At 49.4% G+C, this 281,013-nt stretch overlaps 10 protein-coding genes across 18 annotated transcripts in view; 4 read left to right on the forward strand and 6 right to left on the reverse strand.

The window, feature by feature from the left end:
- Window positions 1-22,202: 22,202 nt before the first annotated feature.
- KCNJ4 (potassium inwardly rectifying channel subfamily J member 4) lies at window positions 22,203-52,983 on the reverse strand. Its single transcript, XM_043969316.1, has 2 exons — window positions 52,647-52,983; window positions 22,203-24,396 (listed from the first exon to the last, which is right to left on the reverse strand). The coding sequence occupies exon 2, from the start codon at window positions 24,339-24,341 to the stop codon at window positions 23,019-23,021; it is 1,323 nt and encodes a 440-aa protein (XP_043825251.1). The 5' UTR covers window positions 24,342-24,396; window positions 52,647-52,983; the 3' UTR covers window positions 22,203-23,018.
- Window positions 52,984-69,056: 16,073 nt separating this feature from the next.
- KDELR3 (KDEL endoplasmic reticulum protein retention receptor 3) lies at window positions 69,057-87,698 on the forward strand. Its single transcript, XM_043966915.1, has 5 exons — window positions 69,057-69,635; window positions 74,898-74,998; window positions 82,494-82,652; window positions 83,846-84,098; window positions 87,014-87,698. Exons 1-5 carry the CDS (start codon window positions 69,545-69,547, stop codon window positions 87,052-87,054), a joined length of 645 nt encoding a protein of 214 aa, XP_043822850.1. The 5' UTR covers window positions 69,057-69,544; the 3' UTR covers window positions 87,055-87,698.
- DDX17 (DEAD-box helicase 17) lies at window positions 87,698-108,810 on the reverse strand. Its single transcript, XM_043966914.1, has 13 exons — window positions 108,466-108,810; window positions 104,739-104,889; window positions 102,579-102,678; window positions 100,792-100,925; window positions 99,843-99,908; window positions 99,371-99,512; window positions 97,696-97,856; window positions 97,442-97,614; window positions 97,155-97,265; window positions 96,876-96,937; window positions 96,272-96,331; window positions 91,928-92,164; window positions 87,698-90,890 (listed from the first exon to the last, which is right to left on the reverse strand). The coding sequence occupies exons 1-13, from the start codon at window positions 108,513-108,515 to the stop codon at window positions 90,382-90,384; spliced, it is 1,956 nt and encodes a 651-aa protein (XP_043822849.1). The 5' UTR covers window positions 108,516-108,810; the 3' UTR covers window positions 87,698-90,381.
- Window positions 108,811-117,689: 8,879 nt separating this feature from the next.
- Window positions 117,690-163,486, reverse strand: DMC1 (DNA meiotic recombinase 1). Of its 2 annotated transcripts, none has more exons than XM_043965235.1 (14): window positions 163,416-163,486; window positions 158,835-158,921; window positions 158,293-158,337; window positions 152,912-153,058; window positions 150,320-150,402; window positions 148,446-148,498; window positions 146,254-146,295; window positions 144,025-144,097; window positions 142,294-142,385; window positions 140,942-141,015; window positions 140,717-140,831; window positions 138,288-138,348; window positions 121,554-121,670; window positions 117,690-118,366 (listed from the first exon to the last, which is right to left on the reverse strand). In XM_043965235.1, exons 2-14 carry the CDS (start codon window positions 158,889-158,891, stop codon window positions 118,297-118,299), a joined length of 1,029 nt encoding a protein of 342 aa, XP_043821170.1. In that variant the 5' UTR covers window positions 158,892-158,921; window positions 163,416-163,486; the 3' UTR covers window positions 117,690-118,296. The 2 variants fall into 2 exon arrangements, with proteins under 2 accessions (XP_043821170.1, XP_043821171.1); XM_043965236.1 differs by lacking the exon at window positions 163,416-163,486 and adding an exon at window positions 162,731-162,811.
- Window positions 163,487-164,214: 728 nt separating this feature from the next.
- FAM227A (family with sequence similarity 227 member A) lies at window positions 164,215-199,041 on the reverse strand. 6 transcript variants are annotated; one of them, XM_043965329.1, is made up of 16 exons: window positions 198,039-198,609; window positions 197,328-197,392; window positions 196,957-197,094; window positions 196,223-196,375; window positions 195,141-195,238; window positions 188,827-188,890; window positions 186,889-186,977; window positions 182,544-182,687; window positions 180,700-180,801; window positions 177,455-177,559; window positions 174,853-174,976; window positions 173,180-173,284; window positions 171,819-171,949; window positions 170,971-171,128; window positions 170,150-170,302; window positions 164,215-169,052 (listed from the first exon to the last, which is right to left on the reverse strand). In XM_043965329.1, exons 4-16 carry the CDS (start codon window positions 196,365-196,367, stop codon window positions 168,878-168,880), a joined length of 1,593 nt encoding a protein of 530 aa, XP_043821264.1. In that variant the 5' UTR covers window positions 196,368-196,375; window positions 196,957-197,094; window positions 197,328-197,392; window positions 198,039-198,609; the 3' UTR covers window positions 164,215-168,877. The 6 variants fall into 6 exon arrangements, 5 of the variants coding, with proteins under 5 accessions (XP_043821264.1, XP_043821260.1, XP_043821261.1 ...); XM_043965325.1 differs by lacking the exons at window positions 197,328-197,392; window positions 198,039-198,609 and adding an exon at window positions 198,675-199,041; XM_043965326.1 differs by lacking the exon at window positions 197,328-197,392.
- A 225-nt stretch (window positions 199,042-199,266) lies between these two features.
- Window positions 199,267-215,048, forward strand: CBY1 (chibby family member 1, beta catenin antagonist). Of its 3 annotated transcripts, XM_043965332.1 has the most exons (6): window positions 199,327-199,390; window positions 200,175-200,237; window positions 201,752-201,863; window positions 211,326-211,431; window positions 211,509-211,627; window positions 212,080-215,048. In XM_043965332.1, the coding sequence occupies exons 3-6, from the start codon at window positions 201,786-201,788 to the stop codon at window positions 212,158-212,160; spliced, it is 384 nt and encodes a 127-aa protein (XP_043821267.1). In that variant the 5' UTR covers window positions 199,327-199,390; window positions 200,175-200,237; window positions 201,752-201,785; the 3' UTR covers window positions 212,161-215,048. The 3 variants fall into 3 exon arrangements, with proteins under 3 accessions (XP_043821265.1, XP_043821267.1, XP_043821266.1); XM_043965330.1 differs by lacking the exon at window positions 200,175-200,237 and having other exon boundaries at window positions 199,267-199,390; XM_043965331.1 differs by lacking the exons at window positions 199,327-199,390; window positions 200,175-200,237 and adding an exon at window positions 200,354-200,930.
- Window positions 215,049-216,512: 1,464 nt separating this feature from the next.
- TOMM22 (translocase of outer mitochondrial membrane 22) lies at window positions 216,513-217,875 on the forward strand. The gene is made up of 4 exons (XM_043965018.1): window positions 216,513-216,675; window positions 216,953-217,071; window positions 217,204-217,321; window positions 217,464-217,875. Exons 1-4 carry the CDS (start codon window positions 216,541-216,543, stop codon window positions 217,536-217,538), a joined length of 447 nt encoding a protein of 148 aa, XP_043820953.1. The 5' UTR covers window positions 216,513-216,540; the 3' UTR covers window positions 217,539-217,875.
- A 1,037-nt stretch (window positions 217,876-218,912) lies between these two features.
- On the reverse strand, window positions 218,913-229,880 carry JOSD1 (Josephin domain containing 1). Its single transcript, XM_043968491.1, is given in 7 exon segments — window positions 218,913-220,955; window positions 221,366-221,560; window positions 221,706-221,834; window positions 227,836-227,897; window positions 227,899-227,962; window positions 227,964-228,587; window positions 229,730-229,880. Coding segments are annotated over 6 exon segments (606 nt in total). The 5' UTR covers window positions 228,020-228,587; window positions 229,730-229,880; the 3' UTR covers window positions 218,913-220,855.
- Window positions 229,881-242,067: 12,187 nt separating this feature from the next.
- GTPBP1 (GTP binding protein 1) lies at window positions 242,068-267,104 on the forward strand. Its single transcript, XM_043967351.1, is given in 13 exon segments — window positions 242,068-242,303; window positions 245,306-245,417; window positions 256,336-256,516; window positions 257,205-257,553; window positions 260,439-260,562; window positions 261,639-261,753; window positions 262,451-262,673; window positions 262,675-262,779; window positions 263,274-263,409; window positions 263,796-263,974; window positions 264,376-264,573; window positions 264,975-265,016; window positions 265,450-267,104. Coding segments are annotated over 12 exon segments (1,767 nt in total). The 5' UTR covers window positions 242,068-242,303; window positions 245,306-245,395; the 3' UTR covers window positions 265,543-267,104.
- Window positions 267,105-275,374: 8,270 nt separating this feature from the next.
- The window catches only part of SUN2 (Sad1 and UNC84 domain containing 2), a 24,631-nt gene continuing 18,992 nt past the window's right edge, over window positions 275,375-281,013 (reverse strand). The window contains 13 exon segments of the mRNA XM_043966562.1: window positions 275,375-277,154; window positions 277,156-277,209; window positions 277,493-277,551; window positions 277,554-277,584; window positions 278,416-278,438; window positions 278,441-278,582; window positions 278,690-278,760; window positions 278,763-278,804; window positions 278,924-279,008; window positions 279,240-279,461; window positions 279,789-279,954; window positions 280,317-280,345; window positions 280,347-280,361. Coding sequence (XP_043822497.1) covers window positions 277,095-277,154; window positions 277,156-277,209; window positions 277,493-277,551; window positions 277,554-277,584; window positions 278,416-278,438; window positions 278,441-278,582; window positions 278,690-278,760; window positions 278,763-278,804; window positions 278,924-279,008; window positions 279,240-279,461; window positions 279,789-279,954; window positions 280,317-280,345; window positions 280,347-280,361 — 999 coding nt within the window. The 3' untranslated portion in view covers window positions 275,375-277,094.

A 281,013-nucleotide genomic window follows, 5' to 3' on the forward strand; every position in this document is an offset into this window, starting at 1 on the left:
TGACTCAACAATTTCCCACCACCAGGATTTTGCATAAGCTGTTTCTTCCCCATATCTAGAACACACAACCTCTTTGCTTTTGGATCTCAGAATACTCTGCTTCCTTCACAGCTTGACTTAGGTACCTCCTCTTTCATGAGACCCTCCTGAGCCCCCATGAATGGGAGGGATGCTGTCCCCCGGGGCCTAGAATGTCCTCCCCCCTTGTCATTCCATTCTCACTTCCTTCAAGACTCAGCTCAAATCCCAGCTTCTGAAAGAAAAAGTCTCATCCCTGCCCTTGCCCACGATCATCCCTCCTCTGCCATACCCCATATATATCTTGTGCATTCAACGTTGTTTGCATGCTGTCTCCCCCATCAGACTGTGACCTCCAGAGCAGAGACTTACCTTCTGCCTTTTTTTTATTCCCCAGTACTTAGCACACAGAGTAAGAGTTTAATAAATGCTTGACGACTGGCCTTGAATACTTAAGTGATGGGGATCTCACTACCTCCCAAGGCAGCCTGTTCCACTGTGGTACAGCTATTTAGAAATTCTTTATATTTTTCAAATAAAATTTTTATTCAATTCTTTTCCTCTCATATCCCCTATTATCTTCCACTGTGTACTTGCCCCCTCTCATCCCAGAGAACCATCCCTAAGGACCTTCTTTACATTGAGTTTGCAATATGCTTTGCCTACATAATTTTACTTTTTTTGTGGGGCAATAATGGTTAAGTGACTTGCCCAGGGTCACGCAGCTAGTAAGTGTCAAGTGTCTGAGGCTGGATTTGAACTCAGATCCTCCTGACTCCAGGGCCAGTGCTCTACCCACTGGGCCACCTAGCTGCCCCCCATAATTTTACTTTGATCCTCTAACTCTAGGAGGTGGGTTCTACTGATGAGGAAGCTGGGACTGACAGTAGCTGAAGTGACTTGCCCGTGGACATACCTCTGGTTAGAAATGAGCTCTCCCTTAGACTGAGCCCAGGTCTGTCTCGATGTAGCTTCCCCCAACTGGTCCTGGATCTGTTCTCTGGGAACAAACAAAACAGAGGCTGTTCCCTCTTCCCCATGACAGCCCTTCCCATATTTGAAAACAGAGGCTCATGTTTCCTCCCCCTCCCCCTCCTGCCCTGCCAAATAATCCCACGGGCCAGTTTCTCAATTCCCAGGGAGCAGCTCATAAGTGGATCTATTCCAGAAAGAAAATCTACCCTGGGCTCAGGGCCTTCCCCAGTGTCTACAGCTTAGATAACACAGGATCCCTACCAGAGGCAGGGGACGGAAAGAGGGCTGCAGTTGGAGGCAAAGGGCCCAGCTTCAAATCTGGGCTCAGCCACATGTTGTGTGACCTCTGTTGAGTCACATCCCTTATTTGGGCCTCAGTTTCCCCATCTGCAAAATGAGGGACTTAGACCATAGCCTCTGAAGCCCCTTAGGACTCGAGCTCTCTAAGGCTTATGAGACACTTGCATACATCATCTCATTTGAGTCTCACTTAATGATAATTAGCCCTACGCACTCCAATATTTGTTTTGACTTGGTGGGTTTGGGGTTTTTTGCTTTGTTTTGTTTATTGCTTTGAATTTTTTCTGGACTTGAACAGCAAATAAAATAGGCATTTCCATATAGAAATTAGAACAGAAGCACTGGCCCTGGATTCAGGAGGACCTGAGTTCAAATCTGGCCTCAGACACTTGACACTTACTAGCTGTGTGACCCTGGGCAAGTCACCTAACCCTCATTGCCCCACCCCCCCAAAAAAAGAGAGAAGAAATTAGAACAGAAAAGAAGAGGCTCATACACAAAACTGAGAATCTCTGTTGTGTAGAGTTTGCTTTTCTCTTTAAATATATAATCAATTCAACATGTAACTTACAAAGCACTCTTGCTTATCTGTCATTCTTTCTTGTCTTTCTCTTTTTTCTTCTGTGTATTTCTTTTTTAAAAAGTTTAAATGATTCTCTTCTCTTGATTTTCCTCTTCTTTCTTCCTTTTTTTTTGGGGGGGGGAGGGTTGGGTGGGTGAGAGGGAAAGAATATTCCATCCCTAACCCCTTCTCTTTCCCACCTACCAAAATTTGCAAAAATAAAATCCATGGCTACAGATTTCACAGGTGAGAAAACCGCCTGCTTACGGTCACACAGCTAGTAGGTGTCAGAGGCAGGATGTCTCTGTTGGCTGGAAGTATAGTCCACTTTCTACCGAACATGCTGACCCTATTCATAACCCTAACAGTTAAAACAACCCGCATTTGGAGGGAGAGTCCTTGAAGTTTTACAAAGCCCGTTCCCCCTGGCTACCATTTTATAGATGAGTAAACTAAGGCAAACTGATGAGGTTAAGTGGCTTGCCCAGGAAAATACAACTGGGTAAGTGTCCGAGGCCAAATTTGAACTCAGGTCCTCCAGGAGAACATGCAGGGTGGACCCTCCTATGTTGGGCAAGAGTCAACCAGGAAGGGCAGGCAGACATTGCTGTAAGGAATTCTTGAGTCCAATGGAACATTGCTGAAATAGTAGAAAGAACCTTGTCCCTGGAATCAGAGGGGCCATGCTACTTATCAGCTGTCCAAGCTTGGCCTCAGTTTCCTCCCGTGTAAAATGGGTTGGTCTCTGATATCCCTTCTAGCTCTGAGTCACTGACCCTATACGCCTATTATAAATGACAAAGAGAGATTTCAGAGAGGTTCTTTTCCCAAGGTCACACAGCTCTGACCACAGCCCCTGGTCGAAACCTTCGGTGACACTAATAACTTGTGTTTACACAGTGCTTTAAGGGTCACAAAGGATTGTACAGGCACCCCCTCCTTTGATCCTCACTACAGCTTTTGACAGATGAAACTGAGGCCTGCACAGGTTAAGTGGTTTGCCCAGAATCACATGGTCAGTAAGTGTCTGAGTCAAGATTCAACCCAGGACATCTTGGCCTCAAGTCCAGGCCTCCACCCTCTGTCTTGCCTCTTCTAAGTTCAGACTTCTAGGTCTGGCATTCAATGACTCAATAACTACCCCTCCCCAGGCTCCAGCACCAGCCTATTTTTCTATTGTTACTGGCAGAGAGACATTGTGATTGAATGAAAGGAATGCTGACTCTGGAGCCCAAGGGCCTCAGTTCAAATTCTTCCCCTGAATCTGACTAGCTGTGTGACCCTAGGGAAGTCACATCACTTCTTTTTGTCTCAGTTTCCCTATTTTTAAATAAGGAGGTTGGACCGACAGCCTCTGAGAGATCCCTTCCTGCTCCAAGTGTGTTATCTTAATGACTCTAACCAAAGTCATTATCCCCTCTGTGCCTCAGTTTCTTCCTCTGTAAAAGGAAGAAATTGATCTCGATGACCTCGAAGATCCTTTCCGCCTCTAAATTTATGATCTCAGAGGTGCTTCTTCCATTCCTCCTCAACAATTCCTTCCTCGACGTTCCCTCTGCCTGGGATAACTGGAAAACTAGCCCGACAACAAGTCAGACGCCTTGACTTCAGTTCCCAGCTTCAGCATTCACAAACAGTGTGACCTTGAACAAGTCACTCCCTGAGCTCCTGAGCCTCAGTTTCCTCCTTTGTATAATAGGTATGATACTCTTTGTCTTGCTTAACTCATGGGGTTGTTTCCAGGTGGGGGGATTGTGTAAATGGGAAATGTTATTAATGCCACACATCAAAGAGAAGTGAGAGGTCATCTTGTCCAACCCCTGCCTCCACTGCACTGGATGGAGAATACCTGATGGGGATGAGAAGGAGGAGAAAAATGAAGATGATGCGGATGACAGGGATGACATAGGAGGATGAATACATGAGTGATATAAGCATGAGGAATATGGCCAAGAATCCCAGGGTCCTATCTTGGTCCAGCCCCCTGCCTTTAGGCAGAGCCACACCTCCACTATCCTGGACAGAGGCAGCCTACTCAGTTTCTTAGATGGGACTACTCAGTTCCCTTCTCTTCAGTCTAGTGCAGGTCTTTCCTCATCTCTTCATACCAGGACTGCTGACATAGCCTCCTAATCGGCCTCTCTGCCTCCACTCTCTCCCTGCTCCATTCCTCCCACACACAGATGCCAAATAGACATTTGACAGCACAGAAATGACCATGCCACTGCCCTGCTCAGGAAGCTGCGTGCCTCCCAGTTGCTTCTAGGATCAATGCCAAACTGGCTCTGAAGGCTTGACTCCATCCTACCTCTCTGGGCTTGTCATGCATTTTTCTCCCTGGTTAATCCTCCACTTCAGACAAACTGGCTCATTACTAGTCTTTAAACATGCTGCATCCCACCACCACACTTTTGCTCATGCTGTCCCCCACACCTCCTCACTTTTCTTTCTTGATCCCTGTATTACTTCAAAGCTCAGCTAAGAGTTTTATTACCCAGGTTTCCCCCTATATCTCTTACTCACCTCCCTTCAAAAAGGCATCCAGCATAACGCATATTTTTTTTGAAAAGACATGAATCAGGGGCAGCTAGATGGCACAGTGGTAAAGCACCGGCCCTGGATTCAGGAGTACCTGAGTTCAAATCCGGCCTCAGACACTTGACACTTACTGGCTGTGTGACCCTGGGCAAGTCACTTAACCCTCATTGCCCTGCAAAAAAAACCCAAAACAAACAAACAAACAAAAAAGGCATGAATCAGAGGGGGCAGCTAGGTGGCACAGTGGATAAAGCACCAGCCCTGGATTCAGGAGCACCTGAATTCAAATCCAGCCCCAGACACCTGACACTTACTAGCTGTGTGACCCTGGGCAAGTCATTTAACCCTCATTGTCTCACCAAGAAAGGAAGGAAGGAAGGAAGGAAGGAAGGAAGGAAGGAAGGAAGGAAGGAAGGAAGGAAGGAAGGAAGGAAGGAAGGAAAGAGAGAGAGAGAAAAAGACATGAATCAGAAAAGATTCATCAAAACTGATCGATATATCAAAGCAATCTGATGTTATATGTCGTGTTCTCACCACACACCTTGATGAGGCCGAGGCAGGGGTCGTTCCTCTTTCTGGGGTCCAAAATTGTTCTTTGTTCTCTCAAATGTTTGATTATTATTGATTGATTGATTGATGAAGAGGAAGAGGAAGATAAAGACGAGAGCTGGAAGGGATCTCTGGCCATTTTACAGAGGAGGCAACTGAGGTCACACATGTACTATCAAGCAATCAGTAAACATTGATCAAATGCCTACTATGCGCCAGGCGCTGTGCTAAGCACTGGGACAAAAGCACTGCCCACAAAGAGCTCCTAGTCTAAAAGGTAAGACAACATGTAAACAAATATATACAAAGCAATCTATGGACAGGATAAATTTAAACCCAGACCTTCTGACTCCAAACCCAAGACTTGTCCCACTCTGTGATGCTGTCTCTCTTCATGATGAGGATGGAGAAAAAGGTGGAAACTTCCGGACGACCTGGAAGGGATTTCCAGAGGTCATCTTGTCCATTCCCCTGGTTTTGTCCATAAGATTTGAGGACTGTGGCTATGGAGATGGAAGGAGCCTCCAGGCCATCTCACCAATGTCCTCATTTACACAGGAGGCAGCCAAGGCTCAGGATGGGGAAGGGACTTGTCCAAGGTCCCAAAGGTAGTAAGTGGTTGAGGAAGGATTCAAATCCAGGGTCTTGGACACAATAACTGGTACCCTCTCTCCTGCCTCAAGGCTGGGCTACATTTAGACCAAAGAGGCCTGTGAGGGGGAAGATTCCTCTGCTCTTGGCAGCTGTCAAGAGCTGACAAGGCCTTCTCACCTGGCCTCGGTCCAGGAGGAGAGGAATTTAGGTGGATGAGCCTCCCCCACCCATCGGAAGCATGATCATTTCCTGAGACAACTGAACACAGTAACCCTTCTTTCTGCCTGCCCCAAGGACTCTGTTCTCTACGGCCAGCTTTGTGGACTCAAAGCTGGGAGGGTGCTTTGGGATCAAGGCCATCCCTCCCCTCCCTCATCTGACAGAGAAGGAAACTGAGGCCCACAGTCAGAGCTGGGGCTCCCACCACCCCAGTCTTGTGACTCTGAATCTAGTGTCCCTTCCGTTGCATCCTGCTGTCTGCCCATTTTCCAGATGAGGAAAAGGGAGACTTGCTCACATTTGCAAAACTAGGAAGTAGAAGAGGCGATGCTCTTAGCCAGGTCTTATGATTCTGCATCCCTGTGCTCCCTCCACAACATGCTGCCTCCCCACTTTACACACAAGGAAACCAAGGCCACCTTGAAGCAAAGTCCTTCAATCCATCAAATGCCAGTCCTAGAAACCACCCACCCACCATGCCTTGTAAGCTCCAAAGCGCTAGAGAAATCTTGGCTATCGTCAGCCATTCGGTACCCACTATGCCCAGGGCACTGTGTTAGACGCAGGGGGTGGGACAGGAGTTGGGGGAGGGGAGAGAGGCAAGATAGCAAAAAGAATGAATGTGGGGTTCAGGTACCAGCGAGCCCACTCAGAAGACAGTTATGGGTGATCAGGTAAGACTTCCTGGAAGAGGAGGCATTCAGACCCAGTTTTATAGGATGAGGAAGATTTCCCTCATTTTGAGGAGAGCAAAGAACTGGGAAGAGAGAACTTAAAGTATCCCTACATGTAGCTACTCTTCTGTCCATGCTGATTTTGTGGGTGCAAAGACAAAAGAGAAGGGGAGAGTCAGGTCCAGCCCCAGAAGGTCAAGGGGCTCTTTATTTTTGTTTGTGACCTTTTTTGATGTTTCTTGTATTTATGTCATGTCATATCTGGAGATATCCTTCTCCCCTCTCTTGTGAAGCAAAATCAAGTGGCATATGAGCTGTGTCAGCCCGGGGTATGTGATGTTACGCACCCATAGTCCCCCACTTCTCTAAGGAAGTATATTTCCTTCTCTCTCCTCCTGGCCAAGATTTCTGGGGCAAGAAGCATAGGTCCCCTCCCTCCCTCAACGTACTAACGCCCCCTCCCTCCACTCCTTTCCTTTGATGGATTCAACATGGCTTCCTTTTCCTTCCCCTCGCCTCAGCTTCTCTCCCCCGCACAGCTCTCCTGGGATTTCTGCCAGCCCTCCAATCACAGAAGGTAATTCACACCAAGGAGTCTGGGAGGAAAAAGAATACTAGAGAAAGAGAGGTTGAGGTCACACATCCATTGGTGGGGGGTAGGGAACTGCAGTTTCCCCATCTGTGAAAGGGGGTAGTAATGCTTACACTACATGCTCAATGTGAGGACAGGGCTCTCACCTTTGTCACACAGGATGACACAGAAAGGGGAGCTGTTACTGTTGCTAGTCTTGGGGCAGAGGGTTTGCATGTTAAACTAGGATCCCAGATGGTGGAACTTCAGGCACTGTGACAAGAGTGTGGGAGATATTTTGGGAGGGGAGGCCCTTGAATAAAACCCCACAGGGGAATCACCTGTTTCTCCCATTAAGGCTCTCTCAGCCCCTGGACACCTGGACAGGGGGAATCTGGAGCTGGGAAGACTCCTAAAGATGGGATCTTTGAGACATAGTTCAAATTCCTCCTTTTGCAGATCAAGCAACTAAGACCCAGGGAAGAGAAGTCCCAAGGACACGGTGGTGGCAAATTACAGAACCAGGACTCAATTACAGGTCCCTCTAACCCCAGACTCTTTCAAATGCACCCTGCCCCTTTCTACCTTTATTTATCAAGTGGGTAAACCAAGACTCAGAAAGGTTAAGTATCTTGGGGTCACAGATCTGGAGTTTGAAGTCAGCTCTGCGGGGCAGCTAGGTGGTGCAGTGGATAGAGCACTGGCTCTGGAGTCAGGAGGACCTGAGTTCAAATTCAGCCTCAGACACTTAACACTTATTAGCTGTGTGACCCTGGGCAAGTCACTTAACTCCAATTGCCTCACCAAAAAGAAAAAGAAAAAAAGAAAGAAAAAATGAAGTCAGCTCTGCTACCTGTATGAACTTGGGAGGGTGACTTAATCTCACTGACCTCTCTAACATGGGGGAGTTAGGTTAGGTGGCCTCCAAGGTCATCCTTGATCCTAAATCAGTGGGCTAACAAGGAGGGGGAATACACCCCAGGCTCCCCCATCCCAGCACGGAGTCTTGGCCCTTCATTGGTGACACAGGGAAAGCTGGGCTCAGCAGAGAGGTTAGAGCCTGGCCCAGGGTCCGACCGGAGCAGGGATCAGAAGTCAGGCTTCCTGGGAAGCCAGTATTCCTCCTGAGATACCTTCCTCCTGGAAGGACACGGGGGGGGGGGGCAACTGCCAGGTGGTGTGAGCACCCCGGATGTTCAAGGGAGGAGCAGGAGAGAGAGGCACTGCCTGCTTGGGGGTGGAAATATGTGGGCTATGGAAGAGGCCCCTCAAGCCCTTGGGCTAAAGACTAGAGTGCCTGGGCAGAGGGAGAGGAGAGGAGGGCGCATGGGGGCTAGATTAGGGGCTGACGCCAGTTCCACTAACATTCCCTTTTCTATTGCTTTAAAAGTCTCTTCTGCGGGCAGCTAGGTGGCGCAGTGGATAGAGTACTGGGCCTGGAGTCAGGAGGACCTGAACTCAAATACAGCCTCAGACACTTAACACTTAGGAGCTGTGTGATCCTGGGCAAGTCACTTAACCCTCCTTGCCTTGCAAAAAAAAAAAAAAGTCTCTTCCAGGTTGACAACTGTAATACTTTTTATCTTGTTTTGTTTTAAATTTTATTTATTTTATTCTGAACTTAGGAAATGAAACAAGCATTTCCATAACATAGTAGAATAGCAAAAAAAGATGATTGTATATGAAATAGCAAATCTATTGGGTACAAATTGTTATTTTTTAAAAAATATATAATAAAGTCATCCTATAACTTCCTTTTTCCCCTTTTTCCCTTCTCTTCCTCCCAGAGATGGTTACAATTAGACACAAATTATATATATATGTGTGTGTGTGTGTGTGTGTGTGTACATACATATATACACATATGTATTGTATATTTATATATTTAAAAACATCCTATACCCACTTCTATTTATCAGTTATTTTTCTGGATGCAGGTAGCATCTTCCTTCATACATCCTTTGTAAATTAATTTGGGTATTTCTAATAGTCAAAATGACAGTCACTCAAAGTCATTCTTTTTTCTTTCTTTCTTCCTTCCTTGCTTCCTTTCTTTTTTTTTTTTTTTGCGGGACAATGAGGGTTAAGTGACTTGCCCAGGATCACACAGCTAGTGTCAACTGTCTGAGGCAGAATTTGAACTCAGATCCTCCTGAATCCAGGGCCGATGCTTTATCCACTGTGCCACTAGCTGCCCCCCAAAGTCATTCTTAAAACAATGTTACTGTTACTGTGTACAACATTCTCTTGATTCTGCTTATTTCATTCTTCATTATTTCATGGAGGTCTATCCAAGTTTTTCTAAGATCAATGAGCTCACCATTTCTTACAGCCATCCCTTCAATTTCCAGATCTTTGCGACCACAAAGAGCTGCTATAAATATTTTGGAACTTACAGGTTCTTTTCCCTTTTCCTTAATCATCTTGTGAAACACACCTGATAAGGGTAATACTAGGTCAATACTAATAGTGGGGGAGGGGGCGCGGGGAGCAGCTAGGTGGTGTAGTGGATAAAGCACCAGCCCTGGATTCTGGAGTACCTGAGTTCAAATCCGACCTCAGACATTTGACTAGCTGTGTGACCGTGGGCAAGTCACTTAACCCCCATTGCCCTACAAAAAAAAAAAATACTAATAGTGGTAATACTGATTCAAAGGGTACGGGCAATTTAATAACTCTTTGGGCATGATTCCAGATTGCTCTCCAAAATGGTTGGATCAGTTCATAGTTTCACCAATAATGACTTGAATAATCCCAAAGACTCAACTAAAAAGTCAGTTGAAACAATAATTTTAGCAAAGTATCAGAATATAAAGTAAATCCACATATATCATCAACATTTCTATATATCACAAACAAAACCCTGCAAGAAGAGATAGTAAGGGGGCAGCTAGGTGACGCAGTGGATAGAGCACCGGCCCTGGATTCAGGAGGACCTGAGTTCAAATCCAGCCTCAGACACTTAACACTTACTAGCTGTGTGACCCTGGATAAGTCACTTAACCCCAATTGCCTCTCCAAAAAACCCCAACAAAAACCAAAAAACAAAAAAAAAACAAAAAAAAAGAAGAGATAGTAAGATACCCCATTTCAAATGACTCTAGACCATAGAAAAGTCCTGGGAGTATACCTGTCAAAAGAAACCCAGGAACTATATGAACAAAATTATTTTTTTAAAAACCTTTTCATACAAATGAAATCAGGTTTAAATAATTGCAGAAATATTAATTGTTCATGGGTAGGCAGGGCTAATATAATAAAAATGACAATTTTACCTAAACTAATTTATATATTCAATTCCATCCCAATTACAAAATTATTTTTAAAATTATTACTGAATTAGAAAAAACTAAGAAAATTCACTTGAAAAAACAAAAAGACAAGAATTTCAAAGGAACTACTGAAAAGAATGTAAAGGAAGGAGATTTTGCAGTACCATAGCTTAAACTATAGTATAAAACTGTAATGATCAAAACTATCTGGCTACGAAATAGAAAAATAGATCAGTGGGACAGAGTAAACAGCAGCAAGTAAATGTAGTAACCTTGTATTTGACAAGTATAAAGACTTAAGTTTGGGGGATAAGAATTCATTATTTGGGGAGAAACTGTTGGGAAAATTAGAAAGCATTATGGCAGAAATTGGGCATAGACCAATATCTTTCACTATTTACCAAAATAGGATCAAAAAGAATACATGAGGGGGCAGCTAGGTGGCTTAGTGAATAAAGCACCGGCCTTGGATTCAAGAGTACCTGAGTTCAAATCTAACCTCAGACACTTGACACTTAACTAGCTGTGTGACCCTGGGCAAGTCACTTAACCCTCATTGCCCTGCAAAAAACAAAAACAAAAAGGATACATGACCTAGATATAAAGAGAGATATTACAAGAAAATTTGAATGGCATGGAACATATTGCCTATGAGACTTATGGATAGATGAACAATTTAAGAATAAACAAGAGATAAAGAGCAGTGTGAGATAATTTTGATTACACTAAATTTAAAAGGGTTTGTACAAATAAAACAAGGGTAGCCAAGATCAGAAGGAAAGCAGAAAATTGGGGGGTAATTTTTACAGATTTTCAGATAAAGGTCTCATATCTCAAATATATAAAGAACTTTGTCAAATCTATAAGAATTCAAGTCATTCCCCAATTGATAAATGGTCAAAGGATATGAACAGGCAGTTTTCCAATGAAGAAATTAAAACAATTTATAGTTATATGAAAAATTCTCTATATTATTATTGATTATAGAAATGCAAAATAAAGCAACCTCGAGGCATCATTTTACACAGATCGGATTGGCTAAAATGGGAAATTGACACATGTTGGAAGGGATGTGGCAAAATTGGGACATTCACCTTATGTTCTAACATCCCATAGTCTATTCAGTCTTTAATATAGTCTGTATTCTATAGCCCCTTCCAGCTCTGACATTCCCCGTTCTAGGCTCCCTCTCTCGTCTGACATTTTGCCTTCTAGGGTCCATCTCAGCTCCAACGTTCTTTGTTCTAAGTTCCCTCCCACCTCTGACCTTCTAGGTTTCAAGGTTCCATCTATCTCTGGCATTCTCCAACCCAACCATCTCCCATCTGACATATTGCATCCTAGGGGCCATCTGGGCTCTGATGCTCTCTATTCTAAGCTCCCTCCCGCCCTGGTATTCTCCATTCCTCACCCATCCAGCATCAAGCCTAAGGATGCTACCAGCCTTTGACAGCCCTAAGGAGGACTCGTGCTGCTTCCTTGTGGCCTAAATGGGGTAGTACAGCTTCCAGTGAGAAGGAGTAAGGAAAGGGATTGTTCTTTCAAAACCCAAAGCTGCTAAGGCCTTTAAAGGTTGTCTCCTCCAACCCCTATGGGTTTTTTTTCTTTTTTAAAAAAAACAGCACCCAAAAAGCATTTTTTTAGAATGTGCCGTGCTAGCAGTAAAGTTTCTTGGCACAACAAACCACCTGAATTTTGTAAAGTCATTTCTCTAGAAATAGTCAGTGGATTGTTTGCATCAAAGCAGTGGGAGCTTGGGATGGTGGGCAGAGAAGTGGCCTTGGAAGGAGGAGAGAAGAGGGACCTGGGTTCTAGTCATGCATCTAGGCAGGCTGTAAATTTGGAAATCTTGAGCGGGAAGGGACCCCAGAAACCAATCTGATTCACCCCCTTTTATAGTTTTTTGTTTGTTTTTATTTTTGTGGGGCAATGAGGGTTAAGTGACTTGCCCAGGGTCACACAGCTAGTAAATGTCAAGTGTCTGAGGCTGGATTTGAACTCAGGTCCTCCTGAATCCAGGGCCGGTGCTAGCTGCCCCCTTCCCCTTTTTATAGCTGAGGAAACTGAGGCACAAGAGGTGATGTGATTTGACAAGTTAAAGGTCACATGATGTAGATTTGGAAGGGAGCGGGGCTCTAACCTTGAATCTGATGCCCTTGCCAATCATGTCAGCTTGCTGCTGCTATTATTATGATTATCATTATTTCTGACTGAATCAGGAACTGGCATTTTTGTAGTGCTTTCTAAAATTATCTTATTATCTGTTGTTTCTGCTTTACACTCATTTGAGCATCATAAAAACATGATGACGTAGAAAGTTCAAATTGGTTTTTATTTCCATTTTGCAAATTAAGGGAAGTGACTTGTCCAAGATCACTGGTAAGTGGAGGAGGCAGGATTTGAACCCAGGGCTTTGTGCAATCGGATGGATGGAGCCCTGGATTCACCATCATAGGATTATTATTCCTAGTTGTGAGAGATTGTAGAGGACCCTCGTTTTACAGATAGAAAAACGTGAGGTCCAGATTGGGGAACAGGATTTACTCAAGGTCACATAGTAGCTGTGTGACCATAGGCAGATCACTTCTCTCTCTTTACCTCAGTTTCCTCATCTGTAAAATGAACTGGAGAAGGAAATAGAAAACCACTCTAGCATCTTTGCCAAGAAAACTCCAAATGGGGTCACAAAAAGTTAGCCAGGACTGAAATGACTGAACCTTTGATGCAGCATCCAATTACTAATCAGGTGACACGGGCCAAATTACATCCCCACTCTGGGCTTCATGGGACCCCAGCTTTAATCCAGATAGATAGGGGGATACAGGAGATTTGGGGTCTTAAACATATGGGAGAGAAAGGGGGAGGGGAGAAGAGGGACCCCACGGCATTTCCCAGTAGTATAGAATGGTGGCTGGAAGAGACCTCACAGGACATCTTGTCCGGTGCCTTTATCTTACAAATAAGGAAACTTGAGCCTGGAGAGGCTGACTTCCCACGGCTGCATCAGAGGTGAGATTTGAACCCAAGCCCTCTGACTCCACAATATCATTGTACATCTTCTGTATGAAAGGGGAGGAGGGTTGGGCTACAGTATCTCTACAATGCTCTCCAGCTCTCCATCACATGAACCTAAGTCGGCTTTCCTGCCTGCTGCATCCCTGCTGCCACAGCAGGGGGCGGTGCTTCCGTCAGTGCAGACCCCCGATGCTCAGAGACAGTCTAAGGAGAGGCTGTGGCCAAAAATACTCATCACCCTGCGGACAGTCTGGTGACGAGTCCCTCCCAGCTCGGCTCGGCTCTGCTTGGCTTGGCTCAGCTGGTCCTCCTCCACAGAGACATCTTCCATCTCTGGGATGGGCCCAAAGGCTTTCCTGAGCATCGGACCTGCCAGGATCCATGCTCTGCTGGCAGATGCTTTGAGAACCCAGGGTTGCCAAGAAGAATTACAGCCCATTCCCTTGGTGCTGTGGCGTTATCCCCTTGACAAATTGTTTTCACGCACACGATCCCATCAATCCTCCCAAACAACCTTGGTAGGCAGGATAAATATACTCAGAGAATATACCAAGAAAGGTAACTGAGACCCAGCTTGGGAAGGGACTGGTCCAAGGTCACACAGGAAGTGAGTGGCAGAGCCTAGACCCCTGATTCAAAACAGAACTCCTCATCAGCAGATCATAGTTAACACTGGGGTTGGGGGGGAGTTTCTCGATCTATTCTGTGTCCCCGACCCCCCTGGCAGTCTGGAGAACACTGTGTTCCCCTTCTCCAAATCACACTTAAATAGAGCAAATAAAATGCATAGGATTATTTTTTTAAAGCAGCTATATTAAAATATAGTTATCTATCCATCTGTACATAAATATATGTGTATGTACATGTGTGCAAATGTGTGTTTATATGTGTACACATATACATATGAACATATATGTATACATGCACATACATAAATAACAAGACATGGCCCCAAGGTTAAGAACCCCTGATGTAGGGCTTATCCCTCTCCTCCCATTCCTTGAGACACAACTCGGGGGAAGGTCACTAACAATTGGGGAAGTCAGGGAAGCCCTCCTGAGAGAGGTGGCATTTGACCTGAACCCTAAAGGCCCTCGGAATTCCAGCAGAGAGCCAGCACAGCGGCCCCAAGGTCAGAGATGGATGTTGTGCTCAGGCAACAGCTGGGGAGCAGGCCAGTTCCACAGGAACAGAGAGTGTATGAGGGGGAGGAATGTGTCATCAGCCTGGAAAGATCAGTCGGAGCCAGATTGTGAAAGGCTTTAAATGCCAAGCAGACACGGTGGTATCTGATTAGAAAAGCAAGGAGGAGCCACGGAAGTTTGTGGAGCAGGAGCGAGTCAAGGCCAGACACGTCCCTTAAGAACCTCCCTCTGCAGGCAGCTAGGTGGCACAGTGGATAAATAACCAGCCCTGGATTCAGGAGGACCTGAGTTCAGATTCGGCCTCAGACACTAGACACTTAGTAGCTGTGTGACCCTGGACAAGTCACTTAACCCCAATTGCCTCACACAAAAAAAGAAAAAGAAAAGAACTTCCCTCTGGCCAGTCTTTGGGACTTCTTAACTTAATTAATTAATTAACTAAAGAATTAAGAGGTTCCTGAAGTAGCAGAGGAGGACAGTCTGGGTAAAGAGAAGAAAAAGACCCAGGAGGGAGCTGCCTTCCAAGGGCTTGGGCTGCTTTGGGAGGTAGTGAGTTCCCCATCATTTAAGCAGAAACTGGGCGATTTAGGGATAGATCTGTGCCCATGTTTTCACCCTTATAGAATGTAAGCTCCTTGCAGGCAAGGACCATTTCCATTGTTTTTGTTTGGTTTTGGGGTTTTTTTTTTGTTGGCTTCGTATCCTCAGTCCATGCACAGAGTAGGAGCTTTATCCAGGCTTGTTGATTGGTTGACCCGTGATTCTGTCATTACCCTCCAGGAGCTGACATTGTGACTGTTTTTTCTGTTAGCTGATGGTCTTTTCCAGTGCTTAGGGAAGCCCATTCTGCCCCACTCCCGCATACTTACTAAACAAGAATGCTACCAAATTTCCCCGGGGATTTGAGACAAGCCATAAGGTGTCTCCCTGGGCCTTTCCTTTGAGTTAAGCATTGTCTTCTCCTTGAGTCCCCTCTGAGACGAGTCAGGAAAGTTGGGGCAGAGCTACCCCTTGGTAGAGTGGGGGAAAACACTGGATTTGGAGTAAGAGGGCCTGGCTTCAAATCCCCACTCACATTCCTTATATGCTTTTTTCTTTTCTTTCTTCCTTTCCTTCCTTCCTTTCTTTTTGTTTTTGCAGGGCAATGAGGGTTAAGTGACTTGCCCAGGGTCACACAGCTAGTAAGTGTCAAGTGTCTTAGGCTGGATTTGAACTCAGGTCCTCCGGAATCCAGGGCTGGTGCTTTATCCACTGCACCACCTAGCTGCTCCTACTCCTTATATACTCTTGGACACGTCATTTTGCTTTCTCTAGGCCTCAGTTTCCCTATCTGTAAAATAAGGGGGTAATTAGATGGGTGGGGGCAGAGCGAAAGAAAGAGGGCTGGCGGTGGAGCCAGAAGATCTCGGTTCAGCTTCCATCTCTAAGGTTTACTATCTGTGTAGCATTTATGGAGCACCTGCTATTTGCTAAGTACTTTGAGAAATATTATCTCAACCTGGGCAAGGATAAGAAAAACCCCTGGAGAATCACTAGACTTCCCTGGGCCTCAATTTCCTTATCTGTAAGATGACAGGATAGAGCTAGATGAGCTCTGAGGTTTCTCCATTCCAAAGCCCACAAGAGCTGGAAGGGCTGCAGTGCCCAGGACGGTCTCTAGGTGGTGCTGCCGTCACAGCCAGCCTAGCCCGATACCTGAGGAAGGCTCTGGGACCTGCCAAGGGTGTCCCTCTCCAAGCAATGCGCAGAGCCCTTTGGCAGAGTACAATGGATAGGGAAGCAGGGGCCCTGAGTTCCAGTCCAGGCACTGACACTAACGTAGGTGACCCAGGGCAAATGAATTCCCCTCTCTGGATCTCACTTTCTTCATCTGTAACCTGGTGGGTGAGGCCCGGCCTCCCACATCCCTTTTGCAGGTACATTTGCGGAAAGAATGTTAACTCCTTAAAGTCAAGATCTATTGGTTTTTGTCTCCTCGGCACTCAGTCCAAGGCCATGGGCTTAACAAATGCCTTTTCCTCCTTTGTAGAAGGACAGTCATTCAGGGCTTTATTTTAATGATCCTTTATAAATCCGGGTCCTCTGGCTCCTGGGACAGTCCCTTCACTCGATCACTCCACCCCCCCCCCCCGGAAAGGAATTACTCAGAGTCAAATAGACGGGGCCAAAAAATCCTAGATTTAGAATCAGGAGAAACCGTAAAGGCACTGACTTTGGAGTCAGAGGACCTGGGTTCAAATCCTGCCTTTGTTAGCTGAGACCACCTGGGTCTAATTCCTCTCTCTCTCTCTCTCTCTCTCTCTGCCTCAGTTGGACTCAGTGGCTTCTGGAGTCCCTTCCATCTATGGATCTATGAAGTCTTTGCCCCTGCCTGGGCCTCCGTTTCCTTACCTGTAAAATGAGGGAGTTCAGTTCAGGGGCCTTTGCAGCTCTGGGCCTAGGATCTCATGATTATGTGAGTGACCTTGGGCTAGTGCCTCGACACCATCCATCACCTGTGGCCTGACTTGCCTTTGTCCCGTCCAAGCATCCCTCCTGTCCCCTGTCAGGTCTAATGGATGGGCTCCCCGCCCCCTTCCTTCCCTCCCCCTCCTCTTCTGCCGCCTCCTTGGTTGTCCCCAGAAATAGCTCCGTTCCCCTGGTGAGTTCCCACCTTGCAAACACGGCGGGCGAGACGGTCCATCCTTCCTCTCCATTGGCGCCAAGCCAAGGCAGCCTGGAGATTCATTCTTCTTGGTTTCTCCCCTCATTAATCTGTCCCTGCAGCCCCACCTGCTGCGGGTCTTGTCTGCTGTCTTCTGGCCCAGCTCTGCCCTCGAAGAACCCCGGAGATTCTGAGCTGGAAGTACCTCAAAGGTCATGTTACTGCCCTGCACATAATTGGCCACACAGCATCCCTGATGCTGGAAGTCCTGCGGTGATGGGAAGCTCATTACCTCCAAAGCCTTGTCTCACTGGCACTGAAGGACCCTGTTCTCCAGGGGAGGGGCAAGGGGGCAGCACTTTCATCCGTAGCATGAGAAAGCTGGACTATACACCCTCTGAGGTCCCTCCCAGCTACACATCTAGGAGGCTATGACCTGGGTTCAAATCCTGTTCTACAATTTACTGCAGGTATAACAGGCCAGGTCACCTTTCTCAGTGTCCTCAGTTTCCTCTCTTGTCAAATGAGGCGGCTAGACTAGATGAGAGGTGTCAAACTCAAATAGAAAAGGAGGCCACATACATACATAAGGATGCCCTTGTCCACAAATTGACCTAGAATACCACAAACTGACCATATCTATCTTCTATTGTATTTTATTTCTTCTATTAATTATTTCCCAATTACATTTTGCTTTTTTTATTTTATTTTATTTTGTGGGGCAGTGTGGGTTAAGTGACTTGTCCAGGGTCACACAGCTAGTAAGTGTTAAGTGTCTGAGGCCGGATTTGAACTCAGGTCCTCCTGACTCCAGGGCCAGTGCTCTATCCACTGCGCCACCTAGCTGCCCCCCAATTACATTTTAATCTGGTTCAGACCACACTGGGCAGTGAGAGCCCTATGAAGCCGGAGTGCCCTCGGGCTTGTACAATAAGAAAGACGTGGTCCCCCTGTCCTCAGCCTCCTTCAGGTGTGATCATGTTACATCCCTTCTCAATAAACTCTACTGGTTCTTTATTGTCCCCAGGATAAAATAGAAATTTCTCTGCCTAGCATTTGAAGCTCTCCCCAGTCTGAACTGAGCCTATTTCCTGCCTTCTTATTTTCACTTCCTTTCCTCTACTCTCTGATCCACCCAAACTGACCCTTTTGCTGGTGCTCATGCATGAACCATCATCTCCCATCTCCATGCCTTTGCCCAGGCTGTCCTGGCCACCTGGACTCCTCTCCTCCTCCCCCCCCTCCTGCCCCCATCACCTCCCTGCCTTTTAGAATCCCTGGTTTTCTCCAGAATTCAGCTCAGGCTCCAGCTTCTTCAGGACATCCCTCCTGATCCCTCCCAGTGCCCTCCCTTCTAAACTGCCCTCATCCTTCTCTCACACATAGTCCCAATGTATCTCTATGGGAGCCTCGTTAGCCCGTGATTCAGCTTCTTTTTGCTTGTGTAGCTGAGGTGCCTAGCACAGTGCTTGGCACACAGGGGGTGGGTGCAGAATAAGTGCTTGTGGATGGGTGGGTGGGTGGGTGGGTACCTTGCTTCTCTGGCCCCCAGCACGTTGTCTGGGGAGAGGGAAGTCAGACGGACGTTCAGGGGAGGAGCATCAGCTGGTTTCATCAACGCCAGCATAGGCACCGTGGTTCCTGCTTGTGATGGCTCAGGGTACAGCTGACTCTTCTGCACAGCTGCAGGGATGTGCCACCCACCCGACCGCCCACCCAGCCTAAGCAGTAAGAACTAAGGTATCACCTGTCGGTGTCAGTAGCTGGAGAGAGGCAGATTAACTGGAAATGGGGGACTTGGAGTTAGGAGGTGAAGCCTGGGACCTGGCTCTGGCATTCCCCAGCTGTGGGGAACCTTGGCCTTCCCCTCTGGAAAATGGGCAGAATGACCTGTGAGAAGCAGACAGAGCTAGAGAAGCAGGCAGTGGGTCCCATCTCCAGGCCAACCCCTTGGGACAGGTGAACAAGGAGGGTGGTTTTGTACCTCCACAAGGCTGGTTCTTGGACATCAGGCACTCGCTTCTGCAGGCCTGCACGCCAGACCTCAAAAGAACACTGGGTGATGACAGTGACCAAACCTGTCCCTGGAGAAAACGTTTTCACCTTTATCTCCCTGCCTGCATTGCAGAGATGAGGGCCTGTGGGTGCAGAATACTCAATGCACTGGCCTGTCAGGCCCTGCCAATTTGGAGCAATTTTTTCTGGTTCCCCCACCCCAATATAAGGGCGAGGGGGCTGGATATATTGGGAAATCAATGCATTTCTAATAATAAGAGAATATTTTGGAATAGTATCCAATGTGCAGGGTTATTGTGAAGCTCAGACAGCACTTCCCAAACCATAAGTGGCTACAGAAATGTCACTGTCTTTAAAGTGACCATTGTCATTATTACTAATATAAACAGGACAGTGGCAGCAGAAGCTGGGAAGGGAATATTAGACCTGACCTGACCGGGGAGGTGCCGGGGGAGACGACCAAAATATGAACTGGGATGAATTGCTCTAAATTGTCTCCCATGGCATCAGCTTCTCTTCAGGATCTCACGGGCTAATGAATGCCAGAGCATCAGCAAAGGAGGAGGAAGGGAACCCCAGAGATGAGCTCAGCTGACCCAGGTGTCCACAAGATCTGCCCTACACACCCTAACAAGTACTCAGACAGACTTTCCTTTGAACACCTCCAGTGACAGGTAGCTCACTACCCATCACGAGAGCCCTTTTTATTTTGGGACCGGGAATGTTAAGACTGGAAAGGGCCTTAGAACAGGGAAGGTCAGAGCTGAGCAGGAGTGACCAGACATATTCTAGCCTGTCCAAGCCTGCTCCATGCTTCAGACTTTCCATGCCTTCAAAGCTTGCCCTGTTCTCCACCTCTAAGTCGCAGCCAGCTACTCTGACCTCCTCATCCTCCTCATTGTCATGTTAATGGCTGAGGGCTGCCTCAATGGCAGGATCCCCTAGTTCCTACCAGTTCCTCTGGCTCTCATTCCCTTTTCTTTTTCACCACCTATTGAAATCATGCCACTTTCAGTAGGCCACCTCCTCCAACCTACCTTGACTTCCCACCCCTTCCCTCCCAGAAGTGACTCCTCCATGCTCCCTACAGCCTCTGTTATATCCCTTTTGTAGTGCCGTTATTTCTTTTTCTTTTTTTTTTTTTTTAGTGAGGCAAATGGGGTTAAGTGACTTGCCCAGGGTCACACAGCTAGTAAGTGTTAAGTGTCTGAGGCCAGATTTGAACTCAGGTCCTCCTGACTCCAGGGCTGGTGCTCTATCCACTGAACCATCTAGCTGCCCCCTAGTGCCATTATTTCTGCGGCTGTTCACTCATCCCTGGCTTTGTCTCAGGCCCATCCATTCTCCTCTCAATGACCATCTGTAAAATGGGCGTCTGAGCCTCCTTTGGTGACATGATCCTGCCGTGGGTTCAGTCATCATCTCCCCTGAGATGACCTGCAAATCCACAGCCCAGACACTCATCTCTTTCCTGAGCCCTGGGTCCATTTCTCCAGCTCCCGCCGGGCATCCCCACCAGCATCTCCTGGAGGCAGCTCAAACTCAACATGTGCAAAGCAGAACTCATGATTTCCCCTCCCCCATTTCTCCCTTTCTCCCAAAGGTGCCCCAGATTCATGTCATCCTCAGCCCCCGCCCCCACATAATCAATCACCTGCTTGTCTCCCCTCCTTGCTGGCACGGGCCCTTGTCCCTCTCACCTGGGCTGCCGGAACCACCTCCTAATCAGGCTTCCTGCCTCGTTTCTCCTTCACACAGCAGCCAGAGGGGGGACCCTCTTCCACAGAGATCTCCACGGGGCAGGAGATGCTCTCCCTGCCCCAAGGGCTGCTGGGAGAAAGACAGGCCAAATGGCGCTGGAGAAACACCCGTGTCCCACCCTGCCTCTGCACGGGCCGTCCCTCCTCACCTCGGCCTCCTAAGAACCCCCAGCTTCCTTCTGGCTCACGCACTGTCCTCTTCATGAGACCCTTCTCTATCCCCTTCCCCACCTACCCCCACCTGCCAGTGACTGTGATTATGACTTCAGACAATACCCTTCACTGCTCTCTGACTCCATTTCCTCCTCTGTAAAAAGAGGAGGTGAGACTCTGCCTCAGAGACCAGGTCTAAGTCCAATTCTAAAGGATCCCTTTCTGGTCCTCCTCAGGGTGGGGTCATTTCCCCTCTCCCTGAACCCCACTTTTACTCGTACAACCCCACACACTACTGCCCCCTGCAGCTGTGGTGAGGAAAGGGCCCTGGAAACGCGAGCCCCCAAAATGCCATTTCACAGCCTGTCCTGGAGACCCACAGGGAACAAGCATTTACTAAATGCCTACTGTTTATTGGGCACAGTGCAACACTCTTTCCAAATATGAAAGTATTTTATCCATGCTAGATACTACTGGCCCTCAGGACACCAAGCTGGGAGGGACCCCAGAGACTATTGCTTTGGAGACAAGCACATCTCTGGGCGTCACACTGTGGTGTGCAGAGTGGGGTGATGGGGACCGGTGAAGGCCTTTTGAGAGCCCGCTGTTTAAGGGTCCGATGCAAGAAATGGGGATCATGAGCCCAGGGCCAAGAGGCCTGCCCCCAAGCGTGTGGATGGCAGCCATGTGGAAGAGAGCTTGGCCTTGATCTACTTGGCTCAGAAAGGCCGGACCAGAAGCAATGAGGAGACAGCTTCCCTGCTAAGAAAACGTTCTCTCAATTGGAGCTGCCCAAAATCGGACAGCCACCTCGGAGGGACACGTAAGGGCCCCCTCAGGTAAGGGTTGGAAAAGATGGTCCCTTCTAATTCTTCAGTTATGAGAAACTGAGGCCCAGAGCCAGCAAGTGGCTTCTCTGGGGTGCCACGGTTGATAAGCAGATGCAGGATTCAAACCCAGGCCTCCCTCTGTCTCCAGAGCCCTTTCCACTAACCCTGCTGCCTCTACACTGAAAGGCTTATTATTATTACACCACAGTGACTCCTCCTGCCTCTGCCTCCTTCCCCCCCCCTCAATTCCCAGCAAACAACTCCCCCCCACCCCAGGAGGGCAGACATGCCTCCCATACTCTTGGTCTCTTTCTCTGCCTCTTTTTGGCCCATGTGGCCCCAAGAGGTTCAGATACTTTATTAAAAATCATTAAAAATCCCATTGTACAATTGTGTGTTGGCAGGGTAGGGAGGAAGGGCAGAAGCTGGGGGTGGGAGGGAGGTCTGGGGGCCAGCAGAGGTGGGGCCTGCACGTGGAGGGAGTGGTGCTCCAGCCCTGACCCCAGGGGCTTCCTCAGTCTGCACCCCTCACTCTGAGGTAGCCCAGGGGTCAAGGAGCCCCAAGAGCCGGTCCATGAAGGAGGGGAAGAGGGGCCCAGCTTCACCTCCTCGTCCTGCCCCGGGAAATGGAAGAATCTGGCTTGGATCTCTTCTTGGCCTTAGATATATGTGTATATTTACAAAGGATGTGTGACAGGGCACAAACATGCAAGGTAAACCTTTCTCTCTGCTTTCTCCCAACCTGCCTCCCAGCCCTGGCCTCTGGGTGAGCTCCCCCCACCCCATCTGTCCCAGGAGCCTTCCCCAAGTTCTCCAGGGCCTGGGGTGCCATGTCGGACAGTTCTGGTCCCTAGGTGGAGTCTGACAGTGAGGCCCACAACGGTGGGCTGGGGGGATGGTTGGTATGGCAGAACTCAGGGACAGGGGCTTCCCCACTGCCAAGGTCTAATTCTTGGGTGCTGCAATGAGAAGGCATGGGGAATAGAGCCCACTTCTCACGGCCCCACGTGGCCTGGGTGGCTTCTGTCCTTGGGAGGGAGGAATGTTTGTCCCAGGGCTACTGAGGGAGGGGATGTTCGTGGTCTGCTAGTCTTTCTCCTGTCTAGAAAGGGGGATCTTCCCACAAGGAGTTAGGGAACGGGTACGTCAAAGGGGACACGGGGCTAGACGGGAGGGGCCGAGGTCAGATGGCCGACTCCCGGCGGTAGGAGATGTTGTCGAGGGGCAAGGTGGCCTGCATCCGCTCCAGATCCAGGTGGCTCCCAAACTCCAACATGCGAATGATGCCGCCGTCGTCCTTGGAGCCACCCTCCAGCCCGAGGCCGGCCACTTCCTCCTCTAGTTCATCCTCCTCCTGGCTCATGAGTGCCAGCTCGTTCTCGTAGCAGAAGGCACTGGGCGGTGGCGGAGGGGCAGGGAGAACGGTGATCTTGCTTTCCTGGAGCTCACGGGCCGAGCAGCAGGGCGTGCCGGCCACCTCGTAGGTCTTATGGAAACGTGAGTAGTCCACCTTGTAGTGGCTCTTCTCCTCGAAGACCACGGGCTCGAAGCGGTGGCCCCAGAGGATCTCGCTGGCCAGGTAGGAGCTGCGGGCCTGGGTGGTCATGGCTGTGGCCTCGACCATGCCCTCCAGGATGACCACAATCTCAAAGTCCTCCGACTCCAGCTCCTCTTTGCCCATGCCGTAGAGCGGGCTCTCCTCGTCGATCTCATGGACGATGATGATGGGGGACACCAGGAAGATGCGGTCCAGCCCGATGTCGTAGCCCACATTGAGGTCCCGCTGGTCCAGGGGCAGGTACTCGCCCTCCTCCGTCATGTAGGGCTTGATGAGCTGGGCCCGCACGTGGGCCTCCACGATGTGACTCTTCCTCAGGTTGCCCACGCGCCACATGAGGCAGAGCTTGCCGTCCCGCACGGAGATGACGGCGTGATGGCTGAAGAGCAGCGTCTGCGCCCGCTTCTTGGGCCGGGCCATCTTGGCCATGATGGTGCCAATCATGAAGGAGTCGATGACGCAGCCCACGATGGACTGCACCACCACGGCCATCACGGCCAGCGGGCACTCCTCCGTCACGCAGCGGAAGCCGTAGCCGATGGTGGTCTGCGTCTCCACCGAGAAGAGGAAGGCCCCCAGGAAGCCGTTCACGTGCATGATGCACGGCTTGGCCGCGGCGGGCGGCGGGCTCCCGCCTCCCCCGGGGCCCGCTCCGGCCGGGCCGGGCGCCGGGGCCGGGCCGGGTTCCAGGTCCCCGTGGAAGAAGGCTATGCACCAGAAGAGGAGGCCGAAGAAAAGCCACGAGACCAGAAAGGCGGCCGAGAAGATCATGAGCATGTAGCGCCAGCGCGTGTCCACGCAGGTGGTGAAGATGTCGGCCATGTACCGCTGGGACTTGTTGCTGAGGTTGGCAAAGTAGACGTTACACTGGCCATTCTTCTTGACGAAGCGGTTGCGGCGCTTCCGCCGGGGGGCGTGGGCCTGCCCGTTCCGGCTGTGTCCGTTCATCCCGCCCCGGGCCAAGCTCCAGTGGCCGTCCTCACCACCCGGGATGACGCTGGACCTGGAGGGGAAACACGGTGGCCAGACATTAGGGGAGCCCACAAACGAGGGTTAGCCAACGAAAACGGCAACGGGAATCATCCGCTGGAAGGTACACGTCCCCCACTGGAGTGGGCAGAGTCGGCCTCCGAGGGAGGAAGACGGGCTTGAGGCCAGCCTCGAATATCTCCAGGCGGTGTGACCTTGAGCAAGTCACCTAAGTTCTCAATGTTCTAGGAAACCCAGTAACGTTAACAACAACTAATGTTTATATAGCACCGTGCTAAGTGATTTTACAAATGTTATCCATTGGATCTTCACAACATCCCTGCGCGATCGATATGATTATCCCGGACTTACAGATGAAGAAACTGAGGCAAACGGGGTTAAGTGACTTGCTCAGGGTCACACACAGCTAGTAGGTGTCTGGGGCTGGATCTGAACTCGGGTTTTCCCAACTCCAGGCCCAGGGCTCTATCCACAGCTTTGCTGAGCTGCCTCTATTAAGACTCCAATTGGGGGCGGCTAGGTGGCGCAGTGGATAAAACACTGGCCTTGGATTCAGGAGGACCTGAGTTCAAATCCAGCCTCAGACACTTGACACTTAACTAGTTGTGTGACCCTGGGCAAGTCACTTAACCCTCACTGCCCTGCAAAAAAAAAGAAAGACTCCAACTGATACTTACTAGCTGTGTGACCCTGGGCAAGTTACTTAACCAAAAGAAAAAAACAAAAAAAGAAAAAAAAGACTCTAAGTTGAAGGGTAAGTGACAGGGGCACTGTGAAGGGTGCTTCCTCACTGGATGTCCTCCACATGGATTCTCAAAATAAGTCACCCCCTGAGTGACATTCAGTGGGATGTGGGCTCCTGCAGGGCAAGGGCTATCTTGCTTGGTATCCGTATCCCCAGGGGCTGGCACATAACAGCAGGCATTTAATAAATGCTCGCTGAGGGGTATTGGACTGAATAATAATCAAATGATCGTGATGGTAATAAATACCCTGCCAGTGTGTAATGCCGTGGCATTTGGAAAGAACTCGTCTGTGCATTATCTCACTGGATAAAAATAGCTCATTTCTCTAGGGATCTGATGTTTCCAGATTGCTTTCCCAAGCAAAGCCCCATGAGGTGTGTTAGCAGCACGACAGTTATCATCCCCATTTCACAGATGAGGAAATGGAGGCTCTGAAGGGGAAGTGACATGTAGGGTGGAAGGAAGCCCTGGACAGGGTGACTTGGGTGTCTGGGTTTGGAGCCCCTCAGCCCCTTCTTGTCTCCATGACCCAAGTCCATCCTCTCTAGGCCTGTGTTTCCTGCGCCTCTGACACAGAGGATTTGAACAGGATGGCCCCTGAGGTCGAATCCAGCTCCAGCTCTCTTCGATTCTCCCACACGGCCAATAAATGTTGATGCCCACAACAGAAGCCAGGTCTTTCTATTCATTCTAAGTCCAATATGCTTCCTCTACTACATTAAGGCTCAGTCAGGAGGAGAGGCAGGACTTAGATTTGTTCTACTTGGTTCTGGGAGGCCATGAGAGGAAGACCTCGCAGAGACAGATTGCAGCTCAGCATGAAGAACTTCCCACCCACCAGAGCCATTCCAAAGTGAGGTGGTGACCCCCGGGACAGTGAGCTCTCTGCTCAGTGGGACCTCCTAGAAGAGGCTAAAGGAGCAACGGTTAGTTAGAGATGTCGTGCAAATGGCTCCTGTTAGTAGGTGTGGGGGGGAAAAGACCCTGCCCCTCTGACGTCCCTCAGGACTCGAGACCCCCATTCCACAAACAAGCAAGCCAGTCCTGGAAGGAGAAGGGATGGGGGAGGTCACAATGGTCATGGCAGTGATGGTGACAGAGATGGGGTGATGGTGGTGACAATGGTGATGGGAATGGGGTGAGGCTGGTCATGGAGATAATGGCAAAGATTGGGATGTTGCTAGTGACTGTGACAATGATGACCACGGGGATGCTGGGGATGACGATGGTAGTGATGGGAAGTGGCGGGTGAGGTGCTGGTGTCCATGAGGGTCATGCAGAGGTGACCAGCCACAGCCTGGAGGAGTCATGGGAATGAAGGCCCAGGCTGTCAGCCCCTCTCTGCCAAGGCTGCTTCAGCCATCACAGACGCCTCCATTGCCCCCTTGCTCCCCCATGTGTCTGGAGCATGCAAGGAGGCAGCCGAGGTACCTCTCCATCCCCTGGGCCTTGCCTGGTGCCGGCTGAGTCTCCACCACCGGCATGGCCAGGGTGGGCAGGGAGGAGGAGGCTGAGAAGTAGCTCCCGGTCACATTTTGGCCCAGAATTATGGAAGGCTGGGAGTTTCTATTTTCTGTTCTATTCTTCTTGTTGATCTAATTGTGTATCTGTAGCAGTGTTTATACACTTCCCCGGTTCGGGACAACTCCGTTGCCACAGCAACGTTGCGGCTGCTGCCGGCGTCCAGGCTTAAGAGGCAGCGCTGTAATTTAGGGATCAACAACTCAAGTGGTGCCAGCTTCCCTGGGAGAAACTCTCTCTCCACCGTCTCCCCACCCCCTTTCCCTCGCCCCTCCTGGCTCCGGCACTCTCACCCCTAGTGTCAACATGATCATCACTCCTCTGTGCCAGTCCGTGCCACCACTGCCCCATCACCACCCCTGCAGGGGCCATCAGCACTGGGGGCATGGGAGTTGGGTGGGTGGGTGGGGAATAGCAGTAGGGAGGGAAGGATGTGGACTCAACCCTCAGCGTTGTGTGGGGAACTGACAAAGGTTGTTACTCAAAGATTCCTGCTGTACACTTCGGCCAAATAGGCAGAATATAAAGGTTGCCCTGCCTCCTCCTGAAATTTTCCCCCTCTCCACTGCCACTGTGCCTGAAATTCCACCATTGGAGCCACGGAGTGGAAGAGCTGGAAAAGGACCCACGCACAGAGAGCCATAGAAAGTGAGAAATGGAAGGGTTAATAGAGGATCTCTAATTCCGATCCCTTATTTACAGAGATAGAAACTGAGGGTAGGTGACTTATCCAAAGCCCCAGAGTTAGCCCGCAGAGCCAGGACTGAAAGCCAGGTCTCCTGGCTTTTCTTATCATACCAGGGATCAGTTCACTTTGATTCTGAAGCTTTGGGGGGTGGGAGGATGGTTCCAAAGCCCTGTCAAAAAGCACTTGCTTCTCAGAAAGGAAAAACCACCTGCTTGTGTTAACTGGCACCTCAGCTGGGATTAGCTGGCAACCAGCCAAGAATGAGGTTAGGAAGGAGAGGAGGAGAATGGATGGGAAGAGGGAGAAATCTCACAGTTTTGTAGCTCTTCGGGGGCAGTGTGCAGGGCAGAAAACAACTGACCTAACAGCTAAAAGACCCCGAATCAAGGGCTGTTTTCATCCACTTCCCAACACCAGGAGTCATTCTGGGGAGACAGCCTCAGCCTGGGACAGGAGACATGTCCTTCCGCTCCATCTCTATGGGGAGAAATTTGGCCCACATGGTCATTCCCAGGTCTGACAATTTATGTTTGCAGGTCAATTCGGTAAGTATGAAATGCTCGATATTTCCCAGGTACTGTAGTATTGGACGTGTGATGTTGTTGATGGTGGTGGCAATGGTGATGATGGTGGTGGTGAGGAAAATGGTGGTGACGGTGGTGGTGGTGGTGACAGTGGTAGTGATGATAACGATATAGCATTTATATGATTCTTGAAGATTTATAAAGCACTTTATGAATATGATCCTCACAACAACCCTGAGAGGTAGGTGCTATAATTATTCCCATTTTACAAATGAGGAAACTAAGACTGAGAGAGATTACCTGACTAGCCCAAAGTCACATAGCTAGCAGGTGTCTGAATCAGGATTAGAACTCAGCTCTTCCTTACTCCAAGTCCAGAGTTCTCTCCAACTAGTTGTACCACCTAGCTGCTAGGGGCTAGGAATAGAAGCGAATTAATAGGGATTTATTAAGTGCCTTGTACTGTGCCAGGTGCTAGGGTTACAGAGACAAAACACATACGCACACACACACACACACACACAAAACAGTCTGTGCCTTCAAATATGTTACATCCTCTCGGGGGAAATACATAGAAATTAAAATAAAAATTGTTTCTGGGAGCAGGACACTAGCAACGAGATGATGAGAATGGGCTTCCTGAAGGAGGTGGTCCTGGCCAGAGCTAAGCTTGGAGAAAACTGGGGAATTCCTTGGGGGATGAGGAGATAGAGAACGTGCATCTAGACCTGGGGAAGAGCCTCCACAAAGGTGTGGAGAGAAAAAAGGGCAAGTCAAGTCCTACCCGGTGGCAGCGAACAGCCCTGTTCGGATGGAATGCAAATCCCAAGAAAGGAGGAAGAAAATCAACTGGAAGAGGCAGAGCTGAAGCCAGAATGCAGAGGACTTAAAAGCCAATCACAAGAACAGAACAGGTGACAGGGAGCTAATGGGGTCCTCTGAACAGTGAAGGGGCATGGTCAGATTCACTTGGGAAAATCAAATTGGCAGCTGTTTAGAGCAAGAGCTGGGGAGAGAAGACTGAAGACAGGAAGGGTGATTGGGAGCTTAATGAAGGATTACAGGAAAGAAAGAAAGAAGGGGAGTCTGAGTTAGGGGGCTTGTGGTGAGAGTGGGGGGAAGGACGTCCGATTGACAGGACTCGGCAGCAACTGACTGGCCCCAATGCCAAGCCTGGGAATATGGAGGTCCAGGAGGGTGGGGGCACCCTTGGCAGAACTAGGGGAGCACAGATGAAGGACAGTTTTGGAGGGAAAAGGAATAAGTTCCCTTCTAGATAGGGTGGGTGTGAGTCTCATCTCCATGCCCAAGGCTCAGCCTGAGCATCTCTCCTCAGCTCCAGGACTGTCCCACCAATTGCCTCGTGGGCATTTCCAACTGGGTATCTCATAGGCATCTCTGCTCAATGTGTCTGAGGTAACTCATTATCTTTCTTTCTTTTTTTTCGGGGCAATGGGGGTTAAGTGACTTGCCCAGGGTCACACAGCTAGTAAGTGTCAAATGTCTGAGGCCAGATTTGAACTCAGGTCCTCCTGAATCCAGGGCTGGTGCTTTATCCACTGCACCAGCTAGCCGCCCCACTCATTATCTTTCTAGCCTAGTAGAGGGGAGAGGCTGAGAACAGATGATGCCAATTAGATTTGACAAAGTTCAGAGGAGAGATTGAAGCAAGGTACCACGAGAGGTCTAGGGAGAGAGGCGCTCATTTGGGGAGAAGGGAGGAGGAATCTGAGAATTGGGATTCAGAGCCAGGAAGGTCTTTGTGGATAATCTGCTCCCTGGGTTTCAAAGATGGAAGAACTGAGGCCCACAGAGGAAAATGAATTATCCAGGGAGCCATTGGCAGCAGCCAGGATCCAACCACAGAGCTGTGTTGTTCTTCCCCCATCACCGTGCCTACTCCCAAGGACCCTCTCTGGCTAAATGGGTTTGAGATGGGGAGACAGAGACCGGGAGGTTCGGGAAGGGGCCTGAAAAGTTCTTCCTCCCATCTTCCCCACCCACTATGCTCTCAGTGATGGACCAAGAAGCTCAGCCAAAGTGACTGACTCTGCTGGACCTAGTTTACTCACTTGGTCTCCTGCCCCCAACAAAAATCCTGACTGAGAAGAATCAAGAGTCAGCCCAACAGGCTGGCCCCGGCCCATTGAAGTCCACAGGCTTCAGGTGTAGAAGGATGAGTCACAGGACCAAAGGATCCAGAGATGGAAGGGACCAGAGGGAGAAGTGAATTCATCCTCCTTCACCAGTGAAGCTCAGAGACAGGAAGTGACTGGCCCCAGGCCACGGAGCAAGTCAGTGGCGGACTTGGGAGCAGAAGCTGAGTCCCAGAAATCCCTGTCCAGGCAGGGCTCCTTCCTCCTGATCTTCTCTCGAGTCCAGGCTGAGGACCACATTCTGCCTGGTGGAGCTGAGCCTGGAGCAGAAGGGAAAATCGCTCCCATATTGAAGGGAGTAAGTACCAGGGGAATCTCATTGAAATAGCTGAGGGCGGGAAAGCCTTTGGGCATCTGCACAGCCCAGAATTCTAATTTCTACATGACTTGATTCCTACCTGCTCTTATATTCATTCATTCCATACTTGTCTTACCCACCTACTGTACTGCGAGCCCTGGGGGGTAGGGACAGGGGCTGGCTCATCTGTGAAACTGAGTAGGGAAAATCCTAGAAAGTCAGAGATGGAAGGAGGCCTAGAACAGGGAATATTAGAGCTGGGAGGGCCCTTAGAACAGGACATGACAGAGTTGGGAGGGAGTCTAGAACAGGGAATGTCAGCAATGCTGGAAGGAACTTTAGCATATGGAATGTCAGATGTGGGTAAACTTTAAAACAAAGAATTTCCAAGCTGGAAAGGGCATCGGAAGTCATCGAGTTCCATATCCTTATTTAATAAATGAGGGCACTGACTTGCCCAAGGTGACACAGACCTAGCTTGGGACACTGCACACAGCAAGCACTCAATATGTGCCTGTGGCAGGAGGCTTGAACTGTGGATGTGGCTGTTCAGAGGGTATCTTTCATTCTAAAGAGGAATCCTCCCCAAGGGCAGAACCTCCTCAGGGTTTATGCTATTCCCCAAGGCTGGTGAAGGCCCACAATTCCCCTCTGGAGGTGAGATGTTCCAGCCCCAGGGGAAGGAGGCCTGAAAAGCTCCCCACCTCTCCTCTTGGGGTTTTCCATTCCTTTGCAGCAGACCAGACCCAAAGCCCTCCCTTCTCTTCTCTCACCTTTCCTAACCTCCCCCTCCAAAAAGCTGTCAACAAAGTCTCCTCCACCCAAAACTCTCCCCATAAAAGGCCTCCACGCAAATGAGGAAAGAAGGCGGAGGCCAGCCTTCAGTACCAGCTGCAATGTCTCTGCTGTAAACATCCCATGGGCTGAGAAATGCACAAAAGAATCAGGGACAGACACTGGAATTTAGGCCCTTCTGTCTCCTGGCTCAGGGAGGGACCACCACTTGAGCTCAGGGCCCTGGGGACCCTGCTGGTCCCCATCCAGGATCTACCTCTGCCCTTTCTTTTTTTTTTTTTTTTTAGTGAGGCAATTGGGGTTAAGTGACTTGCCTAAGGTCACACAGCTAGTAAGTGTTAAGTGTCTGAGGTCGGATTTGAACTCAAGTACTCCTGAATCCAAGGCCGGTGCTCTATCCACTGCGCCATCTAGCTGCCCCCACCTCTGCCCTTTCTAATGCCTCCTCATCTTAAGGGCCTTGATCAATGCCATCTTCTTGAGAGAACCTCCATGGTCCAGTGTGATCTCTCCTCTGGCTTCTGACATCTGACTGAACTTTGTAGAAATCTAGAACCCAGGAGTCAGAAGGAATTCTCAAACATAGAATGTGGGAGCTGCGAGGGACCTGAGAACATGGAATGTCAGAGCTTGCAGGGACTCTAGAACAGAGAATGTCAGAACTTGCAGGGAACTTAGAATATAGAATGTTAGAACTTGGAGAGACCTTGGAATATAGAATGTTAGAACTGGGAGAAACCTTGCAACAAAGAACGTCAGAGCTTGGAGGGACTCTAAAACAGAGAATGTCAGAGCTGACAGGGACCTTAGAACCTAGAATGCTAGAGCTTGGAGGGACTCTCAAACAGAGAATGTCAGAGCTGACAGGGACCTTAGAACCTAGAATGTTAGAGCTTGGAGAGAACTTAGTACAAATAATGCCAGAGCTTGGAGGGGTTCTAGGACAGAGTATGTTGGTGCTGAGAGGGACTTTAGAACACGGGATAAAAGATCTGGGTGGAAGCATTTAATCTAGAATAAACATCAGAACACTGGAAGCACATTTAATCCACTCTAAGCCCTTCATTTTCCAGGTAAAGAAGCTGAGGTGCACAGGCCAGAGGGACCTACCAGATTCACCCAGTGATAGAATCAAGGCGTCGTTTGGTACTCAGTGTGAACGTCCTTACATTGCAAGCTGTAGAATTACAGAACGTTTTCACGCGGGGGCGGCTAGGTGGCGCAGTGGATGGAGCACCGGCCCTGGATTCAGGAATACCTGAGTTCAAATCCGGCCTCAGACACTTGACACTTACCAGCTGTGTGACCCTGGGCAAGTCACTTAATCCCCATTGCCCCCACACACACACAAAAAAACCAGAATGTTTTCATGCTGAGTGTCTAGTCATCTCAACTAGATTGTAATAAGCTCCTTGAAGGCAGAGATGACCCTTTATATAGAGATGCCAACTCACCTTTATGGATCCCTCAGCAGCTTGAAGATACCTTCCCCCATACAATCTCATCTGTTCCTCAGAACAGGCCCGAGCCGAGAGGAAGGTTGCTGTTAGATTGTAAACTCCTTGAAGGCAGGGACTGTATTTTGCCTCTTTCTGTATCCTCAGGGCTTAGCACAGTCAGTGCCTGGCATGTGGTAAGCACTTAAAGAATATTTATTGGTAAACCCCCATTTTACAGATGAGAAAACTGAGGCTCAGAAAATGATTTCTTCACGTCACACAGAGAGTTGAGGACAGCCAGGATCTGAACTCAGATCTTCTGATTTCAAAGGCAGTCCTCCTCCCACTATGCCACACTGCCTCCTACCATGCCTGTCTGAGTCTTCCATAGGGATAGGACCTCTCTGTACCCTGAACACCAGACTCCAGGGAGGCCTCCTTAATGTTTGCCTTCACCAGCCCCCAGAGTCTGAGTGGTCTCAGGCTGACGCTCACTTTTTCTCTATACCTTTGATACCAGATTGGACCCAGTCTCTAAGGTTCTTCCCCCTCTTCTATGGGCCAGAGACAAGACCCTGTGACCGACCACTCATATTCCCCAGATTCAATATGCAGCCTCCCACCTCCCTGTACTTTCTGTTTTGGGGGTGGGGTTGGGGCAATTAGGGTGAAGTGACTTGCCCAGGGTCACAAAGTGAGTGTCTGAGGCCAGATTTGAACTCAGATCTTCCTGACTCCAAGGCTGCTGTTCTATCCACTTTACCACCTCGAGGTCCCCTCCCTACACTTTCACAAGAATGCATTCAGTCCTCATCTCTCCGATCTGAAGAATCGTCTGCCTCCAAGGGTCCACCTCTTCCAGGAAGCATTCTCGGATCTAAACATGTCACCTTCCACCCTCCTCTCTCTCCTTTGCCCCCCTGTTTCCCTAGCCCTGTCTGTATTCAGCATCTCCAGATCCGTGATGGATGTTCTGTCTGTACCCCAGTAGAATGCAAGATCATTAAGGGCAGGGCGTGTTGTGGTCTTTGTACCTCAGTGCCTAGCCTTTTGCCTCCTCTACACTACTCGATAAATTGAATGAATGATGAGTTTCAGTCTGGCCTTGGAGTCAGGAAGACCTGAGTTCAAATCTGGCCTCTGACACACCCTGACTATGTGAGTCCGGGCAACTCACCGACCCTCTGGGGAACCTGGGCGGCTCTAAGACCAAGGGGCAGAGAGAGCGCCGCCTGCATGGGGAGAGGGAATTCCTCTTGGCCAATGAATCCACAGTTCCAAGCCCCATCTCTGACTGAATGAAAATGCGGAGACACCCACTGTCTCCCCTTGCCTGCCCCTCCCATCTCTCCTCTGTGTCGCCCCCTTCTTCCCCATTCATTCATTCCTCCAATATATGTTTAACGAACCTTTATTATGAAGGCCATCAGAGAAATGTAAGACTAGGAGGGAAATAGAAATGAGTCATTTATAGTTAGAAGAGGAAGGGAGGACCAATGGGTAGCTCAACGTGGCGGGTGGAACCCCTGTGCAAGGGCAGGAGAGGCAGTGTATGGTTCAGAAGACAGTGTTGGCTTTGGAGTCAGGGGACCTGGGTTCAAGTCTCAGCTCTGTGTGACCAAGGGTCGGTTATCTTACCTCCTCGTTTCCTTAAAATGAAGTGGTTGGATTTGTTGTTGTTTGGTCGCTTAGTTGTGTCTGACTCTTTGTGACCCCATTTGGGATTTTGGGGGCAAATATACTGTTTTCCCATTTTACAGATGAGGAAACCAAAGCAAGCAGGGCAAAGTGACTTGTCCAGGGTCATACAGCTAGGAAGCATCTGAGGCTGAATTTGAACTCAGGTCCTCTGGGCTCTAGGCCCCGTACTACTGCATGGGATGGCCTTTAAAGCCCTTTCTAGCTCTAATTGTGACCCTAAGATCCTATGGCCTTTGGGCCGCTCTCTGGACCTCAGTTTCCTTAGCTGTAAATTGAGGAAGTTGGGCCCAATGCCCTGAGGTGCCACAATCTCCTCACATGGCCGGACGTCACTTGGGATGAGCAGGCAGATGGACAGTGACAGGCACCAGGAGAGAAAACAGCCACCATGATGAGATGGCACAGAACCTCTCTCTGGGCTGAGGGAGGCTCCTGCCCTGCCCTCAAGGGGCTTACAGTCTATGAGAGACGATGCACAAACACAGAGGCCTGTCGTACAGAACATCCCCTGAGAGGAAGCAGCTGGTGCAGCCATATGTGACACCTGAAGGGGACCCAGTTACTACCCTGGGACTTCCTGCTCCTGCTAATTCTGCCCTGCCTCAGACCTCGCTCCTCTCCACACAGCTGCCAAACTGACCTCCCACAGCACAGCTCTGACCAGGCCACTCACCAGCTCAACAAGCTCCTGGGCTCCCTCTTAACTCCAGGATAAAATGCATTTAAAGCCCTTCATGGCTCTAGAGCCCAAAGGGAACTTACTTAAAACACAGAATGTCAGAGCTGGATGGGGACCTTAGAAATCCGAGATGTAGGGGACAGCTAGGTGGCACAGGGGGTAGAGCACCGGCTTCGCCATCAGGAGGACCTGAGTTCAAATCTGGCCTCAAATCTGGCTTACTAGCTGTGTGACCCTGGGCAAGTCACTTAACCCCGATTGCCAGAAAGAGAGTGACACAGACACAGAGAGAGAGAAGAAGGAGGGAGGGAGGGAGGGAGGAAGGAAGGAAGGAACAAAGGAAGGAATGAAGGAAAGAGAAAGAAAGAAAGGAAAGAAAAGAAAAGAAATGCTTTCAGATATGTAGAGTTGGAAAGAAACTCAGAGACCATTTAGTCCAGTCTCCTCACTTGGGGGCAGTGGCTTGCCCAAGGTCACACAGTAGTCTGGGTCCTCTGCCTGCAAATCCAGGGCCCTTCCCACTCAAGTTGAAATAAAAGAACTCAGAGGTCACCCCGACTAACCTCTCACTCAGTACAGGAAGCCCCTCTACAGCCTCCCCACCAAGGAGTTACCCAGACTTTCCTTAAACACGGCCACTGTGGGGGCAGGTAGATAGCGCAGCAGATAAAGCACCAGCCCTAGATTCAGGAGGACCTGAGTTCAAATCCAGTTTCAGACACTTGACACTAGCTGTGTGACCTTGGGCAAGTCACTTAACCCTCATTGCCCTGCCAAAAACAAGCCAAAAACACCTCCAGTGACAGAGAACTCACCACCTACCATCACAGATGATCTCCCTTTTGCCCAGCTCTAACCCACTAAGGTCATCATTATATTAAACCAGAACTGGCCTCCTCCCCCATCCCCAATTCCTGATTCTGGCCTCTAGGACAGAGCAATACTGGTCTAATCCCTCTATCATGTGACGGCCTTTGAAGAGAGTGGATCTGATGATGGTGTGCCTGTTTGGGGGAGGGAGGGAGTTATTTTCGGACAAGTGGACTCTTCAGACTGAGGCTGCCCAGGTCTCCCAATCATCACTTTGAGGCTCCTGGGGATTTGCAGTGGATGGGGAGATGGGTCAGGTGGTAGGATATGATGGAGAGTCTGGGACCCAGAACCTCAGCCAGTCCCTTGGTGCCTTAGTGATCTTAGGGAAGTCACTTCATTTGATTCCGAGTTCCCTCCTCTATAAAATGGTGAGATTCATCCCTGCTCTACCCCCTTCTTCCCTAGGGCTGCTAGGAGCCTTAAATAAGATCTCTTCTATAAAGTGCTTGGGGAGCAGGTGGGGGAGGAGTGATGGGGGTGGTCTGGGGAGGGGAGTCGGCCCCTTTGCCTAAGTCAAATGAAGGTTTCCCCGAAGCAGGGATCATGGGCACAGGGCAAAGACTCTTCACTGTCTTTGCATCTTGGAGCCCTGTGGCAGCTGGTCTGGGGAGGCCCATGGACCCCTTCTAAGAATCAGGTCTTCAAATGCACACTAAAATGCATTGGCTCTCAGCTGAAACCAATTCTATCAAAATAAAGGTGTACTTTTTCCCATCCAAGTTCGAGAATCCCCTGAAATCCCCATGGACATCTTGGGGGTCCATGAACCCCAAGTTAAGGAACCCTGACTTAGGGGGAGAAGCCAGAGGCAGTTTCTTTTCTTTCCTTTTTTTCTTCTTTGTGGGGGGTGGGTAACGTAATTGGGGTTAAGTGACTTGCCCAGGGTCTGCTATTATTGTCACTGTCTTAGAGATGAGGAAACAGTCTTGAGATAGGCTATAGTGACTTGCTTAGAATCACACAGTCAATAAGGGTCCGAGGCAGGATTTGAACACAGAACTTCCTTTCTGCAATCCAGTGCTCTACCCATTATACCACCCAGCATCATAAGATCACAGATTTAGAAAATGCAGGGACCCCAAAGACCATCTAGTCCAACCCCCCTCTACCATTTTCTAGAAACTGGCCAACAGCGGTTAAGTGACTTGCCCAAGGTAATAAGTAGCAACTACCTCCCAGAGGACCAAATCAAGTAACATATGTGAAGCATTTTGCAAACCTTAAATCCCTATAGATCACCATCATCATCTGATGCTCTTTTCACCAGACTCAAGGGTTATGGGTCTGTGTGTGTATAGGGTTTGGGAGATGGGGTGGGGGCCAGACACAGGAGGAGAGCCCAGATGTATCAAGGGGACACATTGGGGACCAAAAGCTGATCTCGAGATGCCTCCCCATGGATGCAGAAGCCATCCATAGGTCTGGAGCGTAACAATACCAATAACATTGACGATGCTCATATTGGTGATGACACTTCAGTCCTTCACAAACTCCATCCTCGCCCTCTCCTATGGCTAGACAGTAAGCTACTGGCCCCCACCTTCCAAATCAGAGGCCATGCCAGCTCTGCAGCTGGTACCATCAACCCTGGGAAGGACACCCGCATGGACGGTTACGCTCAATCTTTGGGACTTTCCCAATCAATTCCTTCCCAGGTCATGGCTCCCCTAGAAGGATTCTCTCTCTATTAGAATGAAAGTGCCTTGAGGGCAGGGACTGTCTTGTTTTTGGATCTGTATTCCCAGTGCTGGGGCCAGAGTAGGAGCTTCATAAAAAGCTTTTCATTCATTCCCTTACTCATTCACTCATTCTAATATTCATTCCTTGCTTCTCTCCCCTGAGCTTAAGCTAGGAGGACTGTGAACATAATCAGTATCCCAGAATACTTTCATGAACTGATCCAGAATGAATGTTGCAAGGGTGAAACTGATAGGGCTTGACACCATATTGGATATGGGGGAGAGATAGGGAGGAGTCCCTCCAGGACTTCCTGGTTCTGAGCCAGAGAGGCTGGGAGGATGGTGTTGCCCTCGATCGGAAGATGGAGGGCAGGGGAAAAGCTAACGAGGTCTCTTTTTGACATGTTGAGTTTGAGATGCCAGATGGGACATCCAACTGCAGATTTCCCAAGAGGCCATGGGTGATGCAGGACTGGGGGCTCAGGAGAAAGGTTAGGACTGGATAAATGGGTCTGGGATTCATACGCATAGAGATGATAATTGAACGCATGGGATCTAATGAAATCATCAAGTGAAACAGTAGAGAGAAGTACTGTAGATTTCAGGGGACCTAGCATGGGAAACAATTACATCATTTATTTTCACTAACGTCCAACTGAAATTTAGCATTTCTTTTGGTTCTGATCCTGAGAAGGGGCCCAGAAGCCTGACCACCAAAGGGATCACACAGAAGAGGCTCAGAATCATTAGTATGGAGGGAGAAGAGAAGAGGGGTCAAGACAGAGTTTGTTTTTTTGTTTTTGTTTTGATTTTGCTGAGGCAATTGGGGTTAAGTGACTTGCCCAGGGTCACACAGCTAGTAAGTGTTAAGTGTCTGAGGCCAGATTTGAACTCAGGTCCTCCTGAATCCAGGGCCAATGCTCTATCTACTGTGCTACCTAGCTGCCCCATGACAAAGTTTTGAGGGAACCCATGGTTTTATAAATGTGAGATTTACGTAAGATCCTGGTGATGATCTTTCTGTGATGATAATGCTTCACCCCGGGGAATCCCAATGCCCAAAAGTAGCCCAAAGAAGAGATATGGGCATGCATTCTCTTTTCTGCAGAGGTGAGGGACTATGGAAATGGAATACTGCATGCACTAAGGCAATTGATGAGTTGGTTGGTTTTGCTTAAATTTCTTTTTTCTTTGTTACAAGGGATGGCTCGCAGGGGAGGGGAGTGTAGAAGGATATTGTGAAAGATGGAGGTGATGAAGGGCACCGCCAAGTCCTTTGAGTTTTAAGCATTAGCTAAATAGCAAAAGATGGAGCAGTGGAGAGAGCAGGATGGGCCTGGGGTTCAAATCTAGCCTCAGACACTTATTAGACTTTGTGACCCTGAGCAAGTCATTTCACTTGTTTGTCTCAGTTTATTCTTCTGTAAACTGGGGATAATAACAGCATCTCCTTCCCAGGGTTGTTGTGAGGATTAAATAACATCATATTTGTAAAGTACTTAGCACAGTGCCTGGCCTAAGTAGGCACTATATAAATGCTGACTCTTGCTATTATGTATTCCTAGAAATTTAGACATAACAATCCTATGGGTTCACAGACTTTGCTACTTTTAATATGCTTTACATCCATCATCTCACATCATCCTCAACAATACCTCCTTTGTGGAAAAGGAGATTGAGGCTCAGAAAGGAGAAAACAGGGGGCAGCTAGGTGGTGCAGTGGATAGAGCTCTGGCCCTGGATTCAGGAGGACCTGAGTTCAAATCTGAACTCAGACACTTGACACTTACTAGCTGTGTGACCCTGGGCAAGTCACTTAACCCTCATTGCCCTGCCCCCCCCCAAAAAAAAAAAGAAAAAGAAAAGAGAAAACACTGTTCTAAGGTCACTCTGTTAAGAGTCAGGACTACAGACTGAGGTAAATGTAAAGAAAGGAGGTGGCACATGCCCACCCACCCACCAGAGGGGTCTAGCAACTGTCTGCTGCTCCTCTAGGCTGGGCTGTCTGTCTCTGTCTGTTTGTCTGCCTCTGTCTGTATGGATGTCTCTGTCTGTCTCTGTCTCTGTCTCTCTGTGTCTGTCTGTCTCTGTCTCTCTATGTCTGTCTCTGTGTCTGTCTGTTTCTGTCTCTCTGTGTATGCCAATCTGTTTCTGTCTCTATCTCTGTCTCTGTGTCTATATCTGTTTCTGTCGATCTCTGTCTCTGTCTGTGTCTCTGTCTGTCTGTCTCTGTCTATCTGCCTCTCTGACTGCCAATCCAGCCCAACCAACCTCTCTTCTCCCGGGGCCCTCTCTTTTCCACCCTCCCCCATTCCTGTGCCCCAGTGGGGCGGGCATTGATTGAGCGCCAAGGAGACGCTCTCCACAAGGTCAAGTGCAGACTCCATCCAAACAGCTGCAGAGCCCCACTGAGGCACACAGCCAGCCACCTGCCCCAGAGCCGCTTCAGAGGTTTGGGCCTCAGAGGGAGGTGGGCAAGGCGCATGATCCGCCCTCCTCCCCCATCAACCTCTGCCCCAAGCAAGTGGGTGTCTGCCTCTCCCCTCTGCTTCCTATGGACAAGCCTCCCCCTCCCCAGTCCAGAAGTCCCCCACCCCTCCCCCAAGCATCTTCCCTCTCAGACCTTGCCAGGCTTATTTTCCTTGAGAAACAGCAGATCTCTCCTGGCATCCAACGTCCTCGACTGTCTGAGCCCACCCTACCTTTCCAGTATTAGCTCTCTCCTATCTTGTATACACCTCTACACGGATGAGAGGCCAGCATGGTGTCTTATACAAAGTAGGCACTGGAGAAAGAAAGACCCAAGGTCAAATCCGGCCTCGTGCAACCCAGAGCAAGTCACCTGACCTCCGTCTGCCTCAGTTTCCTCATTTGCAAAATAGTGAGAAGAAAAGCCCCTGCCTCCCAGGATTGTGATGAGGATCAAATGGTATAATATTTACTAATGCTTTGCAAACCTTAAAGCGCGATATACATGCTAGTTATTGTTGCTGATGGTTATTATTGTCGTATTTATTGTATATTGATTTGGGCACCCCTCCCCAATAGTTCACATGCCTCCTCCCATCCCTCAGCCTAACCTGCCAGGCAGGGGTGAGGGAATACCCGGGAGCACAGATCGGGCACTGATGCCAGATCCAACTCAGTGCCAATCACACAGAGGCTGAGTGCTCCCTTCTCCCACCCCTTGGACCATACCCCCAGCTCCTCTCCCTGGGAAGGTCTGGGTCAGGGGGCTCGTCCCCCAGGGATGCTGGCCCCAGGGCCTTGGCTGCCTCCATCCCCCACCCCCAGCTTTGCCTGGAGCTGGTATTTATTCCACTTCCTGGCCCTAAGCAGCTGCGCTCCAGCTGGGTCCTTCCCCTCCGGAGGCAGCCTGAGAAGTGTGGGTGAAGGACGACCCTCGCCAGGAGTCAGGCCTCTCAAGCTCCAAGCTGGTCAGCCTGAACTCCCCGCCCTAGGGCCCACCTGAGGCCCTGCCTCGGCCTCTTTGGAAGAGCCAGAAGCCCTGGATTCTAGACCCTGTCTCCATGGGTGACCTTGGGCGAGTCATTGGCATCATAAAAAGGACTGGAGGTGGTAGGTCGGTAGTCAATACAGCAGCACCCAAAGCCACTCCTGCCTGGTGCTGGGGTCACTGACTGAAAGGACCAGCTCTCGCCCTGTTGACCTGGTACAAGGCTTTCCTCACCCCCCCCCACCATGGACCACAGGACCATAGATGTCAATGGAGGCCATCCTGTCTAACCCCTCCTTTTTACAGACAGGGAAACTGAGACTGCATGGAGGGGAAGTCACACAAGTAGAAAGTGTCGGGGCTAGGATTTGAACCCAGGCCCCTCGACTGCAGAGCCAGCCCCTTTGCACTATATGGAGATATCCTCCTCTCAGACCAAGCCCAGGAGTCAGACACTGAGTCAAGGGCCTGACACCCCTTACGAGGAGCCCCATTTAGTCTTTGTCTTCCCATTCTCCCACACCCGGCACACAGTAGGTGTTTAATGTGTGCTTGCTGAATGAATGAAAGAACAGGTGACCTCACAGCTGAAATCAGCTTGGTGGACCTGGGGTCAAGTACAACTCTGCCACTTACCTCCTGGGTGACTTTGGCTAAGTCCCTTCCCCTCTCTAGGTCTCAGTTACTTTCTCTGTGAAATGAATATATTGATTGCTGCTCCTCCTGCCAACCTCGTCTGGGCCTCGGTTTTCTCATCTGGAAAATGGACTCGATGATCTCTAAGGTACTTTTCCGCTCTTGTCATTTAGTCAAGAACTAGAACAGACCCTGGAGATTCCCTGAGTCCCACCCCCTCACGTCCCAGATGAAGAAACTAAGGGCTCAGGGAGGTCACATAGCTAGTTGGTGTCTGAGGCTGGACTTGAACCTCGTTCCTTCTGGCTCATCGTCTAGTACTCTATCCACTATCCCATGAGATCTCTCAAAGGGAAGGGGGCCTGGATGACCTCTAGGGTTTTCCCCTCCACCTGGAAGATGAGAGCATTTGGATGATGTGATCTTTGGGGTTCCTTAACGTGCCCTGGGACCAGCCCAGTCCCATCTCCCAGACACCCCCTCTCTGAGTGCTTGGGCAGGTGATGGAATGGGGGGGGGGACAGAAAGGGGAAAACATCAAGCCTCCCTATTGTCCCCAGCCACGGGGGAGGCACAAGCCTCCCACCTCCTCCACCCCCACCCCACCCACCACCCCTGGAGTGTGTGTGAGAGAGTGTGTGAGTATGTGAGTGTGCGTGTGTGACTCAAAAGCTATTCATAGCCAGGCTGAAGCAGCTGCAGCGTCACCGCCAGAAGGGGGCTCATCCTATATTATTATTTTAATTACCATGTGAATTAAAAGTTTGAGCAGTGATCAACCCACGTAACGAGGGGAAGAGGAGCAGAGAGAAAAATAAAGATTAGCCGAGCAGAGCTGTACTCGGCAATCTCCCGGGAGGACGACAGAGGCAGAAAGGTTACCGAGCCCCAACCCCCAGCCACCTCCACCTCGCCCACCCCACGGCCCTGGAGGTCGGACGGCACCCAGCTCAGCGTCATCAATCACAGACATGGAAGGGGCTCTGGGTCCCTCCAGCCCTGGTTTTACAGATGAGGAAACTGAGGCACAGGGAGGGGAAGAGTCTGGGGTCACTGAGACAGGAAGTATCAGGGGCAGGATCTGAACTCACCCACCCTGCCAGGGTTCTCAGACAGCAGACCTTCGAAAGACCCATTCTACAGATGAGGAACCCGAGTCCCAGAGAGAAGTGACTTAACAGAACCAGGATAATAATGAGTCTTGTTTCACGCACACACACCCCCAGACTGAGTGCTCAAAAAGGGGGTTCCCTCATGGTCTGTGGAGGTGAGGAGGAGGGTGGGGTTGGAGAGCTGGGTCCTAGCCCAGTACTGCTGCTAACACACTGTGTGACCCTGGACGAGTCATTCCCCTTTTCTGGGCTCTGGTTCCCCCAGATGTCCAATGAGGGGGCTGGACTGGATGAGCTCTGAGGGCCCTTCCAGCTCTGACACCGCACACTTCCCCTGCTAGTCTTCAGCTGACGAGGGTGAGAGGCGCAGTGGGCGGCTTGGTGGAGGTGGGGGAGGGGAGTGGGAAGGTGAGCTGGAAGCATGACTCAGTCTTTCTCGGGATCCAGTTCGGATCCTTCTCCTCCCTTCCCCGTCCCGAGAGCACAACCCCCCAAATCCCCGATAACCTTGGATCTGGTTCCCCCCACCCCCTCGGACTCCTTACTCCAAGCACCAAGATCCCAGCTCCTCCCCACCCCCACATACCCATCTCTTCCACCTCCGCCCCCCCTTCTAGTCCCCAGATTACCCTCCATTTGCCCCACACTGATCTGCTTGGTACAGTTCTCTGGGCGCTGTCTCCCCTGTGTGAGTCCAGGGACCGTCCTTCCCTCCCTTTGAATCCCGGGGGCCTGGCACACAACAGGGAACAGGGGTTTAGCCGATACTTGTTGGCTGACTCCAATTCCAGTGTTTGGACGCCCGCCCCTCCTTTGCTACCTCCCCAGACCCTTTGGAGTTCAGGTCAGTTCAGCTCAATTCAATAAACCTACATTAATCCCGAGCTACAGGCACTGGGGACACAGAGACCCATGGGAAACAACTACCTATCAGGACGACGCCTCCCATTTCTCTAGGACTTGACGAAGTTTCCAAAGGGCTTTCTTTGCAGATGCAAGGTAGGCAGTGTAAGTGTTTGCCTTCCCCCTGAAGGAACAGTACCAGACTCAAGGTGGCCATGACAGCTGTCCTCACATAGAGGAGGGATTGGACTTCTTTGGCTCTAGAAAGCAAAGCAGGAACAATGGGAAGGAGTTGCAAAGTGACCAGTTTAGATCTGTGGTCAGGAAAAACTTCCCTCACCATTAGGAACCTGACCCAGCATGGAGTGGGCTATCCCAGGAAGTGGGGGGTGGGCTATCCCAGGAGGTGGGGGTTCTCCTCTTCAGTCAGTGACTGGATGACCAATCGTCAGGCATGTTATAGTGAGGATTCCCTCTGAGCGTGGGTTGGGCCAGCAGCATGCTGAGGTCCGTACCAATGCCCAAAATCTACAATTCTGTAAAGCTCAGAGAAAGACTATGGGACTTGCTCAAGGTCACTCAGTTGGTGTCAGAAGCGGGACCCCTGGTCCCTCCAGACTCCAAGTTCAGCATTCGTTCCTATGGCCCAGGGGTCTCATTAATCCCCTTCCTCAAATCTCATTCCTCCACCCAGGGCCGTTCAGCCCTCCCACTGATGAAGGCCCAGGCCTCCTGGGAACGAGGAAGGGGCCTCAGGAGAGGAAGTGTGATTGGGAAGGATCTTCCCATCACACATGGACAGCCATGTCAGGTAGGGAAAATGGAAAAGATGTTATGTCTAAAGGACTTGGGCTTGAATCTCCTTTCTTTGGAAAGCCTCTTGCTAACTGTGGGCCCGTCAGCAGGTCCCTGCTGTTCCTTGGGCCTGGCTCCCAGCTTTCTCATCTGTAAAATCAGATTACTTCAATGGTCCATCCCTTCCAGCTCTCACAACTTTGATTTCCTGCAATGCATTCATTTTACAGCTAAGGAAATGGAGGCCCAGTTCCTATGGCAATGACAAAAGTGGGATGAGAAGTCAGGTAACTGGAGTTCCCAGTTCAATGTTCTTGTTGTTGTTTGTTGTTCTATGTTATGGAAATGCTTGTTTTAATCTATAAATTAAAAATAATATCAATAATTGTTTAACAAAAGAAGCCACCCAATAAATGACACTTTAGTAGATTTAAAAAAAAGAAGGGGGGGGGAGGAAGGGAGAGAAGAGAGAAAGACAGAAATAGGTGGAAAGAGATAGAGACTGAAAGAGAAGGAGGGAAGAGAGTCACAGAGAGAAAGAGGAGATAGGGGTCTGCAAGCTGGGTCCCTCAGCAACTAAGCCAGCCTGGTCTCCCAAGTCTGTTACCAAGGGTAGGAGAGAAGGGGATGAACTTCAAAGAGGACTCAGCCATTGGTCTCCCTGCCTGGCTGTGTAAGGAGGCTGGGCTGGGGGCTTGGGGCAGGTTGGAAAGAGCTCAGGCCTAGATGCCTGGATCTCCAGACTCCCTTGTAGCTCACCCTTTCTTGGACTGAATGACGGTGGATGGCCGGGGCTCAGGGGTGTGTTCCCCAGTGATCCCACCCCCAGGCTGGCGGGCTGAATAACAGAACTAGAGTGTGTCCTTTCTCCTACAAGTCAAATGAGCCATGCTAGAACATTAGCCTGGGAGTCAGAAGCCCTGGGTTCAAGACTCAGCCCTGACACTTTCTATCTATGTGACCTTGGGTAAGTCACTTTAACCCACTGGGCCGGGGTCATCTGTAAAATGGGGGTTATGACACTTGGCCCTCAACACCTCATGGAGTTGTGAACCTTAAGGCACCCTAGAAATGCAAGTAATGACGGAAAGAATAACAACAACAACAAAATCCAACCCCAAACTAAAAGATGTGCAATTGTAACAAGCAGGAAGCTCCAGGGCACTGGGCCTGGAGTCTGAAAGGCCTGAATTCAAATCTAGCCTCAAACACTTAGGAGCTGTGGGATCCTGGGCAAGTCACTTAGACTCTGTCTGCCTCAGTTTTCTCCTCTGTAAAATAACACCTGCTTCCCAGGGTCATTGTAAGGATCAGATGAGATACTATTTGTAAAGTGATTAGCACAGTTCCTAGCACATGGCAAAACTTCTAAGCACTATGGGAATCATAGTTATTATTATTAAGATTGGCTGGGGGCAGCTAGGTGGCTCAGTGGATAGAGCACCGGCCCTGGATTTAGGAGGACCTGAGTTCAAATCTGGCCTCAGACACTTGACACTTGCTAGCTGTGTGACCCTGGGCAAGTCACTTAAACCTTCATTGCCCTGGGACGGGGGGAGGGGGGGGAGATTGGCTGTGAGGGATTGGCCAAGGATCTTAGATTTAGACCTCAGAGGTCATTGAATTTAGGAAAACAATACCTCAAAAGATCAAATGATTTGCCAAAGGTCACATGCCTGGTGTCTAGGGTGCTCCTCACCTCAGTTCCCTATTCCTTTCCTTCCTGGAGAGGTGGGGGGCTCCAGGCATGGAGAACCGCATATGCTGCCAGGTTCAGCTGATGGCATGGCTAGCCTTGGTGAAGGGCTTTTTCCCTCTTTATTTTTCTCATCACCTTGATGCTTTTTCCTTTTGTTTTTTAATATTTGTAACAAGGGGTGGCTCTCCCCCCTAAGCCTCAGTTTCCTCATTAAGTAAAAGAGGATAATAACAGTTATGGCATCATCCTTGTGAGAATCAAAGAGAATGTGATTTTGCTGCCCATAAAACACCATATAAGTGTGGGCTGATGTCATCGAATAAGCTACTCACAGATGTCCCACTGCCCTCTATCCACTCAGACCCATCAGCCCCAGGCTGTGTGGTAGAGGAAAAGCATGCTGGATTGGGCATTGGGGGACCTAGGTTCAAATCTCACCTCTAATACTTTTTATCTGTGTGACGTTAGGCAAATCATTTCACCTCCCTGCCTCAGTTTCCCCTTCTGTAAAATGAAGGGGTTAGACTAGATGGCCTCCAGGGGTCCTGCCAACTCAAGATCGATCAGCCAATGACTTCTCTGAACCTATGACAAGCATCCCGGGACACTTCCCAGACCTCCCCCACCCCTTTCTGCCAGGCCAGGCTTGCCAAGGCTCCGCTGAGGTTCTTCCTCAGGCCTTGCTAGGTCTAGACTCTTGTAGCTTCTTCCTTTGGGGCCATGATTTGTTTATCTGTCCATGGTCCTCCCAGTGCAAGTCATCTGTGATTCCAGCTTCACTTGGGGGGGCCTGGAGACCTAAGCAGGGGCAGGGTCCTGGGCACCAAGGGCTTATTATCAGCACCATTCTCTCTCCTAGCAGGATGAGGGTTAAAAGGAAATCCTGGTAGCACAGCATGGGTTTAGTTTTTTGCCTTTTACCTGGGTATCCCCCACCCCCGTGCTTAGCACTTGTGGTCAGTCATTTTTCAGTTGTGTCTGACACTTTGTGACCCATTTGGAGTTTTCTTAGCAAAGACACCGGAGCAGTTTGCCAATTCCTTTTCTGGCTCATTTTTCAGATGAGGAAACTGAGGCAAACGGGGCCAAGTGACTCGCCCAGGGTCACACAGCTAGTCAGGGTCTGAGGCCGGATTTGAACTCAGGAAGAAGAGACCTGGCACTCTAACCACTGAGCCACCTAGCTGTCCTCTCTTAGCACACAGTAAGTGCTTAATAAATTAATAAATGATTTGACTGGAATTGTGTGCATGAAGGGAGATATTTGGGGAAGCCATGGAAACATGGGCAGACTAGGGCACAGGTGTTTAGGCAATGATTCCAGAATCCTGGAAGAAACCTCAAAAGCCACCAAGCCAATGCCTTCATTTGGCATATGAGGAAACTGAGGCTCAGGGTTGTGAAGAGACTCGACCAAGGTCACACAAGTAGTATGCAGATGAGGCAGGATTTGAACCCAGATCCTCAGACTCCAAGAGCCAAGACTCTTTCCACACTGCCTCCCTAAAAAGCTACAGAAATGGGAGTCATTACTGTCATTATGATTTTGCTCCTCTGCCTACCCTTACCCTGCCCCCTATTCTCCCAGCATCTCCCAATCCCTTCCACACCTTTAGGGTCTGACCCGGACCTCTCATTGAGGCCCATTCTGGTGTAATGGGAAAAACACTGGGCCTGAGTCAGGCAAGACCTGGGTTTGAATCCTGCCCTTGACATATACTAATAAGGCGATTTTCTTCTCTGAGCTTCAGTTTCCCATCTATGAAATTGGGGTCCTAACAGTACCTGCCCCACATCGTGCAGGTCAAATGAGAGAAGGACCAGAGAGGCCCTGATTCCCCAAGCATTAGCCCTCTACCCTCACCCACAAGTCAGAGGGCAGTCCCTTCTCTCTCTTTGCTCTACTTCACTTGCACTTAATTGTGTATAAGAGGCATCAAGCATGTGAGCTGACATGGCCCACGACTCTCCTGAGTGGGCTGAATCGCATTAAAATGTAACTGGGAAATATTTATCAAAACAAATAAGCATCCAGTAGAACATAGATGATGTTAATATGTGGTTTTCTAAGTCGGTGTCCTTACTACTTGAATTTGACTCCCCTGATGGCCAAGCATCAGGGGAGTGTAAGCTCCCCGAGGGCAAAGACTCTCATTTTATTGTCTTTGTGCTGGGAGTCTATGGGCCAGCTCTAGAACTTACTACCTTCCTGTAAGTATGGTGAAATACGGCGGGATCGGGCAAGACATCCTCTGGACTGGCCCCCAGAATGCTCAAAGCTGGGCTGTAATGGGGAGAAATCATTTTTCCAAGGAAGAGCTTTGTTCTCTGGGCACTCCAACGTCCAAAACAGGGCCATAAGATGGAAAAAAACTTAGAAAGCATCTCCAATTCTCCCATTTTACAGACCAGAAAATTAAGGACTGGAGAGGGGGAGTGATTTGCACACAGAGAGTACATAGCAGGACCAGGATGGGACCCAGATCCTCCTCCCTCTAGGCCCTGGTATCCCTGGAGTGGGACTGAGGGAAGTGGGTGCCTGTGGGGAAATGTAGACCCTTCCTCCTTCCCCACCAAGCCCCTCAGACTCACCTGACAGTCGGGGATGATCAGAGTCCGCCCAGATCTAAGAATAGAACCCGAGCGAGCTGTACCTCCCCAGCCTCTAGGCTCTGCCCTTGGCCACCCACCCAACCTTCCTAGCCCAGGGAAACAAGGAGGATGAGAGCATGAGCAAGCTCTGGAGAAAAATATTAATAGCTCCCATTTCTACCACTTCAAAGTTCCTAAGTGGCTTTCCTCCCAACCACCCCGGGAGGCAGGCAGGTGGCAGAAATATTACAAATGAGGAAGCCAGTCCAGAAGAGTCGAGTGACTTGCCCAGGGTCACACAGCCAGACTCCCCAGGACTGGAGGCCCCATCTCCTGTTGCAGGATGCATTGTTCAAGAGACAAGTCAGAGATCAGCACCTTCCTTCCCTTCTTTCTCTTCCCCTTTTCTCCACTCCCCCCCACTCCCCCTTTCGAATGGTGATGTAATGTGCTTGGCCCTGGTGCCAATCTCAGAGAAGAGACGACAGATTGCGTGAGCCAAATTTGGCATCCAAGGGGGAGAGGCATGAAAAATGGAGATGTGGAGGAGAAGAGAGGAGTGATGGAACCTGGTGAAGGAGGGAAGTCGGGAGACCACCGGAGGGATCGGGCAACCGCATCCCGCTCCTCTCAGCCCCCACCACCCATGCTGCCTTCCCAACCTCTTCTCTCCCCATCCTTCCCCACTCTGCTCCCAGCGCTGCCCCCTCTCCTGCTTCCTCCTCTCCCATCCCAAGTCCCTTCACTGTCTCTTCTTTCTCCAACAGCTCTCTTCCCGATGCCTTTCCCAAGCCCTCCCTGGACCTTCCCTCCCTCCATTCTCGATTCTTATCTCCTTCTCCTCCCTGCCTGCTCGCCTCCCCTCCATCTCTAACCCCACCCCCACCTCAGCCCCTCCCTTCCCAACTACTGACATTGAACGGCTGGTGCCTCCTCTAGTTACCATGTTGCCCACAGTCATCTAGGTAGCATGTTCCTGTGACTCAGTCGACCCAGCAGAGGGGCTGGTTCCCCCTCAACACCCAACCGGGGCCATCTTAGCGTTCTCCTCCTGCCCCTCTGCACCCCCCCCCGACTCGCCCCCCCCTCTACCAGATCCAAATTAAGAATGCATTCCTGTAAACCCAAAGCGTTTCTCCTCTCCACGACCCTGCTCTAAGAAATTGCTTTGGGGAATCTCGAAGCAACTGCTTCCTTCATCCCAAAGGATCTCAACATCCATTTCAAGGCCAAAGGAAAGCCGTCTGTGCCCGGTATTGTGCCTGATATACAGCTGGTGCTTAATAAATGCTTGTCAATTAACTTTATGCAAGGATCTACGAAAGGGCCCCAGAATCTCCCACGCTCTTCCTTCACCCTCAGAGGATCATCTTAGTTCACTTACTACCTATGTGACCCTGAGAAAATCACTTAACCTCTCTGGGCCTCAGTTTCTTCATCTGTAAGATGAAGGGGTTGGATGAGATGGCCTCCGAGACCCTTCCAAGCTCTGGATGTAGGAGCCCTTGATTGCCAATTAAAGAATTCCACCTCGGTGTCTTCTCCAGCCCAAAGATCTCCACTAGAATGAATTATCTTCTTCCTACCGGCCTCCCAGCATGCCCCTGACCTCAGATGTGGCGATAGCATCTCCACCCCAGCACTTTGGGGCTGGCCCGTTGGCACCACCATTCCAGATAGCTGAGAGGGTGGGATACAGCTGAGAAGGAGAGGATCAGGCACCTGCTCCACGCAGACCCCAAAACAGATAGAAAGGTCTGATCCTAGGATTCTAAGACTTCACAGAAGAGCCCTCAGAGACCATCTCATCCAACCCCTTGATTTGACAGGAAAGGAAACTGAGATCTACAGCAGTGAAATAACTTCCCCAAGGTCACACAGCTAGAAAGAGAACATAAGGGGATTCAGACCCAGGTCTCCCCCTGATGTTGATATAGACTCAATAATAGACAAACCTCCCTCTCCTAATTAAGATGATAGAGCCACCAAGGACACTGCCCCTAACCAAGAGACCCTCCTCCTCCACTGGGTGACCCAGCCAGTGATGACACAGCTGTGCATATTCCTTGGGCTCCTCCGATTTCTTAACCTGTAGGTCTGACTGAAATGCAGACCTGCTGCCAGGTCTGAAAGACCCCTCCCTAAACTCAGAGACCCACTGACCACCCTCCTAAGAGCTGAGGAGCGATAAGAGACCCGGAGCCTGGGACATCGAATGTTGAAGCCAGAAGAGAGCTCAGGCCAGACTCCTCATTATTCAAAGAAGGCTATGGAACCCCAGAGAGGTTAAGCCACTTGCTCAAGGTCACACAGCTAGTCAGTGGCAAAGCAGGGACTCGAACCCAGATCTTCAGAATCTGAAAATCAAGCATTCTGTCTACTGCTCCATGTTGACTCTTCTTATTACACAGTTTTGTGTGTGTGTGTGTGTGTGTGTGTGTGTGGAGGAGCGAGTAAGAGTAGGGTGAATTGCTATCCTACACAAATGTCTCTGTAATCACTCTGAGGACTGCATTCTTTGAGGACCAGATGCCCCAAAGCCCCTTCCCCATGGCCTCAGTGGGGTTACTGCTACTCCCTCCAGGCAACAGGTCTGACGTTAACAATCTGTGTGACCTTGGGCAAGTCACTTCACTTAGATGACCTTAAAGGTCCCTTCCAGCTCTACATCGATATGATCCTAAGACACTGCACTTTCCTAGACCTCAGTTTCCCCATCTAAAAAATAAGAGGGTGGGGCTGGCTGGCCTCTGAGCCATGACCCTAACCCAGGTAGCTGATGACTCCTACGTCCAACAGCCCCCTCAAGATCCAGCCTCAGCACAGAGTGGGGGAGAAGGGGAGGGGGAGTCAGGTGGAAGGAAGTCCGATGGGGGGGTCCCTAGAAAGGATGCATTTGGTAAGGCCAGAGAGGACTCTCTGGTGCTAGAGAATTGGGCGGGGGAGAGAAGGGTTAAGGCTGAGGAGTTAGGAGGCTCAAGCTGCTTAAGAAGACACTCTAGAGACCACCTAATCCAACCCCCTCTTTTCACAGATGGGGAAACTAAGGACCAGAGAAGAGATGAAGGTCACACAGTTGCCAAGCGTCAGATCTGGGATGTGAACTCCGGGTCCTACGGCTCTGAATCCAGCCCCGCCACCCCGTGCTGCCTCTACTAGCCTATCAGTCTCCACCCCTCAGACACTGACCTCTCTCTTCCTTCCCCACCTCCTCCCAGCCAGGCCGGGAGTTACTTTCTCCCTAGCAGGCTTGGTTCAAGCAAACTCAGGAGGCTTGGGAGGTCCACTCCGCCGGGAAGGGAGAGGGAGTAGAGTAGAAAGCAGTGTCCAGGGACTCAGGTTCAGCTCTGCCGCTTCCTAGTGACCTAAGGGTCAGTCGCTTCATCTCTGAGTCTCCTCGCTTGAAAGTGGGAACCACTACCACTGCACTCCCCAGCTCACAGGGTCGTCGGGGGAGGGCAAGTGGTTTGCAAACTTCGAACTACTACAGAAATGTGAGGGATAAGACGGAGACCCCAGGGAAGAGATCCCCCTCCTTTCCGCCAATACGCACCTCACGTAACCTGAGCTAAGGCGTCTCCTAGTTCTGGCTGAGAATCGAACTCTGAGGCCACTGGGTTAGGAGGACTGCAAACTGGGGGGCGGGGAACAGGGGAGGATATGCCGGGGCGGGGGTGGGGTAGGAGGGCGAGGAACAGGAGCCAAGTCCCGGGGAAGCGGAGGTCAGGTACAGGGAAAGCAACAGGAGTGGGGGGGAGGACACCTTCGTCGAGGCCCCCCCACCCCATTCTGAGCTTCAGCTCAACCTCCGACGCCCCCAGACGGAGAAAGGCATAGAGAAGAGGAGGCAGTCACGGGACAGCTTCGGAGTGGGGGCTGCACCACGCTCCGGGCTGGGGAAGGAAGGGAGGGAGCTAGCTGGTGGGAGCCAAAAAGGGGCAAAGGTGGGGGGCTAGGAAAGAATCCCCTCTCTGGTCTGTCCAGGGGAACCCCGCATGGAGAGAGAGGACGCAGAGGAAGGCACCCTTACCTAGGGGGGGTCGGAGTTTCCCAGCGTAACCTCTGGAGAAAACAGCTCCAGACTGAAGGCCGGCGGTGGGTGCTACATCCCACGGAGAAATCCGTCCCAACGTCTGTGCCTGGATCCGTGCTGGCGGAGGGAGGCGATGGGTGCAGGCCGGGGAGGAGGGTGGCTTCGATCTCCCCCCTCCCCCAAACTTGGCCTGGCCAGTAGGGCTCGAGGTCCCCTTCAGTCTTGTCCCCTCCGCTCAGCTCTCCCTCGCTCTCCCCTCTCGGTGCCCTCGCCGGCCAGGGCCCCCTAACTTTGGCGCCTGCCCTGGGCCTCAGCTCCTGGCTCCCCTGGCCTCCGGGTCCTCAGCATCTTCTGCTGCCCCGAGGGGCTGATCCCCGACGGCCCCCCGGCTGCGCAGCCCAGGTCCTGGCCCCGGCCCGCACGTCTCCCCGCTGCGCACCCCTCCTCGCTCTGCGCCCCTCGGCTTCTCGCTCCCCTCGCCTGCCTGCTCGCGCTCACACTTGCCTCTCTCCTCCAAGCCTTTTTTTTTTTTTCCGCCAACCCCCCCCCCCCCGGTTGTTCTCTCTGTCACTCTGCGTGGATCCCTCCCTCCTCTGTCTCCCTCTCTTCCCTCAGTTCCTCTACCTTTCCTCCTCTCTCTCTGTCTCACTCCATCTCTCCCCCACTCCTTAGCTCCCTCTCTCTTTGACAGTCTTCTCTGTGGTCCTCCCTCCTCCCCTTCCTGTAGCTATCTCTCTGTCTCTGTCTCCCTCCCCTTCTCTCCTTCTCTGTCTCACTCCTTTCTTCCTCTCGTCTTCTTGAACTGTCTTTTTCTCTCGATCCTCTCTGTCCGCTTCCACCCTCCGTGTCACTCACTGTCCCTCCCCTCTCTCTCTCTCTCTCTCTCTCTCTCTCTCTCTCTCTCTCTCTCTCTCTCTCTCTCCCTCTCTCCCCCTCTCTCCCCCTCTCCCCCTCTCTCCTTTCTCCCCCGTTCCCTCTCTCCCCTTGCCTCTTCTGTCTCTCCCACTTCTCTCTGTCCCTCCTTTCTCTCTCTCTATCTCTGGTCTCTACCTATCTCTTCTCCCCTCCCCGTGCCCTGCCCTCCTCTGCTCTCCTCCTCTCCACGCCCCCGGGGCGGCTCTGCGAGCTCCGCTCCGTCGGCCGCCCCCCGAAGTCTTCGACTCTGAGGGCCGCCCCCCAAGCTCTCCTAGCCCGGGGCTCCTTGCCCCCCGCAGGGCACGTGACCCCCACGCCGCGCACCCCTTCCCTTCCTGCTGGCCGCTGTAGACGCTCTGGCCGCGACGCTGCTGCCGGGGAATGGGCGGGAGGAGCCCGCTGAGCAGCCCGGGACGACCGGTGCACGTGGAGAGGGGCGATGCGAGGCAGCCGCCGCCAGCGGCCGGCAGCCCAGGGGCTGGGGGGAACTTCGCCGCCTGCTCCCGCTCCCCCTCCGGCTCCGGCTCCGGCTCCGGCTCCGGCTTCGGCTCCGGCTCCCCGGAATCCAGTCCAGGCTTTGCTCCTCAGTCCCAAGAGAGCTCCTCCCAGGACCCGCTCCAGTGGGGGTGCAGGAGAAACTCCTGGTCTTCTCCCTTCCGTGGGGGCAGCCTGGGGAGCAGGGATGGGAGCTTTGCGGGTACCTTCAGGGTCCTGGGCATGGGGGTGAGGCCACAACTTTGGAAAAGGAACTAAAGTCAGAGGACCTGGGTTCAAATCCCAGCTCTCCTCCTTACTACCTTTGTGAACCAGGGCAAATGACTTAACGCCTGTGCCTCAGTTTCTCCAGCTATAAAAGAGGAGACTGAACTAGAGCGTCTGCTTAGATCTCTAAGCCCGATCCTATGGGGACCTCTTCCTCTCCCCTTTCCTTTCAAGAAAGCGACTCCAAGACTGTACAGTCAAATTCTGGAAGGTACCCTAGAGGCCGTTCAACTCTTTCTTTCTTTCTTTCTTTCTTTCTTTCTTTCTTTCTTTCTTTCTTTCTTTCTTTCTTTCTTTCTTTCTTTCTTTCTTTCTGTCTGTCTGTCTGTCTGTCTGTCTGTCTGTCTGTCTGTCTTTCTTTCTTTCTTTCTTTCTTTCTTATTTATTTATTTATTAATTAGCAAGAAACTGAGACCCAGAGAGGTTAGACTCAGGGTCTCACAGGAGGTGGCAGGATTTAAACCCAGGTCCCCTGACTCCAGAAACAAGGCTCACTTCCCACTGCTCCACACACAGATGGCAAGAGGGGCTAAGTGACTAACCCAAAGCCGCGAAGAAGGGGATGATCCCAGATCCTGTGACTCCAAGGTGTTCTGGAAACCCTTCTATTTCCCGGAGGGTATTGAGCCGGTAGGAGAATGAATGATTGTTCAAGGTCAAACAGGGCGAGGAAGCTAGGTCTAGTTCTCCTGACTGCCTGGCTCGGGCTCTCCCTACTGCCCTACAACCCCATGGGGCCTCCTCACCTCTGGCAAATACCTGGACGGCCAACCAGCCACGATGCAGCTCCAATGAGCACAAACCCTGTAGCTCAACTACAGGACCCCTGATGGGGGTCATGGCTCTTGCCCCCATGTCACCCCCTACTGGCGACCCTCCAGCCCACCACCTCTTGAGACCCCTGACTCTCAGGCTTCTAGCCCACAGCATCCTGGTCAGATCTTCCCTCCTCAGACAGACAGAGACACGGACACGGACACCCCCTCCTCCCACACACACCCTGCCTTCCTCAGCCTGTAATGCCTAGAGATGAAGGGACTACAGAGACCCTCTTGTCCAATCCCTCAGGCAAACAAAGACTTTCCAGATGACAATTCAGGTCTATTTCAATTCAACAAGTGTTCATTTAGCCCTTGCCTTGTAGGGCCTCTGGACTCGGGCCTGGGGGACAGAAAGATTTAAAACAAGCAAGTCTTGCTTTCCCTTAAGGAGGTTAGAAATGATAAGACTATCTCACAGCTAATCATAATACAAGACGGGCAAAGGTTAGGGACAAGAGGATCCTAGAACTGTACCAGGGAATCCAATCCCTTCTTTTTACATTTAGGGAAACTGAGGCCCAGGGAGGTCACACAAGGTAAGAAACATCCGAATGGCCTGAGAGGGCTGAGGGGAACAGGAGGGCATCATGAAGGAGGTGACTCAAGAGACCCGGCACTTCCCGGGCATAGCACCAGGATAGACAGGGCCACTTTTGTGATCATCTTCTCTTGTCTCTGTGCTGGCTATCCCACCTGGATCCTTTCCACTCAGCACTCATGCCAGAAGGATGAATAAGAGAACAAAGGGTCACCTTACAGGGAAATGGATATCCCAACAGTCGAATGATGCGATGGTGACGCAGCTGGATTTGGAAGTCAAACGACTTGAATTCGAATCTTGACTCTTATTTCTGCAACTTTGAGCAAATCTCTTTTCTCCGAGTCTAAATTTCCCCATTGGTAGAAGGAGAGAATTGAACCAGATGCCTCCTAAGGTCACTCCCAGTTTGAAATCTGGAATTCTCTGTTACCGAGGATAGGCAAGGTCTTTGCTACAATAACCTCCTCTTATGGGGAAATCACTTTTTTTGTTTCTTTTTGGTTAATTATGGAATCAACAATCATCAATGAATAAAAACATTTTAACATATAAAGAAAAGAAGATTGTATATTAAATGGCAAACTCCAATTGTGTAGTTTTATAGTATATTAATTTTATAGTATAGTATAATAAATAATATAGTAACAACATTGCCCTGCTTGATATATGTTTGATATATTTTCCTTTATGTTGCCAAGATCTCTCATATATCCTTTCCCCATCCCTCCCAGAGAGCAATCACTTATAACAAAGAATATTTTTAAAGAAAGAAAGAAATGGAGGCAGGGGAGGTGATCTGAAAAACTGATCAACACATGAAAAAAAATAATAATCTGACTCTCTAATCAGGGTTCCACACCCATAGGCCCTGACTCTACAAAGGAGTCTAGCCTGTTCACCCTAATTTCCCAATGTTCCTTTTTGACTGTTTCGTGGTTGTTATTCTTTCGATGCAAATGGTCATAGTCATTGTGTCTGGTGTTGCTTTGGCTCTTCTGCATCAGTTCAGGTAAGTCCCCCCAGCATTCTCTTATATTTATTACATTCCTCAATCTGTACAGCACAGTAATAATATTCCATTACAAACATGAACCATCACTTCTTTAGTCTCTTCCCTATCGATGGGTACCTAATTTGTCTGGGAGATTTTTAGTAAAAGAAGAGATGGAGGTCTACTTGGGGTGTTCTGACTACATGGATGGATGGATAGATGAATGGATGGATGGATGGATGGATGGATGGATGGATGGATGGATGGATGGATGGATGGATAGATGAATGGATGGATGGATGGATAGATGAATGAATGGATGGATGGATGGATGGATGGATGGATGGATGGATGGATGGATGGATGGATGGATGGATGGATGGATGGATGAATGGATGGATGGATGGATGGATGGATGGATGGATGGATGGATGGATGGATGGATGGATGGATGGATGGATGGATGGATGGATGGATGGATGGATGGATGGATGGATGGATAGATGAATGGATGAATGAATGGATGGATGGATGGATGGATGGATGGATGGATGGATGGATGGATGACACATTTATTGAGAACTTACTGGGGCCAAGCACTGTGCTAAACCCTGGGGATTGATGCACCCTAGTCTGGCGATAAGGGGTTGGCCCACTTGGTCTTTCAAAGCTTTTTTCTTAGAGCGGCAGTGGGGCTTTTACTGCAGGAGCCCTGGATTAGGAGTCAGAAGTTCCAGGTCTGAATGCTAGTTCTGCTATTCACCATGACCTGTGTGACCTTGGGCAGAGGGGACTACAGTGGGATAAAGTGTTGGACTCAGAGGCAGGAAGAGCTGGGTTCATTTCCTGCCTCAGACACCTATTCCATGTGTGACTCTGTCGGGGCCTCAATTCTCTAATCTGCAAAATAGGGAGATGAATAGCCCCTTTCTCATTATTGTCATCAAATGAGGTGATACATGTAATGGCTCTTTGCAAACTTCAAAGGGCCGTATAAACATCAACAGTTACTACCTTTCTGGGCCTCAGTTTACCCATCTGTATAATGAAGAAGGAAATGAGATGATCTCTAAGATCCCTTGAGCCACCTTGCCCCCACATGACTTGTTTGCATGCCCTCCTGTGACCCTGAGGTATGAGATGGATGCCCCCAGGGGAAAGAGAGGTGCTCCCCAGCACACATGGGGAGGTGGCAGAAGGGCTGGGCAGACCGCAAGCTTTCTGACCCTCTCTCTAATGAGCTGCTCAGTCCCTCTGGTCAACGTGAAGGTAAGGTCTCTTCACACCCAAAGACACAACACCTCTGGATTTAGGGGGTAAAGAAGCTAGAGCTAGAAACGTCTTAGAAATGATGTCATCCAAATGCCTCCTTCTGAAGGCCAGAACAGGGAAGGGACTTATCCAAGATCTCCAAATTCAGCTCACTCTTCTCTCTCTCCCCTCTCTCTCTCCCCTCTCTTTCTTCTCTCTCTCCTCTCTTTCCCTTCTCCCCTCTCCCCTCTCCCCCCCCCACTAGGATTCTTCTCCAGAAATCTCCTGACTTTGGTCCAGGCTCTGACATTGGCTCTGCCATTACTGTGTGACTTTGAGTAAGTTACTTGCCCTCTGGGTGTGTGTAAAGTTGGGGTGATAACCCCTAATCTGCTTGTCTATGAGGGCTCAGGGTAATAAGGGGGTGAGGTGAGAGTAGGGGTGAGGATCAAAAGCAAAAAGGCCCATGAAAGAACTGGGAGCAGAGAGGTAGCAATGGATGGAGGAGGGATAGTGGGAGGGAAGCATCCCTAGAACCTGTCCCTGGACAGAGAGAAAAGGGAGTGAGGAGTGAGGGAAGAGTGTGCAACCGCAGGACCCAGGCTCAGGGTTCCCTCGGTCTGAGGTCAGACTCTGGATTTCCCACTGAGGTGCCACTGAAGTACCAGTCACTGTGAGCTGGCCCTTGGAGGAATTCACAACCCTGGTGCTAACTCTTGGGGAAGAGATAGGAGCCAACCATCTATCGCAACAATTGCTCTCTGGGGTACACCACCATGACTCCCTGCTGTCACTTGGCCAGTTTGGTGCTACCTGGAGAAACAGGTTTTTCAAGAGAAAGGGCTAGGGACAATAAGTAGAGTATTTTGGGTTAAGCAACCAAAGGCAACTTAGGGGGTCTGTATATGGAGCCGTATCCACATAAAGAATATTTGTTGAGAAAAAAATCATAAAAGATAGAAGCTAAAATATTGGTGTTCAGAGGGACCTTAGAACAGGGAATGGCAGAGCTGGGAGTGACCTTAGAACAGGGAATGGCAGACTGGCTGTGAGAGTGCTTAGAACAGGGAATGGCAGAGTTGGGAGTGACCTTAGAATAGAGAATGTCTGAAATGCAGGGCACTTTAAAACATCTAATGTCAGAGCTGGGAGGGACCTTAGGACATGGAATCACAGAACTAGGAGAAAACTCGGAAATTAGTTAGTCCAACCCCTACATTTTACAGAAAAAGAAACTGAGGCCCAGAAATGCAAGCTTCTTGCCAAAGATCAGAGTAAATTAGTGGCAAGGATGCCATGGGCTCTTTGCACCCAAATCCCCCCACCACCTGGGGTCATATACAACCCCCTTCCCTTACTCTTTTTTCTTTTAAGTTTTATTTCCTTTTTTCCCCCTTAATCTTTATGGCTATAAAGGTTATGAGAGATTCTGATTGGCCAGCTTGGGTCTATAGCCCTTGATCGTTTTCAAGGCCTTTTCCTATTTATTCTCCATGGCCCTGGGCTGAGTAGTCACAATTATCACTGGAGCTAGCCAAGGTCACACAGGAAGGAAGTGTCAGAGCCAAGATTTAAAAGTACTCTGAATTGGAGGTCTTGGATTTGAATCCTTACTTGGCTGTGTGTTTGAGGAAGTCACCTAAATGACTCTGGGCTTCCAAATCCTCCCCTGTAACAGGAGCAGAACTTAGCCACCATTGAACATCTCTTTAAACCCAACACGCCAGCTCCCTAGCTCTTCCTGACACTTGAGGCTGCCTCCCTGGACTTCTTGGTAGGGGTTGACTGGGGCAGGGGAGGGGTGGGGCTTTAGGCGGGGCCTTTGGCCCCACAAGCCCCTTGCCCAGAGCTGTCCAGTTTACTCATGAGGCCTGTGAAGTCAGCTGCTTCTCTCTGGCCACATCCAGGTTGCTCTGGCTAGGGGTGCCAGTGGGGAATCTTATCCCCCCCTCGTCGCCTCCCCCTCTCCCCTCTCTCCCAGACCCAGGCCCCCAGCTCTCTGTAGTCACCAGGGTGGAATATTTTAGCACCTATAGAAAAGCCACCACAGACGGCGGTGGCAGCTGTTGCTAAGGAGACGCGCCCAAAAATAGCCCCCCTCCGCCAACCTTTCCTGCTGCTGCGCCTGCTGTGGGAGGGAGTGGTGAGGGGGAGTGGAGGGAGGACAGTGGGGAGGGGAATGGAGGGGAGGGAGCTGGGGGAACACGGAGTCCCCTGAAGCTCGCCTGGCCGCCTGCAGCCCTCCGCCCCCAGATCCAAGCTTGGGGAGGGGGAGTGCTGCCCAGGCCCAGCTGGAAGGGAGGGAGCGTGGCTGAGTCTGAGCCTGATGTTGCCACCTCCTCTTCCAGCTCAGGTCTGGGCTCTGGCAATAACAGCTCTCCTGACCACAAGGGGTCCCCGGGGCAAGGAGATAGTAAGCTCTGACTAAAGTTAAGGGGAAATAGTGATAGGATCTTTTTCTCTCGGCCCAAGAGCTGGAGGAGATCTTAGACATCATTTAGGCCAGCCTTGTCATTTTTCAGAAGGGGAAAGTGAGTCCCAGAGAGGAGAAGGGGTTCCCTCAAACTCATACAGCAGGTACATGGCAGAGCCAGGACCCAAACTCAGGAGGAAAAAGGGGATTTAGGGTGCAGTAGAAAGGACTTTGACTCTGGAATCAGAGGACCTTGCTTTACGTCTCTTCCATCTCAGATGCTTATCACCTTTATGACCTTGGGCAAGTCATTTCCCTTTTCTATGCCTCAGATTCCTCCTCTGCAAAAGGAAGGAGGGGATTGCATCAGAGGAACTCTGAGACCTCTTCCAGCTCTAGCTCTCCTACCCGACAATCCTGAAAACAGGACTGCTTGGGCAGTATTCTGCATTGAGGTCCCTCCCTCCCTCTGCTCTTAGCCTTGGTCCCCCTGCCTCGGGCTTGCACAGGCGGGCAGACAGGTAAGAGGTCAGGAAGGGAAGAGTCTTGTCTACATCCCTTCCAGAAAATGGGGAAGTCTGGGAATAAGAGCATCTCTGTGACACGCAGCTGGTCCTTGAGTTGGAACACAGAGAGGGCACCAAGAGCAAGGCTCCTCTCCTTAAATAAGATGGGGGTGGGGGGAAGTTAGGTGGTGCAGTGGATAAAAGCATAGGCCCTGGAGTCAGGAGGACCTGAGTTCAAAATCTGGGCTCAGACACTTGACACTTACTAGCTGTGTGACCCTGGACAAGTCACCTAACCCTCATTGCCCCACAAAAGATAGATCGGTAGACAGATGATAGATAGATAGATAGATAGATAGATAGATAGATAGATAGATAGATAGATAGATAGATAGATAGATAGATAGATAGATAGATAGATAAAGGGGGGGGAGAAAAACCCAAGGCTGCTCCACAACCCAATCCCCCTCCCCAGGAAACAGGAAAAACTGACCCAAGTGAGGAGAAAGTGTTGGGTAAAATAGGAAAGGTTTTCACTTTTCCAGGTCTAGGGGAGGGGAGGCAGAGAAAGGCACTGTTGGGGGCCGGGAAGACCCCCAAGTTCTAGGCCTGACCAACCCGCTAATTCCCCTGTGACACTGGCTGGTAGAGCCGGGATTGCAAAAAGAGACTTCATGTTGAGCCAGAGGACCTGGGCTCCGAGGCAGGCTCTGTCCCTTAGCACCTGTGTGATCTTGGTCCACTTACTTAACCTGTTAAGAGGGCCTCAGTTTCTTCATCCGTAAAATGAAGGGTTTGACCTAGCAAAGCCTCTTCGTACTCCATCCCAGGAACCCTGAGCCCTCCAAAGCCCTCCCAAATCCATCTCCGCCGAGGGATGCTTCGTCTCTTCCATCGGTGGCTCGGACTGGAGCCAGGCAAAGGAAGCTCGACTCCCCCTCCCCCCTCCTTGTTCTCAGTACTCCAGGGGTCCTCCAGCTCCAGCGGCTCGCCTGGAGCTCCCCGTCACCCGGGAGACGCGGCTTGTGGCTTCTGGTTGCCGTGGAAACCCCGGAGGGGGCCGGGTGGGGATGCGCCGAGCCTGTGGCTGGGGCGGTGGCGCGTTTGGACCCTCCGACTGTGTAGGGCGGATGGCTGGGTGAGCGTCTGCGCCTGGAGTCAGGAAAATATAGACGGACAATGACCGATGAAATGTAGAGAAGGAAATGGAAAGGTTTCAAAGTTCTGCTGGATGCAGTAACTAATGCGGTAACCTTCAGCGAGGTGGTGAACTGCAGGTGCCCAATGAGGCGTTCCTTGTCAGATATGGTCATGCGTGATAGGTTAGCCCAGCTGAACTGCTTTACTCCAAGAAACAAAGGTGGGAGAGGGTCTTGGGGGGGCCCCCACGCACATTTGACAATGACCAAATTTTTCAGGGAACCAAGAAAGGTTTTCGTCCATGGGAGGGGCTGACTCTACTCCTCTAAGAAAGAATGAGAATGCCCTAGTGATGCACAGATCCCTAGGCCTTTATACCCAACTACTCATGGGCTAGAGGAGGAAGAATGATGGTTCCCTTTTTCCAGGGGAGGAAACTGAGGCTCAGAGAGACCCAATGACCTTCAGGCACGGGGAATTCATTCCACTGTGGTGAAAGGGCTCTAGGAAGGTTAGGCTGGGAGCCCAGTTCTACCTCTTCTGGATGTATGATGTCAGTGAAATCCATCAGTCGATAAGAATTTACTAAGCTCCAACTATGTACTGAGGAAAACAAAGACAAAGACACGGTCAGGGAGCTCACGGTCTAACAGGGAAGACAACCCTGTACAGACAAGCCTTCTACCTCGGAAGTGGAAGGTGATCTCAGAAGGAAGGCACCAGCAATGGCTGGGAGTTGAGGAACAGAATAGAGGGAACCTGGAAACGTCTAATGCATACAGAAGGTAGGATTTAGGCTCATTCTTGAAGGAAGCCAGAAAGCTGGGATAATTGGGGCAAAGCTCTCCAAGTATAGGCACCCCAACGGCAAAGGCAAAGAAGTGGGAGCTAGAGCATGGTGCTCAAGGAACCCCAAGTGAGGTTAGATTCACTGCATGGAGACCCAACTTCCACATCTGGGAAAGGGGGATGATAATCCTTGTACAAAGTCACCTCCCAGGGATTTGGGGAGGAAAGGGCCTATACTTATAGTTGAAAGTACCAGAGAAATGGAGATTCACTGGTTCCTATCCTGACAGTGAGATTATTTTGAAGGGACCCTCCCAGGGTCACTAAGTCATATTCAGCCTCACATCTGAATGCGTAGATTTGCTCACATTACTCTTCTGCTCCAAAAACCTCTCTTCTGCAATCTTTCTCTGAAAAACCAGGATGATCAACTAGATGATCTTTGAGAGACCACCCAGCTCTGAGATTCCATATTCTAAGCTCCCTCCCACACCCCTCACCTTTCCTGTTCTAAGGCTCCTCCCAGCCCTGACATTCCCTGTTCTAAAAGCCCTCCCATCGCTCACATTCCAGTCTTCAATTTTTTAGGAAGATCCTCAGTTCCTTAAGCTAAAGAAGTAGCTCAGGGTAGGTGTTAGGTCCCTGGACATGCAGTCTGGTGGTGACCTGTATGAAAATGCTGCCTCGGACACTTGCTGAGTATGGAATTATGGAATCTTGTATTTCTCAACCTCAGTTTCCTCTTCTGTAAAATTGGGATAATAATTCCCCACAGTCTTTCTTACCTTTCAGAATTTTTGAAAGCTCACATGAGATCATGAATTCAGACACTTGGCCTGTACCTATGATTTCATTGGGCTGGAGACAGGAGGACCTAGATTAAAATCCAGCCTCAGACACTTACTAGCTGTATGACTCTGGTAGAGTCACTTCATAGCTCCCTGCCTCAGTTTCCTCTTCTTTAAAATGGAGCCAAACAGCACCTACCTCCCAAGGTTGTTGTGGGGATCAAAGGAGATCATATTTGTGAAGTGTTTGGCACACAGCGGGTGTTTAATAAGTGCTTGTTCCCTACCCGTGTTACTAACACAAATTGGCACCTGCTCTAATCCACTGAGCAGTTAACTGACTTGCCCAGGGTCACCAGGACAAGTCAGAGGTGGGTTTGAAGCCAGCTCTTTACCAGCACCACTTCACTGCCCCCCCTAGGTGTCAGCAGTTATTATTACTCATAGTTATCGTTATTATTCAGTGGCTCCCCTAGATAGAGCAGAGGCTTGTGAGGTTGGCTTTTTAGACATCCTTTTAGAACTGTATTTTGATGTAGTCCGTTCCCTTTCTAACCCTGTGTTTTATTTTATGCACTTAGAACATTATTCCACAGGATTCGCTTGGGTGGCAAAGGGGTCAGTGATACAAAGAAGGTTCTAGACCCTTTTTCTGGCCACGCTTTTCTGGAGGGTTTGTCCATGCCTGTCCTAAAATTAGGTACTGAGACCTGCTCCCCCTGGAAGCCCCGATGTTAGGAACAGAAAAGGTCCCTCTTCCTCCCCTCGCTGCCTGCCCCTGCTGCAGCCCCCCCCCCACACACACACACACACATACACTGCAGCAGGGCTCAAAGGAGGCTGATGAAGAGAGAGAAAAACCATAGAGTGGTGCGCTGCGCCCTCCTGTACTCCAGAGGCTCCTCTGGGGTCCGGGAGTGGGGATGATGAGTCGAATCTGCCAGCAGAGGGCTTAGAGGGAAAGATGGGGCTTCCTGGGAACCACTGGTATTTCCAAGCTGGAAGGGTCTTTGGAGGGCACTTATGTGTTTGTGTCAGTCAGTCACGGAGCATTTGTTAAATTGTGTGCCCAGCACCAAGGGTGCTGAGACAGAACTGGACTAGTCCTGCATTCTAGCAGCTTACATTCAATAGATGAGCTAAGGAGACAGAGACAGAGAGAGACAGGGGAGAGACAGAGAGACAGAGAGAAGGGGGAGAAGGGAGAGAGAGTGGGGGAGAGAGGGGAAAGAGGGGGGGGAGAGAGGGGGGAGAGAGGAGGGAGGGGGAGAGGGGAGGGGGAGAGGGGGGGAAGAGGGGGGGAAGAGGGGGGGAGAGGGGGGAGGGGGGGGAGAGGGGGGGAGAGGGGGGGGAGAGGGGGGGAGAGGGGGGGAGAGGGGGGGAGAGGGGGGGAGAGGGGGGGAGAGGGGGGAGAGGGGGGAGAGGGGGGAGAGGGGGGAGAGGGGGGGAGAGGGGGGGAGAGGGGGGAGAGGGGGGAGAGGGGAGGGAGAGGGGAGGGAGAGGGGAGGGAGAGGGGAGGGAGAGGGGAGGGAGAGGGGAGGGAGAGGGGAGGGAGAGGGGAGGGAGAGGGGAGGGAGAGGGGAGGGAGAGGGGAGGGAGAGGGGAGGGAGAGGGGAGGGAGAGGGGAGGGAGAGGGGAGGGAGAGGGGAGGGAGAGGGGAGGGAGGGGGGAGGGAGAGGGGAGGGAGAGGGGAGGGAGAGGGGAGGGCCCCGCCTTGTCCTCGGATACCCGGAGAGGTCTACAAAGGACTGACTCGAGCTCCTGGGGCCATAAGAGCAGTGAGGGACGCTGCAGAGCCAGAGGCCTGGAGTCCAAAGGGCCCAGCTCCAATCCCCAGCTCTGCTTTACCTGGGGCCCTTCCCCTCAGTCTCCCCATCTGTAAAAGGAGGGCTCCGGGGTCTCTACGGTCCCTTCCAGCTCTCAGATTCTTTGCATTAGAAGAACCTCCAGGATGTACTAGTCAGAGAGCCCTTAATGGATCAAAAGATGGAAGGGGCCTCAGGGGCCATTTAGACGGGCCGGCTCACTTTACATGGGGGAAACTGAGGCACGGCAAGGTGAAGGGACTTCCTGAAAGTTGCAGAGGGAATAAGTGAACAGAGCAGAACTTGAATCCAGGTCTTCAGGCTCCAGAGCCTGGACTCTTTCCACTGGGCAACACTGCCTGCTTGCCTTAGTCCTGGCCAGACCAAAGCTGCTTTGACTAGATGACTCCCAGGTTCTACCTGAGACAGGCTGAAGGTCAGCCCCGGAGGGCACAGAGCCCACTCAGGGCAGAGCCCCGAGGGCTTCCCGGCCGGCCCTCCACCCTCCAGCCAGGTGAGCTCCTTGGGCACCTTCCCTTTGCACTCACCTCCTCTCGACCGCAGTTCAGCCCTCCCAGACTACCGCCCCCTCCCACTGATGGATGTCAGCCCTGGCAGAGTCCCCTGGGAGGAAGCAGGGAGAGTCACCCAGCCTTCGCTGGGCTGGCTCCGGAGAGAGCTGGCGAAGAAGCTTCCAAAGCTGACAGATGTTTCCTCAAATGGCCAAATAAATGAGCTGGGGGGGGGAGAGGGGGAGGTGTCAGGGCTGGCAGCTGGGGGAGAAGGCGAGGCAGAGGAGGCTCCAGATTGAACTAGGAGCTATGCAGCACACCTGATGGGGCTTTAAATAGAAAAACCTTTAAATAGCATCACCTGAGGTTGGGGAGGGGCGGCTGGAGAGACCACCTGTTGGGAAGGAAGCCCTGCAGCTGCAGTAACTAAGGGCTGGGGGTGGGCGGAGAGGGTGCAAGGTGTGGGCTAAAATAAGGCGCGCTGAGGTGAGGCAGTGTGGTTCATGGTCACAGGACCTGGGTTCAAATCCTGACTCTGCCAAATAAATCATTATTTCTGTGACCTTGGACAAGTGAATTGATTTCTCTGGGACTAAGTTTCCTTTACTCTAGAATGAGGGGCTTGGACCAGACCTTGAAGGTGTCTTTGAGCCCTGACTCGATGGTCCCAGACCATCCAATCCTAGAAACATCTTTTCAAGGAACCATCGTACCCCAGACCTTGCAGGGACCTCAGAAGTCATTCAGTCTTCCCACCGCACACAGGGACCTCCCTCTAACAATGTCTTCCCTCATCTCAGCTTAAAGACCCCCAGTGTTCCATTCTGTTGGACTCCTCTGATTTTCAAGAGACCCCTCCTTATGCTGGTACACTGGGAAGCATGGGGAAACTGTCAGCGTGGGAAGCCCTCCACCAAGGAAGAGCAAATTCCTATGGTCAGTGGATCACCCAGAAGCAACCCAGGAGGCCACTAAGCCCAACCCTCCCATTTTACAAAAAAGGAAACTGAGGATTCACTTTCACAAAGTAGGGAATAAGGGCAGAATTTGAACCCAGGTCCTCTGACTCCAGCTGAATCTGTTGCAGGTGGCTGAGAAGGGTGAAGGTGATTGCCCAGGCTCACACAGCTAGTCAGGGTCTGAGGCAGGATTTAAATCCACATCTTGCTATTGAGTTGAAGCCTTGGTCCAGCTCTGTCAGCTAAAGCCAAAGTTCTTCCCTCTTACATGGCAGCCTATTTGAAGATAAGCAGCTGGGTGGCACAGTGAATAGAGCCCTGGCCTGGAGTCAAGATGTCCAGAGTCCAAATGTGACCTCAGATACTTACTAGTTGTGTGACCCTGGTTAAATCACCTAACCTCGGTCTGCCTCCATTTCCTCATCTATAAAATAGGTATTATAATAAGCCTCTACCTTCTAGGGTTACTGAGAGAATAAAAATGAGATCATATTTATGAAACACTTTGCAAAGCTTAAGGCATTATGTAAATGCTAGCTATTGTTATTTCACACTATTCTTTTGTTGTTGTTTTTATGTGGCAATGAGGGTTAAGTGACTTGCCCAGGGTCACACAGTAAGTGTCAAGCGTCTGAGGTCAAATTTGAACTCAGGTCCTCCTGACTCCAGGGCTGGTGATTTATCCACTGCACCACCTAGCTGCCCTTATTTCACATTATTCTTATTCATTAGAGCCAAAGTTCAGTTTCCCAAACTCAGATTCCATTTCTTACCTCCTTGCCTTTGTATCAGTGTTTGAAATGCAGTCCCTTCCTCCTGCATGCTAGAATCCCCCTCCCTCCTCTTCCTTCAAAACTCAGATCAGGTGCCATGTCCTACAAGTAACTTCTCGGATCCTCCAGCTATTGTTAGCATCCTAAGGTGGCTTTAGATTTACTTCTCAGTTTGAGGACAAGGATGTATGTTTCACTTTTGTCCTTGTCTCCCATCACTTAGCAAAGTGCTTGGCATACAGCAGGTGTCTAATAAATGCTTCCACGGGGCAGCTAGGTGGTGCAGTGGATAGAGCACTGGCCCTGGAGTCAGAAGGACCTGGGTTCAAATCCGGCCTCAGACATTTAACACTTACTAGCTGTGTGACCCTGGGCAAGTCACTTAACCCCAATTGCCTCACCAAAAAAAAAAATTAGTATTAAATAAATAAATGGTTCTGCAACCAAAGAGAATTAAAAGTGTTTCCCTCTCTTGGGCATCCATTTCTTCATTGCCTTACCTTCCTCTCAGGGCTGTTGTGGGGAAAGTACTTTAGAAAGCAATTGCCCAAATGTGGGCTATTATATCTTCAGTGCTAACACCAAGGAGCAGCCTAACAGAGTGGACAGAGCACAGGACAGGAAGTCAGCAGGGCCTGGATTTAAACTCTGACATAGCAACCTACAACCAGTGTGACCTTGGGCCTCTGGGCCTCAGTTAGTTATACCAGATGACATCCAAGGCCCCGTGCTGGTCTGACCTCCTGTGTTTGATCTGTGACCACACGGATCAAGGGACAAGGCTGAGGGAACCCCTTGGAATTTAGTTTGGCTGGACTTGTTGAAGAATGCTAAGTATGGAAAGGTCCATGTAGGGCCTTGAATGTCAGGCTAAGGACAGGATATTATTCTGTCTTGTAGGCAGTAGGGAGCTACTGAAGGTTTTTTGAACAAGGGAGTGACATGGTCAGATAAGGAAACTGAGGCCTGGAGGTCACAGAGCTTGTTAGCAGCTGATACAAGGAGGAGGACTCATTCCAAATGCACTGCATTGGAATGCCTAAGGAATGGGGGCAGGGGAGCAGTTCTGGGTAGAGGGTGTCTCTGGGAAGAAAGCTAGAAAAACTGCTGGGAGCCTGAGGGAGGGGAAGGGGAGAAATCATTCCCCTCCATGGGAAGCTTCCTGCCCCTACCCCATCTGCCAAGGGTCTCCACCCCACCCCCCTCGACTGGATAGAAACTCTTGTGCTCACTGACTCGGCTGGGCAGCCCCACCTGGTCCCTTGGTCCCTGCGTCTGGGAGGAGGTGGAGAGGGTGAAGCGGGGCAGGGCCTGGCAGCCAGCCAGAGGGGAGCCCCAGCCCTGCCCAGCCACGTCCCTGCAAGCCGGAGGAGGGCTAGCCACCTCAGCAGGAGGGGCCTCTCTCCCAGCCCCTGGACAGCTGCCACAGCCGGCAGCTTCCTCCTTCCTACGCCTTGCCCCGACAGCGGCAGCGGCGGATCCCCTGCAGCCCACCAGTAACTAGAGGAGGGGGGAGGTCCAGGATTCTAAGACTCCACTTCCTGGCTCCTCCGAAGTCTCCTCCCACCCCGAGGCCCTGGCCAGTCCAGCCACGTCACCGCCTGCTCCGGGACAGGGGGAAGAGGCCAAGGTGTCCGGACAGGAGCCCAGGAGCCTGGAAGGCTGCCTGGAGGGGACAGAAGTGGCTGGCCCTGAGGCCAGAGGTAGCCCAAACTTGGCTTTGGGCCCAGAGGAGTGAAGGGCGGGGAGGCTGGAAGGCTGGATGCTGAAGGAAGCCTGGGTCCCAGCTCTCTCCAGGCAGGGGACTCATAAGAGATTGGGGCCCGAGCAAAGAAGGCGGGTTTCAGAGAGCGAAAGAGAGCTGGGAGTGAGGGTCAGCCAAGGCGGGTCTCGGGTGGTGCCTGGCACTGGGGGGTGGGCAACGCCATCATGAACCTGTTCCGGATCCTGGGGGACGTCTCCCACTTACTGGCCATGATCCTCTTACTGGTCAAAATCTGGAGATCCAAGTCCTGCCGAGGTAAGGAGTGATGGAGCAGGGGTGAGAGGCAGAGGGGCAGAGGATGGATGGAGGACAAGGCCAGCGAAGCACCTGAGCCTTCGGACTCCCGGGAGAGATGAGTTCTACCAAAGGGCTTGAATCCTAGCTGGATGATCTTGGGCAAATAGCCTCCGGGCCCCTCTGTCAAGTGGAGCGGCTGAATGAGTGATCTCTGAGGTAGGGGGCCAGGAAACCTGAGTTCAAATCTCTCTTCAGAAAACTTAGTAGCCGTAGTCTTTCTGGGTCTCAGTCTCCTTAGATGTAAAACCTCACTGGGCTGGGGGCAGCTTAGGTGGCGCAGTGGATAAAGCACTGGCCTTGGATTCAGGAGGACCTGAGTTCAAATCCAACCTGGGACGATTGACACTTGCTAGCTGTGTGACCCTGGGCAAGTCACTTGACCCTCCTTGCCCTACAAAAAAAAACCAAAAACCTCACTGGGCTGCTGTGAGATATAATAGATAACAGATGTAACAAATGAGATAAGAGGTGGAAAGTGCTTTGTGAACAGTATCCAAATGGGAGCCATTAAAATTCTAACTTCCAATAGCCTTCCCTCTTTCGGCCTTTCTCTTCTTTCTCCAGGCCCATATTTTCCAAAATAATGCTTAGTGTGTCTCCCCGGACTCTCCTCTTTCCCACCCTGGTACTCCCTCTTCTCCTCCCCTTCTGCCTCTCATCACCCTCTCCCATCTCCATGCAGTCTCTCCCCAGGACTGATAGCCATGAAACAGACTGTTCCTCCCTGCCCTCCCCCCCAAGACCTCTCTGCCTCTGAATGGCACGGAGACTGAGTCTGGGCAGGGGTGTGTGTGAAGAGAGTGTGGCCAGTGGTGCAGGATGAGGGTGTGATGTGGCAGGCGCCGAGGTGGGCGGGAAGCTACAGAGAGGAGGGAATGGGCAGGGGAGAGGCGGAGCTGGGAAAGGGGGAGACAGCACAGAGTATTCAAAAGTATTAGAGCTGGGAGAGACCTAACAAAGTTAGACCATAGTCAAGGCTGCAGGCAACTTTAGGACATCGGTTTGGTCAGAGCTGGAAGGGGTCTTAGAACACAGAGATCAAAGCGGGGAGGGACCTCAGAACCCAGAGTATCAGAGCTAGGAAGGGCATTAGAACCCAGAATATCAGGGCTGGGAAGGGCATTAGAACCCAGAGTATCAGAGCTGGGAGGGACCTTAGAACACAGTATCAGAGCTGGGAAGGGCATTAGAACCCAGAATATCAGAGCTGGGAAGGGCATAAGAACCCAGAGTATCAGAGCTAGGAAGGGCATTAGAACCCAGAGAATCAGAGCTAGGAAGGGCATTAGAACCCAGAATATCAGGACTGGGAAGGGCATTAGAACCCAGAGAATCAGAGCTAGGAAGGGCATTAGAACCCAGAATATCAGGACTGGGAAGGGCATTAGAACCCAGAGTATCAGGGCTGGGAAGGGCATTAGAACCCAGAGTATCAGGGCTGGGAAGGGCATTAGAACCCAGAATATCAGAGCTGGGAAGGGCATAAGAACCCAGAATATCAGGACTGGGAAGGGCATTAGAACCCAGAGAATCAGAGATAGGAAGGGCATTAGAACCCAGAATATCAGGGCTGGGAAGGGCATTAGAACCCAGAGTATCAGGGCTGGGAAGGGCATTAGAACCCAGAGTATCAGGGCTGGGAAGGGCATTAGAACCCAGAATATCAGAGCTGGGAAGGGCATAAGAACCCAGAGTATCAGAGCTAGGAAGGGCATTAGAACCCAGAGTATCAGAGCTGGGAGGGACCTTAGAACACAGTATCAGAGCTGGGAAGGGCATTAGAACCCAGAATATCAGGATTGGGAAGGGCATTAGAACCCAGAGAATCAGAGCTAGGAAGGGCATTAGAACCCAGAATATCAGAGCTGGGAAGGGCATTAGAACCCAGAGTATCAGAGCTGGGAAGGGCATAAGAACCCAGAGTATCAGAGCTAGGAAGGGCATTAGAACCCAGAGTATCAGGGCTGGGAAGGGCATTAGAACCCAGAGTATCAGGGCTGGGAAGGGCATTAGAACCCAGAATATCAGGGCTGGGAAGGGCGCAGAGCACAGTATTAGTTTTGAACAAAAACAGAGGATGCTAGAACTGGGAGGGACATTAGAAGCCATCTAATTCAATCCTCCCATTTTACACTGGTGGAAACTGAGGCCCACAGTCACACGGTGAAACAGAGGCAGAGCCCAGGCCAGGCCCCAGGCCCCTTGACTCCCCTCTGTATCATGATATCCTGCTGCATCTGTCACTGGGAGCCGGGCATTGGGTTTGCAGGGTGGCTTGCAGAAGTGATAGTTGACTCTCTTCTGCTTGGCCCCAGAAGACAGAAACAGAGCAGAACTGGAAGAATGGGTGGCTTAAATCCTAGGAAGACCCTCCTAGCCAATGAGAACTGCTGAAAGCAAATAGAACTTTGTGTTTCAGAAAGGGGCAGCTTCCTCCCCCCCAACACCATTAGAGGGCTTCACACAGAGACCACTTGTTAGGTACTTAATAACTGGGCATTCTTTTGGGGTCTGGACAAGAAGCCCACCGAGGCCCCCTCACCTCAGATGTCTCACTGAGAAGGCTTTCAGAGGGATAGCTGGGTGCCTTCCACCCATACCCCTTGGATTAGTCACCCTGCCACTGCAGAATCCTCTTAACCCATCATCCAGCGGGTTAACCCCACCTCTTCATCCTCCTTCCCAGGACCCAGAACTTGGTATTTGTGAACAACTAAGGTCCCATGTGGAGACCGTTAAAGGATCTGCTCATGGGGCAGCCAGGTGGCTCAGTGGATAAAACACCAGCCCTGGATTCAAGAGGACCTGAGTTCAAATCCGGCCACAGACATTTGACACTTACTAGCTGTGTGACCCTGGGCAAGTCACTTAACCCTCATTGTCCCACAAAATACCCTAAAAAAACAAAAACAAAGGATCTGCTCAACCAGGTCCCTGTGACCCGTCCTGACCCTAACTTTGCCCCAGAGCCCTTTGGGGCAGCGACTTGCTGCCCAGAACAGATACTCTCTTCTAGGCCAAATGGAAGAGAGTGGCTGCTGAAATAGCTCATTTTCCCCTCACTAGCCCAATCCTGCTCTGCCCCCTCCCCTGATGCAGTTGGGCCTCCAGGAGGGAAACATGATGTCATTAGGAAACGGGGTTTCATCCTAGGCTCAGCCAGTTTTTGTGACTTCGGTGAAAAGACTCTTCCTGACTCTGTCTCCTGTTGTGTAAAGTAAAGGGATTCTATTAGGCGTCCTTCGAATACCTTTCCAATCCTATCCAAAAATAGTTGTTAGCCAAAGACAGATGGATGGAAGGAAGGGGGATGTGAGGAGCCAGACGGGGAGATGTTATGGTGCTGCAGAAAGACTGTTACATTGGGGGTCAGAGGTGGGAGTTGCTGTTGTTGAGTTGTTTCAGTTGACCCCGGAGGTCTTGGGTTCCAATACCATCTTTAGCTGTATGTGACACAGCCTCAGTCTCTTCCTCTGTAAAGAGGAGGGGGCTTTTAAAGGTTTTTTTAGCTCCAAATCTTGAAACCTGCACACTCTTCTCTGGAGATTCTCATGGATTTCAAAGGTATTGTTGCGGGGCGGGGAGGAACACAGAATGAAAACACTGTAGGTGTGATGCAAAGGGGTCCAGCCCTGCCAAGGCCACGCTTCGTCCATGCAGTGCAGGGGCAGCCACATCTTCTTTTCCTTTGTCTTGCCCCCAGAGTGGGCTAATCTACTTAAAAGCAAATTCATGGGACTCTGGGTCGCCAGATAGAACTTTCATGGGCTCCTGCCCTGGCCATTCTCTTCCCCTCAACCTCTAAAGGCACAGCTGCAGTGTGGGTCAGCCCACGTGCCACCAGGAACATGCCCAGTCACCGCCAGGAGATGGCCAACCCACTGTAAGAGGCAGCCTGCATGGTGGATGGAGTGCTGCACCTCACATCGAGAAGGGAATATGGCCCTAGACAACTGACAATCTCTTTGAGCCTTTGTTTCCCCATCTATAAAATGGGAATAACAACACCTACCATACCCATCGACTGTGAGGATCAAAGGAGCTAACACAGATAAAGCGTTTTGCAAATGTCAGTGCTATTCTTTAAATCGCTTCCTCATAGCATAACATATGGAGTCAGGACAATGGATCTGGAGTCACTGGATCCTGGATTCGGATCTCCGTTTTGTGTGTGGGAACTGAGGCAAACCACCCCGTCTTTTTGGCTAGGTTCTATTGGGTTTTCTTCCTTTTCTATAAAATCAGCAGATCTTTGGTCCCTTCTAGCTCAAAGTCCATTTTCCCAAGTCTCTTTTAAGCTCTCTGGACCGTGGTTTCTTCACATGGAAAAGGGGGTTGGGTTCTAAACTGTCTTGCAGCTCTAAACCCTATGAGCTTATGAAACTCACTCCCTTCCATCTGCTGAGCTAACAACTGGTTGTTGTTGCTGCTGGGGGCGGGGGGGTTTCCCCCCATTTTTCTCCCTTTTTCAACCCCTACTGGGTGGATGAGGCATTACCCCCAAGCCCTTTCCAAAAGAGCTATAAGGGAATCTAAGCTTGTTGTTGGAGGGAAAGAATTGTACAATTGGTGGGGAGCTTTATGCCTGAGGGTGACCATCTGCCTGCCTCACCCTCCCAAACAGAGCCTTTCGTCCTCACCGGGAACTGAAGCAAAAACCAAGAGAGACCAAGACTTGGGGGTTTAGTCGCTAGAGCACTGTCCTTGAAACCCAGAAGATCTGAGTCTGAATCCTGCTTCAGACATCTACTAGCTGTGTGACCTTGGGCAAGTCCCTTAATCTTGCTCAGCCTCAGCTTCCTCCTCTGCAAAATGGTGATGAGAATAGCACCTGTCACGTGATATTTATGAGGATCGGTGACATAACATCTGCAAAACACTTTGCAAACCATGAAGTCCTGTATCACTACTAACTATTATTATGATTTAGATGGCTGCAAGTTTTGGCTCCATGAAGGGAAGGACTATGGGTGGGAGGGAGGGAGGAAGGAGGGAGGGAAAGAGAAAGGGAGAGAAGAAAGGGAGAGAAGGGAAGGAAGGAAAGAGAGAGAGAGAGATGTGGGAATGAAATCAAGTTCTTCCCCACCTCACCCTACCTTCAGTCCCCCACTGGAGGGGTCCAGCAAAGGCCAGATGATCCTCCACAAATTCTATGCTTCTGACATGTGCACTAGGAAGTTTGCTTTCTAATTAATTCATGTTCTTTCTCCCTGGATTCAGGAATCTCTGGAAAGAGCCAGGTCCTATTTGCTCTCGTCTTTACAACTCGATACCTAGACCTGTTCACCAACTTTATTTCTGTCTACAACACGGTGATGAAGGTGAGGAACGAGGCTTTACAAGGGTCGTGTATTTCTGTACACATAGAACCGCTTTATTTCTTTTTGTTGTTGGTGTTTTTGCGTGGCAGTGGGGGTTAAGTGACTTGCTCAGGGTCACACAGCTAGTAAATGTCAAGTGTCTGAGGCCAGATTTGAACTCAGGTCCTCCTGAATCCAGGGCCGGTGCTTTATCCACTGCGCCACCTAGCTGCCCCCGAACCGCTTTATTTCTAAAGCACAGGTCTGACCATGCCTACTCAAGAAGATTCTGTGGTTCCCTATTGCCTCTGGGGAAAAGATAAAGATGTCTGCTTGACAAAATCTGTTGAACTTATCTTGTTCAGACTGTTGTGATGGAGATGGAGATGGAGATGGAGATGGGGGGAGAGAGAGAGAGAGAGAGAGAGAGAGAGAGAGAGAGAGAGAGAGAGAGAGAGAGAGAGAGAGAGAGAGAGAGAGGTGTATGTATAGATCTATATACATGTATATAGGTATGTGTATATATTTATGTGCGTATACATAGGTATGTGTATATATACTCACATACATCTATACACACCCTTGACATATATTTACACATGAATATCTGTATATATTTATATGTGCATAAATGTGTAAAGATGTATACATCTAAAGCACTGTCCTTGAAGTCCAGAAGATCTGAGTCTGAATCCTGCTTCAGACATCTACTAGCTGTGTGACCTTGGGCAAGTCACTTAATCTTGCTCAGCTTCAGCTTCCTCCTCTGCAAAATGGTGATGATAATACCACCTATGTCACATGATATTTATGAGGATCGATGACATGACATATGGAAAACACTTGGCAAACCATGAAGCACTATAGAATGCTAGCTATAATTATGATTTAGATGGCTGCAAGTTTTGGGTCCATGAAGGGAAAGACTGTGGTGGGAGGGAGCAAGAGAGGGATATGTATTGTATGTGTGTATATTTATTCACATATATAATACATACATATTCATATCCATACATATAGACACATCACATAGTGTCCCAAAAGTCTTAGTGCATGTTTAAGCTTGAATCACTCCAAAAATTAAAATGTTACAGACTTACCAAAAAAAGTTCAATTATTTAAATTTCTTTTATACTTATTTAGTTTGTGAATTCTGAAAACATATATTTTTTAATATATAAGGTATTTTATTTTTTCCGTTACATGTAAAGATAGTTCTCAACTTTTGTTTATACAAGCTTTACAATTTCAGATTTTTCTCCATCCCTCCCTTCCCTCCCCCCTCCCCTAGACAGCAGGTAATCTGATATAGGTTATATCTATATATCTCTATACATATACATATAGATATAGATATATACACACACATATATATACACGTAATAACATTAATCCTATTTCTGCATTAATCCTGTTACAAGAGAAAAAATCAGAGCAGTGATGCAAAACCTCAAAATAGAAAAAAAACCAACAGCACCCAAAACAAAAGAAATAATATGGTTCAATCAGCATCTATACTCCACAGTTCTTTCTTTCTTTTTTTTTTTCTTGGATTTGGAGATCCTCTTCTATCATGAGTTCCCTGGAACTCTTCTGTACCATTGCATTGGTGAGAAGGATATAGTCCATCACAATAGGTCAACACTCAATGTTGATGATACTGTGTACATTGTTCTTCTGGTTCTGCTCATCTCACTCATCATCAGCTCACGTAAGACCCTCCAGGTTTCTCTGAACTCTTCCTGCTCATCATTTCTTACAGCACAATAGTATTCCATTGTATTCATATACCACAACTTGTCCAGCCACTCCCCAATGGATGGGCACCCCCTCAACTTCCAATTCCTTGCTACCACGTAAAGAGCAGCTATAAATATTTTTGTACATGTGGGTCCCTTTCCCCCTTCCATGATTTCTTTGGGCAAAAGACCTAAAAGTGGAATTGCTGGGTCAAAGGGTATGCACAGCTTTATTGCCCTTTGGGCATAATTCCAAATTGCTCTCCAGAATGGTTGGATCAGCTCACAGCTCCACCAACAATGCATTAGTGTTCCAATTTTCCCACAGCCTCTCCAACATTTATTATCTTCCTTTTTTGTCATTTTAGCCAATCTGATAGGTGTCAGGTGGTACCTCAGAGTTGTTTTAATTTGCATCTCTCTAATCATTAGAGATTTAGAGCATTTTTTCATATGGGAATAGATAGCTTTGGTTTCTTCATCAGAAAACTGCCTGTTCATATCCTTTGACCATTTCTCAATTGGGGAATGACTTGGATTCTTATAAATTTGATTTAGTTCCCTATATATTTTAGAGACGAGGCCTTTATCAGAAGTACTGGCCTCAAAAATTGTTTCCCAGTTTTCTGCCTCCCTTCCAATTGTGGATGCATTGCTTCTGTTTGTACAAAAATTTTTTAATTTAATATAATCAAAATCATCCATTTTGCATTTTATAATATACTCTATCTCTTGTTTGGTCAAAAACTGTTCTCCTTTCCAAAGATTTGATAGGTACACTATTCCTTTCTCTCCTAATTTACCTATGGTATCACCTCTTATGTCTAAATCATGTATCCATTTTGACCTTATTTTAGTATAAGGTGTAAGATGTTGGTCTATGCCTAATTTCTGCCATACTATCTTCCAGTTTTCCCAGCAGTTTTTGTCAAATACTGAGTTCCTATCCCAGAAGCTGGAGTCTTTGGGTTTATCAAACACTACATTACTAGTGTCATTTACTACTGCATTTCCTGAGCCTAGCCTATTCCATTGATCTACCACTCTATTTTTTAGCCAGTACCAGATAGTTTTGATGACTGCCGCTTTATAGTAAAGCTCCAGGTTTGGTACCACTAACCCACCTTCCTGTGAATTTTTTTTCATTATTTCCCTGGATATTATTGATTTTTTGTTTTTCCAGATGAATTTTGTTATTATTTTTTCTAGCTGTATAAAATAATTTTTAGGTAGTCTGATTGGTATGGCACTGAATAAGTAAATTAATTTAGGCAGTATTGTCATTTTTACTATATTAGCTCTGCCTATCCAGGAGCAATTGATATCTTTCCAATTATTTAGATCTGATTTGATTTGTGTGAAGAGTGTTTGGTAGTTGTGTTCATAGAGTTCCTGGGTTTGTCTTGGCAAGTAGACTCCAAAGTATTTTATATTAGAAAACATATATTTTTAATCTTAATTTTTTACTAGACAGGGCATCCTGTGATTATGCATTGTTGGAGGACGTTCTCATGACAGGTGGATCAGTAATGGATGGCTTCTTGCTCAGCCACTTTGGTCACCTGATCTTTCTCCAGTGGACTTTTGCTGGTGGGGTCATGTCTAAACCATCATTTGTGCATCAAAATCGAGTTCTTTGAATGATTTTTAAGGCTAGGATTACAAATGCAATCCTTTCGGTCACTGAGCAGCATCTGATCAGTTTTTATAAAGTTTGAAAACTGAGGACAGCTAGGTGGCACAGTGGATAAAGCACCAGCCCTGGATTCAGGAGGACCTGAGTTCAAATCCAGTCTCAGACACTTGATACTTACTAGCTGTGTGACCCTGGGCACGTCGCTTAACCCTCATTGCCCCACAAAAAAAACAAATAACAAAAACAAAACCTAAAGTTTGAAAATTGACTAGGGCCATGTAGAGCACAAGAGGGTAGATATGGTGAACTTTATTAAGAACTCTATCGATATTTTACAATTTTTAATAATTAACCTTTTGGGGGCAGCTAGGTGGTACAGTGGATAAAGCACCAGCCCTGGATTTAGGAGGACCTGAGTTCAAATCCAGCCTCAGACACATAACACTTACTAGCTGTGTGATCCTGGGCAAATCACTTAACCCTCATTGCCCCACAAAAAATTATTATTATTAATAATTGTAATAATAATAATAATTATTATTATTATTATAAACCTTTTTCCCCTTGCAAATTTGTAGCTTTTCAGCTTCTGACGTTAGTAAAGCTTAAAGCTGCACTAAGACTTTTGAGATGCCTTCTATGAATTACTGCCCACCCCCCATCCCCATCACATCACCCTCCAACCAGACTGGTCTCTTTGCTCTTCTCTGTCCATGACATTCCATCTCCTATCTTTGTACAGACTTTCCCCCATACCAGGAATGCACTTCCTCCTTGCCTTTGCCTCTTAGGAAACTCCAATATCACCCCCCCCAACAAGAAGAGTCTTTTCTCTAATCCCCTCAGCTCTTATTGGTCCTCCTGGACCAGGAAGTTCATTTTGTATGTGCTTTATATTTGCTTATCGCTACAAATGCCACCCATTACCACACATAGTGAGTGATGAATATATGCTTTACATTTTTTTTCAAAATAAATTTTTATTGCGATCCCATTTTTTCCATCACTCACATTTCCCAATTTATCATTCCCCCTCTCCCACTCCCAGAGAGCCATCCCTTATAACAAAGATTTAAAAGGAGAGGGGAAGGGGCGGCTAGGTGCCGCAGTGGATAAAGCACGGCCCTGGATTCAGGAGTACCTGAGTTCAAATCCGGCCTCAGACACTTGACACTTACTAGCTGTGTGACCCTGGGCAAGTCACTTAACCCCCATTGCCCCGCCAAAAAAGAAAAAAAAAAGGAGAGGGGAACACAGTTTAGCAAAATTAGGCAGTAGCTAAGTTAGATCTGACGATGCGGGACCCACCCCTTCACAGCCCACCTCGACAAAGAACGGGGGAAGGTGCCTCCTCACATCTCTGGCCTAGCGCTAAGCTCAGTCATTGGAATTTCCATGGCTTGTGGGTTCTTCCCATTTCCGTGGTTTTACTCACTCAGCCATTGTTCATAGGATCATTTCTTAGAGCCAAAGAAATTTCCTGCACATTCCTGCCTGGCAGCTTATTTAGCCATTCTCAGATTAAGAAATGCTTGTGGGGCAGTTAGGTGGCACAGTGGATAAAGCACCAGCCCTGGATTCAGGAGGACCTGAGTTCAAATCCAGCCTCAGACACTTGACATTTACTAGCTGTGTGACCCTGGGCAAGTCACTTAACCCCCATTGACCCGCAAAAAAAAAAAAAGAGAAAAAGAAAAGAAAAGAAAAATGCTTGTGGAAGGGCAGCTAGGTGGCACAGTGGGTAAAGCATTGGCCCTGGATTCAGGAGGACCTGAGTTCAAATCTGGACTCAGACACTTGACACTTACTAGCTGTGTGACCCTGGGCAAGTCACTTAACCCTCATTGCCCCACCCCCAAAACAAATTAGTAAGTAAGAAATGTTTATGGAATTGCATTTCAGCAGAAAACAAGCATTTCTGCTATTATCACTTACATAACTCCCAGGGGGCCAGGGCTGTGTTTTAACCAAATTGTGTCTCTCCCAGTGTTTAGTACAGGACTCTGTTGAGAGGGGCTGCTTAATGGAATGTTTGATGAGTGAATGAAAGAAGGTCAAAGCAAACTGATCTTGACATGTCTTTGAAAGAATGAACTTCAAGCAATGCAGACTTTTTCACAGTTAGTGCTAGTATTTCCCATGCTCCACCTTCAAATGGGGGACTTATTGGGAGGTTGGTATGACCAAAGGGAGCACAGAATGCAATTGATCAGGCATTTAGGAAGCACACATTAAATGCTGGGAACTGCAGTGGATGATGGGAATATAAGTGCAGCATCACCAAGCAGCATTTATTAAGTGCCTGCTATGCACAGGCACTGTATAAGAGTTGGAGATAGAAAGCAAGCCACAAACACGGTCGGTGTCCTAAGAAAGCTCACAGCCTAACTGGGGTGGATGTTAGCCAAACAACTACATATACACAAAACATATACAGCTTAATTAAATAGGAGGTAATTTCAGAGGGAAGGGGGAGGAAGGATTGGGAAAGGTTTTCTGCAGAAGGTGGGATTGGAGCTGAGTCCTGGAGGAAGCCAGGGGAACCAGGAGACAGGGAGGGGGACAATCCTGGAATGGAGGCCAGCCAGCTCAAAGGTGAGGAGTCAGGAGCTGGAGTGTCATGAGCAAGGAGCAGCCCCAAGGGCAACATCACTGGATAACAGAATATGTATGTGGAGGGGAATGAGGTGGTAGGAAAGGACCAGGTTGTGAGGGTCTAAGAGCCAAAGGAGGGTTTTTGTTTTGTTTTTGTTTTTGTTTTTGTTTTTGTTTTTGCAGGGCAGTGGGGGTTAAGTGACTTGCCCAGGGTCACACAGCTAGTAAGTGTCAAGTGTCTGAGGCCAGATTTGAACTCAGGTACTCCTGAATCCAGAGTCGGTGCTTTATCCACTGCGCCATCTAGCTGCCCCCCAAAGGAGGGTTTTTTATATGGGAGTAATAGAGAGCCACTGGACTTTTCCAAATACGGGAGTGATATGGTCAGTGGATAGTGTGCCAGGCCTGGAGTCAGGAAAACCTGAGTTCAAATCCAGCCTCAGAAACTGACCAGCTGTGTGATCCTGGGCAAGTCACTTTACCCTGTTTGCCTCAGTTTCCTCATCTATAAAATAAGTATCTTTGCCAAGAAAACCCCAAATGGGGTCTCAGTCAGACTCAACTGAAAAACAACTGAACGACAACATGGCCAGACTTCTGTGCTTTGGGAAGATCAATTTGACAAATGGTGGAAGATGAATTGGAGTGGGAAGACACTTGCAGGGAGGCTCGCCAGCGGACGTTTGCAATAGTTTAGGCATGAGATGATGACGACCTACCCCAGAGCAGTGGCACTGTCAGAGGAGAGAAGGGGGCATATTGAGGTAGGCCTACAGGGCTTGTATTTGCCTGGCTATCGGGGGCGGGTGGAGCAAGATGTCTAGTTGATGACGACTGTCTAGGTTACCAGCCTGGAAAACTGGGAAGGTGGAGACAGCATCAACAGCAATGGGGAAGTGAGAAAGAGGGGAGGGTTGGGGAGGAAAGACACTGAGTTAATTATTTGGACTCATTAGATTTGAGAGAGAGGAGCAGAAACAGTCTCCCCACCCCCACCGCTACCCCAGGAATTCCCCTCACAAGGCCAGCAAGTCTTACACAAGTGGGGTGGCTTCGAGTGGTAGACGTTCAGTATTCAATAAGCATTTGTTCAGCTCCTGCTCTGTGCCAAGCACTGTCTTACTTACGGGTTAGGGATTCAGAGACAAAAATGAAAATCGTGCCTGCCCAGAGGAGGTTACATTCAACTGGCATCGCGGTTGCCATTTTGGAGAGGCTCCTGCCAGGTTGGCTGAGCCTTGGCTGCTCCTGTTGGACCAAATCTCTCCTAAGACATTGAGCAGCTGGGATCTGCATCCTGGGAGTATCAGAGTTATGGCCACCACCCCCACGTCTGAAGACTGAGTGGGCCCCATCAAAGCGTTCTGGAGAGTCAAGTTAAAGAGGGGCATCAGGTGAAGTGCGTGAGGGAGATGAGGTCCAGAGACTAGGGCACCTTACCCACAATTAGAGGCCGGGAAAACACTAAGGAGGAACCAGGCACCCTCTTTGGGGCACACTGGCCAGGGCCCTTAAGGAACTGACCGTGCCCCATTCCTCCACTCAGGTGATTTTCCTGCTGTGTTCCTATGTCACCGTCTACATGATTTACCGGAAATTTTGGAAATCGTTTGACAGTGAGAATGACACGTTCCGCCTAGAGTTTCTCTTGGTCCCAGTCACCGGTCTCTCCTTCCTTGAGAACTACAGCTTCACCCCATTGGAGGTAAGGAAAAAGGGAAGCTGCTCCCCTGTCCCCAGTGTGTTCAAGGGTGCAAGTCCTCAAGCCTCCAAAGCTGACGCAGCCTCTCTTCCACAATGCCCCTTGATCCTTTAACCAGAACTACAGCTGCTCAGGGTGTTGGCCGGACCATGGCCACAAACCTAAAGGGACTGGACAATGACACTTCCCCAGCCACTGTAGGTGTTCTCTTTTGTTTCTTTTAATAAAAACACTTTGACTTGCTTAATTGGCACAAATGGCATGATTTAAACTTTAGACTGTGCAGCTTAAAAAGAGCAGAAATCTCATTAGCTTAAGACCTTCTAAAAATCACATTCAGCATCACATACTCAAGGTTAATTCGTAAAATTAAGTCCAGAGACTGAATTGAAGGAAAAAAGCTATTTAAGGGGGCGGGGGGGGGGGGGGGAAGGGGGAGGCTTCCCAGAGGCCTTCTAACCCTGGGTGGGCACATTTAGTTTGAACTTGGAGCACAGAGTACCTGGGTCCAATACTGGCCCATGGGACTTTAAGAAAATTGTTGGGGGCAGCTAGATGGTGCAGTGGTTAAAGTGCTGGCCCTGGATTCAGGAGTACCTGAGTTCAAATCTGGCCTCAGACACTTGAAACTTACCAGCTATGTGACCCTGGGCAAGTCACTTAACCCCCATTGCCCCGCCAAAAAAAACCCCAAAAACAAACAAACAAAAAAAAGGAAAATTGTTTCTGGCCTCCCAAGGCCAGGACTCATTCTTGAAACAGGGAGTTTGGAGATCATTAAGGTCACTTCCGGCTCTAACCCTCCGACCCCACGATTTTAGAAGGTGTCACAAGTGGGTGTTAGTCCTGACTTTGCTGTTAACTTCCAGTGTGGACTCTGACAAACTCCCATCATCTGTAGTACAAGGTCGACGTCTATAGCTCCAACATTTCCAGCTCCTAAGCCACGAGCCTCTACTGGCGGAACCGACATGAATGCTGCCCCTTGCTACTTCTCTTCGGGTGCCAGAAAACTTATCTGGGCTCCCTTAAAGGAACCCGACTCACATTTCCCAGAGGCCTCGAATGAGGTCTTAGGGTCATAGATTTAGGGCTGGAATAGATCTCAGAGGCAGTTCAACCCTCTCATTTTACAGACGAGCCAAGTCCCTTGTCCCAGGTGGTCTGTCTCCTGACTGCTCTTCCCTTTGGCTCAGATCCTCTGGACTTTCTCTATCTACCTGGAGTCGGTGGCAATCCTGCCCCAGCTTTTCATGATCAGCAGGACCGGGGAGGCAGAGACCATCACCACGCACTACCTCTTCTTTCTGGGGCTTTACCGAGCACTTTATCTGGCTAACTGGATCTGGCGGTACCACACAGAAAATTTCTACGACCAAATAGCTGTGGTGTCTGGAGTGGTACAAACCATCTTCTACTGTGACTTCTTCTACCTGTATGTGACCAAAGGTAGGTGCCTGGGGACATTGCTCTCACTGCCTAAGGACGGCCACCCCCAAATCACCCTGTCACAGGGCAGTCAATCCAATCAACCCACACTGTCATGTCCAGCAGTGGAAGGCATGCTTCATCATCAGTCCTCCAAAATAAAAATTACGGAATATACAGATCAGAGCTCTGAATCCCGTTTCACTTTCAATTACTGCTTATAAACATAAAAATGGTTTATGTGATGGACTCCTTCACTCTACATTGGTTCACACAAGTTCTCCCAAGCCTAATTCTCTGTACTTATTTCCTATAGTAATGACTTTGCATTCCCATACCAGTTTATTTAGACAATTTGCATGTAGTCCTGCCCCCCTCCCGTTCTGATAAGCTAGTGTTGTATTTGGGGGGGGGGGTGAGGCAATTGGGGTTAAGTGACTTGCCCAGAGTCACACAGGTAGTGTCAAGTGTCTGAGGCTGGATTTGAACTCAGGTCTTCCTGACTCCAGGGCCAGTGCTCTATATCCACACCACCGCCTAGCTGCCCCTAGTGTTGTATTTTTGTAAATAGAGGACACTTGCCTGTCTTCAGCCCCCTTGATATATGACTTAGTATAGTCTTTGACTGGGTGGTATCAGCTAGGCCAAGGCACAGCCCTTCCAACATTCAGGCTTTTTTCATTGCTTATTTGATGGGCATGAGGTAAAAGCCCAGCGTTAATTTGTATAGTTTGGAGCATTTGTGGTTTTTGATAGCTGGACTTTCTTCTTTGGAAAAATGTCCTGCTCCTATCTTTCCGCCATGTAATTCTTGGGGAGTGGGCTCCTGTTAAATAGCTGCCACATTTTCTCCAAATATCTTCATCTCTTCTGGTGGCACGAAGCCTACTTATGCACGAGCTTTTGCTGTATAGAACTGAAATATCCTGTAATGATCACCTCTATTCCTTTAGAACTAACTCCACCTGTCTTCCTCCCCCCACCCCAGCTATGTAAGGCACTTTGCATTTAGGCAGCGTGTCCACCTGGGCCCTATTGTGGTATCTAAAGCCTAATTCCTGCCCAATAGGAGAGTCCTTCCTTCTGCCAGTATTCGTACCTGTGGGCTCACCTGGCCCAATCCATGGATCAGTTTTCCTATGTATTCTTTGAAGATTTGATTAGCATGGCATTATTTCTGTAAACTAATTTGGATAGCACAATTATATTCATATTCAGTCCAACTACAAACAAATTCACTTCTTTCCAATTACTTGTTTCTGTCCTGAGTCTTTAACACTAACAGGCTGAGATATCTGCACTCTGTAATTATTTTGAATTTCCTTTTCTTTGTTTCTTGTCATACTCTGAAAGCTTAATGACTTTTTGCTTAATTTTTAATCTTGCCACTCAAGTTCCTGTTTTAGTTTTTTATTTTGTACCCAGATATAGGACCTTTCATTTAATCCTGATAAATTGAATTTTATTAGCTTTAATCCACCATTCTAGCTTTTTTTTGCGGGGCAATGGGGGTTAAGTGACTTGCCCAGGGTCACACAGCTAGTAAGTGTCAAGTGTCTGAGGCTAGATTTGAACTCGGGTATACTCCTGAATCCAGGGCCGGTGCTTTATCCACTAAGCCACCTAGCTGCCCCCCCCCCCGTTTTAGTTTTCTTCAATCTCTATGTTCCCCCAATAGGCTGTTAGTATAATCAGCATAGCTTTTCCTACCCATTTCACAAACTGCTCATATTCCACCTAATTTCTCCTCAAGTCCAGTGATGTCCAGTCCCCTTCAGCACTCACAACTTTAGCTTTCAGCACCTCCTGGGAGTTAGACCCCACCCCCCACCCCAGATCCTCCTCACCTCCATTAAACATAGCCTTCATTCTGGGACCTCAAGGCCCCCATAGCTCGTGCTATCAAAAGACTCCTAAATCATCATCATCTGAGAAAGGCTGTCCCTTCCTGCCCCACAATCCTTAGCTCTGGATAACCACCATCCACTGGGCACTCCTAGCCACCAGATAGCAAGGCAGCTCAGCTCAGCTGCATCTTTGTGGGGCTCTCGCGGCTGCCCTGGAATTCTCTGCCAGGCAGTTAAGCAGGGCAACTGTTCCAAGAAAACCCTCAAACCCCTAAAAACATTCCCCCACCCCACCCCCCCAGACAGAAACCCAGAGTCTCTGACTGCTCAGATCATGGGATCCTCAAACCTGCTACTCACAAGAAGCAGGCACATCACCACCCATTCTCAGGTGTCCCTTCTCCCAACACCGGTGCCCTTGGTTCCATTGTCCTCCCTCCTCATCCAACACCCAGCTTCCCCCGTACATCTTGCCTCTCCCACTTTCTCTTCATTCCTTCCCATCTGCTTTTTTAATCCCACGCGGCTGCCTTCGGCATCAAGCACTGATGCCTCCAATTGCCTCCTAGACCCTCCTCCAGGCCCTTTGCCACCACAAACAGCTCCCAAAAGTTGACCACCAGTCCAAAGCCCCCTTCTCCACAGCTGGCCACCACTAACTACTCCTTCTTTTGCTTTGCTCATTCTCTTCTTGATGTAGGTTGACCGTGACCTCTTTCTGTACCCTCCCCTGACAATCTTGCCAGTCAAATTTACATGCCCCAAAATAACTCAATAACATAAAAAACCCTGCCCTCTTCCAAATTCATTTCTGTTGGAGGTTAACACCTTCCTTCACAACCCCCACATCATTCTTAGTTCTTCATTCTCCCTCCAAAGTTGCCAATTCTTGTATCCCTACACTCATTACATTAGTGGGGTGGCCTGCTTTCAAAACACCCTTAGGTCCAGGTGTTAGGACTTCCTACTCCCACCAAGATCATCTACTCAAAAAGGAACCTCAATTATCAGCCACCCTTATCGGTGGTGTTTGCCGACATGCTATGAACCCGACAGCAAATCCTGAGCCTTATCTTTTTGTCTCAACAGTCCTTAAAGGAAAGAAGTTAAGCCTCCCAATGCCAGTTTGAAGACAATTGAGAAGCTACGCAAAAGCCCCAGGCAGCCGTGGATCTATTTCAAAGTTCCCTCCTGACTTCCTGACCACGAGCACTGCTGTGCTGCTTTTGAACAAATGGACTTTCAGGAGAAGATGGAGAGAACACTTCCTTTGCCATCCCTTCCACTCCCATCTAGTACTTCACAAATGGTGGGCCAATCCCTAGGGCTGAAGTATGCCATCTTTTAATAGGCATCCCTCATTTTATTGTTTTCCAAGATCATTCTTCCCAAACTGGGAAAGAACACCCAAAACAAGTAGGTCCTAACTTCCTTGGGGAGACTGCACCAAAAAATCGAAGTTAAACTAGTCTGTCTTGCTATATTAAAATACACATACTTCAGTCCTTGTCAAATTAAGAGTAAATGGTGAAATTGGCCACCTAGAACTGCTTAGTATTGTTATTTCCTTTAAATATAAGCTTTACATACATCCTGAGGGGAAAATGTGCTATACCTCCCTGGGTCTTTGAACATTAGTCCTACACACTCTTCTTCCACAGTTCTAGGACACTGACCAAGATTACAGATGAAGATGCAAACCATTGTAGCTCAACCATTCACTGGACTTCTGATATAAGGAGAATTTTTGGTAATAAAAAAGCAGCACTTTTATTGTCAACAGTGTTTTTATTTATTTATACCTACAAAAGAAAACAAGATGGTATCAAAAGACAATTTACAAACTAAGAATAGTAACATAGCTTTTAATATCCTGTGCCTGAACATTACACATTTATGAATCTTTCAAGTCTTAATGCAACAGGAATGTGTTTGGAGACCAGCAAGGGTATGAACAAAAAGCACTGATCCCACACAAAAGCCACTGACCCTTCAGTTAGAGAAGTCCACACAGTGAATAGTCAGGGAGGGGTCAGAAGTAACCCAAAATTCCACATTAAGCCCCACCCCCACCCCAAAGGGTTTCAATGATACAAATGCAATTGCAGTTATCAATGCAGGTCCTTCTGAATTTATACTTAACAGTTGGAATCTGCATTTTGAGCCAAATGCATGAGGACACGGGAGGCTGATGCTCAGGATGACAAGAGGAGGGACCCTTGCAGATCTGTTAGATCCAAGCTGCAATAGCTTTTGAGATGTGCTGTTAATCTCATTTTACAATGAAGCAGGAGCAAACTAACTGTCTTGCTTGCCAAGAGACCCTTCTCATTGACATCAGCTTTTTAAGAGCTGTGAGAGGACAGACTACCTCCCTGGTGGCACTTCTGCATGAGAACTCACAGGTGAACAGTTTCACATCTGTTTGAGGGGAAAAGAACACATCTACAACGGACTGATCAGTGCTCAGACAGCAAAAGTTCTTTGGGGACCTTGGTTTGAAGATACATAGCACAGGGCAAACTTTTCGCCACAGTAATAGGTGCCTTTTCCCCACCTCCCACCCCATAGCCTCAACTTTTATGATAGAAGAAAAAAAAGGAGAGGGGCATAGAGAGAAATGGAGAATATGGGGAGAAAAGGAAATATGAATGCCAAACAGCTTACATGCACAGAATTCCAGCTTATGCTAACAACCTACCTGTATGTTGCACTTAACCAGACCTTCGGAAGCCCTCAGAGGAACCCCCCCTTTATTCTCCCCGTAAAGAATCTTGAAAACATAAAATCAAAATGGGGCAGGGGGGAGGGGGAGGAGGGAGGCCAAACCCAGATCTTAATCAAACAAGTACACTCCTTCAGCTGAAGAAACGCAGCCCACTGAGACTCTGAACAATCCCCATAACTGCCCACAATAACCAAACAAAGCCTCTCTCACTGGCCTTTGGGAGAGGTGTTTGGGGGGTCTGCTGCTTTGCAAAACGATGTCAACACAGTAACTAGTTAGGGTGAGATGAGAAATTCTGTGAAACAAAGGCAGGGAATTCTCCCCAGGATCTGCTGTTCCTGGCCCATCTGCCAAATGAAGTCACATTAGAGAATAGACAACATGCTTAACTACAAACAGGAAAACACTCACCTACCTTCAGATGGAGAAAGAGGAAATTAAATGCTTACGTTCATCTTTCCTAAACCTTTCCCTAAAATACTACCTACCTGTAAAAACTGACCACAATAGGATCCTGGAGACACATACTGAGAAGCTCAGTTATAAGGGTCTATAGAAAGTATAAGGGGAGTTTTTAAACCAATGAACTCAGACCAGCTCTGCCTAATCCCTTTTGGGTAAAAAGATAAAGGGACAACAGGAAAAACCGGGCTTCCACCCTACCTCTGTTAACACTGATGTTAATAGGAAAACCCTATTCATTGCGTAGAGATTCAGAAGATTCTCTGCAATTAAAGGTACTTTATACCCTGCAGGGAAATGCATGGAATTAATTGGTTAATAAAAATCTGCTTTGTTTCTGTGGGTATGCATTTCTGTCCATCTTGCCCATAGCAGCTGTCTGGATGGAAACTGGCTTTCCCAGATGGTCCCTGGCAATGTGAGGAATAGATACAGGCAGCTCTCACCCAGCTGCTGAGATGCTACACTTTAACAGCCACAGAAAATACAAGTGGTTTTTAAAATGAAAGACATTCATCTGAAACACCAGCTTGTATTTCTGGACATAGTTAAATCCAGATTCTCAGCAATCTAATTGCCATGACATCATGGCTGACCATCAATGGTTGCTTTTCAGTGAGAAAGGCAGACCCAAGATGACTTTTCAGGGAAGTGGGTGGGTGACATGAGAGGTGGGAGGAGGCAGAGTTAAATACCCAATCCAATTTGCATTTGGTTGCCATGAAATGTTTAAAAACAAGCACACCTCAAAATGTGAGCTGGAAAATGGTGCCCAGTGCCCATTCTAAGATCTCAACCCCAAGCTCGTTTCAGAGAACTTAGAACATCATAGCAAATGCTCTACATGCTCTCCCTGCACCCGTCAAACGAGCACAAGAAAGCATGAATGTTGTGCTCTCCTGTGCTACACTGCAACTCCCTCCCACCCAACTCCTTAACGATACAAAAAATGGGCTAGGAGTCAAGTGCCTAAATGCCCATTTTTTTTCTTTTAAGAGAAAAGAAAGCTCAGCTCAAATTTCCTCAACATGCAAGAAGTCGGAGGAGGAAAAACAGGGAACATTTCCAGTCAGCTATATACTTTTTACACAATTTCTAATATGGACTGGATCGTTTTGGCGGGCAGAAGAAACTGGCAGTGGAATTCTAACTAACCTGCATGAAAGACAAATCACAATGGTTAAAAGAAAAAAAAAGGAAGAAAGTAAAAGGAGAGAGAGTTCCTTTAAATGTAAGAGTCTGGACACGTCTCACCACCTGAGTGGCTTCATTTACGGGAAGGGGGAGGGGGAGGGGGAGGGGGGGGATACTGGTAGGCGGTCTGCCCCATGTAACCTATCATGTTAGTAGCCCCGGGAGGCTGAGGAAACTGCTGAGACATCAGAGGCTGAGGCTGCTGCCCCGACCGGCCTAAGCCACTATACTGCTGACTGGAGCTCTGCGAGCTTCTCCCGGTCGAGGCGGTACTGCTGGCGCCATAGGTGCCAGCCCCGTATTCCTGAGCTGCTGCGTAGCCACTGGTGCCATAAGCAGCGGCCCCATAGGTGCCTTGCCCGTAGGTGTATTGGCCTGCTTGAGCGCCAAAGGCAGAATTGGGACTGCCATAGCCACTGCCATTAGCATAGCCTGCTCTGTCCGTATCGCCACGATCCCGATAGCTTCCAGAGTCTCTCCGGCTCCCGTCCTTAACGCCGCGAAGCCTGCGGTCACATTCATCCTGGTACATCAGATTGGGATTGTTGACTGAAGAGGTGGTACGATATCGAGAACGACCACCTAATGAAAGAAGATGTAGAACATAATCAGATGGACAAGAGGGCCTCATTCTTAAAAAGTTACACAGTAGGGGCAGCTAGGTGGCACAGTGGATAGAGCACCGGCCCTGGATTCAGGAGGACCTGAGTTCAAATCTGGCCTCAGACACTTAACAATTACTAACTGTGTGACCCTCGGCAAGTCACTTAACCCCAACTGCCTCACCAAAAATTAAAAAAAAAAAGTTACACAGTAATTCTTTCTGGTAATTTTCCTTAACTTCCATTTACTCTAAGCAGACCCCACAAGCTGTTCTCACAATCACCTAGAAGTGAGCAATCAACTTGCAGACACACACAGCTATTTACTCTCCACCCCACTGCCCCTGCCAGCTGCCTTCTTTACATTTAAGTCTGTGAACTAAGTAAATCCCATTTTAGACGTTTAGGTGACTTACACCTGAGCTTTTAAAAAATGATGCTGGGGGCAGCTAGGTGGCACAGTAGAAAGAGCACTGGCCCGGGATTCAGGAGGACCTGAGTTCAAAATCCAACCTCAGACACTTGACACTAGCTGTGTGACCCTGGGCAAGTCACACAACCCCAATAGCCTCACACACAAAAAACAAAAACAAAACAAAACAAAGTAATGATGCTCAGGAGAGTGGCCAGCTGCACTGAACTGGAGTGAACTGACCCAAGTTCTAGTTTATTTTCTAACACCATTATTAAAAACCTTTCTGCCTGAGTTTCTAGAACCATAAGAACAGGACTGAAATTATTCACCTTTCCAATAGGGAAAATAGCAGACAACACAAATAATTGACACTGATAAAACTTTCACAAAATCCCAGGTTACATCTATGCAACACATGACTAAGTTATAATTTTCAAGAGAGAAAAGAAGAAACAAAGCTACAGCTTCCCCTCCTCCCAAGTTCAATAAACCAAACTGCCAGGTATCAGAGTTCCCCCTGCCTCCACTGGAATAGAGCAGAGATATTAAATATGCTAAGGTCTACCTAAGGATCTGAAAAACCCCAGGGATTTAAACCTTACCCCCGCCTCCACCACCTCCTCTGTGGTCCACCAGCTGCATCAGTTTCGGGTTGATGGCCTGATTGGCCTCCTCTAACACTTTGATTAGTTCCCTAGCTTGTTTTAAGTTTCCTGGGGTGAAGAACGTGTAGGCGGTGCCTTTGTTGGTGCTCCGGGCTGTCCGGCCAATTCTGTGCACATAATCCTCTGAGCTGTTTGGATAGTCATAGTTGATCACAAACTTAACATCTTCCACGTCTTCAGGAGCAGCGTTGAATCCCAAGATGGGGGTTGAAGTGGTGGGAAAGAAGGTAAAGAATGTGCCAACGATAGGTGGGAAGCACGGATGTGGATGACAGCAAGAGGAGAGAAGAATAAATTAGTAACCACACTTAACAGAAACAAAACAGACTCATCCCAACAGAGTAAAAGAGGGAGAAACAATATTACTCAATCTTGGGGACCCTGTGACACATCACCCCCAAAATGGATGCAAAAGTATTAAAGCATCTCGTCTAAGTCCTGCCTGTGCTGAATCAAAAGCACCTTGTGGAATGACAGGAACTGTTCCAAAGATCCCCTCTGTCAAAGAAGAGTCTGGTGAATTCCAGCCCCCTCCTCTCCAAAACTCACTACAACATGGAGCAAAATGGGTACCATTGTTATAAAGGCAAACCACTTCGACTCTGTTGGGAGAAGCCCAGCAAAATAGAACAATATTACACACTTACCTTCAAACCAGTTACATGGCAAAAACAGAGCTTCAAATACTTTCTTATGACTACTTTGTCAAAGTAACCAAAACATTTCAAGTTCTTTATTAAAATTCTCCCCATCGTTCAAGTTTAGAAACACTCCTGTACAAATTCTGTCCACCTAATTTTTTTTCAAAAATGTGAAAGAAATCATCTTTCCCTACCTCTTTTTCTTCTTTCTAGTTATGATAATACATTACACTAAAATTTTACTATGCTACCATGTCCAGTTTCCGATGATCTTGCTCAACTCAAGGTTGTGATTTGAACTCAACCAAAGCTTGTCTAACTGACCAGGGAATAAGCTGAATAGTCAATTTGGAAAATGCCACGAAACCTTTAAGATACATTCTGGCCATCTCTAAAAACTATGTAAATGTTAGTGTGATGCTTGAAGTCGTAAGATAATCTATTTACTATAACAAGCAAAATTAAGACTGTCATTAGAGTCCTCATGTTTTGTGGAAAAAAAAATCTGCATTTTACAAAGAATATTCAGAAAATATCCAAGATAAAACACAGATTTTTGTGATATAAATAATTAAAAAACATTCTCTGTTTGTTACCAGACCGATGCACACTCCCTCCTCCTTTGGGAAACCGCTGCAGCCGATCCCGTCTCTTTGCCTTTTATTTTTGGCGGCCTCCTTTCGAAAACTCCGCCCTCTGACACGGGACCACTGGAGCGCGGGGAGCATGCATCAAGGGTCCGTGGCAGTGAGAAGTCCCCACACACGCTCGCTCTGTGAACTGGCTTAGATGCTTCTCTGTAGCCCCATTTGGTTGCCAAGCGCCGGAGAACCTGGGTTCGGGTAAAAATTTCAGGTCCTCCAACGCCTCCCCCCAGGGATAATGGGGGTGATTGTAGAAAAAAATGAATAAAAATGCAAAAGTTACATCCAAAGGGTCAGACTGCATCTATTGCCCAGACTGCATTAATTTCAGGGGGAGATGATTTTTTTTTATAAAAAATGTTTATGTAACTGTTGTTAAGGGAGATGGGAAGAAAGGGGCATTATGTCTGTTTCTTATTACAGTAAAGGCTCCTCAGTCTTTGCTGACTCCTAAGTCCTGAATCACACCAGAAAGAGTGAGAAGGCAGATATCACAGGGGGCAGCGTGAGTCTCCAGCTAGGGTCGTTGATGCAACAGAGCAAAAAAACTGTGCAAAGATAGGACAGGAGTAAGATAGGGGATGGGAAATTTTGATCAACACAGCCACATCTTCAGAGCCAGGGTATATAGTCTGACAAGCAGCCAACTGTATGCTCCTTGGTCAATCCCATTCCGCATGTCTGTCCAGCAGTAGAGCAAGTTGAATTATTGCACTGAAGTGCTTTCTTAACAGAAAGCATTGGGGACTGTAGTCAATAGTTCAGATTCTAACACTTGGGAACACCTGGGGGGGGGGGGAGAATAGGGAAGCAGGGAGGGGCCACAAGGGTGGTGATGGTTCTGCAGACTAAAAAGGTGGTCCTGTGTGCACACAAGAGCAAGTATAGGATTTGGTTTCTCCAGCCAATCATGCTCTGATGTATTTGTGTGCCACCAAGGTATTATCCTGTTGCCTTTAGAGAAGATGTAGCAGGGTAAGAAATACTCTCTGGGCCACATATCCTTTGTTCAGATCATCAAAAAAGCCCTATGGTTTGGCCTGCAGCTTGATCATTAGGGAAGGGGAGGAACAGAAGGGGTGTAGGGTGTGGGGAACAGGATGGGGATAGAGGCTAAGAAATATGCTCATCTAGAGCGGCTCCAGACCACCCATGCAGAGATGCCCGAGCCTGCACTGAGTGACGTGCAGCTGATAGCAAAGCTTCTGTTAGAAAACAAGACAAAAGAAATTCAATGTTTTTAGTTTAACCAAGTGAAGTTTAACAAAACAAGATTTTAAAAAGACCAGGGGAAGGAGCTTTCTCTCTGATAGTGACTAATGAAATTCTGGGAGTTGAACTTACCTGAAAGGAGCATTTAAGAAACCACTGTTTGCCAGGGAGGGAAAGAAAAGGCCTGGTGACTCCGCCAAAATAGTGCGCCCCTGTCTACACGAGGTAGACGCCTTCACTTTCCAGATCTCAGAGGACCTTGGTCACAAGCTGGCCAGTTTTTTTTTTGTCCTCCTTTTGATTTTACAAGGCAGCAAACAAAGGGGCCGAAACAAGCACAGGTGCTGTTTAGTAACAAGAAACAGACTCAGAGACCTTCCCAGCCCCTTCACTCAGCTGAGTGGGGGGTGGGGGTAGGGAGGCTGGTTACGACATGGCGGCCAATTAGGTTGGTGGGGGTGCAGGGGGTGGGGTGGGGGGGCTGCAGGTTTATTTTAACTGTCTAGGCGAGATGCACAAAGAAGCTACCAGCACATAGCAAGCCTGTTTAAAAATCACCATCACTGAAAGCTTTCTTTTCCATATAAACTGCTTCCAGGCTTTAGCCCCTTCTCCCAACAGGCCCAAGTTCTCGCTGCACAGGTCCAGACATGACCTTCTGAGGGCAGAGACAGTCTCCAGCCACGGCTGGGAGGCCACTGCCTCTTAGAGAAGAGGCAATCAGCAACGCTTTTTGGCTAAGGGTTGGAGAAAGAAAAGTCTGAAGAAGAAAAACATCGACACTCGTCTCTTGCTAGGTTCGATGCCTTCACAAGGCTTCTGAGTGTATCGCCTTTCTGGCCTTTCAAGATTAAGACGGGCCTCCCAATTACAGAAACCTGCCACCAAGTCAGAACTTAATTCATGAATCTATCTACATACTTTAAGGAAGAGGCTGGCCCCGCCAAGTCTGACAAGCACATCAAGAAATCTAAAGTGGCCCAGAGATGTCTGGGTAGATATGAAGTCACAGTGGAAGCCTGCCAGAAGATTCATTTTTAAAGCTGGCAGTAACTATATGTTTATCACAAAGCGGGAACTCGGTGCCCAAGATAATTTATTTTATAGCAGTCAGTGATAAAATTGGGCAACAGTGATTGACTAAGCCATCCTTACAAGGATACGCTCAAGTCTTAATTACCAAACCCCAACAATCCATTGCAACAGTACTGTGGGGCAGAGAAAGAAAACTAAACTAATTTCACATCTCTGCCTCACAGATAGGCAACTATTACAAATGAGTTGGAATGGGGCAAATAACCTTTGTTCAGCTGGCTAGATACCAACCAAAAAGAAAAACTATGATGAAAATTGCATCAAAGCAACTTCTCAGAAACGATCATACAGATATTCCTTGGCATACGTGTGAGTTGAAGATAATCAAGCCCAATACAGCCCGTGCTGTCCAACCGACAAGCCTGAGAGCAAACTAGAGGTGAGCCAGAATGGACTGCTTTGCTTTAACTGATTGAATGTCTCTTCTCCCTCTTGAGTAGTCATGCCTAGGCCTTGCTGCAAACCAAAGCCTGTTTGTTAGGAGCAGGAAGAGACTTTGAACATGTTAGGAAAAAAAACACCAAAATTTTTTAAAAAATCACTTGTGGGGGAAATCACGCTTTGCACTATATTTTTTAAAAAATGTATCTAAATACACACATATAAGACTCTACTTTGAGGAAATAAACTTCCCAACCAAAAAAGATACATATACCAGTAATAGGCAAGAGACACCTATCTGTACAAACCTAGCCCACGAGAGGCTACATCCGTAGCAATGAGGATGGGAGCCTTCCCAGAACGGAATTCTGAAAGACAAGAGAGCCCCCCCCATCCAAAGTCATGTTGAGTTAACAGAGCTAAGAAACATTTCTAGTTTTATTGGGCCTTTCTTCCATTTTGTCAGATTAAAATTTGACAAAGTATCCCCTCCCCCCCCACCCAAAATTGCCACACCTAATTAAGACTCCCTATTTTCTGGACCAAATCCAAAGTTCAATTTAGAAGTGGTAGGAAGCTAATTAGGAAAACAAATGGGAAAACTGAGGGCTAAACCAGTGAGGTGATTTGTTTAAGGTTATACTCTGCCTAAGAAGCAGAGCAAGGATTTGAATCTAGGTTTTTCTCTTCACATTCCAACACAATATTCATGAAGTTCCATCAGGAACGGAGGAGCCAGGAATAAACTGCTTAAAAACACACTTTTTTCCTTTTCTATCATGATATTCATCCCTCAAGAATGTGTGTTACAAACTTTAAAAAATTAGAGAAAAAGTGTTTCTGAGCTACTGGCCCCAATTCATAAGAGAAACTCATCCAAATGCCCAATACGATTCTTAGCTCTGGACTCACCATTGAGTACCCAATCTCTCTCTGGTTGACTCTTGTCTCCATGGATACACATAGCTGGCCATCTGTCAATGAAAATTGCCCTTCATTTTAGAAAGCATACTAAGAAGGAAAGCAAAGCCAAGAAATACCCATAAACACCAATCACGTTTTAAAAGTTTGGTCGGAGTTAGCCTGTCAGTACACCGTCGTGAACATTCTGCAGAGCACAAAGCAAACTGGCACGGTGCTGTTATCTGAATTCCTAACAGACTGGAGCCAACGGCCCAACGCTACACTCACCCATCTCTGCGCATCCGTCGGGTCAGGTCATCACACCGTCTCTTTGTCTCCACAAAGATGATGGTCTTATTTTCTTTTTCAGCCATTATTTCCTCCATCAGCTGGATCAGTCTGGAAAGCGACCGAGAATTCTAAGATATTAAGTGGCTGGAAGTCACAACGCTCACTACCTAATACATTAGGCAGCCTGATCCTACTGATTTGGAAAATCCCGAAGGAACATTCAAATGTCAAAAATGAATTAATTGGCCTACTCAGTAATAGGTTATTTAAGAACAGCTTCATACTTGTGGTCCTTCTCGCTTTCCATGCAAACGTCCACAATCTGCAAGATGTTGTGGTTGGCACTCAGCTCCAGATTCCCCACATTGATCTGTGTGTAGTCACGAAGGAAATCCTCGGCAAGTTGTCGAACTTCTTTTGGCCAGGTGGCACTCCACATCAGGGTCTGTCTGTCAGGCTAAAAGCAAGGAGCGAGTGTTACTGGATGAAGGAACTTTTATAGCCAGAGATTAAGAGGAAAAAAATCAGTTTGACATACCCTGATTTGGTCCACAATCTTTCGAATCTGAGGCTCAAAACCCATATCAAGCATTCTGTCAGCCTCATCCAATACAAGGTAAGTACAACGGCGAAGATTGGTCTTCCCTGATTCCAGAAAATCTATCAGGCGGCCAGGAGTGGCTATACAGATTTCAACACCTACAGAGAATTCAAGGGAGACAACATCACTTACATATCCAACAAGTGAGTAATGACTTCAACAGTCAAAATCTTAAAAAAAAAAAAATCTTTGTCACAGCTAAGAATAAGGAGTTCAGCTAAGGTTACCACAGCAGCAATAGGAACTTGAAGCAGTAGTAGGGAAAGATCAAATTCAACCTTGACGAGAGCACCGAGCACCTTCCCATTTTCTACAGAATACCAAGAGTCCAAATCCGGGACTCTACAACTTCTAAGTCCTGCTGTACTTTCCACTTCCCCATTTAGGTCTCATTTTTATAGCACGTCAAAGTTTTAAATGGCAACACACTGATACCAGCAGTCAGGGGGGATCCATACCTATGATTGTCCTTGTGAGAAATCCCCTCCACCACTGCCAATCAGTTATTCAACAGTAACTGGGGAACTGAGGTTGGGCGATAGGTCCAGTTACAGAAGCCTCAATGGTGAGGCTGGATTGGAACTCAAAGCTTTCTGAATTCAAGTAAAGTTTTCCTAGCCACCTGACTTGTGTCATGCAATCTATACGTGCTCGGCCAGTTATCAGGCAGGAAGATTTTTTTTTTTGGCTGCACCCCAATACACTCGTAGATTTGTGATTATGAAAGCAACTGTTATAGACAGTGATGCTCTACAACTCCAGCATCCTCAAACTCTCTTGGTACAACTACAGAACAGTTACTTTTACATAAAAACCATGCTTCATACAAAGAAACCTATTACTATACTCATACAAATTAACCCCTGCCCTTAAGAACATAGGAGGGGGCAGCTAGGTGGCACAGTGGATAGAGCACTGGCCCTGGAGTCAGGAGTACCTGAGTTCAAATCTGGCCTCAGACACTTAACACTTACTAGCTGTGTGACCCTGAGCAAGTCACTTAACCCCAATTACCTCACTAAAAAAACAAAACAAAACAAAAACCTAGTAGAAGGAAAGAGGGATGGTTGTCCCCTCCCCAAGGCACCCAGAGGCCTTCAAGGCACTTTCTTGGAGGTCTCTTACTGGAGCCAAATGAGGATTTCCTGTCCTGTCCCCTATTAGTCAGACCTTCTTCCCCACCATCAGCAACCATCAGAGGGAACACTCTCATTCCCCTCTGTCACACTCCCCAATATACCAATAGAACTTTCAGGTCTTTCTACCCCATCTTTACCTAAACAATCCTATTACCTATTATCTCCTCCAAATATAGCATGAACTTTTTAAGAACAGAAACCATCTTCCATTCACATTTCACAATATTGTGAATTACTTTTTAATAAGAGAATTTTCTTGTGTTTTTTTTAAGACATATTCTTAAATGCGAAAATTTTATCCAGTGAAGTGCCCCACCCCAAAAGACTGTGGGAACACATTTTTACTTTTATAATGGAAGCTAACAGGAAAATATAATTAATTTATAAACATCCGCTTTTCAGAAATACAGCCATAATATTCTGTAATTGTACATGCATTTTACACACAGTGAAAGAGATTGATTCCTTATTACCTCTCTCCAAATCTCGAATCTGGGGACCTTTTGGGGCACCTCCATATATGCAAGTACTCTTCAACCGAGAGCATTTACCATAATCATCAGCTACTTGCTGTACTTGCTGGGCCAGTTCTCGAGTAGGCGCCAGAACCAGGCACTGCAAAATAAAAAGGACACACATAAAGCACACCCCTCTCAAGTGGGGAGTAAATGGAGATCCTCAAACACACACAAAGGATTAAGACAAACCCTCGAAATCCTGCTTCCTCTAGGGGATGTGAACTTCAACACCATCATTATTATATGCACACACAAGTCTTGCCTCACCAATAGCCACTGACTTTATAAATTCTCCTGTTGCTCTATAAAAAGCTAGCCAGCTGCTCATACATACAGTGTACCATCTGTTAAATACTCAACATTTTAACGGCTTATATGGGTTCTGGTAGGTCACTTCTTACACTAAAAAACAAAACGAGACACTTACAATCGGGCCATCCCCCCTCTCCAAATACGGCTGATGGTTGATATGAACAATTGCAGGCAGCAAATACTGAAAAAGAAGGACACAAAGGAAGACTCAATAGTGTGCTGGCCCTTAGTTGTGCATCACCAACTTCTATTTCCACAGCATCTTAGAGTTCACAAAACACTCTTTTCACAACCACCTTTTGAAGTAGGCATTATTACATAAGGATAATACGGGAAAGCTTAAGTTAAGAAGACTGATCTGCACAAGCTGCAATAATAATGATGTAAATAGTAAAGGTCTCAAGTATTACAAGTGGTATTCTCTCCAGTACAGTCCATTTCTTTTTCACTCATAGAACATCTAATTAAATTCTGCTGAAACCTAGGGGAAAGTTTCTGCCATTTCACAAAGGCCCCAAACACGCTGTTATCAACACACTCCCGATCACTTAAATGTCACCTACAAAGACAGCATGGGAGAGAGTTCAATTTCTCAACTGGATTAAGAAAAATTTCCATTTATGTAACATTTGAAAGCTTATGAAACTTTCCTCATAACAACCCTGTGAGCTAGGTGGTCAATTATTGTAATTCCTATTTTAAAGGAAACAACAATAACAGGACAAAGAAACAGAAAACTCTGTTCAGGAACTTCCTAATCATGCAATTCAAACCAGGGTCTCCTGGAGTCCTGGACTTCAGTGCGTTCTCCACTATACAGATCTCCCAGTATAGAATCTAGCAACTCACCGAAGACTAAATGAATGCTGTTAAAATGACATGATATGGGGCAGCTAGGTGGCAAAGTGGATAGAGCACCGACCCTGAGTTCAAATCCAGCCTCAGACACTCAACACTTACTAGCTGTGTGACCCTGGGCAAGTCACTTAACCCAAATTGCCTCACACACACACACACACACACACACACACACACACACACAAGACATGGTTGTTGGTACATACCGCCAAAGTCTTCCCAGAGCCAGTTTGGGCAATGCCCACCATATCCCGGCCACTAAGAGCCAATGGAAATCCCTGGCACTGAATTGGAGTTGGTTCTGTGAAGTTCTGATCCATTAACACATCCATCACATACTCTACAAGATAGAAAAGCAAGACAACACATGACATTTCACTCAAAATTTAAATGAACATGAAAATGAGTAACAATCCTACAGAACTGGGGAATAATCTTGTATTCTGCCACTTCTTATAACAATTTAGAGTCAAAACTCTAGAGCATTGTTTTCCAACTGTTTTTTGATCCCCCAAACCCCCATCATCCTATAACCCATATTCAATATGAAAGGAAATTAAGTCTAAAGTTTGCAATGACACCTTTTGACCCAGCAATACCCCTACTAGATCATAAAAAAGGGAAAAGGACCCACATGTACAAAAATATCTATAGCTTCTCTTTTGGTGATAGCAAAGAATTGGAAATTATGGGGATGCCCATCAAATGGGGAATGACTAAACAAGTTGTAGTATACGATGGTAATAGAATTCTATTGTGCTGTAAGAAATGATAAGCAGATGGATTTCAGAAAAACCTGGAAAGACAGGAATTGATGCTGAGTGAAATGAGTGGAACCAAGAGAACACTGTACATAGTATCAACATTGTGTGATAATCAACTGTGATAGACTTTACTCAGCAATTCAATGATCCAAGACAATGTCAAAAGACTTATGGTGGAAAATGCTCTCCACATTCAGAAAAAGAACTATGGAGTCTGAATGCAGACTGAAGCATGATGTTTTCACTTTTGTTGTTGCTTTTTTGTTATTGTTCTTGTTTATTCTTTCTTGCTTGGCCCCCCACTTTTGTTCCGATTCTCTTACAACATGACTAATGTGGAAATCTGTTTAACATGATTGTAATGTATAACTATATCAGACTGCTTCCTGTCCTTGTGAAGGAGGGAGAAAAATCTGGAACTCAAAAAAAAAATCTTTACACGTAACTGGAAAAATAATTAAATAAATCGAAAAATAAAATAAAATCCTAAAAAAGTTTGCCATGCATATGCACCTAAGAAATAAAAGATTTTATCAGCACATTAAGAATGGGACACGCTTTCCAATGGACACCTACAATTCCACCTCTTTGGTGGAAACCAAGCTTAAAGACCAGACCAAACTACCTTTGTGCTCTTCTGGCCAGCTAGCTATACTGACTGGAGGCCCAAGGCATGGCTCCAGTTGAGAATCTTTGCTCTGGAGGAATAGCACAAAGTCTCTACTACGATCAAGTGAAGTTCAGAGGAGAGAACACTTTAGAACACCTTTGGTATTTATCATTCTCTACTCTCAATTGTTTTATCTTCAGGCTTTGGCAAGGATGGAAATCCCTAGTCACTAAGAACTTTATAACCTACAGTCTCCCCCACATCATACCCTTCACTTGTTAAGAAAATTAATGTCTAGCATATGTCACTGGATTCAGGACCTTCCCAATGTGAATACTCTCTTTGAGGTCACCCATCAAAATCTGTACAGTCAGTATCCTCCAGCTTGACTCCCGCCCAGGCCATCAGATAAGGATAATGAGTCTCTAGGTCTGATCTATATAAAATTAGCAATTACCCTTCCCGTTTATCCTTCTACCAACTAAATCAATCTCCCCCTTCATCAGTGCCCTCTATACACAAGAGTCATAACTAATTTGTTTTGTTGGTTTTTTTTGGTTTTTTGTTTTTGTCATAACTGTTTATGTGAATAACTTGACTAAACCTAAAGAATACTTACGGGGAAAATTAGCATGATGAAAGGCGAACACTGGCTTAGGACAAACATCTCCCCCTCTCACTGTGATCTCCTTCTTCCGGCGTAGTTCATCAACCTCATACTACAGTAAAATAAAACCAAGCAGGTTAGCACAAAATTTCTCTTTGGGATAGCTATTATATAGCTTCCATTACTTGGCAACCATTAAAGCTAATTTCCATTTCATAAAAGCATGTGTGTACATGTGAGTGTCTAGGAAGCCTTTAAAATGCTGTTTCCTCCTACCAGTTTTAAGTATGCCTCAGCCTAATGGGCATCTTTTGAGGTAGCTAGTGCTTAAGTGAAAATAAGCACGGGCCTGGAGTCAGGAAGACCCCAGTTCAAATCTGGCCTTAGATTCTTGGACAAGTCACTTATCCTCTGCTTGTCTGTTTCCTCAATGGTAAAATGAGAGTAACAACCCTCAACTAGACCTCCTAGGGCTATAGAAGGATATAATGAGATAACACTTGTAAAAGCAATCAGCACATTGCCGGGCACATAGTAAGCACTCTACAAATGCTAGTTGTTTTTAATGTGATTTTCTTTTATGTATCTGAATTAAATTCTACTGGATTATACTGAGGCTTAACAAGGTCAGCAGTTTCCTATTCATACATAGAACTTAATTAAGATGCACAATTTAAAATAGCTACCCTTTTTCAAGGTTGCACTTCAGCTGGTTTTCCCATAAGATTTTTATCTGGAAGATACTTTATATACAGTAAACCTTAATTATCTAGAATGTTCAGGGGAAGTAGGTATTCTAGAGGGGGTTATCATTTTTCAAGGAGTTCTATATTTCAACTTATGTTGTCAGACATCTTGTTGGAATAAAATTTTACACATTTACATTGTTTCTTAGTAACAAAATTGTACCTCATGCCATTACTCTCACAGCCCTTAACTCATGTGATATTTTAAATGACCCATGAAGTCATCTAGCCCAATGGTACAAATGGGTGAGTTAAACTATTTCTTAGCTCATGGCCAAGAACTCAGTAATTCCTTAAGAAATGCTTTTTGACCAAAGAGGTTCAATACCAAGTTCAGACAACTCTTCAATGGCAAAGCCAGCTAGTCTCTTCATTCCTACACTAGTGCTCTTTCCACTATAAAAACTGGCCTGTCAATGTTCATTTTTCTTTGAAGATTTAGAATCTTTTGGGGTTCTAGGTTCATGTAGCTAAGTGGTGCAGTAAATAAAGCACCAGCCCTGAATTCAGGAGGACCTGAGTTCAAATCCAGCCTCAGACACTTGACCCTTACTAGCTGTGTGACCCTGGGCAAGTCACTTAACCCCAATTGCCTCACAAAAAAAGAAAGAAAGAAAGAAAGAAAGAAAAGGTATTTTTATCCTTTTTGTCAATTTGTCACCAAAGTAACAAAATATACAAAGAATATTTTGATGAAGGCTCTGGTTAATTTACATTTTTACTCCATACTATATTGGATGTAATAGTTCAAATTCTGATTATTTCATAGCCAACATTTGGAATGGAAATAAGTAACCAGGTCAGTTTACAATAGTAAACTTTTAAAATTTGTTTAGCACAAAGCAAAGCAAATATTGGACCTGGTCTTGTCTAAGGTCCCTTCCAACTTCAAATCCCATGAACCTGACAAGACATTTACAATTAGGAACAATACCAGTTCACATTTTCTGGCTCTTATTTATCCTTTCCAGATACACCAAAAGCACTTTACTGCTAAATTGCACGTTATACCTTTTTAACCATCACAGAGGTAAACATAAAATCAAAGAAAAAAAGATTAAAGATTTCAGATGCAGTGGGAATCATAAATATCAGCCAATAAGCATGAAAATACATACACGTGAACATATGTACATGTATGCACACACACATTCATCATTCAGGTTTTTATTCTCAAAACCAAGTCACAGCTCTTGTATAGGAGGAAAAAATAAAGATTCATAGTTTGTGGAGAAAAATCTCAAACTAGAAATCTTATAAAAACAAATGCTGAAAATTATCTCTAAATGTAACTGGAAAATAATAAAATATTTATATGAAAAAAAAAAAAGATCCATAGCTTGTTAAGACAAAAATCACCACTTAAGTACACTCTGGCCATTTGAAAATTTTCTTCATGTTTATAAAACCCACAGTAGAGACTTACCGGGGTAAGCCTGGCCACTTCAGGGTGCTCCACATAAAAGTTCTTCTCAAACTTTGGCAGCTCACTCAGGTCCCATTTCTTTTTGCGCAAACGTTCCCCAGGATTACCAAATTTCTTTGGAGGTAGGCCTCCACCTCCTCTTGCTCCAAACCTAAAGCCATCAGAATCAGTCCACTTTAGTTATTTTTCAAAAAGTATACTAGATCCTTTTTTTAAAGTAAAAGATTGCCATTCCAGATATCTACACTCAGACAAAATCTTGCTTAAAAGTTCCTTCCTCACTAATTCCTGTTCCATAAAACTGAACATCAGGAAACCAGGGGCTTTTAGCACTAGGATGCCCCTCCTACCTCCAGTAACCAGCCATGCTTAATTAGATTCTTCTTTCACCAATCTACTCAGAACAACTTACTGGTATAGAAGCAATTCTAGAACTGCAACCTTATAATTAATGAATTTCTGATTTTTAAACTTATTTGTAAAAATTCAATTAAAGAACCTCTAACTTTTTTCTGTAATTCAAAGTATTAAAATACCTCGATCTTTTAGTTACAATCTTCCCTAAATATAAACAGAAATGCACACAAATGATCGTTATGTATTCTTAAAAGGAATTAAAATCATTGATGCTGCTTTCAAACCACTGGCTTATTTCACAAAAGAATCATTCACCAGTCAGGAAGAAAAACCATAAAGGAAGTTCAAAAATGAAACTAGCAAAGACAGCCATTTTAGCTAAGTAGCTAGGTCCTCAGTGTCTGGATAAAAAGCCAGCTTGATAGTTAGGCATATAGAACACAAGCATCAGGGAAAAAAACAAATGATTTTTAGAGCCAGCAAATATTAGAGGAAATCTACATAAAACATGACCTATTTCTCCTAATCTTTTAACTACATTCTCGAAAAAGATAATAATCTGAACAATTATGAGTATATTAAAAGGGCAAATTCCTCCAAATAAAAATTGTTCAAATTTGCTTATTTAATTCATGTGTACCAGTATATAAAACAAGGATATAAGGAAATGTCTGGCAATTGTTTCATACATTTCGAAAAAATGACTTTGCTACATTATATTTGCATTCACTTTAAACAGCTGAAAGCAAACAAAAAAAGCTAAGTTAATTCTTGAGAGAAAATAGGTTCCAGTCTTTCTATATAAACAATTCCCAGTTGAAGCAGCCATTTCAACGCCATTTTCTCTAACAGAGATGCCAGACTTCACACAGGAAAATAAAAGTCTATGTTTTGGTTTTTATTTAAATCTGACTATCCATTTGTAGCTTGGTTTGAACAGCCCTTTTAAAAAAAAACTAACAAATGAAGCTATTTTCATAAAAATGACAGATCTTCACTCTTGCTAGTAATACTTTTATTATTTTGCACTCAAGATAGCATTTTGGGTGGTGATGGGGTTTTAAAAAATTGTTTATGACACCTTTTGTATTTACTTTCACAATGAGACTGTTTATACTAATGTGTTCAATAAGATCCAACAACTTTTAGTGATTTTAATTTTACTAATCAGCAGCTATAATTACAACCTGTCCTGTTATACGAGACTGTTTCTGGACACAACCATTACAAATGAAGACTATTCAATTCTACCAAGCACACTAATATCAGTAAACAAACACTAAGTCAAAAGATCAAAGTTGAAACGTTTTGCCCACATATGGATTTGTATGATTGATACTATCTTTAAAGATACTAACAGTTTAACTGCGCTTTGCAAGAATACAATTTGGAGTATCATTAATATCCAACATTCCTATTGGCTATTTTTGGATGCTTAATATTTCTGTGTAATGCTATAAAAATTTCTAGGACATACATATCAAAAAGATGGTTAGAAGCTGCAGGCCAGTTCTTTGCACCATTTCACAAAAGCAAAGATCTAAAACGATCACTTTCCCATACCCATCCTCGTGTATATCATTTAACAATTTAGTTATTTGAGCAAAAATGTAAGTCAGCAAAAACAAGTTGTGATATCTGACAAGGGAAGGAATAGGTCTTTACAGGCAGACTTGTAAAACCATACCACTTTATTTGTAATAAGGCCATTGGTTTGTTATTTGAAACTTATGGTGGCATTAAGGAATACTAAATACTGAACCAAGAATCAGAAGCTGTCTTCTCCAGATGGAACATCTTAAGGTACCATTATCACTAAATGTGTTGTATAGGGAATAGAGAAGTTCAAACCATTTGGGGTTCTGCCAACAAGCTAAAGTCAGGAATGAATTTATTTCAATAGTTTGGAGACCTGATGCTTTCTACTCTATTTTTAGAGTTTCAATTTGTCCAGATCCCCCGCCCCCCTTCACATTCTGACAGTTTAGAATTGTGCAGCTTGTACCAAAACTTCAATCTAAACTTTTGCTTTGAGGAAACTCAGGTGACCATATTAAATGACAGGATCCAGGAGGAGAATCAACACTGAGCCTTCAAAACCAAGATCACGATAGTGTCTTACCATTCTCATACCTGATTTAAGACATTTCAAAAGAGGAAGCAACTGGTCAAATATCGTGTCTATTCCCTCTCTGGGCCCCGAAGCACCTCTTCAATTAAGATGCTCAGAGAAGGCTCTACAATAAGTCAGCACTCCCAGACGGCAGCACTAGGTTTCTCTGAGCCTCCTCTAGACAGAACATTAACCTCACACTGCACTGGTAGAGGCCTCGATGCAGCTGAAGGAATGTCTCCTTCACGCCCGCTAGATCTCTCCCTTTTCCTCCACCGTCCCCTCTAAGGGTCCAGCACATGAACGTCCGCTACACAAACGAGGCGATTATTAATTGGCCCCAAAGCTGGAAACGCCAAGAAACTAAGGCAACAAACAGGGGCCGACCCTAGCGATCCACAGTCCCGGCCCTCTCCACCGCCCTACGGAACATCGATTGTTCTCGGTGCTATTTGCTTGAAAGACGTTTGTAAATTACGTTTCCGTCTCTGCTGGGGGTCGCTCTTTCGTCACCAGCACCCCCCGGAGACAGACTAGCCACGGCCGCAGCTCAGTCTCTCCAAGCCCAAGGCCTAGACGGGGGAGGGCGGGGAGGGGTCTCTGCTCAATTCCGGGGTGGACTCTTCAGGGATTGGCTCCCCCCCCCAATCTAATAGGATTGTGGCTAGAGGATAGATTAGCGATTACTCTCGCCCCCCCCCCCGCACTCCCCCTGCAGGGAGGCCCTTTCGGGGCCGAAAATCCCTGGATCCCTTGGGTAACCCCAGTCTGGACCTGGGCCCGGGGTGAGGAAGGGGCGGCCCCCACGCCCTCTGGGCTCTAATTTCACGGAGCCCCGGACCCCAACGCTGAGCCGCCGGACTGGAGGGCGTCCGAGCCCCCTGCCAGTGGTCCGCTCTACGGCCCCGCCCCTGCCTGGGGCTCGGCTCCCCCAACCGCACCCGGGCCCAAACCAAGCCCAACCTCGCCCCGCCGCGGGCCTCGGTTTCCCCATCCGCACCGGGGGCCGAGCCGCCCGGGCTGGCCCCGAATCGATCCATAAACGCTCCTTCCTCTCCCCTCCCCCTCCGTGGGTACAACGGGGGGACCTTCGGCCGGTCTCCCCGCTTTGCGGCTCGATTTCCCCTCCTGTAGAGAGGAGCGTCCGCGTCTTTCACGGTCAACAACGGCCCCGCCCCCCCCCCCCGCGGAGCCTCGGTTTCGTCATAGTCGTCACCCCGCCCCTCCCCCACGGTGCCTCAGTTTCCCCAGCCTCACCCTCCGCGGTCGCGGTCCCGGTCGCGGTCTCCGAAGCCGCCTCCTCGCATGGTAGCGCCGGGGTCGGGCAACGGGGCGCGGCCGGCTGGGGGCCTGAGGAGGAGCGGGGCGGCGACGGCGGAGGCACAGGCCGCGCGGAGGGGCCCGGCGGCGGCGGCAGCGGAGGCCGAGGCGGGTCCGGGGTTCGGAATCGCTCGCTCCTCGGCGACGTCTCCCGTCGTCGGCGTCGCCACCGTCGCCTTCGGTCGCGTCGGAGACGGGCGCGGGGATGGGAGAAGGCGGGCGCGCTGCGGCGGCGGAGGCTGCTCCTTCCTCCCTCGGCGGCGCTGCTCCACAAAATGGCGGCCGCCGCGCCGACTCGAGCGCTACGCACGGCCGAGGCGGCACGTAAACCGCGTCTGGGAATAGCGCGCCCCTCCCCCCGCCCGCCGCCATTCCCGAACGCGCTCCACGCCGACTGCGCAGGCGGCCGCCGCCCGCCGCCCGCGCGGCTGTCCCCGAGCTACGCAACGCGCGTAAAGCTCTCGCGCGCGGCCAGGCCGAGGACGTGGCGTAAGCTAGGGCGGGGGGAGGGGCGGGGAGCCGCCGACTCGCTACGTAACATTCCTGGCGGCCGCAGCCCGCCGCCCGCCCGCGACCTCAGGGCTGCGCACTCTGCGTAGCGCAGCAAGGGTGGAGAATCGGGGCTCCGGCCGCCACTGCGGCGGCGTCGGTGGGGCTGCGGAAGCTGCGCTGCGGCGACAATGAGACCCTCCATGTTGCGGGCTCCGGAGCTCGGCCGGCACCGCCCCTTCCCCTCCCCTAGCGGGAAGCGCGCCTGCGCATGGGGCCCAGGCCCGGGCCAGCCGCAGCCTGAGCTCCAGGGCCGAGGGAGTCCCGTCCACCAGGACCGGAGGCGCGTGCCTGGGCCCGCCCTCTGGTGTCTTAGCGGCAGAAGCCCCGCAGCCCCGGCCCCTCTCGAGGTGTTCTGCACTTACCTAGCGCCCCCACCCCCCCGCACACAGTAGGCGCTTAATCAATGCTTAACGCCCCATGGTCACAGGCATGGAGCTCTTTTCTGCCCCCCCAGCAAGGCTTTCCCTGGACTGGTGTCCCGCAGGCCCTTAATACATGTAAATATCTCCTTTGCAGACGTTTGTTTGCCAGCCTCTCTTTTCAGACAGAGCGGCCTTTCTTTTGTGTCCCCAGGGCTTACTTTGAAAAGCACTTGGCACACAGTAGGCACTTAATGCTGGTTGACTTGCTAGGAGGGCCCTTGAGCCATCTTATCCAACTGCGTGACTTGCCTCTGTCACGCTATCAAATGAGGAGGACAGATCTGAACACAGAACTTCTGGAGTCAGTCCATAAGTTTTTATGAAGTGTTTTGCTGTTCGGGCAGGTCCAACTCTTCATGACCCAATTCAGCATTGTCTTGGTAAAGATCCTGTGCCATTTCCTTCGGTTCACTTTACAGTATGAGAACAGGAGGCAAACAGTTAAGTGACTTGCCCAGGGTCACAAAGCTATTAAGTATCTGAGGCTGCATTTGAACTCGAGACTTTCAGACCAGTGCTCTATGCACTATGGACTGTGCACAAAACGTCTAAGTATCTGAGGAGACATTTGAACTCGGGTTCTCCCAACTGTAACGATTGGAATGACGCCACCTGCTGGAGACTTACTGCAGGCCGCTGAGCTATGAGAAGGCGGTCTGAGGGCAAGACCTTTTTTTTTTTTTTTTGATGCTCTTTGGCATCAGGAAGTGACGTTTGCATGCAGGAGGAAGGGGCTCTTTCCTCAGGATACTGGTGGAGAGTAGACAGTGGAGCTAGAAATGCGCTCTCCTTTTGATCCATAGATGAATCTAGGCCCTTCCCTCTCTCTTTACCAAATTCTTATTCTCTTTAAGAAATGCTTAAAAGTCTAACTCTTGCTAAAGCTTATAATTTATTGGCGACCACTCAGATATTTTAGACAGACTAGCTAGAATTTTAGCCCCTTACACAACTTTGGGGTCAGTACTCTTATTTCCTGAGCCACCTAGCCATCCTGCTTCTAACAGAAGCATGTGATGCACAGGACCTGTTGAGATCCATCCATTGCTGATGGAAGTAAAAGGCAAAAGACCTGAGTTCAAATTATGCCTCTGCCAAAAAAAAAAAAGTAAGTGGGTGACCTTATCCAAGTCTCCCCCCCCCTTTTTTTTGCAGAGCAATAAGGGTTAAGTGACTCACCCAGGGTCACATAGCTAGTAAGTATCAAGTGTCTGAGGGCATATTTAAACTCAGGTCCTCCTGAATCGAGGGCTGGTGCTTTATCCACTGTACCACCTGTGCCTCCCCTCCAGGTCCCTAATTTAGCACTCAGTTTCCTCCTCTATAAAAATGGAGACCTTAGATCTAGCATAATGTCACAAGTGACTTTGGGATAATAATAGGGCTTGACCTGGATAGGGCTTTTCTGATCTGCCAAGTGCTTTCTTGGCATCTTTTGTCTCATTCAATCCCCATGACAACCTGGTAAGGTAAGACGATCGCATCAGCTCCTGTGGTTTCTGTTACCCTTTGTGCAGGTCACCCAGCTCTGCCCTCCCATTCCCCAATGCCTCCCCTCTAAGGCGCTGGGCTCCTTCCCATCTGAGACAGTCCTTCCCTAGCCCAGACTCAAGCTCTCATCCGTGCCTCTTGCACTGGAATCCACCACAATGATATTCTGCCAAGCCATTAATCCTTTCTCGTTAATAAATGAGTTAATCAGGCACTTTTTAAAGGCCAGCATCAATCAATCTCTTCTAGGCCTTTTCAGTTGACTCCTTTTGGCTAATTCCTATGGCTACAGGTCCAGCCCTTAGGGGTCATTGTCCTTTTTTCTTTTTAAAAAATTTTATTATATATTATACATTATATATTATATATTTTATAATAAATATGAACTTGTCAAATGTCAGAGAAAACACAAACATTTCTATGTGCAAAGAAAAACAGGGCAGGGGAAGGGGGGGGGGTATTGTGAAGGAAACCAGGAAGCTGTATCTCTATTATGTAGAGTTTGGCTTTTTAAAGTACGTGTTAAGTTAAATATGGTAATTTCACCACTGCCGTACTTGTCTGATTCTTTTCTGTGTATTTTAAAATATTTCACTGACACTTTTTTTTTGACATTAGTATCACTCCCTCCTCGTGTATTTCCACCCCACCCCCACACACACACCCAAAAAAAGCCTCCCTTATTATAAAAAGGCATAGTTAATTTAAGCAACACAGAATCACCCGCTGGCCGCATCCTTCTGGACCTCTTCTTCATCAAGCCTCAGCCCAGAGATGGGAAACAAGCTTCATCTGCGAGTTGGGATGGAGCAGAGTTGTGGAACCTTCACAATCGTTTTGTTGTTCCAATGACAAAACGTTATAGAAGTGGTTTTAGTTCTGCTCACTCCACTCTGCATTGAATCTTCCCAAATTTCTCTCAATTGTCCTTTTTCTCATTTCCTACAGCACAATAATATCCCATTACATTCATGTACCACAATCTGTTCAGCATTTTTTTCTCAATGGATGGGCACTCACTCTGTTTACAATCTGCAAAGATAAAAAGTGCTGGCTAATAAAAATTTGTGTATGTACAGGCCCGAGTCAGAGGACTCAGATCTCTTGGGAGGTATGTGGCTAGTACCAGAAGCATTGTGAGGTCGAGGGGTGCATGCTGAAGTGGCCTTGGGGTTAAATTCCAAAGTTCTTTCAAGAATAGCTGGATGGGGACAGCTAGGTGGCACAGTGGAGAAAGCGCCAGCCCTGGATTCAGGAAGACCTGAGTTCAAATCGGGCCTCAGACACTTGACACTTACTAGCTGTGTGACCCTGGGCAAGTCACTTAACCCTCATTGCCTCACCAAAAGAAAAGAAAACTGCCTGGTCATGTCCTTTGATCATCGATCTCCATTTTTTAATAAGGTATAGAGCAGGGGCAGCTAGATGGTGCAGTGGATAAAGCACTGGCCCTGAATTCAGGAGAACGCGAGTTCAAATCCAGCCTCAAACACTTGACCATACTAGCTGTGTGACCCTGGGCAAGTCACTTAACCCTCATTGCCCCAACCAAAAAAAAAAAAAGAAAAAGAAAGAATAAGGTATAGAGCACTGTGCCTTTGGCCAGGATGTCCAGTTTACTTGGAAGGCTTTACCTCCTCACTTCTCTGTCTTTTGGAAACCCTAGCCTCTTCTAAGGCTCAACTCCAGTGCCCCTGCCTGTGGGAAATCTTTCCTGATTACCCCAGGAGGAAGCAGTGGAAAGACCACTGGCCACAGATTCACAGGTACAGGATTGCTACCTGGGCAACCACCTCTCTGGGCCTCAGTTTCCTGCTCTGTAAAATGAGGTCCCTTCCAACCCTAGATCGAGGCTCCTCTGGTATGGTTGGTTCCCTCTTCTCCCTCAAATTGCATTTATTTATTATTCTGGGTACGATGAAGGCCAGGGAGGCTTTATTTTGAATCCATAGGACTAACACAGGGCCCAGAACGTTTCATTGCTGCAGGTGTGTGTGTGTGTGTGGGGGGTGTTGGGGAGAGAAGGGAGAAGTTGAGGTCAAGGTCTGTAATTTCATCCCTCTGGAGCATCCCCAGGGTAGAAACTCCTTCTGACAGTATATCTGGGGAAGCCTCTCTAACTTAAAGTCTTCTGGAGCAGCCGAGGGCACCGAAGAATTAAGTGTCATGTCAAGCTGTTTCCAAAGCAGGTTCTGAATGCAGGTCTTTGTGCCGTTAAGCCTGGCATTCTAACCACCAAGCTATGCCTCCTCTCACCTTGTCCACACATGACATATAAATGTTTGTTGAGTTAAGGGAAATGCTCTTTTTTTTTTTTTTTTTTTTTGGTGAGGCAATTGGAGTTAAGTAACTTGCCCAAGGTCACACAGCTAGTGTCAAGTGTCTGAGGCCGGATTTGAACTCAGGTCCTCCTGACTCCAGGGCCGGTGCTCTATCCACTTCACCCCCTAGCTGCCCCTGGGAAATGCTCATTTTAAATAGGACTGGATTCCTGGCCCTCGTGGCACTTCCAGATTATGCCTTCTATATTGGCTTCATCCACCATCTTTATCATCTCTCTCCCTATTTAAATAAAATCTCACCACACTGAAGACATCTCTTCTCCTTGACTGTCTGTACCACCAACCATCTCAAAACACTTCTCAGTACGTATCCCACAAACCGAAAACTTGTATAGGACATAACCTGTGTATTTTCGGTGACTCACCACCCACCTTACTCAAGGTGGGTGCTCAATATTTTTAAAAGTAGATTGTAGCTAGAAGAAGAAAATCTTTTCCCAACATGATCTTTGAGTGTTTGCCTTCTGGTTCAGGCCAAAGGAACTGAATGATCAAATTGATATCATGGACTCAAAAGAGCAGGAAGGGGCCCCTAGAAACCATATGATCCAACCTTTTCATTTTACAAATGAGGAAAATGAGTTTCAGAAAGGTTATTATTTGACTGAGCATGTACAGGTAGTAAGTGGCAAAGCTGGGATCCCCACCCCGGTCCTCTGATTCAAGGGCAACATTCTTCCCCCTGCCAGTATAACCCAAAGGAAGAAGGGGATTCATTTTGGAGCTGCTGTGGCAAAATCCAGGAAACTCCACAAATCGGGTTTCAGGGAACTCAGAGAAAAGTAGTTTCCCCTTGAAGCTAAGAGTTCACTAAGATTAGTGGGTCAAAGGGGTGATGGAAAGGAGCCAAATGGAATTAGGCAACTAGAAGGAGGAAGGAGGAGGCCTGCAAGAAGCCGACTCATGCTGAATTAGACAGATGCCAAGCCTGTTGAGTAATAGGAGATAACAGGAGGAATAGGCACCTGTCGTTGGCCAATCTCAATGTAACGACATGGGACTTTCCCCAGCACCTGAGCGCATTCTCACCTAAAGGTTTACACAGGAATGGAATGAATAACTGTAGCTCCCTGTTGCAAGTTCATGCCATGTTACCTTTGGAGCCCAGGAGAGGCAGCTCAAGGATCCCAGGGAATAGCAGCTCAAAGGCCAGTTTCATCATCTCATTCCCTAGGCTCTGAACCTTTACCCTTTGGTTACTCCCTATCACGGACCCAGGGAAAAGCCCAGATTTATTAGCTTGGCTTTCAAGGCCCCCAATCTACCCGCCTAGTTGTAACTGGATAACCTTCAAGGATACTCTGCTGGGGGCACATTCTCCTGCAAATTTCTTGCACGTTCCCACAGCCATGCTTTTGTCCCTACCATTCTCCCTGCCCAGAATGACATCCCTTATCCATCCCTGCTTCTCTCTTCCTCATCTTTCACAAATAATAAAATCGCACAGTGATGAGCAATGCACTCACCCTCTCCCACTTTCACCCTCCTAATTGATTTAGGGTTCAAACATCCCAAAGCATTGCCTTAGGGGCACAGGCAACAGATAATACCTTGTGTCTCCTCTCCCCACCAACCACTGACCTAGAATCTCTGGGAAGTCAGGAGAACTAACTCAGAAAAGGGCCTTACTGGGAAATCATTTTGTCCTCTTGTGTCTTGCAAACCTAATCTGGAGGCACATGGCCTTTACATGGCACAAGTGGTTGGTGAGAGACTGAATCAGCAGGCATGGAGTGAGGCCTACTTCTGGAAGAAGCCCCAATGCCTGTGTCTCCATCCTTCAGACCTTGACTAGCTATAAAAATGTCCCAAATCTTGCTAGGACACCTGATTCTTCTAAGCTCCTCACTAGCTGCCTCTGGACCCACTGGAGTTAGCAGGAAAGGCAAGGTGACACTTGCCCTTCCCAATTCATAGTTAGGTTGTGAGAACAAAAGCTGACCTCTGTGAAAGTGCTTTGTAAATGTTAAAAGTTCAGTGGGAGGGGCAGCTAGGTGGCAGTGGGTAAAGCATCGCCCTGGATTCAGGAGGACCTGAGTTCAAATCCTGCCTCAGACACTTGACACTTACTAGCTGTGTGACCCTGGGCAAGTCACTTAACCCTCATTGCCCTGCAAAAAAAAAAAAGTTCAATGGGAGCATAAGATGGCAATGGAGTGCTTGTATGGACAAGCACACCACCTTCCCAATATGGCGGCCCATGGTGGCACATAAATGCTGGGCCCTGCAGCCAGATTACTCTTTCTAAAACAGATTTATATGTGTCTGCTCATCGTTTCTTGAGATCTAGGGCAGAGGGGTGGAAAATCTAGTAGCTCTGGCCAAGCTGGAAAGGCCTGGCAAAGGACCCAGCTCTCTGCCTCTCTTTGCATCATGGACCTCTTAGGCAATCCAGCAAAGCCTATGGACCCCTGCTCTGAACCACACAATTCACAAAGGAAGCACACTCTTTTGAAGGATGACGCCCTTCTCGGATATTTGCCTTGGTGGGTGCTGATCTTGTGTCCCTGGCTCAGCACTTGATGAGCCCCTCCTCATCTGTCATCTCAGGCGGTCTCTGCCCCCACAGAAGACCCAGCCCATCCCAGGAAACCCTCCAGAAACAGCAGGTTCTCCAGGAAACTGTGTTTGTGTTCCTGCTGTCCTAGGCTTCTCCTTGACTGTGTTCAGATGAATAATAACAGTCAACTCCCATTTCTGTGGCGCTTTAGAGTTTGCAAAGCTAAAGCCCTGGAAGGTTTGCAGAGCAAGCATTGTAGTCTCCATTTCACAAATGAGGGAACTGGGAGCCGAGGGGGGGGGGGCGGTGAAGCCCGGGGTGGGGGGGTGCAGGGTGCTGGCTCTAGAACTGGAGAGGACATCGGAGGCCGTCTGGTCCGACCTTCTGATTTGACAGATGAGGAAACTGAGGCCCACAGAGGTGACCTGCTGGGTTCCTACAGGTACTAAATGATTTCTGACCCTCCCTTTGGGCAGCCCTTTGTCCCACATCTCCAGAAGGGATCCTGGCCTCCTAGGCCTGGCGAGCTTCTTCTAGATGTGGCCCCTCCCACAAGCAGCCCCATCTTTACCCGCTTCCCTTGAGCTCCCCCCACTCCTCTCATTGCTTCTGTCTTGGCCCAGTTCCCTCTTGGCATATGCCCTGTCTCCCTCACTGAAGGGCAGGCTTCTCAAGGACAGAGGGTCTCTAAGGTCCCTAACAAATGGAAAACTCTAGAATTCTTAGAAGTTTCAAGGGCTCCATCATCTGGCCAGGGATAGCCATCTAACCTTCTCCATCAATGACCAAACCGACCAGATGCAGGCACTCCGCTTGGCTTTACCAAAGGCTTAGAATAAGGGTGGATCCCAGAGGTCATTAGTGGGACCTCCTCATTGTACAGAGTGGGAAACTGAGGCACAGAGGGTGACCGGTTATGAGTGGGAAGGCTCAGACTCAGGCATGGGTCTTGTGCTTCCAGTTGCTGGGCTCTGTCTTCTGGAGCCCACCCCCAAGCAGGATACCTTTGCTCAACCCCCTGGCCCAGCTTTTTTCTCCTCTTCACCTGCTGGGATCCCAGTGAGACTCTTCTTTGAGACCCACCCTGGAGCTCTGACCTCCCTCCTCTCAGTATGCGCCCCGCTTACAATCTACATGGCCCTGGTCTGTAGACACTGGTGGTCCCTGCTGTTCTCCTTCTTCCAGGAGTGAGTCTGGTGTCCCTCAGACTCCTTGAGATCAAGGATGGGCCTTCTAATGCAGAGACAATCTACACAGTAGATTGGGCTGACTTGCCAGGAAGACCTGTATTTGAATTCTACTCTGACACTTACTAGCCAGGCTTAATTGACTTACTAAAAGCAAGTCACATAACCACTGTGAGCCTCAGTTTACTTACTTATAAAATGGGGATCATAAAATTTGCTGTACCTACCCAACAGGCTTGTTGTGAGGATCCAAGGACCTGAAAAACCTCCACAAGCAGTGGATCAGCTGGGAGTGCTTTAAATGGAGTAAACAGGAACAAAACCTGGTGGGACACCTGGGTGAATGCTGCCTGGGCCATTTAATGGCTGTGTAGCCACACCCCCTCAGTTTCCCCATTTGTAAAGTGAGATAACTGCTGCTGAGCTCCAGAGTTCTGAGTGGTAGCTGGGCTAAAGCCGATCAGGTGTCCACAAGCAGTCAGGCTCTCCCCAGGAGAGTCAGGGCCTGGCTTGGTTTGGTCTTCAATCCCCAGAACAGAGAACAGGTCTCCCGTGAGGCAGGAGCTGGAGATGGTTTTTGCTAAATTGCTTTGCTGTAAATCACACCACACATCTATATTTGCTGGAACAAGTTTTGTGTTTAATGATCAGAAGAAACAATATGCACTTTAAACACTGAAAATCTTACATTCTGAAACTTTACAATTCATTAAAAAATCTGACAAGTTGGAACTTTCTAAACAATTCTCCGAAAGGCACTTCTCTGCCCTCCTTCTCTTCCCCTCAAAAAGCAATTTATGGGGTGGATTTCTGGGGTTTCTTTAAAAACCATTTAATGCTGCTGGAAGCCAACCCCTAAACAGTGACTTGCTTTACTGTTGCTAATAACAACACGGTCATGCAGATGCTCTGATATTCTCAGTACAGTTTTCTCCTAAGCCCAGTGAGCCTCTCTATCTTAACATACACAAAGCTCCCCTGGTTTTGGAAGTACCCCAGGAAACTGTGGGGCAGAACTCTTTGGGTTGATCTGCAATGTCTCTTCTGAGAATTGCAAATCGGGAGGCACACTTTGAAAGGAAGAAATGAGAGGAACCAGGTACTTAAAAGGCAAGGAATAATTTTTGTCTCTTTTACCCACTTCCCATTAGTCAACGCTCTGAATCATGTGAAAAAACAAACCCTGTTTTTATGCTCTGAATCTGTGGGTTTTTTCCCTTTCTTCGGGCCTGATCAAGCCTGTTCTGCCATCCGGATCCACACCAATTCTCCACCTACTCCTTGGCATCCCCGATTCCTCCAGCTGTTATTGCGAAGGTGGCTTCATTTTCAGGCATCTCGGGGCTACCGAAACATAAGGACAGAAGCATGAAGGAAGCTCCAGGTTACAACATGGCTTTGTGTCATCCTGTCCTATCAACTTGTGCTGCTGGGGACATCACCTATGTGGGAAATCTGTAGCGTTTACCTGTCTGCACGTACCATCATTAGCCCAGGAGCATGTGTCTGACCAACCTCACCAGGGTTTTCACCCACCAAGTTTTCTCTAAAATTAAATAGAGCTCACTCTACCCCAGTGCAGAAAGTAGAAAGGCAGCATGGTGTGGTGGGAGAATTGGTATTGTTGGGGTCAAGAGAGGTGGATTCAAATCCCAGCTCCAACACTTACTAGCCAGGTGACCTTGGGCAAATCATTGTGTTTGGAGGAGCCTAAGTTTATGCCCAGAGCGACGGGTATAAGAGCTACACAATCTGTCCACCTTGTGGAGTCATTGTGAGGAAAGTGCTTGGTAAACCTCAAGCCAGAGAAATCCAAGTGTGAGAGTGACACTGCTTATTCTGCTTGGCATTAGGGGCAGAATTAGGAGTGCTGGGTGGAAGTCATCATCAGGAGGCAGATTTCAGATCAAAATAATAAAGAACTGCCTGGCCATCGATGTTATACCAAAGTGGAACAAGTCATCCTGGGAGGCAGCAAGTCTTTCCCTGAGGGGCTGTAAGCAGAGGCAAGATGAGGGATTGATCGCTGGGAAGCTGCCCAGGGGTTCATCCAGAGAGGCCAGAGAAGGTGGGTGGTGATATCAGAGATGACCTCTGAGATCCCCATGAGGCTTTGCTTCTCTTGGTCTGGCTCTGGTGAAGTATCATGGGAATCAGGAGGAACCCCTCAATATTCTAGTGGCTTTATGGTCTTATCACTTTGTAGAGGACTTCCAACAATAAAGAACAATGTCCACCCATGCCTGCCCCATCAGTGTGATGCTAGCTAGTTCACAGAGAGACAGACAGATGGACTGTGGGGCAGATGGAGACATACACCGATGGACGAACTCTCTAGGAGCCAAGACACTTAACCTCTGTCCACCTGGGGACAGTAATAACACCTCAAAGGCTTGCTGTGAGGATCAGATGACCTAAGGCATGTGAAGCACTTTGCCAACCTTCAAGGGCTATTTAAATATGATTGTTATCTTTCACCCACTGGGTCTTTCTTTTGTAGGTAGCTGGGCCAGCCCCTCCCAGGGTTAGGCTCAGCACAAGGTCATTTACAAACTGGAAAGTCTGAAATCTCTCATGTCTGTGGGAATCTCTGGGCTGGATCTCCTCAAGTACAGTGGCTGCCCCAGCTGAGCATCCATCTCCCTGTTCCATACTAAAAATCACAAGGTGGCTGCACAGTTATCTTCACTGTCATATCTTTCAGGGCATCTTCAGTGATCCTGACACTCAAGAGGAGAGACTTCAAAGTGGCTCTACAGGGACACTGGGCTAAATTAGCCCAGCCAAAGGGTGGCCTCTTGGCCCCCAAGCCTTGTAGGGGTTGCTTGGTGTTACAAGCATAGAGGGCTCAGCTGAACATGCCATAGTGGCATCTTCTCAAGCCTTGGATACTGCAAAAGGAAAGGCTCAAGCCTGGAAGAAGGCTCAGAGGGCAGCTAGGCCAAGGCAAACCTAAGCAGGAATCCCCTCCATAGTATTCCCTCTAAGAGTTATATGACCTCCAGTGTGGTAAAAAAATGAAAGTTTTTAACTAAAATTTAAGAGTTGGCTAACGATAACTGAAGGACCGCCCTTTCAGGGAGGAGACCGTGATGAACAGCCACGCGCCTGCTGATGCTCAGGAGAACGTGACCAAGCACTCTACTTCCAGGGTGCGAGCTTAAAAAGGATCAGGTTTGATGGCGTGCTTGGGTGATCAGCCCTGGTCCTCGGTGGCAGCACGTGCTTGATGCTGGTTCTCAGCCTGAGAGGAAGCTTTGGGATTCGGTGAGTTTTATAAAAGAATATAGACTAAGCTTAGATCTAAGACTATTTATTTGTATTTCTACTTTCCTATTTCCCTAATCAATATCACCTGTTTGTTGGCTAATTAATTCCCAAACAATAAAAGCTAAGTAATCCATCTCTAATTAAAGCTCAGAGGTTTCTTTCTCTTACTGGTCTGGGAGATAAATAAGGGAAAGGTTAAAGGGGAGTTTAATGCTCTTATATCCAATTTTAAATCTCACACCAGTGAGGATGAGCCTCTTCCCCCACCTTGAAGCAGCCCACCGGCCCCACTTTTGGAGAGCTCCCATTTTTTAAACATAATTTTTTTTTTTAGTGAGGCAATTGGGGTTTAGTAACTTGCCCAGGGTCACACAGCTAGTAAGTGTTAAGTGTCTGAGGCCGGATTTGAACTCAGGTCCTCCTGATTCCAGGGCCAGTGCTCTATCCACTGCGCCACCTAGCTTCCCCAAGAGCTCCCATTTTTAGGACAATTCTCCTCACATTGGATGGAAATCTGTGACTTGCACCCACTGTGCCTAGTTCTTTTCTCTAGGGCCTGGATAACAAGTCTTTCCCATCTTCTCTGGGCCTGTCTTTCAGATCCTTGAAGGAAGTGATCCCATCCTCCTCAAATCTTCTCTTGCCCAGACAGTTTCCAGCCCCTTCACCTCCTCCTTACAGCGTCATGGTCTCTGCTCCCCTCTCCAGCCCAGTCCCCCTCCCCTGGATCTGCTCCCATTTTTCAGGGCCCATTACAGCTCCCGGCAGCCCCTCCAAGCAAACCACCAGAGTGACACTGGAGAGGCCCAGTGAGTCTTTGAATCCACTTCAGCATATTTACAGAAAATTACCAGAGAGCTCTTACAGCTCCATAAAACATAATCTTTGTGTACTCTACATCCCTAAAGGAAAAGGCATGGGCTCAATGAAAATGGTACTCTAGAGAGGTGGGAGGCCCGATCATCGAAAAAGCACCATGTCATTATTCAGCATTTGCCCGATGCCAAGAGTAAGCACACAGAGGCTGTATCAAGCAGCAGCTTGAGACCTGAGGATCTGTGTGATTTTTTTTTCAGCCTTGGTCCCCAGGGTAAATGGTTAATCTAGCCCATCTTCTCTCAAAATAACTTTTGCAAAGGAAGTCCTTGTCAGAAGGAGACCTTGCCCCCAACTACAGCGGAAACGATGCCCCCTTCTAGGCAGGGCAATGCTCTCTGTTCTTCCCCATCTGTGCAGTTGCTTATAACGAAACCTAAGTTACCTGTCATAAATTTTGGCGATGCGAAGCTCTCCTCTTCCCTTTCGCAAGCAGATCCTTGTTGTTGACGCATGAGCCAGGATGTGACCCCCAATGGGCTTTTTGGGGTCTGCCTGAAAACTAAACCAAACCAAAGCATTTGAATTCAGTCTCGTCCTGTGGATCGTCTACACTGGGGATGGTAGAGCAGAGTTCTCCACCTCCAGGGGAAGGAGCTATTTATAAATCCCCAGATTTGTGTAGATGTGTATGCTGTTCTTCTGGTCATGAAGGATGCCTGAGTGGAGGCCAGACACCTACTTCCCACACGCCCACTCCAGCAAAAACCTGAAATCCACCCCAGATGGGAGAACACTCAAGAAATCCAAGGAGGGATTGTGTGTAGTGTCTTCTTCTACCCCAGAACTATACAGAAAGTCAGCTAGAAGCCCCTGAGCAATCAGGAGGGGGGTTGCTGTCAGGTAGCACTCCAGGACTACCAGAGAGGAACTACCCCCAAGTAAAGGCTCCAGGGTGGGGATTTTGAAAGCCCCAGGAGGGACAACAAGCAGGCTGGAACCTACCAAGTGCCCAAGGGCTTCCAGGGCCCTAATGGTGTGGGGTGGGTTTAATTGGTCAAATTGTTCATGAGTCATCCCAAAGGAATTACAAGACTCAATGACTCAGTTTCCCAAGTTTTATTGAAAGACTGTTGACCACAGGGAGAGAACCAGAAAAATGGAAAGGTATCTCTCGAATAGGGAAAGAGAAAACAGTTATATTTATAGTGTGGATAAATTGATTTTCAGTCTCATAATAATCTCCTCCTTAGGGAGGTACAAGGGAGGGCTTATCCTAATTTAGAGTTCCTGGGGTCCTAGGCCAACCCCCGAGACAGGTACCTTTTCCATGGAGGTGTGTTTTGGGGGTTTACACGTCATAAGGTGAATCTGGGGACAAATTTGGCCTTGTCTGCGCATGTTACCTCAACTTGCCACGGTCACAGTGTCCCTGTGTTTTTCATTCTCAGGCCTAGTTTCTGGGTATTAACATTTATCAGTTAGGATTTCTATAGCCTGTCTCTATGTTTTTGTTGTAGTTAGGGTCTCTGTGACCTGCCTCTTTATGTTCTTGTTATGAGTGGTGATTAATGGGGGTAATCAATAGGAGAGCCTAAGCCCAGGAGGCAGAATTCAATGTAGGAAGCCAAAGGAGCCCAGGCTACAGAAAGAGAAAAGCTGACCCCTCTACCCGAGAGTGTAGAATGGGGCATGGCCTGACCCTGGCACAAGGCCCCAGTCCAGGAGCTGAAACTGGAGAGATGAATCGACCTAAGAAAACGCTGAGCGGTATCAAAAGTTATTTTAGATCTATAGATCTCCCAAAAGGAGAGAACAACTCTACTGCAATTGTAAGCAAAGACTCAAAGGGGGGAAAATGGATTTTCCATAAGGACTAAGTGAATACCTAAAAGAAATAAGAAATGAAGTCAAAGCTGTGGGCCAGTGTCCGACGCAAATAGAAGGAGATCCCTGCCAGCTGCCTACTGACTTAGAAAACCACAAATTGACATTATGTGCTATGGTATTTTTATCTATTTTGTTAAACATTTGCCAATGACACGGGGCTTAGGATAAATTAGAGGAAGTTTCTCCTGTGAGTAGCAAAACCAAAGATGACAGATAACAGGACAGACACATTAAGGAATCAAGGGCCTGTTAAAGTTTAGGTTGACCAACTAGATTTCAAGATGGACACAACTAAGAAGTAAGGGGCAGGAAATTCACTTAGGGGTGGCTACTACCTGACGGGAGATAGGAGACAGAGATCATCCCAAAGGTCAGGACCATCATTTCAAAAAGATCCCCCTTGACTTTCAGGAATATGACAAGCATCCAGACTTTCTCCACCACACCCCCAAAAGGTGGTTACCCTGTCGATCCTCTCTAAAAGCTTTTTCCTTCCTTCTGTTCTGGGAGGAAAATGTTTCTAAACCCTCCTCCCTGAGGGGTAAAGTCTTTGACTTACCTCTAGGTCACTTTCTCTGGTCCCAAATAAAAGACCAGGGAGAGCTAGGTGGCACAGTGGATAAAGCACCGGCCCTGTATTCAGGAGGACCCGAGTTCAAATCCAGCCTCAGATACTTGACACTAGTTGTGTGACCTTGGACAAGTCACTCAACCATCGCTGCCCCACACACACACAAAAAATTTTTAAAAATCCAAATAAAAGACCATTTGAATTCTTATTGGACTGTGTGTGAGAGTGTGATTATTGAAGAATACCTAAGGAGCACCACAAATCCACCATGACACAAATTACATTTTTTTTTTTGCAGGGTAATGAGGGTTAAGTGACTTGCCTAGGGTCACACAGCTACTAAGTGTCAAGTGTCTGAAGCCGGATTTGAACTCAGGTCCTCCTGAATCCAGGACCAGTGCTTTATCCACTGTGCCACCTAGCCGCCCAAGGAGTCCATTCTTGATGCCTTTATTTCCCAGCTCCCCTCCCCCCTGCCCTAGGCTCATCCCAGAACCCATCCCAGAAGACCCAACACCACTGGTGGCTCCCATCTCCCTTTGCTTGACCACACAAATGATCTGGAGGAGGGGGGACCAATAACCATCTTCTGCTGAAATGGAAGAACCTTATCGTATGCCCTGCCACTACCCTCTGGGCCCCTGCAGACCTTACCATCTGCCCTGGCCTCTATCCTCCAGAATCCCCTGGGCTGTCATCTGACCTATTTATGTAACCTAAGAACCCCTGGGCCTTGCCTTCCAGACCACCTGTCTGACCCTCCCGCTGGCAAGCTTTGCCTCAGTCCTACAGTCGACTGCCTTTTATGTGTCACTCAGAGTAGGGACTTTCCTGCTTTTTCTCACTCTAAGTCCTGTGCTTAGCTCAGTGCTTGGCCCAGAGCATGCCCATAATAAAGTGCATTCATTCATGGCTCATTCCTTGCTCAACCCCTGGTGATCTACTTTTTTTGTTTTGTTTTGTTTTTTAGTGAGGCAATTGGGGTTAAGTGACTTGCCCAGGGTCCCACAGCTAACAAGTGTTAAGTGTCTGAGGCTGGATTTGAACTCAGGTACTCCTGACTCCAGGGCCAGTGCTCTATCCACTGCGCCACCTAGCCACCCCTGGTGATCTACTTTTTGACCCTGTGTCTCCAGACACAGATTCCTCAGAGCTCATTAGTGAACCTCTGACATTGTTTCCCATGGTCCTGGCTGCTCTGAAGCACCTGACACTGCTGGAAAACAGTCTTCTGGGTAACCTCTCATCCCCTGGGCTTCTGTGAGGACCCGTCCTCTCTAATCCCATCTCTTTAATAGCTCATTCTCGGACACCTTTACTTCATCCCCTTTCACTCAGAGGGGCCTGGAACAAGGGCCCCTCTTGTGTCCAAACTTAGTGACTGAATACTGACTTAGAAAAACCACAAATTGACAGTATCCATTGGCCCTTTTCTTTTTTCATTCACTCAGCTCCCTTGTCCACTCCTATGGATTTAACTGCCACCTACCCATGATTAGCCTAATTTCCTTTCTATGAAGGTCATCAGACTGGTACATGAGGGGAATGCGACAGAGACAGTATCTACAATGACCCTACAGAGCAGGTGGAGGTCTCGGGCTTGACAGTTTATACTCAGAATTATAACTTAGACAACAATATCAACCTGGAAGGAAATCCCCAGTGGGGTGCCACAAGGCTCTGCTGCCTCTGTTCATAGAATCACAAACATTAGAATGCAAACTCCTTGAGAAGAGAGATGATTTCATGCTTGGGACTTTATCTCTAGTGCCTAGCACAATACCTGCTATACAGAGGTGCTGAATAGGGGGCCACCAGGTGTCATAGTGCACAGAGCCCTAGGCCTCGAGTCAGGAAGACTCAGCTTCTTGAGTTCAAATCCTGCCTCAGACACTTCCTGGCTGTGTGACCCCGGGGCAAGTCACTTCACCCTGCTTGCCTCAGTTCCTCATCTGTACAACGAGTGAGAGAAGGAAATGGCAAATCACTCCAGTATCTTTGCCAAGAAAACCCCAAACAGGGTTAGGAAGAGCTGGACTCAAGAACAAAGTAAATACTTGTTGATCAACTGATTGATTCTTAGGCTTAGACCTAGAAAGGACTTTAGAAGTCATCCAGTCCTTTCATTTTACAGATGAGGAAACTGTGGTAAAATAATGGAATTTGGCAGATGCCTAGGGGTCCAACCTGAATGACCTAGTACTGTTTGGGAAACCAGGGCTAGGGATGATTGGACATGGGCCACACCTGGCCTGCACTGAGGGGAGCTGGTCTTTTTTTCCTGTTGGTGAGCTTCCGGGAGGGGACTAGAGACGGGTTTTCCTGTTAGTTTCTCCTGTGAGCCTTTGGTCGGTTTTCCCGTGGGTTTTTCCTGTCAGCACTGGCTGCACAGCAGCTGTTGCCCATTGAAACTACAGACCCCAGGTGGTGAGTTAATAAAACGAGTCTCACTCTTTGAATTAGCTGAGCTGGAAGTGAGTTTGGGGATTGCATAGGCCTTTGCTAGAGTTAGGGAGATTATCCATTTTTCTTTTTCTCTATTCCCTTGTCCTTGACTTTATTAATTTCACCTTTGCTGTGAATTTTATTCCCATTAATAAAACCTGGTTTGTTTGTGGAAAAGAGGCTGTCAGGCTCCTTTCTTATTGGCCTGGGAGAAATGTCTAAAAAGGCAGTTCGGGGGGGAGGGAGCTTTGGACCTAGAGGTCCCTCATTCTTTTCTGAACCCCAATATTACGGCGAGCCACCCAATTAACTCTCCCCATATTAAATTTGGCCCCTACAAAACTGAGGCCTAAGAGGTGAATTGAGTGGTCTACGGTAACAGAAGCAGTAGAGGAGGAATACAAAACTCTTCCTACTTTTGGGGTGGCCACCCAGGCCTACACCATGCGGGTTGAACCAAATAGAAACAGGGGCCACTCAAAATGTTGTGTGATCTCTGTTTTATTGTATCTTTATTTTCTTAACTATTTCCCAATTACACTTTGATCTGATTCAGGCTGCACTGGGGAAAGGCCACAAGCAACCTCCTGCTTGACTGATCTGGTGTATACCTCTCCATCCATTAATTCCTTCAGCAAACATTTGTTAAGCCCTTGTTCTGGGCCCTCAGTCAAATTCAGGGCTCCCTCCATTGCACCACACTTCCATCAATGACTTGGACAAAGGCATTGGTGGCCTGGTTATCAGCTTTTGGATGAGAAATTGGGAGAGAGAACCAAAAGGGAAGACAGAATCAGGATCCCCAAATCTCTCTCTTAGACTTCAAGGAAGAGTTGACTCCAATAAAAAGGTGAATACCAGTAAATGAAAACAGCCAAGTGGAAAAATCAATTGCACAGAAAGAGCAAGGGGCAGAGAGGCAATTCTGGCTGGATGGCAGTTCATGTGAAGAAGATTTAGGAACTTTAGCGGAAGACCAACTCAGTACGCATTAAGAATGTGACTGACGGTGTGACAACAACCACCGAAGGCTAACTTCTGACTAGGCTGCATGCAGAGGATCGAAGTGGCCACCCCGGGGGGCCTCCGGAGTGGCCAGACCATGCTACAGAGAACATGGTGTCTGGGGGTGGCCAGGAGGGTGAAGGAACCCAAAGCCGTGGGGATGGTTGAAGGAGCTGGGCATGTTTCACTTCGAGAACAAAAAACTTGATGGGAAAAAGCCATTGCCAAGTAGTTGAAGAGCTGTTATGTGGAAGGGAGATTATACTTCATTTGCTTGGTCCCATGGGGCAGAACCAGAAGCAGCAGACGGAACAGCAGAGACCAGTTTCAGCTCTATATAAGGAAAACTGTCCTAATGACTAGCGCCATCCAGAAATAGAACGGTGGGCCTCATGGGGTAGTGAGTGTCCATCCCTGGTTGGGGGCGGGGGGGGGGGGAGGTCCTCAAAAGGTCCAGCTTAGGTCTGGCTTGGGCTAGACCAGGGCTTAAACTTTTTCCACTCACAACCCCTTTTCACCAGAGAAATTTTTAGGCGACCCTGGGTGTATAGGTATGTGAGAGGTATATGTAAGCTTTTACCATTGCTACATGCAGTTATGTGACCCCATATGGGGTGGCAGCCCCCAGCTTAAGAAGCTAGGGGCTGGGTGACAGCTCTGGTTAACACTGATTCTTACTGGCTTTCTCCAAGCTTTGGTCAAGGCACATGGAGATCCTCTCCCAGACCCATACCCCTTTCCAATTCCTACTCCTCTATGTAGGCTGTCTTCCCCTTTTAGAATGTAAGCTTCTTGAGGGCAGGGTCTACTCTGTGCGTTTTTGTATTCCTGGTGCTCAGTGCAAGGTCTGGTGCATAATAAGAACTAAATAAATGCTTTAAATAAATTCAGTTCTTCAACCATAAAGGATCTATGACGAGGCAGCTAGGTGGTACAGTGGATAGAGCACCGGCCCTGGAGTCAGGAGGACCTGAGTTCAAATCCAGCCTCAGACACATAACACTTACTAGCTGTGTGACCCTGGGCAAGTCACTTAACCCCAATTGCCTCACCACCCTCGCCCCCCCCCCAAAAAAAAAAGAAAAAGAAAAAATGTATTGGGACACATTTAACAAAATAAAAATACAATTTAACATAGAAAATGTTAATATATGGTTTTATAAGCCACTCTGCAGCCTGCACAGGGATCCTTGTGTAGCAGCCAGCAGGATTTGGAGGAAGAGGACCTGGGCTTGAGTTAGGGCCCCCCTACTCATTCGCTGTGTGATCTTGGGCCAGTCACTGTATATGCCCAGCATTCCGTGTCTTGCTCGGAACAGCACTTAGAAGTGTCTGCAGAATTGTATGACTAGTTGGAAGGCAGAATAGTGTCTGGAGGTAGCACTGGATTTGAATTCAAATTCTGGCTCTGACACTTAACAGGACAGAAATGCCCCAGAGCTGGGGTGATGGAGAGGAAGGGTCTGAGGGGTAGAGAGAAGGCTCCCTTAAGACTCCACTCTGATCCCCCACCTGTGGCATCCTGCAGTTACTCTAACATTTTGAGCCTTGGTTTCCTATTCTGTAAAATGGTGAAACAATGACTCACAGGACCTACCTCACAGGATGGTTATGAGAAAAGTATTTTGTAAACCTTAAAGAGTTGTAAAAATGGGAGTTATAACTCACAGAACCACAAAATTAGAGGACCTTGGAAGACCAGGAAGACCTGGATCAAATCCCACCTCAGGAGCTATGTGACACTAGGAAAGTTCTTTTTTTTTATTTTTTTCTGAGTTCTTGTTTTATTTCTTTTTTTTTTCTTTTAGCAACAAAAATTTATTTTATTTTTTTCCAGTTACATGTAAGTGTAGTTTTCAATATTCATTTTCCTAAAATTTCGAGTTCCAAATTTTTCTCCCTCCCTCTCTCCCTTTCTTTCCCCCCTCCACAAGATTGCAATCAGGTTATATATGTACAATCCACAAGTGTTCTTTTTATCAGTTCTTTCTATAGGGGTGCATAGTAAGCTTCCTCATTAGTTCCTTGGGATTGTCTTGGATCATTGTACTGCTGAGAGTAGTTAAGTCATTCACAATTGCTCATTGAACAATACTGCTGTCACTACACACAATGTCCTCTCAGCTCTGCTCACTTCACTATACATCGATGTTCATTGGTCTTTTCAGGTTTTTCTGGGATCATCCTGTTTGCCATTTCTGGTAGCACAAGACCATTCCACTACAATCATATAGCACAGCTTCTTCCATCATTCCTCAATTGATGGACATTCCCTTGATTCCCAATTCCTAGTCTCCACAAAGAGTTGCTATAAATATTTTTTGTACAATTTTTCCCCCTTTTTTCTTTTTCATGATTACAATTGTTAACTGTTTCCCTTCCATCCTATTTCCTTTCCCATGATATATATTCTATTATCCATCTTCTTTCATCCTATCACTCTTCAAAAGGGATTTGCTTCTGTCTGTCCCCTCCCCCACTCTGCCCTTCCTTCTTTTGCCCCTCTCTCTTTATACCCTTCCCCTCCTCTTTTCCTGCAGGGTTAGAGAGATTATTCCACCCAATTGAGTGCCTATGTTGTTTCCTCCTTGAGCCAATTCTAATGAGATTGAGGTCTTTGAGCCAATTCTGAGGTTAGGCTCATTTACTGCCCAGATTAAATAGATTACTCCACCCAGTTGAGTGTGTGTGTGTGTGTGTGTTAGTCCCTCCTTGAGGCACCTCTGATGAGTTTGAAGTCTGAACCTTTTCTGATGAGTATGAGGTTCATTCACTGCCCTGCTCCTCTCCCATCTCTTCCCTGATCCATAAGCCTTTTCCTGATTCTTTCATGTAGGATTTCAGCTCTGCTCTTCCCCCTCCCCCAGGGCATTCCCCTCACCCCTTGATTTAACTCTAAAGATGTCATCATGGGGCAGCTAGGTGACACAGTGGACAAAGCATCACCCCTTGACCCAGGGGGATCCCAGCCAAAATCCGGCCTCAGACACAAGACACTAGGCAAGTTCTTCTTCTTCTTTTTTTTTAAGTGAGGAAATTGGGGTTAAGTGACTTGCCCAGGGTCACACAGCTAGTGTTAAGTGTCTGAGGCCGGATTTGAACTCAGGTCCTCCTGACTCCAGGGCTGGTGCTCTATCCACTGCGCCATCTAGCCGCCCCTCTAGGCAAGTTCTTGACCTCTCTACACCTCAGTTTCCCCCTTTATAAGAGGAGAGGTTTGGACTCAATGGCCCCTGAGGTCCCTTCCATCTCTAAATCAAAGGTCCCTAGGGTACATACCCTAGAGGAATCCCTGGCACAATGTGCCCAAAAGATGGCCATCTGGCCTCTGCTTCCACCCACCACCTCTCCTATCTGCCCACTCCACTTTGGACATCTCTAATTGTTGGCACAGGACAGCTGGGTGGTGTGGTGGATAGAGTACAGGGCCTGGAGTCAAGAAGACCCGAGTTCAAATTTGACTTCAGACACTTACTAGCTGTGTGACCCTGGGAAAGTCACTTAACTCCAATGGCTTTAAACATCCAGGACATCTCCAATCATCCTGATGTAGCTCTTGCCCCTGGACCCAGATGGCTCTGAAGGAGAGTGAAGTTGGTGAGCTTGCACAGCCCTCCCTCACTTAAATCCAATTCACTGCAAGTCATGACATCACCCTAATGTCATGATCCTCTTCGAGAATGAAGGAGAAACAACAACAGCCTAGCCTCGAGGCCCAGAGGAATGCCAAGGCACTGACTTGTCCAGCTACAATGTCACTTTGGAATGAGCTTGGTGGCACTGATGCTATGTAGAAACTAAGCACTCTTCCCAGGGACTGAGGGGGGCAAAGGGCAGAGGGAGGCCCCAGATGTTGAGGAGGGAGAGGCAATATTTGTATGTCTGTCTTGCTCCATCTTTGCAACAAAATCTCTTTGTAAAATCTCTTTAAAAAAAAAATCTAAGAAAAAGAAGGCACAAGGAAGGGAGATGGAATTTTGTGTATGAGGAACAGCCAGTGAGGCAGTTTTGCTGGAATGGAGAGAGCGTGAAGGGGAGTAATGTGTCACAAGTCTGGAAAGGTAGCCCAGGGTCAGAGTGCTGAGGGCTCTAAGTACCAGAGAGGTTTGCATCTCATTCTGGAAGCAGCAGGGAGGCAGGGGAGCTTTTGGAGAAGACAAGTGAACTGGAGAACCCTCTGTTTAATGAATGTCACTTGGATTGATATGTGGAGATGGACTGGACAGGTGAGACACTGAGGCTACTTAAATCATACAGATGAGAAGTGGTGAGGTCAGAGCTAGAGCAGAGGCCACGTCAGCGGTGAGGGGACTAAGGTGAACAATGCTGTGGAGACAGAATTGGCGGTGGTCTGGATATGAGGGGTGAGGTGGAGCAGGGAGTCAAGGATGACTTTGAGATTGTGAATCTGGATTATTGGAAGGTTTGTGGTGCTCTCAACCAAAGAGGAACAGATTTGGTGGAGGCTCAGGCAGAAGATAATGGTTCTGGGTTAGAAATAGCCACTTTGAGATGACAACAGGAAACCTAGCTGGAAACGCTCAATGGGCAATTAGTGATGTCAGACTAGAACTCCAGTGAGAGACTGGAGCTAGATGTAGAAATCTGTGAGGCATCTGCACAGGGATATCAGTGAACCCACAAGAACCAATGAGCTCACCAAAAGAGAGAATGTAGAGACTCAGAGAAGACCCAGGACAGAGCCTTGGGATACACCCTCAGAGAAGGGGCAAGACATGGATGATGGTCCAGCAAACTAGACTGGGAGAGAATGGGTAAGAGAAACAGTGTCAGAGAAAAACAGTGTTATGAAAACCCATAGAACAGAATGTATCCATGGGCAGAGCATGGTGGGAAGTGTCAAACCCCACAAAGAGGTCCAGATGGAGGAGGATTAGGAAAAAGGTCATAGATGGGCAACACCTTGGTAAAGAAGAGCCACTAAAACTGCACTGGGATCTTTCAGTCTTTATAAAAAAGAATCAGGCGACAATAAGTGCAGTAGGATCTTCTAGTCTCTGTACCTTTGTCAGTTATGGCTGCACAAGGATGCAGTCTGTTGTGGAACATCCTATTTGAAAAACTGCCTGTTTCCTTCTCTTGCCCTTGATGTGGGCATTCATCATTTTCATAAAGCTCTTCATAGGTGAGAAAATAGACCTATCAGCTGGTAGTAACTGATCAACCACCCTTTTCAGGAATAATACAACCCATGATATTTTCCAGTTGTTTGGTATCTTTCCCTCTTTCAGATAACTGAAGAATTTATCCCTCAATGTTTACAAAATTGATTTTACCTCCAGCACAGATTTTTACCCATGAGAGTTGGCCAAATTGCTTATATTTTTTCTCATTTAGGACCATTTACACTTCCTCATTTAACACACCGGGCACTGGGATGCTAACAATACAAATATGGCGGCTCCATGGTCACTGAAGAAGTCAATAGTAGGCTAGAGAAATGCTGTGTGACCCACTTCATTTTTCACCTTTCTTCTCTTTTGGGTTCTTGGAATGGTGTGACTTAGTCGGGCCCAGGTCAAAGCTTTCCACAAACTAATATTTCCCACTACTATTTCTTGCTACTTTATGTGGCTCTACTGGTCCCATCTCTTTCAAAAAATTTCACAAATGAATTTATGTTTTAGTGCAGCATTTTCCTTGACTGCCGTGCCTCTCTGATTGGCAAAGAGACCAAGTATTAGCAGGCTAAGGTGATTTCTGGGTCCTCTTAGCCTCTTTTGTTACAGAGGAAATGGTAATAGTCTGGTCAAAGTCTTTTCCTTGTTTCATTTTCCAACACAAATAAGAAATAGGTCTGGGCAGCTCTATTGTAATTCAGTTCTATATCATCTTCTCCTCTTCCTCTTTCTAATTTGGTGATTATTTTTATCACCGTTTTAACACATCTCATTGTATACTGGTAGTTGATTCAGAAATGACTCATAGCTTCCTAGATTCAGAGCTATAAGGGATCCTAGAGGTCATTGAGGCCAACTTCTTCATTTTATTTTATTTTATTTTATTTTGGTGAGACAATTGGGGTTAAGTGACTTGTCCAGGGTCACACAGCTAATAAGTGTCAAGGGTCTGAGACCAGATTTGAACTCAGGTCCTCCTGAATCCACAGCTGGTGCTGTATCCACTGTGCCACCTAGCTGCCCCTAACTTCTTCATTTTAAAATTAAGTAAACTGAGACTTAGGGAAGTTAAATAACTTGTCATCACTCCATCCGCTACACCTAAGATACAGTCAATTCAAATTTTTTTTGGGGGGACCTGATATTTCAGTTTGAGGCATGATGTAATTTTTCTTGAAATTATAACAATTTAAATTTCATGAGCTGTTACCAGGGGCTTCAGGGTGGGCAGAACAAGGTTAAAAGGCATTTTATTGGGCAGCTAGGTGGTACAGTGGATAAAACACCAGTCCTGCATTCAGGAGGACCTGAGTTCAAATCTAGATTCAGACACTTGACACTTACTAGTTGTGTGACCCTGAGCAAGTCACTTAACCTTCATTGCCCTGCAAAAAAAACCTAAAAAAAAACCAAAACCCCAAAACATAAAACAAAGGCATTCTATTTATCTCCTGGGGTCCTCATGTGAGTGCTTGAAAGATGCTCTAGAAAGACCCCCCCATCCCCATAACTCCTTCCATCTTCCCTCTTTTTCTTCCTTTATCTTTGGGGATGATGGCAAGGAAGGAAGAAGATGGAAAGCTGAAAACTATTCCAGTTTGATGAGAGAGAGAGAGAGAGAGAGATAGAGAGAGAGAGAGTTAGTTTATTTCCACATAGTGGCTATAACAATCTAGCTTTTCTCTTCTTACATCAGACTGGCACAAAAGTTTACCCTTGAAAATGGATAGACCTTGTGTGACCCTGGGCAAGTTACTTAGCCCCAACTGCAAAAGAAAGAAAGAAAGAGAGAGAGAGAAAAGAGAAAAGAAAATGGAAATCTGCAGTAGCTTGACCTTTGACACATAGGCGGCATGAGCCTTTGCAGTCTGCTGAAATACATGGGTGTGCCATGGGGACACCATTCCTTAACTTGGTGAAATCCCATTAATATAAGCTTGCATAGTCACTACCTACTTACGGCCTCCAAACATCATGATGTTCCTACTTGGGCTCATAAAACAATACACGAAGTCAGTGGGAATGTCGCTCCTGCTTCTTTGCCCAGCCTGACAATTGTCCTTCAGGGGCACGGGGGCTTCGCACGGGGCGGGGGGGGGGGGAGTCCTCTGCCCTTCTGTCCCTGGGCCTTCCTCATTTGTGTCCCTGCATTTCAAAGCCTTTATCTGGAAGCCTTGCCTGGAAACCACTGCTTGGCTGGATCACACTGGAGCAACTCGACTCTGTAATTTTGTTCCTTTAATACGACATGTCATCGAGTATAATGCATGGGATAGAAGCCTCAATTATTGTCAGCGTGCTTGGGGCCTCATACCAATTACAGTGAGATTTCTCTGACAGGCCCCCGGCAAGCTGCAGCTTGGAGGAGCAAAGAGGCAGCCTGCTGTCTTGAGGGGATCTTTGCAAGCTGCGTTTGAGATCTTGTTTATATCTGAACTGGGCAGAGTTTTCTCCTGTGGTTGTGGCAGGTCCTGTGCTTTGGCCGAATGCTGGTGAATTTGTATCATTGTGATTTAATATATTTCAAATATACTAATTATTGTGAACTTGATTTTCCCACAACGAAGTGGGAGGAAAGAGACTTTATTCCACAAAACAGTTCAACAGAGCTCTGCTCTTAGCTCACTCCTCTGACGGTGGCCCCCCCTTTCCAAGGCCCTCTTCTCCTTCCCTTTCATGTCACGATTTCCCTTTGATTGGCCATATCATTATACATATTAGATAGTTCACAGTGGTTTTCTTGCTTTCTAAGTTTGCCATGGATATGCAGACACACATGTATATGTGTCTGTATGCACTTCCCTGTATAAACACACACACACACACACACACACGCACACACACACACACGTGTGTGTGGATGTAGACATCTGGAGCCCCTAACAACATGACTCGTGTGGCTCTCATGCCCTGCCTCACTGGATCCCCACAGTCTGGACCTGTTCACAGTTTCTTCCCAGCCCTGAATAAAGAGCCTCATGGCGCTTTTCACTTAGATTTCTTTATTTGAACACAGCTTACTTCCTCCTCCTGAACCAATGAGTCATTTTCTCTTTTTAAAGCTAGCCTTAAGCTAAATAGAAATGGAAGGTTTTAAAATTAATCTCTGTGCGAAGTGCCTTGTGCCTTATGTATTAAGAAGCCTGATAAAATAAAGGAGATTGGCTTAACTCTTCAGAGACTGAAGATTTCCTCTGCCTTCTGGGCAGGTGCTCGAGTTCTCTGAGGTAGCTCTGCCTTCAGCATCTCCAAAATGACCCAATTCTTTCCTTGTTTTTCACTTCTTCGGTGTTTTGGGTTTTGTTGTTGTTGTTGTTTTTAATCTCACAGAAGGGTATGAAGGAGGCAGTGGGTGGATAGATGTTTCCCTGAAAAGGATCTGGGGGTTTGAGTGGGTTCCAAGTTCATTAGGAGTCAGCAGGATGATGTGGTGGTCAAGGAAGCTCATGGGATCCTGGGCCATGGCTTCCAGGTAGTAGAAGGAGGTGGTGGGGGCAGCTAGGTGTCACAGTGGATAGAGCACTGGCCCTGGATTCAGGAAGACCTGAGTTCAAATCCGGCCTCAGACATTTGACACTTACTAGCTGTGTGACTCTGGGCAAGTCACTTACCCCCAATTGCCTCACCCCCCAAAAAAAATTTTTAAAAATAAATTAAAAAAAAAAGAAGGAGGTGGTGGTCCTGTGCTCATCAGACCACACTAGAATACCGTGTTCAGTTCTGGGAATCCCCCAGAATGGTTAAGAGCCTGGAGTGCGTGTCACAGGAGGATTAGCTAAAGAAACAGCACATGAGATTCATCTGCAAATGCTGGAAAGGCTGTCCTGTCAAGGGGGCATGAGATCTTTCCTGTTTGTTCCCAGAGGGCAGAACACGAATCAGAGGGAGTTTGTAAACAGGCAAATTTAAGCTTGATATCAAGAAAAACTTCCTAACAATGCAGCCTCTCCCATAATGGAATGGGCTGCCTCTGGGGGCAGTGGGCTCCCCTTCTTGGAGGTTTCTAAGCAAAGGTTGGATGGACTGGTGAGATGTGGAATTCACATACCAGGCATCAGTTAGACTGGGGGGCCACTGGGTTCCCTTCCAACTTTGACATTCTGTGAAACGTTCATGCTAGAGTAAAAAGATGTTTGCAATCACTATCACGGGCCCTTAATTGTGGAAGGGAACTTCACAGAGATCCACTGACCAGCAGGAGGTGTAAAGATCAGTGCTCTTTATGACCAGTGTAGAAGACAGCCGCCAGAAAGGCTGACCCACATAAGGAATGATGAGAGGGATGGTTTCAGAGAAACCTCCGAAGATTTCTATGAACTGATGCAGAGCCAGGTGATCAGAATGAGGAGAATAATGTATTTGGTAACAACAACACTGTAAAGAAAAGCAACCTGGAAAGACTTGGGAGTTCTGGCCAATGCAGTGACCAGCCATGACACCAGAGCACTGATGGGGAAATATGCTACTTGAGAGACAGGTGGTGGACCCAAGGTAGAACAAGATATACATGTCTGGACGTGGTCATGGTATGGATCTGTTCTGCTTGACCATGCTTATTTGTTACAAGAATTATGTTTTCTTCCTATTTTAGGGAGCTAATGATAGGGCCAACAAAAATGAAGAAAACAAAAGAGGGTCACTGAAGCATTTTAAAAATGCACACAAGACAACTGAAGTTCCCAAAGGACACAAACAGGACAGTTTTCAAACAAACGAAGCACATGTGACAGATTTGTGTTTCCACATAAAACCCTCTCTTTTTCTGGTCTACTTTGTATAATTTGTTTCTTTTGGTATTCAATAAATTCAGAAGTAAAAAAATTTTTTTTGAAAAATCAACCCATTTCTGTAGTTTATGGACTTCCCCAAACCATAGCAAATGCCCTTTGGATACTCCACTTCATCTCATACTTGCAGGTTCACTTCTTTAGCTTTGAAATAATGTCACTAGATGCCCCAGAGCTATATGGAATGCTCATTAAGATACATATGTGACATCAGGAAGGTCTAATCATTTTTGTCAATTCCCTATATGAGAACAACCTCCCTTCAACGCCCCCACCCATAACTTGGAAGCTGAGGAGGCAGAGAGATTAGTGACTTTCCCAAGATCTCATAGTGTCCAAGAGGAAGGACTTGAATTCAGTTCTTCCTGACTCCAAGCCCACTGCCCTAGCCTATATACCACACTGCCCTATCACTGGGACCCATAATGCTCAATTCTTAGCATTGGCACCAGGACTGATGATTCTCTGAATTCAGGGCTCTGTATACGCCTACCTGCACTCAGACAAAGTCCTAAGTAGTGGCTAGAGAACTTGACTAGGAGTCAGGAAGACTCAGACACTTACCAGCCCATGCTTAGCACAGTGCCTGGTACATAGTAGGTGCTTAATAAATGTTTGTTGACTGACTTGTGATCCTTAGCAAATCACCTAATCTCTCAGCCCCCATTTCCACATCTGTAAAATAAAGCCAATAAGAAAGAGCACCTATTTCACAGGATGATTGTGGGGATTGAATGAGATATGAAGCTCTTTGCAAACCTTAAAGAGCCACAAAGATGTGAGCTGTTATTGACTGCAAGTTAAAACCCTAATAGTCCCACTCTGTCATGATCCTTCCAGGGCCTGGAGGCAGTCTTGGGCTCTGGAAGGTTCTGCCAGGAGAGGACAAGTTCTCAGTAAGGGGCTTTTCACCTTGTTAGTGTCCTGGCTGGACCCCTTGGGCAGGGACCCCTTCTCAGAATCATGTTTTTAAATGCATTCAATAAAACAGAGGATCGCCAAGGAAATCAGTTATACCGAAATACGATCATCAAATTTTTTTTAGAAAGTTCTTGGAGCCTGGGTTCGGAACCTGCCCCAGAAGCATTCTGCCAGGACAAGCCTGGCAAGGGCCTGTCAGCCTGTATGTCCCCTGAGGACCAGCCTGCTTGGAGCAGCCCAGAGGCTAGGCAGTGGACAGGGCCAGACTGGATGGAAAGTGAGGGAGGGGCCGCCCTCCAGCAGTGATCCCACCAATGAAATCACAGCTCAGACAAGGATGGTGGTGGTCAGCCTTTTTGTTCCTCATCTACCCACTCACTAAACCCCAGAGGCGGAGAGAGACAAGGAACAGAGCTCACGTCATAGTCGCTCCGGGATCAGCCGTCATCTGATTGGTCACAAACACGGCCACATTGTATTCTGCAGGAAGGAACAAAAATAAAAACCTAAGGAGAGGGTCCAAGGCCCCCACCACGGAGGCAAGGTTTAGGCTTACTGTTTCTTTTGCTGGAAACATCAGCATCGCCACCCCTCCCCTGCCTCTCTGTAGGCTCGGGACCACGGTAAATGGGCTCATCATAAGTGTGTTGGCATTGTATCTTCTGGGTTTATTTTAAGAAAGGTGCTGGTTCCCTACACAGGAAGTGCACCAGGGGTGCCCGATCAGCCTGCACAGAGAAAGGGGAGGTGATGAGCCGGCTCAGAGGCCAAAGCCACAAGGCCAGGGAAGCCTAGTGGTGAGTAACAGTGGTAATTCCCCTGTGCTTGGGTTCTTGCCCATCCTATGAGAAAGCTCCCTGGTGAACATATAAGCAATGTACCACTGCTTTTGTAACCAAATACACTAATTACCTTGACTTACCGGAGCTGAGTTGGGTGTATTGACTAAGGACCAACAATCCTTCCCCGGCCCAGAGTAAACTAGCTGGAAGTGCAGGGAATCATAACCCAGAAGCCAGTCAAAGACTTATCTGACCACAGGGCATGGACCTTATTTTCAGGTAACTTTGGAAAAATCCTCTTTCTTTCTTTCTTCCTTCCTTCCTTCCTTCCTTCCTTCCTTCCTTCCTTCCTTCCTTCCTTCCTTCCTTCCTTCCTTCCTTCCTTCCTTCCTTCCTTCCTTCCTTCCTTCCTTCCTTCCTTTCTCTCTCTCTCTCTCTCTCTCTCTCTCTCTCTCTCTCCCTTCCTTCCTTCCTTCCTTCCTTCCTTCCTTCCTTCCTTCCTTCCTTCCTTCCTTCCTTCCTTCCTTCCTTCTTTCTTTCTTTTTCTGATAAAAGTATTTTATTTTTTTCCAGTTACATGTAAAGATAGTTCTCAACATTTGTTTATACAAGCTTTCCAATTTCAGATTTTTCTCCCTCCCTCCCCCCTCCCCTAGACAGCAGGTAATCTGATATAGGTTATATATAGAATAATCCTTTTTCTTTTTGAAGAGATGTGCATAATCAAGCCTTAAACTAAGAAAATCTTCTGATTAAAGGCCACATCCTCCATCCCTGGAATTCCTCCCACAGGTGTGCACACCCTTCCTTTGGGAGTGGGCCTTTTTAAGCCCCCCTTTCCTCCAAATCCCTTGCCTGTCTTTGTTTAAAAACCTTTGCAATCTATTGCATGATGTCCTATTTGGCAATAGGCTGCATAGTACCCATGATCAAATGTGATTTTCTTCCCTGCTTAATAAAACTGTTCTGTTAACTTTGACAGGCTTTCTCTGGGACTTAAATCTCAAAGACTGGGCCTTCACTTTCTCTAGAGAACTGGCCTTTGAGTTCCCTGGTCTTCCCCTTTCAAAATTCCATTAAGAGAGCATGTGGGGGCAGCTAGGTGGCACAGTGGATAAAGCACCGGCCCTGGATTCAGGAGGACCTGAGTTCAAATCCAGATTCAGACACTTGACACATACTAGCTGTGTGACCCTGGGCAAGTCACTTAACCTTCATTGCCCTGCCCCCCCCCCAAAAAAAAGAGCATGTGCCTCTCTTTACAACACTATCCCTCCATGGGAAGTATTAAGAGGGCAGGACCTGGCATCAGGAGGCTCCTGGATTTGAACCCCACTTTGGACATTTCCTAGTTCAATTTCTCTGAGCTGCAGTTTCTCCAGTTATAAACTGTAACCACGTCACAGGGTTGTGGAGCTGCCTCCAATGAGCAATTTGCAAGCTTTAAAGCACCGTATACATAGTTTTGTTGTTGAGTCGTTTCTCGATCTTGTCTGACTCTTGACCCCATTTGGGGTCATTCTGGCATTTGGCAAAGACACTGGAGTGGTTTGCCATTTCCTTTTCCAACTCATTTTGCGGATGAGGAAAGTTGAGGTAAACAGGGTGAAGTGACTTGCCCAAGGTCACACAGCTAGGAAGGGTCGGAGGCCAGATTTGAACTAAGTTCCTGACTCCAGGCCCTGTGCTCTATCCACTGCATCAGCTATTACTATTCTTTTGGTTTTTTTTGCAGGGCAATAGGGGTTAAGCGACTTGCCCAGGGTCACACAGCTAGTAAGTGTCAAGTGTCTGAGGCCGGATTTGAACTCAGGTCCTCCTGAATCCAGGGCCGGTGCTTTATCCACTGCGCCACCTAGCTGCCCCCCAGCTATTACTATTCTTAATCTGGCAACATACCGAATTAGAGTTTAGAGGTAATCAGCAAAGTGAAGTTGACTAACGCAGGCAAAGCACTGTTAGCCAGTGTTGGTGGTCACTATCCAGCCCTGTCCTCTAACTTTATAGAAGAGCCAGGCCCAAAGACAGAGTGAGACTTTATCCCTTTGGCCCGAAGGGCCGCCCACCTTCTGATATCTTCTGAAGTCGAGACAACATCTGGGCCAATTTCTGCTGCCGCTCTGCTAATTCTCCTCGGCCACTGAAATCCACTCGGAAGAGCGCCATGATTGAGTCAATGATCTGCAGGGGTTGGGGTGGGGAAGAAAGAATGAGCAGAAAGGGAGAAATGAGTGCCTGGGATGGGGGACAGCAGCCCCCTTGCTCAGGGAGGGCAGCCAGGGCAGCCATACCAGAAGCTTGAAGATGCCAGCCTCCTCATGGAACTTGGCAGCCACGTAGTCAAGCAGCTCCATCTGATGCTCACCTGGTAGGAAAGACACCGAGGGAATGTTTCAGAACCTAAGAGGAGCCCACCATCCCCACCCCCGGCAAGTCAGACACACGTTGGGAACCTCAGGGCACCTGAAGAATTCTCCCTTTGTGGGACAATTTCTTCCTCCCCCGCCCTCTGCACTAGCCAGAGATGCCACATTTTAACTTGATTTACTACTTCAAGGGACAGAATTGGGGGAGGGGGAGGGGTTGGGGAGGGTGGGCTTTTAAGATCTGAGGCTGGCCAGAAAAACGTTGGGAAAATGACAAGCAACCCTAACTGCAAAGCCAGCTCCACTAGAGACAACTCACAAGCACCAAGTCAATCTACAATCATTTTTAAAGCACCTACTATGTGCTAAGCACAAAAGGGAGGACAATGCCCATTTCCATCTTGCTGGAACATTCACAAGGCATTTTGAGTGCAAAGGCCCTTATCCCAGTTTGACAGAGGAGGAAACTGAAGATCAAAGAGGGGAGCTGTCTTGCCCGAGGTCATTGCACCCAAACCTCCTGGACTTTTCATGCTGAAGATGAAAACCAGAACTGCTCACATGGTAAATTAGTGCTGCCAAATTTGGAATAATAATAGCTCACATTTGCTTAGGGGGAGGCAGCCAGCCTTGAAGTGTGATGTCAATGTCACTTAGTTTTATTTACGAAATCTCAGAACTGCTGGGCTGGGAGGAACCTCAGCATCTTCTGGCCTCCCCCAATTCTAGAGCAAGAATTCCCACTAGGATGGGGGTTCTGAGCCTGGGGCCTGGGAATCTGGCTTTTTAACATATTTCAATGATGGGATTTCAGTCTGGGGTGTCCCAAAGGTCTTCTTGCCGTTTTGGCCACGGAAGATACACAGTCCGCTTCCCACACATCTCATTTTGCACCTAGGCTCCAGACTGACTATGAAGGCTCTGACACCCTCCGGGTGTCCTGTGGGATCCTTCCAAGGGAACATTCTGCCTTTGCTTTAAGACCCCTGTGAGGAGGAGCCTACTTCACTACGGGACGGACAGGCCTTTCTGCTTTCACACAAGTCTGTTAGGAAGGTTTTCCTTAAAACTGTCTCTGTGTCGCCCCCCACCCCCGCAGCTCTCCATTCTGTCCCCAGGGGACAAGCAGAACATGTCTGTTCTCTAGTCTTACTACCTGGGAGGGAGAGAATGCAGGTATTATTGTCCTCCCACAGATGAATACATGGAGGCCCAGAGAGGGTGAGTGCTTTGCCCATAGTCACACAGCTCATGCCCCGGTGAGATGAGGATCTTACTGGTATAAGCACGAGCATAGAGCACGTTGTCCAGGACAGCATCATGTTCTACATTAAAGCGGTCGGCGATGTCTCGAAGACGGTCTGGACGGCTGGCCCAGGTCAGAATTAAGGAGCCAGGAAATCAAGACAAAGTGAGGCAGGAAGAAAATCTAAGAAGGTCAGAAAGGCATGAGGTGAAATCCAGAGAGACTCTTTGGTGCAGGAAGCAGGGGGTCACCCAACTAGCCAAGAGCTTGTCCAAGGTCACACAGCTAAATGTCAGAGGTGGGATTTGAACCCAGCTCTCCTGCCTTTCCTGGTTAGGAACAGTACTCCCTCCTAGTGTGTTTGTGGGGTCTGTGCTTGCACAGGACACAGGACCAAGTACATGTGGCTAGAAAGGACCTCAGAGGCCACTGAATCCGACTCAGATTTTTCAGATGAGGAACCTGGGGCCCAGGGAAGGAGGTGTGACTTGCCTAGGGTCATGGAGTCCTAAGTGGTAGCAGGGGACAGAGCTGGGATTTGGATAGCTTGGGGGTGGGGAGAGCTAATCATCTCATCCAACCCCTCCCTTTACAGGTGAGGAAGCCACCGGTCCAAGGTCATGCCAGGCGGGCACTTGGCAGAGCCAGACTCCCAAGCTCGGCCTCTACCTCCCCCTGCCACATGCTTTGGACTAAGCCGGGCTCTTTTATTCCCCACATCAGGGCCACAGAAACCCCCTCTGATGAGGTCAGAGGGAGACAAGCGCTCCCGAGCCATCGAGCTCCCCGCATTCAATCATGAATTATTCCTGAAAACAACCTGGGAAGTCCGCCTGTCAGGACAGTTGTTCTGCCTTTTACCAGCAGAGAAACTAGGTCTCCCAGTCAGCGATGTTTAAACTCCTCTGTTGTCTTTCTGCTAATTCACGTGAATAAACGCCCCCATCTTAAGAGGTGCAAAGCTGTTTGTCTGCATCATCTCATTTGCTCTCCTCTGAGGGCGAGAATCTTGGATGCCCGCAAAAGCCCCTGAGGTTGGGATGGCAGTTGTGAGGTGCCACACATCAGCCAGACCTCTTGTGGCTCTGATGTTCAATACAGTTCTCCTCTGGGTCTTTGGATGGAGGAAGTGGGGTGAGGCTAGGACCTAGGGGTCAGTGTGACAGCTACCGGGGATGAGGGAATCTCCCACGTTGCTGGAGCGGATCAGCTCCCATGGAGAGGGCCAAAGACCACAGGCCCAGCTCCGGGGGCGCATGAGGCAGATCAGCTTTTCCATGATCGCCCTGGTCACATCTGGAATCTGACCCCGTGAAGGGAGGAGACAGACATGAAAGAATCCAGGAGGGCAGGGTCAGGTGGGAGTATGGGTATGTATGTGAGGGGGGTCTTTTTTGCACCTGATATTCTAAAAGGTGAGTGAGAAACCTTCAAGAAAGCTAAGGCCCCCGAAGCAGTCACCATCTGGGTCCCCCAAGCCAGAGCCAGGAGCAGGGGTGCCAACCCTTGGCATGCCTCCTGCTGTGCTAGGCCTTCTGTCACTGAAACCCAAGTGTCCTGGGTTGGAAAGAGCCCCTCTCTGGGGCACCGAGGGCTAGAGGGCATGGCCAGTGATCATCATGTCTCCTCCTCTCTACCCACCATTACCTGCTGCCTGCCATGTGTGGGAAGATTACCCGTCTAAGACATTTCCAACAACATTTCCAGGGGCATTCCAGCCTCCTGAATTACGCCGGCAGCCCGTTAACTGAAAAAAGGCTACAAAGTATTTTCTGTATCGATGAAGATCACCTTTCCTCCTGGGTAGCCTCCAGCTCCTGGAAGCTGAGCTGTCACTGGGGAGTGAGAAAACCGAGAACAAAGATGAATATGGGGCAAGTCACACACACAGAGATCAATAGGAAGCGCATGCTTTTGTCTTTAGCTAAGGCTTTTATCCTTTCCCCAGGTTCACCAAGGACCTCCATCTAGTTTCTACGGACCAGACCTTCCGTTGGCTGGCACCATGCTCCCCGCCCCAGGCCCTCGGATGCTGGAGCCAGGGAAGGGGAGGCGTACCCAACTTGGTTCTCTGGAACAGCAGAATTTCAACAAGACTGTCTACCTCTGAGTAATAAATACTATAAGCATAAAATTATGCTCTGCAACTGATTTAACTAGGGTAATTAATATAGATCATAGCACTTAACTCAGTGCCACCCTGTTGGAGCAGGTGAGTAAGCCTCCTTTCCTCTTTATCAAGTACAAACCTCTTTGATCAGTAGCCTGTGGAAGGGCCTGTGGCCAGGAAACTCTCCTCTGAAGGCCAACTGGGGGACAGGCCTGTGCCCTTGGCAAGGCCAGTTCTCAGACAAGACACGGAGGGTCTGTGGAGGGAACTGTGCTTGAAGCCTCTGGAGTTTGAGGGGGCAGAGGCCTTTCAGCTGTCAGTCATGTCACCTCCTTGGGGTAGAGGCACCTAGAGGGAGACTGGTGGAGGACACCAAGGAGAGCTAAACCTGTGATTTAATCAGCAAAAGGAACTCCCAAGTGATGAGGCCGCTTCTTCTTTTAAAGAGGATCTGCACCTTCTCTGCAACTTGTAGTCAGAGAGTTGAGTAGGGGCACTGAGGAATTAAGTGACTTACCCAGGGTCACCCAGTCAGTATGTGTAAGAGGCAGGACTTGAACCCAGGTCTTCCTAGACCCAACCACTTCTCCACCCACTGTGTTTTCTTTGCTATTGTTGTTTAGTTGACTAGTCATGTCTGACTTTCCATAATCCCATTTGGGGTTTTCTTAGCAAAGATACTGGAGTGGCTTGCCATTTCCTTCTCCAGCTCATATTATAGATGATGAAACTGAGGCAAACAGAGTGAAGTGACTTGCCCAGAGTCATACAGCTAGTAGGTGTCTGAAGCTGGATTTGAACTCAGGTCTTCCTTACTCTAGGCTTAGCAATGCTCTCTCCACTGTGCCACCTAGCTGCCCCTATGTCTCTTAGCCTCTTGTAACCTTCCAAAGGTACCACTAGAGTTTTAGTTTTTTTACAACAGATCCCTAATGTCCTTGTCACTAAGACAAGAGGAAAGGCTAAACTTAGAAACTGAACTCTATGTACTGAAAATCAAAACCACATCTTTTCTCCCAAACTGATGCCCCTCCCAACTCCTGTTGGTCCCATGACACCAGTCCCTGAGGCCAGAAACCTCTGATTCCTAATTGACATTTCCCGTGTCTTCATTTCCTCTACAGAGTCAACCACAAAGCCCTAGAGTCTGAAATACTCCATGTCTCTCCCTTGTCCCCTTTGCTCCAACGCTACAGCCGCCCCCTGGTCTAGACCCGGGTTATTCCAATAGCCTCCCCCACTGGTGTCCTGTCCTAGGCCCAGGCTCTTCAGTCCCCTGTCAGATGAATAATCCTTAAAGACAATGTCTTGTTACTTCATTCCCCACCTCGGAAATCTTACTTAAGTGGATTATATCAGTAACTTAATTCTCCAAGACGTCAAATATCTCAAATTTCATCACTTGGAAGTTCGCCAAGGGCTATGACCTAGGTGCTGAAGTCCTTGAGGAAGACTGGATGGGGACGTGGGAGCCAGCTGATGTCAAAGATGAGGCTACAGACTGCTTCATAGGTGTCATGAACCTCAGAGAGGAGAGACTGCCAAATGAAGATGACAGCACAGGTGTGGATGTGGCCATGGCGGGCGTTGGCAGGCTGGGTTGCAAAAGGAGGGAGTTCATCCTTCCTTCCAGATGTGAGTCAGGGGACATGACAGCAGGAATCTTCTCGTCCTACTGGTCTTTGGAAGATGGAGAGAGAGGGAGGGCTGGGATGGGAGGAATCACCTGACTAGAGAAACTTGCTTGGGATGTGACATTTATGTCAAATAACTATATTTTCTGAACCCAAAACGAAGACACATTCTGACAAAGGCTAGTGCTTTTCTAAGGCTTGTTTTCTTGAATTGAGACTGTCCCAGAAATGGCAGAAAGATACTTACCGCAGAGGGTGTGAGAAAGTTGGGTTTTTCCTGTTCGAAATTCTGTGAAAGAAAGAGAAACTAATGAAAAATGGGCACTTTTTGTTAACCCCTAGAAATTTTGGCCAAGAATATAACATGAATATCAATCCTGTTATTATGTCTGTATCAACCCTCATTCATCAAGGCCATGGGATTGTAAACTTTGGAGCTGAAATGGACCTGAGAGGTCATTTAATCCAATTCCAGAATTTTGCAGATGAAGAAACTGAGTCCCCAGGAGAATCTGAATTCAAGTACTAGCCTTGCAAACTATCTGCTTATTTTGGGCTTCACACTCAAACCTCTCAGGGCCTCAGTTTCTCATCTATAAAATGAGGAGTTGAAGTAAATGACCTCTAATGTTCTTTCTGTCCCTAATTCCTATTATCCAATTTTTAAACAAATGCCTTTTGTTTATGCTAATAATCAGGATATAGCCCAGAGTAGCTACTTATGGATTGATATAGAATCAGTAATGAGATTCTTAGACCAAGGGATATTAATTTTTTTTTGGTGACTCCCATGTACTGTCAGACTGCTCTCCAAAAAGATGCTACCAAATTTGCAATTCCACTAGCAATGTATGGGTGTGCCCAATGTTCCATTAGCATTGTTCTGTCAACTCTCAGTCTGATTTTTTAATTTGATGGGTATGAAGGAAGAATACAAAGGTATTTTAATTTCTCTGATTAATAATGAGATTATTATTGGTATTGTTATATTGTAGCTATCAGGTGATATAATAGTCTCCAAAGAGGGAAAGGGAGAGACATGTGGAGGGTGTAAACTGGCCCTAACATATAACCAAAGGCCAGATTTGAACTTTGTAAAGAGTCTTCCTGACTCCAGGCCTGGCAGTCTATCCACTGTGCCATCTAGTGGCCTTTTAGGGAACATATATTCCCTATATACCTATATTCAGTTATCTTCCAGGGGAATTGAGAAAAATATATTCTTTTCCAGGAAAATCAAAGCAAAAGAAAAAAAAACAAAAGATACTAAGGATAGTAATCTTTTCCTAAATGATTTTTTCTAGTGACCTATCATAGCAATGAATGTTCATTCTAGTTGTAACCCAGGCTGACCCTTTTTTGTACTAGTTATATCAAAGGATAATTAATTGCCGTTTCTTGCCTTGTAAATTCTTAAAGCTGATTTATTATTACTTAATTTAATATTTATGTAGCTATTTAATTTTAAAATATTTAATGTTATTTAATTATATCTAATAAATTAAATTAACATTAATGCATTCAACATATTTAAATATTAAATATTAATGGTTATCGATTGTTTGAGTTCTACATGCACTTAATTCAACAAGTCATTCAGCAAACATTTGTTAAGTGACTACTATGTGGTAGACACCATGCTCAGTGCTAAGGAGATAGAAGGAAGGGAGGCAGGAAGGCAGGAGGGCGGAAGGAAGGAAGGAAGGAAGGAAGGAAGGAAGGAAGGAAGGAAGGAAGGAAGGAAGGAAGGAAGGAAGGAAGGAAGGAAGGAAGGAAGGAAGGAAGGAAGGAAGGAAGGAAGGAAGGAAGGAAGGGAGGGAGGGAGACACAGCCCCTACCTTCAAGAAGCTAACATTCTACTGGTGAGAGTACAACATTCACAGAGAAAATTCTAATTCAAGGGAGGAAGTGAAGGAAGGAAAAGAGATGGAGAAAACCAAGAAGGGGGAAGTGTTTCAGTTAGGAGAGAGGTTCCTAAACTTTGAAGTTTTACAGCACACTCAGCATCTCAGTAATTTTCTCCCAATGCTCCAACTCCAAAATCTATCTACATCTACATCTTTATACCAGTTCTGCTTATTAAGTGGCCCACTGCAGGTCTGCTGGGGCATCTCGGAGCCTCCCTCAGCACTAGTGGGTCAGGGGAGGCTTCATGGAGGAGGTGGCCCTTGACATCCTACGTCCTGCAGGCGATCCCTTCCAGCTTAGAAGTCCTTTGCTCAATGGGCCCTTCTCTGACCTTCCCAGCTCAGCGGTCCCTCTCAGTGATAACAGTTTCTGTTCTGAATTGGCTCCTTCCGGCTCTGGGGTCTGTCCTAAAGTTCCTTCCAGTCCTGTCCTCTACTGTTCTGTCCAGCCCAAGGTGCCCGGTCCCACCCTCTTCTCTGTTCTGATGTCCCTCCCAGCTCAGTCATATCCCAATATCAAGGTTGCACTCACCCCCAAAAGCTTCTGTAATTGCCATGCTTTCAATCCCACCACCCAACAGCTTACTGGAAAAGAAAGCAAGCGAGCATTAGCCAGTAAGAGAAGCAGAGTCTGACAATAAGGGGCAAGAGCTAAGCCCACAGCAGGCGATAGAGGTGGAGAAGTCTCAGCTGCTCCGGTTGAGGGCCTTGTTGGGTACAGACAGGTGGATGAACACCTGCTCGTGGGCCCTGGGGGCGCTCCTTCCAACCCACAGACAGAAGCCTAGCTCCTGGAGTCCCCTTCTCTAGAGCCTGATCTGGTGTTAGGGTCAAGGCACTTGGAGCTCAATAGGACTTTCCAGCTGTCCTAAAATCAGCACCATGCTTCCAAAAGTCAGTGAGTGTGTGTATTTTTAAAAATAAATATCCTAGGGGCAGCTAGGTGGCGCAGTGGATAGAGCACCGGCCCTGGAGTCAGAAGTACCTGAGTTCAAATCCGGGCTCCGACATTTAACACTTACTAGCTGTGTGACCCTGGGCAAGTCACTTAACCCCAATTGCCTCACTAAAAAATAAATAAATAAACAAACAAACAAATAAATATCCTAGAACCGTGTGAGAAACAAACAGCATGTGTTACTATGGCTGGGTCTGAGCTCTAGACTTGAGGTTAGAAAACTGGGGTGAGAACTGGCTCTGTCGCTTAATGGCTGAGGGATCTGGTGACCAAGTCCATTTCCTCTCTCTGTGCCTCAGCTTACCCTTCTGCTAAAATGGGGGTGATGATGCTTGCACTGCTTAGCTCACCAGGTTGTCCATAAGGAGGTTCAATTAGAAAATGGACACCAAGTCCCTTTTACAGATAAAGCACAATATAAATGTAAGACAGACTAACATCTGTACCAAGCAGGTTGGTCTCTCTGATCAGGCTGGAATCAGGTTATTTCAGACAGAAGAGTTCAGCCAACACCCAAAGAAGGTCCCTTCTATGGCAGGGACAGCTTTGAAGACTGCCAGGGAGGGGGAACCCCCAGTGCTGGGGCTGCCTGATCCACTTTTAGGCTATTCTAATCATTAGCCAGTTTTTCATAACACCAAGCCTCAGTTTACCCCTTTGCAACTTTGACCTATTCTCTACTTCTGCCCTCTGGGTTCAAATTGAATAAATTTAGCTCATCTTCCACATAATCACCTTCAAAGACAGTTCTATAATCACAACAGCCAACATTGTCATCATCACCACTAGTGCTAATAGTATCACTTTAAGGTGATAAAGCACTTTACAAGTATTCTCATTTGGTCCCCAGAGCAATCCTGGGAAGGAGGTACTATCATGATTTTACAGTTGAGGAAACTGAGGCACACAGAGGTTAAGTGACTTGCCCAGGGTCCCACAACTAGTCGAGTCTGAGGCTGGATCTGAACTCGGGGCTTCTTGCTTCCAGGCTCAATGCTCTATCTGCTGTGCCTTCTAAGTAACTGCCTCTAAGATAAAAAGAGAATCTAAGCCTGTGGAAAGCAAAAAAGAAAAATAAAAGAACACGGCTTAGATTCTGTAAAGTGTGCCCTTTCACCCTGAAAGGAAAAGCCAAATTCCTTAAAACAAACCCCTTAAATCTTTCTCTCTATGAATAGAAAATAGAAGCAAAGAGTCAAACTGACTTTAAAAATCCCTGTGAGATGAAAACCAGCCTGATTTTGCAACTATTCCTGCTATCTTTGGGAACTTGGTTTCTGCTTCAGTCTGTCTGGGATTTCTACTTGGCTTTGGCGCCTGTTGGAAACACCCTAGGCCCTTCTGGGTAAAGAGCATTTGAAAAGAAGCAGCCACATGACGGAGGAAAGGAGGCACATCCCGGCCCTCCCAAGACCAGGCCCTGAGACTGGGGAGCATGAGAAGCGCACTCAAATTCCTGGCTTCCTGTGGTGATATGGAAAACCATCTTCCGCTTTTCACTGTACTCGAAGGCAGTCAGGAACCCCGGCTCCTGGGAAGAGAGAAAAGGAAAAGATTAGCATGGCTGCCCATGGGCCTCGTTACTGGGCACCCACTGCATCACCTGGCCAGAGCTGCCGACTAAGGTCTGACTTGGCACTGGACTAGCTATGGAAACTTCCACCCCAGGCCCATGGGGCAGCAGAGCAAAGAGCATAAGGCCCAGCTCCATGATGGGCCACCCCCAAAAAGACATCCTCATCCTCACAGTGAACCAGAGGTAGCCCCCTGCAGTCACCTTTCGTCATCTCAAAGGGCCGGTCCAGAGCTTCAGCCCATTTGGTCAGCACCGACCATGGAGAGATCTGCTTGGTCTCGCTCACTCTAGCTCTCCTACACTGTTCTTCAAAGCACAGAGAACCCCAAAATGCCCATCCTCATGAGCAATAGCAGGGGGAACAATCCACTTTAACTCCATGTCACACATAGTGTAGACCGATCACTATTAACCAAGTCTTTCCCATGCTCTCCTCTGGTGGTCTGGTAATGTCTTTAGCCCTGCCCATCAGATGTCACACAGAATGGCAGGAGGGGAGGCGAAAGACAGAAAAGAGAAAGGGATAAGGGGAAGAATAAGCAAGGAGGGAGAGAAAGAGGAGAGAGTGGAGAGAGAGAAGGGATGGAGGGAGAGAGAGAGAGAGAGTGTGTGAGAGAGAGAGGGGATAGGGGGGGAGAGGGGGGAGAGAGGGGGAGAGGGAGAGAGAGAGAGGGAGAGAGAGGGAGAGGGGGAGGGGGGAGGGAGAGGGGGAGAGGGAGAGGGAGAGAGGGAGAGGGAGAGGGAGAGGGAGAGGGAGAGGGAGAGGGAGAGGGAGAGGGAGAGGGAGAGGGGGGGAGAGAGGGGGGGGAGAGAGGGGGGAGAGAGAGGGAGAGAGAGGGAGAGAGGGAGAGGGAGGGGGAGGGAGAGGGAGGGAGAGAGAGAGGGAGAGGGAGAGGGAGAGGGAGAGGGAGAGAGGGAGAGGGAGAGGGAGAGGGAGAGGGAGAGGGAGAGGGAGAGGGAGAGGGAGAGGGAGAGGGAGAGGGAGAGGGAGAGGGAGAGGGAGAGGGAGGGGGAGGGAGAGAGAGAGAGAGAGAGAGAGAGAGAGAGAGAGAGAGAGAGAGAGAGAGAGAGAGAGAGAGAGAGAGAGAGAGAGAGAGAGAGAGGTGAACACGTGCTTGTCAATGAGTACTTCCAACACCTGCTTGTTGATTGACTGATAGTCTACCACTGGTGGATCCCAGACTTTCAGAAACAAGTCAATGGCACCTTGAAGCATGGCCAATGCATGGGTAGATGATGATGCTGGGACCTACATAAACTGCTTCATCAGAGAGCAGCTTGGGAAAAAAACACTATTATTTCAGGAATGAATGTATTAAAACAACAACCCCAAAAATGATCATAGAAAGCATTTATCTAGCACTTTAAAAAATATTTGCAGGGATCAGCTAGGTGGTGCAGTGGATAAAGCACCAGCCCTGGATTCAGGAGGACCTGAGTTCAAATCCAGATTCAGATACTTGACACTTACTAGCTATGTGACCCTGGGCAAGTCACTTAACCCTCACTGCCCTGAAAAAAAAATTTGCAAAGCACTATTCATTCACTACCTCATTTGATTCTCACAACCTTGCGAGGTAGGCACTATTAGTATCCCCATTTTCCAGACTAAGCAAAGTTAGGGGTCTTGCCCAGGGTCATGTAGCAAGAGTTTGAGGAGGAGGGATCCAAATTAACTCCACCTCTGTCATTCCAGGCCTAGAAGAAGTGTGGTCTTCTGGACTTGATATATGGAAGGAAGTACCCCAAACACCTGGTACAGTGATTGGAAAGAGAGCTGGACTTAGGGCTGGGGAACCTCAGACCTGACCTTGGCTCTATGACCTTGGGCCAGGCACTGACCTTTCTGGGCCTTAGTTTCCTCCTATGTAAATGTGGTTTTTTTTTGGGGGGGTGCTTGGCTAGATAACCTCTGGGACCCTTCCAGTGCTAAATCTAGAAGCTCTGAACCTAGCAGTGAACTCCAGGTAAGGTAATCGATACCATTTATTCTCTGTGTGGCCGCCTCTTACTCTGCACCCTTGTAATATACCATGGTCTATCTATAAGAGGAATTTTCCACACAGCATTCACATGGATCAGCCTCCATCTTAGAAGGATTTGATTAGCCTGGCCTCATGGCAGAAGATGATAGAAAGACTCAGCCTGGGCCCCTCCAAAGCTATTCCCAGTTAGTGCAAAGGAGGCTTTAGCTCAGGGTACCAATACTAGAGGATGGCTTCCTCCCAGCAGGCATGACACACCCTCAGAAGGCTTGGCTCTTCCCTCATCTCATCACCCTGGAATTTTCTGGCAGGATTATCTCCCACAGGAGTGAGGGCTGACTCTTGGAGGGTCAGGCCACCCCACTCCTGGAATGACTGTACCTACAATGGGCCTGTCTCTGCTCTCCGGCTCCCCAAAGGACCCGGCCCCCTATACTGGGCTGCACTGACCAAACTACCAAGGTCGGTGTCAGGCTTACGATGAGCTTGTTGGCTGCCTCTTTAATCTTGTCTACTTTGGCTTCAGAGAGGCCTTTGATGTTGCACAGGGCCCTTCTGGTGGTCATCTGGATCCCCTTGACCGTGCAGATCCCCGCTGACTTCATTTTCTTGATATCAGCCATGTTCTGGGAAGAGAAGAGTGGGCACAGCGTGCCAAGGGAATGTCAGGCTGAGCGGCTCCCCTCAGTGTTGGTGAGCCCACATGCATGTCCATCCCAGCTCACTGTGCTGCCAGAACACTTGCTGTGCCCAGGTGGAGCCCACCCACCATGCATGTTCAAACGGAGCTATCTGGAGAGAACCCACCTGCCAGCAGGCCAAATGTTCTGGCTGTGCCACGGCTCCCAAGGAATGCTTGTGGAAGCCTGGCCAGGCACGGATCACTTAAAAGAGCAGCCTATCTTTGGAAAAGTGAGCGGTGCCTTCTATTGGCAAAAACTGTGGCCGATATGTTTGGTTTAGCATTTTTTAAGATAACTTTTTTTGCCCTCTAAAGAATGCCCACTTCCACATTACCAATGAGCCAGGATTTTCTCCTACTCTTATACATTTAAAGTAGCTGAAGACAAGACTAAATAGGAAGGCTTCAGTGCAATGATCAATTATTAAGCACCTATTGTATGCAGCACATTCATGCTGGAGGCTGGGGATATGAAATACTCTCGCCTCTTATAAAATAATGGGGATGATAACACACATACACACACACACAGAGAACTGTGACATGTCAGAATACAATAAATGTATAGAAAAGTGGGGTGAAAGGCTTGAAGTGGGGAGTCACTTCTTGTTGGTAGGAAAAGGGAAAGACTTCCCAGAGGAAATGGTACCTGATCTGATCTAAGAAAGGAGGGAAGGGGGCAGCTAGGTGGTGCAGTGGATAGAGCACTGGCCCTGGATTCAGGAGGACCTGAGTTCAAATCCGGCCTCAGACACTTAACAATTACTAGCTGTGTGACCCTGGGCAAGTCACTTAACCCCAATTGCCTGAAACACACAAAAAAAAAAGTGAAAGGAAGGAAGGAAGGAAGGAAGGAAGGAAGGAAGGAAGGAAGGAAGGAAGGAAGGAAGGAAGGAAGGAAGGAAGGAAGGAGAGAAGGATTCCAACAGCTAGAGATGCATTGAGAATGCCTTTTAGGCTTTAAAACTGTACCTACCCTTTGACCCAGAAATACCACTGCTAGGCCTATATCCTAAAGAGATCATAAAAAAGGGGAAAGGACCCACATGTATAAAAATATTTATAGCTGCTCTTTTTTGTGGTAGCAAAGAATTGGAAATTGAGGGGGTGCCCATCAATTGGGGAATGGCTGAACAAGTTGTGGTATATGAATGTAATGGAATACTATTGTGCTATAAGAAATGATAAGCAGGTGGATTTCAGAAAAACCTGGAGAGACTTACATGAACCGATGCTGAAAGAACTTTGTGCATAGAATCAACAACACTGTGTGATAATCAACTGTGATAGACTTAACTCTTCTCAGCAATGCAATGATCCAAGACAATGTCAAAAGACTTATGGTGGAAAATGCTATCCATATACAGAGAAAGAACTATGGAGTCTGAATGCAGACTGAAGCATGCTATTTTCACTTCTGTTATTGCTTTCTTGTTATTGTTTTTGTTTATTTTTTCTTGCGTTGTTTTCCTTTTGTTCTAATTAATGTGGAAATGTTTAACATGATTGTAATGTATAACCTATATCAAATTGCTTGCTGGCCTCAGGAGGGGGGAGGGGGGGAGGGGGGGGGAAATCTGGAACTCAAAAAATATCTTTACATATTATTGAGAAAAAAAAATTGTTTTAAAAGGATGCCTTTTAAACATGAGAGAGACAGACAGAGAGAGAGGGGTTTGGGGCAGGTGAACAGGGATGGCAAGTAGTCCAATCCAGCTGAAAGTGAGAGTGTATGAGAGGGAACTTCATGAAATGAGACTGGGAGAAAGTTGGGGATGAAGTGTAAAAGGCCCCAAATGCCGGCCTCAGTGAGGAGCATGAGATTCCTTTGGTAGGGAAGAGGGTGAAGGACATGAGCAGAGGCCCATCTCTTTGGAAGAAGACTTTAACCTTAGTGTCACGGATGGATGGGAGACAGAAGATGACATGGAAGAGGTTTGGGGTTTCCTGGCTCTTGAGGGAGTTCCTATGGTCTTTAACATGTCAGTGTAGTGAGTGTGGGTGATGATTCCCCTGTTCCCTTCTCTCTCCTGATTGGGAGTTAACCCCATGGTGTGCCCAGTGATCAAGAAGAAAGGGCCTGAAAAGTGAGAAAAAAAAAGAGAAGGACTGTAGGGAGGGAGGAAACGGAGAAGAGGAGGGGGAGAGAGACGGGGTGTAGGGGGAAGGATGGAAGAGACACAGAAAGAGAAGGGGGAGAAGAGAGAGGGACACACAGAGAGAGAAAAAAGTGAACAGTGAAGAGATCGAGGAGCAGCAAGTGGGAGAAGACAAGGGCTACAGGCACTGTCTTCTCCTCTTCAATGGGAGAGATGAACTAAAAAGATAAGACTCAATTTTGTCCCGGAAACTGGTAGATATCCAAGAGGTGCCTTTACATAAGTAGTCAAAGGTCAAGAACAAAGAGTTTCCAGAAAGGATCGTGTTAAAGCAAGAATGAAAGAACCCTGATCTTTCACCTCCAGAAAGGCAAAGGTGATAAAACCCTGCACAGCAGATGCTGGAGCGGCTGGGGGCAGACAGGTGCATGATGACACTCTTCCTGCACAGCCTGTCTGCACATCCAAGTCTTGTTTCTACCTTGGGTCCCCTTCTCTGCCCCTGGGGCAGCCCCTCATGTCCTCTCACCTGGACTCTCAAAAAGCCTCCCAGCTAGTCTCCCTATCTCCAGTCTCTCCCCACTCTGGTCCATCTTCCTCTCAGATGCCAAGCTTTTTCTAAAGTGCAGGTCTGCCAGGTCAGCAGTGAATCTGCCCAGCAGCCAAAGTCAAGAAGCCATTTGTCTATCGCTGTTGCTTTACCCACAACTAAATATGGGGGCAGCTAGGTGGCGCAGTGGATAGAGCACCAGCCCTGAATTCAGGAATACCTGAATTCAAATCTGGCCTCAGACACTTAACACTTACTAGCGACCCTGGGCAAGTCACTTAACCCCAAATGCCTCACTAAAAAAAAAAAGTAAACATGGAGAGGGAAATGTTTGGTAGCTCCCACTTTGATCCCACTCTCCCAAAGGATCAAGGAGGAGGTAGAATGACAGTGTACTACCGGGCTGCACAAAACCAAATCGCTTTGTCCTTCTGCCCTTGAAAAATTTTTGCAGCAAACATCTTTTTTGTAAAAGCTTTAAAAAAAGTAGGTCTGACCATGTCACCGCCCACCAGGTCCCCCCCAAACTCCAATCCCCCAGGATCAAATACAGACTCCTCTGTTTGGCATTTAAAGATTTGTGGCAGGAGGCAGTTAGGTGGCGCAGTAGATAAAGCACCGGCCCTGGATTCAGGAGGACCTGAGTTCAAATCCAACTTCAGACACTTGACACTTACTAGCTGTGTGACCCTGGGCAAGTCACTTAACCCTTATTGCCCCACAAAAAAAAAAAGATTTGTGTTACCTGGTCTCTTCGGACTTTCCCCAGGTTTCTTACACCACCCCCAATTCATTCCACAATCCAGCCACGCTGGCCTCCTAGATACTCCTCCAACACAGTATCTCATCTCCCACCTCTGAGCCTTTGCACCAGCCATCCCTCATGTCTGGAATGCCCCCCTTATGTCTCTCCCTACTCCTCCCCCACTTTGTTCCCATGGCTTCCTTCAAGCCTCGGCTCAAGTCTCCCCTTTGGCAGCCAGCACCTTTCCTGGGTCCCCTAGCTCTTGGTATCTTCACCTCTCAGATTACCACCCACCCCCTCTGCAGCCATTTTGTATGAACCTACTTATTTGCACAGGATCCCGCCCCCTAAAATGCACACCCCAGGAGGGCAGGGACTGTTTTTGCTTTTCTTTGTGTCTCCAGCATTTAACAAGGTGAATGGTATAACAGTAAGCACTTAAACATTTGTTGAGAATTCTCAATTTGCAATTATTCGGTCAATGTGCCTCCAATCCTATCATTCAGTTGTTACAGGCTCAGGTTCAGGTTTGGGCTGGGACAAAATGAACCAGCAGCAGCCTATCTAACACTGAACAAAGGGTGGTTTACTTAGTTACAGCCGAAAGGACACAGCACGCCTTCCTGGTCTCTGGGTGGGTCCTGCTAGGCCTGATCACAAGCCTGATGGAGGAGCTCCTCCTGTCCAAGCTTCTTCATTTAGGCCTCCAGGAAGTCAGTGGCTTGGGCCTTAGTCTCCTGGGCTGATTGAGTCTCCAGACTACTTTCAGTCCCTTTAAAGGAAAGCCCAGGCCAGCCTGTGTAAGGCAGGGCCTTTGGATTAATACCCCCATGAAAGTCAAAGACAGAAACAAGGGTCCAAACTAGACCAAGATATTCATCGTAGTAGAGCCAAGAACTGGGCCCGAGGTGGGTGTTTATCAGCTTCAGAGTAGCTGAAAACAAGGCTTGTGAATAGCATGGAATACTATGGTAGGGTAAGAAATGATCAGTCTGAGGAATTCAGAGAAATGTGAGATTTGTCTGCACTGATGCTGAGCAAAATCAGCAGAGCCAAAAGACAATGCACAATAGTTACATCAGGGAAAATGAAAAGGTCCCCCAAAGGAAGGTGGACTTTGAGTGAATGAAAAACTAACGATGTTCACAGAGAACAGATGATGAACTATAGCTCTTTCCTCATGGCGGAGAAGTAGGGACTACCAGGTCAGAATGCTGTATACAATGCTCTATGAGGTCACTGCCTGGCATGTTTTTTGCTTAATTGTTCATTGTAAGCCTCCCTAGGGAGGATTCAAGCTGGAGGAGTATGGGCAGGATCTGGGGACCTTACCCCAGAAATAGCTGTGATATAAAGACAAAATGCATCCCCCAAAGAGAATTTTGAATATATAATAACAATAACAATAGAAGAAACAAGTAGATCAGGAAGTAGTGCTATGGCAATAGGCACAACACGAAGAGTGGCTACAATCTGGCCTTAGACACTTAACACTTATTGGCTGTGTGACCCTGGGCAAGTCACTTAACCCCAATTGCCTCACCAAAAAAAAAAAAAAAAGAGTGGCTACAGGTTTGAAAGAAAGGTTTTTTGGAATGCTCCCAATCCCTCAAACAACAGGGAATGATTTGTGTCACAAGAGTCTCTGATTCTCAGGCTCCCTACACAGCCTGCAGTGCCCTGATATAATCCAGAAGCTTCACACACTACAGAGAAGAATAGGACAGAACATCTGTGAGATAAAGGAGTAGAAAAAGGTTGTGAATCGCAGGAGCCAGACTTACAATGCCATGCTTTTGTAACAGGTCAATGTCTTGAAACAATGATTCCTAAAGGCAATGAAGCAAAAAGGGGAGAATGTAGGTTATTCCTCTAACCAACTAGATTTCAGTCCTGCTAATCAAAATATTTAACATTATGTGTCATTTCCAAATGACTCCAATCAAATGACTCTATGGGCAGGTTAAGGGGATGACAAACAAGGTTTCTCCTCTGTTCCTTTTCTCAAGGGTGATCATAAAAGGAACACACACTCAAAATGCTACCCCTGTCCCACTGCCCTTTATTTCTTTTTCTTCCTTCCTTCTTTCTTTCCCCTTCTTTCTCCTTCCTTCCTTCTTTTCTTCCTTCTTTGCCTTCCCTCTCCTCCTTCCTTTCTTTTTTCTTCTTTCCTCCCTTCCTTCCCCTTCCCTCCTTTCTCCTTCCTTTGCTTCTCTCTCTTTCTTCTTTTCTTCCTCCCCCCTTTCTCGCCTCCCTCCCTTTCTTCCTTGCTTTTCTACCTTGGAAGAATTTCTACCAGCCAGGGACTCAGATGTTCCAAACTTGCCTCATCATCTTGGAATTCTTGTTCTTCCAGAACAATCTGGTCCTCCGTGGCTTTCATAGTAGGAGATTGGTAAGAGGTCAGTCAGTTCTAGAAAGAAATACAGTATTAGACAATAGACAGAGATCCAGACATGGTACTTGGTAAGAGTTTATAACTAAGATGGGGATAGAGGACTTTGTTCCAGGATTCAGAATTTGCAGAGTACCGAAAACATGGAGTCCTTTAGCAGAAGAAACAACAGAGCTTAGTACCTAGTTATGGAGAATAAAGAAAAAAAATTCCCATAGTTCACTTCTTATCCTCCCACAGCACTCCCAGGTAAGCTCCCCTCTGTCTCAGCTCACTGGTCTATATATATTTTGTTTCTTTTTTTTTTTAGTGAGGCAATTGGGGTGCAGTGACTTGCCCAGGGTCACACAGCTAGTAAGTGTTAAGTGTCTGAGTCTGGATTTGAACTCAGGTACTCCTGACTCCAGGGCCGGTACTCTATCCACTGTGCCACCTAGCTGCCCCTATATATACTTTGTAGATTCTGCTTCTTCCTTTTTTTGAAAATTGGGACATTTATCCATCTCTAGTCCTGGAGCAATTCTCTTGTTCCCAACAATCTGTCCAAATCAATGACTCAAGCAGAAAAAAACCCAAACCTCTGGATGTTGAAATATGTAAATTGTTTTTAAATTCTTAAAAAATTTAAAGAGAATTAAACCAAAATTTTAAAAAGAAAAATAATTTTGGAATTATGCACAAAATTTAATTTTAAAGAAAATATCAAAGAAATAGCTAACAACAAAAATCATTTTAAAAAACAAAGTCCTTTTTGTTTTCTCATCAGCATTCCTGACTAGCCTCAGCTCATTTCAAGCTTTAGTGTTCCAAACTCTGTTCTTGGAAGAGCCTTGTCACACTTTTGTAGTCATCCTGTTACTTGTCTTGTTTCATCTTCTGAACACGTCTGCAAAACAGAACTTGAGTTCCCTGTGTATCCATCTCATTCTTTAAATAACTCCTTTCTTTTCTTTCTCATCTGAAATGTTTCTCTTTTTTCTTCAGAATTCCATTCTTGAGTTTCCTATCCTTCTTGGGCCAATTTACCTCGTAGAATTTTAAGCCATAGGATCCTACCTGTTCTTCTTGTGACCCCACTGACATCTACTTTTCCTAAGTCTAGGGACCACATCAGACTATTCCTTCTTTTCTTTCCTTCTCTATACAAAATTCTAAAGTAGAGAGATTTCTTATCCACAAGGTTCCAATTCACTTCTACTTTAACAGCTGTATTTGTAAAGAACTTTAAATGCATTTTCTCATTTAATCCTGTGTCATAAACAATTCGGATAATTATTATTTGCATTTTACAAATGAGGAAAATGAGACCCCCCCCCCCAAATCCTAAGTGATCACACTGGTGGAACTGAGATTTGGGTCCAAAGTCTTTTGACGCTAAGGCCACTTTCTTTTATGTCACAGGAATTCATTCCTTCTGGTTGGTAAAAATATGGTCCAGAATCACAGTTTCCTCCATTGCTTTCTTCCCTTTTTGAAGAATGAAATAATTGTTAATGCAAGTTAAGAATTTAACAACTGATTTTTTTTTAGCATAGGAGGGCACTTGGGCAGATGTCTGGGGAACTGAAGTCCCTCATCACCACTGGATCCTACCAAGCCAGATTTGTGATCTGCTTCTTAAAATTCTCATCTCTCATCTTCTTTCCAGGAGGTCTACAGTCTACACTTATCAAAATATTCCTTCTTTTTCTTCCATTAATCTTTACCCAAGTGTTCTTCCATCACTGTTTCCCCTTTGGGGTTCTGAGTTTCATTGTATAAGCACAGCTTCTTAATATACTACCTCCCTGCCTCTTAAGATAGTCACTCCTGTTGAGGTATCGCTATTCCCAACCCTACTCCAGCCATGAGCACCATTCCCCCAAATCTTGGGAATCCTTAGGAAGCAAATTTTGCCTCCTTGCTTTTAGAATTTCTAGGTTATCTTCTGTTCCCCGCACTTTGTGCATCTGTGTATAGACATCTAAGGTTTGGTTTTTATTGCTGGTTTACTTCTTGGATATTGTCTCTTGCGAATATCTGGGCCTCTTGAGTTATTATTCTTCTCCATCATCTCTTACTTCCTACAGCATCTGATTTGGCAGTTAGATGTAGGTAATCTGCTCCCCTCCCTTTTCAGTTGAAAGCTCTTGAAAAAAAAAATCAAAACAGATTTGCAAGCTTCAGGCAAATGGAGCTTTATCAGCCCTTGTTAGGCTCACTCTATCCCTGGCTAAGAGCCTCTCATACCTCTATTTTAAGACACAGCCAACAATCTAAGTCTCATTCCAGGATACACCATCTTCTGAACCAGTTGTTCAGTTTCAAAATCTGCCTTCCCCCTTCTGAATTCCCGACTTTCAATTGGCAGCAGCGAAGAAACCACCACCTGTGTCCCTAAGGTAGGCATCCCCCTTCCCAGAACCGAATGCTTTCGAAGTCCCTCCATTTGTCCTGACATGCACCAGATATGAATGGTAGTCACCGGATGTGACAGGGTTCAGATCCTAGACAATGCCCTGAAAAGAGTAAACCTTCCCAGTGATATAATAAGGAGCCGTCCCAGAACCCCACGGCAGGGAGCCACCAACCTCTGCACTGGTCTTTTTTCTTCTCCCTTACTCTGATCCCTCTCTCCTGATGCCACCTATAGAATCATTCCTTCGTGCTAGAGGAGCTTTTTCCTCCTGAGACACTGTCTCCTCCACACCCCTCGAGGAAAGAACCCAGCATCTATTCATTGTTGCTGTTCAGTCATTTCATCATGTCTGACTCTACACTACCCCATTCAGGGTTTTCGGTTCCTTCTCCGCCACATTCTACAGATGAGAAAACTGAGGCAAACTGTGGTAAGTGATTGCCCAGGGTCACACAGCTACTAAGTGTCTGAAGTCACATTTGAACTCAGGTCTTCTGACTGCAGGCCCAGCATTCTATGCACTGTGGCGCCACCTAGCGGCCACCACCTATTTGTTATCTGGTGCCAAATGTTTCCTTTCCCCTCTGGGTTACATCCCTATGTCCTCCAACTTCCATAGACAAGTCATGATCCTCCTCTCGTTCTTTGTAGCCTGAAACACTTCTCCCATTCTTTTTTTTTTTTTTTACGGGGCAATGAGGGTTAAGTGACTTGCCCAGGGTCACACAGCTAGTACGTGTCAAGTGTCTGAGGTTGAATTTGAACTCAGGCCCTCCTGAATCCAGGGCCGGTGCTTTATCCACTTCACCTCCTAGCTACCACACCCCCCACCTTCTATTTAAAGCCTTTCCAAACCTCCCCAGGTGTCAGATCTCCCAGCACCTCTGCCAGTCTGTCTCCTCATCTGTAAAATGGAGATAGAATACCTTCCACAGAGGGATGTGGTAGGGATCAAGTGAGAGACCAAGTAAAGCCCTTTACAAACCTTAAAGTTCCATGTAAAGACTAACTATGATCTGTAGGCTTTTTGGCCTTTTAAAAAGTTTTGTTAAAAGACAATCAGGGGGGCAGCTATATGGCACAGTGGTTAAAGCACCAGCCCTGGATTCAGGAGGACCTGAGTTCAAATCTGGCCTTAGACACTTGACACTAACTAGCTGTGTGACCCTGGGCAAGTCACTTAACCCCCATTGCCTAAAAAAAAAAAAGAAAAGAAAATCAGGGGCAGCTAGGTGGCACAGTGGATAGAGCACCGGCCCTAGAGTTGGGAGGACCTGAGTTCAAAGCCGGCCTCAAACACTTGACACTTACTAGCTGTGTGACCCTGGGCAAGTCACTTAACCCCATTTGCCTCACCAAAAAACAAACACATTCCCCCACCTGAATTTCTCATCATCTATCTGTAAAATAGGGTTAATAAGGCACCTACCCCTGGCTGTGATGAGGCTCAAATAAGATAGTGTATTCGAAAGTATTTGCTATTATTGTGAATCCCACATACGAAGTAGCCAGAGGAGAGGCCGCAGTGGGCAGAGGAGGAAGACTCAAATTCAAATCCTTGTCTCAGTGGCTTATTAGCGGTCACTTCGCCTCGGCCTGCCTCAGTTTACCCATCTGTAGCCCCGGGCAGTCTGTCCTCAGCCTTTCTAGCCCCAGGGCCGCCCGTGAGCTGAACTTCAGGTGGGGCCCCTCGGGCTCCGCCCTCCCGGGGGTCTCAGGGGTCGGTAGGAGGGGGGCCTTGGGGAGTGTCGCGGGGCCCCTGCTGGGAACGCCATTGTGTTTGGCACGCTTTAAGGGGTGGCTCGTTTTAAGGGGGCTTTGCCAGTGAGGGAGGGGCCCCTCACCCCATTTTACAGAGGGTGCACACTGAGGCAGACAGCGCCCAGGGTCCCGAACTCAGGACCGACGCCCCCTGGGGGCCGCCCCGGGGAGGGCGGGGCCCCTCCCCCATTCCTCCCCCATCTCTCCCTCCCAGGCCCGGGTTCCACCTCAGCCCTTCCCCGCCCCCCTCCGCCCCCGCCTCAGTTTCTCAGTCCGCGACGCGCTTGAGGCTCCTGGGTCTGCGCCCCGGCCCCCCGCCCCCTCCCGGCCCCCCCAGACTCCCCCAGGCCCACCCCAGGCCGCGGAGGCACCACAGGCTGCGGCAGGCGACGGAGCAGCGGCGCCAGGAGGAGGAGAAGGCGGGGCAGAACGGGAGGGGCGGGGCCACCAAAGGCCACGGGGGAGGGGCCAGGAAGGGGCGGGGCGAGTAAATGGGCGCTGAGGGAGGAGGGGAATGACGGAGAGGAGCGAAGAGGGCCGAAGTGGGGATGCCGAGTGGAGGGCTACATCTTAGTGGGGGTGCCGAGGGGGAAGGGATCTGGGTCAAGAGGATGAAGTCCTGCTCGGGTGCTTTGGGGAAGAGGGTCAGCCCACCCCAGGAGAGGGGGGCTGGGGTGCCCTGCGGAGGGGGGGGGCTGAAATGAGGAAGGGGTGACGGGGAGGGTGCCGCAGTTCGAGTTTAGTCCCCTGGAGTCCTCCCTCGCTCATCCTCAGCTTCACAATCTTGGGCTCCCCATTCCTCCGCTCCTCCCTGATCTGGTGAATCCATCACCTCCTAGCCCCCTCTCCTGGATAACTGAGACACCCTGAAGTTGTACTGCACGGTGGAGTCCCCTTTTCCCCCTTCAAACCAGAAGATCCAAAGAGTCGAAAAAGGGAATATTTGGGGGTGACCACACCCTTCCCAAGAACCAGGGGCTTCGTACATCTGAACGGGAGCATCAGCAGGGGGCCTTGACTGTGGATGCCAATCCTTGCAAATGCTTTGGCAAGTCGGGGACAAGGCCACCCTTTTTCTCTTCAGCGTTTGTCATTTGGATGGAATAAATAACGGAAAACCCACAACAGCGTCTGCTATTTTACAAGGAATTTTATTCAGGTGGATCTTTCAAATGATCTGTCAGAGTGATTCAAAACATGTCCTGTCCCCAATCGATAGTTTATCTTTAAAACGTCCCATCTGTGAGCAAATGACTGTGTCACAAACACCTCGATTTACAAAGCATGGAAGTCAGAGTTAACTTTCACCCAGCATCTCTCACCTGAAATAATTCTGGTCAGTTCTGGTCAACATTACAAAGGATAAGTCAACGATGTCTGAGAGAGCTGTCCTAAAGATGAGCTCAGAAAATACAGCCTGTGAAACTTGTTGGTGTCTCACCTTGGCCTTCCCTCATAAAACCCTACTCTTCCTCTGCACAGTGATCTACAGGCCCTTGACCCCCAGTTCTATCCCTTCTCTCCCAAACTAGCCACTCTCCTCCCCATCTTGACCTCTTGGTGAATCAATTCAACTCTCTGAAGTCATTTCTGGAATGGCTTGCCCCCTTATCAGATTGCCCACTGCTCCCAGCCAAGCCTCCGCCTTGGATTTCCCTTCCAGAAATGGCAGGGGAGGGCCACATGGAGTGAAACGTGGCCAGGGGCTGCCAGAATGATTGAGTGGACCCAGTGAGGCAGCTACCAATCAGGAGCACTCCCTAATAAGTTCCAGAGATAAAAGGGTTAAAACCTCCAGGGAATGTTCTTTAATTCAAGGTAGCAGAGTGATTATCAGGTGGGGCAAAATAAGCCATTGACAAAGCAAATAATATGCTTAATTATTATAAACCCACATAATTGGAACGGGGCTCATAGAAGTCCAGAACTAAGCTGCTCTCCTGGGCAGCAGATGAGATTCTACAGACTTTTCTGGGACTGTTTGATTTGGGGACCAGCACTAGCAGCCAACTTCTCAGCAGAGACTTTACCAGCATCCTGTGCTTCTGGAGTTCTCTAGAATTGGGTGCTGAAGTTGAGAAAAGGGATAGAGATAGATGAATCTTTTTTTTAATATCATAAAATGGTATTAATTAAAACCAAAAGCAAGCTTCATATACACTGAGGAACCATTAGCTTTTCCAGTGACTACAAGGGCACAGCAATCATGCCCACTCTCCTTGCTATTATTTGGTATAGTTCTAAAAATGCTAGCAATATGACCTTGTATTAAATTCATCTGCTGACATGTTGCACCCCTACCAGGGGAGTAATGGGGAAAAGGAGAGCTGTGAAAAGGACTATCTGAGGAGGAGCATTAAAGGAAGTGATTTTTCCTCTTTCCTTCTCCCAGTAACAGAAAACTGTGACTTCGAGAAGTCCACAGAAGCTGTGCTTGTTTGGGAAAGTTGGGGCAGGCATTTCTCTGCCTCCAGTTCCTGGCTTCCTCCTTCTATATTTGTTTCTGGCTGAACACAGGTCAGAATACTGTCTTAAAAATAGAGCAAACGGGGCAGCTAGGTGGCACAGTGGATAGAGCACTGGTCCTGGATTCAGGAGGACCTGAGTTCAAATGTGGCCTCAGACACTTGATACTTACTAGCTGTGTGACCCTGGGCAAGTCACTTAACCCTTGTTGCCCCACCAAAAAAGAAAAGAATAGAACAAATGTAAGAGGATCAGGGTTCAAATCCTGGACAAAACCCCCATGATATCATCTAAATCCCAGATCCCCCTCCTCAAGAACCCTAGTTTCCCATGAACCCAGGTGTCTAATCCTGGGAATGGGCCTGAAAGGGAATAATGGTATTTCTCTTTGCTTTTTTGCCTTCACCTGGAATTTATTCAGGCTCTCCAAAAGAACCTTATTTATGGCTTGTGTCTAGGGCAACTATATACACAGTCTAAGCAACTCATAGTAACATCTTGGAGGGGCAGGAAGAGGAAACAGAGCTCTCTTGATTTTCTGAGGATTTCTTTACATTACGTTCATATTGTTTTTCTTTTACTTAATCTCACACACTTATTGTTTTGAGGTGCTATGGGAGAATGGAACTTACACATGGCCTCTCACTCAACCATCTTACAGTATGATTTAATACAATTTAAAAGCCTTTGCATGAACAAAATCAATGCAGCTGGAATGCAAAGAAAAGTTATGGATGAGGGGGCAAACATTTTTGATAAGTTTAACAATCAAAACTTATAGGGATTACAATTTACATGATTAAAAATTGTTTCCTGAAAGACAAGTAGTTAAAGAATATGAAATTTTCAAAAGAAAAAGTACATAAAATATTAAACACTGGAATAAATGTTAAAATTTACACATAATAGTAATAATGATGATAGAAATGCAAATTAAAACAAGAGATTACCCCAAAATGTCATGAAGGATAAAGGATGGGAAAGGTCCATGCTGGAGGAGCCGTGGGGAAGATAGTCATACTTTGAGCCACCATTGTTAGCACCATGAATTGGTCCGACCTTATGGAAAATACTTGAGAATCATTCACAAAAATTCAACTCAATAAGCATTTATTAAAAATACATATACATGCAAGACATTTTACCAGGCTGAGGGTTCAGAGACAAAAACAAGGCAGTCCCTGCCCTCCCAGAGCTCACAATCTTAAGGAGGGAGATAAGAGATTAGGGAAGATTTCTCCTAGGAGGGAGAATACCCTAGGGAAGGGTAAGTACTCTAAGAGCAAGGAGGAGATGTGGAATGTCCGGAAGTGGGATGTGGAATATTACATTTAGAGAATAGTTAAAAATCCAATTTGGTGAAAACATAAGTGAAAAGGAGGTATATGGAAACAAGGATGGAAAGGGGAATAGCTGTTGGATGGTGTAAGGCCTTAAATGCACACTTAAGAGTCTGTACCTTATCCTGGGCAGGCCAAGCCAGATGGGGGCTTTGGAGCAGGGGAGTGACCGAGATCCAGCTGTGTCTTGGGAAGATTATTCCGACAGCTGTGTGAAGGAGGAGCTGGAGAGGGCAGAGAGCCTGCAATAACCCAGGTAAGAGATGTGAAGGGCTGGAGCCCCAGTGGGCAGGAAGGGGGGGGGGCGATGAGTTTAAGCAGTTGCTCCTGGAAATCGGGCAGTGTGAGGGAGGGGATGTGCAGGACACCAGCATGAGGGGAAAAAAGGGAGAGGTGATGAACTCCTTCCTGGAGGAGATGGGAGGGGATGGGACCAAGGGCACAGGAACAGAGGGATGGCTTTTGGCGAGAAGGGCCACCACTTCCTCAGAGGTGTGAGCGCTGGTGGAGAGGATGGGTGAGAACATTCTGGGTTCTGAGGTCCAGAGTGGGAAGAAGAGGGAACTGGCTTCTATTACCCCCACATGGTAGGGGAGAGGACACCTGTTGAGACGAGAGTTGGAGGCAGCTGGGAGGCCTGAAGACAGTTATGGGGAGTTTGGGAGAGTCAATGAAGGAAGACCACATGTTCTTCTGGGCGGCCCAGAAGGCCCAGTTGAGACTGGATGGCTTAGATCTGTGTCTCCCTTCTAGAATGTTCAGGTCAGGACGGTGGATGCTGGGGGTGGCCCAGGGCTGAGACCTGGCACACCCCTGGTGGCAGCAGCAAAACTGGGCAAGGGAAGCCAGCACAGAGAATAGCACAGAGCTGTTGGTCAGTTATGGGGCCAAGACTGATGACAGGAAGGGGGCAGTGAGGTGGAAAGGGGGAAGCTAGGTGGCACAGTGGATAAAGGATTCAGGAGGACCTGAGTTCAAATCTGGCCTCAGACACTTGACACTTACTAGCTGTGTGACCCTGGGCAAGTCACTTAACCCTCGTTGCCCCACCAAAAAAAAAAAAAAAGAGTGATGACAGGAAAAGGAGTGCAGAGCAGGGCTAATGGACTTTGGAAACAGGGAGGGACAGAGACACTAGAGGTTGCAATGAGGATGAAGAACAGGTTTAGGAGCGAGGCAGAGGAAAGAGATGGAAGAATGGGAAATTCTAAAGAGAGAATTTCAGAGATGAGAACGATGCAGGGAGCAAGTTCTTTCTGCAGGATGATGTTTATCCTGGGAGCGGCTGAGGGAGAGGGGAGCAGAGGCCTATGGAAGGTAACAGCAGTGTTCATACCATTTAATGCAGAGATCCCGCCATGAAGGTGTGTACCCCAAGGCAAAAACTGATTTTTAAAAAAGGATTAATTGGGAAGGAGAGAGGACAGAGGGGCAGCTAGGTGGCACAGTGGATAAAGCACTGGCCCTGGAGTCAGGAGGACCTGCTCTCAAATACAGCCTCAGACATTTGATACTTACTAGATGTGTGACCCTGGGCAAGTCACTTAACCCTGATTAGCTCACTCCAAAAAAAAAAAGGTCACTGCAACAGTCCAGGACAGAGGTAACAAAGGTCTGAACAATTCAACAGGATGTGGTTGGATGTGAGGGAGAGAGGAACGCCCAAGACAGCCCAGGATGGCCAGGAGTATGGTCTCTCAATAGAAATCAGGAAGTTTAGAAAGGAAAGGATGGGTTTGAGAAGGAAGATAATAAGTTCTCTTTCAAATCTATTGCATTTAAAATAAAACTTCAACACGAGCCCTGAGCTCACCAACTCAGAACACACTGGAGCTGGAGCGCCTCTCTCATCTGGAATTCTTCCCAAGTTCACAAAGCCTCCACCCCAGCACTCAGCCTCTGGGGGCCTCCGTTTGCCACAGCCTCCACGGCCCTGGATGGGGCCCAACTTTAATGTGCACGGCTCAAGGAACTGTGAAGGGTTAGGAACTTGAACTCACGGTCCCAGCCTAACTTTTCATTCTCAGCAGGGGGACTGTGTGCGCAGCCCTGCAGTGTAGTTCATCCCCTTTAAAGATTTTTCCAAATTGATCAGAAAGTTCCTCCTGAGGAACTGGTGGGGGGATGAAATACTGATTCATCTTCTTCTTTTCTAATGCATTTGCACTGATGTCTCTCACTTTCCTGGGGTGATGACAAAAAAAAAAATCAAAACTGAATCAATCATCTATTCATGGGATTAGGGAGAGCTTTATCTTAATTTGCAATCATGTAAATGGCTCTCTCCTGAGAGAGGGGCCAGCACATGGACCTGCAGGATGAGGCTAAGCACAGACTTGTTGGACTTCACTGGATTAGGCTGAATTCCCATAGTGCTCTAGATGAACAAGTGCTCCTGCCAGCCTGCCCCTCCAATTAGAGGGGAAGCACCTGCAAGTCGGCCCAGGATTTGTTCAAATTTTATGTTGTCAGGGCCAGGAGCGATGCCCTATACTTAGTAAACAGTGACTGAAGCAACCTCACGTGTCTTTCTCTACCTCCAAACCTGCTCGGGTTTTCTCCTCTCGATTCCTCCCACTTTGTAGCGCCCAAGGAGGACGGCCCCTCTGTACTTGTACTGCCAACCAGGCCCCAGCCGGTCCTGTCCATTTCCCCTCCATGATGCTCCTCCTCCCTTCTCCTGATGCCCGCCCTGCCACCCGGGCATCCCTGCGAGGCTTCCTGCCTACCCTCTCTCCCACTGAGCCACCCTTTAGTCAGTCACTGTGGCCCTTCCAGCTGTGGGTCAGGGGCCCCTCCCTTTGTCCCTCTCACCCCCACATACTCTCATAAGCCCTCACACACAAGGACCGAGGCTTAGGGCACTTGCCCCTGGCCCGGTGCCCCTCACCCAGAAGGCACTGAAGAAGTGTTTCTTCAGTGAATGACAGGCATACAGTGTGCCACCTGGGACTGCCTGCTGGAGATTTCTAGTTTAACCAGGTCTTTCTGACCTTGGCCCAAATAAGGGATTCTAATGGGGGGAATATTGAGTCCTCTGGCAGCTTCTAGGATGACCACTGGCTGAAGGCGAGCCGGTCAGCGCCCCCTCAATCAAGCTAAAGGACCCCAGAGCTGGAGGAGATGGAGATCTAGTGTGATCCCTTCCATTTTAGAGGCAGAGAAACTGAGGCCAGAGAGGGGAGCCACCCTGTCAGGCTGCAGGGAGGTGGGGAGGGCAGCCTCGGGGGAGTGACCCCTCCCCTCCCCGCCCCACCCCACTGGGAGCTGCTCCTGGGTACCTGATGAATTCGGCCTGCAGGTCCTTCTGGCTCTGTTCAAACACCTTCCACTCCTTCCAATGCATCTTGCGCAGACACTTGGTGTCCTTGCTCAGTTTCTTCATGTTAGCCCTCACCTGCCGGATCACGTCTCTATACGTGGCTGTGCCCTCCGTGGTTGTGATCATGAAGGAAAACACACAACTGCTCGAGCCACCACTACCTTTGCCCCAGGGGAGGACAAAGGCCTGGTAAGCACGCGCACGAGTGCAAGAGAAGCCCTAGCAGAGGGCAGAGGCCCAGCGGGCAGCATTCCTGCCGCTGACCCAGGCCCACCCCCCTTCTTGAGCCACTTCCCCTCAGAAGCAGCTAACAAACATCTCTACCAGGCCCACCATGTGCCAGGCACCGTGCCAAGAGCTCAGAGCTATTGAGTCTTGGGCTAGTGGGAGGGAAAGGACCCTTTGGACTGTGAGGTGCCAGGCAATGGGGTCATGCTGTCATCACCGAAGCTCTCCCTACTGCTGGCTACTTATCAGGGTCTGGTGGATGAGGAGACCACTCCCTTGGTTTTCCTCCTTTAGCTTAGCATCCCATTCCCTGCCTCCATCCCTAGCCTAGGGGGCTGTACACACATAGTAGGTGCTTCATAAATGCTTTGGATTGGCCTGTGGCAGCTCCAGGCCGCAGGGGCGTGTCCTGTCCACGTCAGCACAGCTACCAGGTTCTCCCCACCTAGGTCCTGCCTCCACAGGGGTCGGGACCCCAGTGTCCCCAGTGGGTGAGCGGGGAGGCAGAATCAGACTGAGAGCAGTAACTATGCTGAGAGGCGATAAGGATATGGCATAGTCTTGGTCATGTCATGGCGGACCATGAAGATGTCCTGGCCGGCCTGGAGATAAGAATTGTGCTGCTGCAGGTAATGGACAATCAAGGGGCTGTTGCCAGTGATGCTGAACAGGTTTTTCGAGAATTCAGGTCCCTTGCAGGCTGGGTGCGACTGAGGAAGGAAAGGGGACACCGTGAGTGCAGCCAAGGATGATTCTGCCCCTACCACAAGCACCCCCCACCACGACTGTCATGGTCACCGAGGAGCCAGAGGAGCAGGAACCAGCCCCGCCTTAGTTGGCTCTGACTCCCCCCAGGACCACAAACACCAGGCCAGGGTGGTCACTGGGCACTGAGGCCCTGGTGCTGGCCTCGGTTCTTCCCCAGGAAGCCCAGACTGCCTGGTCCAGAGCTGTGGGGTGGGAGGCGGGGCACTTGCTGCCAAGCACCATGCGAGGCACTTTGGTGACTCCTGGAGCACTAAGGGTCCACTCCCCTCACTCTCCAAGTGAGCAAACTGAAGCTCAGGCAGCTTTGTGGCTCACCCTGCATCTCCCAGCCCGCACAGCTCTGGCCCTGTATGGGGGTGCTATTATTATCCCCATTTTACAGATGAAGAAGCTGGCAAAGAGACACCAAGTGACTTGCCCAGGGTCACACAGCTGCTAAGTGTCTGAGGCAGGATTTGAACTCAGGGTCTCCTTACTCCAAGGTCTGTGTTCTATTCACTGCACCACTTGGCCAGATATCAATTCGTAGAGAGTCTAATGGATTTTCTCTTTTGTATAACAAGATCCCATGGAACCAGTCCCTTGGGTCACTAAAACAATAACCAGAGGCCTCCATTGGTCCATTCACTCACCTCGTTCTGAGCTGACCTCTCCAACATCCTCATCTCTGTGATCTCCCTGACCTTCTTGGAGGCTTGTCTTTGGCTCTTTGAGCGGGGCTCGGACTTTGAGATTTGCATCGCAATCTTCTGCCTGTTGTTGCCTGTGAATGGAAAGAAATGTGTCTTCACTGAGGATCTGCAGTGAATGCAGAGGAAGCCCTGGGCACCTGCTTGCAGCTGCTGCCATACCCCACATGGCTGCTGCCAATGCTGAGGCTGCTGGGGAAGGCAGGGGGCAGAAAGAGAATGTGATCCTACCCTGCCCTAAAACCTCGGGGACAGCCGCCCCTGCCAACACCCCCCCAAGAAACAAGGCCACACCTCAGAGGAGGCCAGCAAAGAGAGGCTCAAATGGCCACGGGATGGGAGGAAGGATGGTTAGAGGCATGCACAGAGAATGAGCGGCAGCTTTCTGTATCTAAAGAGCAGACTGGTGAGGTAGAGGACCATGGGCAGATTCACCAAGTTCCAGCAGGCCTCAGCTAGGGAGGCTCCTCTGAAACTTGAGGAAGGCTCATTGATCTATTTGTTCATCCATCCATCCACCCATCAGTCCACCCGTCCACCCACCCATCCATCTGTCAGTCCATCCACCTGTCCACCCATCTGTCCATCTACCCAACCATCCGTCCATCTATCTGTCCACCTGTCTGTCCATCCACCTATCTGTCCACCCACCCACCCATCCATCCATCCATCCATCCAATGTATCACACATTTACAAGGCATCACCTGTGTGTACAGCACTGAACTAGATGCTTTTGGAGATTCAAAAATATATATAACTGCTGCCCTAAAGGGGCTTACAATTCAGTTGGGAAGACAAGGCACACACACAAAAAGTTCAGTAACACAAGAAACCCTCCCCCCCCCACCACAGTAGATACCCCAAGTTTCTGTCCTAGACCCCTTCTCTGCACTTTCCTGTCCCCATGTCTTTAGGGATTTCTGCTCCCTGACCACCCACATTCCCCTCCTCTTCCTCCCATTGGCCCTTCCTTGGAGTCCCCTCAGGTGACCAGGAGCCCTCGGGACTCCAACCCAGCCATGCTGAAGTCCCCATCCCCAGCCATACCAGTTCTTTCTAAGCCCTTTGTAGCCCCCACTTTCCCTCCCAACTAGACTGGAAGCTCTTTTCTTAAATGGTCTCAAATGAGATCTCATGTTACCTTGCTCACCTCTACTGCCTTGAGTGTGGGCTCACAAAGTGACCAGTGGGGAGACGGTGTGACCCAAGAGCAGGCAGCTCCTCAGGAAGGCTTGGGGGACAGGGGGAGGGGGCGAGAGAACCTCCAAGCCCTGAGGGGCCCACACCCAGCTAGTCCTCTCACCAGAAAACTTCTCTTTGCCTCTCATTAACTCTTCTCTCCGGAATCTGACCGGCTCCAGTTCAAAGTAGTTCCAGTGGACATAGCTCTTTGGGCTTGGGAATGTGCCTGAGAGGGAGAGAGGAAGATGGCAAAGGAGCAGATCGGCTTTCTTCAGGAAGCACGAGGAGGCCAGCTTGGGAGAGGGGGCCAACCCTCCTAGACCACCTAGGTCCAGCTCCTGGCTCTGGGCTGACCACCTGGGAGACCCAGGAAAAATCACTTTCCTTTTAGGAGCCAGTTTTCCAATCTGTCAAATGGGGACAATGCTACCAGCAATCCCCTAGTTCAGGAGCCGTCATGATGTGAGGGGTGCAGTGGAATACTCTCTAGATTGCAAGATAGAAGAGGTCAATGCAAGGTCACCAGCCCCAGCCCCGGGAGACAGAGAAGGAGCAGGCTTCCAACCTCTTGGCAGAGTGGAGGCAGACCAGGGGTACAGAATGAGACATGTTTTCTGATACAGCCAATGGGATCATTCGTTGTGTTTGACCAGAATCCTCACAAGGGGGCTTTTAATTTGGGGAGGTAGGGGGTAGGGAGGTCAGTGGTGTTGGGAGAATGGCTGGGCAGTGACAGAGACACAAAAAAGGGGAAAGAAATAAGCAATAAAACATTTAAAAGAAATAAAAAGGGGAAGGAGAGGGCCTCCCAAGCGGGACTGACCAAGTAGGAATTACCACATGCAATTCAACATTTGCTTTAAAAAGTTCTATGCAACAGACATCAACATTTTATGTCCAATCTTTTTCTGTTCTTTATATGTGGAAAATGTTGGTGTCTGTTGCCATTTCTTTTCCTCTGTGAATGAGGAAAGGCCTGGCCTGGGGCCACCTTGCCTTGGTAAGTCAGTCTACGTTGTGAGCCTCAGTCATTACTCCTATAAAATGGGGATAATAACCCCTTCTTAGTCTCTGCAGCTGGGCCATCTTGGGGAATTAAGTGAAATGATGGGAAGGCAGCAGTGGTTGTCCCCCAGGGACCCCTGACTTCTTCTTGCTCATGGCACAGGATTCTCTGCTGTGAGGATTTGTTCATGTTTGGGTTGGCGGAAACAGTGGGAAAGTAAGGGGCAGTCATTTCTGTGGAATTCTGGGTGAGTTCAAGATCCGACATGTTTTCAGCTTGGGGCATACCATACCGTTCCTGCTTGGCAAGAACATTTTACCCTAAATAAAACTATTTAGAAATTTCCTTTTATGTACAATCATATAACCTCCAAAATATCAAGGTGCATTGTACGCCAGTCCTGACGCCCTCTGTGCAGAGTGCCCGTACGATGTCTGATCTCGTCATTAACCTAAGCTAGCCTCTGCCTTGTTGGGCGGGGGCCGTGAAGAATGGGCCCAGCCAGCTCAAAGCCAAGGTCTGAAGCTCCTGGAGGTAAGGAGCCCTGGGAATGTGCCAATTTCTAGAAAGGAATTCTCCGGATGTGAAGCGGGTGAGAGAGGAGCCTATTAGGGAGGGTTAGGAAAGAGCATCTTTCTTGTGATGGGCCCAAATCAACTTACCAGGGGAGGATGGGCAGGAAGCCTCGTCACAGTCCAGCCAAAGCACAGAGATTCAGACAGAATTCATAGGGACGTTCATCCCGCCGCCCCCCCCCACCCCAGCTGGAGAGAAACAGAATTTCTCACCTCCAATCCACTGAGTCATCGTGTTACAGATGGAAGATTTGAATTCGTGATTGTCAAACCACGACTGTGGGAAGCAGGTGCAGAAGCTGGTGTACAGGGTTTGACTCAGAAGGGAGGAGAAGCTCTGAGGGTCAGAAAGAGACAGAGAGGAGTCCATGACAATCCTCCCCCCACCCCCCCCCAAGCCCCTGAGCCCGGGGAAGGCTGGACTTGGCTGAAAACCAGGCAGGGGCAAGTTTCCTTTGCTTCTTCCTTGGACAGAGAATCCGAGCTGAGCTTCTCTAACAATCTGCTTCTTCCCAGTTAACTCTCAGCTGCTCTGTTCCCAACAGCCTCAGGAGAGGCTGGGAGAGCGTTGCCACAAATTCCTTCAGCCACAGAAGACCTCAGGGCCTGGAACAGACTGGCAAACACACGAGTATCCCGCCCCCCCCCCCCCAAAGACAAACAGCTTCTTCCAAGGCTGCCCTCAGCGTCATCACTGGCACCTGCACCAGGCAGACCACCCACGCTGAGATAACAACTACTTTCAAGGTTATGGAATGTGCTTCTTCCTTAGGCTAAGTCTGATACGGCACAGTGGGAGCTACTTGTAGCGAGACAACTGGGGGTGCCCAGGTGGTGCCAAGGCTGAGCTGCCCGGATGCAGGAAATAATCCACAAACTCAGCTATGTCTGCTCTCAGCCAATCAGCTCTTCCAAAGCCTCCAAGACCAAAGTGGATGTAAGAACCTGCAGGCAATTGACATCTGAAGGCAGGTTTTTCTCTTTATAAATGAGAACAACCTGGCTTCAAACTGAACCCTGCTGAAGGTGTCGTGACTCCCAAGATTCCCAGCTACCCGCTCTCCCTAGTCATGAGATCCCCCAAGAGACAGGACCCTCCCGGGGCCAGCAGGGACACTGGAGGCGACAGTGGTCTAGCATTTGTCTCCATCACCTGGGAAACATGTGGGTAGACCCCATGGTGGTCTGGGGAACTCTGAGGGACATGACACAACCCCAGGATAATGTGGGGTGAGGCAGGAGAAATTCTGGAATCAAAGAGAAGACATTAAGCCTGTTTTCACACAGAAGACCACATCACACATGGCCTCGAGAATGAGGGAGTCTGGCTCAGATCTCCCCCAGCTCTCAGTCTCTTATTCAGAATACCGGCGGGAGGACTGGAATCGAGGTGTGGCTCTGCCATTTGCCAGCTGTGGGGCCTTGGGCAAGTCCCTGGCCTCAGTTTCCTCCTCTCTAAAATGGGCAGGTGAGGTCCTCGTTTCTCACTTCCAATTGCTTCCTGGATATGTCCAAAGGCGGCCGCATAGGCTCCCACCTCTAGCTCAGTAGTTACCCCTCAAACCCTCCCCTCCTCCGATGACATTCCATTCATCCTCCTAGTCACCTGGCTCCTAACCTGAGCATCAGCCTCAGCTCCTCCCTCATGCCCAGCCCACGGAGCCAACCAGCTGCCAGACTTGTGTTCCCCCTGAGAGCTGCAGGCCCCCTCTCATGCACTACTGCAGGGGGGCCTCCTGATTGGTCGGCCTGCCTCAAGCCTCCCCCCACCTCAGCTACCAAAGGGATTTTCTTGAAGTGCGGTTCTGACTGTGTCATCCCCCCCCCCAGCTTCAACTGCTCCCTATGACCCCCTGCATCGAATTTCAAACCCACTGTTGGCATGGAGGCCCCTTCACACCTCTCCTACCATGCACCCGAGGGGCTGGCTCCCTTGATTCCATTCCTTGCCTTTGGACTCACTGCCCCTCGGCCTCGATTCCCAGCTTCCCTGATTTCTTTCACAACTCAGCTCAAACACCCCCCACCCTGTGCTAGTGTCATTCCTCTGGGATTATATCCCACTGATGAGCTTGTAGGTGCCGGTTATCTGTGGGATGTCCACCCCCCCATAAGAATACCCTGGAGTGAGAGCACGGGTCATATTCTGCCTTTCTGGGTATCCCCCAGGCCTGCTGCAGAGGGGATTACAGTCAGAACAAGTCATAGACCCCAGCAAACCCCTCAGCACTTCAAATGACACATGGGTGCCCACTGCATTGGGGGAGTGGTTCTACTTGCCGAAACTCCCCTCACCAATTATATCCAAGCTCCTGACCCCCCAAATGCTTTGAAACCTGCTAAAGCCTCCAACAATTGGAAGGAGCATCACGGTCAGTCATCTACAAGTGCTCCATTCAATTCCTGAAAGAGCTGCCAGCGGCATCCCAGGTAAACGCCTCAAGTTAGTGTATACATGAGTTGACTTTCCTGCCCCAGTTTTCATGGTGAAGTAACAAGGCTGAGTGAAAAGCGGGCCAGGCTTGGTGGGGGAGCTGGATTGAACTCGAAGCTGTGTAGCCGCTGTCAGGATGGCGATACACATGCTCACACCAGGCGGGGGCTCTGACGAGGACAGTGCCCTCCTGAACCCAGGGAGCAGCCCAGAGGAGCTGGGCTCCTCAAGGCAGGAGACCTGCGACTCAGCCCGGAGCCTGCTGCTCCAGCCACTCCCCTCGGGGCCCTGGACAAGGCATGCCCTATGTGTGGGCTTCAGCTGCCTCCCTGCACAAATGAGCTTCCACGATCCCCCTGACCCCCAATGCTCGGTACTCACTCTCAGGATGATTTCTTTGTACGATGACTTGGGCATGCTCACCAGGAGATGAGCGTAGTTCTTTGATATTCGATCAAATAGCTTCCTCTGGATCATCTTGTTTGGCTGGAAGAGACGGAAACGGGAGAAGAACCATTGGACCCCCTGTGCTTGATCCGGCCGAGAAGCTGGGATTCTATGGGCACATTCCCTATTTTAAATGTATTTGCTCCTCAGGACCTCGGGGCTGGACAAGACCTCACGGGTCATCTAGTCTAACCCATCCTTGGGTAAGAGCCCCGCTGCCTCACCCCCAATGGTGGCCCAGCTTCTGCCTCCTGGGGGAGATGGCTGATGGTGAGGGGCTTCCCCCATCCTCCCAGAATCTTCCCCCACTGCTCCCCATCTGCCTTCCAGCATCAAGCAGAGAAGTATCAACCTTCTATGGGACAGCCCTAGAAGCAGCTTCTTGGCTCCAGGCCTGGGCTCTAGGCCTCTGGACCTTCAGAACACTGTCAATGTCCTTCCTAAAACCTGGTGCCCTGAACTGAACCGACCGGGGTGGGGGGTGGTTGGGCAGGGGTACAGCCTCCCTCTCTCAGTGCAGCCTGAGGAGACGCTGGCTTCTGGGGCCCCCACGGTTCTCTGCTGACTCACACTGACTTGAAGCTTTTTCAGGCCAACCCTGGTAACAATGCCTTCTCCATCTTGTGTTTCTTCATCTCTATTAAATCTCAGCTTATTAGACTGGGCCCAGTGCCACTCCAGTCCAGCCTGCTAGCCATTCCTCCCTGCTCCCTGATCTGTGAAAATCTGAGAAGCCTTCATCTCTATCTTCCTTTAGCTCAGTGATAAGAAGTAAGACAGCAGAACAGAGACCTCCTCCACCCCAAGTCCCTAAGACTCCGGGCCTGGTCCCCTGGGCTCTGCTTCTGTCCTCTCCACACCTTCAAGGCTTGTCCACCAGGACAGCCTGAGAGCAGCACCTGACCGCACTGCCCTAATCTGGGAGCCCTCTCAGCCAAAGTAGGCAGCCAGGTTGGTTCTCAGCACTCCCGACGTCCACAAGCCGTCCCACTACAAATCCAGTCCTGCAGGGCCTTTCTCGAGCTCTGTGACTTGTTTCAAAGGTCACCAGTGGGGGGGTCAATGTTCACACCCAGCATCCTGGGACTCCTCAAGGTTAGCTGGGTGCTTGCTGCCTTACCAGCTTCTAGCTGGTAACTTCTACTGGCCTTCTGACCCCCCTAGTCCAGACTGTTCTCCTTGGCAAAGAGAGCAGACACGAGGAGGCCCTCTGCTTCTCTCAGGCCTCTCTTGCTTTCTTGCAATTGGGGTTAAGTGACTTGCCCAGGGTCACACAGGTAGTAAGTGTTAAGTGTCTGAGGCCGGATTTGAACTCAGGTACTCCTGACGCCAGGGCCGGTGCTCTATCCACTGCACCATCTAGCTGCCCCCACAGGCCTCTCTTGCATGTGAGCGCCGCCACCCTCGGCGAGCCTCGCCAGCTGAGCTCCTTCTTCCTGACACGGCATGTCCTGAGACCAGGCTGGGTGTGTGTCTTGTTCTTCTGTCGCCTGCCCTTGCTTCCATCTTCTCTATGTGTCTGTCAAAGTCTATGAAGTTGGTCTCCTTGAACTTCTTAGATTGCTTCAATCTTTAGAGCGCCCCACCAGTCCAGGGCTGGCTTCCCTGGCTGAGGCTTGGGGCTTATGTCTGTCTTCTCTCTCAGTACTGAGCCGTACCACCACCCGGTGTGGGCTAGGGCCTCAAAGTCGTACATTCTTGGGGCAGCTAGGTGGCACAGTGGATAGAGCACCGGGGCTGGAGTCAGGAGGACCTGAGTTCAAATATGGCCTCAGACACTTAACACTTACTAGCTGTGTGACCCTGGGCAAGTCACTTAATCCCAATTGCCTCCCCCCCCCCCAAATCATACATTCTTCCTATTTCACAGATAAAGAAACTGAGGAGAGGCTGTGGTTGGTCCCAAGTCACAGAGCTAGTAAGTAACTGGCCGAGGTGGGATGGACCCCCAGTCTCCTGGGCTCCGAATACAGCCCCTAAGGCCAGTTTTCCCCTCCTTCCCTATCACGTTTCTCATCATCTCTGCCTCAGCAGCCAATTCCTCCCAGCCGGTCACAATCAGGTCCTACAGAGCAGGTTCCCAGGTTGTTTCCTCTGCCTTTTGAACATTTTTGCACTAATTAATCCATTTTACAGACTTGACAAATTCAACAGCATCTTTTGGGTGGAAGAAAGAACATGGAAAGACGGGGGTGTGGGCGGGTGCTCGGCTGGCAGGCAAGTGCCTTGGGCTCCCGCCCCCATTTCTATCACCAGCCTGTTTCATGGCCGTCAGCGAGCAAACGGATCACCTTTGGCCCCAGTTTCCTTATCTGTCAAAGGAGGGGTTAGATCTCTACCATCTCTTCCTCTAGCAAGATGGTAGTACCTACTGGTGGGATGGAAAATGCTGTCCATCTCTTCTTGATACCGTCAGGACAAAGCTGACTGAGGTTAGGGGGAGCCCCAAACCTGGGAAAATACCACTCTGGTCTAGGGAAGAAAGACCAAAGTGACAAGAGTGGGGATGGAGGCAAGATCCCCAAGCCAGGAAGCTATGGCCAGAAGTGGTGGTAACTTAACTCCTGCTGCACCCAAAGGCTTTTCTTCATAGAAATGGATTTCAGGTAGCTAGATGACACAGTGGATAGAGCACCGGCCTTGGAGTCAGGAGGACCTGAGTTCAAATCCGGCCTCAGACCCTTGACACTATGGGACTCTGGGCAAGTCACTTAACCCCAATTGCCTCACAAAAAAAAAATTATAGAAATGGATTTCATTTTCATCTAAGGCAAGTCACCAACTTATTCCCACTCTGCATGCAGCTTGACTAATGGGGGAAAGGGGTTTACTGCACAGAAAGTCCCTGTGTAGCCTTGAGCCCTGAGGTGCCCTTGGCCAGAGTAGTCCCCGGGCAGCAGGCACAGGCCAATGCCGGGCCTCTATGTGAAGCCTTTCTGGCTCGTTTGGACTTGCCTGGGCTTCCCTTGGGCTCTAACAAGTCCTAGTCCCCTTCCCCTAAAATGAGGCATCATGGGAGCACAAGTCCAACCCCCAAGGCTGTCGGCCAAATTGACGGCTACACAGCTATGACCCTGACCCCAGAGACACCAAAGGGACACAAGGTCAGGGGTGATTTTTGGTCACTTCCCCCCTCTCTCTTCTGGCCAGCCTTCATCAGCTCCCCCTTTCCTCCTTACGTCATATCTCTCATGAAACATCCACCAGAAACAATCGAGCACAATCGCCTTTGAATATGGAGATGCAAAGAATTTGATCATTTCTGTTGGTGCACAGAAGACCTGAGGAAATAAAATCCAGAGTTGTTGTTACATATGGTGGTCATCGTCATCGTCATCATCACCCATAACATTACTGTTGTCGTTATTCTTCTGCCCACAACACTGACCAAAGGCCAAAGGTCAGAGGTGAGGTCACTCCTTAACAGCTTAGCCTGTGGGAATGGTGGTTCAGGGGGTAAAGGTGACCTCTGGGGAGCTGGAGGTAGGGGAGAGAGACAAGGCCCCTGCAGCAGGAGTCAGGAGACTGTCCTCTTGTCACCCTTGGGTGTGTATCTCTGGGCAAGTCCCATGAGCTCTCTGGGCCCCAGTAATGTTATCTATAAGATGCAGAGGCTCCTGGGGTCCTCAGAATCTGCAAACTGGAAAAGACCACAAATAATGACAAGAGGTTATTTCCACAGCTGATGGGGCTGTGGAAAGCTGGGAAAACTAAGAGACTGTGGGTGGAGCCGTGAATGTGTCTTTGGACATTCGTCTGGAATGACATACAAGAAGTCACTCAATTGAACCAGGGATCCCTGTCCTGGGCATGAACACCCAGTGGGTCATAGGCCAAAACAAAGATCCAATCCACACCAAAATCTTCACAGCAGCATTTTCTGTGCAAGCAACACCTAGAAACAGAGTGGGTATATAATGACTTGGAACTGGCTCAACATTGGGATTGGTGCAAAGATGATGGAATGTCTGCACATTGGGAAATGATGAATGTGCCCCATCTCGGCCACCTGCCTTCCTTGGCCTGGGCTCCAGTCTGTTCTTTCCACTGACCTCTGGGGAGGGGCCTGACTGGGAACACAGGGCCCACAGCCCCCTAACACACTGAGCTCCACTGAGGCACAGACGCCAGAGGAAGAGGGTCTGGGGGCGGGACAGGGGTCAGTGGCCCAGGCATGGAGGCCTGGGGAGAGCAGCGTGCTCCAGGCTTTCGGGGCCAGCAGGGAGGCGTGTGAGCCTTCACTGATCATTTTACAGCTGTGGAGACAAGACCCAGAGAGGGGAAGACCTTGCCCACAGACACATAGCAAATGGGGCAGCTCGCGATGCATCGGGAGAAGCTCTGATTCTGAAATCCTTCTTGCTTCTCCCTGCCCCTCCCCACCACCCCACTGAACCTTGGGACACTTGCTCCTCCTCCTCCTCCTCCTCCTCCTCCTCTTAGGGCTGCTCTGGTCTGCCTGGGCCATGGTCACCCCTGTCCCAGTGGTCTCTCCTCAGAGCTGGGTGCCAGGCAGCATCTGGGGTGTGGTGAGGAGGAAAGAGTGGGGTCCAGCCATTCTTCTCCCCTCCCCACAGCAGAAAGACACACTCATGGCCACAGGAGCAGCTATTTCCTCAAACAGAGGGTGTGGCTACTTTCCCAAGCAATCACTGGTTCTCAGGGCTAGAAAGGACCTCTGGGGCTAGGTGGTGCCACCTGTGCCTTAACCACAGGGCCTGCCCTCTGCCCCATCCCCTGGTAGCATGAGCATGCAGATACAATGAGAGAGAGCATAGGGGCAGAAGGCCAACATCTGAGTGTTGGCCTCAGACTCCGGAGATGCCAGTGGGCCTTGAGGAAGGTATCTGGTGTGCCAGGGTAGCAAGACTCCCATGGCCTGAGCTCACGGGTCACTCGGAGGGTGGCCCGGTGGGGCCGCTATCTGCACGAGTGCAGGTAGGACCCCCAAGGAGGTATTTGGACAGAACAAGCCCGCCTCAGCGGCCTCCCTAGGCTGAGCCTCAGCCTGGCCGCCCGTTACCTTGCCGCTGATGGCGCCTCCCTGCGCTCGGATGACGTTGCCCACCATGTCACAGTAGTTCACCCCATTGGGCAGCTCGTTGGGCAGCGCCTCATTGTACTCTGGGGCCTGGTACAGCTCGGCCAGTCCATCCTTCTGGGTTCTCTAGAGGGCCAAGAAGGAAGGAGTCGCTGTGTAAACACGGGGTCGGCCTGAAGGCCCGGAGTAGTTACCTGCTTGTCCTTCAGCCGTCCAAGTCCTCCTGTGCCCCTCCTCAAGAGCCCCCCCCCCCCCCCCCGGCAGCTCAGTGGTGCAGTGGATAGAGCACCAGCCCTGGAGTCAGAGGACCTGAGTTCAAATCTGGCCTCAGACACTTAACTAGCTGTGTGACCCTGGGCCAGTCACTTAACCCCAATTGCCTTACCAAAAAAAAAAAAAAAAGAGCCCCCCCCAGGGTGAAGGAAAAGGCCCTGGCTCCTGAGGCTCTGCTCTGGGGCTGAAGTCTGTGCTTCTACAGCTTCCATCCTGGTGGCCCCTAAAGTCCCGTATCAGCAAGGAGACTAGAGCAACACAGCCCAATGTGACCAGGCAGGATTCATGTCAGAAACACAGGGCTGGTTCAATCTGAGGAAAACTAAACATGTAACCAACCACGTTAATAACAAAACCAGCAGAAAGCATGTGGCTGTATCAGTAAATGTGGAAAAAGCTTCTGATAAAATACAATACCCCTTCACGTTAAAAACACCAGAGAGCACAGGAATAAAGGGAACTTTTCTCAATATGCTAAGTAGCATCTACCTAAAACCAAGAGCCAGCCTTCTCTGCAATGAGCATGAACAAGGCCTCCCCAGAAAGATCAGGGGTAAAGCAAGGATGTCAATTATCACCCTTACTCCTCAACATCATGCTAGAAATGTATACTAGAGACATGAGACAAAGAAAAAGACATTGATGGGGGCAGCTGGGTGGCGCAGTGGATAAAGCACCGGCCCTGGATTCAGGAGGACCTGAGTTAAATTCTGGCCTCAAACACTTGACACTTACTAGCTGTGTGACCCTGAGCAAGTCCCTTAACCCTCACTGCCCCACCAAAATAAATAAATAAATAAAAGACATTGAGGGAATGAACACCAGCAAAAAGGAAGTAAAACTACCACTTTTGCAGATTATGTGATGATTTACTTAGGAAAATCTAGAGTCAACTAAAACACTGAGACAATGAATAATTTCAGCTCAGCAAAGTTGTTAATAATAATAAACCCATGGACATCCTGAGCATTCTTATTTGTTACCAACAAAATCCAAGAGGAAGAAATAGAAAGAAAAGTTCCATTTAAAATAATGACAGGCAGTATAAGAAACCAAGATTTTACCTACCAAAACACACAGAAACTTTATGAACATAACTAAAAAATATCCTTTAAACAAATAAAGACAAATCTAAACAATTAGAAAAACGTTAATAGCTCATGGGTTGGTTGAGCTAGTATAATAAAAGTGACAATCTTACTCAGTGTCAAACCAATCAAAATACAAAAGGATTATGTTATAGAGTTAGAAAAAATAATAACAAAATTCATCTGGAGGAACAAAAGGAAATCAATGGAAAAAAAAGTGGGAGGTAAGGGGGCCCAACAGCACCAGATTTCAAACTCTACTACAAAGCTGTAATCATCTAAAGAGTCTGGTATGGGTAAGAAATAGAGTGTTTGATCAGTGGAATAATTAGTTACACAATGTGGTTTAGTCTTTTTTCAGTCATGTCTGATTTTTCATGACCGCATTTGGGGTTTTCTTGGCAAAGATACCGGGGTGGTTTGTCATTTCCTTCTATAGATCATTTTATAGATGAGGAAACTGAGGCAAACAGGGTTCAGTGACTTGCTCAGGGTCACACAGCCAATAAGTGTCTAAGGCCAGATTTGAACTCACAAAAGGTGAGTCTTCCTGACTCTAGGCCAGTATTCTGTCCACTGCACCACCCAGCTGCTCAAGGTATACAATACACAGAAGCAAATAAGCACAGTTCTGGGGAAAGCAGTTTGGCAGAAACTAGGCATAGAACCACATCTCATACCTGACACCAAGATAAGCTCCAAAGGGGCACATGATTTAGATAAAGCGGGAGATAGTGTAAGCAGCTTAATGGAGGAAGGAAGAAATGACCTGTCAGCTCCATGCACAAGGGAAGAGTTCAGGACCAAACGAGAAAGAAAGAGAAATCTCAGGAGGTCAAATGGACAATTCTGATCACATAAAATCAAAAAGGCTTTGCACTGGGGGCAGCTAGGTGGCGCAGTGGATAGAGCACTGGTCCTGGATTCAGGAGGACCTGAGTTCAAATCTGGCCTCAGACACTTAACACTTACTAGCTGTGTGACCCTGGGCAAGTCACTTAACCCCCCATTGCCCCACCAAAAAAACCCCAAAAACAAAAAACCAAAAACCAAAAAGGCTTTGCACCAACAAAACCAATGCACCCAAAATTAGAAGGGAAGCAGGCAAATGGGGGGAAATTCTTTGCAGCAAGTTTCCCTCCTAAAGATCTCATTTTTAAGATACCTAGGTGCTGATTTAAATAGTAAGAATGCGTCATTTTCTAATAGGTAAGTGTTTGAAGGATATAAATAAGCAGCTTTCTTTTTTTGGGACGGGGGACAGTGGGGCAGGGAGGAAGCAACCCGGGTTAAGTGACTTGCCCAGGGTCACACAAGGAGTAAATGCCTGAGATCACATCTGAACAGACTCCTGACTCCAGAGCTAATGCTCTACCCACTGCGCCACCTAGTTGCCAGTTTTCAAAGGAAGAAGCTACCAAGGGGCATGAGAACATAGGCACTCTTTGTTTCTCTCTGTCTCTCTCCAGGTGCTGACACTCTCTTCACCACTCAAACAAAGAGCCCTTTCTGAGTCTGTGTCCGGCCATCTCCTCTAGCTGCAGCATCTCTCTTCCTTTCTCATGTTTTAGGGGACTGAGCGAAGGGACCTCCTGGGAGCCCAGGTGTCCTTTAGGAAGCCCGGAGTCATTCTTTCCAAGGGAGATTCTGTGGCCTGCAGGTACGCAGGCCTGGGACCAGCGCAGTCAGGGCCTGGCCCCTTCCTGAGCCCCGATCTCTGCCGTCCCATCCCACCCTGCTCTCAGCCACCCTAATTTCCAACTGCCTACCTGGCTTCAACCCTCCCTGTGTTCCTACCACCTCTATTTGTGCCTGGGATGCTGCAAAACTCCATGCTATTATTGGTTCCATAGTTCAGCAAGATTAGCACTCAAACAAGCCTTTGTGGGCTGGTGTCAGGATGCGCCTGCTATTTATATCTATGTTTCTATGGGAAAATGCATTCTGACTTGCAAACAAACCTTTGGAGCACAACCCCGTTTGTTGGGGGACGGTATCCGTGTCCCTAAGGGGCTCTGTAAAGCATGGGCTTGCTTGTGGTGCCCCCCAAGGTCCTTCCTCAGCTTTCACCGCCCCTCTCCTAAAGGCCCTCACAGGACCCTGACCTGGGGTGATGCCCTCCTCCCATGTGGGACCACAGTGTGGAGCAGACCCCCGGTCCTGAATATCCCACCCCCAGGGGAAAGGCCCTGAGGAGGGGAGCAGCCCACACGGTGTGGTGGTCGATCCTTAAGGGTGCTTTCCCGTCCTGTGGCATGAGTGGGGTGGGACAGGCCTGGCTTTGTTTTTCACCAGACTGGGGATTTCATCACTGCAAGGGAGGCCCAGGACAAAACACTCTCCATCTTTTTTTTTTTTTTTTTGGTAAGGCAATTGGGGTCAAGTGACTTGCCCAGGGTCACACAGCTAGTAAGTTTCAAGTGTCTGAAGGCAGGATCTGAATCCAGGTCTTCCTGAATCCAGGGCTGGCGCTTTTATCCACTATGCCACCTAGCTGCCCCCTCCACCTTCTTTTCAACCTAAGGGTCTTGGACAGTGGCTGGGGATCCCGAGAGGGGAAGGGACTTGCCTATGTCAACCGTGTCACCAGGACCTGAAGCAGGGCTTCCTGTCTCCAAGGCCTGCCTCGCTGCCTCTCCAGGTATGGAAAGCAGAAGTCTAGGGCAGAGGAGGTGGGGGCAGGACCGTGGTCCAGCTCTCCATCCCATCAGGCCGCGATAGGGAGCACGGGGCACAGAGAGCCAAACAGTGCCAAGTGAGGCTGCCTGTTGGCTTGCCGAGCATCACCTGTGAACTTTCTGTGTCCAAAACCCAGCATGTGGCCACTGCGGCATACAGGAAACCATCCATTCTATCTGGCTGTGGCTACTCTAGTTCACCAGGGCTCTTCCAAGCCTAGAGGTGAGGCCTCGGAACACACCTGGCCCCCAGAAATGAAACCATCGCCCTCCCGCCAGGCCTCTTACCTTTTTTGGCCCAGGATGGGGAACATTTGAAGTCGATGGAGTCAGCGGGAAAAACTTATGCTGCTTTTTCTTGCCTTTGTTAGTCTTCTCTGCAAAGACAGAAGGAAGGGGGTGAGACTGGAGTTGGAAGGAGGCTTTTCACCAACAGGAACCACTTTGGAGGGTGGTTTCCATAAATCCCTAGCTGCAAAAATCACCAGGATGCCCCCAAAATACACCTATGAGTATGCAGGCATTCATAGAGCTGTCCTTCACATGTCTTATTTGCTGAGAGGCTTTCATTTATTCATTCAACATTTATTAGGTACCTACTGTGTGCCAAGCACTATAAAAGGTACTAGAGAGGGGGGCAGCTAGGTGGTGCAGTGGATAAAGTACAGGCTCTGGATTCAGGAAGACCTGAGTTCAAATCTGGCCTCAGACACTTGACACTTACTAGCTGTGTGACCCTGGGCAAGTCACTTATCCCTCACTGCCCCACAAAAAAAAAAAAAAGGTACTAGAGATACAAAGATGAAACAGCCCCCAACTTCAAGCAGTTTACATTGGGAGGGGGATGTTAGGGGGAATACACATAGAGAAAAAGGGAATCGAGAATGTGTATGTGTGTATATACATACATATATAGTATATATGTGTGCAGAGGTGGGGAAGAGCATTTGAGAGAGAGGAGGGAAGAGAGAAGAAAGAAAAAAGAAAGAAAGAAAAAAGAAAAAAGGAAGGAAGGAAAGGTGGAAAGAGAAAGAGGAGAAAGGAGAGGGAGAGGGAGAAAGAAAAATAAAGAGGGGAGAAGAGAAAGGAGGAAAGAGAAAGAGGAGAGGAGAGAGGGAGAGAGGAGGAAGGGAGAAAGGAAAGGAGAGAAAGAAAAAGAGAGGGGAAAGAGAAGAAAGAAAGAGGAGGGAGGATGGGGGAGAGAGAAGGAACAAGGGATGGAGGCAGGTGGGAGGCAGCAGGAGGGAAAGAAGACATGGTTCTTTTAGCCAACATTCTTGTCCAGGACACTTTAGCAGAAATTAATGCCCCAGGGCAGCTAGGTGATGCAGTGGATAGAGCACCGGCCCTGGATTCAGGAGGACCTGAGTTCCAATCCGGCCTCAGACACTTAACACTTACTAGCTGTGTGACTCTGGGCAAGTCACTTAACCCCAATTGCCTCACCAAAAAAAAAAGAAAAAGAAAGAAAAAAAAAGAAAAGAAAGAAAGAAAAAGAAAAAAATTAATGCCTCTCATCCCTTTGGGTTATGAGGTTCTTTATGGCTTATTGAGTCAAGATCAATTAATTTAAATCTTCACAGGGCATTTATTAAGCACTTACTGTATACAGAGGCCAGCTAGGATTTAGAGAACACAAAGAGTTCAGAGAAGAGCCCTGTCCACCCCTTACACAGCACTGTAGGCTGAATGTACCAGCAGGGTGCAGAACGCTATGCATAGGATAGAGGTCTGGCAGATACTGGGGGAGGAGGTACTACAGGCCGGCACAAGCACAGGGAGATCCCGTGGAGATGATGCCGTCTGGTTAGTGGCCTTGGAATCCGATCACCTACACTGGAGTCCTGGCTCCACCCCTTGCAAGCCTCAATCACTTGGCCTTTCTGGGCTTCAGTTTCCCCATGTATCCACTTTAATTCCAGGAGTCTCTGACTCTACAAGGTGGGTTTTGAAGGCGATGAAGAGTTGGGCCCTGGAAGGAGCCCAAGAGCTCTCGGTGTGTCCTGGGAAGACTGAGTAGGGCCACAGGACTGCGAGCTGGAAGGGATGTGAGGAGCTAGCCTCCCCTCCCTTCATGGTACAGATGAGGAAACTGAGGTTCCAAGTGGGGAAGTGACTCAAGAAGCTTTGAGCAGAAGGATCTCTTTGGCTCAATGCCCTGCCCTGCTCATTTCTATAGATGGGGAAGTGAGGCCTAGGGAGGTTGGATCTGAAAAGGGGCTTTGCCTTTCTCTTCCAAGATGCGCTGCTGTTCTCTCAGTTTCTTCTCTGCCTCCAGTTTCTCAATGACCTTAGGGAACAAACACAAAACACAGGGGGTGCAGTCAGTCCCCCCCTGGCCAGTTCACCCCCAACCAGCTTGGCTAGCCCCCAAGTCTGGCTACTACTTCCACCCTTCTGGGGTTGGGGAATCTAGGGGAACCAACCCTGCATCTTGCCCACAGGGTGGTGGTGGATAGAGGGCCAAAAGCTCCCCCAGAGTGTGCCTGCAGCCCATCTTTCTTCTGGTGGTAGTGGGGGTGCTGCCTCTGTCGGCTGCCCTGGGCAGCAGCAGGGGGTGAGAGGAGGGAAGTAGGATATAGAGTCAGGAAAACCGGGCCTGTTTCCTGGCTCTGAGGCTCAGCACGGAGGTAACCCCAGACGAGTGATTCTGTTTTTCTGAGCCAAAGTGTGCTCATCTATAGAATGGGGGCAATCATCCTGTCCTTGTATGACGCAGGGAAGGTCATGTAAACCTGGAGCTTCTAGCAAGCTAAGCCACTGTTATCTTTTGGGATGCAGCTAAAGCAGTCCTCAGGGGGGAGAAATCATAACCTTAAAATGGTACATTAGCAAAACAGAAAAAGAGAAGATTAATGAACTGAATATGCGCTTTAAAATGAGAAAATAAATGTAAAATAAGCACAAAAGAGGGGATTTTAAAAATTAGAGGAGAAACAGATAAATTAAAAACAAAAACCCCATAGAAATAAGTAATAAAACTAAAAGCTGGTTCTTTGAAAAGACTAATAAAATTGATAAACTGTTAGCTAATCTCATTAAAAAGAGGAGAGTGGAAAATCAAATCAATAAAATGGTAAATGAGCAAGGTTACATAACAGCAAAACCAGAAGAAATAAAAAGAATACTTAGAACATAATATGCACAGTTATATGCCAAGAAAACCAAGAAATAAAAGAGGAATACCTTCAAAAATATAAATTACCCAAACTATGAGAAGACCATACAGAGAGTTTAAATAACCCAATCTCAGAAAAGGAAATAGATCTAGATGTAAAGGAACTACCAAATTTAAACAAAACAAAAAACCCTCCTGGATTCACAAGAATTATATAAAACTTTTAAAGAATAATTAGTACTCATATTTTACAAATTATTCTCAAAAATTGAGAAAGGAAGTACCCTACTAGATTCCTTTTATAAGATATAGTCCTAATACTTAAACTAGAAAAAGATAAAACACAGAAAGAAAACCACAGGTCAATATAATTAATGAACATGGATGTGAAAAATTTAACACAAAATCCTATCAGACCATGGTGATTTATCCAAGAAATAATTCATTATGATCGAGTAGGATTAATATGAGGAATGCAAGAATGATTCAATATTAGGGGGGAAAAATCAACATAATTAGCATATAACAAAAAATACAAAAAAGCACATAATCATCTCAATAGATATAGAAAAAGCCTTTGACAAAGTACAGTACTCTTTTATGCTAAAAACCCTTTAATGTTATAAGCATGGACTTTTTTTTTAATAGAAAAGTATCAGTCTAAAATCAAAAGAAAGCATCACATGCAATGGTAATACACTAAAATTTTTTCCAATAAATATGGGAGTAAAGCAAGAAGTCCAATCTCCCCACTATTATTCGACATAGTTCTAGAAATGCTTGCAATAGCAATAAGATATATGGAATTAAAGGAATAAAGATAGGCAAAAGAGACAAAACTATCCTTGTTTGCTAATGATATGGCAGTTTACTTGGAAAGCCCCAGGGAATCAGCAAAGATACTGAGACAATTAATTAGCTCCAGCAAAGTTGCATGCTACAAAATTAAACCTCAAAAAAGAATTTCCATATAAAAATGAAATACAAGAAGCAATAATAGAAAGGGAAACCTCATTCTAAATAACTACAAATGCACAAAATATCTGGGGATCAAATGCCCAAAGCACATCAAAAGACCTGTATAGAATCATAACAAAGCACCGATTAAGGAAATAAAAAAAAAAAAACCCAATCCAAATAGTTGGAGGAATAGTCAGTGCTTATGGCTAGGCCCTGCTAATATAATAAAAATGACAATACTTCCAAAAGTAACTTATACCTGATGCTATACCAATCACATTACCAAAGGGATACTTTATAGAACTTGATAAAATAACAAAATTCGGGGGAAGCTAGGTGGTGCAGTGGATAAAGCACCAGCCCTGGATTCAGGAGGACCTGAGTTCAAATCCGGCCTCAGACACTTGACACTTACTAGCTTACTAGCTTAATTAAAAATAAGATTTAAATTATCAAGGGGAATGATGAAAAGGAATAAAAACAAAGGGGAAATAGTTTTCCAAAGCTCAAATTATACTACAAAATAGCAGTCATCAAAACTGTCTGCTATTGGTAGAGATAAATTAACCCAGTGTTTGATAAAGTGGAAAATATCAATTACCCAAGGAAAAACTCTCTCTTTGATTAAAGAACAATAACAACTTCTGGGAAAACTGGGAGCAGTCTGGCAGAAATCAGGCTTAGACCAACATCTTTTACCACACTCCATAAGAACAATGGATACATGACCTTACTATTAAAAAAACAAACAAACAGAAGAGAAATAGATCATCTACCTCTCACAGCTATGGGTAAGAGATGTGTTCTCTTTTTTTAATCTTTTTTTTTTAAAGAGATGCATTCTTTGGTTTTTTTTGTTGGTTTTTTTGGGGGGGTTTTGAGGGGCAATGAGGGTTAAGTGACTTGCCCAGGGTCACACAGCTAGTGAGTGTCAAGTGTCTGAGGCCAGATTTGAACTCAGGTACTCCTGAATCCAGGGCCGGGGCTTTACCACTGCACCATCTAGCTGTCCCAAGAGATGTATTCTTAAACAAGAGATAGAGGCAATTTCAAATGATAAAATAGATAACTTTGATTACTTGAAAGTGAAAAGCTTTTGCATAGAAGGGAAGTGGGCCAATGGGAAAAGATATTTGTATCATTCTTCTCTGATAAGGAATTGGGATGCGAGAGATGTAAACAGTTAATAAATACATATGAGACTATTAGTCATTCCCATTAGATAATGGTCAAAGATGAATGAACAGTTCTCAAAAGAAGACTTCCAAATTATTCACAACCACATGAAAAAATGCTCTAAATCACTAATAATAAAAGAAATGCAAATTAAAATAACACCAAGGTTTTACCTCACATCCTGCAAAAGGGCAAAAATGACATGTCACTGTTGGAGGGTTGTGGGAAGATCAGCACAGTGAATCATAGTTGGTGGGGCTGGGAAGTGGTACAACCACTTTGGAAAGCAATTTGGAATTATGCAAAGAAAGTGACTAAAATGTACATACCCTTCTAACCAGATTCCATTATTAGGCTTATACCCCAAGGAAAAGTCCCCATATGATTCCAAATTATTTGTAGCAGCACTTTTTGTGACAAAGAATTAGAAACCACAAAGTAGATGCCCATTAATTGGTGTAATGATTGGAATGATACCACCTGCTGGAGAGCTACTGTAGGAAAGCTCTGCCACGAGGAGAAGGCATCTGAGGGCAAGCCATGTGGTCAAGCTCCTTGGCGTCAGTAAGTAAAGTTTGTTGGTGGGTACTGTCTATCAAGGCTACCAGCCAATCAACTTGAGGAGCCTCCCATTTCTGGGAGGAGGACACGAAGTAGGAAGTAGACGCTGGCAGAGGGCTTTTTCCTCTTTTGGTTCCTGACCTCACCATGGTGGGTCGGATGATGGGGTCTCTTAGAAATAGTTAGATTTTTATCTTTCTCTCTGATCCTAATGCTCTGTAATAAATACTTAAACACTTAAATACTCTTGCTAAAGCTTATAATTTATTGGTGACCACTCACTAGATTTTAGATAGTATAGCTAGAATTTTAGCTCCTTTGAAACATTGGGGACTGACTAAATAAACTGGTAACTGTTCCAAGAAAACGATATATACAGTAACTACAGCAATGCAATTGCAAAGAATGGTGCACCAAAAAAATCAAAGGGAAATGTAACAAAATTATAAAGATCAAGTAGAAGCCAAGGAAGAGGTTTGAGAAGACATCTCTAACCGACCTTTTCCTGGAGAGGAGTGGGCCACAGTTATTAAATACATATTGCATATTTTGGGACTTTTTCAATGTATTGATCAGGGAGGGGAGAAGGGAGAGAGGAGGGAAGGAAGGAGGAAAGGAAGGAAGGATGAAAGGAAGGAAGGAGGAAGGGAAGGAGGAAGGAGGGAAGGAGGAAGGATGAAAGGAAGGAAGGAGGGAGGGAAGGAGGAAGGAAGGAGGGAGACAGGGAGGGAAAAAAGATGGAAGGAAAGAAGGAAGGACTGATTTAAACAACAACCACCCTGTGCCAGGCACTGAGAAGCTGAGGCTACTATAAAGAAGGGAGTATCATGTTGTATAAAGAGACCAAGTGTCCCTGAGCTAGATGGTTCACAGCAACACAGACATTAGATGTGGTCTTCTGCCTTGCAGGCCAGCAGGTTTAGCCATGACCCCGCCCCCTCCCCCCCCAGGGCTGTCACGAAAGCAGGGCTGCCACAGAGAAGAGGAAGGGGCACACAGACCCTGAGGACAGCCTGGACACAAGGGCCCCTGGTGAGTGGTTTTTTTTTTTTGTGAATCTACTTCAGCAAGTGCTAAAGTAACCTCTTTTTTTTTTTTAAATGTATGAGGTATTTTATTTTTTCCTTTACATGTAAAGATAGTTCTCAACTTTTGTTTATACATGCTTTACAATTTCAGATTTTTCTCCCTCCCCCCTCCCCTAGACAGCAGGTAATCTGATATACGTTATATCTATATCTCTATACATATACATATAGATATATAGATATATACACACACACACATATATATATATATATACACATAATAACATTAATCCTATTTCTGCATTAATCCTGTTACAAGAGAAAGAATCAGAGCAGTGATGCAAAACCTCAAAATACAAAAAAACAACAAAAGCACCCAAAACAAAAGAAATAATATGGTTCCCTGGTGAGTGTTTTTACGGGGCTGTGTGGCTGCAGCTCCTGCTTCCTTCCTGATTTGTGCCCTCATCCGGGTGTGGACCTGTCCTGAAGTCCTAAGGGCTCTGCCCGTGGACTATCACTGTCAAGTGAGGACCAGCTGGCTCATGACCAGCAGCTTCACCATCCAGGAGGGATGTGCTCTGTCCACAGTGACTCATGAAACTCCACAAAGCTGAGCAGAGTGGGAGGTTCCAAACCTGGGCCCCCAAGAGCACTGGTACAGACCAACAGTGTGCTACGATGCGGGGTTGGAGGCATCCCCAGAAGTCATCTAGGGAGGCCTAAAGCGGCGAGAGCTGCCTGCAGTCACAGGAGCAAGGGGCGGTGGGGTGGGGCTCTGGTGGCCAGAGCTGCCCTGCCCCCTGCTTGGGGTGACTCCTTGGCTTCTCCACTGAGCAGGGCCCCTGGCCCCATGCTCTGCCTCCCACTGGAGGTCCAGCTTTGGGCAGCAACCTCTAGCACCGCCTCGGTCCCACACAGGCCCCCTTCCTTCCCTGTCAGCTGAGCCACAGCTGAAGTTACGGGGAAGAGGAACCACCCAACACAAGCGAGTACAAGAAAACGGAGCGCCCAGCAGCATCGCCAGCCTCAGCCAATCTCAGGCTTTGGAGTGTGATGGAGTTTGGTCCTAAGACCCCTTTCCTGGCCTCTTCCAGGAAAGCCAAGGGAAGGCTACTGATTAAAGTGCCCCCTCCCAAAGGCCAGCTTGGATCCATGCCACTGTGCGGGGAGGGTAAAAATGACTCCCTTCTTACTAATGGTTACAAACTCTCTTCCCTTGCTAAAGCCTTCCCTCCTCTGCCTCCCTGCATGGAGAGCTGGACAGTCAGGGGGATGACCCTCTCTTCCAGGACAGACAACTCTGGCCCATCCAGGCCAGGCCTGCGTCTGTCCCCTGAGGTCCAGGCGGGCGAAGGTCAGAAGGCTCTTCGCCAGGAGCCCAGCACATGGTTCTAGACTCAGGAAGCCATTCTACTCAGGGTTCAAGGAAGGGCCAGGGCCAACATCTCTGGTTTCATTGGTCATAGGGAACTCCAAGGGGAGGAAACTCCTTCCACCAGTACAGGTTGGCGTCTTTACTGCCTAGAGCACTGAGAGGCTCAGTTAACTACATGTCAGAGGTAGGATTTGAACCCAGGTCTTCCCATGCACAATGAAGCCATGCTGCTGCTAAGGCCTAAAGGGGATGAAGGTGGATGCCTAAAGAGCTGGAGGGCTGCCCCCTCCCCCTCTCCTCCTGCCAGCCCTGTCCTCACCAGGAAGTTGCTGTGAATGCTGGTCTTGTGGAGTCTGGTCTTCAGGTCGATCTGCTCGATCTTCCTATTCAGCTTGCCCATGGAGCCCACGATGCACACTGGGAGACACAGCTGTTAAAGAGCCTCATGGGACCGCACAGAGCTGGGGGGGGGCCCCCCGGGACCCAGCCAACCCAACTCCCTCCTTCTGAAGATGAGGAAATTGAGGCCCAGAGAGGGAAAGGGGTCTGCCCAAAGCCACCCAGCCAGCGAGCTGCAGACCCTATCTCCTGAATCCACACTCTATGGCTCCCAGTCTCTCCTCGATTCCAGCCCCCGTCCCCTCCTCAGTAAAGCCCCATCTTCCTCCAGCTATTTGTTATCGGGCCTTTTAAACATGGGCTCTCCTGTCCTTTCCCACCTCCCCACATTTGACAGACTAGAGAGAATGGAAAGGGAAGAGCAAAAGCAGGGCTGGGCCTTCTGGTGAGCAAGGAGGTGTAGGGGATGAGTCTGGTGCCCTTGGCTGAGAGGGGAGGGGCAGCTGGGAGAGCTCCGGTGGGGTCTCTGGTCACCAGCAGGGGCCTGACCTCACCTGAAGGGTGGAGAGAATGAGCCTCTCTGCAAGAGACCTGAGTGCTCCCTGAGCAAAGCACAGCAAAGCACGTTGGGAGCCTGAAGAGCTCCCGCACCTGGACCCCATGTGGTGGACTGCATAGGAAAGGTCTAAGAGGGTGCCTATTGAGGGGGCAGCCAGAGAGAAGAGAAAGGAGGCAGGGCGGCTCTGAGGGGGCCGCACGGCAAAGCCGGCTGGTCTCCTCGGAGGCGGTAAAGACCTTGTTCTTCCAGCTCCCTTGTTTCCCGCATGTGCGACGGAGGCCCTGGCGCCCAGGTCTGCGACCCCCAACACTGAAGCATTTTCCCATCAACTGGGTCAACAAGCCCTTGGGCCCCATCTTGTCTTCTGGAGCCCAGAAGGGAGAGGAGGAAAGGGAGACGGCCAAAGCCTGATGCCTGATCTCCTTAGGGGAACCCCTTCCTTTGGGTGGTATGAAGGTCACAGGGACCCCAAGAGTCGGCCTGGCTCTATGGCCAGAAGATACAGGGTGGGTTCTCCTTCACGTAAGTCTTCAGCTCCTGGTGGAGCCTCTGCCTCTCCGTAGGCGGGACCGACAGGTCATAGTCCAGGGCGATCATGGGTACAGCATTGAGGTTGATGACCTCCAACATTGCGGCACTGAGCGGCATCCCTGTTCCTGTGCATGCAGACACAGAGTTTCCATGAAGATAAAACAAACAAACAAAAAGCCTGCGGGCACCCCACCCCCCTTCTCTGATCCACCGCTGACAGGAGTCACAAATAACTTGGGACCATCTGGGGAAAGCAGAGGGTGGGAAAGACCAACCAAGACCCATCTGCTCCAGAAAAACAAGGCAGATTCCTCAAACAAAGGACCCAGCAGATGTTAAAGGAACAAGGCCACTTTGGCTCCTTAAGGGGAACCCATTAAAGGGGATCAGGGGTCTTGACATTCTCCTTTCAATAAGTACAAAGCCTGTGGCCAGAGTAGCACAGGGGATTCACAGCCACAGGGCCTAGGTTCAAGGCCTCTTACTAGCTGTGTGCTTTAGGGGAAATCCCCCTCAGCTTTCTCATCCAAACAGTAGGGATAACACTGGCACTACCCACTTTCCCGGGGCTTTGTAAACTAATAATCATTAACCATCAGACACAGTATTTCTATCATGCCTACTATGCGCCAGGCACTGTACTCAGGGCCAGAGGCCTGAGTCCCAGACTGGGCCCACGGCAGGTCTGGCTTCAAGTCACACTGACCCGGCGCTGTGCGTCTTCTCTCTTGGGCTACAGGGTAGTTATAGGGTGCCAAGGCACCTTGGCTTCACATGCAGGGGGCAGCTGACATCCACAGGGACTCACTCCGGAGATCCCAGCATGAGGTGACCGGTTCTCTAACTGGAAAAAGAGCAAAGAACGGGGAGAGGTGGGCTTGGACTGCAGAGACAAGCCCCTTCCTTGCCCGGGGCCTGTTTCTTAATCTGTAAAATGGAGACATTAGGCCAAAAGATCTCTAAGGTTCCTTTAAGTTCAAAAAACCCTGAAAAAGGTGAAGAAATGAGGCAGCAAGACATTAAAACCACACCCTGTCTCTTCCCCCCAGCCCCAGGCTCTAAGGTGGCAGGGCTTACTTAGCAGAAGAGAACTGGGTCTGGAGTCAGAAGGGAGGCCATGACAGAGACCCAGGCTGCGACTTCTTCCTCAGAGACGAAACAACCAACTACAAGGGGCCTTCAAGAACATTCTGTCCAAGCCCCTCATCCGGAGAAAGGACTTGCCCACAGGCCCCAGATCTGCCCCCTGGCACGACTGGCCCCTTCTCCCTTTGCTCTTAAACAGCGCTCCCCTCTACCCTTCCTGCCCCACCAGCGCTCATCTCTCCCTGTCCCTTCAACTGAAGAGGCCAGTGGGCTAACCTGCAGCCCCTGGGGAAGGTCAGAAGTCTCAACTTGGTATCATTCACTCTGACTGCTATTTATTCATTCATTCATTCATTCATTCACTCACTCACTCATTCATTCCACTGGCAGGCCTACCCAGGCTAGCCCCAAGGAATACAAAGACAGGAAAGGAAGGGGTCTGTGCCTTTGGTCAACAAGCATGTTGTTTCTGGGGACACAGAGTACAGTCCTCCTGTCCTAGACGACTGGGGAATAGAAATGTCCTCTTCCATGGGGTGTGAACTAGCCCCAGGAGGGGTCAGCGTAGGAAGGGGCCCGGCCCAGCCCAGAAAGAATCCAAAGATGATGCAAACGGGACAATATTTGTAGTGTTTAGTGCACTGCTGGGCACACAGTGGGTGCCTAATAAATGCCCCTTCCTGCCCATCCCCTGCCACTTACCCACCAATCCATCTGTCCAGCCCAAACTGGATAGCCTTGCGATCTTGGGCGGATTCTCACTTTACCTCAAGCGCCAGTCAACTAACATTTAGTAAGCACCTGCTGTGTGGAGCGCCCTGCTAAGGCTGGAGATAAGGTCGAGGCCCATCCCCCACACAGCCCATTCCTTCAATGAGCCCTTATTAAGGGCCTCCGTGGGCTCCCTGGTGGAGCTTTATTCCATCAGCAGAGGGATAATGCGCATGTATTGAGCGCCTACTGTTTCTGGCACCTCTACCCACATTCTCTCGTTTAATTCTCACGACAGGGCCACAGAGGCTGAATGACCGAGCCGGGGTTACGCGGCTAATGGCTGGCCCAGGACTTGAAGCCACGCCGTCCCGACCCCACTCCACCTAATGTAACACATGGACAGTGACTTCCGGTGAGGGGGTCTCGACATGGGGGCAAGGGCATTGGGGCGGGGGATGGAACGCTGTAGGCTGATCACGGGCTTAAAATATCGGCCCGACCTAACCCAAATCACTAAACTTCTCCGAGCCTCGGCTTCCCTCGCTACAAACCGGGGGCAAGGAAGCGTGTGTGTTGCCGTAAAGCGCGGCGCTGTCGCGAAAGGCGGGCCGCGCGTGCCGTTACCTGAGCAGGACGGCCGCTACCTGCCCCAAGGCCACTCCCGCCGAGGCTCCCTCAAGGACCGGGTGTGCTGCAGCTCCACTCGCCCTACAGAGCGTCCCCTTCGACACCCTGCAGGACGCCCCGGGGCCGAGAGATGGGGGCCCATTGGGGTGGGGCCGCCGGGACAGACGTCCATCGTGGCTGCGGCCTACTGTGCGTCCTGACGTTCCCATGGTGACCCCGCTGTTGGCCCTTCGCGGCTCCCGTCGTGCGCGCGAGCGAAGAACGCGCGCGGCTCCTGAGAGCCCCGCTAGTCCCCAAGGAAAGCCGCATTCCTTCGTGTGCGCGCGCGCGCGAGCCCATCTCGGAACGCCGCGGCGCCGTTACTATGGCGACCTCAGGTCGCACCTTGGGGAGCGGCCATTGTTGGTATGGGGACGAGCGCAATGGGCGTAGAGGGCAAGGGGGAGAAGGTGACGTTTTCCCTTTCCCTCTTTATATCAGGGAGCATATCCGAGCTGACCCTCGTGGTTTCCTTCCAAGAAGGTTAGAGGAATCCGACTGCAGTTCGAGCGGATGCGTCGTCTCTCTGCCAAACTGCTGCCTCCCCGGCAATCTGCCCTCCACCCCTGCTCCCGGCAGTGGTAGAGCCCGAGGCGACGCCGCGCATGCGCGGCCCCTGGGCGGTTGGTGTGCGGGACTTTGGGCCGGGCCGGGGCAGGCGCTGAGCCCTTCGGGTACGTATGGCTTCCCTTCTGGGTAGGGATCCCTTTATGTTTGTCTACGTGAGGTCTCTCCCTGGAGACAGCCGGGGTCCCGCCCCGGGCCAGGCACACAGCAGGCGCCCAATCTGTGCTTGGGGAGTGACGGGTTTGCTTGTACTTGTTTGCATATGTGTTGTTTTCCTCATTGGAATGTAAGCTCCCTGAGGGCAGGATCTGGTTCTTGTTTGTACCGTCGGGGTCCCACGCCGGGCGGGGCACACCACAGGCGCCTAATGTGTGCTCCCGTAGGCACCTATCTGTGCTTGGGGAATCTTGGGTACGTGTACTTGTTCGGTATGTGTAGTTAAACTAGAGGGTAAGCTCCCTGAGGCAGGGTCTTCTCCTTGTCAGGATATTCCTAGCACCCCACCCCAGGTACACTCCTTTGAGGGTACATGTTGCTCCCGCAGTAGGCAGAAAGTTCTTTAAGGGCAGGCTTGGTCGTGTCTGGGCGTCCCCAGTACCCCACAGAGGGGCCAGACACACAACAAGGGCTCAATATTCATGTTTTAAATGATTGGACGGTTGTATGTGGCTAGAGCCCTGGCCCCAGAGTCAGAAAGATCTGAGTTCAAATCCAGCCACAGACACTTCCTAGCTGTGTAACCCTGGGCAAGGTACTTCATCTCTGTCTGCCTCCGTTTCCCCATCTGTCCAGAGCTGTTGTGAGGCTCAAATTGAGGTAATGATTGTAAAGCCTGGCACATAGCAGACTCTGTATATTATTGTATGCACCTGTGTTGTCTCCTCTCCGCAGAACTGCAGCTGCTTGAAGGCAGCGCCTGTGCTCGTGCTGGTCCCCGCTCCCTATCAATGCTTAGTGAGTACTTGGTGTATAGTTTTTAGCTCAGGGTTGTTTAATAATGACTCAGACTTCTTAGTGCCTTAAAGTTGAGTAGGGGGCTCTCTTGTTTCTTCACAGTGCCCTGTGGGAGCAACTTCAGAGAGGGAAAGTGATTTGCCCAGGGCCACATGGCCCCAGCTGAAAGGGGGTGGAGCAGCAGATGCCCCTCAGGAAGGCTTGGGGTTTGAAACCTGCCTCAGGCCCTTCCTTACTAGCTGGGTGACCCTGGGCAAAGTCACTGAACCTCAGTTTCCTCATCTGTAGCTGGCAGTTTGGATTTGATGGGGTGTCTAAGGGTCTTCTTGACTCTACATTGTGACCTCGCCTGGGTTCTCTGAAGGTGGCATCCTCCGGGGGTCCTTCTGCCCATCCCCTCTAGCGAGGGCTTGCATGCCCTCTTTGTATCTACAGAGCCCTCCTTGCGTGTCATAGGCATGTGATGAGGGTGTCTAGACAGTAGCATACAGTAGTGATGCAGTCGCTGACATTTACACAGCCCCTGGCTGTATTGGGATTCTTGATCCGCTCCAGCACCCCAGTGGGTAAATGAGATCAGTCTCATCAGTGGGGAGTTCTGGGAGACCCCTTCCCCTCAGACCATCACGTCCAGACTTTGAGAAACTTTGGCGGCTTGTCCGGGTCACCAGCTCCTTCCTGCCCATTTAGAAGGTAAAGCTTAAGTGGGTCCAGGGAGAATTTGGGTGACACTTCCTTCCTCATGCCAACTTACCCTTAAGTGTCCCTGGTAGCATTCTTTACTACAGAGAGCAGTCCTTAGTATCCCCAATAATTAAAATAGAGGCAGGGGATGTGTAAAGCAAACCAGCCTCCCAGCTGAGCTGCCTTGGTGAGGGGAGGGTTGGGGAGATACTGGATCGCATGGCCTTGAAGTAACAGCCAGGGCACAGGATGGGGAGCTCAAGTGCCCTGGGGTCAAACCCCAAGCATGCCGCTCACTACCTGTATGACGAAGGCAAGGCAGCCTTTCTGAGCCTTGGTTTCCTCATTTGTAAAATAAAGTCTCTTCAGGCTCTGTCCTCCTGGTCTTTCCATCTTGCTGGGTTTGCCTCAGAAGAACTCTCAGATGATCCGTGGGCTGAATGGTGAAAGCCTTTAATCGCCTTCTTTGTAGATGAGAAAACTGAGGCACAGCTACGTGGAATGACTTGAGCCCCATTCTTCTGCCTTGTGTCCTGGGCTCCTTTCCTTCCCCCCCCCCCCCACCCTTTACCCACATCATTCATTAAGTCCAGTGATGGGCCGAGACATTCCTGTCCACAGGGCTTGGCACACCTTTCCTGAGTACCTGCTCTTGGGGTGAAGGAATGGTACTCGGCTTCATGCCATTTGTGATCCAGGAGGGGACATCTCGTGGTGACAAGGGGGCGGTTGGGGGTTCTGGGCAGTGTGTCCTTGTGACCTGGGTCCCGTGACAGAGGCCATCTATAGTGGTCGCCTCATTTCTCGCTGCTTGCTTCTCTTGACTACAGGAGAAGACACAACTGTTCTGGGAGCTTGGCAGACATGCCCCTCTTCGGAAATACGTTCAGTCCCAAGAAGACGCCCCCTCGGAAGTCGGCCTCACTCTCTAACCTTCACTCTGTGAGTGTGTGTGTTGGGGAGGGGGAGACGGGTCCTACCTGGCACTAGTGTGACCATAGTCTCACTTTAGGGAAAGGTTCAAACTTTGCTCTCATGGTCGATCCCCACAATAGCAGGTTCTAGGGCTTTGGTGGCTTTCAAAGCCGAGCTGAGCTGAGCTGAGCAGCAGCTTCACCCAGGCGAGTACAGGAGCCCATTCCCCAGCCCCAGAGGGACAGCAGGCGTTGTCAGAGGCTCCTGGCAGGGATAGATACTAGAGCCTGGGGCTTCACTGGTGGAAGTGCCTGGTACTATCTTTGGGCAGCCTGTAGTCTCAGAGACTCGTTTTGGGCAAGTCCTCCCAAGGTCACTCAACCCACATATGGCAGAAGCCAGACTTGAACCCAGATATTGCTGGCTTGCCACTGGTTCCCCAAGTACCACCCCCTTCTACACAGCCAGTGAAAAAAGCAGGCACAGAACTGTCATCCTGCTCGGTAGAAATGCTTCTACTCGTTGCAAATGTGCCTTTGAACCCTTAAGATTCTGTGGGGAAAAAAGGTTTGACTGTTTTTTTTTAATTAATTTTTTCGATTAATAAGCATTTATTTTCTCTCCCTCCAAGGGAAAAGAAAAAAGAAAAAGAAAGCCCTTGTCACAGACATGCCTGGTCAAGCCTAGCCAGTGCTTGCACCGGCTATGTCCAGGCAGGAGCGTCTGGGGTCTGTCCCTGCTGGGTCAGGAGCAGCGCAGCAGGCTTCTTCCCTGCTCTCACTTCATTTCTCAAAGTTCTCAGATCTGAAATCAGTTCTCACCCATTAGGTTTGGAAAAAAGGACCCTGAGGATCAGGGAATGCCCTCAGGACAAAGGTCATGTCAGTCAGCCATGGTCCCAGGGTAGGAAGTAGAGCAAGCTCTTCCTCTGCCCCCAAGTCAAGCTTCTTATCAGTGGTAGAGCAAGTATCCAATCTCCCTCTCTGTCCGGCCTCTGATGGCCTCCGGGACAATGGCACGAGACAGCAGCAAATTCACTATGGTTCATTTACTTAAACTACAACCACGGAGAAGTTGCTCTCCCAATATCCCATGAATAAAATTATACAGTCTCATCATTGGCCAAGATCTCTGAGGTCATCCAGTTCAACCTATTCTCAAACTGAAATTCTCTCTATGACATCACCAGTCAATATCCATCAGGGCCACAGGAAACTAAGAGGCGGCTTGTGATGCCTTAGGATGCCGAGCAGAGCACTGGGTCTGGAGTCAGGAGGACCTGAGTTCAAATCCAGCCTTGGACACTTACTAGCTGTGGGACCTGGACGAGTTCCCAAGCCTCTCTCTCTAACTCAGTTTCTTCATCTATAAAATGGGGATGATAATAGTACCAACTTCCCAGTGTTATTGTGAGGATTATAGACTATGGTAGAGCTGTCCATAGCAGCCCAGCTGTTACGAACTCCCAACCCACAAAGGCCGGACGTCCTATTTCCCCAGTGTTAGGAAGTATCCTAAAATCTGCCCCATGGTTTCCATTCATTGCTCATAGTTAAACAGTCAGTGGAATCCCTTCTCTGCTTGGTCAAGGGAGATGGCATCCCTTCCTTCACCTGATCCTTTGGTCTCCTGCTTGTGGCGCTCCCTCCCCATCCCAGTTACCAGTTTGTCGTCATCCTCCTTAAGGTGGACCCAGAATTGAAGACACTCCCACTGTGGTCCCCTGAGCCAGAGCAGAAGAGGAGCCTTCACAGCCTTGGAGTGGACACCACTCCATTTCTGTGAACGCAGCCTTCTGTCTCATTAGCAAGGCCTCCTATAACCTGGAATGGGCTTAGGGTGTCAAAGAAATGAGTTTGGAGGAGAACAAAGGGATCGTGGCCAGGAGGAGATCATCCAAGGACACCTGGAGAGTGAGTCGATTGGCTCTGGTGGCGTCCCAGCTCTGAACTGCCAAGTGGCAGGAGGACAGAAAGGAAAATGGCTTGTTCTCAAGGCATCTGCGCTAATGGAGGAAATGAGTACCCTGTAGAAAGGCATCTACAGAACCAATAAATGCAGGTCCCACATGCTCATGCAGGGCATTAGGAAAACTCGCCCAAGGACAGGATGGTGAGCAAAGTGATGAGCTACATGAACTTGTCCCTGCTGACAGGGGGGAAATCCCTTGAGGCTCCAGGGTTCGGACCCAGCAAAGGAGGGCAGAGGGTTTATTAGGAGGGCCGTGCTTTGCTGAGGCCACTCTGGGATTATCCTGGTTTCAGGGCTGCCCCGATGCCCTACCACCTCGTCTGCAGCCTCAACCCCAAAAGGCCAGGGAGGAATCTGGCCCCTTCATCAGAAGGAGGAAGGCCCTGGTCCCATTAGGGAGGGGCCTCAGCAGTGAGCTTACAGAGAGGACGCCGAGGCCTGCTGTGCATTGCCTTGGCCAGGCCACATCTGGGACACTGGGCTCTGCTCCGGACACCGTGTCTTAAGGATGCCCTGCTAAATGTCACCTCCTTCTTGGGGCTTTTCCTGCTTGCTCCCCTCAGCGCTAGGGCCACTCTCCTCTTAAGATCACCTTGAATTTGTGTGTCTGTGTTTGTTGGTGGTTGTCCTTCGTTCTCGAAGAGAACCAAAATGACATCACTAAGTTAGGCTAAAGACAGTGGCTGATGAGACCAACATGAGCTCAGAATGCTCTACCACAGATCAGGCACAAATAATCCATGTAAACATTTGGGGAAGAGTTTCGCTTCTCTTGAGCTACTTCAATTCTGCTTTGCTCATAGAGCACAGTACCTTCTCTGATGAGGCCATACCATGCTGGGTGGTCCTGTGCCAGTGTCTCCTGTGTCATGCAGTCCATTCCCAAGTCCTTAGGAGGGATGTGGAGAGGGTCCTTAATGTCACTTTTTCTGACCACCATGTGAGCACTTGCCTTCTGTGAATTCTCTAATAAATCGTCTTTTAGGCAAGCGTACATTTGACATTCAGACAACATGGCCAGTGCATCAGAGTTGCGCTCTCTGCAGTAGAGTTTGAATGCTTGGCAATTTATCTCAAGAAAGGACCTCAGTGTCTGGGGCCTTATCTCACCAGGCGATCTTCAGAATCTTCCTAAGACAATTCAAGTGGAAGTGATTCAGTTTCCTGGTGTGGTACTGGTAGACCGGCCAGGTTCCACAGGTGTACAACAATCTGGTCGGCACATCGGCTCTATAGACCTTCAGTTTCGTAGTCTAATACCTCTTTTCTCCCACACTTTCCTTTGGATCCCCCCAAATGCTGAGCTAGCTCTGGCACTGGGTGTATCAACCTCATTATCAATGTGAACATCCCTGGAAAGTAAACCGCCAAGATAAGTGAACTTATCCACAGCATTCAGAACTTCTCCACTTGCTGTAACTGATGGCTCCAAACATAGATGGTGTGGTGCTGGCTTATGGAGCACCTGTGTTTTCTTAGTATCAATTGTTAGGCCAAAATTATCTCCAGGATCATGTCCTTATCACTAATCAATGCAGCTCTATCAGTGGTTGAGATGGCCATAGGTCTTTGGCTCATAAATCACCTTCAGGGCATCTTAAAATCCCTTTGGATTATTACTACCAATGTAAAACTGAATTTCATCTGCCTTCTTACTAAACCAAGAATCCTGCATCTCTCTAAGCTTCATTTGTACTTGACTTTTTTTGGTTTGGTTTGGTTTTGGTTTTGGTTTTGGTGAGGCAATTGGGGTTAAGTGACTTGCTCAGGGTCACAAAGCTAGTAAGTGTTAAGTGTCTGAGGCCACATTTAAACTCAAGTCCTTCTGAATCGGGGCTGATGCTCTATCCACTGCGCCACCTACCTGCCCCATGTACTTAACTTTTGATGGAGTTAAATGCTGCCTTCTTAGACACAGATAAACTATCCTGCTGATAAACCCTGTGGAGTTATCATTTTTCATTTAGCAGAATTTCCCCTCATTTACGTCAAAACAGTCTCAATGTGTGTGAGTGTTCTGGCCCAGGTGAGCAAATGCAGTGTTCTACACTAAATCTCTAAAAGCTGCCCCTTCCTTTTCTGCTCTACTATTGCCAGCCTTGTGTTGGATCAGCTTCCTACCAAGTTAGTAAAATGTTACTACTCAGAGAGGTGCTTTAATCTGTTGACTTTGAGTCTTCTGGTAATCATTGTGTCTTGTGGCTATTGCTTTTGTCGAATGTAAATATTTAGCTTGGAGACGGTAAGTCTCTGCACCACACATTGCCTTTATCCCTCTTGCATCCTGTCTCCTCTTATGATGACATAGTCTATTAAGTACCAGTCTGTGTTTGTTGTGAGGATGCATCCATGAATTCTTATTGCATTTAGGCAAATGGAAGACAGTGTTGGTGATGAGGTCATGAAACACACAGGTCTTCAGTAGTAAATGACCCTTGCTATTGTTTCCAATTCCATTCCTCCCAAGGACACCCTGCCGTGTCTGGTCAGCTGAGCCTGCTCTCACATTGACGTCACCCAGAATTACAAGCTTGTCTTCTTTTGACACATCGATGATGAAGGTCTCCAGGTCTTCATAACATTTTTCTTGGACCTCATCAGGGTTTGTCATGGTGGGAGCATAAGTACTGATGATGGCAATGTAGTGTTTTCTTGCAAATGGTAATCATACTATTGTGAGCCTCTTGTTCACAATCCTTTGGAGAAACATACAAGCCTGTTGACTAGATTAGTTTTTTGTTTTGTTTTTTATTTAAAATTTTTTTTCTGGGGCAGCTAGGTTGGCGAAGTGGATAGAGCGCCAGCCCTGGATTCAGGAGGACCTGAGTTCAAATCCAACCTCAGACACTTAACACTTAGTAGCTGTGTGACCCTGGGCAAGTCACTTAACTCCAATTGCCTCACCAACAAAACAAAACAAAACAAAAAATACATTTTTTTTCCAGTTACATGTAAAGATATTTTTTGAGTTCCAAATTTTTCTCCCACCCTCCCTTCCCTCCCCCCTCCTGAAACCAGCAAGCAGTCTGATATAGGTTATGAATTGTAAAAATATTTTTGGTTTACTGCCTAATTTGGGGGGACTAATCTGGGACTTTTGGATTAACTGGCTATCTGACTGCTTTAACTTAGTATGGGCCATTTTCTCCACATTGCTCCCAAATTGATAAGCAAAATATTAAGAAGCCTCTTAACTAGATAATCAAAGCAGAGTTTATTTATGAGATACAACTTAAAATTAAGAATACAGGGAAATAAAATGTACAACCTGACTGCGTTCCGGGTTTGTCGCTTTCCACCTGCTGGGCCTGGAACCTTTTTTTTTTAAATACAAGAAGGGCTGTAGCCGCCTCTTTCCTTAGGGTATATTCCACTTTCCTCGCTCAGCTACTTTCTTTCTAACTCCGAGCCCTTTCACTTTGTAAATCCCTCTGCTTCTAACTTTCCTCTCCTTGCTGCCTCGGCTGAACCCCTGTGTTTCCCTCTCACCGACCTCTCCTTCCGTTCTGCTAGTGCTCCAGCCTTTCTGCTCTCTTAATCTAGTCAGTCCCCCTTAATCTTGTCCGATGGCCTTGTCAGTCCGTCTAACTCCCAGGTCTATATATATATATCTATCTTTCTTTTCTCCACTCAAATCTCGGGGCTTTTTTTTTTCATCCCCACAGACCCCAAGCTAATCCGTCAGCCAGGGCTGGGGCTCAGGGGACGTTTGAGCATCACGTGCCTCAGCACAGGCTACGCCAGAGCCTGGCCTGGACAAGCCCAGGATCTCTGGGATAGATCCGCTCAGGGCAGAGGGAGCTGGGGGCTTTTTCCCCCCAGCTATCTGACCTGGTGTCTTGTACAGCCCTCGGGGCTTTTTGGCTCAGCTGAAGTGGAGGGGGAGGGGCACCAGCACCTCCCACACAGAAGAGACCCTGAGGGCCTAAGGCTTTCTAATCTCAGCCCAAAGGTAGGGTCCCCAAATCAAAATAAATTTCCACAGAATCATGTTAAACATGGTATATGAATGTAATGGAATACTATTGTGCTGTAAGAAGTAATGAGCAGGCAGATTTAAGAAAAACCTGGAAAGACTTAAGTGAACTGATGCTGAGTGAAGTGAGCAGAACCAGGAGAATATTGTACACAGTAACAGCAACTTTGTGTGATGATCAACTGTGATAGACTTTCTACATTTGACTGTGAGGTTTTTGAGCCCTAATACATGGTCAGTTTTTATGTAGGTACCATGTACTACTGAGAAAAGGGTATATTCTTTTCTATCCCCATTCAGTTTTCTCCAAAGGTCTATCACATTTAATTTTTCTAAAATTCTATCCACCTCCTTAACTTATTTCTTATTTATTTCATGGTTAGATTTATCTAGTTCTGAGAGGGGGGTATTGAGATCCCCCACTAATATAGTTTTGCAGTCTATTGTTGTTTGGGGGTGGGCGGGGCAATGAGGCTTAAGTGACTTGCCCAGGGTTACACAGCTAGTAAGTGTCAAATGTCTGAAGCTGAATTTGAACTCAGGTCCTCCTGAATCCAGGGCTGGTGCTTCATCCACTGTACCACCTAGCTGACCCTCTATCTCTTAACTCCTTTAAGAATTTGGATGCTGTACCACTTGGTGCATGTATGTTTAGTATTGATATTACTTCACTGTCTGGTACCTTTTAACAAGATGTAGTTTCCTTCCTTATATCTTTTAATTAGGTCTATTTTTGCTTTTTCTTTGTCTGAGATAAGAATTGCTACTTCTTTTTTTTTTTAATTTTTACTTCAGCTGAAGCATAATATATTTTACTCCAGCCTTTTGCCTTTACTCTGTGTGTATCTCTTTGTTTCATATGTGTTTCTTGTAAACAACATATTGTAGGATTCTGGTTTTTAATCCACTCTGCTATTTTATGGGGGAGTTCATCCCATTCACATTCACTGTTGTGATTACTTACTGTGTATTTCCCTGCATCCTATTTTTCCCCTTGTTTATACTTCTTTTCCTTTCTCCCTGTCCCTTTTCACCAGTGTTTTGTTTCTGGTCACCACCTCTCTCAGTTTAACCTCTCCTATTATCCCCACCTCCTTTTCCTCCTTTCCCCTTTCCCCTCCTAGTTTTACCCTCCCTTCTGTCAGCATCCTACCCTTTTCTTTCCCCTTTTACTTCCCTATAGGGTAAGATAAAATTCTATACCCAAATGAGTGTGTGTTATTCCCTCTTTGAGGCAAATCAGATGAGAGTAAGGTCAAAATAATGCTCACCCCTCCCTCCTCCTCCTCCTCCTTTTTTGTTTTTTGGGGGCAATGAAGGTTAAGTGACTTGCCCAAGGTCACACAGCAAGTAAGTATCAAGTGTCTGAGGCTGGATTTAAACTCAGGTCCTCCTGAATCCAAGGTCAGTGCTTTATCTACTGCTCTACCTAGCTGCCCCCCTCCCTTCTTTCTCTCTATTGTAATAGCTCTTTTTTTCCTCTTCATGTGATATGATTATCCCATTCTATCTTACCTTTCCTCTCCTCCCAGTTTAATCCTTTTTGTTGCCCCAAACTTTGTTATACCCAAACTTTTTGTCTGTGTGTACTCCTCCTATCTGCTTTACTAAAGATACAGTTTTCAAGAGTTACAAGTATCTTCTTTCTGTGTGAGGATGTAAACATTTTAACCTTATTGAGTAACATGTTTTGTTTTTTTCCCTTTTTACCTTTCCATGCTTCTCTTGAGTCTTGTATTTGTAGATTGTATTTTCTGTTCAGTTCTGGGCTTTTCATTAGAAAAGTTTTAAAGTTCCCTATTTCATTGAATGCCCATCTTTTCCCCTGAAAGTTTATGATTAATTTTGCAGGGTACTACATTCTTGGTTGTAATCCCAGTTCCTTTGCCCTCCAAAATATCATATTCTAGGCTCTCCAGTCTTTTAATGTTGATGCTGCCAGATCCTGTGTAACTCTGAAAGTTGTTCCTTGATATTTAAATTGTTTCTTTCTGTCTGCTTGCAGTATTTTCTCCTTTACTTGATAATTCTGGAATTTGGCTACAATATTCCTTGGAGTTTTCCTTTTGGGGTCTCGGGAGGTGATTGCTGGATTCTTTCAATTACTTTCAATGACTCTTTTTTTCCTCTGGTTTTGAGACACTGGGACAGTTTTCCTTGGTAATGTCATGAAATGTACTGTCTAGGCTCTTTTTTGTAGATTGTCTCTTCTGGATCTATTTTTCAGGTGTGTTGTTTTTCTGAAGAGGTATTTTACATTTTCTTCTACTTTTATATTATTTTAATTCTGTTTACTTCTTCCTGTTGTCTCATTGAGTCATTACCTTCCATCTGCCCACTTCTGACTCTTAAGGAATTGTTTTCCCCCTTCAGCTTTTGCATCTCCTTTTCCATTTGGCCAATTGCATTTTTTAATGAGTTGTTTTCTTTAGTCAATGTTTTCATCCTCCCTATCGCCATAGTAATTTTCTATGGTAAGGGTTCCTTTCTGTTTCTTATTCATATTTTAACCTCTTTTGTGCATTTTAAAGTTGAGTTCTGTTCCTGGAGTACAGTGTGCACTGTCCTAAGCAAACTTCTTTTGCTGGGGGTCACGGGCCCCGTCACTGACTGTTTGCTCTGAGACCTCAGCTACTTGCCACTTGCTCACAGTCTAGTTGGGCCTAGCTGGCAGATTGCCTTCTGTATTGGGGCTGGGGGCCTCAGAACTGTCCTGCTGTGCCACTAGCTTGCTGAGCTAGGACTGAGGGTCCTTAGCAGCTGATCTGTGCTGAGCCTTTTGCTGGCTTGCCCAGACACCCTCTGTGCTGAGCTGTGATGTCCTTTTACCCAGATGAGACAGACCTTTCCTAAAGATCTAGGTTATTTTAAGTCGGATGATTGTTTCGCTCCGGCTTTTTGAAGGTTTTGCAGCTCGAGAATCTGTTGAGAGGCTTAATTTAACATTGTTTCTGAGGGAAATTTGGGAGAGCTCAGGTAGCTTTCTGGTTTCACTCCACCATCTTGACTTCACCTTTGGAACTCTTGGAACTAGATTAGTTTTGATCACAAAACCTATACAAGATTCATGGTGCTCCCCTTCACTGTGGCCATGCTAAAGAAACTTATATCCAGCTCTTATTTCAGTAAGCTGGACTTCATTTGCCAGCATTGTTTCACTCTGGGCTGCTCATTGGATACGATACCTGCTGAGTTCTGGGCCTAGTATGCGGCAGGCTGGCAGCCTTCCAAAGACGATGATAATCCCATACCATCTGTGGGACATTTTACTGTTACAAAGCCCTTTCACACACCTGCTTTCATTGGATCATCAGAACATCTCTGAGAAAGACAGATCCTCAGCCCCATTTTTAAATGAGGGAACTGAGGCACAGGCTCTCAGAGTACTGAGCTGCAGAACCAGGACTTCCCCTTGGAAGCTCCTCTGTAACCATCTGTGAGGCGGCCTGTTCTCCCGTGGCAGAGTCTATATGAAGCCCTCTTGGTGCACCAGGCTCTGGGCTCAGCGCTGAGCTGGGCTCTGGTTTGTTTGTCCCCCACAGCTGGACAGATCCACTCGGGAGGTTGAGCTGGGATTGGACTATGGAACACCAACCATGAACCTGGCCGGGCAGAGCCTCAAGTTTGAAAATGGCCAGTGGATATCAGGTGAGAAGCATGGGCTGCACTTTGGGGCCCCTGCTTGGGGAGGGAGGTACCTCATGGCCTCTACTCTTCTCCCCCAGAATCAGGGGCCTGTGGAGGTGGAGACCGTAGGGAGGCCCAGCGACTGCGAAAGAGGAACCAGCAGCTGGAAGAAGAGAACAATCTCCTGCGACTCAAAGTGGACATCCTGCTGGACATGGTGAGGGGGCAGGCCCGGGGCATCCTGATGGAGTCTGGATGCCCAGAGTGGGGGTTGCTATGAACAAGACAGGCCTGGCCCCTGCTGCCTGCAGGCGAGCCATCTAGGTGTAGGGGGTGAGCATCGTGCCCTCTACCCTGATGTGCCAATATGGGATCCTGGCTAGTGCCTGTCCATTGGCCCCACAAGAATCCCCCAAACTCATCATTTTTTTTTTTTTTTGCGGAGCCCCTTAGGTGTCCCCTGTTTCTGGTTTTGTTCCTAACATGGGCCACAGGAGACAGCTGCCGTCTCTGGGCTGAACAAGGTTCTCCCCCATCAGGAGCTCATCCCTGGGCTTCCAGATCCCCCAGATGAGTGACTCCTTCTGAGTCTTCACCTGTCTTGAGATGGGAGGGCCCAGAACCCTTGGGCCCCAGCTTTGTGGTGATCATCTCTCTCATTCCTTCCAGCTCTCTGAGACCACGGCCGAGTCCCACCTCATGGAGAAGGAACTGGATGAACTGAAGAGCATTAGCCGGAGGAGGAAGTGATGTCAGAGGCGCCAAGCCCTAGGGGTCGGTATCAAAGGGTCAAGAAAGAGGGAGGGCTGGCCCTGGTGGACACGTCCTTTTGGCGGAGGACACCAGCGTGCAGAACTGGCTAGAGCCATGCCTCCTGTCCAGGAGAGGATGGGGACTTGATGTCGAGCCTAGGAATCTTGGGGTGATGTGGTCGAGCCTCACCAATGGAGGGGAAGAGCAGCCCCATTCGGTTCTTCTCTGCAAGGTGCATGGTGCCAGTAAGTCACTGGCACGCTTCTGGTTGGCCCCTGCTGTGCATATCTCTGGGGTGGCCTGAGGTCCAGCTCTGGCTCTGCCCCTCTACTGGTCTGCCCTCTCCTAAATTAGTGGCTTGGAGGCTTCAGTGGCTCATCCAGCGCCCACCTTCTCTGGCTGTTCCTGCCAGAGGGCAGTTTTTCTAGTTTTATTAAAGAAGATGAAATCAGCCCTGCTGTGGCTAACTTGATTCTGCCCCTGGTGGGGGTGGGGCCTCAATGGCTGGTGGAATCAGACATTTGGTGGCACAGAGGATGCGGGAGGCCACAGGGTCAGGGCAGAGGCTGTGGATCAGCTCCAAGGTCATGTGTGGCAGACGTGAGAGCACGACATTGAGGCTGGCCACCATTATTCCCGCTAGGGCTTCAAGCTTCCCTCTCTGCCCAGGGAGCCAGGACCCAGCGTGGGAGCTCTCAGAGAAGGCACCCTGCCTTCTCTTGGCCCATCAGTCCTTCTTCTGCTTCCTGCACAACAGCCTTGTTATCGGCTAGAGTGGGAGAGTCTCAGAGTGAGACTTAGGGACATATGGCCATGCTGGGAGGTGACGACACCACAAGTGGAAGGCATGCCAAGAGGAGCAGGCACAAAACCAGAGTCCAAGGCCGTGGTCCAGGTGTTAGGCGCCCTGCACCCTCCTCGCCTACAGCGGATAAAGCACTCCCACCAGTCAGGATGAATGTGGAGGTGCTCCTTTACTCCAGCGTCCTGTGCTCCAGGTGCTGGGCATTCCAAGGCCAACAGGAAACAGTCCCTGCCCCCAGGGGGCTTTTAGTCTACTGGGACAAGCACCATGTACACAGCTAAGTCAATATAAAATATGCATAGGCAAACACATGGAATCATTGATAGCCCTTTTTTAAATGTGGGAGGAAAGAACACTAGGAATGACCTCTGACCTCCCCAGAACAATTTCATTTAATGTCATTCATCTATATCTGAGCTAGTTCTAGTTTAGAGGGAAAGATGTTCAAAGTGGCTGCATCCCCCACACGCTCCTAACCCCGTTTTGCCCCAAGACGATTTCAGTAACATCTCTAGGGACCCAGACCCAGAACAAGGAATTAACATTTCATCACTGAACAAGGCTAGGTTGGACCTCTCCCTGGACCACCCCCTTCAGGAATCTCCTAGGTTCCATGTACAAAGCCAAGGTGAGAATCTGAATGCAATAGGTTAGAGAAGTGACTTCCCAAGTGGATCCCGGGCTGATCCCATAAGCCCATACAACTATTATTGAGAAGAGAAATGGTTATAGAGAAGGGCCAAGAACACTACTGACCAGCTCCTAGCAGTCCAGTCCAACCATCAGTCCTGCTTCCAGAGGTCACCCGTTCCACTCTTAGAGCTGGCAATAAGCAGCAAAGCACCCTGGGGGAGAGTCAGGCTACCACCACCCTGACCATCACCCCCCACTCAGACCCTGATGGAGACAGCCCAAGAGCCTGAGCCAAGAGCCCTGAGAATAGTGGTGCTGCTGGCCCAGCGCCCTCCTCCACCATCATGGGAAGCCACCCCTGGGGAGATGCAACCTGGGGATGGCTCCTTCCTGCAGGGGCTGCAGCCACAACTCCAGAACACCCAGAAAGAAGGTTCTTATCACCCAAGTCCTTGGCCCTGGCCCACAGTCCAATGTCAGAAATATATGATTGGAAATATTTATAGCCTCTCTGTGGTAGCAAAGAACTAGAAATTGCAGGGATGTTGTCAATTGGGGGATGGCTGAACAAGTGTATGTGGTTGTGATGGAATACTATGGGGCTGTAAGAAATGAGGAGCTCATTGATCTCGGAAAACATGGATAGACGTGTGACGTTTTAAAAAAGGTTCAAGAGACATAATTTCTGGGTAATCTATTAGTAAAACCAGCATGTTTATTAATAAAAGGATGGTCATTTATGGCCATCTCTCAAAGACCAAAGACCAGGATCACAGTTTATACGTCCATGGAAGAGCAGATGTTCCTCAGGGTGGGTGGCGATCAGCACCTATTGGTTAACAGTTAATGAGAAGATGCATATTACAATGAGGGTCTTGGGGGTACGTGACTTGGGTCACCCAGATCTTGGTCAAAGAGACATCAGTTTCCATATCACCCGACAAAAGGGAGGATCACGCATTTTCCCAGACCTGTCTGAGCAAACAATGAACAGGAACGCACCCATTACCCAAACTTAGAATTTCTTTTACTGTCTTTGATTAGATCTTGGCCTGGGCAAATCTCTGCCTAAGATTTCCTATACTGGTTGATTTCTGGATGAGAAAGTAGAAAAAGGGAAAAAGCTTCCCTAATAAAATAACTATTAAATAGGAGAGAAATAATTAATTTCTCACACATGCAAGACATGAGTGAAATGAGCAGAACCAACAGAATGCTGTATTCAGTAATAGCAATATTGTTTTAAGAATGAGCAAATGAGTCATTTTGACTATTATAAATACCCAAATTAACTAGAAAGGACATTTGAAGGAAGCTTTACATCTGGAGAAAAAACTGATAAATAGAAGGTATAGATGTGTAAAATTATTTCTATATATATGTGTATATATGTCTATATACACACACATACAAACACATATACACATACACACATTTGTGTCTGAGGGTGGGCAGAAAGGAAAATAAACATTTACATAGTTAAAAGGAATAGCAAGTTGTACATAATACAGTTCCGTGTTCAGTCATCTTTTTAAAAAATTATACCATGTTATGGAAATGCTTGTTTTATTCCATAAATTAAAATTTTAAATAAAAAAATTTTTTAAATAAACATCAGTGGAAATGACATTAGAGACAAGGTCCAACCATCTTCTTTGTTGTGGCACCCTAAGGACTGTAGCAAGGGAAAAGGAGAAAAATACTGGTCCTTGGATTTCCTCTATTAAAAAATTAAAACTGGGGCGGGGGGCAGCTAGGTGGCACAGTGGATAAAGCACTAGCCCTGGATTCAGGAGGACCTGAGTTAAAATCTGACCTCAGACACTTGACACTTACTAACTATGTGACCCTGGACAAGTCACTTAACCCTCATTGCCCCGCAAAAAAAAAAAAAAAAATTAATTTAAAACAAAAATTTCCACATGTCCTGATTAGAGATAAAAGCAAGGTTTTTATACAACACAAGGGGATAGGGCCAGAAGGAAAGTCTAGAACTGAAACCTCCCGAACCAACTGAAAGCCAATGCCTTTATAGAGGGTAGATGGGGTGACCACTTTTGGGGGTGGGCTGGAGAAAGCCTGGATGCCTGTCCTATTCCTGAGAGTCCAGGGGGATTTTTTTTTTTAAATGATGGTCCTGACCTTTGGGGTTATTGCTATCTCCTAGCTCCAGTAGTAGCCATGCCTGATTGACTTTCCTGCCATAGAATTTTATTTCCCCTAAGGTGTGTCTGTCTTGACGTCTAGTTGGTCCATCTAAACTTTAACAGTCCCTTGATTCCTCCATATGTCTGTCCTGTTGTCTGGTCGCCTTTGGTCTTGCTCCTTACAGGAGAAACTTGGGATTTCCCCTGAGCCCTGTGTCAGGACCATGTGACCTTTCCACTGGAAGGCTCCCTATGTTGAGCCCCCTGAGGGCAGGGGCTGTCTGGCTTCCTTATGTGGTAGTACCCCTCACGCTCAGCACAGCAACTGCTTTATTGAGGAAGATCTTCCCCTTGGATGGGTGAATTCTGGGTCACTTAGAGGTGTAAAGTTATCAATGTACTGGCCTCTTTGGCCTTTTTAGGTGACCTGAGGTTTTCCATAAGTTTCATTCTGCTGTGGCTCAGTAGGACAGACTGGAAGCTCCCTTCAGGCCTGTTCCCTTGCCCCCGTCCCGTCCCAGGAAGAGGAAGTAGCTTCCCACTTGGGCCAAACTCCAGTACTATAGTCGTGGATTTAAGGCCTGCCCCCGGGGGGTCTCTCCCGTGAGGGGCAGACGCAGGGTGGGCTCAGCTGTTTATCAAAACTTTAGACTCGCTTTGAACCAACAGGCCTCCGAGGGGCGCGGGGGCGCTCGCGCTCCCTCCCTCGCCCCGCCCCCCCCCCCCCACCCGGCCGCTCTGGCCGGCCCCCGGCGCCTCGCCTCCTTTCCGCTTCCGGTGTCCCCTAGAGCCATGGCTGCCGCCTCGTCCGCCGCCACTGTCGCGAGCAGCGCCGCGTCGCCGTCCGGGTCGGCGGACCAGCTGCTGTGCAAGGCGGAGGCCGAGAACGTCGAGGAGGAGCTGGAGGACTTCGACGATGACGACGAGGTGCGGCCGGGCGCCGGGGAGGGGGGAGCAGGCCGCGCGCGGGCCCCGGCCCCGGGGGCGGGGACGGCGGCCAGCCTGGGGTCCCGGAGGTGGGCGTTCGCCTGCAGCCTCGGCCGAACGAGGCAGGCCCCCGCCGCCCGCCTCGGTTTCCGCTAGTGCAGACGCTGTCGGGGCTGCCCTTTAGTACTGTCGGGGGCGGGGCGGGAAGAGCCGGAGCCGAGCCTTTTACAGAGGGGGAAACTGAGGCACGGCGCGGCCGCCGGCCTTTATTCCGCAGCCCGATGAGACCTTGGCCGAGAGATTGTGGGGCCTGACGGAGATGTTCCCCGAAAGCGTCCGGTCGGCCGCGGGCGCGACCTTTGACCTCTCCCTCACCGTGGCCCAGAAGATGTACAGGTGAGCAGGGCCGCCCCCGCCCGGGCCTCCCCACGCTCCCCCTCCCGGCCCGAGGTCACCCACCCTCCCCCCCCCCCCCGCCTGGGCGGGTCCCGCAGAGGGCCCACCGTGTCTTCCTGGGGCGTGGGGCAGGTTCTCGCGCGCGGCTCTGTGGATCGGGACCACCTCCTTCATGATCCTCGTGCTTCCCGTGGTCTTCGAGACGGAGAAGCTGCAGATGGAGCAGCAGCAGCAGCTGCAGCAGCGGCAGGTGAGGGCGGGAGGGTCGCCTTGTCGTTGGCCAAATGGGAGCAGCAGAGGAAGGGCCGGATGGGGGGCGGGGGTCCGGTCCCCGCGCTCTGCTTCCCTGGGTCTTCCCTACTCCCGGTGAGGACACCTCCCTTCTCTTACAGATACTCCTGGGCCCTAATACGGGCCTGTCTGGAGGGATGCCGGGGGCCTTACCTCCACTTCCCGGAAAGATTTAGAGAGAAGCCGCTGCATCTGACTGCTTGAGGGGGAAAGAGTTTCAAATTCAACTGTTTGCAAACTGCTGATTATTTGAAATGGCTTTGTTTTTTCTGGGGTTATTTGGGGCATGTTGAACCATCCGAACATTACGGGCAGACTCCTCCTCACCCCTTCTCTAGAGACGTCCATCTTTCTGCTCTGCCCTCCACACCGGCATGAGGTTTTGTTCTTCGGTCCTCCCACTCTGATGCGAGTGAGTGCCAGGACACCGTGACCCCAGCTCTGGCCTCCCCATCCCCACCCCCAAGCTGCTGTCAGTCAAAGCACCCTTGCCTTTTCCTGGAGGACCTGAAGTCAGCAGGGTCATGCTCCTCCCTCTGAGGAGGAACCCGAATCAGACCCAGCGCATCAAGTTTGGGGTGGACGAGAGTCACTGTGAATCTGTGTGTCCTGGAGGCGGGGGGGGGGGGGGGGGGGGGGGGGGGGGGGGGGGGGGGGTCAGAGTGAAGGGTGAAGGAGTCGTGCGTCCTCCTGGTGTGCTGGCTCTTTTTGTTTGCCCTGTAAGCAATGTGTGTATGAGAAAATCCGTGCTGACATTTTGTATTAAATATTAAAAATGATCCAACTCCAAGTCTTGGCCACATGGCTTGTCCGTCCCCCAGTGGCTCCTGGGGATTGGATTTCCTTTATTCTGCCAGCAGTGCAGCCCCCCAGTGCTCCCAAGTTACACAGTGTTTCCAGAAGGAAAGTCCAAAGGTCAGTCCGTCCAGGCCCTGTGTTCCATGCTTCCCAGTACTGGCTAAGAATCTCACCCAGAAGGTGGCCTAGATTCACTGTGCATTGGGTCGGGGCTAGCAGGGGGTTCCATCTGGGGCTCTCCAGGGCCCGCCGACCTTGCCGGCCTTCTCAAAAGCCATTTGCAGAGGGTAAGTAACCAAGTAAGTTCATCAACTATTGGCTCTATTTTGTATGTGAACTTGTAGGGGGAGGGGCAAGGAGAGGGTGGGGACCATTCTGGCAGCACTTAAAAAGTTAGGAGGAAAGCCTTCTAAGGACCACTCCAGTGAAGGAGGGAGAGGCAGCTCTCAGGGTTTGCCACCGGTCTTTTTTCCCTTTGCTCTAGCAAAGGGTGGCAAAAAGGTCACAGGATTTGCCCCCAAGAAATCACAGCTTCACCAAGACCCTCTAGGAGGATGGTTTGGGAGGCCTGAGATCCCTGCCCTACAAAGACTTAGATCCTTGAGGATACGCATCACCACCTAGGCCTATGTCACAATAGATTTGTTTCTGAAAAATGAATCTAAGTGAGCTAACTTGACCTAAAATGGGCCATGAGGAAGACCTGTGCTACTCCTGAGGAGTAACCCCTTTATAAGAAGTCAACAACATGATAAAGAAAAGGATTTATTTTTTTTCCTTTTACATACTTAATTACAGAACTCAGGCAGACAGACGAGTAATGGGATTTATATATGGAGAAATTCCATTTTTTTTAATATTTGGTTTAAACAAAATACATCCTCTGTAAACAAACCCAGCACAAGGCCAACAAAAGGGAGGAAGGGAAGCAAGAAAAATAAACAGCCTAGGGTTGCCCACTGATGGGCAATAGGGCTGGGGGACCCCCTTCCTTGTAGGGATAGGGGTCTCCATGCCCTTGGGCATCAGCATGGGTCCCTGTTCCTGAGCACCAGAGTTGGATATGAACAGAGAAACCAGCCCTGAAATGTTTGTAAAGCGTCTTTGCATATTCCATTGGCTTGTGTACTCCATGTGCATGAGGCCTCTTGTGCCATCCTCGTGAATCTAAGCAAGTTCCTTCCCAGAAAATGGCTGGCTGTCATGGACAGAGCTCCTCCTACAGGCCCACCAAAGTTGGCTGGATCTGGCTGGTGGTGGTGAATGGAATGTCATCGTGCAGGGGTAAAGAGCTCCTTGAGGGGCCAAGCAGCAGGTCGAGTGTGGGAAACGGTGCAGGAGACGTTGCGGCCAGGTGCTGGGAGGGTACGATGCAGGAACTGCTTTCTGGCCGCCATCGTTCAGCATAAAAAATGGCCTTGTTGGATTGTAGGTAAGTGTGCAGAAGAGTGCTGGTGTAAACATGCGCTCCAGTCACAGGTGGGAGAAAGCTACTGATGGCTCAGGCCAAGCGGGCCTGCTCGCTTATGGTCCTAGTTCTGCTGCTGGAGAGAAGTCTGCCCAGTGTGGCTGGCACTCTCACCTGCCAGCACCATCACCAGTAACAGCCAAACAGGCCGCTCCTGTGCTTTCATTTCTAAGGTAGCCACAACTGTGCTTGGATGCCTGTGGTCAGGGGAGCCTGATGACCATCACCTGCCTTCTGCTCTTTCATCTTCCAGAGTTATAAAGTGGCCACCTGAAAAAGACCGTCAGCTGACGGCTAAAGGTCATTCCTGAGCTAACTTGTCAAAGGCCACATCCCATGAAGCTTGCGCCGCCCAGTTTGAGGGCTCTGGCTCTTGGAGCTGCCTCCGCTCCTAGTCCTTCTGCCGGCTCCCGACACCTTCCATGCTATTCCAGTCCTTTATAAAAGTCTGTTCTCAACCTACTCTCATTTGGGGATAAAGTTGAACACGTCCACTTCCCTCCCCCTGAAACTCCTACTCAATGTAGTGAAAGGGTGGGGACTTCCTAAAAGAAGCCCCCCAAGGTCAGGTCACACCCTCACTTAGTGTATGTGTAGCTACTCCACCCTTAACCCCTCCTAAACATGGCAGAATTCAACCCACACCCAATTTCAAGAAACTTTCCTTTTGAAAACACTTTGCTTTAGAGATAAACTCTCAGCGAAGGTGGGCAGAGGGTTGGAATCCTTCAGCATGCTGTACCATTGCTAAGTAAGGTGATGGAGATGATTTCCTGAGAGACCCCTATACTTTAGGCCCTCCAAGCCAGTCACCTGGGCTTCAGAGTATCTTCAGACCCATTAGTTTGACAGGAAAGGGAAAGTGGAGGCAGCATCTCCAAATCAGGGGCAGCGGGGTGGTTAACTCCAGCAACGGTTGTGTCCAGTCCAATGTGTGACCTCCACAAGGAAGGAGAGTCATCTTAGGACTACCCTTTCTCCTCTGCTCTGAGAGCAAGCCTGAGGGGACTTGGACCACATCCTCCCTTCCTTCTCCAGGAACAAGTGGTCATCCCCCCAGCTGACTTATCGCGTTGTCAAGTCTGGAAGAACAAACCCACCAAGATGTGGGGGCAGAAGAGAGAGAGAGAGAAACCTGTGGTGACACAGGCCGCGACACAAGGAAGGCCTGGGGAGGAGGGGGAAGGCAAGGTGGGAGGAGGAGAGGGAAAGAAGGGCAGAGCTGGATTATACATCTGCCCTCCAACTCTGGTGGGCCTCCACCTCCTCTGGCACGACGAGCAGCAGCTCACAATTCTTTCCTTGGAGCTGATGTTTCAAAAATTTCCTGTGGGAAGAAGGCAAACTAATGAAAGAAGTGATGGCAGACTTCAGCCTCAGAGCGATGCATTCCCTACAACTGGGACTCTGGCGTGCCCTTGGGAGCCCTAACTGCTCTGCCCTTGGCAGGCTGTGCTTGGGGAGGGTCATCAGCTGGCTGGCGTCATGCCTATTTGGTTTGTAATGGGGAAATTTATGCCCAACGTTAACGCATCACAACCACTGGCAACACTATGTATGGCTTTCTGTGGGGAGGAGATTCTAGTCTTCACGAGTCTCCGAAGTTATTCCTATGGACTTCTGGAAAGTTAGGAGAATGGAGCTAAGGAGGGCACGGTAACTCCAGCCTTGTCCCTCCTTGGGCAGTGCCCCCACAGTGGAGAGCAGCTTCTCCCCCAAAGCAACAAGATGACCCACCTGAGCTCACTCTCGCCTCCAATCCACTCGGGCACCTTGAGCTTGGAGTCAAGGTTGTAGTAGGTGCCTCCCACCTCCCGGACGCAGATCCAATGCTGCCTTTTGAGTGGAAGCTTCAGCGGTCCCCAGCAGAGGCTGGAGGGGAGATTCATGATGAAGCCCATGACGTTGGAGAGGGCAATGACACTGACGTCCCTGAGAAAAAGAAATGAAGCAAAGCTGGGAAACAGCCGTTTCCCCCAGGCCACTGCACCAGAGAGGCCAAAACCATCCACCTCCCACTCCTGCCGTCAGTGGTAAGGCAGAAGAGTGACCTTGCCAGAACTCTGGTTTTAGTTACCTTCGCTTGTCCCACCAAACTGCTTCATAGCCTTTGGTCTGCAGAGCTGCCATGATCACATTCACATCATAGTTCCCATTTCCCAGCATGCTCTTCTTGTGGGGTGTCACCATGGTGTTTGGAGACAGCCTGCAAACATGGAGGGAGATGGACTCACTCTTGGGTTCTGGAGGGCCTCTGTGCCCCCTAGGTGTGCTCAGGTGGCATTTAATGGAGACAATTCAATGACTCCTTTCTCTCATACTGGTCGATACAATCAGATTGAAGGGCAAGAGAGCCTGGACGAGTGCCTCTGATGCCCAGTCTAGCACCTTTGCCATGCTATATGGCCTCTTGCCCAATGCTACCCCGGGACATTAAGAGGATGTCTTACACAACCTACATTTGTTTCCTGACCATTACCTTTCATAATTGTACCTGTCTGTTTCCAAGTGCAGCAGAACTAAATCCCATAAAGTATTTAGTGATCTGGCTGGAGGTATTTTATTATATTTTATTTGCAGGGCAATGAGAGTTAAGTGACTTGCCCAGGGTCACACAGCCAGTGTCAAGTGTCTGAGGGCAGATTTGAACTCGGGTCCTCTTGAATCCAGGACCGGTGCTTTATCCACTGTGCCACTTAGCTACCCCCTGGCTGGAGGTATTTTAGAGATGGCTTCTCTTTTGTGTCACAGCCAGGAAATTCCACCTATAGGAAGAGGGGCACATTTTCCCCGGATGACCCAGATTTAAGGAATTCCCTGTCCCCCAGGATGGCTCGCCAGACGCCACCCATTAGCCCACCCCATACAAGGGACAAGACTCATTGTGAGTTGAGAGGAGCAAATTGGAGTGGGCGTTTTCATCATTGCTCTCTGTGGTTCCACATATTCTAAGTGTTTGGGTTTTCCTGTGACATTTGGCTACACTTCTGAGCTAAGTCATCCCCTCAGACTTCAGTGTCTGGACCCTGGATTTGGGAAGGCCCCACCAGAAAGGTATGTGGTCAGGTAGGTCCTACTCTGAACTGAAAAGGCTTGAGGTGTGGGCCTGCCCATCCTACCATGGACTAGCCTTGCTAAGCTGAGTAGGCTGGTCACCAAAGGACAAATTTTTTTTTCAGCCAGAAAGCCATTAAGTGTTTCCTAAGGTATACGAGTGACTGGCCTTATTCCTCCACTAGTAAAATCACGGGTCCCTCAACTGTATGCCCATTCAGGTAGTCTAGTCAAAATGATGAATGTAGCAGGTTAAACTATCCAAGCCCTGTTTCTTCAATCACACTTCTACCTCCAATGGGACAGATACTGATACTGCTTTTATTGTGTCACTCCCTTACTCAAGTTTACCCCCCAAGCTCTCATCTCATTTGTAGCTGGTAGAGTGGGACCTGCCAGCAGCCCCATGTCTTGGCAAAGATGCCATGACGCTCTCTCTCCTTAGCGGGGAGGGTGCTACAGCCATCAACTGCATCCCTCCCCCCACTTTGCTTTCTCTTTTCTCTTTCTGGCTCGCAGCAGTAACTCCTTCCTTACCTCGGAATCTAAATGGAAGGTACTTTCTCCTTACAGAGTCGCTAAAGATGGACAGGCCAAACTGTGTCTGTCTGGCATTCGATGCCCTCTGCCAGGAGGCTCTCTCACCCACCTTCCTGCTTGCCTCCAGTGTTCCCTCAAGAGGAGGTTCTGCTGCCAGCCTGGCTTCCCAAACAGGCTCCCTTCCTTCCCGATACATTCCACTCCCCTGTGAATACATCCCAAAGGATGCCTCCTTCCTCTTCTGCCTCTCTAAATTCTCGATACCCACACCCCTCCTGGCTCAGCTCAGCCCCTCTAGGCTCCAGAGCTGTTGGCTTCCCCTTCCCCTCAGGTCTGCACCACTGCCAAAGTCTTTGATCTTGCCTACAGCCTCTGCCCACTCCTCTCCACCCTTAAGCACTGGTCTGACCCTGTCCCTCCCCTTCTCAAACAATGGTGGGGTCACAGAGTCAACGATAGGCCCTCTATATTCTCGATGGGTGTTAATTTAGGACACTGAGCACAAAGAAGTCTGCCTGTTGGATGGCTCTGCTCTCAGCAGTCCACAGGTTCAAAAATCTTGTCACTTTTGAGTCTCCCATTATTTCCCATATGCTGTTAACTGTCCCTTCTCCATTCCTGTAGCTTCGGCCCACAGTGTGTGCTCTTCCTCCATATGTGGGTCTAAGGCCACCCTATGTATATTGCTTCCAGATTAATCTTCCCAAAACAACTTTAATTGAGCCCAAAATAATTTATATGCAAGGCAGTGGACAAACATGAGAAACTATCTGCCCTGCTAGGGGGATCCCACAGGTGCCCAGATAAGTGAATACAAGGTGACGTGAGGAGGGAACAGAGCTGACCCCCGAAGGATAGAGGAAGGCTTCCTGATTGAATGACAAATAAAGAAGGAGGGAGCTGACTTCCTCAAGGAAGATAAAGCTGGAGAGTCCAACAGGAATGAGGAGTGAATACATTCTGGGCAGGACATGGAAGGCCCAGGGAGTAAATGGGGGAGGACCATCGGTTTCTCCTCTTGACATTTAAGCAGAGCCCAGCATGGGTAGCCAAAAACAATTCTTTGAGCAGCTTCTGAGGGGGATGGAGCTGAGAGAGGGAAATGACTTGCAGCCCACCAGAGTCAAGGCCTGATGTGACCCAAGGCCTTTTGGACTGCCTGGCTGCCTCTTGGTGGGGCCATCCCATTGGGAGGCCAGTGTTTTAGGCACGAATGCCTCATTACTTTGTGGATTCACAACTTCAGCCTGCTCTTCCAGGCCCTTTTGCCTCCTTATTTCTCACCCACAAATCCCATGCTCACCTCCGCCCCCATCACTGGGGTCCACCTCCTCACCTGTCCTAGTGCTGATCTCTCTCAAGCTCACCTTTCCCGATTAGGAATTCTCACTGCACCAACAGATGATATCACACAATCTGACACTTGATTATGTGTCACATAATTTGTCTCCCATGTTTCCTGCAGGGCAGGGACTCTGCTCCCGTAGAAGCCCTAAGACCCTCAGATTGGTATCTGTGATTAATCGAGGCTGAGCGGAAGCACCTTCAGTCTCATGCCTGGAAGGATAAGTGGGCCCAGACAAAACCCTCCTGCTGCATTAACTGCTCTGCATTCCTTAGGGCCGCCTCCCCCTGGGCTTAGCCCACAGCCCAGCGGGTGTGTGGGCATACAAACCCAGGTCCTAGGAAACAAGGCAGAGTTCCTTCTCCACATGCCTAGTGGCCAAGTACTCCTCCTGCTCGGGATCAAATTCTCCACTGTTTCAGGAGGATTAAACAGCTCTCTGTTGTCAAGAGAAAACCCCATGGTGACCAGCACTCAGGAGGTGCATGCATACTCCTCTGCAGGAGAACCCAGCAAGTCCTCGCCTTCCCCTCGGGGTCATTCTGCCCGTCCGACTTGGCCTCATGGAAGAATCCAGCTGGCTAAGGGCAGGGACCAGGGAGTCTGGCACCAAACCCACCTCAAGGGCCCCATTAAGGAGGCTTTTACCCTCAGTTCACTCTGTGGCCTGTAACTAAGGAGATCCTGAGAAGGGTTGAGGAAGAAAGGCAGCGGGAAGCAGCCTTGAAGACCGGGGTTCATCTGGGAGTCACCTATGCTCCCCATGCCTATCTCTGCACCTGTACCATGAAGTGGCTGGACCCAATGGCCTCCACCCCAGGATCCTTGGCCTGTCACCATACCTCTCTTGGTCTCAGTGTCTGCCTCTTTAATGCGAGGGGGTGGGGCCAGTCTCCCTGCTCTCTTCAGGTCCACAAGTATCCACTGCCTTCCAAGCCCCTTCTCCCTGGACCTTGGTTTTCCCCTTTGTAAAAATGAAAGTGTTGACTGGCCCTGGAGTCAGGAGGACCTGAGTTCAAATCCAGCCTCAGACACTTGACACTTACTAGCTGTATGATCCTGGGCAAGTCACTTAGCCCTCATTGCCCCACAAAAAAAGAAAAAAGAAACCAAAAGAAAAGAGAGACCTTAATTAAAAAATACTTATAAAAAAAAAAAAGAAAGTGTTGGAATCAGTGGCCCCTGGGGTGGGTCCCTTCTGCCTCTAGAGCTCTGACTCCTGACCCTCCCTCCCTGGGCAGTCAGGATGCCCAGTCTATGCCCAACCTGGGCGCCGTGGACAAGGGCCTTAGTGGTACTTTCCCCATCACATCAGCACGGATTTGCTGCTCTATGCTGGCCTTGGAAAGAAGTGCCCAGACCTGCTGGTCCTGACCCGCACTGACCAGATGGAGACCCAGGAATGGAGGCCAGTGGAGGCTCGGTGACTGCTAAGAGGCAAAGCTGCCCCTGGTCTTGACTCCGGATGCTGCCAATCAACGATGGTGACTTTGATCCAGGGCGGCAGAAAGGACAAAGGAGCTCACTGCTCCCAGGGACTTGGGAGCATCTGTCAAGTCCTCTCACCACCTGCCTCCAAAGGCATCTTCCCTTCAGCCCTCACATATGCCTCGTTAGCTGAACTTCTCCAAAGCCCCTTATGTTGCTGGTGCTGCTGCCAATGCCTTCCCAACTCATTTCAATCAACAGGTCTAATCACACTTCTCTGACACCCCAAGTCCACCCTCTGTCCATCTTCCTTCCCATAGAGCTTTGGGGTGGCTGAATTTAATGGTTCCTTAGATGTAAACCCTACTTGTTTCCAGACAACTCCTTCTGGCTGGTTTATACTAATAAGGAATGAAGACAATAGCTACTTTTTATATAGCACTTTCCATTTTACTGTCTCATTTGAGCCTCACAACAGCTCTGGAAGGGCTGGCACTATTCTTATCACCAGGAAGGCAGAGGTTAAAGTGACTAGCTCAGGGACATCCAGTTCCTAGGTATCCGAGGCAGGATTCAGTTCGGGTCTTCTAGGATTACAGTTAGCACATGTGCAACTGCTAAGAAAATAAATACCTGGCTGATGACTTCAAAGGAATTTGGTAAGCACAGCTCCTCTTTTCTATCCTACTTGGTCAAGGGCTCCCACTGCCTATCAGGTGAGGCCTGCTGGCTTCTGGCTCCAGCCTCATTTCACCCTGCTCCCTTACCTGAACCCTCCACTTGCTGTCCCCCCAACCCACACAACTCCCATAAAGAGAATCCCCCGCCTTCAGCAGGCTTCATTCAGCAAAGCCCAAAGCATCCTGCCTAGTTCAGAGCAGTCTGGAGACTAGGTCTTAGCCATCTCTGGAGCCCCTCACACTGCCCTGCCAAGTGGACATGAAGCATTCTCTTCTTCCAGTTACAGGAAATGGGCTCATGGCTAGCCTTCCTCCCGCTAACAGCTGGAGGGGAAGAGGCAGTAAGTGGTACGGTTTGAAGTCCCTCCCTGGGGCCAAGTAAAAGGTCAGTGGCATAGGTAGCTCGGCTCTTTCTTTTCTCCACCTGGGCAAGAATGGCTTGGATCAGGAAGTGCTTGGGGACACCAGCCACCCCCATGGACAGGGAGGAGGCTAAGTCCTCCTCTCACCTGTTCCACGTAATGTGATGATGTGCCTCAATTCCTAAATGGAAGGAAATGGCAGATAACAGCCATTGATATAGGCCAACGAGGTCCCTGTCTGTGCATCACTACAAATAAAGTTATTATTGCCATAGAAAGTAATCATTCTCATTAAAACTTAGCTGGCACACCGAGATTAAGAGCCTCAAGAGAAAAGCGATGCTGCTTTCAAAGCTCCATCCCTGGCGGGAAAGGTGTTTCTTCCTAGCTGGAGCTCAGCATTCCTAACTCGGGAGAAGGTCCCGGCCTCCCCATTCTGGGTGGGGCCATCCCATCCAGAGGATCCCTAAGTTTCCTCTCGGCTGAGTCCCAGGCAGGCCAGCTCCTTCTAGTTGGGAAGGTCTGACAGGCTCCCAGCCAGGGTTGCTTGGGGTCCATCCAGAAACTGCAGAAATAATCCTCACAACTTTGGAAACACACAAAAACAGGAACTCGAAAGGGCCAAGCTCCATCCCCAAGGCTTTCAGTCTGCTGTCTGGCAGGGAGGGTCACTCCTAGGGGCGGGTGCGAGCTTACAGAAATTCAGGACAGCTTCACTCCCTTCCCTCCCGCCAAGGGAGGGAGAAGTCCCAAGCATCCTGGGCACAAGAACCCCGGGTGGGAAAGTAATTCTCCTACCTCTGAAAAATCTCCTGTAGTGTTTCCCGAGTGAAAGCATTGCTGTCTTGGAAGACGTTGTTTGAGCGCATGGAGGGCACACAGCTCCCGCCGCTGCTTCTCATGGTAGATCTGAGGGGTGCTGGCTGGGCAACTCCAGCGATTCTGATTTGGTCTTGTCACCTCTCCATGGCATGCACCTCATGTTTTTAATTTTCCCTAAAGAGGTGGCCTCAGAAGCTCCCCACCCTTCCCCTCCGAGGAAGAATGCAGCCTCCTGGGCCTGGGGTTGTGGGGTTCACCTCAGTCTCTAGGGGGCCATGATTCTCCCTCAGGGTAGAGGCTAGCAACAGCAGCAGGAACAAAAACCTCCCCCCAAAAGCCTGTTTTCAGTAGGAAAATTCTTTAAGCCTCAGTTTATTTGCTCATCTCTGCTGCTAAAGTGCTGGGTACCCAAAAAAAGAGCAAAAACCCAAGACCATCGTCCCTTTCTTCCGGACTTCTGAGAATGAGTGAACTTTAATTGAAGCCTGCCGAGGGGGCTTGCTCACATCTCTCTTTTTCTTCCATCTCCTTAGGCAGACTGAATCGGAAAGGGAGGAAAGGCCAGGCTAGCAGGTGGAATCCCAGGGCCTCAGGGACCCACACCCCTGCCTTTGGGGGCAGGGCTCCATCCCTTTGGGAGCTGCAAGATGCTGCCCAACACATGCCAAGGTGGAAGAGGGCAGCGCTGCAGAGGTGGCCAATGCACTCCTCAGGGCTCCTCCTAGGGCCTGCGGAAGAGAGAACAACTCCAATCAGCATCCTGGCCACAACAAGTTGCTTGCAAATGACCAGAAGCCAGCAAGCAGGGCCAGACGCCTGGGTAGGGAAGGGATGAGGTGGGGGAGGAAGCCAGGCGGGGGAAGTGGGAGAGCAGGGAGAACTGGACAAACCCCCAAACCCTGCCCCCAGGGCAGGGTTTTATGCACAAGGAGAGATCCCTAGGGCCCAGGGTCCCCACAGTAAAGCAGGGGTAAGACCCTCCAAAGGGACAGGGGGATGGGCCAGGTGGGGGCCGAAGAAATCCTTCTCACCCCCAAGGTCCTGGGACCCTGCCATGGGTTTGAGACCCCTCCAAGGGAGGGAGCATTTAGCTCAGAGCCCTCACCGGCCCTGCCCCAAGGGAACAGGTTGGGGGACCACCTAATGGGGGTGACTCATCAGGGTTCCCCAAATAGCATAAAACCACCCAGGGGCAGCTGGAGGGGGCCAGGCTGGGGGGGGGGGCAGGGATTCCCTTCTCTCCTGGATGCCCTAAATAACTCAGCAACTCTAAGGTGCACACAATCTGGAGGGGATTCCCCAGAGTACGTTACATAAGACCCTCCAAGGGAAGCTGGGGGAGCAGTTGGGGGTTGCCCTTGTCCTCAGCCCCCTCCCCACCTGAGCCCCTCTAAGCGGGGGATCCACCGGATCTCGGCTCCCAGCTGAGCCCCCTGAGGGGTGATTCCCTCATCCTCCCGCCCCACCACGAACCCCTGTAAGGGGAGATTCCCCCCGTCCTCCCCCCATGAGCCCTCAAAAGGGGGATTCCTCTCGTTCCTTAGGCCCACCCCCAACTCTCAGAGGGAGAGCCCCATAAGCCCTCAGAGAGGGATCCCCTCATTCTGAGCCCCCCATGAAGTCCTCAGAGTATCCCCTCAATCCTAGTCCCCTGTGACCCTCGGAGGGGGATCCCTTGTCCTGAGTCTCCCACGAGACCGGAGAGGGGGATCCTCCATTCCTCAGCGCCCCCACGAGCTCTGTAAGAGGGATTCCCTAGCAGTCAGCCCCTTCCTCTCCAAAGCCTCTCGTCCCCTCCAGCTCGGTTCTGGGGAGTGCAGAAGCCTGGAGGGGGTTCTCCTTCTACTCCAGCCCGCGTCCCCACACTCACCTCAGCAGCCAGACTCGGACCCGACCTCGGCACCGGCGGGGGGGGGGTGGGTGGGGAGGAGGAGGAGCAGGAGCAGGAGCAGGGAAGCGAGCCCTGGGGGCGCGCGCGCGTTCCCGTGCTCGACGTCACCGGCCCTCGCCCGGCGGGCGCGTGCTCCGGAAACGCCCTCTCCCTTCGCTCGTCGGCCTCAAGCCCCGCCCCTTAGCCCCGCCTTCCCCAGACTGCGCTGCGCGTCACAGTCACGTCACGTCAACGCAGCACTACTCGTTCCTCAGCGACAACGGCGGGCGCGCGCGTGAGACGTTCGGCGTCAGCGTCAGCGTCAGCGTAGCGGGGGGGGGGGAGAAGGAAGTAGGAAGCTTCGCAGAGTCCGTCCGTCCCCTCCCTCTCTTCTCTCCCCCATCCCTTTCTCTCCCTCCTCCTTCCTCCTCTCCTATCCTCTGTTCCCCCACCTCTCCTTCTTCCTCCTCCCCACATGCTGTATCCTCCATACCTGGCCCTTCCCCCTCCTCTCTCTTCTCTCCTGTACCCTCCTTCCCTACCTTTTCTCCTCTTCTTTTCCTAGTCCTTCCTCCTCCTCCTCTCCTATTTCTTCCTTCCCTCTCTCTCCCTCTTTCTTCTCCCTCCTCCTTCCCTACCTCTTCTCTTCTCTCCCTTGTCTTTCCTCCTCCTCCCCCACCTGCTGTCTCCTCTCCGTCTTCCTCCCTTCCCCCCTTCTCCTCTATCTCTTCCTTTCCTCCTCTCTCTTCCTCTTCCTTCTCCTTCCCCCTCCTCCTTTTTTCTTTTCTCCTCTTCTGTCCTTGGTCCACCCTCCTCTCCTCTCTCCTCCTCTCCACCTCTTCTCTCTCACCGTCTCCCTATTATGCTAAGATACCAAGGAAAGCAAAGACAGCCCTACCCTCAAAGAGCTTATATTCTAGTGGGGAAAGACAATTTAAAAAAAGGAACTAGACGGGGGCAGCTAGGTGCATAGTGGATAGAGCACCGGCCCTGGAGTCAGGAATAACCGAGTTCAAATCCAGCCTCAGACACTTAACACTTACTAGCTGTGTGACCTGGGCAAGTCACTTAACCCCAATTGCCCTCACTTTAAAAAAAAAAAAAAGGAACTAGAAAAGGAGAGGAGGGTATTGACACCTGAGGAAAAAGTGGACAAATCTTGGGAATGAGTGAAGTGAGCATGGCTGAGCCTTCCGTGAATATAGTGGTCCTGTCCAGGACCCGGTAGAGACATCTTCAGGCTGAAGGCTACTGTCTAAAAAGTGGGGTTCTGCTTGGCCCCAGAGGGTGGAATAAGGAGCAATGGGTAGAAATTGTTACCAGACAGAGAGAGGGTGTTCAGGCTTCCCTCAGATCAATACAGGACCTGGTAGACTTTATTTCTTCATGGAGGCAGTATGGTTTAATGGAGAGAGCCATTGGAGCTGGGATCTCTTCCTGGCTTGGCAGTTCTCTAGCCATGTGGCCCTGGGGCAAATTAGCCCCACCTCTAAGGGTTTGCCCCTGGCCTAAAAGGTCATAAGGTCCCGTAAGCTCTGGGTCCATGACCGTATGAATAGGCACAGTGAAGTTTGGATTCTGAGGTAAGTGGAGGAGCTGTCCCTGGTAGTGGAATGGGAGGTAGTCAAGTTCCCTAGCTCAGTAGAGCTTGAGTCTCCAGCTGCATAAGACCTTGTGTGGCGTGTTGTCACACCTGGGGATGACATTCAGGGGAGGGCGTCTGAAGTCCTCAGCAACTCGGATTCTGGAATGCCAGTTTCCCCAACCCTCCTCACTGTTTCCTGAATGTTCAGACCATTCTGTGGTTAGTTAAAATAAGCTGGGGAGAAGGGTGGGGCATTTCAATCTCTTCCACCTCTTCCATTTCTCCCTCTGGAGAAACTTGTTTCTTCTTCTAAAGATATGTTTCAGGATCTGGCTTCTTGTTATCACCATATTGCCATCTTGTGTGGGTCTGCTTCACCCTCTGATCTCAGAGTACTTATTTGACATTTTTGAAGACTGAACATAGTCACCTATTTTTTCAAGTGGGAAAAGTAGCATGAAAGTGAGGTTCACATGTTGCAGGTCATGCCATGCCTATTGGCAGTCTGGTGAGCTAGTCCTCAGTCATTTTCATGATCCAAGCTGCCAAAGCTCATCTTTTTTTTTTTTTTTTTAGTGAGCAATTGAGGTTAAGTGACTTGCCCAGGGTCACACAGCTAGTAAGTGTTAAGGTCTGAGGTCGAATTTGAACTCAGGTCCTCCAGACTCCAGGCCGGTGCGTCTATCCACTGTGCTACCTAGCTGCCCCAAAGCTCATCTTTTTAATGCAGTCTTCTCTGGTGATGCTCTAGGGCCATGAGTTACGTGATACTCCCATCTGGAAGGAATCATAATGCTAGGTGACCAGAAGAACAATGGCAGGTGAGCAGGCTGCTGTCGCCAAGGATGACTTGGTGTGCTTGATGTGGGACAAAAGACACCAGCAAGGTAGGCGACTCATGAAGTGAGGGTGAGGAAGAAGAGAGGAGGTCTATTGCTGGCATCCCCAGACAGTGAGAGAGCAAAGTTGATGCTTCAGCCTGGTTGGAGGATTGATGGTAATGATGACAAGAATCACATAGATCAAGACCAGTGTCTGCTGGCTGAGATCCTGGCTCCCCTGAAGTATCCCACTCAGGACTGCTTCCTCATGATCCTTAGGACTACCTTGTGATATGGGAGATGACCTTTGGTTTCTAAAGGCCACGCCAGAGGATGCAAACTGGTTGGCTCTACCCACCTGGAAAGGTGGACCACCTAATGGGGGCAACTCATCAGGGTTCCCCAAATACCATAAAGCCACCAAGGGCAGCTGGAAAGCTGGATCCTGGAAAGGATCTGGGAAGGGACTTCAAAGGGCCATGTCATCCAGCTCCCTCATTTTATAGAGGAGGAAACCATGGCCCAGAAAGTGGAAGTGACTTGCCCAAGGTCATGCATAGAATGCTCCATTCTAATAGCTGGAAACAGTCTCAGAGGCCAACTAGCCCAGCCCCCCCCCCCTTCATTTTACACACATAGAAACAGGCCCAGGGAGATTAAGTCACTTGTTCTGGGTCACACAGGTAGTAAAATCAGTGAGGAGATTGAACCCAGGTCCTCTGACACTATATTTCCTGCTCTTTCAAATTTGTGACTTAAGATGAACTGTGTAAAATGAATGAACTTAAAACAAGAGAAGAATCTCCTAAAGTCTTTTTTTTTTTTTTTGCAGGGCAATGAGGGTTAAGTGACTTGCCTAATATCACTCAGCTTGTAAGTTTCAAGTGTCTGGGGTTGGATTTGAATTCAGGTCCTCCTGAATCCAAGGCCAGTGCTTTATCCACTGTGCCACCTAGCTGCCCCTCTCCTAAAGTCTTGAAGCAGTTCTGTTCTGTGTTAGTGGAATGACTGCCCATGCCATTGGAATCATGTATTATGCAGAAAAAGTACACAGAAGGAGAATGTTATGCCCCCCACCTCTGACCTTGCAAAGGAGTAGGTAGTAAAAAGTAACAGTCCAATAACAATCTAGGCACATAATGGTAAACTCATTACTGGGCCAGCTGATTTCTCTTTTCATTGTGTGATAAGCTGCCGTCACTCCCTCCCTTCCATACCAATATCAAGTGCAAACTCACCAGGAATGAATTAGTTCATCAAAGGTGTAAACTAGGGGGTGAATACACTCCTTATCTTTGCATAAAGCTAGGGAACTCGGTTGGAATGGAAGATCCAAACTTCTTTTGAGGGAAGCCTTCACACAGTCCTGAGGAGAAATCACTTGGGGAGGAGAAAACCTCAGCCTCGATTTCCTTTCACACCCCCAGCCCCTATTTGACTAGTGGATGCATCTTTGGAAGAGCAGAGAATTTGGACACTTCATTGGCATCCTAGAAACTCCCCAGGAGAGCACCGGCTGCTGGCATCATCTGCTTCAGGAACTGTGAATGGACTTGAGGAATGCGGAAGGCAGATTCAAGGTTCTGTAGGGAACCCAAGCTTCTCTGTACATAAGGGGAACATTTGAGGACTCCATCAAGAGTATCTCCAGCAGCAAATGAATTACCCTTTGCCCTTCCCCTGGACTCTGTGTTCTGTGGAAATTTATTTTGATTTGGGGACCCTACCTTTAGGCTGAGATTAGAAAGCCTTAGGCCCTCAGGGTCTCTTCTGTGTGGGAGGTGCTGGTGCCCTTCCCCCTCTGCTTCAGCTGAGCCAAAAAGCCATGTGGGCTGTACAAGACACCAGGTCAGACAGCTGGGGGAGAAAAAGCCCCCAGCTCCCTCTGCTCTCAGCGGAGGTATCTGAGAAATCCTAGGCTCGTCCAGGCCAGGCTCTGGGGTAGCCTGTGCTGAGGCACGTGATGCTTGAGCGTCCCCCCCAGCCCCAGCCCCATCCAAAGCTCTGGCTGGCAGATTAGCTTGGTTTGTGGGGGTGCAGGAAGTCCCGAGATTTGAGTGGAGATAAGAAGGATATATGTAGAGAGAGACCTGGGAGTTAGACAGCAAGAGAGACCAGCAGACAAGACTAAATGGGGGGGCTACAAGGACACAAGAGAAGGCTAAAGGACTAAGAGCAAGGAGGAAAGGCCGAAGGACAAGATAGAGAGACTGGGCGGACAAGATTAGAAGTTCCAGGCTCAGCACGTGGGAAAGAGATGAATAGTAACGCAGTCAGGTTGTACATTTTATTTCCCTGTATTCTTTTTTTTTTTTTTTTAGTGAGGCAATTGGGGTTAAGTGACTTGCCCAGGGTCACACAGCTAGTAAGTGTTAAGTGTCTGAGATCAGATTTGAACTCAGGTACTCCTGACTCCAGGGCCGGTGCTCTATCCACTGAGCCACCTAGCTGCCCCTTCCCTGTATTCTTAATTTTAAATAGTATTTCATAAATAAACTCTGCTTTGATTATTTAGTTAAGAGGCTTCTTAATATTTTGCTTATCAATTTGGGAGTGGAACAGTGTGGTGGAACTTTATTAATGGCCCACGTTAAATTAATAGCAGTCAGATAGCCAAATAGTCAAAAGTCCCGAGATTAGTCCTCTAGTCAGATTTAGCCCCCAAATTAGCCCTAGTCATCAAAAATATTTCTACAGTTCTTTCAGGAAAGATGATCACACCCTTTGGGGGGATGGCTTCGTACCAACTACACCACCATCATAATTCTCTATATTATTGTTTATTATGCTCATACCTGGATCTTCAACCGCTAACCATGGGTGTCTCCCAAGACTCAGTTCTAAACCTTCTCTTCTTCCTCTAAACTACTCACTTCACATCAGCGTCTACAGATTAAATGATCATTTCTATACAAATGATTCTCAAATCTATTCAGCACTAGCCTTTCTCCCCAACTTCCTATCCAGACATCAAGTACTGGATATCAGATGGACATCTGAAATTTAACATATCCCAAACTGAACTCATCTTTTCACCCAAACCCCCCTTTCATCTAAACTTCTACATTACTGTTGGGGTCACCACCAATTTCCCAGGCAAGAAACTTTTAATAAGCACCTACTATGTACCAGGTGCTGTACGAAGTCCTGGGGATAGAGAGGGAAAAGGCATATTCCCGGTTCTCAAGGAACTCAGAGTCTACTGGGAGAGACAACATGCAAACAACCATCTTCAAAGAACATCAAGACAGGGTTAAATTGGAGATAACCAAAGGAAGGTTCCATATTAAGGAAGACAAGGAAAGATTCCTTATACAAAAATAGTTCACCAGGTATGCCCTAGTTCCCAACAGTGGCTGGAATGCCAGGCCTGGAGTCAGAAAGAGTCATTTTCCTGAGTTCAAATCCGGCCTCAGACACTTTCTAGGTGTGTTTCCCTGGGCAAGTCCACTTAACCCTGTGTGCCTCAGGTTTCCTCATCTGTCAAATGAGCTAGAGAAGAATTGCCAAAACACTCTACTATCATTGCCAAGAAAACCCCAAATGGGGTCATAGAGAGTCAGACTCAACTGAAAATGATTGAATAACAACAGATATGATTTACCCAGGTATAGTCAGGTACACCCAACAACCTGGAGACAATCCTCAGCTCCTAATTCTTACACTATCCCACCCCGCCATATCAATCACAAATTTCTGTGGATTCTATCTTCATGACATTTCTAGGCATGTGTCCCCTTCTCTCCTCTGATATGCCACCCCTGCAGGGGCAGGCCCTCATCACCTCACACCTGGACTATTAGAAAAAAACTCTGTTAGTCTCCAGCCACAAGCCCTCTTCTCACTCCAATCCATCCTCTTCTCAGCCATTATTAATATTATTAATAACGCTTCCCCTCCCCCCTTTCAGTGTGCTCCAGTGGCTTCCCTAATTACCTCCAGAATCAAATAGAAAATCCTCTCTTGGGCTTTAAAGCTTTTCACAAGCTGGCCTCATCCTCCTTTCCACATAATCTAAATCCAGTGACATCGGTTCCGTTGTTTCCCTGCACCGGAAACTCTATCTCCTAATTCTATGCATTTTCACTGGCTGTCCCTGAAATTCTCTCCCTCCTCACCTCTGTCTCTCAGCTTCCTTCAGCTTCAATTCCACGTATGCAGAAGTCTTTCCCTTAACCATTAAGATTAAGTCCCCTTAATGGCAGTGCAAAACAATCCCATACAAATAAGATATAGATACAGAGAATATCTGTCTTTATATAGATGAAGATAGAGGTAATTTTTTTGTTCAGTTGTTTTTCAGTTGTGTTGGATTCCCATAACTCTTTATTGGGCTTTTCTTGGTGGATTTGCCATTTCCTCTTCAGCTTATTTTATAGATGAGGAAACTAAGGCAAACAGGAGAAGTGACTTGCCCAGGGTCACACAGCTATGAAGTGTTGATATCAGATTTGAACTCAGGAAGATGAGTCTTCCTGACTCCAGGACCAGCCCTCACATCCAGATATATAGTTCTTTAAATCCCTTCTGTTTAACACAGTACAGGTACAAGGTAAGCACCTACTACTACTTTTGATTTGATTCATTTCTAAAAGGTAATTAAGTCTGACTAATTTATTCAACCAATAATCAAATGGGGGGGATCACACGGTGGGGGCTCAAACTATAATGCTAGAAAGACACTTCTCAACCCCTCTGGGTTATCCCTAGAGCAAACAGGGGGAGGTAGAGAAGCTTCCTCCCCCCACCCCCCAACAGTCCAAGTTAGGTGAGGGTCGATACAAAATATGCTACACGCTATTTTCACTTTTGTTGTTGGTGTTGTTTATTCTCTCGTGTTTTTATTCCCTTTTGTTCTGATTCTTCTCTCACAACATGACTAATGTGGAAATATGTATAACATGATTATAAGGTATAACCTACATCAGATTGCTTGCTGGCCTTGAGAGGGGGGAGGGAAGGAAGGATGGAGAAAAAATTTGGAACTCAAAAAAATCTTTACATGTAACTGGAAAAAAATAAAAGAAAAAAAAGAATTAACCTGAAAAAAATAAACGACGACCAAAAATAAAACCAAAAAAACCACACCACACTACAATTTCCTAAAACAAATCTTGAATCCAGTGGAGTGTAACTAGACAAAGCAAAATATTCAAAGCCTCCCATGATTTGTTTCCCTTTAGCCTCATGTATTATTCCTCAGTTTAGTTGTTCTTTCAGGCTCACATGCTTATTTAGAGTACTCAAAACTGGAATGAAAAATTATTGAATTTTCTTCAAGGCCATCTATTTAACATGATACTCTCTGAATTTGTAGTAGACTAAAACCAAGGTAGACAAGACAATAGACATCTCTTAAGTGGCCTACTGTGTGCCAGGCACTTTGCTAAGTGCGGGAAAGTGAATCAGGAAGTATCCCTGGAATTAGCTTCCACTCTAACGGAGAAGCCACATATACCTTCTAAGTATATATACATACTATATAAGGAAAAGGTAAAAGGTCGTTTGGAGAGAGAATGTACTAGCGCTGGGCCCTAAGAAAGGCTCTGTGCACAAGGTGTGCTTAGGGACACAGATGAGGCCTTGGTCAGCAAAAATTTTCAAACAAATAGAGCTAGTCCAAAAAAAGGGGGGGGGATTAGCAGGATAAAGGAGGGATAATACAGTCCTAGTCATCCTGGCTGGATGCCCACTTCCCAGGGCTCCTAAGAGGATTCATGGATTAGTCCTTTCCCAATTCTGCTGTTCCACGATCCTGTGATATGTCAAGAGCACCAACTTTATCTTAAGCCCTGTGCTGCCTAAATTGGTCATCAGCCTAGCATAGAACAGCCTGGGCGTTGTCTTGAGGTTTCCAGTGCCTGCAGTTGGGACCCACTATCAGGTGCCCTAACAGAAGGTGGAGGCAGATTAAGACACAAAGGGAATTTCCTTTCCAAAATGTTAAGCTACAACTCAGCACTGATCACGCTTTCTTCCTTTACTTCCTTTCTTTTTCTCTTTCCTTTCTTCCTTTCTTTTTCCTTCCTTCCTTTCTTTCTTGGCAATGTGAGTTAAGTGATTTGCCCCAGGTTCACACAGCTAGTAAGTGTCTCAGGGCAGATTTGAACTCAGGTCCTAACCTGACTCCAGGGCTGGTGCTCTATTCATGAATATCCTTTTTAACATCTATTTATTAAAAGGAGAGTTGTAATGGGGAAAAGATTAGAGGCATGATAGTCCCATTTCAAGTTTCACTTCTTTTTGGAATAAATGATTCTGTAAGATGCTTAATAACATCTCATCATTTTTGGAGAAGGAAACTTTCTAAGGCAGAGGGTTTTTGTTTTTTAATAAAAGTATTTTATTATTTTCCAATTACATGCAGAGATAGTTTTCAACATCTGTTTGTATAAGATTTCCAATTTAAAATCTTCCTCCTTTCCCTCCCTCCCCCCTCCCCTAGACAGCAGGCAATCTGATATAGGTTATATATATATATATATATATATATATATATACACACACACACACACATACACACAATAACATCAAACACATTTCTGCATTAGTCATGTTATACGAGAAGAATCAGCATAAAAAGGAAAAACCTCAAAAAGAAAACAACAGCAGCACCAAAAACAAAAGAAATAGTATGATCCAATCAGCATCCATATTCCACAGTTCCTTTTTTTTTTTTTTCTGGATTTGGGGAGAGCCTTTTCCATCATGTGTCCTTTGAACTTCTTGTACCGCTGTATTGGTGAGAAGAATCTAGTCTATCACAGTTGATCAGCACATAATGTAGATGATACTGTGTACAATGTTCTTCTGGTTCTGCTCATCTCATTCATCATCAGTTCATGCAAGACCTTCCAGGTTTCTCTGAACTCCTCCTGCTTATCATTTCTTACAGCACAATAGAATTCCATTACATTCATATACCACATTTTGTTCAGCCATTCCCCAATTGATGGGCAACCTCTCAATTTCCAATTCCTTGCCACCACAAAAAGAACAGCTGTAAATATTTTTGTACATGTGGGTCCTTTCCCCCTTTTTTATGATCTCTTTGGGAAAAAGACCCAAAAGTGGTATTGCTGGGTACAAAGGGTATGCACAGCTTTAAGTAAGCCCATTTGGGCATAATTCCAAATTAAGGCAGAGGTTTTTAACCTGAGTTCCATTACCCTCCTTTTCTTAACATTTTGATAACTATATTTTAATAGAATTGGTTTTCTGTTGCAATCTGATATAATTTTATTCACTTGCAAATGTGCTCTGAGACAGGGACCACTGGCCTCACCCAACTGACAGCCAGAGGTCTCCAGGTCCAGGACAGAAATAGGTTCAGAACCTCTGCTTCAGGATAGAGTGCTTTGATTCTACAGTTGTTTGTTTCCTTTCTGATGAAGCCTTCTGCACTTGGATGTTGGAGAGAGCAGACCATCCTGGGTCTAACTCACAATTGTGATTTCTTAAAAAAAAAAAAAAAGGGGCAGAAAGGGGGCCCTTAGGTGGCGCTATAGTAGATAGAGCACTGACTCTGGAGTCAGGAGTTCAAATGTATCCCCCTTGCCTCAAAAGGAAAAAGGCAGAAAGGCATTTCTTAGAAAAATAGCAATCTGGGAAAGTTAGTTCTAAATTCAAGAACCTCTAGGATGCCTGTTCCTTTGTTCTAAGAGTCCCTGCCCTCAGGGGATTTATCGTCTTGGGGGAAATAAGATATATAATACAAATTATAACGAGTACACGAGAAAAAAATTTTTTAATGTTAAAGGAAGTTAAGATGACTTATGGATAGGGTCAGCCCTGATGGAAAGGAAGGTTGGTGGTAGGGGGGGAGAGAAAGATCATTCCAGCCATGAATCCCACCCTATTCCATGTTCATGCTTAGATAAGTGACAGGGAGCCATTCACGACTTTTGAGCATGGCAGTAACATGATGAAGCCTGTGCCTCAGGAAAATCTGTCTAGCAGGGCTGCTGCCAGAGCCGTGACTGGAAGGGGGTGATGGAGGCTTCGTCCCAGGGAGCCCACCTCCAGGGTGGGGTGGATGGGAGATCTGCCATGGCTAGCAGGCCTTTCCTTGCAAAGCTGGGAAACTCGATTTGAGACTTGATTGACCCAGAGGGCACTGCCAGGGCTTCCTGGGGTATCAGAGGCCAGCTGGGGAGGAGTCTGTGCCCTTTGGCCCTGATGGTGAGGCTGGCACTCATGAGTCACCACACCTGAAGAGTCCTGCTCACCAGATGATGCACTTATGTGCTTCTGGCACAATTCAGCTGAAATGGTGAGGGTGCCATGCACTTGTGGGTGTGCAATGACTCAGTCTTGTTAACCTGTCAGCCAGACCTGAACCTGAAGGCCAGGTTTAGGAGTGAACTTCTCCCAACCAAAGGAGATCTTCGAGACAAGGTCTCTCACCCAGACCCACGGCCTGCTTCCATAGCCCCCCCACTTCAGTGGTTGCAGAGGCAGGAGCTGCTCCCCTCCTCCTTCACTTACCTGCCCCTACCTCTGACTCTTTTTAGGGACATGAAAGAATTCCTATTTAGGTAGGGCCGGGATAGAGTGTTTGTTGGCTGTGGATTTGGGGAAGGCCCAACTGTGAGGTCCTACCTAAGGCACTTTCTCGCTGTGTGATTTGGGTGAAGTCAGTTACCCCTCTGTTTCAGTTTCCTCATCCAGTAAAAATGCTTGTGATAATAGCACGTTCCTCCCAGGGGTTTTTGTGAAGATCAATGAGATAACATTCGGAAATGCTTCATAAACCTTAAAGTCCCTATATAAATTCTAGTGTATTATGATTATTTAGGGCTTTGGGAGAGAGGAAGGAGTGGAAGCAGGGAGACTCTGAGGACACACTTAATTCTATTATTCCAGGTAAGAGGAGCCTGGCCTCCTGCAGTCTCATATGGTAGGGAGGGAAGGTTAAGGCATAGAGGCTAATTCTGAAGATTGAGGGCTGCAAGCTGCCTTATACATCTGGATCACTTCGTGTTCAGGCTGGGCCCTAGGGGGCCCAGAAGACCTTCGCCACGACTCTATAGGTTCTAGTGAAGATCAAATGAGTTATTGTCGCACTTTGTATCTCTGCTCCCTGAAGTGCTTGACACACCGCAGGTGCTTAATGCCCGAGGTCACACTGGGATAGTTAGTAGCTGAAGTGGGGGATATGAACCCCAGCTGACCCTAGCGCAGGGCAGACGTCATTCTCTCCTTCTCGGGGTTGCAGCATTATTTCAATGCTTTCCTACACCAAGGCAAGAAGTATTTACTAGGCGCCTACGATGTGCCCAGGCCCTGGGCTCTGGCAGCCCTGGCATCTGGCCCCAAACTCCAGAAACGAGCGCTTGGCATCAGCCGCCAGTGCACGTAAGCGCTCTTTAAACGAGAGCCCGCCCAGGCGCGTTGGGGCCGTTGTCCGCTGCAGCCATTGGCCCGCCGCTTCCCCACTGTTTATTTTGTTGGCAACTTTCCGAAGCTTTTAGTGTGCGAAGGCGGGCCTAATGCCAAACACTTACTCCGTCTCCGCATTGGACGGAAGCCGCATCCATCCTATTCTCCTACATTCCTATTGGCGAACTTAGTTAGTGGGCGGGGGTGGGGGAAGACAGTTCTTGAAGGCCCAAAGGAAAGGCGTGTGACGTTTCCATCGTTATTTGTTTTGTGGGGGATTCGGGTATTAATGGTTCATCCGCAGCCCGCGCGGCCTCCGAGGCGCCATTGGAGGCTCGGTTGCTGCTCGATTATTCATGAGTTGACCCCTCCCTAGGGTCCCGTCCCTTCCCTCCCCCAGACAGTGCAGCTGCGCAGAAACCCCCGGTTTGGTAGCGGCGGCTGCGCAGAAGGCGCCGGCTGGCGACGAGGGCGGGGACCCTGCATAAATTAGTCAAAATGTAGGGGGCGCGGGGCGGGCCGGGAGGGCCGGCGGCGGCAGCGGCGGCAGTGGCGGCGGCGGCGGGGCAGGCTAGGCAGCCGAGGCGAGTGGAAGATGGCGGCGGAGCGGAGTCCGCTCCCCGATGGGCTCGCCGGTGCCGGCCTGTATGTTTGCGCCGGAACCCAGCCCCCGGGGCGCGCCCGCGCCGCGGCCGCGCCGCGCCCGCCCTCCACACGGGCTTCGACTCGGACTGCAGCGAGGACGGGAGGCGCTCACGGCGAGCCCGAGCTGGACCTCACCAGCAAGGTGGCGCGGGGGCCGCCGTAGCTCGCCGGGGCGGGGCAGGAGGGAGCCTAGGCCCGGCGCGGGGCATGCCGGGAGGGGCTAAGGGTGGGAGGGGCGACACCATGGCACGGCGCGCTGCCCCGCCCCCCCCCCTCCCCGGCCCCCCGCCAGGCTGCTCGCGGTGTCCTGCCCAGCTGCCGCCTTGACCACCGCCGGGGAAACTGAGGCCATGGGGAAACTGAGGGAGGGCCCCCCCCAGCTTTCGCATCCTCTCCGCACACCCCTGCTGTCCTCGGGGACTCCCACCCCGAAGCGGTCAGTCCCATCAACCAGCAGCTGGGGGATGGCAGCTGGCCTTCTCTGGGATCAGTAAGGAGGGGAGCCCCTGCCCCACCCCCCTCCCCTCCGCCCCCCTCCTCCTCCCCTCCCTTATCCCCCTCCCCACAAAGATAAGCACTCGTGAGCCTTCCTCAGCCGCCCGCCAGTGGGGCACCCCCTCCCCCAAGCCGTGGGGAAACCCAGCTGGGTGCCTGAGGGTGTTGACGAGCCAGGGCTGGGAGGGGGCGGCCAAAGGTCCCAGCCCCTTTTTCTACAGGGGAGGAGAATGAGGCCCGGGAGGGGGGTGACCAGACAGGAGCTGGAAGGGATCTGGCCCTGCCCCCCTCTTTTTACAAAGGAGGAAATTGAGGCTCGGAGGGAGGATGCCTTGCCCCTAGCCCATGGGGTCCCAGAGGGAGTGTTCTGTGCACTGGCTGGGCCCCCAGCTAATGATAGTTGATTCACATGCCAAGCTTCTCCCCACCCTCGACCCCTGCCGGCCCTGTCTGGCAGGTAGTAAAGGCATTGCAGGGGCTTTGATCCCCACTTTTGGGTGCTCAGATAGCCCAGGGACCTTGCTGACCTGGAGCTGCCTCCAGCCCAGGGTGGCATCTCCCGGAGGCGGAGGCGCGTGGAGTAGGGGAGGGAGATGGGGCTGAGTGATTCCCTGTAGATGGAAAAGGCATCGGTAGCAGAGGGCGTGATCCTTGGGCCACTTGGAAACAAAGGCCATGTCTCTCAGCAAGGTGTGGCCGAGGGGTTCCTGATGCCCCCAGGGGGCAACTTCCCTTGGCACCACAGTTTGGCAGTCAGGTCATCTTGAGGACCATGGGGAAGAATGATGACCTGTGGGGAGAACAACCACAACTATTTCTGCGATCTGTGCTTTCGAGGCATTGAAACCCTGCCCAGGCTTGTCTCTGGGGGGCTGGGAGGTCCTGGGAGGAGGCTGAGAGCCAGCACTGGAACCTGGCCAAGCGTCTGCCTCTTGGTCCAGTGCTCCACAGCCTGCCCTCACCCTGCTTACGCTCTCTCCAGGGGCCAGTTGATCCAGCTGGTTACCAGAGAAAGGAGATGTAACCCTCCCTGCCCAGGGCACTGTGTCTCCTCTTCACCTGGACCTTACAGCTGAGGGCTGCCTGGGTAAACTGAGGAAGAGCAGAGGATGTGGAGCCCCCGCCTTCTACCACCTCCCTACCTTGGATGGAGCATTGTTTTCATGGGGCCTGAGGAGGGTCCCCCTGCATTCATAGGTGTTCACACATCTCAGAGGCTTTGGAGTCTTGGCTGGATCCAATCAGGAGGAAGCCTTGCTTGTAACAGTGTGAGCCAGTTTCTCATTCAGAAAGAGTGCCCCCCCCCCGCCGTCTCTACCTCTAGGTCTCAAGTCAGGGGACCTGGGTTCAAATCCAAGCACTAACATTTAGGAGCTGTGTAACCTTGGGGGAGCTGTGATCATGTGGGCACAACCAACATCACACACAATGTGTGGTGTAAATCTCAAAGCACATTTATAAAACTATGAGTAGTTTTAGGGGTCCTGGAGAGAGGGAGAGGGAAAAAGAGAGAGAGAAGGAGAGAAAGGAAGAGAGGGACAGAGAGAGGAAGAAGACCACTGCTCAGGAAGCCATGGTTGGTACAGAGGGATGGCACAAGTCCAGGGTCACACCACCTGTATAATCACCCAAGGCCTGACTTTTTGCTATGTGCCCCAACCCCCCCCCCCCCCCCGTGTATGTTACTTGGGGGGCACAGGATGACCTTTCAACTATAATGTGACAACACCAAAGTAACGTATGTAAGGCCACGGAGAAAAGAGGGGTTTTGGCATTCAACATAAACCTTATGCAAAGTACCCCTGCTGCCCCTGACTCTCCCCTTCACCCCCATCATCTGCCCCAGGCAGGTCTTGCCCCATTGGCTCTAAAGTTGGGGCAGCTCGGGGAGTCACAGATCCATGTGTGACAGCAGGAGGAGCCCCTGGGAAGGCCATCAGAGCCAGGCTGGGGTGGTTATCCAGGGGAGCTTGCCCAGTGACAGCCAGGCACCTCTGCATGCAGACCAGCCCAGGGAAGGGTGCCTCGGGATTCCAGGGGGTAGCTTTATGCTAAAAACCCCTTTGAATACAGCCCCACGCAAGGAAGAACAGATCAAACCCCGCTCTGCTGCTCTGACAGTTGCATGCCTGCTCCTTCTGAAAAAACTGAGCTCCCTGCTCTTTTGGTCCTGCTCTGAAAAGCCGCTGGGGCCCTGGACCCACTGGGGCCGGCCACACGTGGAGGAGGCCCCAATTGATGCGATGTGTCAGGGGCTTAGCCAGAAATGGTGGATGGACGTTCTCACCAGCCTGGAGGGACTGTCCTCTTCCAGCTGGCGCCCAAGGCTGGGCTGGGCTGATTTCAGGGTTGTTATTGCATGGAGCACTTGGGCCATGGGTGGGTGGAGGAGCCAACTTTGCCTTGTGGTTTAGGGGAGCCCTTGATGATGTAGGGAGAGAGGAAGGGCAGCCTCTGCCCCATAGACTGCCCTCTGTGTCCAACCATGCTGGGTTGTGCTCCCTAGGCCAGTCAGAGCCAGGCCTGTGGGGCAGCAAGACCAGGGTGTTGAAAGAATGGAGGAAGGGTCGAAGGCTGCGTTGGTGCCACCTGAGGCACGTTCTGGCTGCCTGCCCCAGGAATCCTAAGGCTTTTTGGTTTCTCCTCTAGCTGGTGCTAGTAAGCCCAACATCAGAGCAGTAGACAGCCTCCTCCGGCAGATGTGGGAGAGGATGGACGAGGGATGCGGAGAGACCATATATGTCATTGGGGCAGGGATCAGGTGACACCATTCTTCCCTTTCAGCATTCTGTGGTTGCATTAGCCCAGAGGGCGGGGGTGCTCCTTTCACTGCCACACATTGGGATCCATTCATGCCACACTGTAGTTGTGAGTAGTCTGGCAGCTTCCTGGGCTGCAGGCGAGGCTCTGCAGGCGGGTGCGTGGAGGACAGGCCTGTTTCCCCCATCATCAGGATGGCCTGCAGCCTCACTGTGCCCTGGCTGGCCTCCTAGGCCTGGCTTGTATAAGCTGGGGCTCCCCTGGGGTCACCTTTGGTGCCCAAGGGCAGCACCTCCAGACAGGAGCGCACAGAAGGATTTTCCTTGTGGTCCTCCTTTCAACTAGAAAACTCTCTCTTGCCCCTCCTCATTCTTTCAGAAGAGCTCCCTGACCATCGGAATGGGCTGAGGGCTGGTCCCGAGGTCCTCTCTCCTGGGTGTCCTTCCCCCTGGGGGTCCTTAGTGGTGGTGGTGCTGACAGTGGCACAGTTTGCACAGTCTGGTGCTGCTCTCCTCTCCCCATCAAGAGAGACAAAGACATAGTTAGTGAATGGCCCCCTCCCCACTGCCAGGATGGCCAAGGAGCCCTGGGACTGCAGGCCCCCAACTGTGTGCCTCCCTTTTGAGCCTGGATCATGAGAGGACAGGCAGGCCTTGACTCTGACTATGGCTCCAGACAAGGGAAATCATGGGTCCAGCCATTTCCCAGGCCTTCCCAGCTGTACCAAGCTCTCCGTTAGCTCCAAACTGGCCTGCCATTCCCAGGCTTTGTTAGCGCTTCTTGGGTGGGCACCAGGGCCGGCTGTCCTGGGGAGGGAGAGATAGGGCTACATTCCCTTACCTGCTGCTCCTCAATGGGTTTTGGAGGATGATGGAGCCCATGGGCCTGGAGGTTCCATCCCGGGCTCGTCCTTGTTTTCCTCCCGCACAAATGTGGTCTTCGATCTTGCCTCAGCATCCCAGCATTCTCTTCCTGGCCAGGATAGGCTGGGCATCTTGCCAGGTGACCATAAACAGGCCCAGCCCTGCCATCTGCCGCCCTCCTGCCTTTGGTGGAAGGTGGGGGTGGGGGTGGGAGTAGGGGGTCCTCGTTAAAGGAGCGGTTCTATTTCTGATCTTAGTTTTGCCCAAGGAGGGCTGGTGGGTGAGGACACTCTGAGGTCCTCCATTCATTCACCAAGGCTTGGAGTGGCTGCTGTGTGGGGTGGGAGTTTCACACCCCTGGCGAGAGCAGGGAGACGTGCCCCCTGCTGGGATGGAGTGCAGTGAGGCAGGGACACAATGGTCAATTCTGGAGAAGTGCAGATGGGGGTGGGGGTAGGGGGGCCGAAGGGACTCTCAAGAGGGGAGAAGCTAGCTCCGGCTCAGCCCTCGTCCCCTCAGCGGCCTTTTGAAACGTTTCGCTGTTGCTCTCTCCCAGCTCGGCTAGTTGCCAGGGGCTCTTTCCCCACACTCCCCCCCCCCCCCCTCCAGAATCTTCCCTCCTGACAAACAAGTGAATCCTCGCATTGAATAGGTCTGAGAGTCTAGTGGGCCTCATCCCCTCCCTGGTGTTGGGGCCCTGTCAGCTTTCCCAAGTCCCCGGGCTGGCTCCTGAGAGCTTCCCGGCTCTGTCCGTGCTGCTGGCTGTCTCCTTCCTCCGGCCAGGCCGGGGGCAGTGAACAGACAGATACCCTTCCTTCAGAACCACATAGTGGGTGTCACTCTCTAGCTCAGAAAGCTTCCAGGTACCAGAGGGCCTGCTGGGTCCGTGCCTTTGCCTTTGTGGGCTGCTTCTGGTCTGCTGTGCCCTCCCTAACCTGGCATGAGCCTGTGTAGTCTCCACACTCTAGCTGCCATGCCCCCTCCCTTAGGAGCTTCCTCCAGCCTTTGTTAAGGCCTACTGTATGTCAGAGACTGAGTGAGGTCATGAAAAATGGGAGGGGCTTGCGGCCTAGGGAAGGGGTCTGGGCTAGAGATAGAGATAGAGCAGCAACCTTCCAGGCAGTGACAGTGAATGCCTTGGGCTCAGAGAAAATGTGGAGAATGATGAACTTGGGGACATTCGTCCATATGAGGGTCAGGGAAGACCCCAGCCAGGAGCCAAGATGGGTCAGAGAGAGGGGGCGAGACCCAGGAGAGCACGGTATCCTGGAAACAAGAGGGGAAGCCCTTCACGCGGGAAGGGTCAGTCATCATGTCAGGGGCTAACTCAAGGGCAAGGAGGATGAGCCCCCAGAGACCTTTGCTGGATCTTGGGGCATACTGCGTGGGCCTACAGACTCCTCATCGCTTTGGTGCCTTGGTGTCTCCCAGTGTGGCCCACATTGGGAGAGTCTTCTGAAGGCCCCGACACTCAGGACCTCTGCGGTCTGCCCTGTGCCCTTTCATCCGGCTTCTCCACGGCCTTTTCCAATCTCACATTGTGTAGCTAATTAGTTCCTTCAATCCCCAAGCACCAAATGGTGGCAAACCACTCATTAGTCCATCCCCTCCATCCTTCCATGGGAGAGGAGCAGTGTTAGTTGAAGCAGGTGACTCACATTCTGCTGGAGTCAGGCTTCTCCCCGTGGCATTCTCTCTCCAGCCCCCTTTGGCTCCCCTCAGGGCGATCAGTCATCCCATCACCCCTTCTGCATGTGCCTTTCCCATTGAGACAGGATAGCAGTGGCACCACTGTTGTAAGCCACGGCCTGGCCCATAATAAACTCCCCATAAACACTTGCTGACTGACCCAGCCTGAAGAGGGAGGGACCAGGCCGTAGAGCTTGGGCATCTTCCCAGGCTTGATGCAGTCAACCTCAGACCTGGGACCTGGAAGGTGACCTTGGGGAGCCCCTTGCCTGGATGGCCCCCCTGAGGTGCGCCTCCCAGTGGTCTCCTGGCTCTGGAGCTGAGCTCAAGCTGGTCCAGTGGCTCCTGCTAAAAGCAGTTTTCCAGGTGGTGAAGTGAAAGGAGGAGCACAGGGGGCTCAGGCCTGAAGAATGAGAGGGAAGCCCAGCTGCCCCAGGCCTGAAAGGGGCCTCTAGCCACACCATCTACTTACCTGCCATCCAGTCACTGCCCGTCACATGCCTGGCCAACGGGCTCAGTGCTGGGGGTTAAAGGCTATGACACAGACAGGCATCAAGTAAACACAGGGGAAATGGGGGTGGGGGAAAGGCCCTCCCCTAGTAGGTGACTGAGCAGGAGAGCTTTGAAGGAAACCGAGAGTCTAGAGTTGGAAGGGAGGAATGAGGTGGCGGGGGACAGCCTGGGCAAAGGCATTGAGGTGGGAATGGAACGTCATGTGTAAAGAGTAGCAAGTCTGTCCACCTCTTCTCTACCATACTCCAGTCTGTCCTACATTCTGCAGCCAGATGGAAATCTGAAAAGTCACTGTGATTGGGGTCTCCCCCCATCGAGTTGGAGATCTGTACTAGCAGGGGCCATGATCCCTCCAGAGACAATGTGAGACTCCTGCTGGGCTAGAGCAGGCTCGCTGCTGTGTGCATGTTCCTCAGTGACCCAACGGGAACTGGGCCACGTTTCCTGGAGCAGGAGTAGACAACTGGCTGCCGGGAGGCTCCTGCCGTCAGACTGGCTCGCTGGGGCCCCCTCCCCTGTGATAGGCACACTTGTCTCCTCCCTGCTCGGAAGGGCCAGAACAGGTTTTTAATGCTTCTCTGAACCAAGCAGGAGGTTTTTGAACTTTTGCCAGTGATGGCTTAAGGGTCCTGCTGCTGATGTCAGCCTCCCTTTGTAGCAGGGTTCCAGAGTCTGTCTGCCCTCTCTAATTAGAGTGCCTGTGCTTGTCCCGCCCAGAAGGAAGATGGATGAGGGAGCCAGGAGGAAGAAGAGCCTCCCCTGGAGTTCATCTATCATAGCACAGCGCCCGGTAGGGCAGGGTCCCACCTGAGTAACAGCCCATTTAACATGGGGAGACCGAGGTTCAGGTTTTCTGACTCCAGAGGACTCTCCTTCTCTTGCCTCCCTGCTGGGGTCTCTTCTGATTAGACTGGGAATGACTGGGTGGGTAAAGAAACGCTAGTGAATGTCCCATCTTCTCAGATCCAAAGGGCTGGCATGTGTGTGCAGGGGGAACCAGACCTGTCCTTCCCACTGGCCCCCCTGGGCATCCAGAACAAAGTTTTAAAAGGGGAGGGGCCTCTGTGTGAATTCATTCCTGAACTCAGCAGGTAGTTATGACAGTGCCTGATTCAGGGCTAAGCATTAGGGATAAAGAGACCAAAGGAAACCTTGGGGAGGACTGCCCCCCAGGGGGCAGGGGAGGCTGGTCGTGGGTGGGCTTCCCCTTTCCTTTGGGCCCTTCCCCAGAGGCTACTTGGGGAGGCCTTTGAGCTTCTTTCCAGTACCGAGGCTCTGCCAACATTAATTGTGACATTGCTGCTTGGCCAAGGAATAAGCAAGGTAATGTCATCTGCTGCCAGTGTCAATAGAATTAGGGAGTTGAAAGAAATTCCCTCTAGAACATGCCCAGCGTGGAAGCGGTCAGCTCTGCGTGCAGGTCTCCTCCAGCTGCAGAGAGCCAGGGTAGATCATTCCACTTCTGTTAGGAGGACATTTTTAAAAATGAATTTTATTTGGTAAATTGGGTCATGTTCTCTTTCTCTTTTATTCAGAACTTGACAGACACCAATAACATTAGTATTTCTGAGTGAGTCGTAGAAATGGGGAGGTTGGAATCAGGATCTCTCTAATGTAGGGCTTGATTTTCTGTTTGTGTATGCGATAAGTTCAGCAGGTCACTTTCAGAGCTGTCCTGCTTGGCCAGGATTCCTGGCCTTCCTTCTGTTCTCCTCTTCCCATCGGGGAAAAAAAAAAAGCAAAACCCTTGTAAGAAATACATAGTCAGGGGGCAGCTGGGTGGCGCAATGGATAAAGCACCAGCCCTGGATTAAGGAGGACCTCAGTTCAAATCCGACCTCAGACACTTGACACTTACTAGCTTGTGTGACCCTGGGCAAGTCACTTAACCCCTATTGCCCCGCAAAAAAAAAAAAAAAAAGAAAGAAAAAGAAAGGAATACACAGTTAAGCAAAATAAGTCACCAGGTTGGCCACGGCCTCAGACGTGGGTCTCCTTTTGCATCCAGTCCTTCGCCTCTTAAGGGATGATGCTCCATCCAGGTGCTCGGTCAACATAGGGAGCGGAGTTCTTTGGCCTTTCAAAATCTTTATCGTCCGGGTGTTGTTTGTTACATCTCTCAGCTCTGCTCGAATCATAGGGACCTTTGCTGGATCTCTCTGAAGTCATCCCTTTCACCCTCTCATAGGGTGCACCATAATCCCAAAGCCTCCCCATCCCATAACTGTTCAGGCCCCCCCTCAAGAAGAACTTTCCCCAGGACTTGTGGACCCTTGGGGCCTTTCCCTCTCTCTCCAGTCTCTTTGGGGGCGTTGGCCAAGCCACGGGGCTCCACAGTCCAGTGACTCTCTGCCATCTCCACCAGGCTGATGAGTATAAGATTACTAGGGATTTGGAGCAGTTTTTCATGTCTTTTAATAGCTTGCATTTCTTCTTTTGAAAACTGCCTGTTCACATCCTTTGACCCTTTCTCAGTTGGGAAATGGGCCACAACATTCTGGGACAGCTCTGAGTGTTCAGAAGAGCTCCCAACGTTCCCCTGCCTCAGTCACTCTGCCAACCTTTCCTTTTGTCTCTTTGTCCCCAGGACTTAGCCCAGTAACCGGCACGTCATAATTACCTGCCGAGTTTATGATGGAGGGAGGGAATTCACAGGATCCTGGATCCTAGAGCTGAAGGGGACCCTGAGCTCCTCCCCCCTCCTCATTCTGTCTGCTGAGGCCAGTGGGCAGGATGAGCCCGGGACCCCCTTGGCCAGGCCGGCCTTTCACATCCCTGAGAAGAGCCCCCCTGCAGCCGCCCTCGGTCTCCTCTTGGGAGGCCAAATAGAACCGGCCTCGGCTCTCCTCCCTGGCTGCCTTTTCTCCTGCCTCCTGAGTCTTGTCTCTCCCTAGATGGGCCTGCCCAGGTCCTTTCTGTTGGTCCTCACATGACACAGCCTCAGTGCCCCTCACAGTATACTCCTCTGGACTCTCCCTGGCTTGCCATTGGCTTTCCTAAAATGTGGCGCCTGGCACCGAGTCCAGTCCTCTCAAGTGTTCTTTCTTGCCCCCTCTTCCTATAAGCCAGGTAATGCACCTTAGATCCTGGGAGGGGTACTGTGCCTTTGAGCTTGTAGTCCACTTAGAACCTCTGAATCTCTCTCGGACAAATCACTCCCCCACATATACTTGGGAAGCAGAGTTTTTGAATCCAAATCTAAAGCTTTGCATGTATCCCGACTGAAGATCATTGTACTCCGTTGAGCCCAGTGCTCCAGCCTGTCAGGAGCTTGTTCTAAGGCTGCCTTGTTAGCTAGCAATGTCCTTAAGAGCAGTGGCACCCACTGTTGTGAGCCAGGGCCTGGCCCGTAGTAAACCCCCAAAACACTTGTTGACTGACTGAGCCTGAAGAGGGAGAGACCAGTCGTAGACCTCTAGAGCTTGGGCATCTTCCCAGGGCTGACGCATTTCCCTTGATATATCCCTGTGCCTCCCAGAAGCCAACCCTTATGACATTTTTTTTTAATGAAAAAGAAGAGGGGGAAAAATCAGCAAAACTGATATCCCCCCCCCCCAAACCTGTGAGCATATCTGGTGCTCCACATTCATGGATCCCTGCTGCCCCCTGAAAAGGAGTGGGGGCAGGCATGTCCTTTGGTCCCCGCCCCGACCTGTCTCATTGCTTCAGTGTCACACTCGTCCCTTCCTGTAGCCTAGTCATACCCCAGCCCCCTTTGATGGGCATCCCCTCCCTCTGCAGTTCTTTGATACCATAGGAAGGGCTGCTATAAATACCGGGACACAGATGAAACCTTTTTTTTTTTTTTTTTTTTGGTCACTGGCCTCCTTGGGGTCCTTACAGTGCAGCTTCTGGATCTGGGGGCGTGGATATTTTGGCCACTTTATCTGAGTTTTCCAGAACGTTTGCACTGGTGTGCCTGCCTTTTCCACAGCCTCACCAGCATCAGCTATTTCACCCAAGGTTCTCTGATTCTCCTTTCCCTCATTGTTAGTGATTTGGCGCACTCTTTCCTATGCCTGTTAATTGTTTCTGTTCTTTTTTGGAGAACTGTTCATATCAGCTGACCACTCATCAACTGGGAAATGGCTTTTGGTTGTATAGATTTGTTAGCTGCTTAGGAGGATAACCCCCCTCCCCATCGACCATTTCTTTCTTGTCCTAATTGCATTGATTTTGTTTATGTAAAAGCTTTTATATTTCAGATAATCAGTGTTACCTAGTTTACCTAGAGGTACCTCTCTCTGAAAGACTCCCCCCAAGCTCTTTTCCTCTCCATTTTGGTATAGTAAGATCCTGATGGTTCAGCAGACATTGTCCCCTCTGACACGCTTTCCCAGACTGGGCTGTCCTCTTGTCATGGTCCTGCTCTGTTACCCAACCGGGCTCCCCTCTCTGCAGGTCAGGGTGGCTGGGGATCTCCTGGGGCCTGCACATGAGTCTGCTCAGCCAATTCCTGTTCTTCTTCCTCCTCAGCTTGAGCAGAGTTGTCCTGTAGAGATTTAGTGCCTGGGATCCTTCGGGCCCTCTCTTTGAAGTCCACTGGACTGCCTTGCCTTTGCTCTCTTTCTCTGCTCACTAACTCTGGGAGGGAGAGGTCCTTCCTCCCAAGCACCAGAGAGACACAGAAGAGACACACACATGCACAAAGAGTGGGAGAGACAAACCCAAAGAGAGAGACAGAGAGGGGAGGGAGGGAGGGAGGAGAGAGAGAAAGAGGAAGGGGGGGGGGGAGGAAGAAGGGGGAGAGAAGGAGAGGGAGGGGGAGGGGGAAGAAAGACAGGTGATCCTTCAGCTGTAGAACTGAAGTCTCCTGTGGAGCCTCTGGGCCAAGCTTGGGCTCCTCTTCTTTGGTCTGCCCCAAGGCCCTCCGCCCACCCTGCTTCCCCCTTGCCCATGGCTTGGCTTTCATAGTCCCTCTGAGTATACGTGACTGTCCTCCCCATCTCCCACATCCTGGCCTTAGTTTCTCAGTAGGTTGTTTGCTTGGGCAGCCACGGGTGGGTCTTGGGTTGTGTGGGGTCCTTCTCCTCTGAACAGTGAGACATCCCGGCAGCTCATTGTTAGTCTTCCTTGTAGCCACTTTGGGGATGTCCGGCCGGGTGGAGGAGGATGGATAGACTTCAATTAGACACGCTGATCAGGGAGCCTGGGCAGTCACTGGGCAAGGGCTGGTGGTACAGGATGGTGAGTGAAAGAGAGGGCTGCATCTTGGTGCCCCAGGAGAATGGAGACAGTACTGTTGGGTACCATGTCCCTGGGGTGTGGGGCCCCCCTCCCGCTTTTCAGGAAGGTGGCCAGCGTGGCAGGTTGGGAACCCTGTCCTCAGCCACCTCCTCTTCATGGGACGATGGGACATTTGGAGAGATGATGTCGGCCATTCACACGGTCCATGAAGGTCTGTGGAGCACTTCACAGTCATACAGACAGACGGTCTCTTATTGGGCTCTTCCCAACGCCCAGGAGAGGCTGGCACTTCAGGCTTTATTAACCCCACTTTACAGATGAGGAGACTGAGGGTCAGAGAAGATAGGAGACTTGCCCATGATGACGCTGTTACCACATGTCCAAGGCAGGACTTGAACCCATGTCTCATCTCTTTCCAAGTCCTGCCCATTTTCTAGTGTACCTCACTGCCTGACGTTCTGTCTTTGACTTCTCTGGAGTGAGGGTATGGGGGGTGGGGTGGGGCATGAAGAATTCAGTGACTTGTCCTAATTCCAAATCGTTCTCTAGAAGAGTTGTACTGTGGATAACTTGTGCCCCTGTCTGGTGCACATCCTCTCTGGGGAAATGTCGAGGGCCACAGGGGAGGGGTGTGCACAAGGGCTGAGGGGGCAGCCACTCACCAGTCTGAGCAAAGGGCCCAGAGTGGGGGGCATTTCCCGAGAGATTGCCAGTGCCAAGGCCTGGATCCGGGCCCTCCTCCCAAAGAGCTGCCTTCATTGTGATGCAGCAGGCAGGGCCCAGAGGACCCAGAGGTGCTGTGCCAGCGCGGCAGGCAAGGCCCATGGTTCTCCATCTCACCAAAGCAAGGTAGTGAAGGCATGGGCAGGGGAAAGGAAGGTTCTCCGGAAGAGTGAGGATTTACCTGGAACATCAGGAATGGCAAGGGAGAATCTTGGAGTAGGTTGAAATCAATGAACACCAGGCGTGGGTGTTGGGCCTTTGGTCAGTATGTGGTAGGGAGCCATTGAAGGTTCTTGAGATGATGGTGGGCAGTAGGGAAAAAGAAGGGATGGAGACAAAAGGTGTGGCACGGACAGAGTCCACATGTGGGATGTGAGCACCCAGGGAGGAGGAGGCCAGGGACGGGGAGGGATAGGAGCGCAGCTGGCCAAGATCTTCACCTTCTGTAGCCTCCGTTTTCTCATCTGCCAAATGGGAAGAATGGTGTTTGTGCTCCCAACCTCCCCCTCCCCGTGTTTATGATGAAGTCATTTAGGAAACTGTTGAGGTGAGTTAGTGCTGGAGGAGAGAAGGGCCCCGGTGGAGCCAGGAAGGGGGGTGGGATCGTGTAGGAGGGAAATCTCGGGGGCTGGGGGTGAGAGAGGTTGAGTGAAGGAGCAAGCAGTCATTGCATGGTGTGGCAGATGCTAATACTGGGTATGGAGTGGGCTTTGGCCCTCCAGAGAGGAGAGCGGGGATGGAACAGCCGCTGGAGCAGGTGGGAGAGGGGGAGCCCAAGAGAGCTGAACAGAGCTCGTGGGAGAGGAAGAGCAGAGGGCCATGGTGGCCCAGAACCGGGGTTTGGTCGGACCAATGGCTAGGAAGCTGAAGGAGGAAGGCATTCTGAGGAACTTGAGGGCCTTGTGACCATGGCCTTTAGGGAAAAGTCTGGCTTGGGAGGGAATGGAAACCAGGAGGGAAGAGGAGGGAGAGCTGGGAAAATAGAGAAGGCTTGAGCACCCCCAGGATCCCCGCAGGGTAAGGGCAGGGCTGGAGTGGAAGGAAGGGAGGCTGTGCTGGCTCAGGGCTGGAGGCTCTGAGGGAGGCCAAGGGCCCAAGGGCCCCTCAGCTAGTGTGTGTCCAGCCTCGCGGGCTTGTTGTCAGGGTGCACGAGAAGGTGAGCCTTGTAGCTGCTGCTACCAAGAGGAGAGGCAGGGGTGCTCGAATGGCGTCGTGGTGGCCACCAGTGACGCAGAGAGGAAGCGAGGGGTCTGAGCCTGTTGGTTACCCCCAGACACTAGGATCACAGGTAGACTTGGCATGTGACCAGGCTATGTGCCAGGCAGCCTCCTGTCTCTCTGGCCTGCCGTGGGGCTGGGGGCTGGGGGTGTCTCCCTCTCCTTCCTTCCCCTCGGAACCCAAGGTCATGAGCAGAGAGCTGACATTGCAGCCTGGCACTGCCTGGTGGGCCCACATCAAGGCCTCCCCCTGCAGCGGCACTGGGGAGCCCAGAGGAGGCAAGGCTTCTCGACTGGAGGCCCATGGGGCTGTTGTTAGGATGTTTCCACGCTTGGCTTCCTGGGCCATCCTGGAGGTTGTTTTATGAGAAGGGGTGCTGTAGAAGGGGGATTCTTGTCAATGGCTGGCTCCATCTGTCCCTGAGACAGGTCGGAGGAAAGAGGGGCTGCCCTGGCATCACCAGGCCCAAGAGGCTTTACCTGTGCTACTCACCGAGCTCCTCAGGGGAGACTGGCCCGGACCAAGCAAGGATGAAGCCCCTGCCCACCCACCTGCCTCCCCTCCGGCCATTCTTAGGCTTTAGAGGCTCTGGCACGGCTGCTTCGGAAGCCCGGTACCCCTCACTTGGAGACTTCAGCTCGGCAGCCATGAGGGGTGCAGACCAAGCTGGCCCTTTGTCTCTTGGGTAGGACTGGATGGGGCTCAGTAAATTCTGCCTTTCTGCAGATGGGACTGAGTATGGGCTGAGTGAGGCAGACATGGAAGCCTCGTATGCCACTGTGAAGAGCATGGCCGAGCAGATGGAGGCGGACGTCATCCTCCTCCGGGAACACCAGGAGGCCGGTGGCCGAGTGCGGGACTACTTGGTCCGGAAGCGGGTCGGGGACAACGACTTCCTGGAGGTCAGGTGAGGAGATGAGGGGCTCCAGGCCAGCCTGCAGGAGGGTGGAGCCCCTGGGCCCGCCCTCAAGCTGGCAGTCCAGCTCTGCCCCTCTGGGCCAGCTGGCAAAAGGACAGGGTCCTGTTCTCTCCCCATGGTTCCCTGTCAAGATTTGGGTTTGGGTGGGCCAGGAGATGAGAGATGCCAGGAAAGGAAGCCCTGACCCGGGCCCTCTTGGGAGGAACTGGACCGTTTGTGCTCTTGTCACTCAGTGAGCCAGAGACCAGCACTGGGGAAGGGGAGGTCCAGGCTGAGGGGTAAATAGGGAACTTTGGGTTGGGCTGCTCTCCCCACCTGCTTTGGAGATGAAAGGGGCAGGGAGGACAACCTTTAAAAAACCTGAGGCCTCTGGGAGCACCCACTAGGCAGCCTGAGCTGCTCCTCCTCTGCTCTGGCCTGACTTCTCTTAGACACTGAGCTCAGCCACATGGGAGCTCCGTCTGTGGGCCCTTCTGGCCAGAACCCCAGGGAGATTCCCTGACACGTGCCGGGCTTGTGACTTTGTCTGTGGGCACATGGCCCGGTCAGGCAGAGAGCCTGAAGGCAGGAGGCTTCGGCAGGCCCAGGAGAGGGCTGCACAGATGCAGGCGAGCGGAGGGTGTGTTGTGTTTTCTTCCGCTCACACCCGTGCCCCCACCTTCACCCCCTCACACAGGGTCGCTGTGGTGGGCAACGTGGATGCAGGGAAGAGCACGCTTCTGGGGGTCCTGACGCACGGAGAGCTGGACAATGGCCGTGGCTTTGCTCGGCAGAAGCTCTTCCGACACAAGCATGAGATGGAGTCTGGCCGCACCAGCAGTGTGGGCAATGATATCCTGGGCTTCGACAGTGAGGGCAATGTGGTCAATAAGCCCGACAGCCACGGGGGCAGCCTTGAGTGGACCAAGATCTGCGAAAAGTCCACCAAGGTCATCACCTTCATAGACTTGGCTGGTCATGAGAAATACTTGAAGACCACTGTGTTTGGCATGACCGGCCACCTACCCGACTTTTGCATGCTCATGGTAAGTGTGAAGGGTGTCCAGCGGAGGCCTCTCCAGGTGTATGGAGAGTTCGTGTAAGTGGGGTGTCTGAGTTGGCCTCGTCTAAGACAAGACACTGCCAGGAGGGAGTGGGGGAGAGTTGGGGAGGGGATCTCAGGGCTGCGGATGGCCTATGAGTGCTTTGGAGGGACAGGGCCTGGAGCAAACGTCAGGAGCCTGCGCCCCAGCTCGGTTGTTCTAGGAGAGTCTTAGTGCTGTTCCCATTTTATGTGTCTAGTGAACACAGGGCTTGGGTGTGTGGAATCTCTAGACACAAAGTTAATCTGTTTACGGGGCTACCTGGAGATTTACCTGGGGAGCCAGGAACACATGATGGTCTTCAGAGGAAGAGAAGCAGCAGCGCCCTCTCCCTCAGAGCCGGACATGGGGAGGGATGGGTGTGAATGGGAGGGGTGAGATGTCCAGGCAAGGGGGAGAACGCCCTGTGAGCTAATATTTTTGGTCAGTCTGGAGTTTCTTAACTGATGGAGACTGGGTTATCAGCCTTGTAAATAACTTTCATAAATTACAAAGCTGCAAGAATTCTGTTTGGAAGGCAGCATTTGTGCTTCCTGTAGTAATCCCTCATCCTCCTGCCGTCCCTGTGGGCCGGCCCCTAAGCGAGCAGCTGCTTATAGCACGTTCACGCTCACCCCAGCAGCACAGATTCTTGGCAGGAGCAGCCTCATGCACACCCTCAGCCTCTGCATTTTCTGGTTGCCGCTGAACCCCTTGGTTGTGACCAGAGCCCGTGGGCAGCTGGCCTGTGGGCAGCCGGCCTGCCAAAGCCTGCAGACTCTCCTCAGAGCCGTGTTTGCACATGCCTACAAACGGTGCATGGGATGGTGGAGGAGATCTCTTATATGGGAGGACTGTTATCAAAATATTTGTTAAAGAAGTTCCTGGACCCCGAGTTGAGATGCTTAGAGATTGGACTTAGTGTTGTCAGTGAAGCTAGAACACAGGCTGTCAGAGCCTGCGGGCCCTCGGTGACGAAAAACTGAGACCTGGGGCAGTGAACGATCGCGCCCCTGTGGTCAGCAAGTAGCCGAGGCAGGCCCCACGTTCTCTGCTGACATCCCACCATGCAGCGGTCTTCCCCCAGTGGGTGTGGGCAGGAGTGGTATTGGGGGATGTACAGTTCCCTCCAGTGGGCTTTGAGTAAGCACGCCCCGCCCCATGCTACAGTTATAGGAGCTATGACGTTCAGTCTTTTCAGGGCCTGTGGCCTGTCCACCCCTTTGTGAGGGTGCAGTCGTCCTTTTGGGCAGGGTCTCCTGCCCTCATCACCAGCCCCTCCACACGTAGTGCAGGTTGGCCAATGAAGCTTTTCCCAGGCAGACCCTGCCCAAGACTGAGCCCAGACTCCCCTCCATGCCAAGATGAAGCTTTGGAGGAGGATGGGGAGAAAACACTGAGCTGTGCCACAATGAGGACATTTTCCCATGGAGTCCTGGTTCCCAGCCACTTGGGCGTGATCCAGGCTTTAGGCAGGGCCCAGGGTAGCCCTTGGGGTTCAGAAGAGGTTGCTCCCCTCATTCTGTGGGGAGGGGAGGCCTTTCTGGGCTTTTCTTGTCTGTGTCTCCCTCCAAGTTGGCCAGAGAAGATTGCCTGGCAAGTCGGAGGCCTTTCCCAGATGCTTGCCCCCAGCTGCTGGTCTCTTCTTCTTCTTTTTTTTTTAATGTATGAGGTATTTTATTTTTTCCGTTACATGTAAAGATAGTTCTCAACTTTTGTTTATACAAGCTTTACAATTGCAGATTTTTCTCCCTCCCTCCCGTCCCTCCCCCCTCCCCTAGACAGCAGGTAATCGGATATAGGTTATATCTATATATGGTATAGGTTATATCTATATATGGTATAGGTTATATCTATATATGGTATAGGTTATATCTATATATTGGTCTCTTCTTTTGCACACATCTCCTGTTGCAGCGCCATGTGTCCTTGTGGCGCCTGTCACACCTCTTGGCACAAGTGGCCGTCACCAGGGACACAGGGCAGCCGCACCTTTCACTTGGCTGTGCCCTCTGGCTTGCTGCAGTTTTGATTGAAGTCCTGAGCTTTCTGAGCCATGTTGAAATGGTGCTGGGGAAGTGGGGGGCCCCGGCATCCTCGAATCTCATGGAGCACCATGCTCCGGGACGCTGGAGTCTGGGCTCAGCAGCTGATTAGCCAGAGGCCTCCCCGCAAGTCCCGTTTCCTCACCCATAGAATGGAGACCATTGTACTTGTCCCCCTGAGCTTATAGGACTGTGAGAAGCCTGCAGTGATGGGGCAGAGGCTTCTGTGCCCAGGCTGCCAGAGTTCAGCTCTGCTGGGTCCTCTTTGATCTGTATCTTCTTGGTGAGTTGTTGGCTGATGGCCACGTGGCTTCATAGAATCCCTGCCTGTGACCCGTGCTGGCTGGGTGATCCTGGCCACGGCTCCTAACCTCTTCTTCTTTTTTTTTTTTTTGGTGGGGCAGTGAGGGTTAAGTGACTTACCCAGGGTCACACAGCTAGTAAGTATCAAGTGTCTGAGACTGGATTTGAACTCAGGTCCTCCTGAATCCAGGGGTACTTTATCCACTGCACCATCTAGCTGCCCCTGGGTCCTACCTCTTAGTGGGTGCCCATGACCTTTCGCCATTAGCCTGCCTGCCTTGGTGGAGGGAGTTCTCCACACTGATGCCATTGTTGCCCTCCGCGCCTTGCTGGCATCAGAGTGGTGCCGGGGCCACCAGCGTCTGATCTCTTCTCATCCCAGCCATCCTGTTCCTCCTTGTCCTTCTGGTCTTCTCCTGGCATCCTGAGACTCCCGTTCTGAGAAGGGGGCTCTGCCCTGGCCTCCCTCCTACTTACAGCACCTTTCTTTGTCTGGGGCAGGTGGGCAGCAATGCTGGGATCGTGGGCATGACCAAGGAGCACCTGGGCTTGGCACTGGCCCTCAACGTTCCCGTCTTCGTTGTGGTCACTAAGATTGACATGTGTCCTGCCAACATCCTGCAAGGTAATCAAGAGACCCTGCACAGGGGGCCTCTGCCAGGGTCGCCCACATTGGCTCCCTCCAGCAAGCCTGGATCATCTTCTTGCTCGTTTCTTGTTGGAGCTTGGCTTGGAAGGGTCTTTTTAAATCGAGCGACTTGCCCATCAGATCCCGTAGGGTGGAACCAAGGGCATCAGGCAGGAGGCAGAGAGAGGCAGGTGTGCCCGGGTCCCATGCCAGCTGCGTTCCCACTGCTCCCCTTCCCTCCGGGTTGGCTTTCTGCCTGTCCGGCTGGGACCCCTCCTCCCCTGTGCCTTCAAGACTCCTCTCGAAAGGCTACCCTCACGTCTCCCGCATGTCCCTCTTCTGGCTCTCTCGAGTACCATCCGGTTTCCCTCGTGTCATTCACACCAACTATGTGGCTCCCCGTGCCCTGGTCTTCAGGAAGGTTTTTCTGACATTGGGCCCAATTCAACCAATGTTCTGCCATGGGTGGGGGGCACTGGGCGTGTGTAAGGATGACAACACAGCCCTGCCCTCTGCCTGGGATCTGGTGCGTGCCCATAAGGAGAGGAAAGGGAAGGAGGGTGAAGGTAAAGGGGTGGCCGCAGGCAGGCGGCCCGTGTGTGCGACCGGAGGGGAGCCTGGTTTGTCTTTTACTCTCCAAGCCCTGAGCACAGCTGGAGCTGAGGGTCAGTCTGCCTATGCTTCTCTATCACCAGAGTGGCCGAGGGGCCCCACAGCTGCAGGAACAGGCCTGTGTAGCAGTGGGGCACTGATCTCTCCTGTGGGACCCTTCCATGTGGCATTCAGTCTGCTGCTGGGGTGTGGGTAGGGCTGCACGCTATCCTGGGAGCACCACCTCTCTGCTGGCCAGCGGCCGGGGGAAGCCAGTGAATGACCCAGCCTGGGGAGCTTAGGACCACCCAGGCCACAGGAAGTAGCCCCTCTGTGAGCGCCCTTCTCTCCCCCTTGCCTGTCCATCTATCCGTCTGCCTGTCTCCTGCTTGCATCAGTGATGAGTGTGCCACTCCCCTCTCAGCAAGCCTGGCCAAAGGGATGGCCGGACCCCCTAATTCTGTTCCCTTTTGCTCGTTAAGAGACCCTGAAGCTGTTGCAGCGCCTGCTGAAGTCTCCGGGCTGCCGCAAGATCCCTGTGCTGGTGCAGAGCAAGGACGATGTGATCGTGACTGCATCCAACTTCAGCTCTGAGAGGTAGCGGGTGTGGCGGAGCAGGCGAGGAGCGCCCCAGGCTGGGAGCCTGTGTGCACGGGTCCCTTGGCCAAGGCCCCACTGGTGTGTCTGTGGCAGGGGCCTCAGCTCGCCCTCCCAGGCCCCAGGAGAACTGACGCTGGCCCCTTCTGCCCACTCCCTCTCCTCGGGCCCAGCTCACGTGCAGCCTCTTCTGCTCAGACCTGAGGGGTCCTAGGTCACATGGCCATTGGCTCGGTGGCCCTGCCCTCCTCCTTGGCCAGGCCCCGCCCAGGCTCCCACTCCTGTGGGACTGGTTTTCTGGGGGGGGTTCTCAGCCCACCCGCAGGCTCTGGCTTCCTCGGCCGCGTCTGTGGCAGCGCGGGCTCTCCTTCGTTGCCGCCCCTGCTGGGACTTGGCTGTCGTGGGCCTGGGCCCAGTCCCTGGAGGAGCAGGCGGCCACTTCTTGCCCTTAGTGCCTCCTTCTTCGTTGAGGCTGATGAGGTGGTGCTAGGGTGTCTGGGCCCAGGCTCCCCTCTGGCAGGGCACCCCCAGCTGTGCCGTCCGGGCCCAGGCTCCCCTCCGGCAGGGCACCCCCAGCTGTGCCGTCCGGGCCCAGGCTCCAGCCATGGGCGCTTACCAGCATCCAGCCCCGGGGGCCCTGAGGAAGGGGAGCCGCCTCAGCTCGTTTCTGTTCATGTTTTCTTCACCCCCTGTCCAGGATGTGCCCCATATTCCAGATCTCCAACGTCACAGGAGAGAACCTGGACCTGCTCAAAATGTTTCTGAACCTGCTCTCCCCACGCACCAGCTACCGGGAGGACGAGCCCGCCGAGTTCCAGATTGATGACACGTACTCTGTGCCGGGCGTGGGGACGGTGGTGTCAGGAACCACGCTGAGGGGCCTGATCAAGCTGAATGACACATTGCTGCTGGGCCCCGACCCCCCTGGGCAACTTCCTGTCCATCGCGGTGAAGTCTATCCACCGCAAGAGGATGCCGGTGAAGGAGGTGCGCGGGGGCCAGACAGCCTCCTTTGCTCTGAAGAAGGTGAGGTCGGGCCTGGAGCTGACCAGGGGCCCAGGTGGAATCTGGCACACCTGCCTCTCCCCATCCTCAGGCTTGGGATCCTTAGCTCCCTACCTCGATGGAGTCGTTTCCTTTGGAATTCCTCTGTATTTGATTTTGTGCATTCAACAGTGTGGTTCTACAAAGGGCTTCGTAGGCTTCACCAGCCTGACCGCCCCAAAGACACCAAGATGGCCTTGGTGTAGAGTGAATGGGGGACCCTGGGCCCCTCTAGAGCCGGGAGAAGCCAGACCCCCTTGGGGACTTTGAAGGCTGCATCCTAGTGTGGGAGGAAGCTGCAGAGCGGGGGTGGGGACCAGGGGACTGGGGGGGGGGGGGGCGGTCAGCCCTGGGACACCGGCACAGCAGAGGATTCTGGCCCAGGGCAGAGAGGGCCGGGGGAGGCTGGGACTCACCCTGGCCGCTCCTGAGCTGGGGGAGCCTCAGAGCACTCCTTTTGGTCCCCCCTGCCCCAGATTAAGCGCTCGTCCATCCGGAAAGGCATGGTCATGGTGTCTCCACGCCTGAATCCCCAGGCTTCCTGGGAGTTTGAGGCCGAGATCCTGGTTCTCCACCACCCCACGACGATCAGCCCGCGATACCAAGCGATGGGTGGGTGTCCAAGCAGCTCCCCAGCCCTGATCGTCTCCTCCCCAAGCCGGGGTTTTCATGCCTCTACAGCCATTGGGGGGGACAGTGTTCAGAGCTGGCAAACCAGAGGGAGAAGCCTGCATCCAAAGAGCACAGACCTTGTCCCTCCCCTCACTCTTCCCAGCAGGCAGGACCCCCCCTTGCAGCCAAGGGCCTCAGTTGGATGGGCAGGCTGGTCCCTCTCCTTAACTGTAAGATCCAGGAGGGCAGAGCCCATGGTTTATCTTGATTCATTTTTGTTCAGCAAATGTTGCCAGGCCCACCATCCCAGTCCATCCCAAGGTCAAGGTCAGCTCCCCTGCCTTAGCCCCTTCCCCAACATGAGCATCTCCCCATCCCTGTGGCAGTGCATTGTGGGAGCATCCGGCAGACTGCCACCATCTTGAGCATGGACAAAGACTGTCTGCGCACTGGGGACAAGGCCACAGTTCACTTTCGCTTCATCAAGACGCCCGAGTACCTGCACATAGACCAGAGGCTGGTGTTCCGCGAGGGCCGCACTAAAGCCGTGGGCACCATCACCAAGGTTGGGGCCATCCCCTCTCCCCGCTGTGTCAGGCTGCCTGGGTGGGAGGGCTGAGCCACTGTGGCCACTGTCCCAGAGCTAGAGGAGAGCCCCCTCACCCTTCTCTGTGCGGGGATCCGCTCCCCAAGCTCATGGGGCCCAGTGCTTGGGGCAGGGATGCAGGCCCAGGGCAGAGGTCACTCGGCTCTTGGGAGGAGAGGACAGACAGGCACTGAGGCCCTTGACGGGTCTGGCTGCACAGAATGGAGGGAGTCAGGGCCTGGGAGAGGAGAGGAACTGTGCTTGGTTCCTTCCTTTCCTGGGCCCGCTGTGGCCACCCATAATGAACTCCAAGCCCTGCCCAGAGTGCCCTACCTGGCACGGGCAGCCACCAGCTCCTCCTTCTCTCCCTGGCCTCTCAGCTCCTCCAGACGACCAACAACTCCCCAATGAACGCCAAACCCCAGCAGATCAAGATGCAGTCGACAAAAAAGGGGCCCCTGACAAAACGAGATGAGGGGGGGCTGCCTAGTGGGCTGTCAGCGGGAGGACCTCCTGGAGAAGAAGCCTCCCCGACAGGGGCCGCCCAGCCCACCCCTACCGGCATCCTCCAGACACAGGTAGGCATACACCCGAGGGACAGGGCCTGGACTGTTGGGGGCCGGAGCTCCTGTCAAAGCTCCTCCCCAGGGCAGCTGCCCCTTTCACTCTTGGGGAGCAAAGCAGAGGAGCTGAGTGAAGGCCCGCGGGCAGATGGGCAGTGGGGCTCTGCCGTCTGAGGGGCCTGGCTGTGGCTTCCTCCTCCCCAGTCTCACCAGCTGGTTCCTCTCTGCTCTTCCCCAGTCTGTCCTGTCGCCCACTCACCCCAGCTTCTGATGCCTTTCTCTTCCCGGGAGGTTGTTGGTGGGCGCTGGGGCCTCTGCCTCGCCCGGCATGCGCTGTCCTTTGGTCCCTCTCTCATGCTCGCTCTGTTTCTCGCTCATCTCTTCTCTCCCCTTCTCTCAACATTCCTTCCTGCCAGGCCACCCAGGATGAAGAGCCCCCTGGTCGTGAGGGCACCAAGGTATTCCGTGTGTGCCAGGGTGCCGGCGGGGGAGGGCGGCCCCAGCCGCTACCGCCGCCTGCTTGTCTGGCTCTCTGTGTCCCTGGGTACTTGGCTCGCCGCTGTCCTCTTTGGCCTGCCTGCCTGGTCTCTTGACATCCAGGGTAGTAACTTCCCCTGTGTCAGAATTCCCTGTCTTTCCTTACATGAGCCCTATGTGAGGAGGAGGAGGAGGAGGAGGAATCCCATTCTAGAGACTGGGAAACCAGGGCTCAGAGAAATGAAGAAAACTTGCTGAGGTCACTTAGCTAGTGGCATGTGCCATGAACTGACCCCTGGGGCTCTGCTCCCCTGCCTGCTCCCCTGCCTGGAGTCATCCAAGCTACGTGGCCCTAGATGCGTCCTTGGGAGCCTCCCCCTCTCCACGCTGAAGCTCCCCTTCTCTCTCTTGCAGCCCAAGCCCAGCAGTGGGGGCCGTCGACGGGGAGGTCAGCGGCACAAAGTGAAGTCCCAGGGGGCCTGCGTGATGCCGGCCAGCGGCTGCTGAGCCCCCCCCCCCCCCCCCCAGCCTTCCCTGGAATCCTTCTGTCCCCCACCTCCCGTCTGAAAGAGGAAGGACAACAGCTGTCGCCACACAACCCCGCACCCCCTCCGCCTCTCCACCCCAGCGTTGCCCCTGGGATTGTAATTTATAAGCTCAAGAAGGGGGCCAGAGGAGCGTGGGACTGAGCAGCCCCCACTTTCCTCCTGGTCCCTCTGCCCTCCCTTTCCCTGACACATTTTTGTACATCTTGGGCCCTTAGTTTTTATTCCTTTTTATTATATATATAAATATATATATATATCTATAGTGTGTGTGTATGTGCATGTGTGTGCGTGTGTGTATGTGCGTGTGCGTGTGTGTGTGTGTGCGTGTGTGCGTGTGTGTGTGTGTGTGTGTGTGTGTGTGTGTGTGTGTGTGTGTGTGTGAAGATGAAGGTGGCTGGACCAGGTAGCAAGCCCATGTCTCCTCTCCCCCTCGCCTCGGCCATTGACCTATAACCATCCTCAGGGGTTCTCTGATTTATGGGCCTTGAGGCGGGATGGGGAGAGGCGGGAGACACCGCACTCTTTGCCCCTTAGATTGCCTCTCCTTCCTTGTTGGGACCCTCCCCACCCCCCTTCTGAAGAGCAGGGCAGCAAGAATGGCCCCTGGGTGGGGAGAGGCCCCTCTGGGGCCCCAAAGCAGGGGCCTTCCAGCCCTTCACTTGTGCTCTCTTCAGTGGGGGCCAGAATGGAAGGGATGGCCTCCCCTTCACCTCTTTAACTCTTTCTAGTACCCCTTTCCCTGAAAAGGAGTGCTCCAAGCGCTTAATTTTTCATCAGTAGATTGGAGGGCTTCAGATTGGCCTCATGCCCACTCAACTTGCCACAGATGGCTTTCTGTTTTTTCCCTCTGAAGACAATCTCCCCTCTTCCTTCCTCCTTGTCCCAGCTCAGCAGCCCCAGAGTGAGCCCACCCTCCAGTCCTGGGGTGTGGTACATCCCTTGGAGTTGGCTGTAGCTTTGGGGAGTCTGGAGAAGTCCTCTCTTCCCCCTTTCACTCAGGCCTAGAGGATGGACCTTCAGCTTGCTCAGGATCATGCTTATGAAGTTCCCTGCGGGCGAGGGGACCCCCCCTCCCCAAATGGAAGCAGCTGCTTCCATCGCTCTCCTGAGCCATCCCAGCTGCCCTTCCACCCTTCCCACCAGCCCCCCCCATCATGGCCGCTACTGGAGTGTAGGGATGTGCCCAGCAAGCGGATTTGGAATCTCTGGGTGCTGAGGGTGAGTGGACAGGGTTCTCCCAGGCTTGACTTCTGTACTTCAAAGATGCCCAGGCTGGGTGTGGGGCCAGTTAGGGTGGCAGCCTCAGCATGCACTTGCTTATTCTTCCCTTTGGGAGCCCCCACAGCCCAGGTCTGTGCCCTGTCCCAGCCAGGACCTCCCTTAGCCTCTCCCTCTCTTTCTACCCAAAGACAAGGCCCCTTCCCCAGCTCCTGCCCCCAGGTGTTTCCCCTGGTTGTTACTGACCAGCATTTATGGACCGGCCAGACTGACATCCAAAATAAAAGTGTGTTCCAAGTTGAATAGCCTCACGTATTCCCTTGGCCAGCCTGAGAGCACCTCCTGGGAGCCTGTGGAGGCCATTGAACAGTTGGGTTAGATGTCCCGCTGGGAAGAGGCCAGTGCCCTGCATAGTCTTAAGAGAGCCCTGGGACCAGAAGGGAACGAGGTCCAGACCTGCCTTTCCCAGCCTGAAGCCTGTGTTCCCACAGCTTGCCTCAGGAGAGCTGTGGGGCAGTCTGAAGCGAGAGGGTCCCTTCACAGGGAAGGTGTTCATCTTAATGGATAAGAAGTGATTGGTTATTGATGTGTAAATCATTTCTGAATAAACTTTGCAGTCATCTTGATAGAGCAAAGATCAAACCCCCCAAATTATAGATAAAAAGAGAAAATGTCATGTAATTAAAACGACTTCAGCCTGACCCATTCAAATAAGTTAAAAGGGCTGAAAAGGAGGAAAAAGGCAGAAGTGTAATCAACATAAAGCAGTTGCCAAATGCAGAGGCCAAAATATCCTAGAAACTGCTTCAGCCAACCAACACCAGATCTCCTTAACAAGTAATAGAGAAACATGGCAACCAAGGGCAGCGCCAGTTTAGAAATGAACTAATTTCCAGAACCTTTAAGAGGATGGTAGAAGATCATGAACAGAATCACCTCTAATCTTATAAAAACAGCAAGAAGTAGTAGAAGAAAAAGTAAATTTCCAGAAAACTGGGTGCAAGACCTAATTAAACTAAATTATCACAAGAGTATTTATTAAAAATAAAACTGACAAAAAGATAAAAGTCCTAAAAATGGAACAGATCTGTTGGTGTTTCTGTAACAAATTATTTTATCAGTATTTTAACATTTGAACTCTAACGTTTCTGTCCCTCATGTCCTATAAAGATGTAGAAAATGGAAAAGAAGGCCAGATTGAGAAATGTTTATTGATTGATTACATTGTCTACGAGAGAGGCACCTTTGCTTCCTTTCCTTTCACTCTCTTGTTAACTATCTACAGTCTGGCTTCTGACCTCATTATTCAACCTCTCATGGCCTCTTAACTGACAAATCTAATGGCCTTTTCTCCATCCTTGTCCTTCATCTCTCAACAGTCAAGGGGGCGGTTAGGTGGCGCAGTGGATAAAGCACTGGCCCTGGATGCAGGAGGACCTGAGTTCAAATCCGGCCTCAGACACTTGACACTTCCTAGCTGTGTGACCCTGGGCAAGTCACTTAACCCCCATTGCCCTGAAAAAAAAATATGATCAGTCAATAAGTATTTATTAAGTGCTTACTATGGACCAGGTATTGTGCTAAAAGCTAGGAATACAAAGGAAGGCAAAAACAAGGTCTCTGCCCTCAAGGAGCTCAGTCTGATGAGGGAGACAACATGGAAGCAACTAGGTACAAATAGTGTACAGGCAGAGTAGGAAATAGTCAACAGAGGGTAGGCACTGGAATTAAGAGGGCCTGGGGGAGGCTTCTTGTGGAAGATGGTATTTTAACTGGCACTTGAAGGAAGCCAGGAGGCTGGTATCACTGAAGATGTGGTGGGGAGTGAAATATAAGATTGGAAAGGGAGGAGAGGGCTAGGTTATGAAAGGCTTTGAATGACAAGCAGAGTATTCTGTATTTGATCCTGAACGCAATAGGGAGCCACGGGTTTATTGAGTAGGTGGGTGACATAGACCTACACTTTAGGAAAACCAGTATGACAAATGAAAGGATGGATTGCAGTAGGAAGAGACTCTAGGCAGGCAGTACTCTAGCCAGTAGCTACTGCAATAGTGCAGGTGTGAGGTGATGAGGTCTGGACCAGGGCAAGGGCAGCATCAGAGGAGAGAGTGCATTTTTGAAAGATGCTGCAGAAGTGAAATGATGAGAGGTGCTGCAAAGGTGAAATCTGCAAGAGATGCTGCAGAAGTGAAATTGATGAGGGGTGCTGCAAAGGTGAAATCTGCAAGAGATGTTGCAGAGGTGAAATTGATGAGAGGTGCTGCAAAGGTGAAATCTGCAAGAGATGCTGCAGAAGTGAAATTGATGAGGGGTGCTGCAAAGGTGAAATCTGCAAGAGATGTTGCAGAGGTGAAATTGATGAGGGGTGCTGCAAAGGTGAAATCTGCAAGAGATGTTGCAGAGGTGAGTTGGACAAGCTTAGGCAATGGCTTGGATGAGAGACCTCAAGGAATCCAGGATGATGCAGAGGTTGGGACCCTGAGGAATGGGAGGATGGTGATACTTCTACAGTAACAGGAAAAAGTTTTGGGGAAAGACAGAGTTATGTTGAGTTGATGATGTCTACTGGACATCCAGTCTGTGACATCTGAAAAGCAGCTGGAGATGCACAACAGGGTCAGCAAAGAGCTTTTGGCAGGATCGATCAGTTTTAGAATCATCAGTACAGATGTGGTAATTCAATCCATGGGAGCTGATAAATCACTAAGTGAAGTAGAATGGAGGGAGAAGAGAAGCAGGCCCGGCACTGCTCCCAGGGCCCTCTTCTCCCTTATACTCTTCTCTCTCCAGCTTTTCGTGATAGCATTCTCACCTGCTTCTCTTCCTACCTATTTGATTGCTCTTTCTCAGTCTCCTTGTCTGAGTGTTCATCTGGCTGGTGCTGGCTAACTGAGAGTGTTCCCCGGAGCTCTGTAGGATCTCCAGTATTGGAGGCTCAGGAACGCCTACTATATTGGGTGGATTGTCTTTAGATAATTGTAGGACCTGGATTAGCCTTTTGGGGGGGCGGGGGGCGGCAATGAGGGTTAAGTGACTTGCCCAGGGTCACACAGCTAGCAAGTGTCAAATGTTTGAGGCTGGATTTGAATTTAGGTCCTCCTGAATCCAGGGCTGGTGCTTTAATCCACTGTACCCCCAGATTAGCTTTTTTTAAATTTTATTTGTTTTTGGTGGGGAGTATGGTAGAAGATAATTGCAGGGTAGATTCTTTTTTTTTTTTTTTTTTGCAGGCAATGGGGGTTAAGTGACTTGCCCAGGGTCACACAGCTAGTAAGTGTCAAGTGTCTGAGACTGGATTTGAACTCAGATACTCCTGAATCCAGGGCCGGTGCTTTAACCACTGCGCCATCTAGCTGCCCCCAGATTAGCTTTTTAAACTGTCTCTCCACTACCCTCTCCTGCCAGCCCCAGTTAGAAGCAAGGAGGTAGAGATCTCAATACCCTCCCTCGTCTTCTTTTTCTGTTGATTGTGTGGTAAAAAGTTTTAACAGTCGGTTAGATAATGGAGAGACTCCAGTTTTGGGGTTTTTTTAGGACCACCCTTTTGGGGAGGAGACCAACAGCATTGCCTGCTGAGCACTCGACTTCTGACTTCCGGGGTGCGAGCTTAAAAGGCAAGGAGAGAACGGAAGTGGGAGCTTTTTCCTGCTCCGCTGGTCTCCTGGCTGCGCTGCACAGACAGACGCGGACTGGAGTTTGACTCGGCCCGGCTCTCGGTTAACAGCACGCGCTTGACTCGGTCTCTCTCCCCAAAAGTGGCCTTGGGTTTTGGTGAGTTTTATACAGAATATAGACTAAGCCTAGACTTAAGACGATTTGTATTGTATTTCTACTTTCCTATCCTTCTAATCAACATCACCTTGTGACTACCATACAATAAAGGCTCTATCTAGAAAACCAGAAGCTTCTTCCATTTACTAGTCTGGGAGATAAATTAAGGGAAAGGTTAAGTAGGGGAGATTTATGATCTAATATCCAATTTTAATCTCACAATTGTATACACCGGGGCAGCTAGGTAGTGCAGTGGATAAAGCACTGGCCCTGGATTCAGGAGGATCTGAGTTCAAATCTGGCTTCAGATACTTAACACTTACTAGCTGTGTGACCCTGGGCAAGTCACTTAACCCTCACTGCCCTGCAAAAATAAATAAATAAATAAAATGAGTTGATTATATACACCCGGGCTCAGGATGTGCTCCAGCCTACTCCCAATGTCCCTTAGGTGACTCACAAATAGTGCTTTGTGAAAGGTTGCTTCAATCCAGACATTGTGGCCAAGTGACTCTCAACAGAGAGCCCTGAACTCTCTCTTCTTGTTAACGGTTTTATAGAAGGTGTGTCGGGGGTGGCTAGGTGGCACAGTGGATAAAGCACCGGCCCTGGATTCAGGAGTTCCTGAGTTCAAATCCAGCCTCAGACACTTGACACTTACTACCTGTGTGACCTTGGGCAAGTCACTTAACCCCCATTGTCCCCCTTCCCCCCAAAAAGAAGATGTGTCATTGATCCATCGAGCAGGTGGGTAAGGCCTCATAAAAAAAGTAGTTTTCAGCCTCAGTGGGACAAATGCCTAATCAGATTCCTAGCACTTTACCTCCTCAGGTAAATAAAAGAAGCGGCTTGCTTTCATGACAGGAGGGTAGAAGTGCATGTGATCTACCTCCCCTGCTGAGATCTCAGATCCCTTGTCAAACAGTGTTCGATGAGCTGCTAGTCTCAGATTGGATCAGAGAAATGCTGCAAAGTACACTAAGGTTTTATCAAAACCTTTGATTCACTCCTGCTATCTTGGTACACAAGGGGGAGATGACAGCTGCATTTGGAAATGGGTTAACGGTTAAATCACCCATCCTGAAGAGCACTGGCTAATGAATGAGCTGATGCCAATTCACCGGGAGCTCTCTGGGGAATTGTCCTAATTGCCCCCAGAGGTCTCTCCTTTTCCTTGTGCATGTTCAGCATTTTTGTCAATGACTTAAGAGAAGCTGCTGAAGGCATGCTTGTCCAAATGGGCAGGTATCAGAGCTGGAAGGAAGGGGTGCAGATGTCAGATGACAGGATGCCGGTTTTGGCTTGCTGGAATGAAGGGCTGACTTTACCGAAATGAAAATATTCAAGGAAGGCAAAAGCAAGGTCCTCAACTTGAGTCCAGAGTGGGGGAGGGGGAAGCAGACACAGCTCCTGTTAAAGGAATCTCAAGGGTTTTGGGGGATAGCAGGGTCTGTGTGTCACTAGTGACACATGGTGGCTAAAACAGTCAATGCCTTCCTTTTTTTTTTTTTTTTTTTTTTTTTTTGCAGGCAATGGGGGTTAAGTGACTTGCCTAGGGTCACACAGCTAGTAAGTGTCAAATGTCTGAGGCCGGATTTGAACTCAGGTACTCCTGAATTCAGGGCCGGTGCTTTAACCACTGCGCCATCTAGCTGCCCCTAATGCCTTCCTTTTTTATCATAAAAGTATTTTACTTTTTCCAGTTACATGTAGAGATAGTTTTCAACATTTGTTTTGATAAGATTTTTAGTTCCAAATTTTTCTCTCTCCCACCCTTCCCTCCCCCCTCCCCAAGACAGAAAGCAATTCCATATAGGTTATATATGGACAACCACATTAAACATTTATGCATTAGTCATGCTGTGAAAGAAGAATCAGAACAAAAAGGAAAAACCTCAAAACAGAAACAAAAATGAAAAGAGAAACAGCATGGTTCAATCTGCCTTCAGAATCCACAGTTCTTTTTTTCTGTATGTGGAGAACATTTTCCATCATGAGTTCTTTGGAATTGGCTAGGATCATTGGATTGCTGAGAAGAGATAAGTCTATCACAGTTGATCATCACAATGTTGCTGTTACTGTGTACAATGTTCTTCTGGTTCTGCTCACTTCACTCAGCATCAGTCCACTTAAGTCTTTCCAGATTTTTCTGAAATCTGCCTGCTCATCAATAGTATTCTATTACATTCATGTACCACAACTTGTTCAGCCATTCTCCAATTGATGGATATCCCTTTGATTTCCAATTCTTTGCCACCACAAAGAGAGCTGCTAGAAATATTTTTGTACTTGTGGGTCCTTTTCCCTTTTTCATGATCTCTTTGGGATACAGACCTAGTAGTGGTATATTCAATGCCTTCCTCAGAGGCATCTGGAGGACTACAGGTCTAGAAAGGGAGACGGAACTATAGGTCATCTCTGCTCCATCCTAGTCAGATCACAGCTAGAGGGAGGTGTTCAAGCCTGAGCATCACATTTTGGGAATGGAATGAACAAGCTGAGGTGCATCCAGAGAAGGGTGAGCAGAACTATTAAAGACCCCTCAAAACATGGAGAAGAGAAAACAGGAAGACCATAGGAACTCTCCTTACATGACACAGAACACTGGGCCTGGAGGGCAGGAAGGTCTGAGTTCAAATCCATCCTTGAATACTTACATAGCTGTATGACCCTGGGCAAATCACTTCACTTCTATTTATCTCAGTTTCTTCATCTGTAAAATGGGGGTGTGAATGGCACCTACCATGCAGCATTATTGTGAGGCTCAGCACAGTGCCTGACACATAGTAAGTGCTCTATAAATGCTATTATTGTTTGAAAAGCTATATGGAAGGGGGGTTGTTCTTTTCTGCTTCACCCATGAGGAAAAAAACTGGGAGCAGTAGGTAGAAGGTGCCAAGAGGCAAATTTCAGCTTGCTGTCCCAGAGTGGAAGGGGACGCCCAGGGAGCTAGTGGGTTGTTTGACCTTTGCCGGAGGGGTCAAGGGTGTGCTGGATGACCCCTTGTTGAGAATGCTGTAGAGGGGAGTCTTTCTTTGGGCATGAGTTTAACTGGATGGAAATGTGCCAATTACATGTCTGCCGTGTGGTAAGTGTGGGGGTGCTAGGTGCTGGGGGGACCAAGACAAACACACAACCATTTCCTTCTGTGAGCTCACCTGAACATGCCTAGTATGTGTGTGCGTTTACCTGTGGATATCTAGATGCACACAACAAAGAAGTACAAAAGCCAGAGACTGGGAGCCTCAAGGCCAGGAGAAGCCTCCTGGAAGCTTTTGAGAGGCAGCAGAGGGGAGAAGAGTCTCCAGGCCAGTGCTGGACTGTGGAGCCTGACTTATTTTCCAGTTCTGCTCTCTTCTTTTCATGTGACAAATACCCAAAACATCCCCTCCCTTTCAGATGAAAAGTTTTTTTTCAATGAACAAAGATTTGTTTTCCCCTTTCCACCTCCTCTGTTGGAAAAAACCACAACCAAACAAACCAAAACCCTTGTAACAAATATACGCAGTCAAGAAAAGTCAATTCGTTGGCCATATCCCCAAATGCAGGTCTGTCCTGCTTCAGGACGTGGGCAGCAGGCTTTGTCATTGCATTGATCAGAAGCCTGAGGTCTTTCAAAGTTGTCTTTACAGTGTTGTTACTCTCTGTTCTCCTGCTTCTGCTGACTGTACTCTGTGCTAGTTTATACCATCTTCCTGTGTCATCTAAAGGGGGTGCAAATAAGTGTGATGTGGTACCTCAACATTGGGGCGGGCTAAGGCTGCGCCATAGTGCACTGAGCGCTGGCACTGGAGGCAAGAAGACTCATCTGAGTTCAGATCTGGCCTCAGACACTTCCTAGCTGTGTGACCCGGGGCAAGTCACTTCACCCTGTTTGCCTCAGTTTCCTCATCTGTAAAACGAGCTGTAGAAGGAAATAGCAAGCTACTCCAGTAAAGGAAACCCCAAATGGGGTCCTAGAGATTCGGACATGACTGAAACAACTGAACAATAATATGACACCACCTTTATACTTTGCTCCATTTACTAAGTCAGCAGGGAAGGGAAGATGGCATTTTCCTTCCTCACCAAGCTATCCCTAAGCTCAACCCCTCATCCCAAATCCTAATTTTAACCTAATTTCATTTGACCCTAATGTATTCTGAGTTGATATTAGATGGTGTCCTGGGGCCCCAATGCTGCTGGGGGTCCAGAAGAAATCTTTTCACCTCAGTTGGAAGTTTAGAGACATTTTAGCTGAAAACCTCTGCAGTTCTGGGGGGTCCTGGTCATGTCAGTGCCCCCCCCAGATGGGGTGATGGGAAAACCAGTCTCCCAGAGGCCTCTGTTTCCATTTTTCTGGTCCTTCTGCTTCGGCCCATCTCCCCTTGGGACATTTCTCTGGGGACCACAGGGTCACGACGTGACCAGCCACAGTGAGTTCTGGAGGAAGAATGTTGGGAAGGACCTAACGGCCAGGCTGTCCTTGAGGGGACGCTCTGACGGGGAAGTCCCATCTGCAAGGCACTTCCTCTCTTCTAACAGTTTCCCAGCCAGCCTGCTCTTCTCTGTGAATCAGGAAGTGGACACACCAAGGGTCTTTTCCCTTCTGGCCTGTGACCATCTTGGGCCTCCTCTGGCCCCCTCTCCCAGCTCTCCTTCCCTAACCCCCGGCCAGGGCTGTCCAGGGCTCTCCCTCCCAGGCCACACTCAGCAACAGCCCTCTGAACGAGAGGGATCCCACCTCCTCTTCCCTGCAAGCCCCCAAGTGGGCTGCAAGAGAGACCGCAGTATGACCAAGGACAAGAAGCAGCCACAGATCCAAGAGAAAATTTATTGTTTTTGCATAGGCATAAATTAGAATCTGTTGATTAAAAAATAAAACTAAGGAATTAAACCATGTGGCCTTTGTGATGGGGAAGAGCTAAGCCCCCATCTGTAGGTTCCTATCGGGGCGTCCTGAGGAAGGGACAAAAGCAGAGGGAGCAGGCTGGGCTGAGGGGCAGCTGGCTTCAGCCCTGCGCAGATTGCTGCTGGCCCTTGAGACCTGCAGGAGAGAGGGTGCCCCTGCTGCCTTAGGGAACTGGTGCCCAGCCGCGTGGCATGAGCCCCTGCCTGCCCTCCTGACGGTAAGAGGCCACGAAGCAGGCGATGGCACCGTGGGGGGTCAGTGCTCGGTAGCCCCCTCCCAAGCTGGGCCCGGGGGAGGCAGTCCTTAGCTTTTCTTTCTGATAAAAAAGAACCATGAAATATATCTCTCTATAAATATAAATATATATATCTATATACACAATATGATCGGCCCGCAGGGCCAAAGATTTTGCCCTCCCCCTCCCAACCCAGCCTTAACTCCAACAGCTTCCCCCCAACCCCATCCCAATGAACACCTGCCCCTGTGCTAACCATGTCAGAAAAGAACTAAATCAGAGCCCAGAGTAAGAGCCGGGGGAGGCCTATGAGGCCCCATTTGCCTGCAGAGGCCCTTGGGGCAAGCCAGGTCCACCCCGGAGAGAGAGGGCAGCATGGGCTCAATGCCAACCTTGGCCAGGGCCATGGCCATGGGTGTCCCTGCTGGGCCCCTTTTCCACCACACCGACACTGGCATGTGCTGAGGGTCCCCAAGGAGAGCCCATTGTGACCGAGTTCCAGGCAAGAAGGTGGATGAAGGAGTAGGGTTTCTGAGTCCGTGAGGGGGGCACGAAGAAGCCTGGCAGCAGTAGCACTGACTGCCTTGGGAGCCCTGGCCCTGGGTCTCCAGCACCCTGAGCCCCACCTTCCTTTCACCATAATCAATCCATGATTAATGCTGTATCTAATACTGCCTTCCCCCCTCACAGGAAGCCCTCAGTTCCTCTCTCTAAATTAAACCCCAGTGGGGAATAGGGGCCTCCCAGTTATGGCTATACCCTGGGGGACGTACAGGAATCCTGGGGGCAGAACTTGCTTCAATCAAGGCTGTTGGCCTTGTCCGGACAAAAAAGCCCAGGTAAGTGTGGTCAGTCACAGGTGCTTCAGATTTCAAACTGCCCCCATCATGTCCCATGATGAAGGTACCCTGGTTGGGCTTCAGTCCCTGCTGGGGCAGGCCCATGACAGCTGCCTGATTTGTCCCGCCCTTCATCACCCAATTCCCTGTCCTAGAGCAAGGTAAGCCAAGGTATTGTTAGCTGTGGTTCTGTGGGACTGCTGTTGCCCATAGGAAGGCTCTCAGGGCGTCCTATCCACACCCCCGTCATATAATACACAGCCATATATACACCTGCTGGGGGTGGGCAGGGCCTGGCAGGGGGCTCGGCCAGCTGGCCCTCAAGAGGATGGGCTCAGTTGGTGGCCGCCTCCTTATCAGAGAGGGCCCAGTGGGCAAGGCTGCTCATGGACGTGGGCTCCCATACCTTTGCCTCTCTCCCAGAAGCCACGGTGCCTGCAGAGGATTAAGCTTGAGGGAGGGAGGAGGAGTTGAGGGACCTGCTTGCTGGTGAAGGGGAAGTGCTGAAGGGGAAAAGGCGCGCGGGGTGCTGAAAGGAACCCACAGAGAAGAGGCTAATCGGCAGGCTCCCCATGGACACGGAAGCGGTAGATGCAGGTATATTCGGGGTGACCCCCAGTTGCTCAAGATCCGAAGCTCTACCACCTGGTATGTGGCTGTGTCATTGCCCTGTGGGAAGAGAACAGAACAGAGTCAGGAAGGCCAGAAATCCCTTGGCGAACACGTCCTGACCCAGGAGCCCTTGGCCCCCGGATCACAGCTCCCCAGCAGGCTTCCCCTCACATTCCTATCAGACCCACGGGCTCCTGCTTCCCGGCAGCTGCTTGCAAAGCCACAGTGTGCCCATGTCTAGGGGGGTTGGCCATGCTGGTGATGGGCCCTCGAGACCACCAGATTGTGAGGGTCACTGGGTAACTGCTGTGGGGTCCAGGGGCAGGCCTGCCCTCCATACCTGAATGTGGAAGGTCTGAATGGGCTCTCCAGCCTGATCATAGGTGAACTGCCCAAGGCCACTCCCTCTGCCTGTGAGTCTTCATTTAGCCCCTGCAGAGAACGAAAAGCAAAAGGGAAGGGATGGATGGATGGATGGATGGATGGGACGGATGGGAGGGGGCTGGATGAAAGATCATGCTGGTAGGACATGAATCCCAATCCAAATCAGAGGTGGAGGAGGAGGAAGAGAAGGAAGAAGAGGAGGAGGAAAAGGAAGAGGAGGAGGGAGGAGGAGGAAGGGGGGAAGAGAAAGGAGGAAGGACAGGAGGGAGGAGGAGAGAGGAGGAGGGAGGAGGGAGGGAGGAGGAGAAGGAGGAGAAAGGAGGAAGGAAGGAGGAGAGAGGGAGAAGGGAGGAGGAGGGATACATGGGAGAGTGTAAAAGGGGAGAAGACAAAAGCCACCATGATGCCTCTTTCCTTGGTGGCTCCTGCAGCGGTCCCCCTCCCTAATCCAATAGCAGCTCCCTTCCCCTCCAAGCCCTGGCCCTGAGTGCAGCCCTGGGTCTCCTCCCTCTCAGGACAAAGCGCTTAGCTGTGGGGCCCCAATCTCTTCCTCAAGATCAGGACTTGGGCCTTGAAGCGTCCCCCTCACCAGCATTTTTCGCCTCCTCTGAATCCATCTCTTCTCCCACCTCTTCCTAACATGGGCATCCTGCCTCTGCTCCAGGAGCGACCACACAGGGAATTCGATCGCCAGCCCCTCACAGCCACACGGTGGGGCACCCGGACCACGGGGCCAATATGCTTCCTGCTATCATTGTCCCTCCCTAGCTCCTCCCTAAGAAGAGGGGTTCATAGGTGCCTTCTGTAAAAAGGGCACGCCCTTCCATTCCTCACCTCAGGGCCACTCTAGAAAGGGGAGCTGCTCGCTCAGATACTCACAAAGATGACAAAGTCCTTAGGGCACTGGGGATGTTGCTGATGGGGGACAGGGCTTTGGCCACATGCTCCAAGGTGACAGCGGTGAGACGGATACGAGCAGACAAGCGCACCACAGCGAAGACCCTGGGGCCCCGGAATGCCCAGCAGTTGCCGGGGTAGACGTCTGGCTGTGGGTAGAAGGCAAGTTGGATCATGGGCAGGCACAGGTCCCAGGAGTGGGGCCCCTTGGCCGGGCTCCACCCTGCAGAGGAGGGCGATTCCACAGAGAAACTACCTGGAGGATGACTCTTGGGGACTGGGAGTGGTACCACAAGGGGATGCCAAACAGACTGAGAAGGGCTGTCTGGTGTCGTAGGTCTCTGAGCAGCGGGTGCTGATGATACTGGCCCCTGTGAGAGCAACAGGGGGGAAAGTGGGGGAGGAGCCAGCTGGGGCAGGCCAACCCAAGCATGATGTGCTTGCAGATGTGGCACCAGGCACGTAGGCCCCCAACCCGCTGGATGCCTACCTGCCGACTCAAGGGCGTAGTCCACCAGCCCGATACGGTCTTCACTGTAGCGCTTCAGGGCCTGCTTCACGATCTGGTGCACGTCCTAAAAGACACAGATAGCTCATGGGCCAGGAATGCTTGCAGGGCTGGCCCAGCACTAAGGGGCAGGGGAGTCATCTGTGCTACCTGGCTCAGCATGGGGGGGGGGTCCTTAACCCACAAATGCCTGGTTCCTTGCAGGGGCAAACCCATGACATTCCCCCCACTCGCCACCCCACGTCAGGGCCCCAACCCCTCAGCCAGGCCAGACAGGGTGTGGGAATGCCTAACTCACCTCCTCAGTCACCCCAGTCACTCCTTCCTTTCGAAGGGTCAGCCCCAGGCTGGCTGCAGTTTCCCTGCTGGACTTGCCCTGCTCCTCAGCCACATGCGTGAGGATTCTGTGCTCCAGCTCCCGTAGCTGGGCCTGTACCTCCTCTCGCTGCAGGATCCCGGCCTGAGCTCCCTTGTCTCGAAGAAGGAACTGAGTGATCCAGGCTGGGAACTGAGACTCTACCTAGAGACGAGGCAGAGGAGAGAGCTCAGCAAACACCTGAGGAACAGCAGAGATGAGGAAAGGCGAGGGCTAGGATGGGGCCTGCCAACAACACCAGGGAAGGCTGTGAGCCACCCGAGTGGTCTGCAAACATCACCTTGTTTGACCCTCAGAGGCTGTTATCCTCATTCTACGGATGGGGAAGGTCTGCCCTTCAGGCCCAACCTTTGGGAAGCTCCCGGTGGGCACCCAAGGGTGAGCCTCCCTGGACAGGTACCCTGAAGCCATGGCCCAGCTTGGGTCCCAACCTGGGGGGCAGGTTCCCCCGCCCCAAGAGCACACACTCACATCCCCACGCAGGGCCTCCATCTTCTGTGGCCAAAGGTCCACTTGATGTGCCACTGCAGCATACTTCTGGCTCAAGGTGGCCAGCTCCTGCCTCAGGCCAGCCAGCTGGGCCTCCAGAGGGCCCAGCTCCTTTAGTGTGTTTTCCCGAAGGGCATCTTGGGCCAAACTAGTCAAGGACAAAATGAGAAGCCAAGGTCAACCGCTGGCTGGTCTCGAAGGATGTGGTCAAGCAGAGCCCAGGAAACGGAACAGGCTCACCTGCCACAAAAACCACTACCCAGTGGAAAGAACAGAGCTCAAGAACAAGTCCTGCCTGACGTTCACTCCCTGTGTGACTATGGGCAGGTCATTTCCCTCCCAGGCCTCAGCTCCCTTCTGTTTGAGGTCCTCACTGGATGTAACTGATCCTCTGGTCATGCTAACCCAAGAATTCTGGCTCCACTCACTGCCCCCCGCTCCAGAATCTCAGTTGTGGGTTCCCTGGCCTAGCCTTCAAGCCCCCCTTCTCTCTTCTTCTCTTGGCCTTACCTCTGCCAATCAGACTTGAGCTGGAGGACGCCAGTTTTCCATCTCCTGTAAGGAAGAAGAGGATACAATGAGACCTGTGAAAAAACACCAGCATCCACTTGGGGATTTGTGGTCTCCTCTAGGTGGGGGCCCTCTGTCTGCCGAGGAGAGAATCTGAGCTTCTGCCAACTGCTGGGCTCCAGAAATCTCCACCTTGGGCTCAGGCTGGGACCTTTCAGAGATTGGGCTCTGCTGACAAAAGCCTGGGGCTCCACTCCTAGCACCCCACCAAGAAGAGGCATCTAAGAAAGACCTAAGATCAGCTGGGATTAGCCCCACAGAGGTGAGGTCACCTCTGGCTTCCTTGAGCAGTTTCAATCTCAGCTCTTAAGTCACATTCTTCTCATTGACAGTCTTATCCCCCCTCAGTCTTTCATGCATGTGTGAGCTTGGCACATGCAAGGGCTTCCAGAATGGAGGCTGCAGGAAGAAGGCCCCAGCCTTGTTTCTAGGTCAGTAGGCTCCATTCACATACATTCAGACAAGGCTCTCCAAGGTCCTCAGGCAGCTCAGCTAGTGAGTGGTCAACTCTCAGCGAGACTGGACTTTTTGTAAATCTAAGACACTTCTAGATAAGTATTGAATTTGGCCAGAACCCTGTAGGCAAGTCCCAGGCCCCCTGACAGCAGCATCAACCTTTCAAGAATGCTAACTCAGT

Source organism: Dromiciops gliroides, chromosome 5 (genome assembly GCF_019393635.1).
Source record: "Dromiciops gliroides isolate mDroGli1 chromosome 5, mDroGli1.pri, whole genome shotgun sequence".
Classification (NCBI taxonomy): Eukaryota; Metazoa; Chordata; class Mammalia; order Microbiotheria; family Microbiotheriidae; genus Dromiciops; species Dromiciops gliroides.

What these genes read in the sequence shown, in the direction of transcription:
- KCNJ4 (XM_043969316.1), bottom strand. Translation starts at nt 24,341, where the DNA reads ATGAACGGACACAGCCGGAACGGGCAGGCCCACGCCCCCCGGCGGAAG.
- KDELR3 (XM_043966915.1), top strand. Translation starts at nt 69,545, where the DNA reads ATGAACCTGTTCCGGATCCTGGGGGACGTCTCCCACTTACTGGCCATG. An exon ending in TCTACAACACGGTGATGAAG is followed by an intron (nt 74,999 to 82,493) that starts GTGAGGAACGAG and finishes TCCTCCACTCAG; the next exon opens with GTGATTTTCCTGCTGTGTTC. An exon ending in ACAGCTTCACCCCATTGGAG is followed by an intron (nt 82,653 to 83,845) that starts GTAAGGAAAAAG and finishes CCTTTGGCTCAG; the next exon opens with ATCCTCTGGACTTTCTCTAT.
- DDX17 (XM_043966914.1), bottom strand. Translation starts at nt 108,515, where the DNA reads ATGCGAGGAGGCGGCTTCGGAGACCGCGACCGGGACCGCGACCGCGGA. An exon ending in GATTCGAGATTTGGAGAGAG is followed by an intron (nt 97,857 to 99,370) that starts GTAATAAGGAAT and finishes AATTCTCTGTAG; the next exon opens with GTGTTGAAATCTGTATAGCC. An exon ending in GAAAGCGAGAAGGACCACAA is followed by an intron (nt 97,266 to 97,441) that starts GTATGAAGCTGT and finishes GTCGCTTTCCAG; the next exon opens with ACTGATCCAGCTGATGGAGG.
- DMC1 (XM_043965235.1), bottom strand. Translation starts at nt 158,891, where the DNA reads ATGAAAGCCACGGAGGACCAGATTGTTCTGGAAGAACAAGAATTCCAA. An exon ending in ATCGATACAGAAAATACTTT is followed by an intron (nt 142,386 to 144,024) that starts GTAGCCTTTTTT and finishes GACCTGGGCCAG; the next exon opens with CCGTCCAGACCGTCTTCGAG. An exon ending in ACTTCAGAAGATATCAGAAG is followed by an intron (nt 138,349 to 140,716) that starts GTGGGCGGCCCT and finishes TCCTTCCTGCAG; the next exon opens with AATACAATGTGGCCGTGTTT.
- FAM227A (XM_043965324.1), bottom strand. Translation starts at nt 196,075, where the DNA reads ATGGGGCCCAAGGGCTTGTTGACCCAGTTGATGGGAAAATGCTTCAGT. An exon ending in ACAAAGAAATCATCCTGAGA is followed by an intron (nt 174,977 to 177,454) that starts GTGAGTACCGAG and finishes TCTGACCCTCAG; the next exon opens with AGCTTCTCCTCCCTTCTGAG. An exon ending in CTGCAGGCCGAATTCATCAG is followed by an intron (nt 169,053 to 170,149) that starts GTACCCAGGAGC and finishes TCATCACCCCAG; the next exon opens with GAAAGTGAGAGACATCAGTG.
- CBY1 (XM_043965330.1), top strand. Translation starts at nt 201,786, where the DNA reads ATGCCCCTCTTCGGAAATACGTTCAGTCCCAAGAAGACGCCCCCTCGG. An exon ending in CACTCTCTAACCTTCACTCT is followed by an intron (nt 201,864 to 211,325) that starts GTGAGTGTGTGT and finishes TGTCCCCCACAG; the next exon opens with CTGGACAGATCCACTCGGGA. An exon ending in TGGACATCCTGCTGGACATG is followed by an intron (nt 211,628 to 212,079) that starts GTGAGGGGGCAG and finishes CATTCCTTCCAG; the next exon opens with CTCTCTGAGACCACGGCCGA.
- TOMM22 (XM_043965018.1), top strand. Translation starts at nt 216,541, where the DNA reads ATGGCTGCCGCCTCGTCCGCCGCCACTGTCGCGAGCAGCGCCGCGTCG. An exon ending in ACTTCGACGATGACGACGAG is followed by an intron (nt 216,676 to 216,952) that starts GTGCGGCCGGGC and finishes TTTATTCCGCAG; the next exon opens with CCCGATGAGACCTTGGCCGA. An exon ending in AGCAGCTGCAGCAGCGGCAG is followed by an intron (nt 217,322 to 217,463) that starts GTGAGGGCGGGA and finishes CTTCTCTTACAG; the next exon opens with ATACTCCTGGGCCCTAATAC.